Source organism: Mus musculus, chromosome 4 (genome assembly GCF_000001635.26).
Source record: "Mus musculus strain C57BL/6J chromosome 4, GRCm38.p6 C57BL/6J".
Taxonomy (NCBI): Eukaryota; Metazoa; Chordata; class Mammalia; order Rodentia; family Muridae; genus Mus; species Mus musculus.
In genome coordinates, this window is record NC_000070.6 from 145,571,882 (window position 1) to 145,860,239 (window position 288,358).

Genomic DNA, 288,358 nt, shown 5'->3' on the forward strand with positions numbered 1-288,358 from the left:
TTTGCTCCGGATTTCCGAGCTCATTTTTCCCTAGGCTCCAGGTCCATGGGCGGGACCACTGTGACCCGCTGGCTGCTCTCTGGAGTTGGAGTGGGAGGCAGGGCAGCTGAGGATCTGAAAGGAAGTGGTCAGCATAGGGATCTGACAGGATTCTTAGGCTTATTTCAGAAGGCATAACTTAAAAACAGTCGTCAGTCATCAGTCCAAGTCCGAACACAAAGAGACACAAAAGACACACACAGAAACCGTTTTTCAGGCAACCACTATAGAATCACAGTACCACAGAAATGACAAACACAAGCAAGACCAATACAGGGCATCTTACATGCGATTTCCAGAGAAGCTTACTGTCACTATGACCAACTCAAATGGACCTGTCTCCATGGGAAGGTCCCAGAACCTGAGACCGGCCTAAAACCAAACCAAGATAATCAGTCAACTCCTTGGGACCAAGACCAGACCTGAAACCAGACAAACCAAAAACAAAACAGAATCAGAAGGTGGTCCAATGGAGGGCACACAAGTGAACAAGACACACAGACACACAGACATACAGACAGGGAGGGATCCCACTTTATCTTTGACGTACAGTGTCTGTGTCTCATGACAAAAACCACAAACAAAAACAAGATAGCAACAGAGAAAAAGAAGCCTGACGGGGTCGGATTCCACATCGACTCCCTTTCTCCTGAAAAACAATTTGCCTGACGGCGGCGATTAGTGACAAGTCAAAAGCACCCTCAGGTGGCCAGCCCACTCCAAACGTTGGCCACTCGGAGGCGCAAAAGGTCTGCCACGGACCCTTTCTGACCTCCACTGACTGGTTGTGGGCTCTGACCCGCACCTCCTTCCAATGCTCCAGAGTCAGAGAAAGGGGAGTGGACACAGATTGTCCCATTTCTAGAAAAACAGTAGTCACAACAAGAGCGGACACGAGACTAAGACAAAAAAGAAACCAGAAGAATCAGATGGCCTCTCTAAGGCCGGCCAATTGAGACCCTCTGCACGAGGTGGGACTCGAACCCACGATCCCGTGACCAAACGCGAGGTGGGACTCGAACCCACGGTCTCGCAACAAGGTGCGAGGTGGGACTCTAACCCACGATCTCGCAACAAAACGCGAGGTGGGACTCGAACCCACGATCTCGCAACTGGGCACGAGGTGGGACTCGAACCCACGATCTCGCAACACCAAATGGTCTCTTGGCCTTCAAAGGGGTCCACCAGGCGTCCCTGATCCTCCCCTGTTCCTCCTGGGACGTCTCCCAGGGTGAACGGACGGTGGACACCTGGACACGTCTATCCTTATCCACCCCGCGCTCCCTCTCGGAGTGCGGTCTCACTGAGCGTCCGCAAAACTGAAACTGCGATCGCACCAAACTTAGAAACAGACCACAGACATCAGAACACAGACATCAGACCAAAACAGAACAAAGAATCTTACCTCTAAGTGGGTCTAGGACCTCTGGGTGGTTGCGCTGTTTCCCGGCCAATGCACCAAATGAAAGACCCCCGAAGGGAGACCCTTACTCAAACACTCAAGTCCCGGGACAGCCGCGTACCCAAGAAGACACTGAGACCATACATAAAATGTAGAAGGCAAGATTTAATAAAGTAGCAACATGAAAGCACACAGACCAGAGCTCTGGGGTCGAAATAAAGCAGCAACATGAAAGCACACAGAGCTCTGGGGTCGAAACTCATACACCTTAGCACAGGGTAGAGGAGTCTCGACGACCAGCCAAAATTTTTCACAGGCTTATATAGTAAAACTCAAAGGGGGGAGAACTGGGCAGGGAAAGTACAAGTTTACATCACTAGGGAGTTCTGCCAAGGGACAAGGGGTTCTGCCAAAGGATTCTACGTAACTAAGGAGTCATGTCCTATCAAGGAATCTACGTAACTAAGGAGTCATGTCCTATCATTTGGCAATGTACCCGGTTCATTTTGAGGTTGTTCTAGGAGGCCTTTATCTCAAAAATGTTTTTCAGATGGGAGGGGGTGGGCTCCGAGGTAAAAAGTTCATGTTTTCACAAGAGGCCAGTAATTTTTCATTCTTCAATGTTATGGTTAATCTTTGAGAATCTAAGATGGTGGACAGGAACTTGGTTACAGCTTCTTACTAAGTCCAGTTATGTTCTAGGCAGGTAGCAAACATGTGGGGTGTTGTAGAGCAGGCCTCAAACATCCTGACAGCTATGTGGAACTCTTCTTGAGCCTGAGTGGGAAAGATAGGTTTGGGTGTGCAGTGTGAAATTGGTTTGTTGAATTTCCTAGCCTGGGCATAGTTAGAGATGAAACATAACCTTAAGCACAGACATTTCAGGTTTTGCTTGTGGCGTTCCCCTGCCCTCAAAGTCTTGAGGGACTTAAAAAAGAGTCTCTCCTGAGGAACCTCCAGTATCCACAAGCTCTGCCTGTCTCCAGAGTGCAAGGAATAAAACCCAGAGTCTTTGTGCCCAGTTTTGTATTCATTGCCAGGATTCCTTATCAAACTTTGCTCATATGTGCGTGCTGTGTGTGAATGATTTTTGTGTTTGATTGCTTACAGTGATATTCTGAAAATATAAAGAACACTTCAAGAGAAAGCGAGAGCCTGATGGGCACTGGGCTGACTCTGTGCCTCGCGGAATTAAATCAACTAAACGTGGGCAAAGGAGATCCTAAGAAGATGAGAGGCAAAATGTCCTCATATGCTTTATTTTTGCAAACCTGCTGGGAGGAACACAAGAAGAAGCACCCGGATGCTTCTGTCAACTTCTCAGAGTTCTCCAAGAAGTGCTCAAGAGGTGGATGGCCATGGCTGCTAAAGAAAAGGAGAAATTTGAAGTTATGCGGAAGGCTGACAAGGATCATTATGAAAGAGAAATGAAAACCTACATCCCCCCACAAAGGGGAGACCAAAAAGAAGTTCAAGGACCCCAATACACCCAAGAGAACGCCCTCAGCTTTCTTCTTGTTCAGTTCTGAGTACTGCCCCAAAATCAAAGGCGAGTATATCCTGGCTTATCTATTGGTAATGTTGCAAAAAACTAGGAGAGATGTGGCACAACACTGCATTGTGTGACAAGCAGCCCTATGAGAAGGCTGCCAAACTGAAGGAGAAGTACAAGAAGGATATTGCTGCTTACAGAGCTAAAGGAAAACCTGATGCAGTGCAAAGGGGGGTGGTCAAGGCTGAAAAGAGCAAGAAAAGAAGGAGGAGGAAGATGAGGAGGAGGATGAAGAGGAAGAGGAGGAGGAAGAATTAGATGAAGATGAAGATAATAATGATGAATAAGTTGGTTCTGGTGCAGTTTTATTTTCTTATCTATAAAGCATTTAACCTCCTTGTACACAACTCACTTCTTTTAAAGAAAAATTTGAACTGTAAAGCTGTGTAAGATTTGTTTTTAAATTGTACAGTGTCAGGGTTGGGGATTTAGCTCAGTGGTAGAGCGCTTGCCTAGCAAGCGAAAGGCCCTGGGTTCAGTCTTCAGCTCTGGGGGGGAAAAGAAAGAGAAAATAACAATAAACTATACAGTGTCTTTTTCTGTATAGTTAACACACTACTGACTGTGTCTTTTTTTTTTTTTCAAGACAGGGTTTCTCTGTGTAGTCCTGGCTGTCTTGGAACTCACTTTGTAGATCAGACTGGCCTTGAACTCAGAAATCCGCCTGCCTCTGCCTCCCAAGTGCTGGGATTAAAGGCGTGTACCACCACCGCCCGGCCGAATGTGTCTTTAGATAGCCCTGTCCTGGTGGTATTTTTCAATAGCCAATAACCTTGGCTGGTACAGTCTGGGGGTTGTAAATTGGCATGGAAATTTAAAGCAGGTTCTTGTTGGTGCACAGCACATATTAGTTATATATGGGGACAATAGTTTGTTTTTGTTTTTTTTTTCTTTTGGTTTTATTTTTGGGTTTTTCTTTTTCATCTTCAGTTGTCTCTGTTGCAGCTTATACAAAGATAACTGTTGTTCTGTTAACTGAATACCACTCTGTAATTGAAAAAAAATCGCGGATGTTTTGTTGACATTCTGAATGCTTCTAAGTAAATACATTTTTTTTATTAGTATTGTTGTCCTTTTCATAGGTCTGAAAGTTTTCTTCCCGAGGGGCAGCTAGTCTTTTGCTTTTGCCCATTTTGGGTCACATGGATTACTACAGTGTGTATCTTTTCATCAAGTTAGCTGGAAGAGAGCTTTTGTCCACACACACTGCTATTGTGGTAGGGGTAACATTTTCATCCATAGTTGAAGAATCTCCTAAATCGTCATCAGTTAGATAAGAGACTGAAGGCCTGAGGGAGTTAGAGGTCAGGTGGGGTGGGAGATGGGGGGGTGGGGAATCTTGTGGAGACAGGGGGTGGGGAAGAGGTAATGGATGTTGAACAGTTAAGAGTTGGAAGGTAGACGGCAGAGGTGGGGAGGGGGTTGGCTATAAAATCTGGAGTGTAAAAATAAATTAATAAATAAATTTTAAAGAGAAAGAAAATACATTAAAGACAAGGCAAAACAAAACAAACCCCCCACAAAAACTACCTTGAAGTCATTATGAGCTAAGTACAACAAGTCAGGAAAAAAAATAGCAAAACAATGTATCATGGTAATTTTCTTTCTTTTGATTCTTTTATATTATTAGATATTTTCTTTATTTTATTTTTAAGGGAAGAATGCTCTGGGTTTTTGTTGTTGTTGTTGTTGTTTTCTTTTAGATTTATTTATTATATGTAAGTACACTGTAGCTGTCTTCAGACATTCCAGAAGAGGGCACCAGATCTCTTTACAGATGGTTGTGAGCCACCATGTGGTTGCTGGGAATTGAACTCAGGACCTTTGGAAAAGCAGTCAGTGTCAGTGCTCTTAACTGCTGAGCCATCTCTCCAGCCCGATAGTTTCTTTATTTACATTTCAAATGCTATCCCAAACATTCTCTATACCCACCCACTCTCACTTCTTTTTTTTTTTTTTTTTTTTTTTTTTTTTGGAAGTCAGTTGTCTCTTTATTGCTTCAGGGGTGTGTGGCTCAGGAGCTCTTGGTGGGGCAGGTCCGTTTCCTCTTCACCACCACAGGCTTCTGGCTTCGAAGGATGGCTCTGGCCCTGCGGATGGCCGCCATACGCAGATCAGGGCGGTACTTGTTCTTTCGGATCATGTGTCTGATGCTGCTGAGGGTAGCCCGAGCATTCTTGTTGATGGTGGTCCTCACATAAGAAGTGGCAGGTTTTCGCTGACCAGATCTGCGTTTCATAACTACCACGACCCCTTTGCTATCGGCCGCCTGCTCCACTCCGACGGTCTTGCGGTGAATTAGCCCGTTGTAGCAGAAGGAGTTTCGGGCTTTCAGATTATTTGGCTCCGTGCTGTATTCCTCTTGATCAAGAAACTGGAGCAGTTCCGGACGACCATCCACTGCAGATGCGCGGACATGGCAGCGGCTCCTCTCCCTACGGCGGCCGGAGACGGAAAGAGGACTCCCACTTCTTGACCCTGGCATTCCCCTGTACTGGGGCATATAAAGTTTGCAAGACCAAGGGGCCTCTCTTCCAATGATGGCCGACTTGGCCATCTTCTGCTACATATGTAGCTAGAGACACGAGCTCTGGGGATACTGGTTAGTTCATATTGTTGTTCCACCTATAGGGTTGCAGACCCCTTCAGCTCCTTCGGTGATTTCTCTAGCTTCTCCATTCGGGGCCCTGTGTTCTGTCCTATATATAACTTGTAGCATCCACTTCTGTATTTTCCAGGCACTTGCATAGCCTTATACAAGACAGCTATATCAGGGACCCTTCAGCAAAATCTTGCTGATGTGTTCAACATCCTTAATTATCAGGGAAATGCAAATCAAAACAACCTTGAGATTCTACCCCATACCAGTGAGGATGGCTAAGATCAAAACTTCAGGTGACAGCAGATGCTGGTGAGGATGTGGAGAAAGAGGAACACTCCTCCATTGCTGGTGGGATTTCAAGCTTGTACAACCACTCTGGAAGTCAGTTTAGCGGTTCCTCAGAAAATTGGACATAGTACAACCGGAAGATCCAGCAATACCTCTCCTGGGCATATACCCAGAAGATGTTCCAACTGGTAATAAGAACTCATGGTAATTTTCTAATGCTCCAATTTACTTTCACTAAGGTTTACCTTGTATTTCAGTTATGGTTAGTAGAGCCTCATTTACTGTCTTGGGAAGGCTTAGTCTTTGCTTTGCAGGATTATGTATGAGTATAAAAGAAAACAAGAATTTAGGCTAAAATACCAGCTGTTCTAGAATTTAGCCCATCATTGCCTATATGAAAGAAATATAAGGCTTTAGGTTCACTTCCCAGCCCCATAAACAAACAACTAGACAAACAAAAACCCAGTTTTAGACATACTTCATACTTAGAAATTCTGAACTGTTGCATCAGCAACCTTATCTTTCCTTCCTTGACATACTTTTCCACCTTTAAACTCCACCTAAACTTCTGTTCCACCACACCAGATTTAGCAGAGTATGTAGACACCTGATTCACTGAGGATGAAGCAATGCTAGTTTAGGAAATCTAGTTCCTAAAGAAAAGTGATTTCAGGCATAATGTGCTGAGTATGAAGTTCCCTTAACTGTGGAAAATACCATATTTCTATAGAGGAGGTTAGGAGTTAGGGTTCTAAATTAGAATTAGAATAATTAATTTCAGTTTAAAATAATTTATTATTTAGAATTCATGAACAGAGCCAGCAGATCTGCAGTCCCTTTCAGATGTTGACAAGATTGAAGGAAGTGAGATGGAAGGGATCTTGTTGGCTGTAGGAAGCATGAAATGGGGGGAATAGGAAAATCGCCTTAATTACAATTCAAATCTTATTCTGATCTGGTATGTATTTCCTCCAATGAAAAGTTTTTATGTGATAATCCACCATATTTGATTTTGCAATATGGGAGCTGGGCAGATATCTAAAAGTTCATCCTGATAGGGAATTGGCGTTTGGAACTGAGTGTTAATTAGCTCATCGATTAATTTTTCCTCCACTAAAATGAAAAAAGAGTTTGCTAGATATGACCTGAATGTCTTTTTACCCCACTCCAAAAACTTGAACAGTTTTGTTGGCTTTATAGAAAATGCATTGATATATGAAGTTGGGGTTTTTAATAATCATTTTTATTAACTATCTAATTTTGTTTTGCAGTTTCTTTCATTTTCTAGAACTGCATTTTGAACCCTGGGAACCATGAGCAACTACAATGTGTCATTGGTCGGCCCAGCTCCTTGGGGTTTCTGGCTCCAAGGTGGCAAGGATTTCAACATATCTCTGACAATCTCTAGTGTAAGCAACCTCGACAGACGTTACTACAAATGCTCATTCACTGTCTGGCCCTGGGAACTGCAGGAGTGGATCCTTGAATTCTCTTTTGACCTGTGTTAACTTGTTACCATGTGGGGTTCTTGTTTTTTCCATCTTACCAGGTTTGGCTGTCTAATAAAGATGTAGAGGGAAGGCACTTGACAAGGACAGCTTGTTTAGTTCAGCTTGTTTTCAGTTTCTCCAGTAATGACAGAAGTAAAATAGAAAACATCTAACTGAGGAGCCAGTTCTACGGTTTTGAGTAGTCCCTAGTATGAGAAAATCTCTGAGGTATAATTTCTTCGAAAGTATTTTCATGGCATTGTACTATCATGTTTTAATGACCCCCTTTTTTTTCAGTTCCAAAAACTGTTAACACTAGTGACCATGACTGGTTTGGGCATTATTTCCTCAACTCACATTCTGTGGAGGTAATAGTCAGGAGTAAGATGGGGAAAAGCTACTTAGGTCTGTGGAGAGAAGCATGAGGCTCTGCAGCTAGATGGTCAGCCTCTGTGTAATTGAGATTTGACTTTTTACCAGGTTGGGGATTTAGTTGAATATTTTATGTATGTGTGTGTGTCTGTATGTCTGTGTGTCTGTGTGTCTGTCTGTCTGTAGGTCTGTCTGTCTCTGTGTGTCTGTGTGTTTTTGTGTCTGTCTGTCTGTCTGTCTGTATGTCTGTCTGTCTGTCTGTCTCTGTGTGTGTGTGTGTGTTTGTGTGTGTGTGTGTGTGTGTGTGTGTGTGTGTGTGTGTGTGTGTGTGTCTGTAGAGACAGAGAGAGGGAGAATGAAAAGGAGAGAGGGGAGTCAGGCAAGACTAACACTGTGTAGCTCTGGATGATCTGAAACTTTCTATGTAAACCAGGCTGGCTTTGAACTCACAGAGACATCCTGCTTCTACCTCCCCAGTGCTGAGAGTAGAGGTGTGTATCATCATGTCTGGGCTTAGGATGTCTTGATGATTTTGAGAAGGGGTAATTACAATCAGGCCCAGTTTTACTCACCAAGAGGTGATTATTACTATTATTTATTTGTATAACTTCTTCTGTGTGTGTGTGTGTGTGTTTGTGTATTTGTGTGTGTGTGTCCTGGCAGATGGTCTGAGATGCTAATCTTGGGTTGTGATTCTGATAAGAGGGAACACTGTGTACACACATACATGCCCTTCCCAGGCACAGAGAAATGCTTTCTTTCCTTGTGTAGACAGAGTGCTAATTAAAGCATTTTGAACATACTGACTAAAAGCGGCCATCCTAACTAAGCTGCTCAGTTATTTCTGTTCTCTTACAAAAGTGTCTGCATTCTCCTGTGATCTATTTTGGGCCTGTCCAGTAGGGCATGCAATTCATTCTGGACTGGACAGGATTGGGAGGGTAGAAGAGAAGGGAATGTTGGCTCAATTGGGCAGCTAGGCTTTTGGCCAGCTAGTAGCCTTATTTTTAACCCCTTAACTGGTATAGTTTAAACTTGTCCAATAACAGTGTCCAATGAAAATTTGTGCCTCAAAATATTTATATTATGTCAAGATTATTGTTTCCAATGCCATGCTTATTTTAATTACCTCTATGATCATGTGTATTTTGCTTTTTATATAGAATGTTTGGAATAATTTTCAGTGATCATCAGGTTTTTTAATTAATAGTATTAAGAAGCAGTTAAAACCTGATGGTGTGCCTTAAAATGTGTAATTAAATGGTTGTCTTATGTAATGATACCTGTGAAAATTCTATCAAAGTTTGGTACATTAAAATCTCTCAATTATTTATTATCTTTTGTAATAATATATAATAAAAAAAGAAAGGCTTGAAATATTTAGTCCCTCAGTTTTAGGGAATATGGCAATCATTATTATATTGTTAAAGGGCCTAGAGGAGGATCCAGCATACAGTGTAGAAGACATCAAGCTGTAAGGTACATGTCATGTATCCCCAAGGACAGTTTGTACTGATGGAGAAACAATGACCTAGGGAAGATTGTCTGGGACAATTTCATAGACTAGGACTTTCAGGTGTGGTCTGGCACTACATCTACCACAGGTCACCAAGCTGCTTACTACATCCATTCCTTCACTTCTGGTAAAAAAAAAAATGTACTTTTTCTTGCACTGAAGAGAAAACCCTGTGGTTTTACATTCCTGGTTACCATAGAGCTCATTTTTGACCAAAGTTTCCTTTTGCCCTCTACAGAAAAAAATATTTTTTATAGATGTATCTAGTTCTTAGGATGTTAATGTCGTGTTAGTGTAAATGGAAAGATAGTCAAAAGATGTTTTCTAGAATATAAATTGTGTTGTTGAGATATACAAAGTGTGACTACATTGCTGACTCTATAGACATAAAACATGCATGTGCTGCTGGCAGAATCCCAGCAATCAGAACACCGTGGCAGGAATATTCCTCTTCATTTGAGGTCAGACTCTACATCAAAGTGACATTCCAACCCGTGAGCCCCAATTTCTTCTTCTGGCCTGCATGGATTCTCCACATGTATTGAGTTGAATTTCTTACCCTTTTCTGCAGCTGTGTCTGTGTATTTTCAAATTTTTATTGCTATATTGTCAGAGAACTAAGTGCCATCAGGATCTTGATATTGTCATTTCTATGGTCCATCACCAGCCTTATATTTGTAAATAGTTGTCCTTCAACACAGGCTGAGATGCTTGAAGGGCAGGCAGCTCTCTATGCCTAAAGGTAATCCACAGAAATTCTGGTGATGTCTCACACATGATTGCTTGTAAGAAAAAAACCTGACATCCAATTCCTGGGACAAGAACTGGAGGGTGGAATTTCTAGATATAAAAAGAGATGTAGGAGCCGGGCATGGTGGCACACACCTTTAATCCCAGCACTTGGGAGGCAGAGGCAGGCGAATTTCTGAGTTCGAGGCCAGCCTGGTCTACAGAGTGAGTTCCAGGACAGCTAGGGCTATACAGAGAAACCCTGTCAAGAAAAACCAAAAAAAAAAAAAAAAAAAAAGAGATGTAGGGAGGAGAATGCAGATGTAGGAGATTTAGTGGGAGACAGAGAAGAGAACAGATAGATGGGAACAGAGCCAGTGAGAGGTTAAGAGGTATCTATGTATGAGGTCATAGGTTTGACTTGTCTTAAATTTAAACGATAGCTAGGAGACTGCTCCCGTGAAAGTTTTATGCTTTACACTATATAGAAACCTCCTTCTCATTATTTATAACACTGGTGTGTGTGTCCACAAACACTCCCAGTAGTCATGTCCACACACCCTTGTTTATCATAAATATATAACATTTAACCAGAGTGCTATTGGTATTTAAGTCAAATTAGACTTTGATTGGTTATTCCCAATAAATTCATGATATCTTTGACCTAGCATATTTTGGAAGAACGAGAAAATATAGATCAAAGACTTTTTTGGTTGGTTCTGTGTATATATTTCACTTTGTGTAGCTTGCAAAGCACTTTCCCATAACGAGGACACTGGAATATAAGAGTCAATGTTCTTGGAGGCACCAGTTTGACCACTTCATATACAATGAGTTGTGTCAGTCCTGTCTTTAGCAATGAACACTTATTGTCAGTTTATAAAAAGCAAGCCCTTTCTTTTGTTGTCAGTGTCCTGCAATCTTTGGGTATTTTTATGAGACCACTTTGGCTAGCAGCTCACTTTATGTAACACAGTGAAAAATACAAGATCAACTGGAACTCCATCTCCTTCAGTATTCAAAGACTTCATTTGAATCATCTTCATACACTTATAAAGTCGTACTTTTCAAAGAAAAAAATTTTTTTGCAAACATCTTATGAAGAATATATCGAGCAGAACTCCATGAAGTCTTGCTCCATGGTGCTTTCCTATGCATTAGCAGAACCATAAGTGTGACAATGTATTATATAAAAGATCTAACTTGATGCGTTGATAAATGATAATTTATGTACTTTTTCATGTCCTGCCCAGAAACTGCATGTGAGTCATTTACTGAAAGCATGAAATACAGGCTTAAAGCACATTTCAAAATGCATAAACAGTTATGGGTATGGTTGATAAAAGTCATGTTTATAAATGTTTATTGTCTTGATCATGTGGACCCAGTTACCTAATCCTTTATAAAACTCTGTTAAAGATTATTGTTCACTATCCCATTCTTTCCCCCATGTGATGGTTCCCTTGATGTTCTAGAAACACTCCAAAGCTCTCTATTAAGGTCAGCCAGAGAGATACAAACAGACAACAGATTACACAGGTAGACACAAACATGGAGACAAAAGGCAGACAGAAAGGGAGAGATACTCAAGGCAGCCTTCAGGAAGTTACAGATTTAAACTAACTGAACAGACACACAGGTTGGAAGGCACAGGGAACATGAAGTAGAGAATTCAACTTTGGACTCACACTTAGTTAAATGCTCTGAGGGAAAGGCTTTTATTTCTTTCCTTAACTCAGATGCATTATTAATCACCAGTATGTTTAATCTATTCACATATGAGGAATCAATTAACTTGTGACATTTTTTTTTGCATAAGTACAATATGGGGAAAACTAAAACTCAACACAATGGGAAACAAGTAACCCTGCCATCTGAAAGGTGTCCATGGGCACAGAACCCTATTTAAAGACAGACCCCCAGGTTTGGGCTTGTGCTTCTGAGCTCTCACCTCCATGCTGAGCTAGAATCCATTTTAACCTCTCATAATCATCACAACAGGTTTTGAACCTAAGAGGTCACATGAGAATCCTGGAACTCATTACAATCATGAAAAGAGTTGACTTCCTAGCAATAGTCTAATGAGACTTGGGTAAATCTCGAGTCTCCTTTCCCCCACTTATGCTGACATGCATGGGTGTCATAGAGTGTTACAGGGAACAATCAGGAAACCATTTATCAACCAACAGTGCAGTATGTATTGCATTTTTGTTCTAGTTTTCTTTCATCCTTTTATCCTTTCTTTCTTTCTTTCTCTCTCTCTCTCTCTCTCTCTTTCTTTCTTCCTTCTTACTTCCTTTCCTTACTTTTTTTTTTGATAAAGATCAGGACAGTTTTCCGAAGGAGTTTCATTTATTGCCTCATCCTTCATGCAGTAAATAATATTGTGCCTTGACCTAACATCATTTTAATTCATCATTTTCTTTGATTGAGGCATCCACCTCCTCTACTTTTTCTTTAAGTCTGATAATCTGTCTCCCACAGGTTCTCTATGTATCAATTTTATTTGCCTCACTGCATTTTCTCTTCAGGATTTTTTTTTTTTTGGCATTTCTAAGCATTTATTGAACTCAATTTTAATATTTTATATTGTCATTTCCTTCAGGAATCTGGTATTATTTTCTTGCCCATGATTTATTTTGTTCCTCTCTGAGTGGATTTACATGGTTTACAAACTTTCATCTCCTTGATCATTACTGTGGGTTTTCAATTCTTTGTCTTGGATATCACATAAATTGTGCTCCTTATAGGATACCTCTATGGTTTGCGGTTTGAGCCAAGGACATTTTATCTAAGTTATTGTTTGTTTTGGGTATCTGTTCTGAGCATCAGAATTCAAAGGGATTTCTTAATTGTGTGCATTTTTAGCCCAGAGGAAAAGACTCACAATATGAGAAGTTAGTATGCGTTGTATCTGAAGGGTTCAGAACCCAGGTGCAGTGTCCTACTACATCCAGTTCTGGTCTAGTCTGGCAGCAACCTTGTGGGGAAGCTGTGCAGAGTAGGTCATGGGAAGTTGTGTGAGAGGCAGCCTGCAACAGAGTTGGAGGAGTGGTTCCTGATGGGGAGGGTGGGCCTCCAGCCTGATTAGATGAGTTTAAGAAAAAGACAAATTAAAAGCAAAGGAACGAGCAAGAAAGGAAGCAAGGAAGCAAAAATTCAAAACACCAAACATTGCTGTGAAGAATTGGGAAGCTAATTAATTAAAAGGTCCCTAAGTAGGTGGGCTTAGAAGAATTGCAGGAAGCTGCTGAATATTGGGCGGGTCCAGAAGGAGGGGCAAGCAGAAGTGAAGGGAAGTTCCGCGGTTTCATCTTTCTTTTTGCATCTCGGCTGCCTCGTGATCAGGAAGTTATGGAGGGAGACTAGCGCCTAGTATTTGCGGAACCTGAAAACTTTCTTAAGCAGCAGTTGTTGTGCTGGCCTCCTAGGACATTGAGCAGCTGGTCCTGTCACCTTCCAGGTCAGAGGAGCTGTTGGACTGGGGAACGGGCAGGAGCTGGGCAGGGGCGTGGAGCAGGGGTGCATTTTCTGCCGTCCCTCTCACAATTCAGTGTTTGCGGAACCTGAAAACTTCTTTAAGCTGCAGTTGCTGTGCTGGCCTCCTAGGACATTGAGCAGCTGGTCCTGTCACCTTCCAGGTCAGAGGAGCTGTTGGGCTGGTAAATGGGCAGGAGCAGGGCAGGCATGTGGAGCAGGGGTGCATTTTCTGCCGCCACTCTCCCAATTTTGTTGTGGATATCTTACCATTATCAGGAAGTTTGAGATCCTGTGAATTGGGTTCATGGTGATGTTTTAATTAATTTTATGGTTGCCAGATTTTTTTTTTTTTTTAATAACCCCGTAGATCCTTGGCCGTCTCTGGAGTTTGTGTATTGGGATGGTTGTCTTTGCAAAAGCCATAATAAAGCTCCTCGAATTCAAATTCATTCATGCTTTCTTATCTCCCTTGTTCCTCCATTTGCCATTTCGTTTCCCTTTCTCCAGGGAACTGGATACGCATCTCTAGAGAGCTTTGTAGGTATTTGTCATATGGGGACCAGTGCAGATTTGATTGAATTCGAAAATATTCGTTATAAAGTACTGTTGAAAGACCCAAAAGGAGAGGACTCTCCCACGTTCTGACTCAGGAGAGGCGACACCCCAAATTACTCGAGAAACGGTTTTGATGCAAATTGCAAGAGGACTTTTATTTCAAGAGAGCTCTCAGGTCCACAGTCATACACCATGCAGTGCTAGAGGACTGTGGTATGCAGAGTAGCTGGGTAAGGGGGTATTTAAAGGAAGGAACCACAAGTCAAGGGGGTGGGAGGGCGTTGTTGGAAAATACCAAAAATACCAGTTAAGTGGAAAGTCAAGACAGCTGTCTATGAGTCTCAATAACATTAGCACATTTGCATAGTGAGTTCCTGGAGTGGTCGGGGTGGGTCAAGGTGACTTTCTTTGAAAGCACAGCTTATAAGTGGGTGGGTGGAGGAATGTTGCTATCTGTTTTATGATTAGCATACCTTGGGGGCATTGAGTCACAAGGATCTTGTTTTTAAGCCTGACCCTAAAGGCTTACTTTTTGTTTTTATGTTTCAATTTTTAACTGTCTCCTGGCTGTAAATATTAATATTAACCTAGCAAAGTTATAGTCCCCGTTAGTTTAACACTGAGGTATATGCAGTCTTTGATGTAAATACAGGATTGAGAAATGCGTCTTCATAGGCTTAGTTATTAATATTACACCTTAGGTTTGAATAAAACATGAAGACAGGATTGCAGCAAGGTACAGCTGAGAAGAAGATATATAGTGGGTCTGTTCACCCTGAGTGTTGCCAGAGAAAAACTAATTGTACCACGTGGACAAGTTTTATAAAATAATACATCCTGACTAAGAGATGGATTTGGTCACATGCTACAGGCAGTTTTATAGGCCACTGTAGTTTCCTATGAGGCTTTTATTATTTTTCTAAGACATGCAACCTGCAGCAATGCACGAAGATGTCTGGATATCTAGGTCTTATGCTGGTGGTTGGGTTAATTTTTGGCATTTCAGTCTGAGGGAGAAAGCATTTAGAGATATCTGGTTGGTTCCAAAATGAACCAAGCCATCAGGTGTGTGTGGGGGGGGGGATTAAGGGTGAGATGGAGGATGGAGGGGCAGGCCAAGAGATAACCAGGAGCCAAGAAAACACCTACCCAACTATGACTTCATTGATTTGTTAACAGGCACCCCAGCTAGCCATTCCTCCTGAATTTCTTTGAATCCTTCCAAGGTTCTGCCCAGCATGCTGTGAGAGAATGATTTCAGGCAAAGATATTTTAATAAGTGGAAAACTTACTATGGATTAAGACAAAATTAGACAGCACCTTTGGAATGATTATGGTTGCTCACTTACATAAGAAAAATGACTCCTTGCTTCATGAAAAGCCAATGCACATTCATGGTCTGTTGAGTTTTTCATAATATCTTCTCTTTCCCTCATGTTTATACTTTTATCAGGTATTGACATTTCTCATTTGTGTTCCATGAAAAGTTCCAGGTTCAGTCTGAATAATATTTTCCCATTTTCAGATATTCATATGCTCAGCCAAATGTGCATAACTGTAAATCAACACTAAGAGCACCTGATGGTTAAGGTCAAGGAGAGTCTCACAAAGGATCCAGGTATGTTAGAGGTATTGAACAAGGGGTGGAGTGGGGCTCACCTGTGAGTAGAAAGAGGACATGAATTTGATTTTGCCAGATTCTATTTCCTTAATGATTGTGGAAAAGAATAATATTAGATGTGATGATATGGATTTCCCATGGTAGGCAGTTTTGTCAGTCGTCACTTGATGTTAATATTATTAATTATGATGCCGGGAAATCGCTGTTGCCCATTGTAATCAAAGTTTATTTTACCCAGATTGAAAGCATCATCAGGCTATGGTTGTGACAAGGGCAATTTATACATAAAGCAAATGTCAGCAGTAGATTTCCCTCCTAGGGCCCGTGACCTTCCTTATGAATTTTCAGGCAGATTTTCACTGTAACCTATGTATTTTTTTTTTTTTTTTGTGGAGCTTGAACCAGAAAACCTTCTGTTACCCACAGATAGTCTTGCCAGTATCATAAAAATTTCCATGCCTTGTCTGGCAGATTCAGATTGCAGCAAGCAGGTTGCAAACCTGAGTATATACACTGATAACTCTGCTTCCTGCCCCAATTTGCCTAGCAGTTTTTGTCACTATGAAAGTTCCCACCAGGGTGTGTAAGGTGTCTGCTGAGAGTGAATGGTCTGATATGAGGTGGTTTTCTCCAGAAGGTCTACTTGCTTTCTGAATCACCTATTCTGTCCACTCTAAATGTTTTCCTGTCCTTGACCTGTGTTCTTATTGATGCTCTGTGTTGCATTAATCCCCATTAGAGTGGAATAATTATTGTTGACCTTCTCTGTACTGTTTGCTTTAGTTTTGAGTCTGTTTGCATTATTTCTGAGGTATGTTTCTTCTCTTATATTCTTGAGAACTTTTATACTGAGCAGTGTCTACTTTTTACCACAGGGCTGTTATAAGTAAGTTTCATTCTCCTATTGTCACTGTAATTTGGGAGGATTCCTGCCTACATCTATTAACCTAGGCCTAGTCATGTAAGCTTCTAGTCTCCATACACTATTATCTAGGCCTGGTGTGTTTTCAGCCTCTGAAATTTGCTGCTGAATAAGCTCCCCCTCTCTTATTCCTTGTCAATGCTTACCTGGCTGATTCAAATCAGTTTTTCCAGCTCAAACCGAGCTGAGTTCTTCTCTCGGACACTGATTTGCTCCACTTGGCCTTAAATTTACTGTAGAAATCTTTTCTCATAATCTGGCTCTTTCTCTTTCTCCTGTTCATTCTGTCTTTACCTGTGCCTAGCATGTTCTATCTTCAATCTGACTCTGTAAAACTCTCCCAGTAAATCTGTTTCCTTCTCCCTCTCTGTGGCTCTACTCTCTCAACTGTACTGTACTGCAGCCCATGCACTCTACTGTATTCCTTTATTATTCTCTTCTTTGTGTAATGTCTTTCTCTCCCTCAAGTAGCTTCCCTGTCCTCTCATTACAGCAAAGTTGGGCATATCCTATTCTGTCAGATATTTCTCTAATATTCCATGTTTTCTGTCATTCAATTAGACACCACTTTCAAACACGAGTGCGTCCTTCTACATATAAACTGTAGTTTTGATATTTTGGATTAAAGTGAGTACTAAGGTCTTGCCTGTACTAAAACCAGAGTGATTAATGTTGTGTGCCTTGGGCTGAACCACACCCTAAGTCACAACAGGTTTAAGTATCGCTACCCAGTGTGATGTCAGTTTAGTTCTGTACAATTTCTTCTTCCTGAAATGAAAACCAAGATCCACATATACTACTCTTCAGTATGTTGATATCTGTTTCATTTCTTCTGACTTCTACTAGGGACTTTATTATATGTTCTTTGAAGATCGGTCGATGACATTCTGTTCTTTATGAGATTATGTTCCTTAGGATTTTTAATCTGGAAGATTTTGCTGGCAGTGTAGGTGGCAAAGTATGTTCACTTTGTTCTCAATTCCTTGTGCGCGATAGAGCTTTACTGTGTTGTATATGAGAAATACTTACTAGTTCTCTTGTGTTTATTCATTCTTAGCAAGAAATTTCTTATTTCCTATGACCTCATGAAAAATGTCTGCCTTATTCTTTTTGTTTTGTTTTGTTTTTGTTTTTTCTAGACAGGGCTTCTCTGTATAGCCCTGGAACTCACTCTGTAAGTCCTGGCTATCCTGGAACTCACTCCATAGACCAGGTTGGCCTCAAACTCAGAAATCTACCTGCCTCTGCCTCCCAAGTGCTGGGATTAAAGGCCTGCTCCACCACTGCCTGGATCTAAGTAGGTTTTTGACTCAAAAACATGTCCTAATGAATTACTACATTCAAGTTTACTTTATATACTGTTAATACTAGTAGCCACTTACTTTCGGTTGCCAGTTATTTTCTCTCAGGGCTTGAAAAATATTATTCATTCACTCTTGATTCTAATCTATGTGTAAATATTTATTAGTATTGTATGCTACTGTAATGTCACCACACTGATGGTAAGGGATAGGACAAGACAATAGGAAAAGAGATGTGCATTGTTATAGCACTTAGATGTGACAAAAGCCAGAAACATCTGGGAGTAGAGAAAGCCTATCTGTAATAGCCTTTCCTAGGGAATGCTACGCTAGAATGCTATGTTCTTGTACTCAAGAGTCCCAGGGTCTGAACACACTACCCATTACTATTATAGTTTGTCTACTTTCAAAATATTGGGATGAAAGAAGTGATAGTAAAAATGGACTGGAAGGCTGATAAGGACAGAATAAAGTCTCTTCAGAATCAGATGTGATTTTGAGGAAATGCCAGTGTTAAATTTTAAAGTAAAAGCCCTAGTGTTCATATTGACTTCCTGGTGGATGTGAAACCATGGGTTATTCTTTCCATCCTAGAATGAGCTCTTGTTCAGTCTCCATGAGATGGAAGATGTACTTTTCCTGTTATACACATAGACTAAATAATTCCCTGATATACATTCATTCCATGTATTTACTATTGTTGAAACTAAAGCCCATCATCTATCACTGAGGCAGGAATTTAGGATCTGTTGCTGTAAAGTTGACAATACTCAGCCTGTATGTCACAGGCAAGATTCATAAAGTGACATGATCTGCAAAAATGTCCTGATTATTCCCTGAATATTTATGCATTCCTATGCCCACTTTTTCTAGCCCACTTGATGTTGTCTTCAAATGCCTGGGTCGTTAGAGATTTACATATTATCAATTTATGACAGCATTATATTTTTCTCCAAATCTACAATTTTGTTGTACAGAAATTCTTATTTATTTATTTATTTATTTATTTATTTATTTATTTATTTATTAACATGTAAAAACACTGTAGCTGACTTCAGACACTCCAGAAAAGGGTGTCAGATCTCTTTAAGGATGGTTGTGAGCTACCATATGGTTGCTGGGATTTGAACTCATGACCTTTGGAAGAGCAGTCAGTGCTCTTACCTGCTGAGCCATCTCACCAGCCCCAGAAATTCTTCTTGCCATTCAATTTTCCATCACATGAATTAGGGATTATCTTCATTTTTTATGCATATTACAGCTGTTAGAATATTTACAGGGAAACATTCTGGTAGAGTATTTGTATTATCTGTTTTCTTTCCTATTGCACATATTAGAAAAGCTCCTAAAGTTTTCTTTAATCTGTACTATCTAAACCTCCTGGTACTAGCATTTTCAGGTGAATGGTGTTTGTACAAAATCAGTGTGGAGGCTTTGCACATCCTTGTCTCTTCTCTAATTAGTAGGATAGAATGATGACAGATGTCTCTTACACGCATTCACGACCGGCCAGGAAGAACACAGCAAACCAGAATCTTCTGCGGCAAAACTTTATTGCTTACATCTTCAGGAGCAAGAGTGCAAGAGCAAGAGCTCTATTGCTTACATCTTTAGGAGCCAGAGAGCAAGAGCAAGAGCTCTATTGCTTACATCTTTAGGAGCAAGAGAAAGAATGGCGAAACCCCGTCCCCTTTAAGGAGAATTATCCTCCGCCTAGGACGTGTCACTCCCTGATTGGCTGCAGCCCATCGGCCGAGTTGTCGTCACGGGGAAGGCAGAGCACATGGAGTGGAGAACTACCCTTGGCACATGCGCAGATTATTTGTTTACCACTTAGAACACAGGATGTCAGTGCCATCTTGCAACAGCGAATGTGAGGGCGGCTTCCCACAGATGTCTTCAGTTTTTGTAGTGATAGGTTTAAGATGGTGGCTACTATGTTTGTTAGACTCAGTGATGTTCTTTCTTTCTCTTTTTTAAAGATTTATTTATTTCATGTATGTGAGTACACTGTCACTGTCTCCAGACACACCAGAAGAGGACATCAGATCCCATTAAAGATGGTTATAAACCACCATGTGGTTGCTAGGAATTGAACTCAGGACCTCTGAGTGATGTTCTTTCTCTTCCACATTCTTCAGAGCTTTCATAGTGATCCACTGCGATATTTTGCCCTAGGCCTTTCTTAGATATACTGACATGGCTGAGAGCTTTCTCTCACTGATTGTATGTACTTTGTGCCTTGAGTTATTTGGTTTGTGCTTCTTGAAACAGTCTTGCATCTATGGCATGAAATCAAGTTGAGTTCATTTTCTGTATCCATTAGAGAGAATTTTATTATTTTATTCATGCATATTTTTATGGTCATTTGCTTTTGCATCCCGGTATAGACAGCTTTGTGTGATGACTGCACCACATTCCCTTTCTTTCTGTATTCTGCAATATTCTCTGTGCAAGATGATTGTGGGATTTTCTAAAGAAATTTGTGAATACAGTGCTGCATCTATTTAGTCTCAGACAGGGTTAGAAGAAACCCTGCAGGCCTTGATTTCCACACTTGCTTATTGCTGGGCCTAGTGTTAAGACATAGAAAGTTTTCTTGTTCATTTCTTCCTAGGATATCAATTTTTCTCCCTGTTAGTTCTATTAATTGTGTATAACTTTCTACAGCATTCCATCATCTGCTATGCCCCAGTTTCAATATAAACTAATGAGGCACCAAGCCAACAGGACACACATAGAACATAGATATACTGTATCTGCCTGGGAGAATGAAATGTAATCTCCTCAAAGGATTAGATATTGTATTCTAGTATGATGTCTAATGAAACACCGTTCAACTCTAGGCATCATTCATGGTAGGCACTAGCCATTTTTCCTTGACTCTAGACCCAGGAAGATAAGTTCTCAGTAACAACCCTGATAATAGTGTTTTACAGCCTGGATGCATATGCTCTGTGTTTATGCCAGGTGCCCACTGAAGTCAGAAAGAGTCCTCAGATTATACTTCTATTCCTTACTACACTAAATATGTCACTCCATGCTCTCATGTCTGTAGAAGTGTCGACAAGATTCTTTGTATCATTTTGCTTTTAATGTTCTTTTATGTGGTTTATTATTGTCTATTACGTTGTAGTAATTTCATTTTTGTATTTTTCAAACCCTGTTGTGAAACTTCAAGAAGAGTTCCAATATTTGAAACTGGGAGAGGAAAAAGAAAAAGAATGAGTTCTCTGGTAAACACTCCACAGGTCAGTGTGCTGTCCACTTTTCTTTGAAAAATCCTTTTTCATTCAAACCATTCCATAGTTCTGTTATCTACATGTGGTCATGTTATCTAAAAGGATTTTTTTCTAAGCTCTTCATTTTCTTCTGGGATGAGGAGTATTTAATGGTTAGGTCGTTTCACATATATAATACCATTATATTTTCTGTGCAATTTTCATGGACTGAAAACCTGCAAATCTCAAAGGTAATCTATTGTAAATGATGCTCAAAAAATATATTGATTACGAATTTCCACTTTGGATTGAGTTTTGTCCTTTTATATTAGTGTGGAAGAAAGGTCTCTTAATTTGCTTTGGGGTTCCTGTGCTCAGTCTGATGGTTATCTGCAAGCACCACAAATGCATTTGTATTGGTCAGACTGTGGCATAGCCCCCGTCCCCGTCCCTCCCTCCCTTTACTTCCCTTTATAATTTTTTTCCTAAGTAAGACTGAAGCATCCACAGTCCTTCTTGTTAAGTTTCATATGGTTTCATATGGTCTGTGAGTTGTATCTTGGGTATTCCAAGCTTTGGGGCTAATATCCACTTATCAGTGACTGCATACAATGTGTATCCTTCTTAGGATGATATTTTCTAGTTCCATCCACCTGCCTACAAATTTAATGAAGTCATTTTTTTTAAATAGCTGAGTGGTACCCCTTTCTGTAAATGTACCACATTATCTGTATCAATTCCAGTGTTAAAGGACATCTGGATTGTTTCCAGCTCCTGGCTATTGTAAAGAAGTCTCCTTTGAGCATATTGGATCATGCATACTTGTCATATGTTGGATCATCTTTTGGATATATGCTCATGAATGGTATAGCTGGGTCCTCAAGTAGACTATTTCCAATTTTCTGAGGAACCACCAGACTGTTTTCCAGAGTGGCCATACCAGCTTGCAATCAATCCCACCAGCAATGGGTTATCTTCCCCATTCTCCACATCCTAACCAGCATCTGCTGTTACAGGAGTTTTGATCTATTTGCATTTCCCTGATGACTAAGAATGTCATTTCTTTAGGTGCTTCTCAGCCATTCAAGATTCCTCAGTTGAGAATACTTTGTCTCTGTATCCTATTCTTTTTTTGTTGTTGGTTTTTGTTTTTTGTTTTTTTTTTTGTTTTTGTTTTTGTTTTTTTTAAGACAGGGTTTCTCTGTATAGGCCTGGCTGTCCTCTAGAACTCACTCTGTAGACCAGGCTGGCCTTGAACTCAGAAATCTGCCTGCCTCTGCCTCCAGAGTGCTGGGATTAAAGGGGTGGGCCACCTAGCCCGGCTCATTTACATTTCAAATGCTATCCCCTTTTCTAGTTTGCTCTCTGATAATCCTCTATCCTCTCTGACCTCCCTCTGCTCCCCAAACCACCCACTCCCTCTTCCTGGCCCTGGCATTCCTCTATACTGGGGCATAGAATCTTTGCAAGACCAAGGGCCTCTCCTCACACTAAGCCATCCTCTGTTATTCAGCTAGAGACAAGGTCCAACCATGTGTTTTCTTTGACTGGTGGTTTAGTCCAAGGGAGCACTGTTTGTACTGGTTAGTTCATATTGTTGTTCCTCCTATAAGGCTGCAGACCTCTTCATCTCCTTGGGTACTTTCTGTAGCTCCTTCATTTGGGACTCTGTGCTCCATCCAATAGATGACTGTGAGCATCCACTTTCTTTCTCTCTTTCTTTCTCTCTTTCTTTCCTCTTCTCTTCTCTTCTCTTCTCTTCTCTTCTCTTCTCTTCTCTTCTCTTCTCTTCTCTTCTCTTCTCTTCTCTTCTCTTCTCTTCTCTTCTCTTCTCTTCTCTTCTCTTCTCTTCTCTTCTCTTCTCTTCTTCTCTTCTTTTCTTGACAGGGTTTCTCGGTATAGCCCTGGCTGTCCTGGAACTCACTTTGTAGACCAGGCTGGCCTCGAACTCAGAAATCCTAATGCGTCTACCTCCCAAGTGCTGGGGTTAAAGGCATGCTCCATCACCTCCTGGTTGAACATCCAGTTTATTTGCCAGGAACTGGCATAGCTTCAGAGGAGACAGGCATATCAGGGTCCTGCCAGCAAAATCTTGTTGACAGTTGAAATAGTGTCTGGGTTTGGGGGTTGTTTATGGGATGGATCCCCGGGTAGGGCAGTCTCTGGATGGCCCTTCCTTCAGTCTCAGCTCCAAACTTTGTCTCTGTAACTCCTTCAGTGGCTGCATACCCTATTTTTAATAGGGTTATTTGGTTCTCTAGAGTCTAACTTCTTGAGTTCTTTCTATATAGTGGACATTAGCCCTCTGTTAGACAGGAATGGTTAAGATCTTTTACCATTCCGTGAATTGCTGTTTTGTCCTATTGACAGTGGTTTTTTTTTTTTTTTTTTTTTTTTTTTGCCTTACAGAAGTTTTTCAATTTTATGAGATCCCATTTGTCCATAGTTGACCTTTTTTTTTTTTTTAAGATTTATTTATTTATATGTAAGTACACTATAGCTGTCTTCAGACACTCCAGAAGAGGGAGTCAGATCTCATTACTGATGATTGTGAGCCACCATGTGGTTGCTGGGATTTGAACTGCAGACCTTCTGAAGAGAAGTCGGGTGCTCTTACCCACTGAGCCATCTCACCAGCCCATAGTTGACCTTTGAACTTGAGCCATTTCTGTTCTGTTCAGGAAAATTTACCCTTTTCAGATGTGTTGAAGGCTTTTTCCCCCTTTCTCTTGTATTAGATTCAATGTATCTGGTTTTGTGTGGAGGTTCTTGATCCAAGTTGACTTGAGCATTGTACAAGGCGGTAAGCGTGAATCAATTGGCATTCTTCTACATGTGGACTGACACTTGAACCAGCACCATTTGTTGAATATGCTGTCTGTTTTTCACTGGAAGTCTTTGGCCATATATTTTCTTCTGTTTACCTGTTTGGGGTGTAGATGTATACCAACTTTGTATGATGACTTTTTAGTGTTTCTCTTCTTTGCCTTTTACACAATGTTATCCTTTTGGCATTAGTATAAGGTTTGCCTAAGGAAAGAAGAATTCCATGCTAATCTGTGCAGTCCTCAGATACTGTCAGAGGAAACTCTTCCTGCTTCAATCTGACCCATGATATTAATACTATCTAAAGCTAACTTCCTTATTTATTTCATTAAATATTCTCAAATTAATTCTTCATTAAGTATTATTAATTCTTCTTTATGAAAATATCAAATGAAATCACATCACAATGTATTTGATTGTATGTCTTGTTTTTAATTTTGGGTGTAGACACTGATTTTACACTTCTTAACTGGTACAATAGAAAGAAAACTATTTCTTTTGAGTCATTCTTTTTTTTTTTGATTTTTTTTTAAAGATTTATTTATTTATTTAAAGTACACTGTAGCTGTCCTCAGATACTCCAGAAGAGGGAGTCAGATCTCCTTATGGATGGTTGTGAGCCACCATGTGGTTGCTGGGATTTGAACTCCTGACCTTTAGAAGAGCAGTCGGGTGCTCTTACCCACTGAGCCATCTCACCAGCCCGTTTTTTGTTTTTTTGAGACAGGGTTTCTCTGTGTAGCCATGGCTGTCCTAGAACTCACTCTGTAGAACATTCTTCCTGTCATCTCCACATTAGGACTGACCATTCAGGAGATGGTAACGAGGACTCGTTTCAGTAAAACTCCAGCACCAATAGCCCAGCAAAGAACACAGAACTCAGTTACAATATTTATAAGCTGCATGCCTTGGGCAGATATTCAACTACACTATTCTATTCTTCAGCTTTTAGAACCCTTGCTACCTGTGGCTTCTCAGGGTCATGTGTTCTTCTCCATCATTCTTCCACCTCTTCTTCCTCTAACTTCCCCTGCCTCCTTCATCTCCTTCTCTGCCTCTTCTTTTTCTGTCTTTGCCCTTTCTAAAATCTCCAGCCCCACCTTTCCCTTCTATTGCCCAATCACAAGATCTGGCAATTATTCGACCAGTTAAAATGGAGAGAAGGTTCACATGGAATTACATGAGTATATTCCACTGTTCATTGGGGCAGCCCCTCTTGAGGAAGCAGAATAAGCATTAAAGTACAAACAGCACCAGGGCAATCCACATTTTGTTCAATCCCTTTTGTTCAATTAAAAGGCTCTTTTCTCTCACATGTAAATTGAGCACAATTATTGAATTATGAAATTTTAAAAGTAAAAGCACCCTAAACACCCAAGCCATCCATCTTCTCCATTTAGATAAAGCACTCTGCCCTCTATCCTTACTTGAAAGGCTTACAATTTTATACCTGAATTATCTCCTGGTTTTAGCTTGTATCTGAAAACCATCAAATCTATATCATGTCAGTCAATGCTAAGCATCTTGAGTTAGCTATGAGAATACAACAAGTGTTCAGCACCCATAAGAAATCCAAGCACGACCTAAATATTACTTGAAAATATAGGAAGCGTAAAGCATAGCTTCCAAAACCCAACCAAACTGTAGACACAGCTGACAACCTGGACAGTCCCTCACTTCTCAAAATGGTGGAGTATCAGTCTTCAGCCTTCTGGCCAGGATCATCTGTCAGGACTTTGTAAAGCAGAATTTTGAAGGACAGCTTAGCCTGTCTTGACAGATCTATTAGTTGCTCTTCCATATAGTATGTCCTTTTCCTGGACAGGACTTCTGTCTGTAGATGAAGTGAGGCAATTCTTCTCTGGTGGCTATCTCACCACAACTTGAGCAACTCCACTGATGCACATTTCATGATTATACAAAGAGTGGAATCCTGTCAGGAGCAGACATGTCTCTAGTCAAATTATTTTTAAAAATGAAATTGCCTTATTGTCGTATTCTGTGGAATTCTGATGCCTTGAAAACTATTTATATATGCAAAGTATATCTGAACTGTTAAGCCTTGACTACTCTCAACCATATCTCAAAGACAAACCCCTTTTATAATTATCAGGACTATGATTCTGTTACTTGGCCCTTAACTTGTATTTTCAATCATCTAAAAATAGTTTGTAATAGCAGATATAAAAGGCCTGAGTCTAAGCTTTTTATTCTTAAATGTGTTGCATGGGCACAAATCCTATCGAATAGCAATAATATTACTCCCAATTTTTTGAATCAATCTATGAATTTCATACCTTTGAAAAGCTTAACTATATTGAAATAAATTCTGTAGAAATATAAGATATTATAACTTCAATACTACATCAATTATAAAGATTTCTATCACTGTAAGATATGGCCATGCAATGTTTTAAGAGTAAATTTGACAACCTATTCTTATTTGTCTAGTATTCTAATTTCTATAATGCTATATCCTGTCTTTATCTTCCTTACCACTTTTATTTACCTACGAAGGAAGGATAGAGAAGAGGAAAGGAAAGGTAGAAGTCACTGAGTCTAAGCTCTCTAGATCCTTCCCTGTCTAAATCTACAATATTTGTAAAATATTCCTAAAAATGATAACATATCTATGATTCATAAAATAACCAGAACCATACACCACAACATAAGATACTGATATGATGATCTTCTTTTGTCTGCTTATAGCTGAATTGAGGTGAGAAATTCCCTTCTGTGGGCTGAAGGGAGAAAAAAAAAAACCAGGAAAATTGGTTTGGTCAAAGGAGGACTAGTTAGTGTCATTTGCCTTCCAGGCATTATGTGCTGAGAAAGTTCATCGCTTAGATGAAATCTTGACTATGGCAGTCTGAAAGGCTGAATAGGTGATCTAGATATTCTTGAAAAGTTTTGGAAACAACTATTTAGAAGAAACAGCTTCAATGTACTTGAGGTAGAATCAAACAAGGAGACAGAATGGAAGGTCACATAATCTCAACATCCTGGAGTGTGAATCTTAGCAGTGCTGTCTTTCTCTTCTTTCATCCTGCACTATACCAAACTTACAAGCAACATATAATTCTGGAAAGACGTTCATATGGAGCTTGCAGGGTGCACAGACTGATTAGTTAAGATCAATAAAGGAAGACAACTGCCTTTCTTTAGAGATTAGTTTGATCACATAGTCAAACTACAATATAAATTTCCATTCATGCCATCTTCAAGGATGGTATGTAATAAGTCATGAGAATTTTGTACCCAATAAGGGTTATTGGGTGTGTATATAGACATTTTAGTCAAAGCCAGTTCCAGATCTGTCTCTATATGCAGAGACACAAACATCACCACGTATATAGCACCTAGCTTGTTAATTGTGTTAGTCTCCCTTTCCTTCTCCATAGCCAAGGTATTCAGGAGGTCTTCCTTTGTCATTTCTCATTTTTATCAACTTGTAAGGAATCCATAGCTTTATTTTCCTGTGTAAAATAGTAACACATTTGTTATTTTCCATTCTGATTTCAGAATATCCTAAATATAAAAAGGTTGGTTTAGTTTAGTAGTTTTTTCCACAATCGAATGTCTTTTATAGTGTTTTCTTCATTAGCATTTAAAAACTTTAAGGTTAATAAAACATTGTGTAATCAATTTTAGAGAATTTTGTTGCCCACTTTTGCCTGTTTATTATCCCCTTTAGAGTTTTCTTAGACTTCTCACAATTGCTTGTCCTATAGTGTTATATGATATTATTGTAATGTATCTTATATGATAACATTTTAAAAAGCTGCTTCATCATACTAGAGACATATGCTGGACCATTGTGTGTTTTGATTTGTATGGATATTCCCAGAATGGCCATAACCTCTAACAAATGGGTAGTTACAGAATCAGCCTTTTCTGATGCTGAGGACGTTTCCCATTGAAATCCTTATTACGTGTCTATAGACCAGGTTGGCCTCAAACTCAGAAAAGTGCTGGGATTAAAGGCATGCACCACCAATGCCCAGCCTCATTTCAACTCTTAACTGGATGGTTCAACTCAGCTGTTCAGGCTCAAACTACTCTCCCAGCTGACTCATTCAGCCTGGTTCTCAGACACTGAATTGCTCTGCTTGGCCTTAAATTAACTGTAGCAATCTTTTTTAAATCTTCTGGCTCCTTCTCTTTCTCCTGCTCATTCTATTCTGTCTTTACCTGTGCCTAGCATGTTCCCTCTTCAATCTGACTCTGTAAAACTCTCCCAGTAAAACTGTGTCCTTCTCCCTCTCTGTGGCTCTACTCTCTCAACTGTACTACACTGCTGCCCATGCACCCTACTGTATTCCTTTACCATTCTCTTATTCCTGTACTGTCTTTCTCTCCCTTAAGTAGCTTCCCCTTCCTCTCTCACCTCAGGAGTGTTGGGCATATCCTGTTCTCTAAGATCTTTCTCTGATTTTTCACATTTTCTGCCATTCAATTAGACAACACTTTCAAACATGTGCACCTCCTTCTACTTAGTAAATGTACTTTCGTTGTTTGGGATTAGAGCAAATCCTAAAGGCTTGCTTGTATTCCAACCACAGTGAGGAAAGCTGTGTGCCTTGTGCTGAACCACACCCTAAGTCAGAACAGGCTTGAATATCCCTACACAATAGTTTAGTTTGACAGAATTTCTTCCTGAACAAAAACCAATATTAACAAACAATAGTCTTCATTATGTAGATAGCTGTGCTATCTATTCTGACTTCTACCAAGAGTTTCATTGTGAACTTCTTTGCTGATTGGTCAATGAAAATCTGTCCTTTGCGAGACTGTATTCCTTAGCATTTGCAATCTAGAAGGTTTGCGAGCATTATGAGTGGCAAAAATATGGTTCCTAATGTCTCCATTCCTTGTATGGGAGAGAGCTTTACTATGTAGTACATGAGGAATATTTCCTAGTGTTCTTATATTCATTCATTCTTCATAAAAAAATGTCTTATTTCCGAAGTTCTCATGAAAATTTTATGTATTATTCTTTTGTGCATATTTTCATTAGATTATTTTCTATGTAGGTTTTTGAGTAAAACAGTGTCTAAACTTATATATATATACACTGTGTGAAAATATATGTTTTACACTGTCAATACTTGTAGCCACTTTTCTGAATTTAGCATTACAGTTGCCAGTTATTTTCAGGGCTTCAAAAATATGATTCCATACTCTCCTGATTTTAAGCTATGGATAAATATTTAGTACTACTGTATGCTAATATAATATCACCTCTTTTGATGGTAAGGGCTAGGACAAGACAGCTGGAAAGAGATAAACATTGTTACAGCTCTTAGATGTGACAATAGGCAGATACAGTTGGGAGTACAGGAATCCAATTTCTGAGAGACTTTCCTAGGGAATGCTAGGCTAGAATGCTATGGTGTTCTAGTACTCAAGAGTCCCAATGTTTGAACAGTGCATATTGCTATTTGAGTTTATCTACTTTAAAATGGATGTGATGAAACAAGTGATAGTAAACTTTGACTGGAAGGCTCAAGCCTGTGGAATTGTGTCTATTCAGAATCAGGTGTGTATTTAAGGTAATGTCAGTTGCAAGATTTAAAGTCGAAGCCCTAGTGTTCATATTGACTTCATGGTGGAAGTTCTTACTCGCGTTCACGACCGGCCAGGAAGAACACAGCAAACCAGAATCTTCTGTGGCAAAACTTTATTGCTTACATCTTCAGGAGCAAGAGTGCAAGAGCTTTATTGCTTACATCTTTAGGAGCCAGAGCGCAAGAGCTCTATTGCTTACATCTTTAGGAGCCAGAGCGCAAGAGCTCTATTGCTTACATCTTTAGGAGCCAGAGAGAGAGAGGCGAAACCCCGTCCCCTTTAAGGAGAATTATCCTCCGCCTAGGACGTGTCACTCCCTGATTGGCAGCAGCCCATCGGCCGAGTTGTCGTCACGGGGAAGGCAGAGCACATGGGGTGGAGAACTACCCTTGGCACATGCGCAGATTATTTGTTTACCACTTAGAACACATGATGTCAGTGCCATCTTGCAATGGCGAATGTGAGGGCGGCTTCTCACAGGAAGTAGGTAAACCCATGGGTTATTCTTCCCATTCTAGAATGAGCTCTTGTTCAGTCTCCATGAAATGGAAGATGTGCTTTTCCTGTTATACAATTAGATAAAACAATTCCAGGACACACATTTATTTTATGTATTTCTTACTTTTGAATTTAAAGTACAACATCTGTCACTTGAGCAGGAATTTATGGTCTGTTTCTGGTAGAAATGACAACAATACTCAGCCTGTATGTCACAGGTAAGAATCATGAAGTGACATACTTTGAAAAATGTCCTCATTACTCCCTGAAAATTCATGTATTCCTATGCCCATTTTTTAATTACACACTTGATGCTGTCTGTCTACAAATGCCCAGGGCATCAAGTTATACATATTATAAATTTATGACAGCAATGTATTTTTCCCTGCATCTCCAATTTCTGTTTTACAGAAATTCCTGTTGTCAGTAAATTTTCCATCACATGGATTAGGGATTATACTCATTTCATGCATATTACAATTGTTAGAATATTCACAGAGAAACATTCTGGTAGAGGATTTGCATTATCTGGTTTCTTTGGTATTGCAGATATTACAGAGCTCCTAGAGTTTACTCTAATCTGTGCTCTCTAAATCCCCTAGTGCTTGTGTTTTCAGGTGAATGGCCTTCGCACATGAAGTATCCCAGAGTGCTTACACAGTTACCATCTCTTCTTTCCCTGTCTCATCCCTTGTTATTCATGTTTTCATCCTTTCCTTGTGTTTCATGTATGTTCTGAGGAAGGTTTTAGATGGGTATCCATGCTGTCATATATTCATAATTCCATATTCCATGATAAATGACCCCATGGGTTTCCATAACTCCACTTCCTCCTTCTTTTACAGTCTTGCCTTTACCTCACTGCTAGTTTTTTATTCAGCTTTCTCTGAATTGGCAGTTTCCCTTTATTTACAAACCATGTTTGTCTGACTTAGGCTGAAAGCCCCAACAATTTAAATGTATTTCCGTATTTCTACATATAGCAGTATGTCAGTTATAAATTCACTTTTCAGACTGTGATCTTTAGAGCAACTTTTGACCAGCTTCCAGTGCCATGTCTGTATTTCCTTTGTAGGTTGACCTCAGTTCAAACCAGTAAAGTTTCTGTTTCCTACCTGTCACTACTGCACCGGTCGACATACATTGATAGGTTGGTATTACAGTACAAAGATCAGCATCTAGGGAGAATCATTAATGACAATTTACACCCATCAACCAACAGAGCCCCTTTTTAGCAGTTTGTATGCTAAACCAGCATATCCAAGATCCTTTTAGACACTGAGTGCTCTTCTCAGTTATCAGATTATTCTTTAGGAATGTATAAAACCAAATCATTTTTTTATTTTTCTTGTATTATTCTATAGCGTGTTGAGTATTTTATCAGATTGGATTATTCTCTTGGGATACTTGCAGGTCTTGAGTTGAAGAATTATGTTTCTTGTAATTTGAGAAAACTTGTTTTCCTCATATCCTTATTTGAACATTGAAAATATTCTAAGTCTTTCTTGCTCTTTGTAAGCACTGCTGTACTGTGATACCTTAGTGTGGAAGCTTTGCACATCCTTGTCTGTCTTCTGAGTAGAGTAGAATGATGACAGCTGTCTTCAGTTTGTATAGTAATAGGCTTAGGATGTTGGCTATTATCCTCATTAGACTCAGTAATGTTCCTTCTGTTCCAAATTCTTCAGAGCTTTCATAGTGATCCACTGTGAAATTTTGCCCTAGGCCTTTCATAGATATATTGATATATATCTATCAGTGAGATTTCTCCCACTGATTATACATAATTTATGCCTTGAGTTGTTTGGTTTGTGCTTGTTGAAACAGTTTTGAGTCACTGTCATGAAATCAAGTTGAGTTTACTTTCTGCATCTATTAGAGAGAAACTTTTTTAAAGTTACCCTGGTGCACCCATACTGTTATTATTTTCTGTGTGCATGTTTTTGTGGTCATTTGCTTTTGGACCCAGGTAAGGTCAGCTTTGTGTGATGACTGTACCATATTCCCCTACTTTCTGTATTATGCACTGTTTTCTGTGCAAGTTTTTTGTGGGTTTTTTCAGAAGAAATTCGTGACTTTGGTGCAGCATTTGATTATTCCTGAGAAAGTGCTAGAAGGAACACTGAGAGCCTGGGTTTCTGCACTTGATTATTCCTGGCCTAGTGTTTATTGTTCCTAGGAAATCAATATTTCCCTTTTTCCCATTGTCAATCTATACTTCTGAGGCTGGGGCATTGAAAGAGATCATTCATATACCTGTTAAATGCCAAGAGAAATATTTGACATGAGAGAAATATAAGGTCAATGAAATACATAAAAAGCACTGAATATTTGCTGATATCATGGTCATGACATGATTTCTTCAGTAATAGTATCTCCATGTTCAGAAGGAATTCTTATGTTTTCATTTATGCATAAACATATGTATGTATTTGTGTATATATGTTTGTATGTGTATTGGTATGTATGCCAGGAGACCATTATCACATATTCTTTCATGTGAACCTACAAGAGTGGTAGCCAGAGATGAAATCTGTAACAGCTAAGCTCTAATGAATGTCATTGTATTCATATTTATTACTGATTGGGAACCTGAGAACTGCCTGGAGCAATGCCACAATGCAGATACATGCTTGTTGAGGAAGATGTTCCAACTGTGATTGTATTTAACAGATTTGATATAATGAGGGAATCATTCCAAGGGCATTACCCTCAAATGACTCATTTTGTGTATGTGTATATATATATTCTCCCTGGCAGCCACCAGTGAGTTTCTACCATTTCTCCTTCTTGATTTTGTATGTCAATACATTTTATGCAATATGCTCTCAGTATAAAATATATTCATAGTAACACTACTCATAAAATTGCATATAGAAGTTGTATACAAGTCAAGTGTCATTTTTACACTAAAGACACTTAACTTGATTTTTTAAATAAAATTTCTAAAATTTTCTCTGCACCCCAACCCATCCATTCTCCTCACCGCTCCAAGAGGATACCCCCACACCTCACCATTCCACCAGGCCTCCCCAATCCCTGGCACTTCAAGTCTCTGGAGGGTTAGGTGTATCTTCTTTCACTGAAGTCAGACCAGGCAGTCATCCACTGTTTATTTGTCATGGTCATCATGTCAGCTGCTGTATGTTGCCTGGTTGTTGGTCCCTTTTCTGAGAGATCTTGGGGGGTCCAGTTCAGTTGAGACTGCTGGCATATTGATGGGGCCACCCTCCTCCTCAGCTGCTTCTGGCTTTTCCCCAATTCAACCACAGGGGTCATTGGCTTCCATCCATTGGGTGGGTGCTAGAATCTGCATCTGACTCAGTTGCTTGTTAGACTTCTTAGAGGGCAGCCATGCCAGGCTCCTGTCACACCACAGTATCAGTGTCAGGGCCCTGTGCCTCCCCTTCCTTGATCTGAATCCTAATTTGGGCCTGTCCATGGACATCCTTTCTCTCATGTTCTTCTCAAGTTTTGTCCCTGCAGTTCCTTCAAATAGGGACAATTCTGGATCAAAGACTATGCGTATAGGACAGCAACTCCACTTGATACCTGTCCCTCCACTGGAGGTGGACTCTACAAGTTCCCCCTTGCCTCTCCCTTTGAGTCCTGGGAGTCTCTCACCTCCTAGGTCTTTAGAACCTGTGAGATGGACCTCGATAGCCTACATCCTGAGGCTGTCTATTTCCATTTCTTTCTACTGGGCCTCAGGGTTTCAGGTCCCCCCCCCCAATCCCTCACAATGACTGATCATGTTTCCCCTTCCCCTCTATGTCCCTGCTCCCACTCAGGTCCTTTCTTCCTTTTTCCCCCATGACTGCTTTCTTCTCTTTACCAAGTGGGATCGATATGTCTTCACTTGGAACCTTGAGGTTTTTAACCTTCTTTAGTCATTTAGGTTGTATTATATACATTTTTTTTTGGCTGATATCCATTTATTAGTGAGTACACACTATGCATGTCCTTTCGGATCTGAGTTACCTCACCTAGGATGGAATTTGCTAGTTCAGTCCATTTGCCTGCAAAGCTCATGATGTCATTGTTCTCAAGAGATGAATAATATTCCATTGTGAAAATGAACCATATTTCTGTATCAGTTCGCCCATTGTGGGGTATCTGGTTTGTTTCCAGCCTCTGGTTATCACAAACAAGACAACTCTGAACATAGTGGAACACAAGCCCCTGTGTCATGGTGGGGCATCTTTTGTGTATATGCCCAAGAGTGGTATAGCTGGGATTTCAGGTATATCTATTTCCAATTTTCTGAGGAAGCTCCAGATTGATTTCCAGAATGGTTTTACCAGTTTTTGTGGGAAGCCACATGTGCCGTTGCTGAGTGGCACTGACTACTGCTGGCCACCACGCATAAGATTGGACAAACAACCAATGTGTACATATGCAGTAAAGTTTTTTGCAAAGACACGGCCTGGCCCAGGCATGATAATGAGGTTCAGTAAGGTACTGAGAGTATAACCAATCAGATGTGAGACATGCAAATGAGGTATGATAATGAGGTTCTGTAAGGTACTGAGAGAGAGTAGCCAATCAGATGAGGAACATGCAAATGAGGCTTAGTGCATAACCAATCCGGGTGTGAGACACGCCCCTCCTAGGCCTATAAAAGCAGCACCAGTTCTGGGCTCGAAGTCTTTTCGCCTCTATAATCAAGCTCTCCCAATAAACGTGTGCAGAAGGATCCTGTTGCAGCGTCGTTCTTCCTGGCCAGTCAAGCGCGCGCAAGAAGTTTTCAATTCCACAAGCAATGGAGGAGTGGTCCTCTTTCTCCACATTTTGGCCAGCATGTGCTGTCACCTGAGTATCTTAGCCATTCTGATTGGTGTAAGGTGGAATCTCAGTGTTGCTTTGATTTATATTTCCTGATCTCTAAGGACTTGGAACATTTCTTTTGAAGTTTCTCAGCCTTCCACAGTTGCTCCATTGTGAATTCTCTGTTTAGGTATCTACCCCATTTTTTGATTGGGTTATTTGGTTTCTTGGTGGTTAGCTTCTTGTATCTTTTCTATATAGTGGATATTAGCCCTCTATCAAGTGTGGGGATAGGGAAGATTTTTTTTCCCAATCTGTAGGTTACCACTTTGTCCTATTTACTATGTCCTTTGCCTTACAAAATTTTCTAGTTTCATGAGGTCCCATTTGTCAATTCCTGACCTTAGAGCCTGAGCCATTGGAGTTTTATTTTTAGGAAATTTCCCACTGTGACAGCAACTTTGAGGCTGTTTCCCACTTTATCTTCTATTTCCTGGATTGTGTCTTTTTTTATGTTGAGGTCCTTGATCCACTTCAACTTGAGCTTTGTGCAAGGTGTCCAATGTGGATCTATTTTCATTTTTCTACATGCAGACTGCCAGTTAGACCAGCACTGGTTATTGAAGATGTTTTCTTTTTTCTGTTTTCGAGTGACTCATTTTCATGCTTGTAAGCCCTCATGTACATAATTATGTGAAAATGTCTTTCACAACCAGTGTCCCACTGCCAAATTTCTCAAAATATCTTTCTCACCTCACTTATGTGCAAGTGTCTTTCCTGACTGTGCTGGCACTTACCCTGGCACTCTAAGAAGGTAGCCTTCATGCTCCATGAATCCTGTCCCAATATTTATTGATTTATGTTTCCACGGCAGCTAATTGAGAATCAAAGATGTGGCTCTCCAGTTAAGGGCACTTCTTGCACTATGCAGGTCCAGAATATCTTTTACCATTGTCGTGGTGCTATAGCTTCTGCATTTCTGAAGTCTACAGAGCTACATGCAGTCAAAGATCATGTTCCCTAAAAAATTGAAATAAATAAACTTTATTTAAAAATTAAAAATGATCTGGAAGTGTTGTGTAGGACACAAGAAACAGTACAGGAAAGAGAGTGAGAGGAAATGTGAGGCCTGGATATGTTAAAGGACAGCTGACCCTTCATATCAATATTTTACCAATTAGGAAGGATCCCTATGTATGATAAAACTATTTTGTATCCATGGAACCCAGAGCTGGAGACTCTTATGTGTTCATTGTAATGTGAGAAAAGAAGATTTATCCTATTGATGAAGTATTTAGGTATTCACTTTTATGAGGAGGCACCCTAATTGTGAAGGAATTTATAACACATGAAAATGCTGTTATCTAGCATTCCATCAACCAAGAAATCTGCTCCAGAAGGAAAATGGGTTGTATCAGATTCCACCATTTTCTTAATGTAAGGTATAAGCATGAGACTCAGATCTTAATCCTCACCACTGATGTTCCCACACTATAAAATAGTTCATGGTTATTAAACAAGAATCATTCATGACTAATATAAATTGGGTTATATGTTACATGTTTAGAGATGGATGAAATTTGAAGAGAAGTTGTTGCTCTTGCAAAGGAACAGGATTAGATTGTTAGCACCACATCACGTTCCATAACCACCTAGACTTCCAGTTTGTGGGAATCTGACCTCCTCTTCTGAGGTCCACTGAGAGAAAGCATGCAAGCGTGGCACACTCATACACATACAGGAAGAACATTCATAAATAAGACTAAACAAAATAAAATAAAATGAACAATTTAATATTAAAATTGTCTAAAAGCCGTCTAGAAGAATAGTATGACATGCTTCTGCATGTGTATGGGAAGGTCTTTCCACAAGGCATAGGGAATTGAAGAATTGTTTAGCCTAATCAGTTAAGAGTCCATGTGTTAACTCATAATGAATCTGCTTGATGGAAGCTTGTAAAGAAAGCAGGAAGCAGATCTAAGAGAGGATATAGTCACAGGGACAAGCTTAAAAGCATGTTCTTTGGTGCTATAAGGTCCTGAACACTAATTTCTCTCTGGCACTCAGTAGCTGGATTGTCCTATACATCCAACAATGATTTAGCATTCACATGAAGTTTTAAGCAGATTTTTATGAGCTGAATTGTAACATTCTACCTTTTAAATAGCCCAGGTAAGTTTCAATTGATAAGTGACCTCACACCAAGTTTTGCATGCAAGTAAAGCAGTAACAAGTCCATCTTGAAGGAGGAGTAAGTTAGAAAGCTACACTTTTCTTCTCAACAGTGTGCACTAGACACTGATATGAGTGGTTATAAGTAAATATGATGACAAGTTTATCATATTGAAGAAATCCATGTGTCTTAGTCAGGGTTTCTATTCCTGCACAAACATCATGACCAAGAAGCAAGTTAGGGAGGAAAGGGTTTATTCGGCTTACACTTCCATACTGCTGTTCATCACCAAAGGAAGTCAGGACTGGAACTCAATGAGGTCAGAAAGCAGGAGCTGATGCAGAGGCCATGGAGGGATGTTCTTTAATGACTTGCCTCCCCTGGCTTGCTCAGCCTGCTCTCTTATAGAACCCAAGACTACCAGCCCAGAGATGGTCCCACCCACAAGGGGCCATTCCCCCTTGATCACTAATTGAGAAAATGCCTTACAGTTGGATCTCATGGAGGCATTTCCTCAACTGAAGCTCCTTTCTCTGTGATAACTCCAGCTGTGTCAAGTTGACACAAAACTAGCCAGTACAATTGACCCCTTGTCAACTTGACACACAAAAACATCACTAGTAAGCCTCAACCCTTACAATCTTATTCATCTCCAAGGTCTAAATAACTTTAAACATCCCACAGCCTTTACATATTCTTAAAATTTCAATCTCTTTAAAATATCCATCTCTTTTAAAATCCAAAGTCTTTTTACAATTAAAAGTCTCTTAACTGTGGGCTCCACTAAAATAGTTTCTTCCTTCAAGAGGGAAAATATCAGGGCACAGTCACAATCAAAAGCAAAAATAAATGTCCAACCTTCCAGTGTCTGGGATCCAACTCACAATCTTCTGGGCTCCTCCAAGGGCTTGGGTCACTTCTCCAGCCATGCCCTTTGTAGTACACGCGTCGTCCTCTAGGCTCCAGATGCCTGTACTCCACTGCTGCTGCTGCTCTTGGTGGTCATCTCATGGTACTGGCATCTCCAAAACACTGCATGACCCCTTTAGTCCTGGGCCTTCAATTGCAACTGCGGCTGCACCTTCACCAATGGCCTTCCATGGCCTCTCACAGAGTCGAGCCTTAGCTGCTCTTCGTGACCCCTTCATGCCTTCAAAACCAGTACCACCTGGGTGACCCTTACATATTACCAAGTCCCGCTGCAGCAGGAGTACAACCTTGGCTATCTCTGGAACACAGCCTCTTTGTGCTTTCAGAAAACACTTCCCAGAAGATGTCACCTCAATGATGCTGGTCTCTTCTTAATCACTGCTAATTTCTTAGCTCCAGCTAACCAGCATCAATAGTCCCAGTAATGCAAAGTTTTTGCTTTAGTAGTTCTGGTATCTTGTTAATCACAACTGATTCTTCAGCCCCAGCTAACCAAAATTACAGAATCTTCACAATCAAAACAGCAATGGCCCTGAAAAGAGTCTTTAATTTTCCCTCTGAAATTTCACAAACCAGACCTCCATCTTCTGCAGTGTTCTCAACATTATCTTCCAAGCTCCTACACAGCATCTGACAGAGCTCTTAACAACAAATGGATCTTCAAGCCCAAAGTTCCAAAGTCCTTCCACAGTCCTCCCCAAAACATGGTCAGGTTGTCACAGGAATACCCCACTTTTGGTACCAACTTCTGTATTAGTCAGGGTTCTCTAGAGTCACAGAACTTATGGATAGTCTCTAGATAGTAAAGGAATTTATTGATGACTTACAGTCGGCAGCCCAATTCCCAACAATTGTTCAGTCGCAGCTGTGAATGGAAGTCCAAGGATCTAGTAGTTACTCAGTCTCACACAGCAAGCAGGTGAAGGAGCAAGAGCTAGATTCCCTTCTTCCAATGTCCTTATATTGTCTCTAGCAGAAGGTGTAGCCCAGATTAAAGGTGTGTTCCTTAAACTCGGAGATTCAATCTTCTGGAATCCATAGCCACTATGGCTCAAGATCTCCAAACCAAGATCCAGATAAGGATCTCCAAGCCTCCAGATAAGGGTCACTGGTGAGCCTTCCAATTCTGGATTGTAGTTCATTCCAAATATAGTCAAGTTGACAACCAGGAATAGCAACTACACCATGATATTTGCCATTTAGATTGAGCCATTGCCTGAGGTGGTTTTCTGTAAAAAAGTACAACACACTTAATAAATACATGTACTGTTTCTGCAGGTCAAATGAAATAAGGTGAATTCTAAACATGTTCTATGAGGTAGAAATGCTCCCAGCAATTTTCAGACAGGCTTTAAGCATTCTGATTGCTATCTCTATGTTGTATCATGTGGTTTATATCAGTAAGAATTTTCTATAGATATTAATGGGATACTGTGCTGAAGACTCCTATTCAAAAGCATTAAGGAATATCCCATTTAATGACTTTGCTCTTTTATTTTGGAGTTATAAGGCTCTCCTACTCCATGTTTTTCCCCTTCCTGTAGCTATGGTTCATGTAGGTTGAGATTCTGAAGAGCAATCATGGTGGACAGATGCAGAGAAGCTGCCTTGGGTGGGAAAGGGTCCTAAGGAGCTAATGGGAGTGGTGGAGAATGACTTGTTGTTAATGATGGATGCAAGCTGACAGTTCTGTACTCTGTGGCGACAAGTCTCTAAATAGCTCTTTGCATATGAAAACTCCTTTGCATAAGCTACTTCCTTAGGAATTACAAATCATTACAATCATTTACTCCAGGTTCTCTCTTGATTATTCTGAGTCAGCATTTTAAAACCTTAGAACCTTTACTCCTAGAAAAAACAACAATACAAAAACAGAAGTACATTTGTTTTTGTTTGTTTGCTTTGTTTTGTTCTTAAGCATAGCAGCTCCTATGTATGTTGCTTGGATGCACTTTCTGGGCATAGAGATTATTTTATTATTACTCTTTTCTTTTCTTTCTCTTTCTTCCTTCCTTCCTTCCTTTCATTTTTTCCACACTCTAGATTTTATTGCCCTCCTGGTCCATCCTCTAATTATTCCACATCCCACACTTCCTGCCCACCTCTCTGTCTCCATAAGGATTTCCCCTCCTCCTCCCCACCTGGCCAGACCTCTAACCACCCTGGAACCTCCAATCTCTCCAGGGGTTAGATGCATGCTCCCTGATTGAACCCAGACCCAGCATTCTTCCACTGCATATGTGCTAGGGGCCTCTTATCAGCAGGTGCATGCTTCCTGGTTGATGATCGAGTGTCTGAGAGGTCTTGGGGGTTCAGGTTAATTGAGACTGCTGGTCCTCCTACAGGGTGCCCTTCTTCCTCAGCTTCTTCCAGCTTTCCCCTAACTCAACCACAGGGGTCAGGAGCTTCTGTCCATTTGTTCGGTGCAAATATCTGTATCCAGCTGCTCTTGGGTGTTTCAGAAGACAGTCTTTGTGATTGCTCCATAGCCTCAGTAATAATGTTAGGCCTAGGGGCCTCCCCTTGAAAGGTTACAGGGTTGGGAGGGAATCATAATCTGATATTGGGTGGGGGAAGAGGACTGAAGCCCTGAGGGCCAGCAGAAAGAATGGAAACAGGCAACTTTGGGCCTGTTTAGCAACTTTGGGATCCTACTTTGGACCTGTTATTGGACCTTCTTTTCCTCAGGCTCTTCTCCATTTCCATCAGTGTAATTCTTTCAGTCAAAATTATGGATCAGAATTTTGACTGGGGTTGCAACCCTATCCCTCACTCAATGCCCTGTTTCTCTGCTGGAGATGGGCTCCAAAAGTTCTTTCTCGCCTCTGAAGGGCATTTAATCTAGGGTCTCTCCTTTTGGGTTTCTTGAGTATCTCAGCTCCTCTTCCCCCACCCAATATCAGATTATGATTCCCCCCAACCCTGTCACTTTTCTCTCCCATGTCAGTCCCTTCCTCCCTCCTCACTTTGGCTCTTTATCTTGTTGACCTGTTTGAGTTCTGTGGGCTGTATCTTGGGTATTCTGGACTTTTTTTTTATGACTAATATCCACTTATTAGTGAATATATGCCATGCATGTCCTTTTGGGTCTGAGTTACCTCACTCAGGATGATAATGTCTAGTTCCATCCATTCGCCTAAAAAACTTAGGATGTCCTCATTCTTAATAGCTGAGTAATATTCCATTGTGTAAATGAACCACAGTTTCTGTATCCATCCTTTTGTCATGGGACATATGGGTTGTTTCCAGCTTCTGGCTATCACAGATAAGGCCACTATGAGTATAGTGGAGCACATGCCCCATGACATGTTGGGGCATCTTTTTGGTATATTCCCAAGGATGGTATTGCCGGGGCATCAGATCTATTTATTTCCAATTTTCTGAGGAAACTCCACATTGATTTCTAGAGTGGTTGTACAGGTTTGCAATCCCAGCAGCAATGGAGGAGTGTTCTTCTTTCTCTGCATCCTCTCCAACATGTGTTGTCACCAGAGGTTTTGATCTTAGCCATTCTGTTTGCAATAAGGTGGAATCTCAGGGTCATTTTGATTTACATTTCTTTTATCACTAAGGACTTTGAACATTTCTTTAAGTGGTTTTCAGCCATTGGGGTGTCCTTAGTTGTGAATTCTCAGTTTACTCACCATTTTTTCATTGGGTTGTCTGGGTTTTTTTGGTGGTTATCCTCTTAAGTTCTTAATATATTTTGGATATTAGCCCTCTATTGCATATGGAGTTAGTGATGGTTTTTTCCCAATCTGTAGGTTGTTGATTTGTCTTATTGACTATGCCGTTTACCTTAAAGAAGCTTTCTAGTCAGGAGGTCCCATTTATCAACTCTTTTTTGTTGTTGTTGTTGGTTTTTTTTGTTTTGTTTTTGTTTTTTCGAGACAGGGTTTCTCTGTATAGCCCCGGCTGTCCTGGAACTCACTTTGTAGACAAGGCTGGCCTCGAACCCAGAAATCCGTCTGTCTCTGTCTCCCAAGTGCTGGGATTAAAGGCATACACCACCACCGCCCCGCTCAATTCTTGATCTTAGAGCATGAGACATTTGAGTTCTGTTTAGGAAATATCCCCTGGTGCCTGATGAGTTCAAGGCTTTTTCCCACTTTCTCTTCTTTTAGGTTGTGTGTATTTGATTTTATGTTCAGGTCCTTGATCAACTTAGCCTTGGGCTTTGTGCAAGGTGACAAATATGGGTCTATTTCCATTTTTCTACATACAGACAGCCAAATTAGACTAGCACCACTTATTGAAGATGCTTCCTTTTTTTCCATTGTATATTTTTGGCTTCTTTGTCAAAAATCACGTGTGTGTAAGTGTGTGGTTTTATTTCTGGGTCTTCAATTCCATTTCATTGATCAACTTGTCTGCCTGTGTACCAATACCTTGCTGTTTTTATCACTATAGCTGTGAAGACAGAGTTAGACTGTGTTTCCTTTCAGGAATAGCAAATGCCATTTACCCCTGAGTCATCTCTTCTTTCCAGGGATTTACACTTCTGGTACACTTTTATGATAGAGCCTGAATATAATCCTGAGTTCTGTTTTATAAAAATTGAGTGAAGAATCCTAAATGATACTTATATGTACAACCGCTAACCATGTTAGATGGATGAGCTCAAATAATTAAGAAAAGAACAGGAGGGCCCCCAGTGGAGGAGCTAGAGAAAGTACCCAAGGAGCTAAAGGGATCTGCAAACCTATAGGTGGAACAACAATATGAACTAACCAGTACTTCTGGAGCTCGTGTCTCTAGCTGCATATGTATCAGAAGATGGCCTAGTTGGCCTTCATTGGGAAGAGAGGCCCCTTGGTCTTGCAAACTTTATATGCCGCAGTATGGGGGAATGCCAGGGCCAAGAAGTGGGAGTGGATGGGTAGGGGAGTGGGGGGCTCTCAGGGACTTTTGGCATAGCATTTGAAATTTAAATTAAGAAAATTTGAAATGTAAATTAAGAAAATACCTAATTTAAAACAATAAAATAAAATAAAAAAAGAAAAGAATAGGAATGAAGTAAAAGAACCTTAGATGATTCCTTTTTTGTGTAATCTATAATCATGTTAGATCAATGACCTCAAATAATAAAGAGAAGAACATTGCTGAAGTCAAAAGTTTCATATTTTTAGTTGTGGCAGTAATAGACACATGAGTAATAATGTATCCATAAAAAATGAAGTGTTAGTATGATTCTTATACATCTTAATATGGTTATTTCCATTATAAAAATCATTTTACTTTATCACTTTTTTCACATATGTCATTTAGTTATACATGTATGTCTAAGCATTCTGAAGGGAAACCACTGTGTAAATTATGAAATTATTATCTGTATTGATTTTGTCATATAGTCACAAACATTACATTATATTAATGCTACCTATTGCTAACTTTTTATTTTTATCATTAAATATTCTCAAATTAATTCTTCATTAAATAATCATTTAACTCTTCTTCATATAAAATTCTTATAAAATCATATCACAAGATTGTATGTCTTGTTTGTAATTTTGTTTGTATACACTGACTTTACACTTCCTAACTGCTACAATAGAAAGAAACGTATTTCTTTTAAGTCATTCTTGTATTTGGTGTTCTAACTCTCTTTCTTTCTTCTAGAAAGGATGCTCCATTGTATATAGGTCTTACAATCCAAACTGAGCATCTTAGAGTAGCTGTTGACACCCAACTTCAGATAAGAGAGATACAGGGTTTCTGTCTGAGCAAAACTGACAGTTGTAGAATTTGGAAGCACAGTTTTACTCACCATCACTTTACTATCTGTAAACTAGATGTAACACTGGAATTGTTCTTTTTATCAAAAAATGTTCATAAACGTATATTCCTGGATGTAGACCTCATATATATACATTACAATGTCTAAATTATGCTGTGAGTCTGAGTCCATTAACTCATCTACCTTTTACTGAGAGAAGACAACACAATTATGACTATGATAATTTTAGATGATACCATTTCTTAAAACGGCCTCATAGTTCCCATGACCTAACATACTTCCTGTTCTTGATTAGGATTCAGAATATGACATGAATTCTCTCTCTGAAAGGCAGCCTTAAATCCAATCAGAATATGTTTTACTGTAATTGGTTTTTTTTCTGCTGCTTTCATAAAGCACCATGTTCAAGGAAACTAATAGAAGAAAAAGACTACTTTGGGTAATGCTTCCAGAGGATAGCCATCAACCATGACAGGGAGGACTGATAGAACATTGCCATGTTGTTGAAGTAGAAAGGTGAAAGATCACATCTTCAACCCCAGTCACTAAAGAGGAAGAAAGAATTAAGATGGCTTGGATCTATCTATCCTTTTTTCTCATAGTCAACCCCCAGTGTCATACTTTATTCAGTAATGTTCCAACAGCTAAATTCCTCAAACGATTGTGACCCACTGAGGACCCAACTTTAAAAGATAAAAGTATTATCCAATAGGAGAATCAGCCTTCTAATATCCTTGTACTTTTTAAATTGATTTTGATATCAATGTAGAAGACAAAGCTCTAATTTTTTTGTATGGGTTTCCTGTTTGTTTGTTTGTGTGTTTGTTTGTTTGTAAAACAGGGTCCCACACTCTATTTCTAACTTTCACATGTCCTGATATAGAGACCAGAATGGCTTTTAGGTCACATCCCTGACAGCTAGGATGAAAGACCTTTCATTGATGAGCTGATTTTTTGTTTGTTTGTTTGTTTGATTGTTTGTTTGAATGGTGTATCTTCACATATTGGCCATTGAGTTACCACCAGGCTTACAGAATTTATTTCAGAGTGAGCATTCCTTAGATTTTTATATCTCTGGATAAGATGTTCACATCCTGCATATGTATAATTATTCTCTTACCCACTTGTAGGAATTCTCTGGAATTTCATTAAGTTTGTTTCTGCCTTCTTTGAATTCCTGTGCTTGTTCCCTCTTTATGTCATTTGTCCACATTGAATGGTGTTCAGATTATATTTTGAGTTTGTTTCATAATTCATTTTGTCATGAGAATTGGTATTGCATTAGTGATTTGGGGTAGGGAAATTTTATTAACATTGTCAAATTGCTTTAGCTACAGCCTCTCAATTTTCTTTTGCTGTGTGTCATTTAGGTCAGGTGACAGGGATTTCCATATCAGGTGTTGTGAATAAACTTTGAGAATCTAGGGTGGTGGGAGGAACTAGGTTACACTTACAGTCTAAATATATCATTACTTACTTTCATGACTGCACATTTTCAAGATTCCTGGTATCATTTTGCTTTTAATGTTTATATATATATAAATGTTGTTTACCATTGTCTGTAATGGTGTTGTATTTATTTCATCTCTGAATCATTCAGACCTTGATGTGAAATTTCAAGAAGAATTCAAACTTTGCTCTTCACAGAGACCCTGGGAGAAGGACAACAACAAGAATGAGTGTGTCTCTGGTAAATACACCACAGGTCAGTGTCCTTTCCACATTTCTTTTTTAAAAAATCTCTTTTTATTCAAGTCATCCAAAACTTTTAATCTCTCTATGTGGAATGGTATCTAAAGGGCTTATTTTCTATGATCTATATCTTTTTTAATAATGAGAATTTAAAATTTTTCCCTTTCATGCATATACTGGCTTTATATTTTATCTTGATTTTTATATTGTGAGGATATATAATTCCCTTGGAATAGAGACCTGCATGTCTCAAATAGGATCTATTAGAATGATGCTCAAAGAATAGATTGATGGACATTTTCTATGTTGAATAAGTTCTGTCCCTTTGTATTAGTGTGAAGTAAGGTCTCTTGTGCCACATGAATTGCATTTCAGGGATGGTCAGGTTTCTAAACACAAGCTTGTGAATGAGGGTATAGAAATAAGTATAAATTCACATCACTAAAGAACATATGAAAGAGTAGAATTTGTAGAAGGTAAAATTATAAGAGATCCACTGTCTTGAATCCTAATAGTAAATGTATTATTAGCTCCCTAGGGTCACAGATAATGGAAGGAAAATGTCTTTCTTACCATTAGTGTGATTGTGAGCTGATACAGATTTCAATATTCTGACACTTTTATCACACCTCATGTCACACAGTAATCAATGTTGACACCTGAAATCTTTTTATCTCGAGAGACACTGTCCCTGTGGAAAATTCACAATATATAGATATTTATCCCTCCTTTTGGTTTCAGAAATAATTTTAAGTCCTGTTTTCTTCACCTTTGTATTTCATCACATGAACTATATTAGTAAAATTTTTCTAGAGAGGATAGCTATGGTGCTGTGCATAAACCATCAATTTTCGAAAATAAATGAATGTCCTTTCTTATTTTTTTGTCTTTTTCTTTAGAAGGGAAAGGCTTGAATCAGTCTATGCTAATCCTCTTCAGTCAAGCTGTGCATTACATAGGGAAAACTGAAGGGTTGTGGCAATGTTTCTATTTTTCATTACGATACTATTTTCTTTACGTACATAAGTGTATATCTGAAGGTTTTTACGTACACTGAATGATACATTATGCCCCTAAAACCATGAGTACAGCACCAAACCCTGAGACTGAATTCAGACATAATAGTGAGCTGCAATATATTTAGAGAGAATTAGATTAGTTTTTAAAGTAGAAACAGCAAGTACCTTTACCCTTTAATCATTTGTTCATGGAGCAGGTTTACATTTTTTGAGGCATATTTGCAATAAAGACAGTATATAGTCTGTATATTATAATTTTTGATAAACAAAGGAAGAATGATAGATCACACTTCTCTATGAAAAGTGCAATTGTGATATACATATGGTCAAATTCTGAAGAAAAAAGTTAAAATTAGAATACTGAAATTTTCAGTTAGGTTAATACAATGAGGAATAATTTATTAGATTTTAATGAATATTTAGTATAATTCTCCCTCAATTTAAAAACACAGTTTGATCAAAAATTATTATACTTCATTGGAATGCATTGCCACATATGATATTTGCTTAAACATACATAGCTAATCATTTTATAGTGAAAGACCATATGGTATTAGAGAAATTGTTATTAAGCATATTTATTTATGTCTCCACAGGAGCTAATTAAGAGTCAAAGATGTGGCTCTGCAGTTAAGCTCTCTTCTTCTTGCAGTATTCAGATTCAGTTTTCTGTACCTGCCTGGGGACTTCTTTTCCTTCCAGAACTCTTTTTTTTCGAGATTATCTTTTACCATTGCCTGCGTTTCTCATGTGCACAGAGCTACATGCCAGCAAAAATAACATTCCATATGAAATTAAAGTCAATAAACATTATTTAAAAATTATAAATGATCTGGAAATATTACACAGGACACAAGAAACCATCTAGGAAAGAGAATGAGAGGAAATGTGAAGCCTGAATGAGTTTCAGGACAGCTGACCCCTCATATCAACATTTTAACAATTAGGAATGATTCCTATGTATGATAAAAATGTGTTGTATTCGTGGAACCCAGAGCTGGAGACTCTTATGTGTTCATTGTAATGTAGGAAAAGATTTATCCCATCAATGCTGTTTTTGTGTCAATTTTTATGAGGAGGCACCGTAATTGTGAAGGAATTTATTATACAGGAATACATTGTTATCCAGCATCCCATCAACCAAGAAATCTGCTCCAGAAGGAAAGTGAATTTTATCAGATTCCACCATTTTTTTTAATATTTTATTTATTTATTATATGTAAGTGCACTGTAGCTGTCTTCAGAAACTCCAGAAGAAGGCATCAGATTTCGTTATGGATGGTTGTGAGCCACCATGTGGTTAAATAATTTTAAAGCTCTCTTAAACTGTTTATTTCTATTTTATGGTTTTGAATACATTCTCATAAATAATTTCCAAAAGCATTTGATTTTCTGTGTCATATGGAATGTTCAGTGTATGATGCCCTGATGTTGCAGTTCTAATGTGTTTAAAGAAAAAACTTAGTCATTTAGTCCATCCATTATTTCTGCATTTAGTATTCTACCAGTTTCTTCTAGAACGTGTGTAGCATTGAACGTAGGCCTCAGATTGTCAAATGGACATGTTGTTATACAGACGTGAGACACAGCTGCACATAAGACTAAGCTAGTGTCCATACTTGAACAAAGTGGACATTGTAAAATTTGAAAGCATATTTTTTATCATAACTTTACTATCTTTAATGGGTCAGTGGGATTCTGTTTGATATCAACCCATATTTCATAAAGGTACATTACTGCATCTAGACATCAAAAGTACATGTTATATTCTATAAATGTTTACTGCTTTTGAAATTACATCATGCATTCTCAGTGAAAAAGAAATATAAGGAAGTCTATTAGTAGTTTAGAAAGTTTCTTTGAATAAAGTCAAAGTTCATTTTTCTTCAATATATGTTGCTTACATTTGCCTGTATGCCTATGTGCTATGTATTCTTTTCCTTTTTTTTTTATTTAGAGAGCCTTTCTAAATGTGAGCATTATAGTAAGTCATTCTATAGATTGACAGTGGAAGAGCAGCAATTCGTATCTTCAGACACATCTCAATCACACTTTCAGAAAACATTTATCCTTAAATATTTTCCTTCCTCATTTACATCAAAAAAAGGATATCTTTTTGTTGTTGTTCTTGTTTGTTGTTGTTGTTGTTGTTGTTTTCAAGACAGGATTTCTCTGTGCAGCCCTGGCTGTCCTATCCTGGAACTCACTCTGTAGACCAGGCCTGGAACTCAGAAATCCGCCTGCCTCTCCCTCCCAAGTGCTGGGATTAAAGGCATTCGCCACCACGCCCAGCAAAAAAGGATATCTTAATTACTTCTTTTTTTAAAGTAGAAAATTATTTTTGTCCAGTATCAAGTAGGTAGTTTTCCATTCCAGGGTCTGTTAACCTTCAAGGATGTGGCCTTGTACTTCTCACTGGAGGAATGGGAATGTCTCAGTTTTGCTCAGAGGACACTGTACAAGGATGTAATGTTGGAGAATTACAACAATCTTTTGTTCGTGGGTAAGAATGAACTTCTTGTTGAATTCCTGTTTCTTTCTTTCAGTTTTCCTACTATATGTTTATGTAAATTCTCTGAGATATCCAGAGACCCCTGAATGCGGGAAATTCTAGTTAAAATCATAACTTGTTCATTGTGTTTCCATTACATTTCTCTGCTTTCTTTGGAAAAGTAACCAGTGCTATATTCTCTGAGATCACTCCTTATCTCTTATCTAGCTTCAGTGAAGTTAAAAAAGTTCAAGTAAAAATTTAAATATCTAGAACAAGAAATTACATTTCTATACATATAATAGTTGGAATTGTAAAAATCTTACTATTGCTTTAAAATGTTCCCTTATTTATGAATCTAAAAATATACAAGGTTTCAAGTGGATATAGAGCTGTTGGTTTGGGCAATTTTTTTTTATTTAACTTTTTGACATTTGATCTCTGTGTTTAGATCTGGGACAACATAATCATTATCCTAGCATTTTAGATGTTGAAACAAATCTATTTAGTGATTTCCCTGACACTATCGGTTATATCATAAATTTATACTTGACCAAATTTATACCTGATTCAGTGTCACTCTGAATTGAACTGTAACCATAGAATTAGAGATCTATTGCTTAGAGTTTTACTTTCGGGAAATTCACTACAGATGGATCCTTATTTGTCCCAGCTTATGCAAAGTACAATTTTGTTTTTTATTTATTGGTCTTTTATTTATCTACATGTCAAATGTTATGCCCCTTCTGTTTCCTGTCTGGAAACTCTAAATCCCACCCCTCCGCCTGGCTTTTATGATGATTCTCCCACCACAGATCCACCTACTCCCACCTCATGCCCCTAGGATTCTCCTATGCTGGGATACTGAACCTTCACAGTACCAAGGGACTCCTCTCCTGTTGATGCCACAGAAGGCAATCCTCTGCTGTATATAAAGCTGGAGCCATTTGTACTTCCATGTATACTCTTTGTTTGGTGATTTGATCCTTGAGAGCTTTGTGGGTCTTGATATTGTTTTTCCTCCTACACAGTTGCAAAGCCCTTCAGCTTCTTCAGGCCTTCCCTTAACTCCTTCATTGTGGTCCCCTTGCTCAGTCCAATGGTTGGCAGCAAGTATCTGCATCTCTTTGGTCCAGTCTCTGGATGGCCTTCCCTTCAGCCTCTTTTCCATTCTTTGTCCCTCTTTTTCTTAAGAGAGGAGCAATTCTGGGTTAATATAATCTGGGTGGGTATGATGTCTAATTTGAAAATAAAATTTAGCAGGCTATTATCATTTTCAATCACTTGATATAGATCATATTTGAGGTTCTTTGAGGATACATGTAATAATTCCAAAAAAAAAAGGAGAGAGAGAGAGAGAAACCTCTCTTGAGAGTATGAATCCATAAGCTCACTGGTTATTGAGTCCCTTATTCCTTATATAAGTAATTCATGTCACCTCTAATTGCCCCATTTTGTTTTTGTTTTTGTTTTTTTCAGAAAATCATTGCATATGTGGAAAGTATAGGAAGGTCTTGGATCAAGACAGCCAGTACATTGTCCATGAACACATGAATATTCAAGAGAAGTCTTCTAAATGGGACAAGCTTAGCAAGGTGATTCTTGAATCCCCCCAATGTACACCTTACAAAACTTATCACAGCTCTCTTCAATACTCGAACCAAAAAAGACTTAAGCCCAGGAACACTAAAGAAGTTTGCAAATACAATGACTCTGTAAACAGTGTAAGTTTGTTTTCTACCATTAGTCTCAATCAAGGAATCCACATGCAGAAGAAAAAACACAACCGAAATGCAGAATTTGAGAAGGTTTTTGTTTCTAAACATAAAGTCATGGTGAAACGAAACAATACTGGAGTGAACCCTTACAAATGTAGTGAATTTGACAAATATCTTACCCAGAGAGAAAAACTTCAAAGTCAGCAGAGAATTTATCATGGAAAGAAACCTTACAAAAGTAGTAAAAGTGACAAATGCTTTACCCATCAGATCCATCTTAGTATCCATCAGGGAATTCATGCAGAAGAGAAAATTTACAAATGTAGTGAATGTGACAAATGCTTTACCCACAAATCCCATCTTAATATTCATCAGAGAATTCATACAGGAGAGAACCCTTACAAATGCAGTGAATGTGACAAATGTTTTAAACACAAATTCAGTTTTAGTATGCATCAGAGAATTCATACAGGAGAGAAACCTTACAAATGTAGTGAATGTGACAAATGCTTTAATGAAAAAGGCAGCCTGAGAATTCATCAGAGAATTCATACAGGAGAGAATCCTTACAAATGTAGTGAATGTGACAAATGCTTTACCCACAAATCCCATCTTAATAGTCATCAGAGAATTCATACAGGAGAGAAACCTTACAAATGTAGTGAATGTGACAAATGCTTTACTAAAAACGGCAGTCTGAGAATTCATCAGAGAATTCATACAGGAGAGAACCCTTACAAATGCAGTGAATGTGACAAATGCTTTACCCAAAAATCCGATCTTAATATTCATCAGAGAATTCATACAGGAGAGAAACCTTACAAATGTAGTGAATGTGACAAATGCTTTACCCACAAATCCCATCTTAATAGTCATCAGAGAATTCATACAGGAGAGAAACCTTACAAATGTAGTGAATGTGACAAATGCTTTACCCGAAAATTCCATCTTAGTATTCATCAGAGAATTCATACAGGAGAGAACCCTTACAAATGCAGTGAATGTGACAAATGCTTTACCCAAAAATCCGATCTTAATATTCATCAGAGAATTCATACAGGAGAGAAACCTTACAAATGTAGTGAATGTGACAAATGCTTTACCCACAAATCCCATCTTAATAGTCATCAGAGAATTCATACAGGAGAGAAACCTTACAAATGTAGTGAATGTGACAAATGCTTTACCCGAAAATTCCATCTTAGTATTCATCAGAGAATTCATACAGGAGAGAAACCTTACAAATGTAGTGAATGTGACAAATGCTTTACCCGAAAATTCCATCTTAGTATTCATCAGAGAATTCATACAGGAGAGAACCCTTACAAATGCAGTGAATGTGACAAATGCTTTACCCGAAAATTCCATCTTAGTATTCATCAGAGAATTCATACAGGAGAGAAACCTTACAAATGTAGTGAATGTGACAAATGCTTTACCCGAAAATTCCATCTTAGTATTCATCAGAGAATTCATACAGGAGAGAACCCTTACAAATGCAGTGAATGTGACAAATGCTTTACCCAAAAATCCGATCTTAATATTCATCAGAGAATTCATACAGGAGAGAAACCTTACAAATGTAGTGAATGTGACAAATGCTTTACCCACAAATCCCATCTTAATAGTCATCAGAGAATTCATACAGGAGAGAAACCTTACAAATGTAGTGAATGTGACAAATGCTTTACCCGAAAATTCCATCTTAGTATTCATCAGAGAATTCATACAGGAGAGAACCCTTACAAATGCAGTGAATGTGACAAATGCTTTACCCAAAAATCCAATCTTAATATTCATCAGAGAATTCATACAGGAGAGAAACCTTATAAATGCAGTGAATGTGACAAATGCTTTAATGAAAAAGGCAGCCTGAGAATTCATCAGAGAATTCATACAGGAGAGAATCCTTACAAATGCAGTGAATGTGACAAATGCTTTACCCGAAAATTCCATCTTAGTATTCATCAGAAAATCCATACAGGAGAGAAACCTTACAAATAGTTTACATGTGACAAATACAATACTCATCATGTCAGTCTGAGAAATCATCAGTTACTTCATACAGTAGAGAATCTTTATAAATGAAGTGAACGAGACAATCCTTTACCAAAATATATCATCTTATAATTCATTAGAGAATACTTAGAGAAGACAAACTTTTCAAATATATTGTAGGTATGAATCCTTTCCTTTTGGCCTATTTCCTAGAATATAACAGTGAATATACTTACAGGCTAGAAACTTAACTCATGCATTGTATGAAGAAATATCTTTGACTTCATTTCAGGTCAGAGAAAACATCTAAGAACTTTTTAAGGGATACTATTTCTGTTGGGAAAAATGTGGCATATGTTTTATTCACGGTGTATTCTTGACAACACTTGAGGCTCCACTCTAGAGAATTAGTATGATTATGAAAATCTTGTGAAAATTTTCATGCAATGTTCAAATCTTGAGTAATGTCAACTATTTATGCTGGAGGACCTCTGTACATGTGAAAATGTAGAAAGCCTTTCATGACACCTTTTACTTGTTCACCCTCAAATGTTACAACATGAAGAAAAGTGGGGAAGTCAGAAGATAGTATTGCATAACACACTGAGAAAGAAATAATCCATTTCAAAGAAAACTTATTAAGGTCTTTAATACAATCCTCACAATATCTAATAAAACTGGTAACATTCTGTATATTTAATTCACATGAACTAATTCAGAAAAATTATACTTAAAAGAGTATCTGGCAAACTGAGCCACCCAGACAGCATATTCTTTATCCTATAAGTATGCTTACAGATGTTAAGTGTGCTTCGAGTATCCAGAAATCATAATTCTTCTCAATTGCTTGTTTCACATTATAGGATAACAACTGAGTATGAGTCTCTTGTGATCTGGTCAACCATTCCTTTCCTATTGTCCTGTAACTAACTCCAATAAAGCTGAAAGTTTCAACAAGTTTGCTTTGGTTGTTTTCAATTTGCACTTGGGATACTCAGATGAATATATGTTGCATCTTCCCAGAAAATGCCTCACATAAAAAATACGTGGAAGTCATAAATATTTTTGCAAGGCTGTATCATAAAGTTAATAGTTATTTTCAAGTGATAGATAACCATCCCTTTGGGGTGTAAAGACTCTTTCACAGTGGTTGCTTAAAAGCATAGGAAAACACATATTTCCAATTGTCTTATAACTGAGAAATCATTCATTGAACTGCAGGGTAGTCTGCTCACCTAAGAATAATTTGAATTCTATATCAGTGTTTAGCATTACAAAAGTTAGAAACACTGTTCAGTTCAATGTTCCAGGCAAGTATTACTAGGTTAAGATAAAAAGGCTCAAGAAAGCAAATATGTAGAAGCTTTCAGAGCCTCAGCAGTAAGTCTGCTCTCTCTTGAATTCAAGGAAGCATGAGAGAAAAATTTACAAAAATAAATGAAAACATGGCTTCATAGATTTCAAGGATAGCTAGCCAGACTTTTCTGTGTCTCTGCATGGTTCTGAAGTCATTAATACCCATTTATTAAACAAAAGTCTTAAACTCTCAGAAAAATGCTGCCCATTGACACATATTACAAAACATTTTGGTGTCTGGTCCTGTTGTTACTTAATATTCCACTCTACCGTAAGTAATGAAATAGATTTCCATTCTTTTTTAAATCATCTACAGAATGTTAATATTTTGTACATCTCAGAATATACATTCTGAACAAAACCTCAAAAACTCACTATTAGGGTATTCAACTTAATTTCATGTATGAGTTCATTCATATAAATATCATGAATCTGTAAATCTTAGAGAAAAATCCTTTTTAGAGTAGATGAGGTGCATACTCATGCACAGTTTAGAAATCCAACCATCCTGGAAATATATTTGGAAGTACTGGGAAAATTACTTTTACTCCAAGTTCAAGTATATTAGAATATTTATCCTAAATTCAGGAAGTCTCAGAAAATTAGGATCTAAGAAAAAACATTAAATGCTACAATGAACAAATCCATATCACTCCATGTATTTTCCTTGATTTAAAAAAAAAACCACGGAAATTGTTCAACTTGTGTAGAAGTACTGAATGATAACAATTCATTGGTCTCAATACTGGAATTTGATGAAACAGGACTTCCTCATTAGTAGAATCTAAGTATGAGTAGAAGCAGTAGTGGCCCTTGATTTCAAATAATCCTAGGTAGTTTCTGCCAATTGCTCCATCAGGGATGTTGAAACTCACACACCAGGCAAATGAAAATTAGGGGACTTGAGTAGCTCTTATCAGTCTGGAAATTGCAACCAGTTAGACAGTCTCTCTTGATTCTCATTGCACATGATCAGTGGATTTATGCCTCACTTCTTAATGACTTAGAGATCATTAACCAAATCTGAAGTGACTTCCAGGTTCATGTAAAAATTTCTAGAAGTGCATAAACATTTTTACACACATTCCTTGTCTGTGGTACAGCAAGCATATGGTGATGGTTGACAAAATAGGTCCAGGTAGACTGACTGAGTTTTGTGGAAGGCAACATGTGTAGATTGAGAAAGATGCAAGTCATTGGCTCAGGAAAATTACCATATCATGTTTGAAAAACATGGAGACTGAAGATCAGTGGATTTGGAACATTAACTATTTGTGGAATAGCATTTTAAGATACAAAGTAAGAGCCACACTATAGGAGCCTGATGGGCATTTCTGGAAGAACTTCCAGTGGCTAGATTTTAAGGAACCCACTAGGTCTATATCAATACCTTGCAGGGAAAGGAAACTTCTCTTCAGCTACAGGACAACTGATGGGACAGCCTGGGGATGGGAAACATATGGAGCAGGTGGAAAGTTATTCCTTGGTTGAAATTGATTATGTTACAGGAGAACTCAGAAGAGGGACTGAGGGCCTGAAGGAAGAGAGTGGGATCAGCAGCCCATCCTTGTCAGTAGGAGTCTGGAGCTGCATGGTGTGGAACTAGGAGTAGAGAACACTGCCTTGGGTCTTACAACCATGTAAAAATTCCCTTTCTCTGCAGTTGTCCCCAATTTTCAGTCACCAGAGCAGTGGCAGGAAATGCAAACAAGAAGACTTGGAAACTCCAAGGTCACAGAAGCTACTAGGCTAGTGGACAGACAGGCACTGGACCAAGATTGAAATCCCTTACTCTGCTGCTCATAATAACACTGATCCTCAAATTCTATTGTGCATTTCGTAACTGTGTTTTTAAATTGCTGACTATGTAAATGTGACTAATCCTGATTTTTTTATTCATCTTATTGTTGCTTGATACTTACATAATAATTTCTGATAGAATGGTCTTGTCGGTTCCAAACATGGTTATATTTTTCTGGTGGCAGGTAAAGCTGGTACAATTCACATCCATCCATGGTTTTTAACGCTGCTATTTAATCACTGTGCTAGTCAAGATCTTTGCCATTGGAGATTATACATCCACTGGAAGGTTTAAATATTAGTCCCATAAGGATCCCTGGAGTTTTCATTGAATCTTAAGCATATTTTAGCAATTTTTAAGTTAGCTGTCTTTAGATTTATCATTATATAAATAATTATTTATTTTATTTTATTTTTTTCCAATTTTTATTAGGAAGTCCCCCCTTCCCCCCGCTCCCCTATCTACACACTCCCACTTCTTGATCCTGTGGTGTTACGCTGTACTGGGGTATATAAAGTTTGCAAGACCAAGGGGCCTCTCTTCTCAATGGTGGCCAACTAGGCCATCTTCTGATACATATGCAGCTAGAGACAGGAGTTCTGGGGATAGTGCTTAGTTCATGTTGTTGTTCCACCTATAGGGTTGCAGACCCCTTCAGCTCCTTGGGTACTTTCTCTAGCTCCTACGTTGGGAGCCCTGTGTGCCATCCAGTAGCTGACTGTGAGCATCCACTTCTGTGTTTGCCAGGCACCGGCATAGCCTCACAGGAGAGAGCTATATCAGGTTCCTTTCAGCAAAATCTTGCTGGTGTATGCAATAGTTTCTGTGTTTGGTGGCTGATTATGGGATGGATCCCCAGGTGCGGCAGTCTCTTGATGGTCCATTCTTTCATCTCAGCTCCAAATGTTGTCTCTGTATCTCCTTCCATGGGTGTTTTGTTCCCAATTCCAAGAAGGGAAGAAGTGTCTACACTTTGGTCTTCGTTCTTGAGGTTCATGTGTTTTGCAAATTGTATCTTGGATATTCTAAGTTTCTGGGCTAATATCCACTTATCAGTGAGTACATATCATGTTAGTTCTTTTGTGATTGGGTTACCTCACTAAGGATGATACCCTCCAGATACATCCATTAGCCTAGGAATTTCATAAATTCATTGTTTTTGATAGCTGAGTAGTACTCCATTGTGTAAAAGTACCACATTTTCTGTATCCATTCCTCTGTTGAGGGATATCTGGGCTCTTTCCAGCTTCTGACTATTATAAGTAAGGCTGCTATGAACATAGTGGAGCATGTGTCCTTCTTACCAGTTAGAACATCTTCTGGATATATATATATGCCCAGGAGTGGTATTGCTGGATCCTCCGGTAGTACCATGTCCACTTTTCTGAGGAACCTCCAGACTGATTTCCAGAATGGTTGTACAAGCTTGCAATCCCACCAACAATGGAGGAGTGTCCTCTTTCTCCACATCCTCATCAGCATCTGCTGTCACCTGAATTTTTGATCTTACCCATTCTAACTGGTGTGAGGTAGAATCTCAGGGTTGTTTTGTTTTTTTTTGTTTTTGTTTTTGTTTTGTTTTTCGAGACAGGCTTTCTCTGTAGCCCTGGCTCTCCTGGAACTCACTCTGTAGACCAGGCTGGCCTTGAACTCAGAAATCTGCCTGCCTCTGCCTCCCAAGTGCTGGGATTAAAGGCGTGTGCCACCACTCAGGGATGCTCAGGGTCATTTGATTTGCATTCCGCTGATGATTAAGAAAGGTGAGCATTGTTTTAGGTGATTCTCAACCATTTGATATTCCTCAGTTGAGAATTTTTTGCTTAGCTCTGTGCCGCATATTTTAATGAGGTTATTTGATTTTCTGTAGTCCACCTTCCTGAGTTCTTTATATATATTGGATATTAGTCCCCTATCTGAATTATGGTTGGTAAAGATCCTTTCCCAGTCTGTTGGTGGCCTTTTTGTCTTATTGACAGTGTCTTTTGCCTTACAGAAGCTTTGCAATTTTACGAGGTCCCGTTTGTCAATTCTTGATCTTACAGCACAAGCCATTGCTGTTCAATTCAGGAATTTTCCCCCTGTGCTCATATTTTTGCGGCTTTTTCTAAACATAATAAAAGCAATCTACAGCAAACCAGTAACCAACATCAAAGTAAATGGAGAGAAGCTGGAAGCAATCCCACTAAAATCAGGGACTAGACAAGGCTGCCCACTTCTCCCTATCTATTCAATATAGTACTTGATGTCCCATTCAGAGCAATTAGACAACAAAAGGAGGTCAAGGGGATACAAATTGGGAAGGAAGACGTCAAAGTATCACTATTTACAGATGATATGATAGTATATATAAGTGACCCTAAAAATTCCACCAGAGAATTCCAGACCTTATAAACCGCTTTAGTGAAGTAGCTGGATATAAAATTAACTCAAACAAATCAATGGCCTTTCTCTACACAAAGGATAAACAGGCTGAGATAGAAATTAGGGAAAAAACACCCTTCTCAATAGTCACAAATAATATAAAATACCTTGGTGTGACTCTTAACTAAGGAAGTGAAAGATCTGTATGATCAGAACTTCAAGTTTATTAAGAAAGAAACCAAAGAAGATCTCAGAAGATGGAAAGATCTCCCATGCTCATGAATTGGCAGGATCAATATAGTAAAAATGGCTGTCATGCTGAAAGCAATCAGAATCAATGCAATCCTCAGCAAAATTCCAACTCAACTACTCAAAATATCAACTTCAACGAATTAGGAAAGACATTCTGCAAATTCATCTGGAATAACAAGAAACCTAGCATAGCAAAAACTCTTCTAAATGATAAAAGAATCTCTGATGGAATCACCATGCCTGACCTAAAGATGTAGTACAGAGCAATTGTGATAAAAACTGCAAGGTACTGGTATAGCGACTGACAGGTAGACCAATGGAATAGAATTGAAGACCCAGAAATGAACCCACACACCAATGGTCACTTGACCTTTGACAAGGGAGCTAAAACCATCCAGTGGAAAAAAAGACGGCATTTTCAACAAATGGTGCTGGCACAACTGGCGGTTAACATGTAGAAGAATGCGAATTGATCCATTCCTATCTCCTTGTACTAAGGTCAAATCTAAGTGGATCAAGGAACTCCACATAAAACCATAGACAGTGAAACTTATAGAGGAGAAAGTGGGGAAAAGCCTCGAAGATATGGGCACAGGAGAAAAATTCCTGAATAGAACAGCAATGGCTTGTGCTGTAAGTTCGAGAATTGACAAAAGGAAAAAAAGACAGCATTTTCAACAAATGGTGCTGGCACAACTGGCCATTAACATGTAGAAGAATGTGAATTAATCCATTCTTATCTCCTTGTACTAAGGTCAAGTGTATGTGGATCAAGGAACTCCACATAAAACAGGAGACACTGAAACTTATAGAGGAGAAAATGGGGAAAAGCCTCGAAGATATAAACATTTATTAAGCAGCGAAACACTCTGTATTAAGTTTGTACCTGAAATGTATGAACTGTCTGATATAAATATAAATATCCCCTTGATCTCTTTTAGTTGCCTTATTGCTTGAGCTAGAACGTCTGATACTGTACGAAAGAGACTTGAGGACAGTCGACAGCCTTTTCTTGTGATAGAGAATTCTTTCTTGAAAACTTTGCTGTTAAAATGGTGGTTTTTTAAAATGAAATTCCCAAGCCCATAGTACACTTCCTATCAATAACTGGTCAATTTCATTATTACCCTGTGCCAGAGAGCCTGGCAAACCTGTATGGGTTCTTATATGTCTTATATATAGTCAATTACTCTTATTTCTGATTATTTATTGTAGTTGAATAAATAGTGAAGTCAATTCAGAATCATCCTAAGTAAGATCAACAGTCTCTGTGTAAAACAAACGTTTCTGTATACTGACAGTTAGTTACTATGTTAAGACACTTGAAAATCTGAGAACACCATGAGTATTGCACGTAATTAAGATTTTTGAACTGATTTCTAGGGACTGTCAGCCACCTTACTTAAATCTTCTGCCTTTCCTGATTTATTAGCCTCAGTGTAAAATGTAGTGGCTCCAGATATTGGAATTCCCTTTAGTGTATGAGGGAAAATCCAAGTAGTCCATTTTATGAACTGAAGCCACTTGTTTTTAGGGTATCTGTTGTTAATAACTCCAAGAAATTACTGCATGCTTTTTACCAAAGTTCGTGTTGTGTCCATAGTGATTCAATCTCTGCATTAATAAATGGTACCACGATTTCAGCTGGATCCATTCCAACTAATTTTTGAAGTCTCTCTCTTTTTTTAATAACAATTCAGAGACCATCTCTATGTAGGCTTTTAATTTCTTACCCTGTTTATGTGCTAAAAATATCCATTCTAATATATAATCTTCCATCTGCATGAGCATTCCTGTATGGGAATGAGTACAAGGTAAGATAACTAAGATGCAGGCCATTTTGGAACAATATGAACTAGTTGTGTATCCTGCATTTACCTTTCTTCCAGAGCTAAGTCCTTCTCAGTCTTGGCTGGTAATTTCCTCGGGCTATTTATATCTTTATCACCTTGTAAGGTTTGAAATAAATTGCTTAGCACTTGATTGGCCAAGCCAATTGTAGGCCACAGCCAGTTAGTATCTCCCAATAATTTCTGAAAATCATTGAGAGTCCTCAAATGGTCTTTCCTGATTTGCACCTTTTGTGACCTATCCTGTTGCAGACTTATTTTAGGTAATAAACAATTAATAGAAGCCACTCGTTATATTTTTTTCAGGGGTGATTTGCAATCTTCAGCAAGGCAAGTTGTTTTGTTGTTGTTGTTTGGTTTTTTTTTTTTCATCAAACATTCTTTCCATGATATTTAAATCTGAATTAGCAAATAGAATGTCATCTATATAATGACAGATAATGGATTGGGGAAATTGTGAATCATCTCTAATGGTTGTTGTACTAAATATTGACCATGGCCGAGACTGAGGAGCAGAGCCTGGACAACTTCTTCACCAAGAGGGACAAGAAGAAGAAGGAATGGAGCAGTCGGGCGGCCAATGCGGCGAGCAGCATGGACGGGAGCAGCGCGTCCGGAGGGCTCCAAGACGGGTGATGGCGGGAGCTCGGGCTCTGGTGCTAGGACAGGAGACAGCAGGAGCGCGGGCCCTGCTGGCAAGGATATAATGAAGGATGAAAATGAGTGGAAAGAATTTGAGCAAAGAGAGGTTGATTACAGTGGATTAAGAGTTCAGGCAATGCAAATAAGTGAAAAGGAAGAAGATGATAATGAGAAGAGAGAAGATCCATCTCTCTTTGGAAGAAGGTGGAGGTGGCAATGGAGCAGAAAAATCTTCAGGTCCCTGGAATAAAACCGTTCCGGTACAGGCGCTTCCTTGCTCCAGTAACAGTTACAGAAACCCCGGAGCCAGCAATGCCCAGTGGTGTATTTAGGCCTCCTGGGGCAAGGCTAACCACAACAAGGAAAACACCACAAGGACCACCAGAAATACACAGTGACACACAGTTCCCATCCCTGCACTCCACTGCCAAGCATGTAGAGAGCCGGAAGGATAAAGAAATGGAGAAGAGCTTTGAAGTAGTAAGACACAAAAATAGAGACAGGGAGGATGTTTCAAAAAACCAGGCCCTTAAACTTCAGCTAGACAACCAGTATGCTGTGCTTGAAAATCAGAAGTACAGCCACACACAGTACAGCTAAGGAATGGTCTTTGCTAAGCCTTCCAAGGTAACTAGACCACAGCTAACCACCAAGAACAGCCATTCATCGTTTTGATTTCTGGATCTACAGTGACTGACTGAAGACCTCAAGTCCAGTGACTGTCCCTGTTGCACTATGGAAGTTCAAGTGTCACGACTGATCTTGATGTGTGTTGGATTTAGGGGTGTTTCATTGTCTTAAGTATTTGTGAATTAGATTCAACAGTGTTTCCATAGTTGCTCTGTGTATAAAGCCAAACCTGCAGCCAGTGGTCATTCAAACATCTTTATGTTCAGATACTGAGCCTTCACAAGGTTGACTACCTCAGACTTGCTGTCCTTAGTTGTGAATTTCATGTGGATCACATCTTCTATATAAGGTTACAGCTACTAGTGTCTGTGTGAACTTTGAAACCAACTCTACAGGATTCCTGTCAGAAAGCCTTCAGAAGTCAGCCATCTGGGTTCTGATCTGCTGTAAAAGATGAAGAGGTAAGTGACCTTAATTAACCTGTTCTGTGCCCCATCCTAAGGCATACTCTGTAGGCTGTGGCTATGTTAGACTCCCTGGATCAAGCTGCTGTCTGAAATGATGTGTTTGTGTGGAGAGCTGTGCCGCGAGCAATCGCGTGTGTGCGTGCCGTGAGCAATCGCCATTATAAGATGGTGCTGGCTTCCACTGCGCCTAACTAGTAAATAAGCCTTATGCGCAAGTGCAAGAGTGAACTCACGCCTAGTCACTGCCCATCTCGCAGCGCGTAGTAATGGGGTGATGGGCGAACAACGAATCAGGAGCTGTCACACCACATCAGGTGCTGAAACGTCACACTGCAGGCTACAGAAGCAGCACCATTTTCCCAGTTCGGGGTCTTCCCTCCTGATAAGTAAGCAATAAAAGCTTTGCCGCAGAAGATTCCAGTTGTCCTGAGTGTGTTATTGCCGCCGGGGACAAAAGCTCGGGATAAGTGGCACTGAGAAGCCCAGGAACTACCATCACACCGGCACAAGGGAGATCCCTCGTTCGGGAGGCGGAACCAGAACGGCGGGACAAATTACAGCTTTACGAGGTATGTCTAGCCTTGAACTTTCTCCAGTGTTAGAAGCCTTTTTGTTCCTTTTCACATGTCACCAAGTGGTTAAGGCAGGGCAGAGAATTCTGGACGAAATTCAAGACAGTCTATCAGAGGTAAAGCGGGGAGACAGAGTAGGAGCAAAGAGGAATTATGGTGCACCAATTAAGCATACAGGCCTTTCCACGGGTCTTGAACCTGATGAAAAGTTAATGTCAGGGAAGAATACCTGGGGAGAGATTGGAAGGAAGGAGAAGGAAAAAGAAAAGAAAAAAGATCAATCAGCAGAGGTTTCTAGGAGAAGGAACTTATACCCGCCACTAGATGAGTTTAAGCAGCTAGCTCTTAGTAGCTCAGAATCAGATGAAGGACTTAGCTCCTCTGAAGAAACGGACTTGGAGGAGGAAGCAGTTCGTTATAAGGGAGAAAGGTACCAGCAAGATAAAAAGCGAGCTACTCAGTCCAGAAAAAGGCAAAAAGCGGCTGGCGAAAGCCAGCTTGCTGCTCAGCCTCCAGACAGTCGGCTTCAGGGTCCTAGTGCACCTCAGCCCTATGTGCAGAGGTACCATTCAGAACCTTATGTGCAGAGGTACCATTCAGAGCCTTATGTGCAGAGGTATCATTCAGATTCATTCATTCCAAAAGAGGAACAGAGAAAAGTGCAGCAAGCATTCCCAGTTTTTGAAGGAGCTGAGGGAGGGTGTGTTCACGCTCCACTAGAGTATATACAGATTAAGGAGCTTGCAGAAGCAGTTCTCAATTATGGAGTCAAGCGCTAATTTCACTATAGCACAAGTCGAAAGGCTTGGGAATCACGCTATGACTCCTGGTGATTGGCAGACTGTAGTAAAAGCTGCAGCCCCCAGTATGGGAATGTATCTTGAGTGGAAAGCCTTGTGGCAGGACTCCTGCCAGACGCAGGCAAGGGCCAATGCCACCATGGAAGGGGACCAAAGAACGTGGATGTTTGAATTGCTTACAGGTCAGGGACAGCATGCTGCTAACCAAACAGATTATCATTGGGGAGCGTACGCCCAAGTCTCAGCTGCTGCTGTTAAGGCATGGTAGGCACTAAGAAGGGAGAGGCAAGTGGGCATTTGACCAAGATTACTCAGGGTGCACAGGAGTCATTCTCAGATTTTGTGGCCAGAATGAAGGAGGCAGCAGGGAGGATATTTGGTGATCCAGAAGCAGCTAAGCCTTTAATTGAACAATTGGTTTATGAACAAGCTACACAGGAATGCAGATCAGCAATTACACCTAGAAAGAGTAAGGGGTTACAGGACTGGTTAAAGGTTTGCCATGAGCTTGGGGGACCGCTTACTAATGCTGGATTGGCAGCAGCCATTCTGCAGGGAGGAGGCGCTCGGATTCAACTGAGCTCAAACTTTGCTTTAATTGTGGCAAACCAGGACATTTAAAAAAGGACTGCAGAGCCCCTATAAAAAGGTCAGCACCAGGATTGTGTACTAAATGTGGAAAAGGATATCATTGGGCTTAGGACTGTCGTTCAATTAAGATATACGAGGCAGGCTCTTGCAGCCTACAAGGTCTTATTGTCCACCCTGGAGTTGTAGATCAGGATTATAAAGGGGAACTTCAGGTTCTCTGTTCTTGTCCTCAAGGTGTCTTTTCTATATCACAAGGGGACAGAATAACTCAACTAATTATTTTGCCAAGCCTACTTGGCTGTTTTCCTTCCTCTGGTATTCCTTGAGCTGCCAGAGGGATTGGTTCTACTGGAAATGATTCTGCTTACTTAATAATGCCTTTAGATTCCAGGCCATCCTTGGAGTTAGTTATAGAAGGGAAACAATTTAAGGGAATTTTAGATACAGGAGCAGACAAAAGTATTATTTCTTCTCACTGGTGGCCAAAAACCTGGCCCGTAACTCAGTCATCACACTCTTTACAAGGGCTAGGCTATCAGTCCTGCTCCACTATTAGCTCCCGTTCTTTGAGCTGGCAAATGGATGTTACACATATTTCCTCCTTTGGGAAAAATCAATATTTACATGTTTCCTAATCTGTCTAGGCAGATTTCTTTGTATCTTGCAGGAAATTGGTCTGAAAGATTCGATGAGACCCTTGAGGCCCTGAGAGCGGCTGTTCTCAGGATCAACTCGACACGAGTCGACCTGTCATTGACAGAGGGTCTCTCCTCCTGGATTTCATCTGCTTTTTCTTATTTTAAGGAATGGGTGGGGGTGGTTTTGTTTGCTGCTGCGATCTGCTGTGGACTTGTGTTTATGCTCTGGTTGGTTTGTAAGCTCAGAACCCAACAAAACCGTGACAAGGTCGTTATCGCTCAAGCACTTGCAGCCATTGAACAAGGGGCCTCCCCTGAAATTTGGCTGTCCATGCTTCAGACCTAAATGGCATCTGAATTCTCTGCTATTGCGTCCCACGGATTTGTGGATACATTGCACTGGGATGTAAGAGACTCAACGCTCATTGATCAGCACTTACACCTCGCTGAGGTTTACTAATTCGTTTTTTGGCTGGCCTCTTTTATAGAGTTCGCCCTAGATAATTTAGCAGTTACTGTCACACAGTACTGCAGTATCTAGAGACGGGCAACTTTCCTCATGCACAGACCAACCTAAGACACGGGACCCAGTGGTGATAGGTTACCCTATGACAGGAAAGGCTGTGACATTGGAGGAATGACCTAAGACAGGAGCCACAGCAGATGGACATGACTGCAGAGGCCTAGACCAGCCTCAAATTTTAATAAAATGAAAAGGGGGAGATGTGGAGAGCCATGCCGCGAGCAATCGAGTGCGTGCCATGAGCAATCGCCATTATAAGATGGCGCTGGCTTCCACTGCGCCTAACTAGTAAATAAGCCTTATGCGCAAGTGCAAGAGTAAACTCACGCCTAGTCACTGCCCATCTCGCGGCATAGTAATGGGATGATGGGCAAGCAATGAATCAAACCACATCAGGTGCTGAAACATCACGCTGCAGGCTATATAAGCAGCGCCATTTTCCCGGTTCGGGGTCTTCCCTCTTGATAAGTAAGCAATAAAAGCTTTGCCGCAGAAGATTCCGGTTGTCCTGAGTGTGTTCTTGCCAGCGGGGACAAAAGTTCGGGATATGTTTGAATCATCTGTGTGGGGCTTATGATTTATAATTTAAGTTTTTAGTTGTATGAGGTAACTGTGGATTTAATTCAGCCAAACTCAGTTCCACCAAATGGGGGATAGTCTTATTTCTTTGAATAATTTTTCATTCAGATAGTGCTTGTTCGATTCCACTTTAAGGCCTTGCTTTGACTTGGAGTAAGTTCTTTAAGGGCATATTGTGTGGAGAAATAGTCTGAAAGAATCATTGGAATTGTGAAATGCCCTATGAATTTGCCAATCCTTAGGTGGAACCAGATAGCTTTTGATACATATAAAGGACAGCAAATCAGCTGCACTCCAGTTGCTGCTCAAGCCTCCTAATCAGGTCTAATTGAACTGCTGTGGACAGAGTACGGTGTCTGCTCACTTCTGTGGACTGAGTGTGGCCACTGCTCACTGCTGTGGACAGAGTGTTGCGTCTGCTCAGGAGGAGAGGGTTTCACTGACCTGGCTTTTAACAGTTCAAAGCAACAGGAGCAAAACACCCAAGTTGCGCATGAATATTGCATGGTGTCTGATAAATCCTTGTGTGTGCCCCAAATGTGAAGGTTATGGGGTATTCTGTAGGTTCATTCATTGTTTAGCCAGCTCTTGACATTCACCTTTGGAATATTTTTGGTAATAACTTGGAGATGCAGGGGAATAGCCAGTAGTGTAGCATTTCTGTTGTTTGTAATTTCAATGTAACTATCTAGTAGTACTTGGCTCTTAGAAGATGTTACTGCTAAATTTCTTTCTACCTAATGAACTAGCCTGTCGGTTACCTACTCTGTCACTACATATAGTTCAGTACACATACCCTATGTTGGCATATGACTATGTGATACGATAGTAGTGCCTGGGTTTCTCTATGTAAACGAATCCCTTTGCCAAACACAGTTCAGACTTGCTCACTACTGACAGGAGTGGAACAGGAAATGAATGTTTTCCCAGCTTGGGAGCCTGTTTATTGGATTTAGGGCAGCAGTGTGGGAAGCAGGAGGTTGAGGCCAGTATCTACTACCAGACTGTATGCCACTTCTGGGCAATAATGTTGGCATGATCTGAACTAGCCAGGAGGAGGGGGGGTGACTAGAGACTTGAGATTCTTAGTTAAACTGAAGAGTTCATTTGGGCACCAGAAACCTTAACAAATAATCTCACACCTTGAGCCACAAACGTCCCTTAAAGTATGCTTTACTCAAGCATGACACACAAACACACATTCTGTTTGGGGTTATGGTTTAAGATGTGAACAGAAACATGATGAGGTTTGTTTAATGGCATTCTGTACTGGAACGCTGAAGACCTGCAGCGATGTAAATTCCAAGTCTTGTTTTTTGTTTTTTTTTGTTTTGTTTTGTTTTGTTTTCGGTTTTTTGAGACAGGGTTTCTCTGTTTAGCCCTGGCTGTCCTGGAACTCACTTTGTAGACCAGGCTGGCCTCGAATTCAGAAATCCCCTTGCCTCTGCCTCCCGAGTGCTAGGATTAAAGGCGTGCACCACAACACCCAGGTTTGTTATTTTTTTAAGATTGTGAAATTATAAAAATGCATATGAATCAAGTTTTAATGCACTGGGTGGATGAGGCTGCCATTGCACAATTTCTATCTTTGGGTTCTCAGGCATGGTTCCGACAGTGTAAGAACTCTGTAACATTTAACTTTAAATAAACAGTAAACCTATGAAAAAAAGAAATGACATAAAAAGGAAAGGATATGGCTTCTCCTAAATATGGTGAAGTAGAATGTGTCTTATCATCAAAAGAAAGAGAATAGCCGGACACAGGAACAGTCTACAATGGACAGAACCATGAGCCTCATGAGGAGAGGGAGCAGGAAAGCCAGACCCAGAGGCCAGGAGGGTAAATGACCAGTAAAAAAGACCAGGTAGCCAAATGGATGCTTTACATGAAAAAAAGCAGCTGGGAGGACATTTGCCCAACCTCTGTGCTAGGGGTCTAGAAAGGAAGGCATTGCACTGTAGCAGGTAGGGATAGAGGACTGTTTGGAGAACCTGGAACCAAGGACTGATTTGATTTGTTAAATAGGCACGTTGGCCTTTTGTTCCAGGGTTTAATATTCAACATTAGGGATGACTGAAGAGATTGAAATGATTTAATTGTAATCTCAAAAGTTATTTTTAAAAAAAAAATGAACTAGTTCTTTTATTTCTTCTCTGCCTAAGTGATCAATGGAGGTAGAGGGAGGGAGGGAGGGACTTAGGTGGGAAAAGTGAGAGGGAGGGAAAAAGGGGAGCAGAATGAGTTATGGGTGGGAGACAAGAGAGAGCCCAGAGGGCCAGAAGAATGAATGGAAATATGGAGCAGTAGAATTTGGAGATTGGAGAGAAACCTCTAGAAAGTCTTATAGACCTGGGGTGTGAGAGGCTTCCTAGATCCTGCCATGTCCCCATATTGATGATAATGGACTGAACCTCTGAACCTGTTAGCCATCCCCACTGAAATGTTCTTTTGTCCTTATTTTGCCTTGGTCACCTTTCTGTTCACAACAGTAAAACCTATGACAGTAATTCTTAATTATAGAGCTTGATGAAAGGCTGAGCTACAGGAGATGTTGCTCTAAACAGACACATGTATGAAAGTAGCTGATCAAAGGAATGAAATTTCTCATGACTGGGAAACATTAGGGATAGAAACAATTAAGAGGTCAGATCAGAGATGCATAAAGGTAACAAAATTGAAAGATCAATACCAAGACAATATAATTGAAAAATCCCCAAGGTACAACAACTTTGTTTTGGTAGGACCTTTTCCCTCAAGAATTTGAGAAGTTGCTGTTTCATGCAAAACTTGCCATCATTTATCTGCCTTCATCTGCTGCCATTCTAACAGGGCAGCGCGTCTTCTGCCTTAACTTGAACTTGCAAACGCTGAACTCTCTAAACGAAGCCGACTGAAGGAGCGAACACGCAGACTTTTTAATTCTGAGGTGATTTTTCCTCTCAGAAGTCCAACGTCACTTAATGTCACGCCCGTGAGCGAAGTAGGCAGGACGACGAAGGCCAGCTCAGGCCTTTGCTCCTTGCCTAACAGTCGCGCCGTTCCCAAGAGGGACCCCTAGCACGGTGGGAGACAGCGAGCCCAGCCGTTAAGGGAGCTCTGAAGACCCAGCTCGCTTTACTAGGAGGAGAGGAGGCGCAAAGCACCGCTGACACGCTTCCTCGAGGCCCCGCCCACTCGGCTCCACAGCTTGCTAGAGGCCTGGAGGAGGCGGGGCCAAGGAGGAGCATGCGCACGCGCCCTCGCAAGCCGGCCTTCTAAGGGGGAACGAGCGATCTCGCGAGGGTTGAGAGCGGGTGGCGTAGGTAGCTGTCCTGGTTGGCTGGAGTAGAGAATCCACTCCCGGAGAGGAGAAGGCGCCGGGAGGCCTCTGAGAACCTTCCGTTTTCCTTTCCCTTTCCCTCGGCCCTCCGCCTCCTCAGAGTCAGCCCGCCTTCCCTGACCTCCGTGACCCCACTGGCCCCGCCCACTCCCGTCGACGTGTTTCCCGCCGTGAGGTAAACGCCAGTGGAGCAGAGTCCCGCGGAAGAGGACGGCGAGGCGAGCAGCGCGGCTGGGCTGGCTCGGGTCGGTGGCGGAGCCCTCGCGGGTGAGAGCTTCCGGGCGCGTCTCGCTCCTCCGGCGGCCCCGACGCCAGTGTCGCGCAGGCCCAAGCCGCTTCCCTCGGCGCCGCGCCTTCCCGTGGCCGCGGCGGGTGACGCAGCCGGAACATGTCGTCCGCGGTGGAGCCTCCGCCGCTCCCGCCTCCCGAGAGCGCGCCTTCCAAGCCCTCGGCGCCCGGCGGGAGCAGCAGCGGCAACAAAGGCGGCCCCGAGGGCTGCGGGCTCGTGCCCCGGCCCCGCGGACACCGAGATGGAGGAAGTATTTGATAATGGATCACCTGGAAAGCAAAAAGAAATCCAAGAACCAGATCCTACATATGAAGAAAAAATGCAAACTGACCGAGCAAATAGATTTGAGTATTTATTAAAGCAGACAGAGCTGTTCGCTCATTTCATTCAGCCTGCTGCTCAGAAGACTCCAACCTCACCCTTGAAGATGAAACCAGGGCGCCCACGGGTAAAAAAGGATGAAAAACAGAATTTGCTTTCAGTTGGAGATTACCGACACTGTAGAACAGAGCAAGAGGAGGATGAAGAGCTATTAACAGAAAGTTCCAAAGCAACTGTACTCGATTTGAAGATTCTCCATCATATGTAAAATGGGGTAAACTGAGAGATTATCAGGTGCGAGGATTGAATTGGCTCATCTCTCTGTATGAGAATGGCATCAATGGGATCCTTGCAGATGAAATGGGTTTGGGAAAGACACTTCTAACAATTTCTCTTCTTGGATACATGAAACACTATAGAAATATTCCTGGTCCTCATATGGTTTTGGTTCCCAAGTCTACATTACACAACTGGATGAGTGAATTCAAGAGATGGATACCAACACTTAGGTCTGTTTGCTTGATAGGAGATGAAGAGCAAAGAGCTGTATTTGTCAGGGATGTTTTATTACCAGGAGAGTGGGATGTGTGTGTCACATCTTATGAAATGCTTATTAAAGAGAAAGTCTGTGTTCAAAAAAATTCAACTGGAGATACTTAGTTATAGATGAAGCTCACAGGATAAAAAAAATGAAAAAATCTAAGTTGTCAGAAATAGAGAATTCAAAACTACAAATCGGCTGTTGCTAACAGGCACGCCTCTCCAGACCTGCATGAGCTCTGGTCACTTCTAAACTTTTTGTTACCAGATGTGTTTAATTCAGCTGATGACTTTGATTCCTGGTTTGATACAAATAATTGCCTTGGGGATCAAAAGCTAGTTGAGAGGCTTCATATGGTTTTGTGTCCATTCCTCCTTCGTCGAATTAAAGCTGATGTTGAAAAGAGTTTGCCTCCAAAAAAAGAAGTAAAAATCTATGTGGGTCTTAGCAAAATGCAAAGAGAATGGTATACTCGGATATTAATAAAAGATATAGACATATTAAACTCAGCAGGGAAGATGGACAAAATGAGGCTATTGAACATTTTGATGCAATTGAGGAAATGCTGCAATCATCCGTATCTCTTCGATGGAGCTGAACCTGGTCCACTGTACACAACAGATATGCATCTAGTTACCAACAGTGGCAAGATGGTGGTGTTAGACAAGCTACTCCCTAAACTGAAAGAACAAGGTTCAAGAGTACTAATCTTTAGTCAGATGACAAGAGTATTAGACATTTTGGAAGATTATTGCATGTGGAGAAATTATGAGTACTGCAGGTTGGATGAACAGACACCCCCATGATGAGAGACAAGACTCCATCAATGCATACAATGAACCAAATAGCACAAAGTTTGTATTTATGCTAAGCACACGTGCTGGTGGTCTGGGCATCAATCTTGCAACTGCTGATGTAGTAATTTTATATGATTCAGATTGGAATCCTCAAGTTGATCTTCAGCCTATGGACCATGCCCATAGAATTGGACAAAGGAAGACTGTCCGAGTGTTTCGCTTTATAACTGATAACACTGTGGAAGAAAGAATAGTGGAGGGCTGGTGAGATGGCTCAGTGGGTAAGAGCACCCGACTGCTCTTCCGAAGGTCCATAGTTCAAATCCCAGCAACCACATGGTGGCTCACAACCATCCGTAACGAGATCTGACTCCCTCTTCTGGAGTGTCTGAAGACAGCTACAATGTACTTAAATATAATAAATAAATAAATCTTTTAAAAAAAAAATAGTGGAACGTGCTGAGATGAAACTTAGACTGGATTCGATAGTAATTCAACAAGGGAGGCTTGTAGATCAGAACCTGAACAAAATTGGGAAAGATGAAATGCTTCAAATGATTCAACGTGGTGCCACACATGTGTTTGCTTCAAAAGAAAGTGAAATCACTGATGAGGATATTGATGGTATTTTAGAAAGAGGTGCAAAGAAGACTGCAGAAATGAATGAAAAGCTCTCCAAGATGGGTGAAAGTTCACTTAGAAACTTTACGATGGATACAGAGTCCAGTGTTTATAACTTTGAAGAAGACTATAGAGAAAAACAAAAGAGTGCATTCACAGAGTGGATTGAACCACCAAAAAAATAAAGAAAAGCCAACTATGCTGTTGATGCATATTTCAGGGAAGCTCTCTGTGTTAGTGAGCCTAAAGCACCCAAGGCACCTTGACCTCCAAAACAACTAAATGTTCAGGATTTCCAGTTCTTTCCTCCAGGTTTATGTGAATTACTGGAAAAAGAAATTCTGTATTACAGGAAAACTATTGGGTATAAGGTACCTTGGAGTCCTGATCTACCTAATGCAGCACAGGCATAGAAAGAACAGCTAAAAATTGATGAAGCAGAGCCCCTCAATGACGAGGAATTAGAGGAAAAAGAGAAGTTTCTGACACAGGGGTTTACAAATTGGAATAAGAGAGATTTTAACCAGTTTATCAAGGCTAATGAGAAGTGGGGTCGTGATGATATTGAAAATATAGCCAGAGAAGTAGAAGGAAAAACTCCAGAAGAAGTCATTGAATACTCAGCTGTGTTCTGGGAAAGATGCAATGAGCTTCAGGACATAGAGAAGATAATGGCTCAGATTGAAAGGGGAGAGGCAAGAATTCAAAGAAGAATAAGTATCAAGAAAGCACTAGATACAAAGATTGGACGGTACAAACCACCCTTTTATCAGCTAAAAATATCATATGGTACTAACAAAGGAAAAAACTATACTGAAGAATAGGATCGTTTTCTCATTTGTATGCTGCACAAGCTTGGCTTCAACAAGGAAAATGTGTATGATGAATTATGACAATGCATCCGCAACTCCCCTCAGTTTAGATTTGATTGGTTTCTCAAGTCCAGAACTGCGATGGAGCTCCAGAGGAGGTGTAATACCTTAATTACTTTGATTGAAAGAGAAAATATGGAACTAGAAGAAAAGGAGAAGGCAGAGAAAAAAGAAAAGAGGACCAAAACCTTCCACACAGAAACGTAAGATGGACGGTGCCCTTGATGGCCGTGGAAGAAAAAAGAAGCTGAAACTATGAATGCATTTTTGTCTTATAATCACTAACTAGTAGTTCTTTAATTTACAGGTCTTCATAAGATGTGCTGGACAGTGCTCAACTGTTCTGTCATTCAGATATCAGGTCCATCTGCTTACTGAGATAGAAACATAGTATGTAGTTTCACTTTTTTAAAATGCAACAGCTGTGCTGAAATTTTTTTATCATTAACAATTGAAGTAATAAAACAGGCTTCATTTATTTAAAAAAAAGAATTTGAGAAGTTTAATCATGAGAAAAAGCAATGTCATTGTAACAGGGGGCACAGACTGTGATCAAGGTGACCTGAGCCACCACAGCTTATCTCAGAAACATTATTGTAAATATTTCTTTTTGTAAAAAGACTGCAGATAAAGCTGATGGAAATAATATACGTTGTTAGAGTGAAATCACTCCATACACAAGCAGAAGATGAATTAAGAAAAGTTGCTTTAGTGAATGTGTGCATTCATGACAGGCTAATTATCAGACTAATCAGCCTAGCATAAATCTGAATTCAACATATGCTGTCAGTCTTAAGTTTCTTTTAGGTTGAGTTCCCAGATTATGCTTTGAACCAGTTAAATATGGACTGGATACTGCATATCTAGGCTCTTAGGTAGATGGAAGGTTTACATAGTACAGATATTGTAAGACTCATTTCTTACATAGCCATTTTCCTAAAAAAAAAAAACCCCACAAAGATAACAGTATATAATTTTCGTTTGTACCTAAGATTTATTATTCAAATTGTTTTGTTTTCCTCCATGTTGGGATGACCATATGTTTGTAAAAAAAAGACTATATTTTGATGTAATTCCTAACCATTTTTGAACATATGTTAGAAGACTCAGAGTGAAATGTCTATAGGGTGCAAATCGAACAACCTGACCTTGATCACTATATAAAAAATGTCCATATTTCCTCCCTTGAATATTTTGTTCCCCAATCTAGGTAGGACTAAAGCATCCACACTTTGATCTTCCTTATTCTTGAGCTTCATGTGTACTGTAAATTATATCTTAGTTACTCTGAGCTGTGGAGCAGAGAATGACAGAAAAGCCATCCAGACACTGACCCACCTGGGAATCCATCCCATATACAGACATCAAACCCAGATACTAATGTGGATGCCAAGAAGTGCTTGCTGAGAGGAGCCTGATATATCCCTCTCCTGAGAGGCTCTGCCAAAGCCTGACAAATACAGAGGTGGATGCTTGAAGCCACCCATTGGACTGAGCTTGGGTTCCTGATGGAGAAGCTAGAGACAAGACTCAAGGAGCTGAAGGGGTTTACAACCCATAGGAAGAACAACAATATCAACCAACCAGACCCTCCAGAGCTTACAGGGACTAAACCACCATCCAAAGAGTACACATGGAAGGATCCAAGGCTCCATCTGCCTACGTAGCAGATGGATGGCCTTATCAGGCATCAATGAGAGGAGAGGCCCTTGGTCCTGTGAAGGCTCCATACCCAGTGTAGGGGAATGTCAAGGTGGGAAGGCAGGAGTCGGTGTGTGTGGGAGCACCTGTACAGAAGCACAGGGAGGGAGGATGGGATAGGGGGCTTCCAGAAGGGAAAACCTGGAAAGGGGATTACATGAAATATAAATAAATAAAATATCAGCATCAACCAACATTAGCCACTGTGAAAATTCTCTGGCAATCATTTCCGGTTCTAAGAATGAAACATCTATTTAGAATTAAGTATGAACTAATACACTTGAAAAAAATATATTTGAAGCATAAAAATATAATTGAAGCATAAAAAATGTCCAAAGTAGATTCCACAAACTTGTGTTCCAATTTGCACATATCTCTCCTGGCCTAAATCCTTGTAAAAATACACACATACACCATACACACACACACACACATACTCATGAATGCATTCATTTCTGTTAAGGTTTCTTAAAGCCTATCTGCAGAATTTCTCTTCAGCATGAACTTGTTCAAGTAACAGATACCAAGCAACAAGGCTTCAAGTCAGAAAAGTCAATCCTTCCTCAAGAGTGGCATCATAATATTTGAATAGATTGTTTACCCTTATCAGACTTCTTTCTTCAGAATCAATAATCTTGTGTTACTGGATATAAGTGTGTTACCTAAGAATATGAGCAAATTCTTTATAGACATATATTCCCCTCAGTATGCATATTTTCAGATGCTCAAAACTACAGTAATATGCAAAATATCTAAGAGGTTCATTATGCACTAAAGTTTGTACTCTTGTGTAAAGGTATCAGGAGGTACAATTCAGGTACAGGTTCAGCTCTTTATTGGACAAGTTAACAAAAGCAGTTTAGTCAAAAAGACCAAAGCCCCTGTCATCTTCGGACTCCTCGGGCTCTTCCTTCTTTGCTTCCACTTTCTTCTCCTCAGCTGGGGCGGCAGCAGTGGATGGAGCAGGACCACCAGAAGGTGCAGCTCCAGCAGCTGGAGTGGGCCCAGCAGCCCCAACATTGCAGATTAGGCTACCAGTGTTGACATTGGCCAGAGCCTTTGCAAACGAGCCAGGCCAGAAAGGTTCAATGCTGACACCAGCTGCTTTAATGAGGGCATTGATCTTAACTTCCCTGACCATCACCTCTTTGTCTTGCAGGATGAGGTCAGAGTAGATGCAGGTGAGCTCGGAGACAGACACCATGTTGTGGACTGCTGACATGGTGCTAGTCGTTGGATGAAGTGAGGGCCTCACCCCAACGTGGCATTAGCAAACTGACCACATTAACAGGGTTTGTCTGTAGACATCCCAATGGCTATCTTAGGAAGCTGACAGTGACCTATGGGGACCTGTGCTGCCCCATGCCTATGTATGCTTCACCCGTGCAGTGCCTTCCTGGCTGTGTTAAATCACCAGTGCTGTGGACTGGACTCAGCCCCTCAACTTGCAGGTGCCCCTTAAGTGTCGGGAGACTCAGGGTCCTGGTACACAGGCGTGAAGGAGTCAGTGGGGTGACAAACAGATGCAAACATAAAAGAGTGTTGATCTGAATGTAATTTCTCAAAGGAAGCATCAGACTTATGATACAGAAGAAAATAAGGAAGTTAGGTGACACATCACCCAAGGTACGTTGAGGTTACCCGATGCTTAATGACTCTTTACACAAAACAGAAGAATGCATACATAAAGACTGACAGGAACTAAGTAACATAACAACTGAGACAAAGTCATCTCCATCTAAGGTCAGCTATATTCCTAAAAGCCAGATGTGAGGTCATTATGTTCCCAGGGCAAGTCCTTTCTTGCCCAAGCCATAGTTCTAATTCTGATTTATTGTTTAGCCCACCACCAGCCAGCTCTTAGTAAATATCTAACTATGCTATGCTTCTGGGCTAGTGAAAGTATGTGCTAGGGAGTTCTGCTCTAGGTAACCTTCTCATGAATAATGCAATACTCTAGCTCCTCCTTAAACCACATCTCGACCTACTTCCTAAACCATTGTAAATTCTTGTATATTTAAGTGACTGGACTATTATTCTAAGTGATTTTGTCGGGGACTTTCTTCTATTAAGTAATGTAGTCTGCCATATATAACTATAATAAGAACTCTAATCTTACTTTGCTAAGCTTGCCCTGAGATTTCTAACTCTATTTAGTAGATGATAATGCCTGCTTTCTTTCACTATCTCTTTTTCAATACTGGAGGCAATCTGTCTTAATCTGTAACATTCTTATGAAATCCCAAGTCCAGGGCTGGCTCAAGTGCTGGCTAGGACATTGGTGAAGGCCAGGAAGCAAAGTTCAACCTAATTTAGGTATTTGACAAATCATTCCTTGGAGGCACTGATAATAAAACAATACTGAAAGAAAGCACACAGACCCATTCACCTATTAACCAAGTTTATAGGAACATCATGGTATGGGATGCCAAGGCTCCAGGAGACTAAGTTTCCATGAAAGTTTTTGACTCAGGACTTTTCCCAAGCTTTTGGGCTTGCTTCATAGATTTCACTGAAGTGGCTATGATGCACCAGCACCTGGATATATAAGGTTCTGCAAAGAAAGGCTTTCCACGTTCACTCTTCTGCCTCACCAATCTTGATTTCTGAACTTATAAATTTGACCATAAGCTACTTGTGAAGTAAAAGATGTTTAATGGAACAGAAGAATGAGGGCTGGTGATGACTTAAAAGTTAATAGCAGGGGTGGGTGTGGGGGGTGGGTGTGCAAGGGACATAGCTCAGCGGTTAAGAGTGCTGACTGCTCTTCCAAAAATCCTGAGTTCAATCCCAGCAACCACATGGTGGCTCACCACCATCTGTAATGGGATCCAATGCCCTCTTCAGGTGTGTCTGAAGAGAGCTACAGTGTAGTCATATACATAAATACAAAATAAAAAAAAGTTAAGAGCACTGGCCTGCTCTTGCAGAAGACTCAAAATTGATTCCAAGCATCAACATGGTGGCTCCCAAACATCTGCAGGGACCTGATTCCCTCTCCTAACTTCTGAGTGCACCAGACACTAAGTGGTGTACATATATGCAGGTTGGCAAAATGTTCATACTTGACAATAGACCAGAGAAATAAGTTTGAAAATGGCCAGAAACATAATAAAAACAATAATATAATAAATCTTGAAAAATAATAAAGGCTGAGAGGGGAGTCATCCCTTCAGGCTCATTTATGAAGGGGGATACCTGCAGCAGATACCATCAACAAACTCCCTGGCACATTTTCTTACATCACACCAAGAAAACAATCTAGACTTGGCCATGTGTCCCCTAAGAGTTTGACATTGGGCATCAGGGACAGAATGCTCAATACCACGAATGTGTCTGCTTCAGAGCTCTGTGAAGTGAGCTCAGTCAGTGCTTACCTACACACACATCCCATGAGGGATGGGAACACAAAGCAGACTGTTCTCAACTTTGAAATGTCATGTCTTGGAGAGCTGCAGCCGGAGAGCCTGGTTCAAAGGGAACATACTTAGTAAAGCTTGTGGTCTTAGACAAACTCATCTGTCCTTCCACATACATGTATGGAGTACTGGTGTGTCCCAAGCACTGAACTAGCCAGGGCACTTGGGAGAGAAATGGACAAGATCACCATTCCTGATGACATGCAGCTGACATGCTCTCTGAAATATTTTCCCCACCAGGGATGGTATGGTGAGACCAGAAGCCATGGACAGGTGGCCATAAGGAGCCCAGGAGAAGTTGGGACACTGTCAGTTCACTGAGAGTGAGCTACTGCCACCTCACAAGACATCTCCAATCTTGTCATCACAGCAGACTCAGTACCATTGCAAAAACAACCTCAGCATAAGTCTCCAGAATAAGCCTTGCTCAATCCCAGAATAATCTGAAGTGTGAGGGAATTGAATAACAACTTATGTAAGTAGATACATATTTCCCACAGAATATTAAACTTAAGAACATACATTAACATTTTTAAAAATTACATTTATTGTTGGGTATAGTGGCTCATGTTTTTAATGCCAGCACGCAAGAGGCAGAGGCAGGTGGATTTCTGAGTTCCAGGCCAGCCTGGTCCATAGAGTTCTAGGACAGCCAGAGCTAAGTAATAAGATCCTGTCTTGAAAAAATAATCAAAACAAAACAAAACAAAAATAACTGAATTTTTAAAAATCTATTTGTGGAGGGGGAACACAGCTTACAGGAGGCCATTCTTTCCTTCCTCCTGGGATCAGGGATCCAGTTGGGGAGTAGGTGCCTTTACCCAGCGAACCATCTTGCTGGGTCAGGAAAACATATTTTTAAACATGCTACATATGATTCCACTGTTTACATGGACACAGCAGACATTCCATACAAGACTCTGAACCAAGCACTGCTTTACTCCTTTGGATGGTGTTTTTATTTTGTTTTTATTTTAATTATCATTACTGAGGGTGGGGCTTGGGGTGGAGCTTGCAACCCACAGCCTTATGCATGGGATACAGGTGCTCTACTACTGAGCAAACATCCCCAGTCTTCAAGAGTGAATTTAAGCTCTTCAACTCATATAGACAAACAAATGTGCCCAAGCCTTAGGAAGGGCATTGGAATTCTTCTGTTTACAGATGATGAAACTGAGGGGTAAAGCTGACCTTGGTGGTGCATGTCTTTAATCCCAGTGCTCAGGTGGAGGGTGCATCTTTGAGTTCAAGGCCAGCCTGGTATACAGGGCGAATTTCTGGACAGTCAGGACTACACAGAGAAATCATGTCTCAAAAAACAAAACAAAAATACTTCGTTTTTATTTATGTGTGATGTTTCTTTGCATATAAGTCAGTGTACCATATGCGTGCCTGGGACTCACAGAGGCTGAAAGAGAGCATCAGTTCCCTAGGAACTGCAGTAATAGTTGGTGGTCATGAGCCACTATGTGGGTACCTGAGAACAACCTTTGGTTCCCTGAAGAGCAGCCAGTGCTCTTAACCACCAAGTCATCTATCCAGATCCTAGTTCTTCTCTTTAAAATGTGGCTGGCAAAAAGCATCCTTGCTTCAAGTGGTGGAGAATTAAATACAACTTTTTATTTCTAAAGCATTTGGAAAAGTGCCTGGCCTTTCTTCTTGATGCCAAGGAGCAAAAGCATTATTAGCTGTGAGGTGGGTTCTGATCACTGCATACTGTACACAGCTGGTGGTTTGTAAATCAAAGCTGGGGGCAGTGACCCCAGAATCCTGGACCACAGTCATTCTTTGCCTCCTTTGTGTTTCAAGAGAGGGTCTCATGTAGCTCAGGCTGGTCTTCCTCAAACTGACTATGTCACAGAGGATGTGCCTGACTCTTTAATCCTTCGGCTTCCACCTCACAAATTCTGAGGGGACTAAAAGCGTGTACCATCTCAACATGTGACATGGGTCTGAGCTCTGAATGCAAGGTTTGTGGTACCAGGCTAGCACATTCCCAGCCTGAGTTACTACTTTCCTTTTAAACATTTTTCTTATTTTATTGAAAACATATTATTTTTTGGTATAAGGGTGTTTTCGCCTACATGTGTATCTATGCCCCATCACATACATGCCTGGTGCCCACAGAGGTCAGAAGAGGACATTGTACTTCCTGGAATTGGAGTTTCAGTTCTGATCCACCATGTGAGTCCTGGGAATTCAACCCTGCTCCACAAGTGCAGCAGAGTGCTTTTAATTACTGAGCTGCCTCCCCAAGCCTCTAAATCACTTCTTAATGTGCAGGAATGTATATAAACTGGCAACATATCCTTGGCAACCTCACTAAAACTGTGATATAGCTCTAAATGTCACACAGGATGAGCAATGATAAATACTTACAAAGTTTAAAAAAAAAAAAAAGAAAAAGACTGGAGCTGGACACTTAGAGCTAGCTTCAAAGCACAAGGCCCTCTCCTGTCCTCTGCAGCTACCTGCACTTGTGTGTGTGTGTGGCCTGCGTACTGTCCGTAGGTGTGTGGGTCTATTTTTGGGTCTCCTATTGAATTCCATTAATCCACCTACTTATTTCTTTCTATACCAGTACCATACAAATTTTTATTACTATTTTTCTGCCATACATCTTTAAGTTACAGAAATTGATAGCTCCAGATTTTTTTTGTTGTTCAAGAATATTTTATCTATCCTGTGGTTTTTGTTTTGTTTACTGTTCCATACAACATTGAGAATATTTCTTTCAAGATCTGTGAAGATTTGTGCTAAATTTTTGATAAGAATTGTACTGAGTGTCTAGATTGCTTTTTGGTAAGATGGACATATTCATTATGTTAATCCTATTGATACATGAACAAGGGAGATCTTTTCATGTTCTGATATCTTCCTGTTTCTTTCTTAAGATACTTTAAGTTCTTCTCCTACAGGTTTTCACTTGCTTGTTTAGAGGTAACTGAAGGTATTTTATTTTGTTTGTGGCTAAAGTGGAGGGTTCTGTTTCCATAACTTCTTTTTCAACCCTTTTAATCAATTGTGTGTAGCAGGGCTAAGGCTTTCTTTAAGTCAATTGTGTATGCAGACACTTTGCTAAAATGTTTATCAACTGTAATTTTTTGGTAGAATTTTTTGTCTCACTTATATACATTATCATAATATCTGAGTTTCTTCTTTTCCAAATTGTATTCCCTTGATCTCTTAAGCTGCTTTATTGCTTGAGCTAATACTTTCAGTACTATATCAAAGAGATGAGGGGATAGTGGACAGCTTTTCCTTGTTCCTGATTTAATGGAAATGCTTAAAATTTCTCTCTATTTAGTTTGATTTTGGGTGATAGATTGCTGAACATTGCCTATATTTTGTTTAGGTATACCCCTTGCATTCTGTCCCTCCAAACGTATCCTAAAGGGGGGTTGAATTTTCCAAATACCTTTTTGGCATTTGGTGAGATATTTATGTGGGCTTATCTTTCACTTTTTTTTCCTATGGTGCATTATTGTGATTGCTTATCCTGGTTGTCAACTTGACTAAACCTGGAATGCACTACCATCCATAAATACAGGAAATACCTGTGATTAAGATCTGCGGCTTTAAGAAACAGGCTTCTGCCTTACATCGTGAAATGGGATGAGAACACTTTTATTCAGTCCTTGAGGCCATAGAGGCCATGAGATGGTTAGGCCTAGATAAGGTTGTATATGGCTTTAATTTCAGGAGACTAAGGAAAGCAGAACTCTGAGATCAAGGCCAGCCTGGCACAGATCAAATTCCAAAGCAAGTCATAGTTGTATACACCATTAATGTAGAGCATCCCTTCTGCTGGAGGCCTGCATAAAGCTGATGAAAGAAGGACGTCTCACTCTTCTTCACCTGCTTGCACTTACTTGCCAGCACATCTGTTGGAACTTACTTCTTCAGGAATCCTGGTTATTCAGAAGACCAGGCAAGACATGTAGCATCATGGGACTGCGCTAGATTCTTGGACTTCTTGTTCACTGATTTCCATTGTAGGGCTTGTTGGACTGTAGACTGCAAGTTATTAGTATAAAGTCTCTTAATATAGAGAGATATACCATAACTTCTGTCACTCCAGAAAACCATGAGTAATACAATTATGTTGGTATATTTTTAAAAAAGATTAACTTATTTATTGTGTATGGTTTTCTGCCTGCATATATGCCTGAGTACCACAAGAGGGTGCCAGATCACATTATAGATGGCTCTGAGCCACCATGAGCCACCATGTGTTTCCTGGGAATTGAACTGATGATCTCTAGAAGAGCAGTCAGTTCTCTTACCTCTCTGAGCCATCTCTTGAGCCGTGTGGATTTTTACATATTGAATCACCCCTGCATTCCTGGAAATATTGGCATTAGTTCTTCTTTGACAGTCGGTTAGAATTGTGCACTAAAATCATCTAGCCCAGGACATTTCTCTTTTGGTTCAGAGAGACTTTTTTCTTTTTTTTTTTTTGAGACAAGGTTTCTCTTTATAGCCCTGGCTGCCCTGGAACTCACTTTGTAGACCAGGCTGGCCTCAAACTCAGAAGTCCGCCTTCCTCTACCTCCTGAGTGCTGAGATTAAAGGCGTGTGCCACCACGCCCGGCTGGTTCAGAGACTATTAATGACTACTTCTATTCTGTTAGGGGTTATAAGATAATTCAGATATTTTACCTTTTCTTGATTAAGCTTTGGTAATTGTTATATGTCTAGAAAGTCATCCATTTCCTTCCCAATTTTGTGGAGTATGGGTTTTTCAAGAAAGACATAATTATTTTTTAAACATCCTCACTGTCCTTAGTTGTGACTCTTTTGCAATTTCCAATATCCTTAAATTGGATACTGTCTCTCTGACTTTTAGTTAGTTTGGCTAAGGGTTTGTGTAAGTTGTTGATTTTTTTCCCAAAGAATCAGCTCATGGTTTTCTTGATTCTTTCTGTTTTTTGTTGTTTCTTTCTCACTACTTTTTTTTTTGCCTTCATTCATTTTATCAATTACTTCATGTATTTACATTCCAAATATTGGCCGCTCTTCTTAGTCCCATGAATTCTTCACTACATAAGCCCTAGCCTTTGCATCTGAGAGTGCTCACCCACCAATCCACCCACTCCTACCTCATACTACTTGCATGATACATCACTGGGGCATCAAGTATGGGACCCTCTTTTTTATTTCTTAATGTCATTTGTCTTATACATTCTGCTTTATTTTCATTCCTCCTGACATCTTCACATTAGGACTGACCATTCAGGAGATGGTACTAAGGACTTGTTTCAGTAAAACTCCAACACCAATAGCTAAGCAAAGAACACGCCACTCAGTTACAATATATATAAGCTGCATGTCTTGGGCAGATATTCCACTACACTATTCTATTCTCCAGCTTTTAGAACCCTTGCTATCTGTGGCTTTTCAGGCAATGTGTTCTTCTCCATCTTTCCTCCACCTTTTCTTCCTCTAACTTCCTCTGCCTCCTTCATCTCCTCGTCTCCCTCTTCTTTTTCTGTCTTTGCCCTCTCTAAAATCTCCAGCCCCACCTTTCCCTTCTATTGCCCAATCACAAGCTCTGGCCTTTATTCGACCAGTTAAAATGGAGAGAAGGTTCACATGAAATTACATGAGTATATAGTCCACTGTTCATTGGGGCAGCCCCTCTTGAGGAAGCAGAATAAGCATTAAAGTACAAACAGCACCAGGGAAATCCACATTTTGTTCAATCCCTTTTGTTCAACTAAAAGGATCTTTTCTCTCACATATAAATTGAGCACAGCACTTGAATTATGAAATTTTAAAAGTAAAAGTACCCTAAACACCCAGGCCACCCATCATCTCCATTTAGATAAAGCACTACCATCTATCCTAACTTAAAAGGCTTACAATTCTATACCTGAATTATCTCCTGGTTTTAACTTGTATCTGAAAACCATCCTCTCAAATATATATCATGTCAGTCAATGCTAAACATCTTGAGTTAGCTATGAGAGTACAACAAGACTTCAGCAGCTGTAAGATAGAAATCCAAGCATGTCCTAAATATTACCTGAACATATAGGAAGCATAAAACATAGCTTCCAAAACCCAACCAAACTGTGGACACAGTTGACAACCTGGACAGTCCCTCATTCCTTCAAAATGGTGGAGCATCAGTCTTCAGCCTTCTGGCCAGGATCATCTGTCAGAACTTTGTAAAGCAGAATTTTGAAGGAGTGCTTAGCCTGTCTTGGCAGATCTATTAGTTGCTCTTCCACATAGTATGTCCTTTTCCTGGACAGGACTTTTGTCTGTAGATGAAGTGAGGCAATTCTTCTCTGGTGGCTATTTCGCCACAACTGGAGCAACTCCACTGATGCGCACTTCATGTTTATACAAAGAATGGATGCTGTCAGGAGCAGATATGTCTCTAGTCGAGTGATCTTTAATAATGAAATTGCCTTAACTGTAGTATTCTGTGGACTTCTGTCTATCTATGCAAAGTATATCTGAACTGTTAAGCCTTGACTACTCTCAACCATTTCTGATTGAAATATCTCAAAAACAAAAACTTTATAATTAACTCAGGACTATGATTCTGTTATCTGACCCTTAACTTGTATTTTCAATCATCTAAAAATATTTAGTAATAGCAGACATAGAGGGACCCAGTCTAAGCTTTGTATTTGTAAATGTGTTGACTGGGTACAAATCCTATCTAATAACAATAATATTACTCCAAATTTTTACATCAATCTATGAATTTCATACCATTGAAAACCTTAACTCTATTGAAATAAATTCTGTAGAAATGTAAGAAATTATAAGTTCAATGCTACATAAATTATAAAGATTTCTATCTGTAAGATATGGCCATGTAATGTTTTAAGAGTAAAGTTGACAACCTATTCTTATTTGTCTAATATTCTAATTTCTATATTACTATATCCCATCTTTATCTTCCCTGTGACTTTTATTTACCTAAGAAGGAAGGATAGAGAAGAGGAAAGGAAAGGTAGAAGTCCCTGAGTCTAAGCTCTCTAGCTCCCTCCCTGTCTAAATCTACAATATTTGTAAAATATTCCTTAAAATGATAACATATCTATGATTCATAAAATAACCAGAACCATCCACCACAACATAAGATACTGATACGATGATCTTCTTTTGTCTGCTTATAGCTGAATTGAGGTGAAAAAATCCCTTCTGTGGGCTGAAGGGAAAAAACAGGAAAATTGGTTTGGTCAAAGGAGGACTAGTTAGTGTCATTTGCCTTCCAGGCATTATGTGCTGAGAAAGTTCATCAATTAGATGAAATCTTGACTATGGCAGTCTGAAAGGCTGAATAGGTGATCTAGATATTCTTGAAAAGTTTTGGAAACAACTATTTAGAAGAAACAGCTTCAATGTACTTGAGGTAGAATCAAACAAGGAGACAGAAGGGAAGGTCGCATAATCTCAACATCCTGGAGTGTGAATCTTAGCAGTGCTGTCTTTCTCTTCTTTCATCCTGCACTATACCAAACTTACAAGCAACATATAATTCTGGAAAGACATTCATATGGAGCATGCAGGGTGCACAGACTGGTTAGTTAAGATCAATAAAGGAAGACAACTGCCTTTCTTCAGAGATTAGTTTGATCACATAGTCAAACTACAATATACATTACCATTCATGCCATCTTAAAGGATGGTATGTAAAAAGTCATGAGAATTTTGTACCCAGTAGGGGTTATTGGGTGTGTATAGACATTTTAGTCAAAGCCAGTTCCAGAGCTGTCTCTATATACAGAGACATAAACATCACCACGTATATAGCACCTAGCTTGTTGATTGTGTTAGTCTCCCTTTCCTTCTCCATAGCCAAGGTATTCAGGAGGTCTTCCTTTGACATGTCTCATTTTTATCAACTTGAAAGGAACCCATAGCTTTTCTTTTCCTGTGGAAATATAAGGATAACCCCTCCACTTGTATAACACATTTGTTATTTTCCATTCTGATTTCATAATATCCTTAATATAAACAGGCTGGTTTAGTTTAGTAGTTCTTTCCACAATCGAATGACTTTTAGCATCTGCAATGTTTTCTTCATTAGCATTTAAAAACTTAGGTAATAAAGCATTATATAATCAATTTTGGAGACTTTTGTTGTCCCCTTTTGCTTGTTAAGTATCCCCTTTAGAGTTTTCTTAGACATCTCCACAATCAATTGTCATGTAGGGTTATATGATATTCCTTTAGTGTATTTTATGTAATAACATTTTAAAAAGCTGCTTCATCATACTAGAGACGTATGCTGGACCATTGTGTGTTTTGATTTGTATGGGTATTCCCAGAATGGCCATAACCTCTAACAAATGGGTAGTTACAGATTCAGCCTTTTCTGATGCTGAGGACGAGGACGTTTCCCATTGAAATCCTTAATAAGTGTCGATAGTATGATGCACACATTTCAGTTTACCAAACTTTGTAAAATGGAATACATCCATTTGCCAAATGACATTTCTTTTTGTACCCTTATGCTTAGTTCCTGAAGGTAATGGAATTTGATTGTATAATGAGCAAGTAGGACATTGCCTCACATTTCCCTTGGCTCTTTCTTTAAGACTTGCTGTTAACATGATTTGTTTATGGAATTCTAAAGTCTCTTTTATTCTTTCTATCAGTAGCTGGTCAATTTCATTATCACCTTGTGCCAGAGGGCCTGGCAAACCTGTATGCGATCTTATGAGTGATTTATATAGTGAATGACTCCTATTTCTTATCAATTGTGGTAGCTGAAAAAATAGTGAAGTCAATTCAGATTCCTCCTGAATAAGATCAACAGTCTGTATTGGAAAAACAACCCTTTCTGCATATTGAGAGTCAGTTACTATATTAAGAGACTCTAGAGAATCTGACAACACTGGGAGTATTGCACATAATTCAGATATTTGAGCTGATTTATAAGGACATTCAGTGACCTACACCTTCTGATTTATATCCTGCCTTTCCTGATTTATTAGTCTCAGCATAACATGTAGGGGCTCCAGATAATGGAGTTTCCTTTATTTTATGAGGGAGAATCCAAGTAGTTCTTTTTATGAAATGAAATCATTTGCTTTTATGGTATCCATCACTAATCTCTCCAAGAAGTTACTGCATGTTCTTTACCAAGATTCACCTTGTACCCCTAAGGAGGCAATCTCTGCATTAGTAAAAGGTACCACTATTTCAGGTGGGTCCATTCCAACTAATTGTCAAAGTCTCATTTTTTTCTTTTTAGTATAAATTCAAAGACCTTTTCCATGTAGGGATTTCTTACTCTGTTTACGTGCTAAAATCATCCATTCTTTTTTTTTAAATTCACATATTTGTTTGTTTGTTTGTTTGTTTTGTTTTGTTTTGTTTTTGAGCCTGTTTCCCTGTATAGTTAGTGCTGGCTTTCCAGGAACTCACTGTATAGATCAGGCTGGCCTCAAACTCAGAAATCTGCCTGTTTCTGTGTCCCAAGTGCTGGGATCAAAGGCATGTGCCACCACTGCCCAGCAAATATTCATTCTAATTTATCTTCCCTCTGCATGGGAATTCCTTGAGGGAAATGAGTAGAAGTTAAGATAACTAAGATGCAGGTCATCTTTGGATAAATACTGGTTAGTTGTGTAGATCCCTTGCTCCTTGTGTCTTCTCTAGGCCACGTGGTTTTGCTCCATCTTCCTTCCACCTCCTTTTCTTCCATCTTCCACTATCTCCTTTGTTTACTTGTCTGCCTCTCCTCCTTCCCCTCTTCTTCCTTTCTAAAACCTCCAGCCCCACGTTTTCCTTCCACTGCCCAATCACAGGCTTCAGTCTTTATTTGACCAATTTGAGCAATTTAAATGGGGAGAAGTTTCACATTAAATCACCAGAGTATGTGATCCACTCCTCCTTGGGGCAGCTCCATTTGAGGAAGCAGAATTAGCATCAAAATACAAACAACACCAGGGCAATCCACAACAATGACTACCCTACACACCACCCATGACATTCCTCCATTGGGCCAACCATGTGGACACAGAGCCATGGCCTAACTACCATGGAAGTCCCTCACTAAGCACAAAACAACTGAGTCCAACATCCACTTTCCTCCTTCCACAATTTTTCCCTTTCTTATGAATTTACACCTGTGTCTCATCTGGCCATTGGTAGACTTCCTTCCCACTTAAGGGAACCCCAAATAAAATCCCTTAGGTTCTTCCTTTTCATCAGTGGCATGAATGTAAGTTTCTCTGTTCTGGAAACATGGACTGAGGCAGGAGGTCTATCCCCATGAATTTTGCTCTGAGAACATTTGAGACCCTGATACGTCGACGAGGGTTTTCTTTCAAGCCAAGAAATTCATGGTGAATTCGGGTGACACATACTGAACTCAGGCGGTCCCTCAACCCGTGGGAGAATCAAGATTTCAGTATTCAGGTGGGCAAGGAGTCAGTGTCGAGTGTCAATCAGACAAGAACACAAGGGAGTGTTGATCTGAATGTAAGTTCTCAAAGTGAGCATCAGCCTTATAATACAGAAGAAAAAAAGGAAGTGAGGTGACACATCACTCAAGGTACATTGAGGTTACTCGATTCTTAATGACTCTTTACACAAAACAGAAGAATGTATACATAAAGACTGGCGGGATCTAGGCAATGAAACAATTGAGACAAAGTCAGCTCTATCTAAGGTCAGCTATATTCTTAGAAGCCAGGTGTGAAGTCGTTACGCTCCTGGGACAAGGGCTTTCATGTGCAAGCCATAGTTCTATTTCTGATTTATTGTTTATCCCACCACCACCCAGCTCTTAGTAAATACCTAGCTATGTTATTCCTCTGGGCTAGTGAAAGTATGTGCTAGGGAATTCTGGTCTAGCTAATGTTCTCATGAATAATGCAATGCTCTAGTTCCTCCTTAAACCACAGTAGGATCTTCTTCCTAAACCATTGTAAATTCCTGAATATGGGAGTGACTTGGCTGTTATTCTAAGTGATTTTATGGCGGAATTTCTTCTATTAAGTAATGAAATCTGCCATACATAACTATAATAAGAATTCTAAACTTACTTTGTTAAGCTTGCTCTGAAATTTCTAACTCTGTATATCGTAAATAGTAATGCTTTATTTCTTTCAATATCTCTCTTTCAATACTGGAGTCAATTCGTCTGTATAGGTCATAGTTACTAAATTCCAAGCCCAGTGTAGGCTCAAGGACTGCCTAGGACATTGATGAAGGCCAGGAAGCAAAGTTCAACCTAATTAAGTATTTGAGAAATCATTCTTTGGAGGCACCTATAATAAAACAAAAGTGAAAGAAAGTACACAGAACCATTCACCAACTATTGCAAGGACAAATCTGAAACAAATTTGTTTATGGGACGCCAGAATCATTCCAGGAGACAAGTTTCCTTGAAATAATATGCGTCAGGACTGAGGCCAAGGTTTTGGGCCTGTCATGCAATTTTTACTGTAGTGGGTGTGGCATTATTGTATAGTTCCCCACCACCTCTTTAGTTCTGATTCTTTTTGACATCATTACTAATTTAAATTTTTTCCAAAGAGGAAGTTGTTGCTACTCACAATACATATTGTTAGAAATAGGCAAGTGTATATGTGTGCATAACTGCCTCTTCTCCAGCCATCTTAGCCTTGGCAGACTCATTGGATGGTGATGAGAAGGAGTGAAATGATTTGAAGGCATTTGAATGCTTGGTGTTAACTGCAAGCCTCCCACCTCCACCAGATGCATGGCATGAACTTTGTGCCAGAGATAATTCTGCCTTCCCACACTTAAGAATCCTTCATCAAATTCGCAGCCTACTCTGGTTGGACTCCAACAATCTCCTGCCTTGCAGCTGCCTCTTTAGGCCCACAGGACCTGACTTGAGGCTCAAAAAGGGGAACACCCACAATTGTACGGACTGCTGTCTATGCAGGGCCTCATTCCCCTGAGTCCAAATGTGATCCTTATCTTACCCAGGTAGAGGCTTTGTTTCACCTAAACTTCCTCAGCTTTGATGACCAGGGACTAAACCCTGTCTATAAACATTGGGCTTTCCTACCCAGGAAAACCCACTTCCATTAGTATAGTGGAGTGGTGCCCTAACATCATAACGTCAGTCACCTGCTCCCTTGCTGACACAGGGCTGAGGATATGTTTGTGTTTTTCCCCAGGAATCCACAACACCAGGATGAATGGCAGTATGGGACACCCAACCATCCAAGGAAAAGTAGAAAAGGGACGAACCCTGCTCCTCCTCAGAACTTTTTCGTGAGGAGTCTGCACTTGTAGGAGATAAGTCTCTACTTGTCTGTGATCCCTGTATTCATACCATTTGCTTTATATGCTATTAAGTACAAAATATTTCCCAGGCCTATGAACAAACTGTCCCATTTCAGCAAGGAAACTTGAGCTAACATAGTCTTAAATGATTCAGTACTCTCAGAAAAAGTATATCCTTGCTCAATGAGAGCAGGGTGTCCATTCTTGCTTTTGATATGGGGTTTATTGGAAAAGTTTGGGACAACTTAAAAAGGTCTTTTGACACATCCTGGATAGTATCTTATGCTATAATTGTAATAATAATAATAATAATAAGTATTGCTTAATTGTCTTGTACAACACATCTCTTGGCAATGCTCTATTTGCATAGGTATGCTTCAACTACTGATGGTTCTTGAGCATCTAGAATAAGGCCTACCCAGAATAATAGAATAAGGCTATTATAGCTTAGCTCATAGAAATTCCCCAGGGTTCTGTTTAGGTTCCCTCCTTACACCCTGATATGCCCTCTGGGATGGCTGTCCTTTCAGGGCTGGTAGTCAATGAAGGGTAAGAAACTGTTTGGCAGCTCAACATAAGACACACATAGTCAACCATATGGAAGGACATCTGAGATGGGGCCAAAAAACTCTGACTCCTACTGTGCTATCAAAAATTAAAATAAGCCAGGCAATGGTGACACATGCCTTTAATCTCAGCACTTGGGAGGCAGAGGCAGTGGATTTCTGAGTTTGGGGACAGCCTGTTCCACAGAGTGAGTTCTAGGACAGCCAGGGCTATACAGAGAAACAATCTTATTTTCAAATAAGATTTATTATTCAAATTGTTCTTTTAGTACATCTTGAAATGATAATATCTTTAAAAGAAGAAAGAAGACAATATTTATTGTTTTAAAGACTAAGCTTTTTTTGAGCATCTGTGAGAAGGCTCAGTGTAAAATGTCTGTAGGATGGAAAGGTAGAAACCTGACCTTAATCAATATATAAAAAATGTGCAGGGGCTAGAATTATGGCTCTGTGGGTAAGAACACTGAATACTCTTCCTGAGGTTATGAGTTCAATTTCCAGCCACCACATGGTGGTTCACAACCATCTGTAATGGGATTTGGTGCCCTGTTCTGGTGTGTCTAAAGAGAGCTATAGTGTTCTCATATACATAAAATAAATAAATCTTTAACGAAATGTTCAATGTAGACTGTACAAAGTTGTCTTCCAATCTGCATATATCAGTTATGCCGAAAATCACTGTAAAAATATGAGTGTGTGTGTCTCTCTCTCTCCCTTATATTACTAATGGCCAAAATCACTGTATTAATACCATACAAACGCGCATGCACACACACATACCATAAAAGTTTCTATTTAATTTTTGCTGTTGCAGTATCTACCATTTCTAGATAATTCCCTTAGAAGTCACTATTTAAAGATGCAGTTCCAAAACACAACTAATGGGAACATGAAGAAACATGAAGTATCAAATAATATTCACATAGCCATAGCAAGTGAGATATATTGTGAGATATGCAGTTGATTGCTGATTATTCTACTTGGTTCCATCTCTGATTGATGAGCTATTTAATGTTTTTGATATTCTCTTCTATTAAACATCTGAACATGAAAATTGTTAAATATGTTGACAAAACGGTAAATGTTAGGGTTACATCTTCTACCATTGGACATGTACTCAGGAGGCTGACACATAAAAATAAAGAGTTCAAATGTAGCCTTGCCTAATGATTGACATCCAAATCAGGCTGGATAGCAAGCATCATCTCTAGGGATTTTGTGAAAATCTGAAAAACAAAACCAGGAACCACCACACAACACTCTTCACAAGCACCTTACTTGGAAAGTATGAGTATACACAGTCTGATATTTAAATAAACAGTGGATGACAGAGATGATCAGTATGCATGCTATACATTGGGGGCGGGTATCACCAAGTGAAAATGCAAAAGAAGATGACCAGGATCCACAGAAGGAATATAACAATGGCCTAATAAAGTTTTGTGAATGGATTTGCCTCACATACATTAAAATTTAAAATCGGCTTCAAATAATTCAAAATACAAGCTCCCACAACTATTAATGATCACGAGAGACAACTATGATGTTTAGTCTTCATCAAAAGGTCACATGAATAGTGTGTTTCTCTTGTGTGAGTTCTTTCCTACATTTACTTGTGAATGCATTCATTCCTGTCAAGGCATCTAGAAGCTTACTTACAGAAATTTTCTTTATCGTGAATTTGTTTATGTAACAGAAACAATACTGCATGAGTCACAAGGGTAACAGAAATCATTTCTTCATATTTGTTAGAAGAGGCAGGCAAAATCCTGGACATATCACACCAAGCTTCAGGTGCCATGTGAGAGGATTTATTGGCAGAAGCAGCCCCTGAGAATGGTGAGAGGTCAGAAAAAGAGAAGGGTCTGTGGGAAGAGGGAATACTCTTTTATTCAGTGCACAAGAATGGGAAGCATGTGAAAGGGAAGTGGTGCCATGTTGGGTGCCATGGCAACAGATGCAGCGGAAGTGCTGTTGCCTACAGATGAGGAGTGTCCTCACAGGGTCCAGAAGATGGCTGTAAAGACACTTCTCGCTGTCCACAGATGCACCTGATGCACATTGCTTGTATTTGTAGGATTTCTCTTCAATATAAATTCTTTTATGACATTTTTGTGATAGTGAAAGCAAAGGCTTTACTGGATTGATTACTTTCATATGGTTTGGCTTCGGTGTGAATTCTTTTCTTTTTGTAGACTCTAGAGACCAGGTTTTTTTCCATATTGTGTCCCAGTCTAATCTTGTAGGACATTTGTCTGAGGGAAATGCAAAGGCAGATACAGATTAATACATTCTCTTTTCCTTGGGAATGTCGACATAAAGGAAGCACAAATGTTTTATGTAAACTTCCATTAATATGCAGCATTGATAAAATGAGTTTCAATAACAACAACAATAAACAGACTCCTTAACAGAGGTGGAATGCTCCTCATGTGCAAAATTTAATATTTGTAACCCTTGTGACTCACGCAGTACTGTTGCAAAATCATGTTTTGCACATTAGTAACACTCACGACCCTAGTTTGAGAGGCTGAAGTATGCTCATGTCATTATGGACACTTTCAGAACAATTACCCTTATGTACATTGATGCAAAATACTCAATAAAATACTCAAATACGGAAGCCAGAAAACATCACAAAGAATCTATCCAAAATGATGAAGATTGTTTTCTCATCCAATATATCTTGAAGAGTTTCCATTCCCTCTACTCTTCTCAGTTCCTGTCCACTTTTCATTTGTTCTGGATCAAACCCCTTTTATGTCTCTTAATAGGAAAACAAACAAACAAACAAACAATGAAACAAAAAAATCCATAGACTCACTAATTGACAAATCTGCCCCCCAAAAGCCAAAGTAAAAGTTATAATATATTTCAAAAGAACTGGTGCAGGCATTAGTATTTGTACATTAGAAATTCTAGTCTCAAATTTCTGGTATATATTTGGACAATTTTGTGTGAAGCATTTTGCTGGGTGTTGATAAAGTATATGATAAAGTATATTTTCTATGGGTCATTATAAGTTAAGATATCAAAAAGCTAAAATTTCAAAGGGGTAAGAAATTTTTTGGCTCAGCTCTGAGTTCATTAATCAGAATGAAAGACTATGATTGATGTTTACTGGATAGGTGATATAAATGTGGGCGTCTCTGCAAACACTACTTCTGGTAGAGTAACAATCCATGAGACAAAAAAGAAATCTAGTTCTATACCGCTCTGTAATTATTTCCGCACTGGTTGTGGGTGTGTTGTGGGTTATAGCCAATGAAATTCCTACAGCACTCAGAGAAAATTTTTCCCAGTGACTGTGTTAACATCTGAAGTAAAAAGTCTCCTGGTACTCAGAAGTCAAGATAAACTACAAAGCCCCATGGGACAATTAACCACACACAAGATAATGACTGGGAAGAACACTGGAGGGAGGCTGCCTCTGCTCAGATGAGAAGCAGAAGAGAAATGGGTGGGAGGCAGGCTTTGTATAGGGTTTAGTTGTAGGTGATGGATTTTCAGGATTGGAAATATCTGCGGTTGGAGATTGCTGGTATTTTATGTCCTGAGCTTGAGCAAACTCAGGGATTTGTGAGTTGTTAAAACCAGTAAGTATGCTATTCATTCTCCCTGTAGACAATGTTGAGTGTAACTTTAGATTCTGACCCCAGGGTGGCTAATTTTAGGAATAATTAAGCACAGTATAATTTTGGAAAGAAATTTCTTGGTAATAATTGTCTCAATCCTCTGTGCACAGTGAAGATGAAAGTGTGACTACCTCAAAAGTCTTTTGCAAAGTCTATGTGAGTCTTTCTTAAAGTTGGATTCTAAAACTAAAGGGCCTAGAGGAGGATCGAGCATACGGTGTAAAGGACACCAAGCTACAAGATACATGTCACATCTCTTGCAAGGCTGGTTTGTATTGCCTGAGAAACAATGATCAAGGGAAGATTGTCTGGGACAACTTTATAGTTTGGGACTTTCAGGTGTTTTGTGGCACCACATCTAGCACAGCTCACCATACCACTTACTACATCCATTCCCTCACTTCTGATCAGAAAAAAAAAGTGTACTTCTTTTCCACTGAAGAGAGAGACCTCTGTGGTTTTATATTCCTGGCTACCTTAGAGCTTATTTTTGACCACAAGTTCCTTTTGCTCTCTTCAGAAAAAAATATATTTTATGGATGTTTATAGTTTTAGGATGTTAATGTTGTGTTAGTGTAAATAGAAAAACAGTCAAATATTTTTAAAGAATATAAATTATGTTGTTCTGACCCATCCAGCAGGTCCAGTTATTCGAGGGTCTCCAGGGGACCTTCTCCTAAGAACCAAATGGGGGGAGAGAAAAGAAGGACACCCAGTGCGAGGAACCCTTCTGAATAACATCAAGGTGTCACTGTATTAGCAAGGTTTAAGGCTTAAATGCACAAGCAAAAAGGGGAAGTACTTCTCAGCAGGAGGAATGGGGCAGCAGAAATTTTTCTTTTGGCGACTAAACGGGGGAAGCAGGAACTTGGTGATATCAGGGTACATCTTGAGGTCAGGACATCCTGCACTGACTTGAGGCTGGAACAATCTGTGGTTGTTCTCTGAGCGGTGCGTTGGTGGCCCGCTTTTGACCCCCTTTTCTTTTCAGGGGAAGAGGCCCAATTCAGAGATCAGGACAATTGTGTTGTCTTAATAGCTCCCAACATTGTTCAGATATACAAGGTGTGATTACATTGTTTGACTCTATAGACATCAAACATGCAAGTGCTGCTGGCATAATCCCAGCAATCAGAACACTGGGGCAGATGTATTATTCTTCATTTGGGGTCAGACTATTCTAAATCAAAGTGACTTTCCATCCTGTGGTCTCCAATTTCCTCTTTTGGCCTTTCTGAAGTCTCTACATGGGTTGAAATTAATTTTCTAAACTTTTATGCAGGTGTGTCTGTGTATTTTTAAATGTTTATTGCTATATTGCTAGAGAACTAAGTGCTAGCAGGATCTTGATATTGTCATTTCTATGGCCCATCACCAGGCTTACATTTGTAAATACTTGTCTCCACACCTGCTGAGATATTTGAATGGCAGGCAGTTTTCTATGCCCATTGGTAATCCACAGAATTCTGGAGATGTCTCACACCTGATTGCTTGTAAGAAAAAACGCTAACATCCAATTCCTGGGACAAGAATTGGAGGGTGGAATTTCTTGATGGAAAAAGTGATGTAGGGAATAGAAAGCAGGTGGAAGTGATTTATGGGAGACAGAGAAGAGAACAGATAAATGGGAACAGGGGCAGAGAGGTAAAGAGCAAGTTACACATAATGTCATAGGCTTGAATAGTCTGAAATTTAAATGATCATTGGTAGACTGCTCCAATGAAAGGCCTATGCTTTAAATTATATAGAAACCTCCTTCTCATAATTTATAACACTGGTGTATCCACCAGTACTCACGCTACACTCATGTACATATGCAATGTGCATATATATATATATATGTACATATATACATATATATATAACACTTTTCACAAGGGTGCTTTGGGTATTTAAGTCAAATTAGATATTGATTGGTTATTCACAATAAATTCATGACATCATTGACCTAGCATATTTTGGAGGAAGGACAAATTTTAGATCAATGTCTTTTTGGTTGGTTCTGTATATATATTTCACTTTTTGTAGATAGCAAAGCCCTTCCCATTACCAGTACTGTGGAACATAAAAGCCAATGTGCTTGGAGGCACCAGCTTGACCTCTTCACACATAGTGAGTTGTGTAAGTCTGCTCCTTAGCAATGAAGACTTATTGTCAGTTTGTAAAAAGCAACACCTTTGTTGTCAATGCCATGCAGTGTTTGCTTATTTTTATGAAACCACTTTGTAGAACAACTCAGTTGATAAAACCCAGTGGAAAAGACAAGATCAACTGGAACTCCATCTCTGTCAGAATTCAGAGACTTCATTAGAATCACCTTCATACACTTATAAGCTGGTTCTTTAAAAAAAAAATTCCAAATATCTTACTAAGAATACAGCCAGCCGAAGTCCATGGAGTCTTGTACCATGGTGCTTTTCTACGCATTGGCAGGACCACAAGTGTGGCAATGCAGTGTACAAAAGTTCTTACCTTCTAATAGACGGTGACTTTTCTTGGACCTTACAACTATAGTTAGTGCAACTTGAAGAAATTTAAGATTTAAAACTGCAGTTCTACTGTGTATTCAACTTTATGGTTTAGCTTTTTTTTTTCAAAGAACAATGTAAAAACAAACATTATTTTCCTTGTATTTCAATCAACTTTTATAACCTAATGTGATGCCTTGGTGCAATGATAATTTATTGATACAATGGTAATTTATGTACTTTTTCCAGGCATGTCCAGAAACTGCCTGAGTGTCATTTGCTGAAAGCTTGAAATGCAGAGGCTTAGCATAACCTTCCAAAATGAATATACCATTATGTGTACTGATTGATAAACGGTAATGTCTATAATCACTTGGATCCAGTTACCTCATCCTTTTTAAAATTCTGTTAAAGATTTCTGTATACTATGCCATTCCTTCTCCATGTAATGGGGTTTTCTTGATGTTCCTGAAAATATTGCAAAGGTCTTTCTTAAGACCGGCAATGGTGATACAAAAGCCAACAGACATACATACACAGTACACAGATAGACACAAACACGGAGACAGAAGGCAGACACACAGGAAGAGAGAGATACACAAGGCAGTATTCAGCAAGTTACAGATTTAAATTAACTGAATAGACACACAGGTTGGAAGGCTCAGATAAGAGAAAGTAGCGAATTCAACTTTGGACTCACAGTTAGTTAAATTACCTCTGAGGGAAAGGCTGTTGATTCTTTCCTTAACTCAGATGCATTATTAATCACCAGTGTGTTTAATGTATTCACATATGCAGAATCAATTAACTTTTGATGTAATTTTTTTTTGCATAAGCACAATATGAGAAAATATAAAACTCACCACAATGTGTAACAAGTAGCCCTGCATTGTGAAAGGTGTCCATGGGCTCAGAACCCTGTTCTCTAAAGAAAGACCATCAGGTCTGGGCTTGTGCTTCTGAGCTCTCACTTCCATGCTGGCCTAGAATCCATTTTAACTCTCACCGTCATCACAAAGTTTTTGAACCTCAGAACTCACAAGAGAATCCTGGAACTCATTACTTTTATGAAAAGAGTTGACCTCATGCCATATTCTCTAAGGGGACTTTGGTAATTCTTGAGTCTTCTTTTCCCAGCCTATGAAGATATGCATGGGTGTACATAGAGTATTATAGAGCACAGTCAGGGAATCTTCTATAAACAAATGGCTAAATAGTGCAGTATGTATTGTAGGTCTTTTTCTATTTCCTTCCTTCCTTCCTTCCTTCCTTCCTTCCTTCCTTCCTTCCTTCCTTCCTTCCTTCCTTCCTTCCTTCCTTCCTTCCTACCTTCCTTCCTACCTTCCTTCCTTCCTTCCTACCTTCCTTCCTACCTACCTTCCTTCCTTCCTCTCTTCCTCCCTTCCTTCTTTCCTTTCTTTATTCTTTCTTTTGACAAAAATCTAGACGCTTATTCAAAGAAATTTTTCTTTATTGCCTCACCCTTCAAGCAGTAAATAATATTGTGCCTAAACCTAACATCATTTTAATTCATCATTTTCTTTGACTAAGGTATCCAGCTCCTCTACCTTTTGTCCAAGTCTAATAATCTGTCTTTCACACGTTCTCTATGAGACATTATTATTTGCCTTATTGCATTTTCTTTTCAGGCTCTTTTCCTTGTTTATTTCTAAGCACATATTGAACTCAATTTTCATATCCTATGTTGTCCTCCTTTCCTTCAGGCTTTTGCTATTATTCTCTTGCCCACGAATCATTTTGTTCCTGTCCTCTATCAGTTGACATATGTGGCTTACACACTTTGATCTCTTTGATCATGACTCTGGGTTTTCAATTCTTTACCTAGGATATCATGTAAATTGCTCTCTTTATAAGATACATTCACAGTTGATAGTTTGAGCAAAAGACATTGTATCTTAGTTTTACTTTGTTTTGGGTATTGAGCATCAGAATTCAGAGGGACTGCTTATTGTGTGCATTTTTAGACTAGACTCATAATGTGAGAAGTTAGGCAGGATCTATTGTATCTGAAGGATTCAGAACCCAGATGCAGTGTCCTACTACATTCAGTTCTGGTCTAGTCTGGCAGTAACCTTGTGGGAAGCTGAGCAGAGTAGATCCTGAGAAGTTGTGTTTCCACAACAGAGTTGGAGGAGTGGTTCCTGATGGGGAGGGTGGGCCTCCTGAATGATTAGATAAGTTTAAGAAAAAGACAAAATAAAAACAAAGAATCAATCAATCAAAAAAAAATCAATCAATGAATTAAATAAGCAAGCAAGGAGGCAAAAATCCAAACCAACAAAAATTGCTCTGAAGAACTGGGAAGCTAATTAATTAAAAATTCCTGAAGGAGGTGGGCTTAGAAGAACATCAGGAAGCTGGTGAGTATTGGGCGGGTCCAGAAGGAGTGGCTCTGAGGAACCAAGAGGAAGTGACAGGAATTTCCACCATTCCAGCATTCTCAATGTATCTCGGCTGCCTCGTGGTCAGGAAGTCATGGAGGGAGACTAGTGCCTAGTGTGTGGGGAACCTGAAAACTTCCTTAAGCTGCAGTTGCTGTGCTGGCCTCCTAGGATATTCAGCAGCTGGTCCTGTCATCTGCCAGATCAGAGGTGCTGTTGGGCTGGGAAATGGGTAGGAGCGGGACAGGTGTGTGGAGCAGGGGTGCATTTTCTGTTGCCACTCTTACAATTCTGTTGTGGATATCTTACCATTATCAGGAAGTTTGAGTTCCTGTGAATTGAGTTTATGGTGATGTTTTAATTAATTTTATGGTTGCCAGAATATTTTTCTAAAACAACCCTGTAGATCCTTGGCCCTCTCTGGACTTTGTATACTATACCGGGAGGGTTGTCTTTGCAAAGGCCTTAATAAAGCTCCTCGAATTCAAATTCGTTCATGCTTTCTTAACTCCCCTGTTCCTCAATTTGCCATTTAATTTCCCTTTCTCCAGGGAACTGAGTAGGCATCCCGAGAGCGCTTTGTAGGTATTTGTCATATGGGGACCAGTACAGATTTGATCGAATTAGAAAATATTCCTTATAAAGCACCATCATATGGCTGTAAATATTAACATTAACCAAGCAAAGTTATAGTCTCCGTTATCTGAACACAGAGGTATATGCATACTTTGATGTAAATACATCATTGAGAAATGTGTCTACATATGCTTTGTTATTAATGTCACACCTTAGGTTTGAATAAAACATGAAGACAGGATTGCAGCAAGGTACTTGTGAGGAGAAATTTCCTTAAGGAAATGAGGACAACATAGGATATGAAAATTGAATTCAATAGGTGGTTATAAATACAAAAGAAAAGAAAAGAAAAGAAAAGAAAAGAAAAGAAAAGAAAAGAAAAGAAAAGAAAAGAAAAGAAAGAAGACCCTGAAAAGAAAATGTAGTCAGGTGAATAATAATCATTCATAGAGAATGTGTGTGAGACAGATTATCAGACTTGTAGATATATAGTAGGTTCTGTTAACCCTGAGTGTCACCAGAGAAAAACCAATTCCACCATGTGGGCCAGCTTTATCAAATAATACATCGAGACCAAGAGATATACTTTGGTCAAATGCTACAGGCATTTTATAGTCCACTGTAGTTTCCTATGAGGCTTTATTATTTTCCTAAGACATGCAACCCGCAGCACTTCAAGAAGATACCTGGTGAGGTGAATTTTTGACGTTTCAGTCTGAGGGAGAAAGCATTCAGAGATATCTGGCTGGTTCCAAACTGCACCAGGCTATCAGGTGGGGGGAGGGGAATTGAGGATGTGTTGGAGGATAGAGGGGCAGGTCAAGAGATAACCAGCAGCCAAGAAAGCACCTATCCAACTCTGACTTAATTGATATGTTAACAGGTACTCCAGGTAGCCATTCTTCCTGAATTTCTTTGAATTTTTCCAAGGTTCAGCCCAGCGTGCTGTGTGGTGATGATTTCAGGAGTAGGTATTTTAATAAGTGGAAAATTTACTATGGATTTTTTTCTTTTCTTTTTTTTTTTTTGTTTTTTGTTAATTGTTTTTTTCGAGACAGGGTTTCTCTGTGTAGCCCTGGCTGTCCTGGAACTCACTTTGTAGACTAGGCAGGCCTCGAACTCAGAAATCTGCCTGCCTCTGCCTCCCAAGTGCTGGGATTAAAGGTGTGCCACCGCCAGGCTTTTACTATGGATTAAGACAAAATTAGACAACATCCTTTGAATAATCTTGATCACTTACTTACTGGATTACTGTCTGGATTCTGGGTCAGAATAATTTTCTTCCAGTCTTCCCTCCTCCTCTTCTGTGTTGCTTGGAAAAAGACTCTGTATGTGTGTTAACTGTGTGGCTGACTCTCACATCTTTAGGGTAAACTGGAATACTCGGAGAAAAATAGGTATTCTCATGATATCTTCTCTTTCCTTCATATTTATCCTTTTCTCTGGCATTGACGTCTTTCATTTTTGTTCCATGAACAGTTCCATGTTCATTCTAAACTATATTTCCTCACTTTCAGGTCTCCATATGCTCAGTCAAATCTCCATAACTGTAAATCAACACTAAGAGCACTGGATAGTTAAGGTCAAGGACACTCTCACAAAGGATCCAGGTATGTTAGAGGTATTGAACAAGGGGTGGAGTGGGGCTCACCTGTCAGTACAAAGAGGACATGAATTTGATTTTGCCAGATTCTATTTCCTTAATGATTCTGGAAAAGAATAATACTAGATGTGATGATATGGATTTACCATGGAAGGCAATGCTGTCAGCTGTCACTTGATGTCAATATTTAATTAATTTTAATCCTGGGAAATTGCTGCTGCCCATTGAAATCAAAGTTTCTTTTATCCAGATTGAAAGCAGCATCAGGCTATGGGTGTGACAAGGGCAATTTATACATAAAGCAAATATCATCAGTAGATTCCCTCCTAGGGCCTGTGACCTTCCTTTTCGGATTTTTAGGCAGATTTTCACTGTAATCTATGGATTTTTTTTTTCCTGTGGAGCTTGAAACAGAAAACCTGTTACCCACAGATAGTCTTGCCAGTATCATAAAAATTTCCATGCCTTGTCTGGCAGATTCAGATTGCAGCAAGTAGGTTGAAAACCTGAGTATATACATTGATAACTCTGCTTCCTGCCCCAATTTGCCTATCAGTTTTTGTTACTATGGAAGTTACCACCAGCGTGTCTAAGATGTCTGTTGACAGTGTCTGATATGAGGTGGTTTTCTCCAGAAGGTCTACTTGCTTTCTGAATCACCTATTCTGTCCACTCTAAATGTTTTCCTGTCCTTGACCTGTGTTCTTATTGATGTTCTGTGTTGCATTAATCCCCATTAGAGTGGAATAATTATTTTTGACCTTCTCTGTCCTGTTTGCTTTAGTTTTGAGTCTGCTTGCCTTATTTCTGTGGTATGCTTCTTCTCTTATATTCTTGAGAACTTTTATACTGAGCAGTGTGTACTTTTTACCACAGGGCTGTATAAGTAAGTTTCATTCTCCTATTGTCACTGTAATTTGGGAGGATTCCTGCCTACATCTATTAACCTAGGCCTAGTCATGTAAGCTTCTACTCTCCATACAGTATTATCTAGGCCTGTTGTGTTTTCAGCCTCTGAAACTTGCTGCTGAAAAAGCCCCTCCTCCCCCACCTTCTTATTCCTTCTCAATGTTTACCTGGCTGATTCAATTTGGTTTTTCCAGCTCAAACTCCTCTCCGAGCAGAGTTCTTCTCTCAGACACTGAATTGTTCCACTTGGAATTAAATTAACTGTAGAAGTCTTTTCTCATCTTCTGGCTCCTTCTCTTTCTCCTGCTCATTCTGTCTTTGCCTGTGCCTAGCATGTTGTCTCTTCAGTCTGAGTCTGTAAAACTCTCAGAACCCAGGTGCAGTGTCCTAGTACATCCAGCTCTGGTCTAGTCTGGCAGCAACATTGTGGGGAAGCTGTGCAGAGAAATTCCAGAGAAGTTGTGTGAAAGGCAGCCTGCAACCGAGTTGGAGGAGTGGTTCCTGCTGGGGAGGGTGGGCTTCATGCATGATTAGATAAGTTTAAGAAAAAGACAAAATAAAAATGAAGAATCAACCAACCAATCAATCAATGAATTAAGTAAGCAAGCAATTAAAAATCCAAAACAATAAAAATTGCTGTGAAGAACTGGGAAGCTAATTAAAAAGGTCCTGAAGTAGGTGGGCTTAGAAGAATTGCAGGAAGTTGCTGAATATTGGGCGGGTTCAGAAGGAGGGGCTCTGAGGAGCCAGGCAGAAGTGACAGGAAGTTCCATCTTTTCAGCATTCTCCTTGTACCTTGGCTGCCTCATGGTCAGGAAGTCCTGGAGGAAGACTAGTGCCTAGTATTTGCAGAACCTGAAAACTTCCTTGCTGACCTCCTAGGACATTGAGCAGCTGGTCCTGTCACCTTTCAGGTCAGAGGAGCTGTTGGGCTATGAAATAGGGAGGAGCAGGGCAGGCTTGTGGAGCAGGGTGCATTTTCTGTCGCTACTCTTCACAATTCTGTTGTGGATATCTTACTATTGTCAGGAAGTTTGAGATCCTGTGAATTGGGTTCATGGTGATGTTTTAATCAATTTTCTGGTTGCCAGAATATTTTTCTAAAGTATCCTTGTAGATCCTTGGCTGCATCTGGAGTTTGTATACCGGGAGGTTTGTCTTTGCAAAAGCCTTTATAAAGCTCCTGTAATTCAAATTCGTTCATGCTTTCTTAACTCCCCTGTTCCTCAATTTGCCATTTCATTTCCCTTTCTCCAGGGAACTGAGTAGGCATCCCGAGAGAGCTTTGTAGATATTTGTCATATGGGCATTGGTGGAGATTTGATTGAATTAGAAAATTTACATTATAAAGCACCATCATATGGCTGTAAACATTAACATTAACCTAACAAAGTTATAGTCTCCATTAGTTTCACACTGAGGCATATGCACTCTTTGATGTAAATACAGCATCCAGAGATGCATCTTCATAGTCTTAGTTATTAATGTTACACCTTAGGTTTCATTGAAGCATGAAGACAGGATTGCAGCAATGTACAATTGAGGAGAAGATATATAGTAGGTTCTGTTAACCCTTAGTGTCGTCAGAGAAAAAACAATTCTACAATGTTGGAAAGCTTTTTAAAATATTACATCTTGACCAAGAGATGGACTTTGGTCACTTCCTACTGCCAGTTTTATATGCCCTGTCGTTTTCTGTAAGGCTTTATTATTTTCCTAAGACCTGCAACCTGCAGAGCTGCAAGAAGATAGTTGGTTTTTGGGCTAATAATTGGGTTCTTGGGTGGGGTTAATTTTTGGCATTTCAGCGTGAGGGAGAAAGCATTTAGAGTTATCTCTTTGGGTCCAGACTGAACCAGTTCAGCAGGTGGGGAGAAGGGAATTGAAAATGAGAAGGAGAATAGAGGTCAGGCCAAGAGTTAACCAGGAGCCAAGAAAGCACCATCCCAATCCCTGTCTTCATTGATATGTTAATAGTTACCCCAGTTAGCCTTTCCTCCTGAATTCTAATCCTCCCAGGTTCAGCCCAGCATGCTGTGAGAGGATGACTCTAGGCCAAGCTATTTTTATAAATAGAAAACTTACTATGGATTAGGACAAAATTAAACAGCACCTTTAAAATAATTATAATTGCTCACTTTCTTAAGAAAAATGACTCCTTGTTTCATGAAAAGCACTTTGCCCATACACAGTCATGGTTTGTTGAGTGCTACACTGTGGACTTCTTGCAGGTGTGGTAATTGTTAGACCCTGCATTCAGGGCTTTTTCAGAGATCTCTTGTTGGAGAAGTTCAACAGTTTGGATCCTGCATGTCATAATAGTTTTCTCACATTCTTCCTTGTTCCTCAGTGTTTCTGGGAAAGGGACTCTGTGTGTTAACTGTGTGACTGACTCTAGGTAAACTGAAATCCTCAGGGAAAAAGAGACATTCTCATGATATCTTCTCTTTCCTTCATGTTTATCCTTTCGCCTGGTGTTGGCCTCCTTCATTTTTTGTCACATGAAAAGGTCCAGGTTCTTTTGAATGATATTTTCCCATTTTCAGGTCTCCATTTTCTCAGCCAAATCTGCATAAATATAAATCAATTCTAAGAGCCCTAGATGGTAAAGGCCAAGGAGACTCTATTGAAGGATCCAGGTGTGTTAGAGGCTTTGAACAAGGGCTGGGGTGGGGCTCACCTGCCAGGACATGAATTTGGAAGACAAAGACAAAGAGGACATGAATTTGGTCTTGACAGCTTCTGTTTCATTAATGATTCTGAAAGATTTCACTAAGAATATTAGATGTGATGATATGGATTTCCCATGGTAGGCAGTGCTGTCAGCTGTCACTTCATGTCAATATTTAATTAATTTTGATGCTGGGAAATTGCTGTTGCCCATTGAAATCAAAGTTTCTTTTACCCAGACTGAAAACAGCATCAGCTAATGTGTTTGAAAAGGGCCATTTACACAGGAAGCAAATGTCAGTCTTGGATTCCCTCCCAGGGCCTGTGACCTTCCTCATTGGATTTTAGCCAGATTCTCTGTTTAGTCTATGTATGTTTCTCCTGAGGAGCCGGCCTCAGCTTGAACAGGAAAGCCTTTTGTTACCCACAGATAGCCTTGCCACTATGATACTGGAGGCCATGCCTTGCCTTGCAGATTGAGATTGTAGCACACAGGATACAAATCTGGGTATGGCCATTGATAACTCTGCCTCCTGCCCCAGTTTGCATAGCAGTTTCTGGACACTGAATGCTACCACCAGAGAGTCCATCCACAATATTTGTTGACAGAGTGGATGGTCTGATCTGAGTTGTTCTTCTCCAGAAGATGCACTTGCTTTCTGAATCACATCTTCGGTCCAGTCTACACGAGTTTAAGTCCTTGAATTGTGTTCACACTGATGCAGTTTGTTGAATTTGGCCTTATTTTATTGTGGATGCCAACAAGAGCTTCCTTACAGGAGGCTGATATAGCTGTCTCCTGAGAGGCTCTATTAGTGTCTGACAAATACAGAAGTGGGTGCTCACAGTCATCCATTGGACAGTGCAGAGGGTCCCCAATGAAAGAGCTAGTGAAATTACCCAAAGAGCTGAAGTGGATTACAGCCCCAGAGTAGGAACAAAAATATGAACTAACCAGTATCCCTAGAGCTCCTGGAGACTAAACCACCAACCAAAGAAAACACATGGTGGGACTCATGGCTCTAGCTACATATGTAGGTGATGATGGCCTAGATGGTCATCAATGGGAGGAGAGGCCTTTGGTCCTGTGAAAGTTCTATGCCAGAGTAAAGGGGAACACCTGGGCCAGGAAGCCGGAGAGGGTCAGTTGGTTAGCAGGGGGAGAGGCAATAGGATAGGGGATTTTTGGAGAGGAAACGAGGAAAGTGGTTAACATTTGAAATGTAAATGAAGAAAATATCAAATAAAAAAATGAAAAAAAAAAGGGTGGAATAATGACTTTTCTGCCTTTTCTGGACTGTTTGGTTTAGTTTCAAGTCTCTTTCCATTTGTTTTCTGAGGTGTGTTTCTCTCTCCTTACATTCTAGAAAGCTTTTATAGTGAGTGGTATTAGATTTTCCACAGGACTGTAAAATTAACCTTTATTCTCCTATTATAATTATTGTCTGGGAGGCTGACTGCCTCTGTCTAATTACCATGGCCTAGTCCTGTAAGCCTCTAGCCTCTAAGTAATCTTATTTAGTCCTAGAGTGTTTTCAGCCTCTGAAATTTCCTGCTGAGTAAGCTCCCCCTTTCTTCTTTGTTCATTTCAAATCCTTTTTTTTTTTTTAATTTTATTTTTTTGGTTTTTCTGACAGGGTTTCTCTGGGTAGAGTCCTTGCTGCTCTGGAACTCACTCTGCAGACCAGGTTGGCCTGGAACTCAGAAAAGTGCTGGGATTAAAGGCATGCACCACCACTGCCCAGCCTCATTTGAACTCTTAACTGGATGGTTCATTTCAGCTGTTCAGGCTCAAACTACTCTTCCAGCTGACTCATTCAGCCTGGTTCTCAGACACTGAATTGCTCTGCTTGGCCTTAAATTAACTGTAGCAATCTCATTTTTAAATCCTCTGGCTCCTTCTCTTTCTCCTGCTCATTCTGTCTTTGCCCGTGTCTAGCATGTTCCCTCTTCAATCTGAGTCTGTAAAACTCTCCCAGTAAAACTGTGTCCTTCTCCCTCTCTGTGGCTCTACTCTCTCAACTGTACTGTACTGCAGCCCATCCACTCTACTGTATTCCTTTACCATTCTCTTCTTCCTGTACTGTCTTTCTCTCCCTTAAGTAGCTTCCCCTTCCTCTCTCACCTCAGGAGTGTTGGGCATATCCTGTTCTCTAAGATCTTTCTCTGATATTTCACATTTTCTGCCATTCAATTAGACAACACTTTCAAACATGTGCACCTCCTTCTACTTAGTAAATGTACTTTCGTTGTTTGGGATTAGAGCAAATCCTAAAGGCTTGCTTGTATTCCAACCACAGTGAGGAAAGCTGTGTGCCTTGTGAACCACACCCTAAGTCGGAACAGGCTTGAATATCCCTACACAATAGTTTAGTTTGGCAGAATTTCTTCCTGAACTGAAAACCAAGATTCACAAATAATAGTCTTCATTATGTAGATAGCTGTGCTATCTATTCTGACTTCTACCAAGAGTTTCATTTTGAACTTCTTTGCTGATTGGTCAATGAAAATCTGTTCTTTGCGAGACTGTATTCCTTAGCATTTGCAATCTAGGTTTGCGGGCATTGTAAGTGGCAAAAATATGGTTCCTATTGTCTCCATTCTTTGTATGAGAGAGAGCTTTACTATGTAGGACATGAGGAATATTTCCTACTTTTCTTATATTCATTCATTCTTCACAAAAAAGATGTGTTATTCCCAAAGTTCTAATGAAAATGTTATGTCTTATTCTTTTGTGCATATTTTCATTAGTTTATTTTCTATGTAGGTTTTTGAGTAAAAAGGTGTCTAAACTTATATATACTAAGTTCAAATATATGTTTTACACTGTCAATACTTGTAGCCACTTTTCTGAATTTAACATTACAGTTGCCAGTTATTTTCTCTCAGGACTTGAAAAATATGATTCCATGCTCTCCTGATTTTAAGCTATGGATAAATATTTAGTACTACTGTATGCTAATATAATATCACCTCTTTTGATGGTAAGGGCTAGGACAAGACATCTGGAAAGAGATAAACATTGTTACAGCACTTGGATGTGACAATAGGCAGATACACCAGAGAGTACAGGAATCCAATATCTGAGAGACTTTCCTCGGGAATGTGAGGCTAGAATGCTATGGCCTTCTAGTACTCAAGAGTCCCAATGTTTGCACACTGCATGTTGCTATTTGAGTTTATCTACTGTAAAACAGATGTGATGAAACAAGTGATAGTAAACTTTGACTGGAAGGCTCAAGCATTTGGAATTGTGTCTATTCAGAATCAGGTATGTATTTGAGGAAATGTCAGTTGCAAGATTTAAAGTCGAAGCCCTAGTGTTCATATTGACTTCATGGTGGAAGTAGGTAAACCCATGGGTTATTCTTCCCATTCTAGAATGAGCTCTTGTTCAGTCTCCATGAAATGGAAGATGTGCTTTTCCTGTTATACAATTAGACAAAACAATTCCAGGACACACATTTATTTTATGTATTTCTTCCTTTTGAACTTAAAGTACAGCATCTGTCACTGAAGCAGGAATTTATGTTCTGTTGGTGGTAGAAATGACAACGATACTCAGCCTGTATGTCACAGGTAAGAGTCATGAAGTGACATACTTTGAAAAATGTCCTCATTACTCCCTGAAAATTCATGTATTCCTATGCCCATTTTTTAATTATACACTTGATGCTGTCTGTCTACAAATGCCCAGGGCATCAAGTTTTGAGTATTGTAAATTTATGACAGCAATGTATTTTTCCCTGCATCTCCAATTTCTGTTTTACAGAAATTCCTGTTGTCAGTAAATTTTCCATCACACGGATTACGGATTATACTCAGTTCATGCATATTACAATTGTTAGAATATTCACAGAGAAACGTTCTGGTAGAGGATCTTCATTATCTGGTTTCTTTGGTATTGCAGATATTACAAAGCTCCTAGAGTTCACTTTAATCTGTGATCTCTAAATCCCCTAGTGCTTGTGTTTTCAGGTGAATGGCCTTCGCACATGACTTGCCCCAGAGTGCTTGCCAAGTTAACATCTCTTCTTTCCCTGTCCCATCCCTTGTTATTCATGTTTTCATCCTATCCTTGTGTTTCATGTATGTTCTGAGGAAGGTTTTGAATGGGTATCCATGCTGTCGTATATTCATAATTCCATGTTCCATGGTATATGACAGCATGGATTTCCATAACTCCACTTCCTCCTTCTTTTACAGTGTTGCCTTTTCCCCACTGCTGGCTTTTTATTCAGCTCTCTCTGAATTGGCAGTTTCCCTCTACAATTCATGTTTGTTTGACTTAGGCTGAAAACACCAACAATTTAAATGTATTTCTGTATTTCTACATATATCAGTGTGTCAGTTAAAATTCACTTTTGGGCCTGTGATATTTAGAGTGACTTTTGACCAGCTTCCAGTGCCATGTCTGTATTTCCTTTGTAGGCTGACCTCAATTCAAAGCAGTAAAGTTTCTTTACCCACTTGTCACTACTACACTGGTCGACATACATTGTCAGACAGGATGGTATTACAGCACAAGGGTCAGCATCTAGGGAGAACCATTAATGACACCTTACACCCATCAGCCTACAGAGCCCCTTTTAGCAGTTTGTATGCAAAACCAGTATATCCAAGATCCTTTAGACACTGAATGGTCTTCTGACTTCTCAGATTATTCTTTAGGAATGTATAAAACCAAGTCATATTTTTCTTGTATTTTTCTGTAGCTTATTAAATATATTATCAGATTGAATTATTCTCTGGGGATATTGCCAGCTCTTGAGTTGAAGTATTATGTTTCTTGTAATGTGAGAATATGTGCCTTCCTTGTATCCTTATTTGAACATTAAAATATTCTAAGTCTTACTTGCTCTTTGCAAGCATTGCTGCACTGAGATAAGTTAGTGTGGAGGCTTTGCACATCCTTGTCTGTCTTCTGAGTAGAGTAGAATGATGACAGCTGTCTTCAGTATGTGTAGTGATAGGTTTATGATGTTGGCTATTATCCTCATTAGACTCAGTAATGTTCCTTCTGTTCCACATTCTTCAGAGCTTTCATAGTGATCCACTGTGATATTTTGCCCTAGGCTTTCATAGATATATTGATATATATCTATCAGTGAGCTTTCTCCCACTGATTATACATAGTTTATGCCTTGAGTTGTTTGATTTGTACTTGCTAAAACAGTTTTGAATCTCTGTCATGAAATCAAGTTGAGTTTACTTTCTGCATCTATTAGAGAGAAACTTTTTAAAAGTTGCCCTGTAGCACCCATACTGTTATTATTTTCTGTGCGCATGTTTTCGTGGTCATTTGCTTTTGGACCCAGGTAAGGTCAGCTTTGTGTGATGGCTGTACCATATTCCCCTTCTTTCTGTGTTCTGCACTGTTTTCTGGGCAAATTTCTTGTGGGATTTTTCAGAAGACATTTGTGACTTTGGTGCAGCATTTGATTATTCCTGAGAAAGTGCTAGAAGGAACACTGAGAGCCTGGGTTTCTGCACTTGATTATTCCCTAGCCTAGTGTTTGTTGTTCCTAGGAAATCAATATTTCCCTCGTCAATTCTCATTCATTTTCTGACTTTCCAAGGTACTTTATAATCTGCTTTTTCTCATTGTCAATGCATACTTCTGAGGCCAGGGCGTTGAAAGAGATCATTCATATACCTGTTAAATGCCAAGAGAAATATTTGACATGAGAGAAATATAAGGTCAAAGAAATACATAAAAAGCACTGAATATTTGCTGATATCATGTGTCCCTGTGTCTCTGAATCTCGCCGGCAAGAACACACACACAGGACAAACTCGGATCCTTCTGCAGCAAAGCTTTAATGCATCTCGAGAGATAGATGATCAGCTTCTGGGGAGGAGGAGACCCAGAGCACCGGAAACTCGGTCCTTTTATAGACCACGAAGAGCGGTTGGAGATGTGCCTTGCCCTGATTGGCTGCTCACCATCAACCCAGATGATGCCACGGGACAGGCAGGGCACAAGGAATGGAAAAATACCCCAGCACATGCGCAGACTACTTGTTTACCAGTTAGAACACCGAATGTCAGCACTATCTTGTAATGGTGACTGCAAGGGCGGCTCCTCACAATCATGGTCATGACAACTTTCTTCAGCAATAGTATCTCCATGTTCAGAATGAATTCTTATGTTTTTATTTATGCATAAACATATGTATGTATGTGTGCATATATGTGTATGTATGTGTATTGGTATGTATGCCAGGAGACCATTATCACACATTCTTTCTTTCATGTTAACCTTTAAGAGTGGTGGCTAGAGATGAAATCTGTAACAGCTAGGCTCCGAAGAGTGTCATTGCATTCATATTTATTACTGATTGGGAACCTCAGAACTGCCTGGAACAATGCCACAATGCAGATACATGCTTGTTGAGGATGATGTTCCAACGGTGATATTATTTAACAGATTTGATATAAGGAGGGAATCCTTCCAAGGGCATACCCTCAAATGATTCATTTTATCTCTGTGCATATATATTCTCCCTGGCAGCCATCAGTGAGTTTCTACCATGTCTTCTCCTTGATTTTGTATGTCAATATATTTTATGAAATATGCTCTCAACATGAAATATAATCATAGTAACACTATTCATAAAATTGCATATGAAGTTATATACAAGTCAAATGTCATTTTTACACTAAAGACACTTAACTTGATTATTTTTAATTAAATTTATAAAATTTTTTCCACACCCCATCCCATCCCTTCTCCCCTTCCTCCAAGAGGATGTCTGCATGCCCCACCATCCCACCAGGCCTCCCCAATACTACGTGCATCTTCTTTCACTGAGGTCAGACCAGGCAGTCATCCACTGTTTATTTGTCATGGTCTTCATGTCAGCTGCTGTATGCTGCCTGGTTGTTGGCCCTTTTTCTGAGAGACCTTGGGGGCGGGTGTCCCGTTCAGTTGAGACTGCTGGTATATGGATGGGGCCACCCTCCTCCTCACCTCCTTCTGGCTTTCCCCCAAATCAACCATAGGGGTCATTGGCTTCCATCCATTGGCTAAGTGCTAGAATCTGCATCTGACTCAGCTGTTTGTTGGACCTCTTAGAGGGCAGCCATGCTAGCCTCCTGTCTACAAGCACAACACAGTATGAGTAACAGTGTCACTGCTCTTTGCCTCCCCTGGATATGGATCCTAATTTGGGTTTGTCCATGGACCTCCTTTCTCTCATGTGCTTCTCCAGTTTTGTCCCTGGAGATCCTTCAAACAGGAACAATTGCAACTCCATCACTCCACTTGAAGCTGGACAGCACTTTATCCAAAGTCTCTCCCTTTGAGTCCTGGGAGTCTCTCACCTCCTAGGTCTTTGGAACATGTGAGATGGACCTCCATAGCCTACTTGCTGAGGCTGTCTATTTCCATTTTTTTCTACTGTTCCTCAGGGCTTCAGTCCTCCCCCTATCCCTCATAATGTCTGATCGTGTTTCCCCTTCCCTTCTCTGTCCCTACTCCCACTCAGGTCCCTCCCTCCTTCTTCACCCATGACTGCTTTCTTCTCTCTCCCAAGTGGGATTGAGACATCCTCACTTGGAACCTTGAACTTATTAACCCTCTTTCATCATTTACATTTTATTATATACTTTTTTTGGCTGATATCCGTTTATTAGTGTGTACATACTATGCATGTCCTTTCTGGGTTTGAGTTACCTCACTCAGGATGGAATTTCCTAGTTCAATCCATTTTCCTCCAAACCTCCTGATGTCATTGTTCTTAATAGATGAATAATATTCCATTGTGTAAATGAACCATATTTCAGTATTGATTCTTCCATTGTGGGGCATATGGGTTGTTTCCAGCTCCTGGCTATCACAAATAAGGCCACTCTGAACATAGTGAAACACTAGCCCCTGTGTCATGGTGGGGCATCTTTTGTGTATATGCCCAAGAGTGGTGTAGCTGGGTTTTCAGGTATATCTATTTCCAATTTTCTTAGGAATCTCCAGATTGATTTCCAGAATGGTTGACCAGTTTGCAATTCCACAAGCAATGGAGGAGTGGTCCTCTTTCTCCACATCCTGGCCAGCATGTGCTGTCACCTGAGTTTTTGATCTTAGCCATTCTGATTGGTGGAAGGTGGAATCTCAGTGTTGCTTTGATTTATATTTTTCTGATCACTAAAGACTTTGAACATTTCTTTTGAAGTTTCTCAGCCTTCCACAGTTGCTTCATTGTGAATTCTCTGTTTAGGTATTGTACTGGCTAGTTTTGTGTCAACTTGACACAGCTGGAGTTATCACAGAGAAAGGAGCTTCAGTTGAGGAAATGCCTCCATGAGATCCAACTGTAAGGCATTTTCTCAATTAGTGATCAAGGGGGAAAGGCCCTTGTGGGTGGGACCATCTCAGGGCTGGTAGTCTTGGTTCTATAAGAAAGCAGGCTGAGCAAGCCAGGGGAGGCAAGCCAGTACAGAACATCCCTCCATGGCCTCTGCATCAGCTCCTGCTCCCTGACCTGCTTGAGTTCCAGTCCTGACTTCCTTTGGTGATGAACAGCAGTATGGAAGTGTAAGCCAAATAAACCCTTTCCTCCCCAACTTGCTTCTTGGTCATGATGTTTGTGCAGGAATAGAAACCCTGACTAAGACAGGTATCTACCCCATTTTTTGATTAGGTTGTTTGGTTTCTTGGTGTTTAGGTTCTTGAGTCCTGTACATATTTTGGATATTAGCCTTCTATCAAGTGTGGGGATACAGAAGATTTTTTTCCCAATTTGTAGGTTGCCACTTTGTCCTATTTACTATGTCCTTTGCCTTACAAAACTATCTAGTTTCATGAGGTCCCATTTTTCCATTCCTGATCATAGAGCCTGAGGCATTAGAATTCTTTCTAGGAAATTTTTTCACTGTGACATTAAGTTTGAGACTCTTTTTCTACTTTATCTTCTATTTTATTGATTCTATCTTGTTTTATGTTAAGGTCCTTGATCCACCTGGACTTGTGCTTTGTGCACGTTTATACAAATGTATCTATTTTCAGTTTTCCACATACAGACTGTCAGTTAGACCAACATCAGGTATGGAAGATTTTTTCTTTTATCCATTATATATTTTTGGCTTCTTTGTCAAAGATCAATTGTCTGTAAGTTTGTGGTTTAATTACTAGGCCTTCAATTGTATTCCATTGATCAATCTGTCTGTCTCTGTATCAGTACATGTAGTTTTTATCACTATTGCTCTGAAGTAACCTGTAACGTTTACAAAAAGAAATGAAGTCCACTGTTTTGTAAACATAGCAGCTCCTATGTAGTTTGCTTGGGTGTGCTTTCTGGTTGCTAAATCTAGATATAGAGGCTAGTTTTAAGTGAGAAATTACCTTTCTGTTTTTCAGTTCCTTCACAGACTAAGTTTGGCTGTCCTGGAAATATCTCTCTGGATAGATCTTGTACACTTAGGTGTGTCTTGCTCTGTCTCCTGAATCCTGGAGTTAAAGATGTGTCCCATGATACCTGGACCTAACATTTTCCTCATTAGAATTTGATCTGTTCCAGGCTTTTCTTGGACTTTGAAAACTGCCTTCATTTTCAAACTCAAACCAGAATCTTAAGTGGGTCAAATTTTGTCTGAGATCATCACTCTCTCACTTCCTGGTACTCCTTTATTCCTCACACCATGAGCCTTATTTTTAAACCATGCCTTTCCCTTTACTGACTCATTAGTGTAGCTACCTCTGTAATTTTAGGTACTTCGAGCCCCTTATACAAATCATATTGCATGTTTATATTTTGGATAGTTGAGAAATGTTGGGCAGTGAGTGCAGGGAATTTAAAGGGAATCCCATGTCCCACCAGAGCTCCAGTGCTCTGGGCAAGTGGACAGCACTCTCTATGAGGCCCAGGTGGGTGTCTGGCCGTGGGAAGCTATGGATCTCCAGTCATTAGGGGTAGAGAGGGAGCAGTTTGTGGTGCATCACACAGGAGTCAGACAAAAATCATACCTTGTTTTGTGTGTAGAAAGAATTAGTCTGTGTTTCTTTTCATGAACAGCAAGTGCCCTTTACCCCTGAGTCATCTCTCTAGCCCAGAGGTTTACATTTCTGCTACAGTTTTTTTTTTAAGATTTATTTATTCATTATATGTTCGTACACTTTAGCTGTCTTCAGACACTCCAGAAGAGGGAGTCAGATCTCGTTACGGATGGTTGTGAGCCACCATGTGGTTGCTGGGTTTTGAACTCTAGACCTTTGGAAGAGCAGTCGGGTGCTCTTACCCACTGAGCCATCTCACCAGCCCTTCTGCTACAATTTTATGATAGAACCTGAATATAACCCTGAGTTCTATTTTTTGTTTAAAAATGAAGGAAGAGTCAGAAATGATAGTAATCTGTGCCACCCATAATCATGTTAGATGAATGAGCTCAAATAAAAAGATAAGAATAGTGATCAAGTCAAAGAATCATAAATGGTTCTGATCCTTGCAGTCTATAATCATGTTAGATGAGTGAGCTCAAATAATAAATCAAAGAATATTTCTGGAGTCAAAAGATTCAGACTTTAAGTTGGACAGTCATAGATTTATGAGCAATAATGTATCCATAATTAATGACAAATTAGTATAATTCTTATACAACTTAAAACGTTCCTTTCCATTATAAAAAAACACTCTACATTATCATTGTGTTGTCACATAACCCATTTATTTACAAATATACTTCTAACTATTCTGAAGGTAAACCTGTGTGGAATTTATGAAATTATTATCTGTTTTGATTTTGTCATGTATTAGAAAATGGCACATGATATTAATGCTATGAAATGTTTTGTTTTGTTTTGTTTTGTTTTGTTTTGTTTTGTTTTGTTTTTTTTCTGAGACAGGGTTTTCTGTGTAGCCCTGGCTGTCCTGTAACTCACTCTGTAGAACAGGCTGGCCTCCAACTCAGAAATCCGCATGCCTCTGCCTCCTGAGTGTTGGGATTAAAGGTGCGAGCCACCACAACCGGCTTAATTTTTCTATTTATTTTACTAAATATCCTCAAATTAATTGTTCAATACATATTTCAATTCTTCATGAAAATATGCTTATGGAATTGGATCACAAGGTATTTTATTCTATGTCTTGCTTCTAATGGTGGTTTTATACTCTGATTTTACAGTTTTTATCTGCTTAGATACAAAGAAAATTATTTCTTTTAAGTAATCCTTGAATTTTTACTCCCTACTCTATTTCTTTGGTCTAGAAAGGATACAGCATTGTATATAGGCCTTAGGATCTCAACTGAGCATTTTAGACTAGAGTCTAGCTGTTGACACCCAACTGCATACAGGATAGATACAGGGTCCACATTTGATCAAAGCTGACAGTTGTAGATTTTTTTAGTCACCATCATTTATAATCTGAGATGTGATACTGTGATCAATATTGTTATTAAAAACTGTTCTTAAAGATATATATAAAGTGTTCTTAAAGATATTCCTGCATCCAGACCTCACATGTATACTTTATTATGTCTCAGTATTTGCTGACTGTGAGGCCATTATGTCACCTACTCGTTCCTAAAACAAGAAGACACAATATACACTATGATGATTTTAGATGATATCATTTCTTAAAATGGCCTCATAATTCTTATGACCTAACATATATTCTGTTCTTGATTAGCTTCCAGAATATGACATGATTTGTTTTCCTCTGAAAGGGAACCTTAAATCCAATCATAATATGTTTTTCTATATTTTCGTCTGATGCTTTCCTAAAGCACTATGATCAAGGAAAGTAATAGAAGAAAAAGACCACTTTGGGTAATGCTTCCAGAGGATAACTATCCACCATGGTAACGAGGCCTGACAGCAAATAACCATGTTTTTGAAATAGACAGCTGAGAGATCACATCCTCACCTCCAGTCACTAAGGAGGAAAAGAGAACTAAGGTGGCTTTGGTCTACTGTTTTTCTCAGAGCCTACCACCAGTTTCATTCTTTATTCAGTAAGGTTCCACAGCTAAATTTTTTAAAACATTGTGACCAACTGGGGTTCCAACTTCAAAAGGGAGACATACTCATTCAGAACTATATCGGCAGTCTTCTAACATTCTTTCACATTTTAGCCAGTTTTGATATCAACATAGTAAATATAACTTTAATTTCTCGTTTGGGTTTCCTGTTTGGTTTGTTTTTTGGTTTGTTTGTTTGTGAGACAGAATCTCACTCTGCAGACTTAACTCTCATGTATCCTGATATAGATCCAGGAATGGCTTCTAGTTCACATGAATTTGCCTGCCTGAGCACCCACAGTGCTAAGATGAAAGACCTTCCCCCACTGTATTATGCTTGAATCAAACATTTATCTTTTAATATTTCTGCTAACATGCAACAAGAATTTTGTTCATTTGTGTCATCTAGGACTTACTTGATTGAGCTAGCTCCTTCAGCTTCCATTGGAACATTGATGTTTGTCTTCTGCATGCTCTATCTTTGTGAATTGGCCCTCCATTGAGTTACCATCCGGCTTAGAGTTCATTTCTCATTTCATTCAGATTGAGGATTCCTTAGATGTTTATATGTCTGGATGCAATATCAACATCCTGCATTATCAAAATTATTTCCTTAGCCACTTGCAGGGGTTCTCTTGTATTTCATTCAGTTAGTTCCTGTCCTCTTTGAGTTCCTGTGCTTGTTTCCTCTTTATGTCCGTTGACCTCATTGAATGGTGTTCAAATTGTACTTTTTGTTCTGTCTCTTGAGTTTGTTTCATCATTCTTCTTGTCATGAGCAATGGTATTGCATTTTTGATTTGGGGTAGGTAAGTTCTATCACCATTGTCAAATTGTTTTTGTTCCAGCCTCTCAGTTTCCTTTTGCTGTGTGGCATTAGGTCAGTTGGCAGGGATATCCATATGAGATGTTATGTTTAATCATTGAAAATCTGAGATGGTGGACAGGAACTTGGTTACAGCTTCTTACTAAGTCCAGTTCTGTTCTATGCAGGTAGCAAACATGCATTGTTGTAGAGCAGGCCTTGAACATCCTGGCAGCTATTTGGAAGTCTGCTTGAGCCTGAGTGGGAAGAATAGGTCTGGGTGTGCTGTGTAAAATTGGTTTGGTGAATTTCCTAGTCTGCGCAGAGTTAGAGATGAAACATAACCTCAAGCACAGACATTTTGGGTTGTGCTTGTAGAGTCTCTTTGCCCTCAAAGTCTTGAGGGACTTAAAAAAGAATCTCTCCTGAGGAACGTCGAGGATCCTCAAGCTCTGCCTCTGTCTCCAGAGTGTAGCGAATCAAATCCTGAGTCTCTATGCGCAGTTTTGTATTCATTACCAGGATTCCTTATCAAACTTTGTTCATATGTGCATGCTGTGTATGAATTAATTTTGTGTTAGATGGCGTACAGTGAAATTCTGAAAATATAAAAAACACTTCATGGGAAAGCGAGAGCCAAAAGGGCACTGGGCAACTCTGTTCTTTGCAGAGGAAAATCAACTAAATGTGGGCAAAAAGATCCTAAGAAGCTGAGAGGCAAAATGTCCTCATATGCATTCTTTTTGCAAACCTTTTGGGTGTAGCACAAGAAGAAGCACCTGGATGCTTCTTCAACTTTTCAGAGTTCTCTATGAAGTGCTCAGAGAGGTGGGAGACCATGACTGCTAAAGAAAAGGGGAAATTTGAAGATATGGGGAAGGCTGACAAGGCTCGTTATGAAAGAGAAATGAAAACCTACATCTCCCCCAAGGGGAGACCAAAAAGAAGTTCAAGGACCCCAAAGAACCCAACAGGCCTCCTTCAGCCTTCTTCTTGTTCCATTCTGAGTACTGCCTCAAAATCAAAGGTGAGTATCCTGGCTTATCCATTTGTGATGTTGCAAAGAGATGTGGAACAACACTGCAGTGTGTGACAAGCAGCCGTACAAGAAGAAGGCTGCCAAACTGAAGAAGTGTGAGAAGGATATTGCTGCCTACAGAGCTAAAGGAAAACCTGATGCAGTGAAAATGGGGGTGGTCAAGGCTGAAAAGAGCAAGAAAAAGAAGGAAGAGGAAGATGAGGAGGATGAAGAGGAAGATGAGGTGGAGGAGGAGGAGGAAGAGGAAGAAGAGTTAGATGAAGAAGAAGATGATGATGAATAAGTTGGTTTTAGCAGTTTTATTTTCTTGTCTATAAAGCATTTAACCCCCTGTACACAACTCACTCCTTTTAAGGAAAAAAATTGAAATGTAAGGCTGTGTAAGATTTGTTTTTAAACGGTACAGTGTCTTTTTTTGTATAGTTAATACACTACCGAATGTGTCTTTAGATAGCCCTGTCCTGGTGGTATTTTCAATAGCCACTAACCTTGCCTGGTACAGTCTGGGGGTTGTAAATTGACATGGAAATTTAAAGCATTTTATGGTTGGTGCACAGCACGTATTAGTTATATATGGGTTCAGTAGTTTGGGTTTTTTTTTCTTTTGGTTTTATTTTTGTGTTTAATTTTTTTTTTATCTTCAGTTGTGTCTGATGCAGTTTATACAAAGATAACTGTTGTTCTGTTAACTGATTACCACTCTGTAATTAAAAAAAACTTGCGGCTGTTTTGTTGACATTCTGAATGCTTTTAAGTAAATACATTTTTTTTTATTAGTATTGTTGTCCTTTTCATAGGTCTGAAAGTTTTCTTCCCGAGGGGCAGTCTTTTGCTTTTGCCCATTTTGGGTCACATGGATTATTACAGTGTGTATCTTTTCATCTAGTTAGCTGGAAGAAAGCTTTGGTCCACAGACCCTGCTATTGTGGTAGGGGTAACATTTTCATCCATAGTTGAAGAATCTCCTAAATCGTCACCAGTTGGATAAGAGATATTATATAACCTACTTGGCAAAGCAAGGAGTGGTCAATTCTGTCACACCGTGGGATTATTAGAATCAAGCAATCTGAAAGTTTGTCCTTGAACACTAATAGAAAAGTATGTTCTAATCCTTACGGGAGCACTCTCCTTTAACTGCCATTACTATGTATATTTTGCAGTTTCCCCTACTAAAGAAGACCTGAGAATTTATCCTCAAAAAATACAAGCTTAAAATACAAGAGTTTAAATACAAGACTGTCGTACTATTTGTTGACCTTAGTCGCAGCGAAGGCTATCACAAGAATGCTGGCTGTAATGCCTTTGCCCATCTATCTAAATACAGATTGCTCAGGAAACTTGACTGTTTAAAGGTGTTTTTAATTAGTTGAGTCAGCTTTTAAAATTATGCCACATTTAATATGAAGGGTACATTTTCCTATATTGTGGTTTGTCCCTTTATAAATCAGATATAAGGGAAGAGGATAAACTTTGCATAATAGTAGCAGTGGCCCAATCCAATTGCTTTTTCTTTATAAAATCCAAACTCATTAATTAATCATGTTTAATCTGCAACATTTTGGCAGTTTGTGGGTTGTTTTTTGAGATTATCATTCTCTTAAAGTGTCAGTGTTTTAAAATAGCGTTCTTGTAATTTTATGTGCTTTTGTGATGGAGTGCTTTTATATAATTCTGACTTGGGTTGTTTACATTTGCATTTGTTAATGTAATTTGAGGAGGAATACTGAACATGAGTCCTGGATGATACTAATAAACTAATAATTACAGAGGTTTAAAAAAAGGAACATTTCAAGGAAGCTATGGTGTTTTTCTTAATGTGTGTCCTTTTAGAAGTTGTTAGACTCCTTTCATTGTTGTTCCATGATTAATTCAGAAACTGAGCAGGGTAAAATATTATCACCATTAACTTAAAGATTCTCTATGCCTCTGAGATTTGAGTGATCTCTGATTAGAAGTGGGTCTCATGATATCCAACCTAAAATGCTACCTAAATATCAGTCTTAATTGTATCACTCTTAGGAAAGTGTTTCTAGTATTCTCAATCTTTTCTTTTTATCTACTGAGAACAGTACTATGTTAGAAATTCAGGTCCTTTCTGAAGATTGTCAATCATATGTGTGTGTGTGTGTGTGTGTGTGTATTTACAGTGATTCAGGATTTTAAATCATAAATTCTTCAATGTCAAAGAATTTGACAAGAACAAAGATTCTGCTTGTTTATTAATGCAATCATACCATCATTGAAAAGGTTAAATGAAATATCTTCCTTTTCTATTGTATCTGTTTTCTTTGTGTTTTTCAAATGTTTGTAGCTAGTTGTTTTCTTTCATGTTTTTTTTGTTGTTGTTTTCTTGTTCTTTTATGAATATGAGTGTTAGTCTGCATTCCTGTCTGTGAATCACACATGTGCAGGGTATGCAGAGTATGGAAGAAGGCATTGAATACTCTGGCATGAGAGCTGCCATTTGTGTGTTGTTATGAGACTCCAGTCACCTGGAAGAAAACACAGTGCTCCTAAACAGTAATCCTCACTCCATCCCCTGTAGGTAGATTAGAAATATATTAAGTTCAGTTGAGAAGACTGTGAACCTTTGTCTTGTTATGCTATCTGTTTGTTTTTGGACATTTTCTTCTTCCTGAACTGAAAACCAGGATTCACAAATAGTGCAGTTCATTACATACATATATGTTTCATTGAATCTGATTTGTAGTAGGGATTTTATAGTGAAGTTTTTAGAGGATGCTGAATGAAGTAATGATATTTCTGAGATTTTATTCCTTGGGATTTGTAATCTATAAGATGTTTCTTGCATTGTGGGTTTTATATTATATTTCACATTGTTCTCCATTCCTTATATATATATAGCTTTCCTGTGTTGTACTTGAGTTCTATTACATTCATTTATTCCACATAAGAATTTTCTTATTTCCTGTGCGCTCATAGAAAATTTATATCTACTTCTTTTGTGCATATTTTCATATATTTATTATCTAAGTTGGTTCTTGACTTTAAAACTTGTCTTAATTTACTACATTCACGTGTTCCTTAAACACAGTCAATATGAGTAGCCACTTTTTCAGAAAGTAACACTAGAGTTTGCAGGCATTTTCATTCAGGGCTTGAAAAATGTCATTCCCTACTCTACTGATTTTAATCAATGAATAAGCATTTATTAGTACTGTATGGCATCACAATGTAGCCCATTTTGGTGATAAGGAATAGGACAAGACAACTGGAATAAGATGCACATTGTTTCAGCACTTAGATGTGACACTATCTGGGTACATCTGGGAGTTGCAGAACCAAATTTATAGAGACATTCCTCAGGAACACTAGATGAGTGTTGGGAACAAAATAAAAAGGGGGGGCCCTGCGGAAGAATGGAAGGAAAAAGATGCCCACACCCCACCAGAGTTTCCCTATTCTCTGGTCAGTCAGGTGTAGGAGGACTGCTATCTACCCTATTCACTCATCCCTGGGTGGGTATTCCTCTATCCCACTCTTCAGGGGGTGGTCAAGGGGAAGGCCTACCTGGGGACCCCCCCCAGCTACTTTGCTAAAGCCAGCAGGGTTGTGGGAGAGAGGGAAAAGGGAAGAATTTCTCAACACTGTCCACAGTGCCCAGCGGAACTTTAAGGAGCAGAGACTCTATGGTTTAAGAGCTTTATTAGAGAAATGCAGGGGGAAAGAGAGAAGGGAGAAGGAGAGAGAGAGAGAGAGAGAGAGAGAGAGAGAGAGAGAGAGAGAGAGAGAGAGAGAGAGAGAGAGAGAGAGAGGAGGGGAGGGAGGAGAAGGATAGTAGAGGAGAGGAGAGAACAAAGATAGAGAGAGAAGACAAAGAGAAAGGGAAAAGAAGAGAGAAGTGAGAGGTTAGAGGACAAAGGAGTGAGAGAGAGCAAGGTGGGGGCTGAGCACACCTTTTTATGGTCTTCACTGTTGCTAGGTAACTGGGGAGGAGTTTAGCCTGAAGGACAGAAGCTTGGGCCATTGCTTACTTGACTACTGACCATGCTTCTCTTGTGGGGGCTGTGGGAGGTTGTGCCTTATGCAGGGGCCTGAGTTCCAGGAGCATGAGGGAACGCCTACTGTGTCATGTAGGTGAATTATGACCACCGGGGTTCAGACCTCAGCTCGACTGGAGACCAGCCTGCAATTCCCCACAGATGAGAAGGTTATGGCCTTGTCTGACCAATACATATAGCTATTTGACCTTTGTCTACTTTAAAAATATTTGATATAGCAAGTGATAGTAAGCCAGGCGGTGGTGGTGCATGCCTTTAATCCCAGCACTTGGGAGACAGAGGCAGGCGGATTTCTGAGTTCAAGGCCAGCCAGGTCTACAGAGTGAATTCCAGGATAGCCAGGGCTATACAGAGAAACCTTGTCTCCAAAACAACAACAACAAAAACAAAAAGCAAGTGATAGTAAATTAACTGGAAGGCTAAAAAGTGGACTTATGCCTATTCAGAAAAAGGTGTGTATTGGAGGAAATGTCAGTTTCAAGTTTTAAAGTAGAAGCTGTATTTTTTCTGGTGACTTCATGGAGGAAGCATGTAAAACCATGGGTGCACTGGTAGACATACACTGTCAGACAGACAGTTTGGTATTTCAGAACACAGGAAAAGCATGTAGGGAGAGCGATCGACTCCTTACGTCTAGCAGACAAGAGAGGTCTTTTATTAGTTTTTATGTTACAGCAGCATATCCAAGACCTTTTTAGACACTAAGGGGTCTTCTGATATCTCAGATTATTCTTTAGGAATGTATAAAACCAAGTGATATTTTCTTGTATTTTCAGTAGCTTATTAAGTGTATTATCAGATTGGAGTGTTCTCTTTAAATATTTGTAGTTCTTGAGTTGAAGAATTATGTTCCTTGTAATTTGAGAAAATGTACCTTCTCTGTATCCTTATTTGACACATTGAAAATATTCCAGGTCTTATTTGCTCTTTGTAAGCACTACTGTACTGTGAAAAGGTATTGTGGTGGCTTTGCACATCCTTGTCTCTCTTTAGAAAAAAGGAGTAGAATGATGACAGCTGTCTTTATCTTTTGTAGTGAGAGGTGTAGGATGTTGGCTATTATCTTCCTTAGACTGAGGAATATTCCTTTTGTTCTCAAAATACCCAGAGCTTTCACAGTGATCCCCTGTGATATTTTTCCCTAGGCTTTTTGTAACTATATCATGGTTATGAGCCCTCTCTCACTGTACATACATTGTGCTGTGACTTGTTTTGTTTGTGCCTGTTGAAATAGTCTTGCATCTCTGGCATGAAATTAAGTAGAGTTTCCTTTCTGCATCCACAGAAAAAGTCTTTGTTTAATGTACTTTGGTGCACTTTGTTACTTTTTTCATTGTACATATTTTATGGTCATTTTTTTGGGAATACAAATAAAGTCATTTTTTTGTGAGGAGTCTACAACATACCCCTTTTTCTGTTTTCTGCAATATACTTTATGCAATATTATTTTGGTGTTTTCTAAAGCAACTTGCGAATTCAGTGGTACATCTATTTAGTTCTTACGCAGTCTTTGAAGAAACACTTGGGACCCGAGTAGGCTTTTTTTTATTACATAGCCTAGTGTTATGACCTAGAAAGTTTACTTGTTTCTAAGAAATCATTATTTTCCTCATCAATTCTCATTAATTGGCATCCACTAGCCCTTTGTCTTTGACTCTAGTCCAGAAATATTAGTTTTCAGTAATAACCCTGAGTATCAGTACTTTACAGCAGGTATCCATGTGCTCTGTGTTTGTGCCTGATGACTCCTGAAATTAGAAATCATCCTCAGATTGTACTCATACTCTTTATCAGTCAAAATGTATCATGTCGGTAGAAACATTGGCAAGAGCCCTGGTATTACTTTGCTTTATTTGTTTTTTAATGTGGTTTAGCATTGTCTCTAATGGCATTTCATTTATTTCATTGTTCAATCCTTGATGTGAAATTTAAGAAGAACTTGAATGTTTGCTCCTCACCAAGAATCTGGGAGAAGAACAACTAAAAGAATGAGTGCTTCTCTGGAAAACACTGCACAGGTCAGTATCCTGTCTTCATTTCTTTTTTAAATCCCTTTTATATTCAAAACATTCAAAAGTTCTATCATATGTATGTGTAATATTACCTAGGAGGATTATTTTCTATGCTCTTCATTTTCCTTTGTGATGATGAAAATATAACAATTTGGTTTCTCATGTATACAATAGCTTTATATTTTCACTGGTATGTATACTATGAAGACATGTAATTCCCATAGAACTGTAGGTGTCAAAGAGCATCTATTGGAAGTGATGCCTCAAAAATATATTGATGACTATTTCCTATGTTTGATAAGGTTATATATATCCTTTTATATTAGTATGGAGGAAGTAAGGTTTCTTGTCACACATAAATTGCACTTCAGGGATATTCAGGTTTCCAGACACAAGGCTATGAATGTGGATATGGAAATATATAGAAACTCATATCAGTAAGCAACACATATCAGAGTAGAATTTGTAATAGAGTAAAATTATATGAGGCCCACTGTCTTGAATCCTAATAATAAGTGTATCAGCTCCCTAGAAGCACAGATGATGGAAGGGAATTATCTCTCATTTTGTCTTTGATGTGATTATTAGCTGATGCAGATTTCAGTATTCTGACAATTCTTTTTAACATTTTAAGTCATACAGTACTCATTGAAGTGTTGACACCTGAAATATGACTTGAGAGATACTATTCCCGAGATACATACTCAATGTAGACATGCTTATTTTCCTTTCATTTTTGTTTCAGTCTTTAGAAGTAGTGTAGGCCCTGTGGTTTTCACCTTTGTATTTTATCACATGAAATATATTTGTAACATTTATCTAAAGAGGATAGCCTTGGTACTGTGCATAATCCATCAATTTTCAAGCATAAATGAATATCCTTCCTATTTTCTGTCTCCTTTTTTTTAGAAGGAAGACAGTTTGATGTAGCCTATGTTATTCCTCTTCAGCCAAGCAATGCATTACATAGGGAAAGCTGAAGGGTTGTGGCAATGTTTCTATTTTTTTATTGCAATACTATTTTCTTTAGGTATATATGTGCTCATCTGAATATTTTTATGTGTATAGAATTACACATTATGCCCCTAAAACATTGAGTTCAGCGCCAAACCTTGGAGACTGAAGTCAGGCATAATAGTGAGCTGCAATATACTTTGAGAGAATTAAATTCGGTTTCTATGCAGAAACAGCAAGCACCTTTACATGTTAGTAATTTTTTTTTCATGCCCCAGGTTTACAATTTTAGGCTCATTTGTAAAATAGACAGTATATAACCTGTGTATTTTAGTTTTTGATAAACAAAGGAAGAAATAGAAATCATGCTTTTCTATGCAAGCTACAACTCTGATACACAAATGGTTAAATTCTGATGAAAAGAAAGTTAAGATTAGAAGATTAAAAATTTCAATTAAGATGATACCATGAGGAATAAATTATTAAATATTCATGGAGAGTTAGAATAATTCTTCATCAATTTGAAAACACAGTTTGAGCAAAGAAAATGATTGTAGTTCATTGGAATGCATTGCCACCTATGACATTTGCTTACACACCCATAACTAATCATTCTTCAGTGAAAGGCCATATGGCAGTTATGAAATTGTTATGTTGTGTATTGCTCATGCCAACTTACATAAAATGTTCAGGAATTTTAATGCTCACAAATACTGGTTTTCTTACTTTATGGTTTTGGAAATGTTTTCCTAAAATATCTTCCCAAAGCATTGGTTCTGTGTTATACAGAACGTTCAATGCTCTGATATTGCAGTTTTATGTTTTTTAACACCAAAACTCTGACATTCAATCCATCCATTAATTCTGCATTTCATATTCTACCTGTTTGCTCTAGAGAGGATGTAGCATTTTGCATAGGCATCAGATTGTCAAATAAATATATTATAATACCGTCATGGAAGACACAGCTGCACACAGGACTCAGCTCGTGTCCATATTTGAGAAAGATGGACACTGTAAAATTTTAAAGCATATTTTTTCTCATTATAATTGATGATTTATGATTCTTTTTTATATCAGTCCATATTTCATAAATATTCATTATTGCATCTTGACATCAAATGTACATCTTATATGTGTTTACTGTTTTTGAGATGGTTATATCATGCATTCTCAGAGAAATAGAAATCTAAACAAGTCTGAGTATTTTAGAGTGTATCTGTTAATAAAGTTAAACTTTATTTTTCTTCAGTATATGTTGGTTACATGTGCCTGAATGTATGCATTTGTGGTATGTATTTCTCCTGCCTGTAGTGTTAAGTAGAGATCATTGGATTTTAAAGAACTGGATTTAACAATCCATTGTGTAGTGCCATGTTGGTGCTGGGAAACAAATTTCATAATAGAGGCCTTGAAAAGATATTATACAATCCAAACTGCACACAAAACTTTTGTAAATGGTGATGGTGGCAAATCTTTTTTTTTTTAAAGATTTACTTATTTATTTTATGTATTTGAGTACACTGTAGCTGTACAGGTGGTTGTTAACCATCATGTGGTTGCTGGGAATTAAAATCAGGACCTCTGCTTGCTCCAGCTCTGCTCCCTCTGGCCCAAGAATTTCTTTATTCTTATACATAAGTACACTGTAGCTGTCTTCAGACACCAGAAGAGGGTGTCAGATATCATTACAGATGGTTGTGAGCCACCATGTGGCTGCTGGTATTTACACTCAGGACCTTCTGAAGAGCTCTTAACTGTTGAGCCATCACTCTAGCCCAATGGTGGCAAATCTTTCATTTGCTGCTTAAGGTCTCAGTAAATCAAAGAAAATTGGTTAAGACAAGAGCCTTTCTGAATGTAAGCATTATAGTAAATCATTGTATAGGTTGTCTATGGAAGAGCAGCAATTCATGTCTTGAAACACAACTCCATAAACTTTAAGAAAATATCATTCAATATTCTTGCCTCATTTATATCACGAGGTGTATCTTAATTAGTTCTCTTTAACATAATAAATCATTCTTGTCTAGTAACACCTAGGTAGTTTTTCATTACAGTGTCTATTAACCTTCAAGGACGTGTTTTTGGACTTCTCATCGGAGGAATGGGAATGTCTCAATTTTGCTCAGAGGACATTGTACATGGATGTGATGTTGGAGAATTACAACAATCTGTTGTTTGTGGGTAAGAATGTACTTTTTGTTGAATTACGGATACTTTTTTAAAATTTTCCTAATTTGTATAAACTCTCTGAAATACTTAGAGACCTCAAATGAGGGAAATAATTCTTAAATTCATAACTTTTCCTTTACATTTCTCTGATTACTTTGGAAAGGTAACCAGTGCTATATTCTCTGAGATCTCTCTTCCCCACTTATCTAGCTTCAGTCAAGACTTTTAATTTGAAAAAAATTTAAACATTCAGAATAAGGAATTGTATTTCTGTACATATAATAATTGGAGTATTTCTTCTTACCATTGCTTTAAAAGTCTCTTATTTATGATTTTAGAAAGTGGACAAGATTCAAGTGGACACAGTGCCGTTGGTTTGGAGGGTTTTTTATTAAGTGTTTGACATTTGGTCTCTGTTTTTTTCTGGGGCAACCTGATCTTTATCCTATATTTTGGATGTTGAAACAAAACTATTTAATGATTTCTCATGACAGTTTCAGTTACATCATAAATTTATACCTGACCAAAGCTATACAATGTCACTCTAAATCCAATTGTAATTTTAAAATTAGAGCTATATTGTTCAGAGATCTACTTTCTGACATTTCACTACAGATCAATCACTTAGAAGTTCTAGATTCTGCAAAGTAGAATATTCTTTTTTTTCTTTTCTAAATTGGTTATTTTAATTATTATATTTCAAATGATATAGCACTTTCCAGTTCCCCCTCCACAAACCCCTTATTCTATCCCCCCTACCCCATGCTTCTATGAGGGTACTTCCCCCACCCACCCACATCTGCTTCACTGCTCTAGGTTTCTTCTCTGCTGGGGCATTGAGGCTTCATAGGTCTAAGTGCCTCTCTTCCAATTGATGAAAGTTAAGACAGTGCTCTTTTACCTAAACAGCTGGAGTCATTGGTCCCTCCATGTGTGTACTCTGGTTGGTGGTTTAGTCCTTGGGAGCTCTGGGGTATCTGGTTTGTTGATGTTTTTCTTTTTATGAGGTTGTAAACACCTTTAGCTCCTTCAGTCCTTCCCATAACTTTACTTTGGGGTCTCTGTGCATAGTCAGATCGTTGCCTGCAAGCATCTGCATCTGTATTGGTCAGGCTCTGCAGAAACTCTCAGGAGAAACTATATCAGGTTCCTGAAAACAAGCACTTTATGGCATCAGCAATAATATCAGTGTTTGGTGTGTGCAGATGGAATGGATGCCCAGGTTTGGCAGTCTCTGGATGGACTTTTCTTCAGTTTCTGCTCCACTCTTTGTCCCTGTAGATAAAGGGACACTCTTTATTTCCTTTAGATAGGAGCAATTCCGGGTTAACCTTTTTTATATGGGTTGGTGGTACAATCTTAGAAGGCTATTATCACTTTTGCCATTTGATATAGATCAGATTTGAGGTACTTCTGAGGATCCATGCAATGATTAAAAAAAGGAAAACCTCTCTTGAGAATATGAATACATAGAACAGTGATTATTGGATCATACTTACTCCTCATATAAGTAATCCCTGTTATCCCTAATTCCCCCTTTTTTCAGAAAATCACTGCATATGTGGAAACTATGAGAAGGAGAAGGTCTTGGAACAAGACACACAGCACATTGTCAATGAGCATGGGCATAACCGAAAGAAGTCTTCTAAATGTAATGAGCTTAGAAATGTGATCCATGAATCCTCCGAAAGTACACCTTATAACACTAATCACAGAGATGCCACTCTCCAATCCTCAAACCTAAAAAGACATAAAACTGGGACCACTAAAGAAGTTTGCACATATAAAGACTGTGTAAACTGTTTAAAGGGGTCTTCTATCATTAGTCTCAATCAAGGAACCCACATAGAGAAGAAAGAACACAACAGAAATAAAAATCTTGATGAGGTTTTGGTTTCTAGACAAAACAATAGTGAAATGAGCACTTACACTTGTGGTGAATTTGACAAATGCTTTACTCAGAGTGACAATCTTCAAAGTCAGCAGAGAATTTATCCAGGAAAGAAATCTTACATATATAGTGAAAGTGACAAATGCTTTACCCAACTTTCCCATCTTAGTATTCATCATACAATTCATTCAGGAGAGAAACCTTACAAATGTAGTGAATGCGACAAATGCTTTACTGACAAATTCACTCTGAGAAAGCATCAGAGAATTCATACAGGAGAGAAACCTTACAAATGTAATGAGTGTGACAAATGCTTTACTGACAAAGGCAGTCTGAGAGTTCATCAGAGAATTCATACAGGAGAGAAACCTTACAAATGCAGTGAGTGTGACAAATGCTTTACCCAACCATCCCATCTTAGTATTCATCGTAGAATTCATTCAGGAGAGAAACCTTACAAATGTAGTGAATGCGACAAATGCTTTACTGACAAAAGCAGTCTGAGAGTTCATCAGAGAATTCATACAGGAGAGAAACCGTACCAATGCAGTGAGTGTGACAAATGCTTTACTGACAAAGGCAGTCTTAGAGTTCATCATAGAATTCATGCAGGAGAGAAACCGTACCAATGCAGTGAGTGTGACAAATGCTTTACTGACAAAGGCAGTCTTAGAGTTCATCATAGAATTCATGCAGGAGAGAAACCTTACAAATGTAGTGAATGTGACAAATGCTTTACTCACAAAGACTCTCTGAGAGTTCATCATAGAATTCATGCAGGAGAGAAACCTTACAAATGTAGTGAATGTGACAAATGTTTTACTGAGAAAAACGGTCTGAGAAGGCATCAGAGAATTCATACAGGAGAGAAACCTTATAAATGCAGTGAATGTGACAAATGCTTTACTGACAAAAGCAGTCTGAGAGTTCATCAGAGAATTCATACAGGAGAGAAACCGTACCAATGCAGTGAGTGTGACAAATGCTTTACTGACAAAGGCAGTCTTAGAGTTCATCATAGAATTCATGCAGGAGAGAAACCTTACAAATGTAGTGAATGCGACAAATGCTTTACTGACAAAGGCTATCTGAGAGTTCATCATAGAATTCATGCAGGAGAGAAACCTTACAAATGTAGTGAATGTGACAAATGCTTTACTCACAAAGGCTCTCTGAGAGTTCATCATAGAATTCATGCAGGAGAGAAACCTTACAAATGTAGTGAATGTGACAAATGTTTTACTGAGAAAAACGGTCTGAGAAGGCATCAGAGAATTCATACAGGAGAGAAACCTTATAAATGCAGTGAATGTGACAAATGCTTTACCCGAAAATCACATCTTAGTATTCATCAGAATTCATACAGGAGAGAAACTGTACAAATGCAGTGAATGTGACAAATGCTTTACCCAACAATGCCATCTTAGTATTCATCAGAAAATTCATTCAGGAGAGAACCTTACAAATGCAATGAATGTGACAAATGCTTTAGTGACAAACACAGTCTGAGAAGGCATCAGAGAATTCATACAGGAGAGACACCTTACAAATGTAATGAATGTGACAAATGCTTTACCTGAAAATCACATCTTAGTATTCATCAGATAATTCATACAGGAGAGAAACCTTACAAATGTAATGAATGTGACAAATTCTTTACTGAAAATGGCTGTCTGAGAATTCATCAGAGAATTCATACAGGAGAGAAACCTTACAAATGTAGTGAATGTGACAAATGCTTTACTAAAAAATCCAGTTTGAGGATTCATCAGAGATTTCATACAGGAGAGAAACCTTACAAATGTAGTGAATGTGACAAATGTTTTATTCAAAAATGCAGTCTGATAATTCATCAGAGAATTCATACAGGAGAGAAACCTTACAAATGTAGTGAATGTGACAAAGCTTTACTGAGAAAGTCAATCTGAGAAGGCATCAGAGAACTCATACAGGGGAGAATTCTTACAAATGTATTGAATGTGACAAATGTTTTGCCCAGAAATCCTATCTTGTTTTTAATCACAGAAATCATACATTAAAGAAGCCTTACAAATGCAGTCAATGTGACAAATGATTTTCCCACAAACTTAGTCTGAGAATGCATCAGAGAATTCATACAGTAGAGAAAACTTACAAAAATGCAGTGAATGTGATAAATGCTTTACTAATAAAGGCAGACTGAGAATTAATCAGATAATTTATACATTTAAAAAAACCCTTACAAGTATTTTGTATGTGATAAATGCAGTACCCACAACATCAGTCTGACAAATCAACAGATATTTCAAACAGTAGAGCAACATTATAAATGAAATGAATGAGATAGTCCTTTAACAAGAAATATCATCTTAAAATTCACTGGAGAATTCTTCCAAAAGGGAAACTTTTCAAATACATTGACGGTTTGAATCCTTTATTTTGGCCTATCTCTTAGAATGTAATAGATAATTTATACAGTCAAGAATCTTAACAAATATAATATATGCTGAAATATCTTTGACTTCATTTCAGTGCAGAAAAAATATGTAAAAAAATTTTTTTATGGGAAAAATAGTTCTCCTGGGGAAATGTGGCATATGTTTTACACGGGTAATATTCTTTTCAACAGTCAGTGCTCTAAACTAGAGAATTATTATGAATCTGAAAACTTTTGAAAACCTTCATGCAATGTTCAAATCTTAGATAATGTCAACTATTATGCTGGCAGTAACTCTGAATATATGATAGTGAAGAAACATTTTCATTAAACTTTTACTTGTTCACCCTCAAATATTATATGATGAAGTCAGGTGTGAAAGCCAGAAGAATATGATGTTGTGCAACAATTCATGGAGATAGAAATGATCCATTCCAAAAGGAAACTAAATAAAGAGTGTACTATCGCCTTCAAAATGTCTAATAAAACTGGCAGCATTTTGTATATTTAATTCAAATGAGGAAATTGACACAGATTGTACTTGATAGTGTATTTGACAAACTGAGCCACCAAGACTGCATGTTCTTAATCCTATAATATGCCTACAGATATGAAGTGTGCTTTGAGTATCCAGTATTCATTATTCTTATCACGTCAATGTGACAAATGATTTATTGGTTTCACGTTTCAGGATAGTGACTGACTATGAGTCCCTTATGCTCTGTCAACATCTCCTTCCTCATTGCCCTGTAAATAAAGCTGAATATTTTAACAAGGTTGACTTGGCTGTTTTCAGTTTGCACTTATAATTAGATGAATAAATGTTGCATCATCGCTGGAACTATTTCTCATAAAGTATTTGCTGAAGTCATGAATATTTTCTGTAAACCTGTAACTTAAACTTAATATTTGTGATTTTCAACTGGTCAATAACAACCTTGACCCACATACGAATAATATGAATTGTATATAAGTGTTTAGCATTAGAAAATTTAGCAACAGTGTATTAGAGATGATGATTTGTGTTAACTAAAACAGGGATGATTCTATGCAATATTCCAGGCTTACTGCTCGATTAGTACTAGTTTATTAAAACAAACACACAATCAAACAAAGACAACAACAAAAATCAAAACCAAACAACAACAAAACAGGAAACAGAAAACATGTAAAGGCATTTAGAACCTCAACAGTAAGTCTGGTCTCTCTCTCTCTCTCTCTCTCTCTCTCTCTCTCTCTCTCTCTCTCTCTCTCTTTTGACTCAAGGGAATATGAGATAAAATACTATCAAAAATAAATGAAAATATAGCTTCATAGTTTTCAGGGATATCCATCCTAACTGTGCTATGTCCCTGCACAACTCCAAAGCTCTCTCCAGGGACACGTATAACAAGTCCTTATGGTGTCCTGTCCTATTGTTCCTCATACTTCACTCTGAACCTTCATATTCCACTCTACCTCAAGGACTGACTAAGATTTCCATTCTTGTCCTAAATCATTTAGGGAATGCTCACATTTTACACACCTTAGAATGTACATTTTGGAGAAAAATACAACAACTCACTATTAAGGTATTAATCTCCTTTTTATTTCATATCTGAGTTTATCCATACAAATAGCATGAATCTGTAAATCTTAAAAGAAGTGCCTTTGTATGGTAGATGAGGTAAAATCTCATGCACAGTTTAGAAATCCAAACATCCAGGAAATACATTTGGAAATACTGAAAAAAGATGAAAAATATTTATGCCAAGCAAAAGCATTTTATTAGAATATTTATAGTAAATTCAGGAAGACTCAGAAAATTAGGATCTAAGAAAATGTCATATGTTAAAATGAACAAATCTATTTACACATTTTCCTTGATATAAAAAAATAAGGACAAATTTCAACTTGTGAGAAACTTAGTGATAACATTATGTTATTCTCAGAAGTGGAAATTGTTGAACAAATCTATATCACTATACATTTTTCCTTGATTTAAAAAAATAAGGAAAATTCTCAACTTTTGAGAAACTTAGTGATAACTAATATGTTATTCTTAGTATTGGAAATTGTTGACCTCTTCCTTAGTAGGATCAAACTACTAATAGACACTTTAGAGGCCCTTGTTTTCAAATGATCATTAGTATTTTCTATCAAGTGCTGCATCATGGATGCTGATGCTCACACACCAGGCAATTTAAATTTAGGCTTCTGAAGTAGCCCTTAACAGTCAGGAAATTACAACCACCTGGACAGTCTCTGGATATTCCAGTTTCTTATGTTGCATGATTCTAGGCCCCACTGCCTGATGACTTAGAGATAATTATCCCAAATCTTCAGATATTTCCAGTGTCAGTGAAAAGTTCCAAATTGTGCACAGCAAATACACAACTTACCTTTTGCCCCTCACACAATATGATTGTCTTCATTCTATAAACATTTATACACCTGCTTCTTGTCTATGGTACAACAAGAATATGGTGAGGGTGTACAACATAGGTTCAGGTAGACTCACTGTTGGAATTATGTGGAAGGCATCATGTGCAGATTGAAAAAGATGAAAGTCATTGGCTTAGGGAAATTAATAATATCATGTTTGAAGACCAAGAAAACAGGCTCACCAAATTTGGAAACATTCACTATTTGTGGATGAGCATTGTAAGATACACAATTAGAGCCACACTACAGAAGACTAATGAACATTCCCAGAAGATCTTCCAGTGGCTACAATTTTAGTAACCCAGCAGGACTAGGGCAGTACCTTGCATGGAAAGAAAATATCTCTTTAGCAGCAAGACAACTGGTGGGAGAACATGGGGATGGGAAACATTAGGAGTAGGTAGGAAGACTCATTTCTTGATTGAAACTGCTTTTTTAGCAGGAGGATTCCTAAGAGAAACTGAAGGCCTGAAGGAAGTGGAGTGGGATCAGAATCCCCTCCTTGTCAGGAGTCTGCAAGCTGCAAGGTGTGGAACTAGGAGTAGAGCACGCTGCCATGGGTCTCACAACAATGGAAAAATTCCCTTCATCTGCACTGTTGCCAGTTTAGGCCTTAGGAATCTTTTTTCAGTCACTAGAGCAGTGGCAGGAACTGCAACCAAGAAGTCATGGAAACTCCCAGGTCAAAGGAATTGCTAGGCTAGTGGGCAGAAAGGAATTGTACCAAGATTGAGACGACTTTCTCTGCTGCTCATAAGAACTCTGACCCTCAAATTTCTACTGGGCATTTCTTAACTGTGTTGGTAAATTACTATGTATGTTTGACTTGTCCTGATATTTTTTTATTGTGAGGATATTTCCAGAGTAATTTCTAAGAGGATGAACTTGTCTTTTTTTTTTTTCATTTTTTATCATAGTTATATTTCCCTGGTGGTTGGAACAAAGTTGGTATTATTCACATACATCCATGGTTTCTAACTCTTCTATTGTATCACTTCCCTAGTCAAGATTATTGGAGATTATGGAGATTATGCATCCCCATGATGTCTTTAAATATTATTCTCTTAAAGACTATTTGAATTTTGATTGAATCTCAAGCAATATTTTAGCAATTATGTTTTAGGTTTTACCTGTCTTTAAGTTGTGGTTGTATAAATATGGCTTAAACAACAAAACACTCCTGGACTTCAGCTCAATGGTTGGCTCTATGTATCTGCAACATTGTCAATAAGCTCCTGATAGAGTCTGTCAGAGGACAGTCATGCCAGGTTCCTTTCTTAGCACAACATGGCTTCAGTAATAGTGTCAAGGTTTTTTTTTTTTCTGCCCATAGGATGGATTGATAAAGGCAATGGATGGCATTTTCTTCAGTCTCTGCTCCACTTTTGTCACTACATATAATTAGATATGAACAATTCTGGGTCCAAATTTTGAAGATGGTCAGGTGCCCCCATGCCTCAAATGGGGGCCATGCTCTCTGCTGGAGATATTCTATTTAGGTTCCGTCTACCCACTCTTGGACATTTCGGCTAAGGTCATTCCCAATGAGGTTTGGGAGACTTCCACATCCATCTTGTCTGGGACTTTCTAGATATTTGCCCTGCTCTTCATTCCCACACGGTTGTATGTTTCTATTAATACTCCTGGCCCTCTGTCCTTCTCTCCTGTCTCCCCACATACCTGATCCTGCCACCGATTGTCCCTGACTCTCCCTCTTTTATCCACATCCCTCCCTTCTTCTGCCTCCTGGGATTATTTTGTTTCTCCTTCTATGTTGAATTGAAGTATCCACAATTTGACCTTCCTTCTAATTAAATTTTATGTGGTCATGGATATTCTGATCTTTTTGCCAAATAACTACTTATCAGTGAGGACATAACATGTAAGTCCTTTTGAGCCTGGGTTCCTCACTCAGGATGACATTTTCTAGTTCTCTCCATTTGCCTGCAAATTTCATGATGTCCTCAGTTTTAATAGATGAGCAGTATTCCATTGTGTTGTTGAACCACATTTTTTCTACATTCATTCCTTGGTTGAAGAACATCTGGTTTCCAGCTTCTGGCTAATACAAATATGGCAGCTTTGGACATAGTGGAGCATGTGTCCTTGTGTTATTGTGCATCTTCTTTTGTGTATATGCCCAGTAGTAGAATATCTGGGTCTTCATGTAGAATTATTTCCAATTTTCTGAGGTACTGCCAGATTGATTTCCAGAGTGGTTGTACCAGTTTGCAATCCCACCAGCAATAGTGGAGTGTAACTCTTTCTCCACACCCTTGTCACCATGTGCTGTCACTTGAGTTCATGATCTTTTCAATTCCAATCGGTGTATGGTAGAATCTCAGGGTAATCTGATCTTACTAGAAAAGCATATACTCAACAACACTGCTTTAATCTAGAAGAAACAGATGATATTCTAGATTGATATATTGTGTCCAGTTAAATCAAGATGAGGTAAACTATCTAAACAGTCCAGAAACCCCTAAGGCATTGGACTCTGCTGCCCTCAGAACTAGGGTACACCCATAACCATGACAGTGACCCCTTCTGTGAGGTCATAGAGGCCAAGCCTCACTCTGTTTAGGAAAGCTCAAAGGGTGTCCAGGCACACAGGTGCCTTTTGGACTGGTATCAAATTGATTGAAATTTTGGCCTCTAACCTGTCTCTTCACCACCATTAAACACAGCTTGTAATAGGATTTCCCAGAAAGCAGCATTTCAGGAAGTTTCCCTCCCAGGCCTCATCATGATAGTCGATGACTTCTGAGAATGTCACTAAAGAAACAACTGATATGATCCTACACACACACACACGTACACAGATTCATTCACAAATACATTAACAGCCATGAATATAAATATGTTAAGTAGATGAAGAAGGGATGTGATATCAATGTCTGTGGCCATGCAGGAAAGGGCCTGTGAGTTGAAAATAAAGATTTCTAGGAAGGTTCACATGTTTAAAAGAAAACACAGAGAAGGTCCTGGGAAAGCACTTCCTTATGAACCTGTGTAATATATGTTCCCTGAAATAATGGCATAGGGGGCAATGTGAGTAGTTGATCACTTATGAGCGTGAGTTTTGAGTCTTAAAAGCAGGTACTGACTTGAGTTTCTTCCAGAGGCCTCCCTTCCTGGCACATGTATGGTGTCTTCTCCCTGAGTCTATGTCTAGCATGCCATTCGGCAGGCACCCTTGTATTTACTGCTGCTCTGGCTTAACAGAACTCCTGTTGTGTTAAACAAGGAACACCTCAAGAACTTCACGGAGCCCCTGTCACTGCCATTCAGGTCCTTGCTCCTGCTCTTTCCTGCATGCCTTTATACCTGAAGGCACATGTACTCCCGTATATACACTCCCAGACCATGCACACTAACATACAATTTAAATATAATTATGTATAGTGTGCAGGGTTATGTAGAGTGCTGAAATAATATGCCCTGTTTGTGGGACAATGGGCTATACACAGACAGTCTGGTCTCCAGTCAAGCTGAGGTCTGAACTCTGGGACCCGGTGGTGATAATTCACCTACATGGGACGGAAGGAGTTCTCTCATGTCTCCTGGAACTCTGGCTCCTGTCAAAGTTACCATCCCCTCAGCCCCCACAGGAGAAGCATGGTTAGTAGTCATATAGGCAATGTCCCAAGCTTCTGACCTTCAGGCTAGACTCCTCCCTAGTTACCTAGCAACAGAAAAGATAACAGCATACCATAAAAAGGGCTGTTTGACCCCTCCTCACTCTCTCACTCCTCTTGCTCTTAATCCCCCTACTCTCCTCCCTCCTTTCCTCTCTCTTTGTCTCTCTCTTACTCGCTAGACTTTCTTCTCTATCTCCCTTTCCCCTTTGTCTCCTTTTGGCCATGGCCGGTCTCTCTCTCTTTTACCTTCTATCCTTTCTCCCTGCCTTTCTATAATAAAGCTCTTAAACCATAGAGTGTCTCTGCTCATCAAGGCCCACTGCACAGACTCTTACCTGTGTGGGAACCTCTCTCCCTCAGCCCTCACTCCCATAACCCCAGGGCTACAGGGTGTCACTCTGGGACCCCCTGTTGGGGGCTGTCTCTTGTCCACCCCCCATTTAATGGGGTCAGTGGCTTAGATGCCCACCTGGGGCTCAGTGGAAAGTGTCTGGCAACCCTCCCATGTCTGCCTGCCCAGAGCATAGGTGGAACTCTGGCTGGGTGTGGGCTATCTTCTCTCCCTCTTCTTCCCCAGCCTCCCTTTTAGTTCCCACACCTGTTGAATACCTGCTTTCAGTCATGCTGGAGACAACCCCTGGACATACAAGACAAGATTATTACTGTGAAGAAGCAAAGTCCCTTAAGAAGCCCAGACAGTAGGACTCTGCACCATCTCCTACCTGCCCTGGACACAATGGGCTGCCATAGCTGATAGTTGTCCATGGCTTAGGGCACAACAGCAGAGCTTCATCCTGCACTAGTCTGGAGGCTGGAGTCTTTTCATGTGGTACAAGCTGGATGTGACCATTCCCTAGGCTTATTCTCTGGTGAGTTGTAGGTGTTGTCTCCCTGAGTACTTGTTTGGCAAGTTCTTTAGCATGTGCATATGCACACACACACACACACACACACACACACACACACACACACACACACACACACACACCCTGCTGATACTTACTGCAACAGTTTCTACTGCTTTAGCACAGGCCCTGCTAAAGGTCACTTCAAGGACCACATTAGGCTTCATACACTTCCTCACTCCTATCTCCCAGTACAGCACAATGATGTTTAGTCAGGACTTCATCCCAGGGATCTGTATATATTTCTCCCAACATACAGCCCAACAAACCTGCAGTTCCTTCCAGATCCCAGCCCATCCCTGAGCTCCCTCACACCAACACCACAGCCTTTAACCATGGCAACAGGCTATATGAGGTAACAGAGGCTGACCACACCTCTCTCCAGCTTCTTCCCATGTGCCTAGATGTAACATGAGGAACGACCGTGCTTTCTCTCTTAATATAAAGTACCCTGACTTGTGTAACAACTGGTGAGTTGTAGGTGTTGTCTCCGTGAGTACTTGTTTGGCAAGTTCTTTAGCATGCGCATATGCACACACACACACACACACACACACACCTTTCTGATACTTACAGCAACTGTTTATACATATTTGTAGCAAGATATATAGCATCATTCCATGTCCTCCTCATGCACTTTCACACATATGGAAGTGGACCTGCAGACATGAGCACATACATAAGAACATATACAACACACCTCAAAATGAAAACATGTATTTGAGTATAGAATGAGAGGGGAAGGTGCTGTCATGGCGTTTCCCGTGATACCGGCATTGATGTTTGACACATATTGTGGCAGCTCTCTGAGTACACATGCAAAGATTGCTACTGCCAGGGACTGAAGTCACCAGGGAAGATCAGACACCAGTGTCAAGGATGTTCTGCCTCCTTCCCTGGACAAGCTATGTGTGATGGTCAAATGTGGGCATGGCAAAAGCACTGTTCCCTCCTTCCTGGCCTAGGCTGGGGGCTCAAGTCCTGGTCCATATGTATATATATATATATCTTTCCAAGGTCTCTCCTCTTGGTGAGTGAGGGGTTCTTCTTCCTACAGTCTTAAGTGGCCATTCCCACTACTGTGAGACTTCTGATTTGTTTCTAGCTCTCCTTAGCTCTCTTGAAGACAGTCTTAGAGCTGTCTTCAATCAGAAACACTTTAATTCCCTCTCCCTATTTCTGCCTCCCCCACTTAATACCCCAGTGAAGAAGTGCCTTGCACTGAGTGAGCTACTCACGCGATGAATTTCAGGTAGTCCATCCCAGAAAACAGCCCAAGCCGAGGCAGACACATGTGCTCAGTGTGAATCCCAGCCCTCCTTGCTGGACTCTTGAGTTATCCGCAGGCTAAGCAGTCTGCTATTACTAAGGCAGGGATTTACCCTGTGATGTCACAGAGGGCTCACCTCATAGCACTCTGAGAATCACAAGGGTCATCCAGTGCTCAGTCATCTCCCAGTTTGGTCCATCCTGTTCTCTACACAACTGTTTCAAGCATCTTTGGAAACACTTAGCTTTGGGAAAGTAGCTGAAAGTGTTTCTCAGACACCTCCCTGAGAATCACCTACAAGCATCTCCTGTCAGCCCTCCATCTTCCCACATTACCTACATCCTTGAGAGGAGGAAGACAGTGGATAGCACTGCTTCCTCAGCTCAAGTGTCTGTCCTCATCATCTCAGATCCTCTATTGCCATCATGGTTTATTGCTGCCCCTCAGCCTGCAGGGTACCATCATCTGGCCCTTTTCTCTGACTCCAACGGTAACCATACATACATAAATACATACATAATACATTTAATTAATTTTTCTCTTATTTTAAACTACCCAATCCATCACATTTGTTAAAGAAAATAACATATCTTGTATACCAGAGAAATCACTCAATGGCTAAGGTCACTCGCTGCTCTTGCAGGGGACCTGAGTTTTAATCACAGCAACCACATGGCATGGCTCACAACCATCTATAACACCTCCAGGAGATTCAGTGCTCTTTTTTGGCCTTCTTGGGTACTTAAGTGCACAAACCCACATTCAAATATATACACAGACATATAATTTTAAAAATAATCAGCCAGTGAAAAGCACCTGAGAAATGTTCAGCATCCTTAATCATCAGGGAAATGCAAATCAAAACAACCCTGAGATTCCGCCTCACACCAGCCAGAATGGCTAAGATCAAAAATTCAGGTGACATTAGATGCTGGAGAGGATGTGGAGAAAGAGAAACACTCCTCCATTGTTGGTGGAATTGCAAGCTTTTACAACCACTCTGGAAATCAGTCTGGTGGTTCCTCAGAAAATTGGACATAGTACTACTGGAGGATCCTGCAATACCTCTCCTAGGCATATATCCAGATGTTCCAACCGGTAAGAAGGACACATGCTCAACTATGTTCATAGCAGCCTTATTTGTAATAGCCAGAAGCTGGAAAGAACCCAGATGCCCCTCAACAGAGGAATGGATACAGAAAATGTGGTACATTTACACAATGGAGTACTACTCAGCTATTAAAAAGAATGAATTTATGAAATTCCTAGGCAAATGGATGGACCTGGAGGGCACATCCTGAGTGAGGTAACCCAATCACAAAAGAACTCACATGATATGTACTCACTGATAAGTGGATATTAGCCCAGAAACTTAGACTACCCAAGATACAAGATATAATTTGCAAAACACATGAAACTCAAGAAGAACGAAGACAAAATTGTGGACACTTTGCTCCTTCTTAGAATTGGGAACAAAACACCCATGGAAGAAGTTACAGAGACAAAGATTGGAGCTGAGACAAAAGGATGGACCATCTAGAGACTGCCATACCCGGGGATCCATCCCATAATCAGACCCCAAACACTGACACCATTGCACACACTAGCAAGATTTTGCTGAAAGGACCCTGATATAGCTGTCTCTTGCGAGGCTATGCAGGGGCCTAGCAAACACAGAAGTGGATGCTCACAGTTAGCTATTGGATGGATCACAGGGCCCCCAATGGAGGAGCTAGAGAAAGTACCCAAGGAGCTAAAGGGGTCTGCAACCCTATAGGTGGAACAACAATATGAACTAACCAGTACCCTCCTCCCCCCCCCCCCGCCCCCGAGCTCGTGTTTCCAGCTGCATATGTATCAGAAGATGATCTAGTTGGCCATCAGTGGAAAGAGAGGCCCACTGGTCTTGCAAACTTTATATGCCTCAGTACAGGGGAACGCCAGGGCCAAGAAGTGGGAGTATTGGGGGAGGGGAATGGGGTGGGAGGGTTTGGGGGACTTTTGGGGTAGCATTTGAAATGTAAATGAAGTAAGTACCTAATTAAAATAATAATAAAAAATTTAAAAAATGGTTATTATCAGAAAACAAAAATAACAAATGTCAGCCAAACTGTAAAAGCAAAGTTAAAACATTGGTACATGCCTATTCTTGGTGGAAACTTAAAATGTTGTTGTCTCTGAATGAAATAAAAATACAGTCGTATCCGGGCAGTGGTGGCACATGCCTTTCATCCCAGCACTTGGGAGGAAGAGGTCGGCAGATTTCTGAGTTCAAGGCCAACCTGTTCTACAGAGTGAATTCCAGGAAAGCCAGGGCTACACAGAAAACCCCAGTCTTGAAAAACAAAAACAAAAACAAAAAACAAAACAACAACAACAAACCAAAACCAAAACAAAACAAAACAAAAAAAGCAGCCAGGAGATGGCAGCACATGCCTTTAATCCCAAAATTCGGGAGTCAGAGGCAAGCAGACCTTTTGAGTTTGAGGACAACCTGGTATATGCAGCAAATCTCAGAACAGCCAAGGCTACACAGAGAAACCCTGTCTAGAAGAAAAAAATCAATAACAACAACAATAATAATAAATAAACAATTTTAAAAAGAAAGTAGTTTATCTTGCCACTTTTGTTATAAGATCTTAGCAGTTGTAAAGAGCTAAACAACTAGCTATAAGAACAGTACGAAGACTATCCAATGCCCAAGACGTTTACAGTTAGCCTAATACTGCCACAGTGAATTATAGATCAGCCTGAAAAGGGACAGTCTCAGGCAGCATAAACCCGAGGCTCCTGGGACTCTGAGAGCCAGCCATGTCTGTGCAGCTGAAAACACAGGGAAACCAGAAGACTGAAATGGTAGGCAGAGTTCAGTTCTCTTGTTCTAGGTTCTTTAGACTGTAAATGAAAAGAAAACTCAGTTCAGAATTAATCCACTGGATAGGGATTTCTAGACTATATTGTAGAATTATAGAACTGAAGAGAAAAAACCAAAACAGTATGGTAATATGAATAGGAATGTCCCCCATAAGGCTCAAATATTTGAATGCTTGGTCATTAGGGAGTGCCACTACTTAAAGAGATTAGGAGGTATGGCCTTGCTGGAGGAAGTGTGTCACTAGGGGTGGACTTTAGGGTTTCAGAAGCCCAAGCCAGGCCCAGTGACTCTCTATTTTCCCGATGCTTGTGGATCTGAATATAGAACTCTCATTTTTCCTGTACCACAATGTCTTTACACAGGCTACCATGCTTCCTAGCCATGATGACAATGAACTAAACCTCTAAAACTGTAAGCCAGCCACAGTTAAATGCTTTCCTTTTTAAGAATCGTTATGATAGTGGTGTTTCTTCACAGCAATAGAACACTGACTAAGACACTTAGGAAGATTAAAATTATAGAAACGTCATTGGGTCTCCCTAATTATTTTTTCCTCCCTCCTTTCTTTTTCTCTCTTCCCAACTTTCCTTAGCCATACCTACTCTATCCTTCCTCATCTCTCTGCTGTTGTACCTTTCAATGAGGTCTAGGTTAATCCATGTGCCGTCTTTCATGTATTATAGGTTAGAGTTGGCGGTAGAGCCCTGGACTCATTCCTTCCCAATATTTCTACCAGGAAAAAAAAAGGGGGCTCCTATTTTCTTGGTTCTTATTTTAACCCTCCAGAGAATCTACTTGAACCTGGCTTGGATCCAGTGCTCATTCCATGGTGGGGAAAAGAACATGAGAAATGAGCTGTAGTCAAGTCCTACTGTTAGGGCAGGGGGTGGGGAATCTTCTCCAGAACAGAATACAATTCCAGTGAAAGTCAGGGAGGCATGATAGCTATGAGAACCCTGAGAGAGCCATGAACTTAGAAGAGGAAGGCAGATTAGAAGCATTTCGAACAACAAAGAAAAAATTTGTGCATAGGAATTGCACTCATAGGTGCTAGAAAGACGTTCCTCCAGCTATCCCCTATCATAGGATATAACACAGTTGCCCTTCAATGATTAGAACAGCCCTGCCTTCCCTGAGGGAAGATGGAAGAAAAGCTAAAAGGTATTATAGAAAGAAAAGACAGTATTCCTCCTCACAGAAAGTGAGTTCCAAGATTCATCACCCCAGAAGTACACTTTCTCTCAGGCAGAAAGTCCTTACTGTGCCAAGAGGATCCCGGTAGAGCTCCAAAAGCCACTCAGTGTCTGCCTTATAGCCATCTACTGATCCATCTTGAGAACTTCTGTGGCCTTAGCAATGTGTGGGAAGAGATACACTGAAACGCTCTGTCTTAGTCAGGGTTTCTATTCCTGGACAAAACATCATGACCAAGAAGCAAGTTGGGGAGGAAAGGGTTTATTCAGTTTACACTTTGCATGTTGCTGTTCATCACCAAAGGATATCAGGACTGGAACTCAAGCAGGTCAGGAAGCAGGAGCTGATTCAGAGGCCATGGAGGGATGTTCTTTACTCGCTTCCTCTGGCTTGCTCAGCCTGCTCTCTTATAGAACCCAAGGCATCCAGCCCAGAGATGGCACCACCCATAAGGGGCCTTTCCCCCTTGATCACTAATTGAGAAAATGCCCCATAGCTGGATCTCATGGAGGCAGTTCCTCAACTGAAGCTCCTTTCTCTGTGATAACTCCAGCTTGTGTCAAGATGATACATAAAACCAGCTAGTACAAATGGTATATCTACTAGTACCAGTTTTCATAAGCCACACCACCTGATTTTAGATTTTATTCCTCTTCTGAGTTTTCTTTTCCCTCATACATTTGTTTTTATTCCCAAATCATCAAAACGGGTTTTGCCTTGAGCTCCTCAGGGAAAACAGGACAGAAATTAACTCATTGATGCTTATGCCAGTCACTGTCTAAAATGCTCCTTATGTATGATGACTTCAGTCAATAGCTATTTAAGTTAATTTAAATTCTAAGAAAGAAATATTAAATATACTAGACACTGGTCCAGACATCATTGCTTCAAACTCTGTAAATAGCTTCTGAATTTTCGTTTGCAAGTCAAAGACACAAACCTAAAAGCATTTGTTATTTTTTTTCTGACTAATTTCTTTGCAATTATGTAATGTTTGGCACATTCATGCTACACATGTCTTTGAAGGTAATGCTATTAAGGAAGTGCTACTAAATCAACTATAAAGTAAGAATTTCTCCTCTCATTTATGGATATTTATTTTTTAATTTTACAGATTTGTTGATGCTAGACAGTCTTCTTAGTTTTTAAACTATCTGGAGTCTTAAATACTATGTAGTGTTTCTCCAGGAGGTGGAGTGTTAGACTAGAGAAAGCAAAGCCATGGGTGAAACCTAATCTTTTCCTTTTTTGCTATTTTGAGAAAGTTTTTATAGAAAACATAAATCACCGAATGGGCTCCCTAATTCTTTTAATTGCATCAATTCAGCAGAATCCAATTACACTAGACTTTAAGAGGCAGGTATATTTTACTGATTGCATTACCATAATAATGATGGCATAGTAAAAATGGCGAGCGTTTATAATTCCTCTCATTCTAACATGGCTTATCAAGCCAAGCCATACATGAAGCCTCCTGGCATCTCTGAAAGAGAAATCATGCACACAAACAGCAAACAAAGAGCTGCCTCTGAAAGTCTCCACCTCCCAGGAGTCTTCTGCCTCATGGAAAAGAATGTCCTTCCTGACTTTGGTAATAAGTCAAGAGCCACATGACCACTTCCAGTCTGGGAACTGGTCAGATTGCTAATGTCCTCCCAGGGACACCAACTCCTGCTTTACACATCTGTTTCTCAGGTCCCTCCCTGCTTTAAAAGCCCTGGTTGGACCTGGCCTTGAGAGAAGCATCCTCTTAAGCCCTAGTGCTGGGATCAAATTTGCTGAGATCATTTGGAGCATATGGCACAGACAACTCTTGATGCACACTCTGGATCTCAAAACTGCGAGTTGCAGAACAGCAGCCTAGTGGGGTAGACTCCTCTTCCCACCCTCTATCTACTGTTGGTTGGCTGCAGTGCTAGTGTCCTGAAAGGTCACAATTTAGGTGACATCCCAGAGCTGGGTCTCAGCAGAAGTCTGCTCAAAGCCATCAAGGAGCCTAGGAGAGTACTGCTCCTGAGATGCACAGAATCATCCGTCCATCTTCCTCTTCACTCTTCAAATGAGAAAGTTAAAGCCTAGGAAGACTTTGTGACTTGTTGACATCACACAGATGTTCAGTTGCAAAAATGAGGATATCCCTAATTACTCTCCCACCTGTCCCTTCTTCACACTGGACATCCAGAGCTAGTTTTTAGGAGACTCCTAATGATCATCATAAAGAGAAAAAGAAGACATAAAGTTCTGCCCATGACTCTAGAGAACGGATGAGGTTGCTTCAGACTGGTATTGTAGCAATCAAAGCATAGCCCTCAGAGGACTGATTGACTGGCTGGCTAGCTTGCTGACTTCTTGCATTTTTATAACACTCTGAATTGGTTTTGGGGAAAGCACCTCTTTGCCACACATTTTCACCCTTAGAAATGCATGATCAAGAGATGGACATTCTACTATGACCCTGGCCACCTCTGGCCTCAGTTAATTAATATAATAATTAGAATAAGCATTAATGAATTTGCAGCATGCTGGAAGCATATTTGAGAAATCATGGCGCATGTGAAGGACTAAGAGGAGCCCAGCCAAACACAGGCGGGGAGAAGGGGGAGACAGTCTCATACCTCTCCTGACTCTAGAATGCTGTCCCTCTCCTTTCTAGCCCCAAGTCTTTCGTTCTCTCCTGTCTTGTCCACCTGTGGCTAGCTGCACTGTTCAGTGAGTGTTTCCTGCATAAGACAAACACCAGGTCACATATTCAAGCAGCTGCCTTAGCAACCTCATTGCCAACCCTATCACACACAAAGGTTCTGCTGACTCTCACCTGTTCTGAAGGACACAAGGTTTTCAGCTATGTGGTTCCAGGAGCTGTTCATGTTGAGCTCAGATTTCTCAGGGCAGTGAGAAATAGACCAAGGCATGAAGATACAGAGACCTAGGAGGAGCATCTGATTTCTTTTTTTTTTGTCTTCAGAGCCAGGCTTCCTCACTCCAACCTGATTGGCTTGACAGTCTACAGTGCTTCAGTCAATGGAATTATTCATCTAACACTCCCTCAAGATGGCCTGGTAGTCCACCAGTGGGAGAAGAGGCTCTTGGTCTTGCGAACATTATGTGCCCCAGTACAGGGGAATGCCAGGGCCAGGAAGTGGGAGTGGGTGGGTGGGGAGCAGGGCAGGGGGGAGGGTATAGAGGACTTTCAGGTTTGAAATGTAAATGAAGAAAATATCTATTTAAAAAAATGCTCCCTTAAAGAACAAAAGTTCTAAAGGAAGAACTGGAGTACCCATAGTTTCACACGCATGCATGCGTGCGTGCACACACACACACACACACACACACACACACACACACATACACACATACACACATACACTAGCAGACCAACATTGTTCAGCCAAAGATTCTTTTAATAATTCTTATATGAACACCCATTAAATTATAAGCCCATTTCCCATGGATCAGAGACAGGCAGAAAAGACTGCAGAAAAAGAAGAAGACAGGAGTCTAGAGATCTGGTGGTAACTCAAGGGCTCCACCACCAGGAACTGTTTCCTTTCTGCCTGCTATGCCCAGCGACCAACACTAAACAAGCAGGAGTTATCTTCAACTACGCAGTAAATCCAAGCCCAACCTGGGGTACAAGAGACATAAGGAGCTCTTCAGTAAGCAGCATTCCTCCATGGTCTCTACATCAGCTCCTACTTCCAGGTTCCAGCCCTGCTTGAGCTCCTGCTTGAGTCCTGATGGACTATGTTGTGGACATCTAAGTTGAAATAAGCCCCTTCTTCCCCAAGTTGCTTATGGCATTGGGGTTTTATCACAGCACTGGAAATCTTAAGTAAAACAGTGCCCGCAGCTGCCCGGGATGCCTCTATAGTCAGACTTGGCAATACTAGACTTTTTAAATACCAGGGGAGTGAAAATCTCACTATTCCACATCTGTTATATAAAACCGTTCAAGAAGAGCTTAGCACAACGCCTTGGGTACTACAGTTGCTTAACACCTGCTCTTGTTTTTCTCTGCTGATACCACAACACCCCATTCCCTGTAAAGACCTCTAGAACCAGGTTCTCTACCAGACTAGGTTTATCATACCTTACACGATACAGGCACAGCAGTCTGAGTTCAAACGAAGGACAGAATCCACATGGCCAGGTAAACACAGGGTGTAAACATAAAAAGGGAACTCTGGTAAAGGAGAGTAGAAGATTTAGACACCCCAAAGCTGAGAAAGCATAGCCCAGGGAGAACAGATGTGGAGGGTTTCCAAATGCTGAAAGCTAGGGATAAAACTTTCTTCCTTATGCCACCTGGGCCTGGAGAGTAAGTTGTCCCAGGACAGAGTTACTACTAGACAAGATTGCTTGGGGAAGGGAACGTTTGCTCAGATTTGAGGTTGCACAGGGTCTTTTACGAACTTGAACTTGAATTCAACTTCTTACTACACTGTACAATGCATATTTATAGATTTAAAGCCACATAGTCTTGTAGTCTGTACAGAGTCTGGCATCTGAGTGACTGGCTGAAGCAAAGGGCTCAAAGGTGCCACCTCCTGGAAGGATGCTCCCCTGCATCTCTACATCTACTCTGTCTTCTGAATGACTAGTTTTCTTATCTTGTGTCTGATAAGAAAACTAGTTCCCTTTCCTTGTTCAGCTGCCTCATTCCTCAACCCTTCAGAACCACACCATTCCTGCTGATTTCTTTAATGTCAGAGTGCCTTCTCTTCACTCCGCCTCCCTCCACAGGGGCTCCTGTGATTCCCTGAGATCTCCATAGATAGTTCAAAATAATCTCCCCACCTCTTCCATACATCTTCACAGTCCCTCTTGCTGTGTTCAGGTCAGCAGAGCTAGACAGTGGGTGTCTCTGGGGTCACCATCTGTCCACCATATCTCTGTTCTGGGGTAATTCCAGCACTGTCTCTGACATCCATCCATAGCCATGAAGAAATCTGGTGTAACATTGTTCCACTGAGAAGTTCTTCATGCTTGGATAGGGACACCACGGTCTTGCGGCAAACCATCAGCAAGAGGTACTGTGAAGATGCACATAAGAGCTGCCACTTCCCTTCTGTGCTGCCACAGCAACACCTCTTCACCAGTTCTGTGCCAGCCCATCTACTGCCAGCTTCCTTCCCAGAGCAGGCCGAAGGGTGAGCAAGCAGAGAGGGAAAGAAAGCAGTGAAGTAGGGGGCATCTCACTCCTGGTGGGGAGAAGTGGGAAGAGTTCTCTTCTCTCCCAGAATGCCTTCTGCTGGTCTTCATTGAAGAATTTCCTCCTACCTCCCAGCTTAACTCCGTGCTGTTAAAGGTCACCATTTGCCACATTTTACCTGTTGTAAATCACTTCCCTAACAGAGTAGATAATGTGAACTAGAATGATTTAGTATTGCCCTGAGATGTCTGTCCCTTTTGTTGTCGCTATTGTTGTTTGCTTTTAAGACTCTCACACTGTAATCCAGGTTGGTCTTGAACTCACCATGTATCCTAAACTGATCTCAAACTCACAGCAATCCTCTGCTTCAGATTCTAGGACTCCAGGTATAAGCCACCATGCCTGACTATTTTTTAATTACTTTATTAATGAATTAAAACTAGATATAGTTGTATTATATCTTTAGATATGTGGTTTTCAACCTCCCTAATTTTGCAATACTTTAATGCAGCTCCTTATCTTGTGGTGACCCCTAACCACTAAGTTTTCTTGTTGCTACTTCCTAGCTGTAATCCTACTACTGTTATGAATCATAATGTAAATATCTGGTATGCAGAATATCTGATATGCCACACCAAAGAGGTCATGACCCACAGGCTGAGAATCACTGCCTAGCTAGGTAACCATTAGTTGACTAAACCAAAACTTTTGAGGGAGCCATTATTGTTTCAAAGCAGAGGGAATAAATTTCATTTAAAAAATGTGAATCTTAGTACCTTTATCCAAGCTACTGGCTTCATAGATATTGATGATAAATACAGGGGTTTCTTTAGCCTTGAGCTCAGTACAGGTACTATGAAATGACTCTCATGAAAGCCAAGTCCGTCTAGTCTGAACCCTTAGAAACAGCTGAGAAGAAGAGGGGGTTCCATGGTGTGCATTCAGAAGGTATCTTGAGACTAACTTCACTTCTATGACCATGGCTTTGAGAAGAGCACTGTCAAACGTCAACATGATTGTTCTGAGCACCTGTCACGTGCTGGGAATGGTATAGACCCTTTGTGAACATATTATTCTCTCTCTCTCTCTCTCTCTCTGTGTGTGTGTGTGTGTGTGTGTGTGTGTGTGTGTGTGTGGCCACTCTACATGCATGTGGAGGCCAAACATCAAAAATTGACATAGATCCCTCCATCACTCTCCATCTTTTTTTTTTTTAAAGGTAGGGTCTCTGTTGAAGGAAATATCTAAAAAGTAGAGCCGACACGCTCCCACGGTTGTGCCTCTGCCCTGGCAGCCTGGCTGGCCATGCACTGGTGGGCAAAGGCTGACCTATTTTATCTCCTGGAGATTCTCTGGCCTGGCGCTCCGTAATGTCTCCACCCAGCTCACAACTGTCAGGTTGCGACCATGCCAACCTCGTGCTTCACCCCCCCCCCCAGCCTTTGTGGTGCACATCTGGCAAACCGATGCTTTGCCACTGTACCTCTCTCTCTTGAACCCAGCTGAGCTCCTGCCTAAAAGAAAATGCAACACAGACTTAGTTCAGAAACAATGGTAACTCAATCTCCCCAGACACTAAACACTAAAATTTGATATTTTTAAAGGATGAACTTATTTGCTCTATAGAGCATGCATATAAACATTGTTATATTGTGATCTATATATATCCAAAAATTGAATGATAATTATCCGGAAACTGACAAGTGATTCAATTATACATTTACTATAGACAGAGAAAAAGTTCACAATATACTGTGAAGTTAAAAGAGGGCAGGGCAGGACTGGAGAGATGGCTCAGTGACCAAGAGCACTGGCTGGTTGTTCAGAGGACCCAGGTTCAATTCCCAGTACCCACATGACAGCTCACAATCCTCTGACTTCATCCCTAGTGTATCTGATGCCCTCTTCCCACTTCTGTGGGCACTAAATGCACATGGCACACAGACATGCATGCAGGCAAAACACCCATACACATAAAATAAAATAAAATAAAATACTAAAAATAGTTGGTTTCTACTCATTTTTGAATAAATGAAAAAATATAATTATCATTAATTGTCATCCTATGCTATTTTTCCAGAATGTTTACATTATTATTTTTCTGTGACAGATATATATATATATATATAGAGAGAGAGAGAGAGAGAGAGAGAGAGACAGAGAGACAGAGAGACAGAGAGACAGAGAGACAGAGAGAGAGTTTTATCCAGTTTTAAAGCATTAGCAAAATATAAGAAAATTTGAGTGAAATCCACTCTATGTATATTAAATGAATTTTAATTTTTTTTAATCCTGACTTTTAAAAAAATGAAGCAGTTAATGGGTTTTACAAGGGAGTGCTGCAGTTACCCATGTACGCCATGAGAGGGCGTCAAAACTGGCCACTGATACTTAGCTGCAGAAATGATGTCGCTAGATCCCAAGGCATTTCTAGCTTAAAATGGGCAAAAGTTTCTCTGAATAGAGTAAGCGTTTGTTAGTGATATATTTTAGGACACTTTTTCAGTGTACAAAAATTTAACAGTACCATTTCCCTAAGGTGAGATTCTCAAAATTTCTGGAAATATGTACACTAACACTTAACCCTGACTGTTCGATGATTTAAGTTATAGGGGAAGGTTCCAGACAAACAGTAATAAGGAATGTCTGTGGTGGCCAGTTGTGAATGGAGCGTACCAGTTTCTAGTGTAGTGCACTCTTCAGACAAGTCCGAGGTTCCCATGTGCTCGAGGACGCTGAACCTGACATTTGACCCCCCTGTCCCGCGACCCTGAGCTGGAATGGAAGGTTCTTCCAAAGAAAGAGTGTGTCAGGCTCAGTATCCCCCATTACTAGGAGTCGTCTCTGGGGTCATCCTTGGTAGATTCCAGAGAGTTTCTCTGCACTTACTTTACACACACACACACACACACACACACACACACACACACACACACACACACACACACACACTTCCAAGCATCTCTTTCAGTATTTTCCCAATACAGTGAGTTCCCAAGCAGAAAAGTCCAGGCATGCTGGAAATGCCACGGCACCTCAACCCCAGTATCTGAAATGGAACTTGTACCCAACTTGCTCCAAATGTCTATATACAAAAATGTCTGTGCCTCCCATTCAGACCTTCCAGGGAAACCCGGGCATTACAGAATGAGGACTACCACGCCTGCCTACTTGTTAATTTTGATCATTCATATTGCATTAGTATCTTTTCCTATTTCTATGACCAAATATCTGATAAACAACTTTTAAAGAAAAAACATTTTTCTCATATTATGATTATTGCTGTTATTCTCACTTATACCTTAAAAAATACAGTCTATCATTTCAGGGAAAGAAAGGCACGTTACATCACATTACAGCCACAGCCAGAAGATGAATGCTGCTGCTCTGCCCACTTTCTCCTTTTTGTTCGACCTGGAGCCCCAGCCCAGGGCTGCCCACACTCAAGCTAGGTCTTCTCTTCTCATTTAACCTATCCAGACAAACCTAAACATGTGGGCCTGGGTACCAGAGGTTTTCCACAGAGACCTCTGGCCAGTCCTGCTGCGAGGGTTCCTGTGAAGGGAAGTGAGTGCAGGAAGGGAGATGAAGTCTCTGCCTTTTCTTCCAGGTCGTTCAGTAACTCCAAGCTGGCCATGCACTGAGTCTTGTCTGGCTGAGCCTACGAGAAGCCAAACCAGTGAGGCCTGTGGAAGGACCTCAGGGAGATCTTCTTCGGGAGAGAAGATCTCTTCCCAAGTGTTACAGCTCTTGGAACAAAAAACTCAAGGGACAGAATAGTTCTCGCTCACCTTTAATTTCCTGGATAGAATTTATATGCTGTTTTGGGGGTGATTCAAGCTTAGACAGCAGGTACCTCTCATTGGGTTGGACTGAGAGTTTGGGGGAAACCTTACTTGCATATGGGAAGGCTTGGTGGTGCTCCTACATGGCTGATAGCCACACACCTCTCTTGTGGGGGCTGTGGGGAGGGTAACTTCGATAGGAGCCGAGGGTCCAGAAGACATGATCGAATGCCTTCCGTCCCATATAGGTAGGAATCACCACACATCGGTTCCCCCCAGGGTTCAAGACCTATGCTCGACTGGAGACCAGGCTGTCTATGTGCAGTCCATTGCTCCACATAAACATACTTTGTTTCCATGATGATTCTAAAACCAATCAGGTAGACTATGAAGATTAACCATTGTAATAATACTGTGTGCCAATTTACAACACATTCTAGCTGTTAGGTAACTGATTATTTCTCATTTTTACATTTGATTTCGTTGGTTTGTTGGTTGTGCTAGGGATATAACTTAGAGTCCCAACATGTTAGACAAGAGTCCCAGCACTAGGTTACACCCCTATCCTTCATCTTTACTATTTTTAAATTGCTCCTTACTTTATACCACTTTCTCTGCCACAAGAGGTATACACAAACATTTAAATGCATTATTAAGTAAATATACAAAATAGTATATTCTAATTTATATCTTCAGCCCCATGAGACAGTAATCAAAATGAACATAGCATCAAGTAGTACTTGCCCTCCTGGTACACTCCATTTTCTATCATGCTGATTCTGGGCATGAATCAGAAACTACATTGTGGCCTTGATGTTTCAAAGTCCAACCACTTATAACACCAACGCTCATGTTCTGCCCTCAAGCAGCTTGTCCACCACTTCAAACACTATTAGTCTCAGAGTTAACAAGAAAAACATCCCAGGGCCTCCTGTTCAGTTCTGATGTCTGGCTATGAAAACTTCAAAGAAATCCCAAAGTTTGTGGAACATGCCAGCAATGCTAGTACTTCCAAGGGAGAGGTAGAAAGCTACTGTGTTTGAAGGCAGTCTGGGACCCATACTGAAACGTTGTACCCAAAAATAAAACAACTGCAAAGAACCCAAAATAATAAAAAATTAGAAATTTTCTATTTAAATACCTTGATGAAGACACCATGTAGATGAGAAACAGGGTTCAGAGGCCCCTGAGTTGAAACTGACCTGAAAGTCTCCTCTCTGAGGACTAGCTTTCATGATGTCAGAAGTCATCATACAAGCTTCCAAAGGATGGAGGCAACCAATTGTCCTTCCCAGCCATGACACCTATGAACCACATAAACAACCAGCATAACATGATAACTGCAATGGTGAAGTAGTGCCACACATAGCTTGGTGGTAGCCAACAGCTCTCTAATTTGATTTAGGACTTGCTCAACAAGGAGGCCATGTTGGTGCTGGAAACTTAACTAACACCTTAGTGCTAGTAAAGTCCTGGTTACCAGAGGATAATCTATACAACCAAAGATTTACTAAACCAGCATAATCTCTAATAATTTATGAACATTTATTTTTACCCTCATTAGAGAAACTTCTCTTTGCAACATACAGACACTGCCACATTAAAACACAACCTATCAAAACCCCGAGTTGTGGAGCCTTGTCTCATTGGATACACCTACAAAATGTTCCCAATCTGAAAGTTTAGGAAACACTACAGAAGAAAGGTCAGGGAGTTTGCTATGAGATTGTGTCTCCTAGTAACATCAGAATCTACACCTATAATCTCATCAACATGACTCTCCAAATTGAAACCAAACCAGGATAACACGTACAAACATGCCAAACAGGATGGAGACAAAAAAAGCCCATGAGGCTTCAACACTGAGTGCTACAGTCAACTGGATATAATTTATATACAGTTTAGGGGGTGATTCAGGATTCGATAGCAGGTGATTCAGGAGTTGGAGAGATTGTCTTTTCCAGGCAAGAGCACCCCAAATGCTAGTCTAGTTCTAAACTGAAAACATATATGCAGGTGCATGTGTGCGTGTGTACACACACAAATATATAGATAGAGAGATGATATAGAGATAGACTGGGCTATACTACACCCCACTCCTACAGGGTTTGCTGTATTTGGATTAGTTAGTTTCAGAATCAGAATGTGATGTGGCCTTGATGGTTGATCTTCAACATATAGACAAAGAAAAAAGGGTCAGCTTTGTTTGTTTTTCTTGATTGAGTCAGCTTGAAGCTGTGTGTTAAGATAAACCACTAATTTCACTGCTTTTGGCTTACTTAGCAAAAAAGACCTAGGCCTGGTAGCTCACAGACCTGCTTCAGATTCCTAAGTAGCTTGCACCACAATGCCAGGTTATATTGGAGATTGGGTTTTTTTGTTTTGTTTTGTTTTGTTTTGTTTTGTTTTGTTTTGTTTGTTTTTTTTAATATTGGCAATGTTTTACTTTCCTGTTTGGTGATTTTTTTTCCCTTTAGTGCAAAGTCTGAGATATCTAGCAATGAAGCATTGTGAAATTCCAGAAACTTGCACTGTGTTTACAGACCTGATTGCCCCACCGTGCCACTGCTTTTGATGTTAACAGAGTTTAAGGTACAAACCTGGGCCCTAGCAGCCTTAAAAAGCAAGGTTTGCATGCCAGTCCTCAGTATACCAACTACAGGCACATGCACTAGTGAAAATCAGAGAAAAGGGATTTATTCAGCTAGACACATTGGGAAGGGAACAAATTCAGGAGTCCACACACACCATATGAATACCTTCTAGATCTTGAGATATACATACATGCGTACATTCATGCATACGTACATACATATACATACATGCATACATTAACACATGCATACATACATACATGCATACATTCACACATGCATACATACACACATACATACATACATACATACATACATACATACATACATACATACATACATATTGCACACACACATTCAGTTCTGTGACTCCACACATCATTATTCCAGCTCCCATGTCTCCTGCAAGGTCATCTGAGATAAGCTGTCAGACCTACGTGTCACCAATGTGAAATCTCTTTCTGGTTGGCATTATTAAGTAGCTAGACTGGGATTAGGAGCCTGGGAGGTTGTTGAGGAGAGACCCCTCCCCACAGGCTTTGGACCCTTCCTCCTATTTCCCTGGTAAACTAGAAAGATAAACATCATAACCAGTCTTCCTTAGGCATCCTAGTCAAAAGTGTGGAATACCTGTGACTCTAAATGGAGATGTAACATTCTGAAGCGACCCATGATTAAAACATAATGTTCTTCCCTCCCTTAAGAGTTAATTCACTGTCAAGCATCTGGCATGGAGTCCTCTCCACAGAATATCTGATTCATGTGAAGACATGCTTGGGAAAGGGGAGGAGTAGTTACCCTCTCAATGACATAAGTAGTTACCTTCCCTTCCTACAGTCATTACACAGCTTCCCTCTGGGCAACACTGTCCAGGTTATCTAATATCTGGGTCAACATTTCTTTTTTTTTTTCTTTTTCCTTTTCTTTTCTTTTGAGTAACTGTCTTTCAGATATTGTCCAAAAGCTTAAGTATGCTTTTCCAGAGACTCTGGGTTCTCTCTCTCTCTCTCTCTCTCTCTCTCTCTCTCTCTCTCTCTCTCTCTCTCTCTCTCTCTCTCTCTCTCCATCTCTTGTATGTGTGCAAGCTCTCGCTCTCATCTCAACACCCCCTTTTATTAGAAATATACTTTGTCTATATATCCTCACCAAAGACATTAGAGCGATGGTTCTATGCAGGCACCAGCTCACCCTCTCCAAGTTTAATGAGTTGTGTAGGTGTTGTCTTCAGCAATAAGGCTTGCTGTCAGTTTGCAGAGAGCAACCTACTGTCTTGGCAACACCCAGGGTTATTTGGGAATTTCTGTAGGACCCTTTTGGCCAACAACTCAACAGGATGTATTCCCAGAACTGGAAGCTTCATTTGGTGTCAAGACATGGCTAGTTGGGACTCCTTTTCCCTCATCATTTGGGAATTTTTTTAGGATGGCCTTCATATATTTTAGAAAGTCACTGAACTGGGTTCGCATACTGTCCCTCAAATGCCTGCCAATTCTAGCTGTCTCTCACTGGATTCCTTTCCTCAACCCCATTTCCCCTCCTCAAACCCCGTATTCCTCTCTGGGTCTATGATTAGCATTTATTTGATGGCTAATATTTACATATAAGCAAATACATACCATATTTATCTTTCTGGGTCTGAGTAACTTCACTCTGAATGACTTTTTTCGAGTTCTATCCATTTGCTTACAAACTTCATGATGTCATTTTTTTAATATACATTATTTTATTACAAATTTAAAAAAAAAACAAAAAAATGCAACATCCTAAAAAATTTTTTTACTGGTAATACAAATTCCTATGAAGTTTTTTTTTTTTTTGCTAGCATAAGAAATTAAAAAAGCCATTAAATATTTAGAAACATTCAACATCAAAAGCTTTAAATCTAACTGTAGTTGTAGCCCCTGAAAAAGCTACAAACTCTTCTTAAAAAGTATTTTCTCTACAAAGAATCTCATCAGCTATACAAAAATCTGTACAGTTTTTATACTGAAGCTAATGTTGAGCTGCACTTGAATTTCACATTCTTAGCAAAATAATTGCCTGAGCAAATATACTCCACACTTTAGGACAGCCACTTATTCTTCATCCTCCTCTTCTTCCTCTTCATCTTCCTCCTCTTCCTCCTCTTCTTCCTCCTCCTCATCTTCTGGTTCGTTCTTCTTTGAGCCTGTTGGCCTACCAGGACCCTTCTTTCCTGCTTCACTTTTGCCCTTGGCACGGTATGCAGCAATATCCTTTTCATACTTCTCCTTTAGTTTAGCTACTTTCTGCTCATACGGTTGTTTATCTTTGGCAGATTGCTCAGACCACATCTCACCCAGTTTCTTCGCAGTATCTCCAATAGACAGGCCTGGGTGTTCAATTTTGATCTTTGGGCGATTTTCAGAGCAAAACAGGAAGAAGGCAGACGGTGGTCTCTTCGGAGCATTGGGGTCTTTTTTCTTTCCTTTCTTATCCCCTTTGGGAGGAACATAGTTCTTCATCTCCCTGTCATAACGAGCTTTGTCGCTCTTGGCCAAATCTTCAAACTTGGACTTTTCCTTTGAAGACATGGTCTTCCATCTCTCGGAGCATTTCTTGGAGAACTCAGCGAAGTTCACCGACGAGTCGGGATGCTTCTTCTTGTGCTCCTCGCGGCAGGTCTGCACGAAGAAGGCGCGTACGAGGACATTTTGCCCCGCGGCTTGTTGGGGTCACCTTTATCCATGATGACGGCTCGGCGTCTGTCTACCTGCTGCGAGCGCTGCTTCCCTCAGACCTCCGCAGAGAGACTTCCTTCCCCAAGCTCCGGCGAGAACTGGTTTCTTGCTAACGCAATCCCCAGCCTCTTGTTTTGCAGAGTTCTCCGCGCCACGGCAACTTGACCATGATGTCATTTTTTAACAGCTGAATAATGCTCTATTGTATAAATGTACCACATTTTATTTATCCATTCATCTGTTGACATCTAGGTTATCTCCATTTTCTGGCTATTATGAATAAAGATACAATGAAATGGTTGAGCAAGTGTCCTTGTGGTAGGATGAAGTGTCCTTTGGGTATGTGGCTGAAAGTGGTATAGCTGGGTCTTGAGATAGATTCCCATCTTTCAGAGGAACCCACATGTTGATTTCCATAATGGCTGTGCAAGTGTGCACTCCACCAGCAATGGAGGCTCCTCCAAGTTTCTCTTGCGCCACATCTCTGCCATCATATGCTCTCACTTGTGTTATTGATCTTAACCATTCTGACAAGTCTAAGACAGAATTTTAAATTAGTTTTGTGTTTGTTCTTTAATGGCTAAGGATGATGAACATTTCTTTAGGTGTTTCTCAGACATCTGAGATCTCTCTATTGAGAATTCTGTTTAGATCTGTTCCTCATTTTTTAATTGGTTTATTTTTTTTAAAAAGTATATGGTTCCTTGAGTTCTTTATATATTTTAGATACTAGCCCTCTATTGGATGTGGAATTGGTTTAAAAAAATCTTTTCCCATTACATAGGCTGTTACATGGTCTGATTGATGGTGCCCTTTGTCTTACAGAAAGTTTTCAAATTTTTGCGGTCCTGTTTATTAATTCTTGATCTTAGAGCCTAAACTAATGGTGTTCTGGTCACATAGTCTTCTACTGTGCCATTGACTTTAAGGGTAGTCCCCATTTTCTATTTTATTATATTCAGTGTAACTATTTTTATGTTGAAGTCTTTGAATCATTTAGAGTTGAGTTTTGTGAAAAGTACTAAGTATGGATCTATTTTCATTCTTCTACATTGAGCTTTCTAAATCTTCTGAATCCCCACCTGATCTTTGGCCATGCAGCTGCTTGCTGACATCCTTGCTTAATTTGAAAGGTATGACTTTCTCTCAATCTCCCTCTCCCTGGCAACTGCTAAGATTTGCAACTTGCTTGACTGTTATTTTCCTCTCAAGATCTAATAAAGGGCCCTTTCTTTTCCTAATAAGTCCACTTTTAATTCATTTTATTAATAAGACTAAGAACTTTGAAAAGAAACTCAGTTTCTCCAGTAACATGAACAACCATAAAGGGACATTAAAACGTTTCTCAGGGGATACAGCAGGTGATCTTGTTCCAGGACTTTAGGTGGGTAAGCACTTGCTGGTGGGTCAAACCTACAGTGAATACTCTCTGAATAAGCTTTCTCTAGGAGGGATTCAATCTCCAGGCTTTATCACTCTGTCTTGTCTCAGGCATATAAGCCTTTTGAACTGACTCTGTCTCCTGTGAAGGAGGGAAAAGGTTCCTATTTTCGCCCATCCCTGCCTCCCTTTAGTAGCGATAAGAGCAAACTATGGAGTATATATGCAATGCCTCCCTCCACCCTACCCTCTCTGCTCTGTCACCATTCCCCATGCTGCCCCAGTAGAGCAGCACAAAGTACTGGGTATATTTCCTATTCCTCCTCATTTCCTTCAGTGTTTCCATTGCCTTGGATTATCTTCATGTTCTTTATGGTATGGACCTCATTCTCGTGGATGATTCCTTGTTTCCTTCTGATTCACTGCTTAGCTATTTTAGACATATATTTCCAACCACCTGCCCCTGCTCCATGCACACATGTCTTCTGTTACATGCATGCTAACCTAACTCAGGTGTTCTTTTATTAAGAAGAAGGATGACCAAGAAAGGAGCTACAGAGACAACGTTTGGAGCTAAGATGAAAGGATGGACAATCCAGAGACTACCCGACCCGGGGATCCATCCCATAATCAGCCACCAACCCCGGACACTATTGCATATGCCAGCAAGATTTTGATGAAGGGACCCTGGTATAGCTGTCTCATATGAGGCTATGCCAGTGCCTGGCAAATACAGAAGTGGATGCTCACAGTGTGATGGAACACAGGGCCCCTAATGAAGGAGCTAGAGAAAGTTCACAAGGAGCTGAAGGGGTCTGCAACCCTATAGGAGGAACAACAATATGAACTAACAAGTACCCCCAGAGCTTGTGTCTCTAGCTGCATATGTAGCAGAAGATGGCCTAGTCGGCCATCACTGGGAAAAGAGGCCCCTTGGTATTGCAAACTTTATATGCCCGAGTACAGGGGAATGCCAGGGACAAGAAGTGGGAGTGGGTGGGTAGGGGAGCAGGGCAGGGAGAGAATATAGGGAACTTTCAGGATAGCATTTGAAATTTGAAATGTATATAAAGAAAACATCTAATTAAAAAAAAGAAGGGTGACTATATTTATGAAATGTATTCTGGATTTTCCTATAGTCATGTGATAAAGTAAATGCATATCTTTTTAAAAAATATACATCCCAATAAATGCCCCCTCCTCCTAGTCCCTCCCCCATAAAGTCACTTCCCTTCATCCCCCTTCCCCTTCTCCTTTGAGAGGGTGCCCACCATTCCCTGAGTATCCTCCCATCCTTATATCAAATCTCTGCAGAGTTAGGCTCATCCTCTCTCACTGAGGCCAGACAAAGCAGCCCTGTAGAGGAACAGGTTCCACAAACAGACAACAGCTTTAGGGACAGCCTCTGCTCTAGTTGTTCAGAAACCCACATGGAGACATCTGTTACATGTGTGTGTATGGGGTCTGGGGGACTTGGTCCTGCCCATGGAAGCTCTTTGGTTAGTGGTTCAGTCTTTGAAAGCTCCTAAGGGTCTAAGTTAGTTTGCTGTGTTTTTCTTCCTGTGGAGTTCCTATCCCCTTCAGGACCTTCAATCCTTCCCCAACTCTTCCATAAGAGTTCCTGACCTCTGTCCAGTATTTGGCTGTTGGTATCTGCATCTATTTTAGTCCACTGCTAGGTAGAACCTCTCAGAGAACAGTTATGCCAGGTTCCTATCTGCAAGAATAGCAGACTATCATTAATAGTATCAGGAACTGGTGCTTGCCCATGGATGGGGCTCAAGTTGGGCCAGTTATTGGTTGACTATTTCCTCAATCTCTGCTCCATCTTTGTCCCTGCATTTCTTGTAAACGGTAGAAATTTGGTGGGTTGGTGCCCTTAGCCCTCCACTGGGGGTCCTGCCATATACCCATTGTTATACTTCTAAACTAAGGTCATCTGACTAACTCCTGGGAGCTTCCACTATCCCAGGTCTCTGGCACATACTTGAGATTCTGCCCACTCTCCAATCTCTACTACTGGCAGCTGCAGATTTCAAGTCATTCTCTGGGTGCTCCGGCCCTCTCTCCTGTCTCTCCCTACATTTAATCCTGACCCTCCCATTTTCCTGCAAAACCACCCCCAAGTTCCCTCCCTTCCTCTGCCTCCTATGACTATTTTATTCCCCATTCTGAGATTCAAGCATCCTCACTTGGGCCTTCCTTCTTGTTAAGCTTCTTTGGGTCTGTGGAGTGTATCCTGGGTATCCTGTACTTTATGGCTAATATCCACTTATTAGTAAGTACATACTATGTATGTTCTTTTCGGTCTGGAAAACTAGGTCACTCAGGATAATATTTTTTTTAGTTCCATTCATTAAAAATTCATGATGTCCTTGTTTTTAATAGTGGAGTAGTATTCAGTTGTGGAAATCGCCACATTTTCTTTATCCATTCTGTGTTTTAGGGACATCTGGGTTGTTTCCAGTTTCTGGATATTACGAATAAAGCTGCTATGAACATCATGGAGCATATGTCTTTGTGGTATGGTGGAGTATCTTTTGAGTATATGCCCAGGAGCAGTATAGCTGGGTCTTGAGGTAGAACTACTTCCACTGCCAGATTGATTTCCAGAGTCATTATACAAGTTTGCAATCCCACCAACAATAAATGAGTGTTCCAGTTTCTTTAAATCCTTGCTAGCATGTAATATCACTTGAGTTTTAGAACTCAGTCATTCCAATTGCTGTAAGATAGAATCTTGGTGTCATTTTGATTTGCATTTCCTTGAGGACTAAAAATGTTGAACATTTCTTTAGGTGCTTCTTGTCCATCCAAGATTTCCTTGTTTAAAATTCTGTTTAGATCTGTATTCTATTTTTAAATTGGGTTATTTGATTTGTTACAGTATAACTACTTGAGTTCCTTATATATTTTAGATATTAGCCCTCTGTCAGATGTAGGGTTAGTAAAGATCTTTTTCCAATCTGTAGGCTTTACAGAAGATTTTCAGCTTCACCAGTTCCCATTTATCAATTGTTGATCTTGGAGACTGAGCAACTAGTATTCCGTTGAGGAAGTAGTCTCCTGTCCAGTTTGTTAAATGCTATTTCCGACTTTCTCTTCTATTTGATGTAGTATATCCTGTTTTCCATTGAGATTCTTGATCCACTTGGACTTGAGTTTTGTGTAGGGTGATAAATATGGATCTATTTGCATTCTTCTACATGCAGACATTCAGGTAGACAAGCACCATTTGTTGATACTTTCTCTTATCCATTACATAGTTTTGGCTTCCTTTTCAAAAATCAGGTGTCCATAGGTGTGTGAGTTAATTTCTGGTCTTTGATTTGATTCCATTAATCAACCTGTCTGTCTCTGTACTAATACCGTTCAGTCTTTTGTTTTTTATCACAATTGCTTTGTAGTACAGCTTGAGATCAGGGATGGTGGTTATTTTATTGTTCAATATTGTTTAGCTGTCCTGGGTTTTTTTCTTTTTCCATACAAAGTTGAGAATTGCTATTTCAAGGACTGTAAAAAACATTGTGTTGAAATTGATGGGAACTGCATTGAATCTGTAGATTGCTTTTGGTAAGATGATCATTTTACTATGTTACAATCCTACCAATCCATGAAAATGGAGATTTTTCCACCGTCTGGTATGTTCAGTTTCTTTCTTCAGAAACTTTAAGTTCTTTTTCTACAGGTCTTTCACTTACTTGGTTAGAGTTACACAAAGATAGTTTATATTAGTTGTGGCCATTGTGAAAGGTGTTGTTTTCCTAATTTCTTTCTCAGACTGTTTATCATTTGTATAAGAGAACTCTACTGATTTCTTTGTATTTTGTATCTAGCCCCTTTGCTGAAGGTATTTATCAGCTGAAGAAGTTCCCTGGTACTTCAATGGGCAGGGGTTGGGTGTGCTTATGTATACTATCATATGGTCAGTGAATAATGATACTTTGGCTTCTTTCTTTCTGATTTATATTCCCTTGATCTATTTTTGTTGTCTTATGGCTCTAGCTAGAACATCAAATACTATATTGAATAGATAGTGAGTGGGCAGCCTTGTCTTGTCCCTGATTTTAGTGGGATTGCTTTAAGGTTTTCTCCATTTAATTTGATATTAGCTATTGGCTTGCTGTATCTTGCTTTTATTATGTTTCAGTATATATCTTGTATTCATGATCTCTCCAAGACTTTTAACATGAAGGGCTGTTATATTTTGTCACAGCCTTTTTCAGCATCTAATGAGATGATCACATGATTTTTTTCTTTCAGTTATTGCATCCATGTTCATAAAAGAAATTGGTCTGAAATTTTCTTTGTTGAGTCTGTGTGTTTTAGGTATCAGTGTGACTGTCACCTCATAGAATGAATTTGGCCATGTTCCTTTTGTTTCCATGTTATAGAATTGTTTGAGGAGAATTGGTATTAGCTCTTCTTTGAAATTCTGGTAAAATTCTGTGCTAAAACCCTATAACCCTGGGATTTTTTATTTTTCTTGTGGAACTTTTAATGACTGTTTATATTTCCTTGGGGCTTATAGGACTGGTTAGTTTACCTGATCTTGAATTAACTTTGGTAAATGGTATCTGTCTAGAAAATCATCCATTTCATTTAGATTTTCCAATTTTGTGGAGTACAGGCTTTTGAACCTTGTGTTTTTGTTTTTTGGTTTTTCTTTAATTTCCTCAGTTTCTGTTGTTATATCTCCCTTTTCATTTCTGATCTTGATAATTTGGATACTGTTTCTTCTTTGCCTTACAGTTGGTTTGGCTAAGAGTTTGTCTACCTTGTTGGTTTTTCTCAAAGAATCAGCTCTTAGTTATATTGATTCTTTGTATTCTCTTTGCTACTAATTGATTGATTTCAGCCCTGAGTTTGATTATTTCTTGTCTTCTACTCCTTTTTAGTGTGTTTGCTTCTTTTTGTTCTAAAGCTTTCAGCTTTCAGGTTTGCCATTGTTAGTTGAGCTTTCTCCACTTTTTAAATGAAAGCATTTAGTGCTATGAACTTTCCTCTTAGCATTGCTCTCTATAAGTTTGGATAGGCTGTTCCCTCATTTTCATTAAATTCTAGAAAGTATTTAATTTACTTCTTTATTTCTTCCTTGACCCAGTAATCATTCATTAGAGAGTTATTCAGTTTCCATGAGTTTGTAGGTTTTCTGTTGTTTCTATTGTTGTTGAAGTTAGGCTTTAATCCATGGTGATCTTAAAAGATGTAAGGGATGCAATAGCGCTCCATAGCCAAATACCTGTGGGAAAGCACTGGTCTATCAGGAGTGTGGAAACACCCGTGAGCACAAGTAAGACCACCACTTATGCTCAGAGGGACAAGCCCAGAGCCCTCATGACACGGGATCCGAGGAACGGCCTGGGACAGGATCCTTCCAGTTTCCATCTGCACTGGGAGCTGATCCTGTGCCACAGTGATGCATACCCAAATACCATCAGGAAAAAATTGAACTCCCAGGAGCACCAATGTACTTGTGAGCACAGGTAAGACCACAACTTCTGCTCAAAATCCTGGCCCAAGAGCGACCCAGCCAGAGCGATCAGGACACAGGAACCAAGGCACAGCCTGGGACGGGATCCTTCTGGCTTCCATCTGCATCCCAGAGCTGACCCTGTGCCATAGCCCTTGTTACCCAAATTTTTCCCAGAGAGAACTAGTCTCCCAGGAGTTACACAGGCTTGCAGGAGGGACAAGACACAGTCAGAGACAGAAAGACCAGCTAACACCAGAGATAACCAGATGGCAAGAGGCAAGGGCAAGAACATAAGCAACAGAAAACCAAGGCTACTTGGCATAATTAGAACCCAGTTCTCCTACCACAGTGAGCCATGAATAATACCCCAACACACAGGAAAAGCAAGACTCTGTTTAAAATCACATCTCATGATGATGATAGAGGACTGTAAGAAGGATATAAATAACTACCTTAAAGAAATACAGAAGAACACAGGTTAGCAGGTAGAAGCTCTTAAAGAGAAAACACAAAAATCCCTTAAAAAATAGCAGGAAAACACGAGCAAATATGGGAAGGAATCTAAAAATGGAAACAGAAACAATAAAGAAATCACAAAGGGAGATAACCTTGGAGTTAGAAAACCTAGGAAAGAGATCAGGCGTCATAGATACAAGCATCACCAACAGAATAGAAGAGAGAATCTCAGGTGTAGAAGACACCATAGAAAACATTGACACAACTGTAAAAGAAAGTGCAAAAAGCAAAAAGCTCCTAACACAAAACATCCAGGAAACCCAGGACACAATGAAAAGACCAAACGTAAGGATAATAGGTATAGAAGAGAGTGAAGATTCCCAACTTAAAGGGCCAGTAAACATCTTCAATAAAATTATAGAAGAAAACTTCCCTAACCTAAAGAAAGAGATGCCCATGAACATACAAGAAGCCTACAGAACTCCAAATAGATTGGACCAGAAAAGAAATTCCTCCCATCACATAATAGTCAAAACACCAAATGCACAAAACCAAGAAATAATATTAAAACCAGTAAGGGAAAAAGGTCAAGTAACATATAAAGGCAGATGTATCAGAATTACACCAGACTTCTCACCAGAGACTATAAAAGCTAAAATATTCAGGGTCAATGTCATACAGTCCCTAAGAGAACGGAAATATCAACCCAGCTACTATGCCCAGCAAAACTGTCAATTACCATAGGTGGAGAAACCAAGATATTTCATGACAAAAACAAATTTACACAATACCTTTCCACAAATTCAGCCCTACAAAGGATAAAAGATTGAAAACTCCAACACAAGAAGGGAAACTACACCCTAGAAAAAGTAAGAAAGCAATCTTTCAACAAACCCATAAAAAGATAGCCACACAAACACAAAAACAACATTAAAAAACAACAGGAAGCAACAAGCACTTTTCCTTAATATCTCTTAACATTATTGGACTCAACTTCCCAGTATAAGACATAGAATAACAGACTGGGTATGTAAACAGGACCCAATATTTTGCTGCATACAGGAAAGTCACCTCAGTGTCAAAGACAGATACTTGCTCAGAGTTAAGGGCTGGAAGACAAATTTCTAAGCAAATGGCCCCAAGAAACAAGTTGGAGTAGCCATTCTAATATCAAATAAAATCAACTTTCAACCAAAAGCTATCAAAAAAGATAAGGAAGGATACTTCCTACTTGTTGTATTAGTTAAGGTTTTACGCTGTGAACAGACACCATGACCAAGGCAAGTCTTATAAAGACAATATTTAATTGGGGCTGCCTTACAGGTTCAGAGGTTCAGTCCATTATCATCAAGGTGGGAGCATGGCAGTATCCAGGCAGGCATGGCACAGGCAGAGCTGAGAATTCTTTGTCTTCATCCAAAGGCCGCTACTGGAAGACTGACTTCCAGGCAACTAGGGTGAGGATCTTATACCCACACCCACAGTGACACACCCATTCCAACCAGGTCATGCCTATTCCAACAAGGCCACACCTTCAGATGGTGCCACTCCCTGGTCCAAGGATATACAAACCATCACACTTGTCAAGGGAAAAATCTACCAAGATGAACTCTCAATTCTGAACATCTATGCTTTAAATGCAAGGGCACTCACATTCATAAAAGAAACTTTACTAAAGCACATATTGCACCTCACACAATAATAGTGGGAGACTTCAACACCCCACTCTCAGCAATGGGCAGATCATGGAAACACAAACTAAACTGATACACAGTGAAACTAACAGAAGTTATGAACCAAATGGATTTAACAGATATCTAGAGAACATTTTATCCTAAAACAAAAGGATATACCTTCTCCTCAGCACCTCATGGTACCTTCTCCATAATTGACCATATAATTGGTCACAACACAGGCCTCAACAGATCCAAGAAGATTGAAGTAATCCCCTGCATCCTACTAGATCACCATGGACGAAGGCTGGTCTTTAGTAGCTACAAAACCAACAGAAAGCCCACATACATGTGGAAGCTGAACAACATTCTACTCAGTGATAACTTGGTCAAGGAAGAAATAAAGAAAGAAATTGAAGACTTTACAATTTAATGAAAATGAAGGTACAACATACCCAAAACTTATGGGACACAATGAAAGCAGTTGTAAGAGGAAAACTCATAGCTCTGAGTGCCTCCAAAAAGAAACTGGAGAGAGCATACACTAGTAGCTTAACAGCACACCTGAAAGTTCTAGAACAAAAAGAAGCAAATACACCCAAGAGGAGTAGAAGGCAGGAAATAATCAAATTCAGGGCTAAAATCAACTAAGTAGAAGCAAAAAGAACTATACAAAGATCAACAAAACCAGAAGCTGGTTCTTTGGGAAAATCAATGAGATAGAGGTTTTGTACATTATCATGGTGGAGATTCTGGTGGCATACAGGCAAACATGGTAGCTGAGAGTTCATTATCCAGTTCTGCAGGCAGTAGGTAGAAAGAGCCAATGGGCCTTCCTTAGGTTTTTTAAAGCATCAAAGCCTATCTCCAATAATACACTTTCTCCAACAAAGCCACCCTCCTAAGCCTTTCAGATAATGCCACTGACTGGTGATCAAATATTCAAATCTAAGAGCCTATCAAGCCTTTCTTTTTCAACCACTACATTTAGCATAGGGCTTCTGATTTTGATGGATTATTTTACTTAATATGTCTCCTGTGCTCTAAGGGAAATTTAGGGGATTATCTTTCAGCCATAGGTCAGAATAGACAGTTTTTTTCTTTTTGGAACTCCACTTGATAGCTCCAAATCCTTACAGAAAAAAAAAATTGATGCCATATCTGAAATAGACAATCATATTTTTGTTATGTCAAGGAATACATTTTTTTTTTAAAGTAAAGCTTGACTTCTCCAGATTTAGATCCTTTGAGGGACTGACCTTGCCTGTCAGGAAGTTGAGTCCTTGCCATTAAGGTATATCTGGAATAGGATGCTAGTTCCCAGGAAGCTTTCAATTGGTTCTTACAAACCAAAGTAATTCTTGAATTGAGGAGTGTATGCTACTGCTGATTCTCAGCTCTATTGATTTTCCTGGCTATTCCACATTTCTCAATATTTTTTTAAACTCAAACCTGGCATGAAGTCTAATCTTTGATGTCAATGTGACTGCATCTGAAAGCAACTAAAATCCAAGGTTCTGGACATTCCGATGAGGGATTTCCTTAATCAGACAACTTGAATTCAGAAGACCTATCATAAACCTTCTGGTGGTAGCTCATCTTAAAAAACATGGAAGTGGGAAGCTTTGCCTCTTTCCAGCTGGCCTTCACTTTCACTGGCAAGTTTATCTATCCTGTTCCTGAGCCATTCAGTCTCCCTTTTTAGAACCTACTTCTTTGGGATTCCAGAGTAGACTGAAAACTGGCAGCTCTGTAGGACCTCCCTGGGATTCCAGCCCTAGACTGAGACTGCACAGACATCTACTCTCAGGGACTGAACAAATACTGCATGTTTGACCTTTCAATTGCAGACATGGAAATATGTATTGATATTATATTATATTACATGTTTACTATAGTGTATAAACTCTTCTCAGTTAGAAAATCATGGCTTATATTGCCAGTAAATAAGAGAAGAAAATGTTTAAAAGTATTTAAGTATAAAATTGGGGGGGGGTGTTGTTGTTTGTTTGTTTGTTTGTTTGTTTGTTTTTGAGACAGGGTTTCTCTGTGTAGCCCTGGATGTCCTAGAACTCACTCTGTAGACCAGGCTGGCCTTGAACTCAGAAATTCACCTGCCTCTAGCTCCTTCAATTTCTCATATGGTAAGTGTTCGTCCAAAATCAAAAAGTTAGGAAGCCTAAAGACGTCATGGAAGGTCTTAGTAAGTTACATGAGGTATATAAATAATGAAACAGATGATATGTATAATATTTTCTGAGATCAAAACTGAACTTATTAATAGCAAAGTTCTATTTAAATCAGTATATTTCTCTTATGATCTATTTTTTGTAACATTTACAAGGATTTAAAAACTGTCTAATCAAGATAATGAAAAACTTTCTTAACAAAATCAGGATTTACTTGAAATGTTTGGTTCTACTTAAGCTTTATCCAAATGTTACACTACAGTTGAAAGTACAAGATTGATGTAACTGATGTTCTCAGTGTTGATTAGACATGCTTGGAAGCTTTAATAGTTTGAACAAGGATGACCTCTGTATAAGCGGAAAAAGGATGTTCCAACACTTGGTCTCCAGTTGGTGATGCTGTTTGGGAAGGTTTGGGAATGGCGACCTTGTGGGAGAAAATGTGTTACTATAGACTGGAGAGGGATTTGAGATTTTTTTTTTCTTTGTTTTTTTTTAAAGATTTATTTATTTATTATATGTAAGTACACTGTAGCTGTCTTCAGACACACCAGAAGAGGGAGTCAGATCTCATTACAGATGGTTGTGAGCCACCATGTGGTTGCTGGGATTTGAACTCTGGACCTTCGGAAGAGCAGTCCGGTGCTCTTACCCACTGAGCCATCTCACCAGCCCGGGGATTTGAGATTTTAAAGATTCCATGCCACACGTGGCTTTGTGTTGCAGTTCAAGATGTGCATGGTCCTCTTCCTGCTGCTGCCATGCCATCCGCACCATTATGGACTCCAAACTTGAGGGCCATAAGCCAAAATAAACATTTATTTGTGTTTGGATAAGTTGCCACAGTCATGGTGTGGCGTGTGTTTGAACCAAGTGTTCAAACCTCTGATCTACAGAGGCCATCCTCATTCAAACTCTTACAGCCCCCAAATCTGTTTATTCAACATCCAGAAGGCTACATCAATCTTTTATTTTTAACTTTAGTGTTCCATTTAGGTAAAGCTTAAGTAAAACTAAACGTTTAAAGTAAATCCTGATTTTGTTAAGAAATAGTTTTTAAATGATTACAGAAATATAATATAGGAACTCAACCCAGAGAATAGATCGCTGCTGTAATGAACCTAACCATATTAGGTTCTGGAGGAATGAAGAAATTTTGGAACTCTGGAAAATAAAAGCAGTTGAATGATGTAAGCAGTGCTTATTGGGCCATCCTTATAGGAAACAGAAAGACAGTAATATTGGTAGCAATGTGGACTATGGAGGCCCAATGAGGTTTCAGAGGGAACAAGTTCAGCAGCAGAGCTAGAGACAACACCTGTGAGATTTGGCAAAGAATTTGGCTGCCTTTTGCACTTTTCCTAAAAATTGTCTGAGAGTAAATTTAAAGTAACACACTATGTTTTTTTTTATGGAAACAATTTCAAGAAAGCATAATATTTAGTCTGCAACATGGTTATTATTAGCAATAAATGAAAAAGAGCAAGTGGAATAAAAGGAAATACAAATGTAGTTTTGAAGAGAACATGATCACCACTGAACTAAGCATTACAGCCAAGAGCTGAGCATAAGTGCTATTAACAAGAGCATCTCTGGGGCTGGTGAGATGGCTCAGCAGTTAAGAGCACTGGATGTCCTTCAAAGGACTGGGGTTCAATTCTCACCAACCACATAGAAGCTCCCAAACTGTAACTCTAACACCTTCACATGGGTATATATGGAGGCAAAACACCCATACAACTAAAGTAAGAAATGAATAAACAAACAAACAAACAAACAAATAAATGAGCCCCTGCTCTGCCCTGGAACAAAGGGAAGGCTGTCCTCAGAGCAAAATCCCACTTAGCTAAGCATACAACTTGTGAAACAAAAAGTGTTGAGGAACGTTCTGCTCCTAGAAAACATTATGATATGGCCAGGAAGTGGAATACAGTAGTTTGAATAGCAGTGTCCCCCAAAGGCTCAAATGTTTGGATATTCTCAGTTACTGGTTCTGTTTGGGGAGTTCTAAGATATGACATGGGAGGCAGAATATGAGTGTTTAAAATCTCCATGTTACTTATGGTTCACTCACTGTTTTGTTGTTCAAGATGTGAGCTCTCTGCTTCCTGCTCCTGCTGCCCTGCCTGTCACCATCATATGGACATTTAACTTTCTTAGTTACTTTTCTATTGCTGTGAAAACACACCATGACCAAGGCAACTAATAAGAGAGTTTATTGGGAGCTTACAGTTTCAGAGGGTGAGTCCATTACCATCATGGTGCAGAAAACAGCAGCAGCAGGCAAACATGGCACTGGAGCAGTAGCTGAGAGTTTATATCCTTATTCATCAGCATGAAGCAGAGAGAAGGGGGGGCTAACTATGATAGTGTGGGCTTTTAACACTTGAAAGGCTAACCCTAGTGACACACCTCCAGTGACCATACCTCCTAGTCCTCCCAAATAGTTCTGCAAACTGGAGACCAAACATTCAAATAGATGAGCCTATGTGGGCCATTCTCATTTGAACCATCACATTACCCTTCTGGACCATAAAACAAAATAAACTCTTTTTCTGTATGTTGTCTTTGTCATGGTCTTTTATTACAGCAACCAAAAGTAACTAAGTGGGAGGTCTGTACCAATGTGGACAGAAGAACTAAATGGAAGTCACTGTATTCTGATCTTTGCCTTCCAAGGTCAACCAGGTCCCAGGAAATCATGAGGAATCTCTCCTAAGGTCCTGCAGCTCTGTCTCCTTGGTCAGAGAAGCTGTGGAAACCCTGATGTTTGACTCTATTCAACATTCATTCTCCAAAGGGGATAGTCAACATGGAGAAATGGCTTCAGTGCTTCTAAAGTGATATGGTCAGCGAGATCCCAACTCATCTCAACAGATAATACAACTGGTAAACAAACAAACAAAAAACAACCCAATACAAAAAGAACAGGATCCAAAACTAACTGATCCCTGAGTATCATGTCCCTAATTTTGACTACTGCATGATCTTAAAGACCCTCTACACTTTTTGACATTTGTCTTAGTTAAGGTTTTATTGCTATAAAGAGACACCTTGACCAAGACTTATCAAGGAAAACATTTAATTCGATCTTATAAATTAAAAAAAAACATTTAATTTAAATACAGTTTCGGAGGTTTAGTCCATTATCACCATGGCAGGAAGCATGGCAGCCTGCAGGCAAACATGGTGCTGAAGAAGGAACTGAGAATTCTACATTTTGATCCAAAAAACAGCCAGAAGGAAACTCTTCTATGCAGGCAGCCAGGTCTCATCCATACTGGATAGAGCCTGAGCATAGGAGGAGACCTCAAAGCCCACCTACACAGTGACACACTTCCTCCAACAAGGCCACAACTCCTAATAGTGCCATTTCCTATGAACCACGCATATTCAAATCAACACAGCATCTATACTACAGGAAAGTCCTCTATACTCTGTCAAAAGAGACTTGTAAGCATCAACCCAGCCACAGCACCACTGTCTACAAAGGTACCCTGCTTACAAGATATGCTAGTGGAATGGTGACACAAAACTTGTAGGAATTACCAAGCAATATCTTCTTTGACTGACAGTCCACTAGGAAACCCCATGAAAGAGGAGACAGAAAGAGTTTAAGAAACAGAGGGAGGCTCGCGCCCCGCCCCCCTCTGGAGACTCAGGAGGCTAGTGTGACCCCGCGTAACTTGTCAGTCAAACGCCTTCCTCCACCCCCCCCCCCCGCGAGGACCTCCCCCCGGGCCGCGGTAGCGCGCACGCACGCGCACAGAGTCCCCCCTCACCGGAGCCAGCCACCCTCTCAAGTTGTAGCAGTTGCTTCCCGGGCGTGCTCCGTGGGCGGCCGGTAGGCGCGGGAGGCTGAGCGAGGGCAACGCTCCAAGGATCCAAGGATCCAAGGATCGGGGTGCGGGTGGCCGCCCCGGGCGATGAGGGGCCATCGCTGACAGGAGAACGAGCGCTCGGCGGCGGCTCGGGCGGACAGCGCGGGCGGCAGCTGCTGAAGACCTGTCCGGACTCCGCCCGCTAAGGGGCCGTCAGGCCTGCCCGGCGTCCGCACCCGCGCGCTCGCCCCAGCGGTCCACACTTCGGGTTCCCCTCCGTCCGCCCTCTTCCGGGCGTCAGTAACTTGTGCGGCCCGCGCGCCCCCGCCAGCCCCGGGAGGCGGCAGCGCGGCGCGGGGAGGCGGCAGTGAGGCGCTGTCGGGTGAGGAGCAGCTCGCGGAGCGCGAGGGCGGCACGGCCGGCCCGGGACGCAGGGGCGCAGGCCCGTCGTGCCTGTGCTCCGCCGATTGCCCGGGCCAGCCACCGGGGGAGGCGCCGAGCGCCCGGGTCGCCGAGATGTCGTCGCCGTCGCCGCCCGCACCAGTTGCCTGCGCCACCATCTCGGCCTCGGATAAAGTGGATGGCTTGACCCGGAAATCGGTGCGCAAGGCGCAGAGGCAGAAGCGCTCTCAGGGCTCCTCGCAGTTCCGCAGCCAGGGCAGCCAGGCGGACCTGCACCCCCTGCCCCAGCTCAAAGATGCCACTTCAAATGAACAGGAAGAGCGTTTCTGCCAGAAGCTACAACAGTGCTGTGTACTGTTTGATTTCATGGACTCTGTTTCAGACTTGAAGATCAAAGAAATTAAAAGAGCGACACTGAATGAACTGGTTGAGTATGTTTCAACTAATCGTGGTGTAATTGTTGAATCAGCGTATTCTGATATAGTAAAAATGATCAGTGCTAACATCTTCCGGACACTTCCTCCAAGTGATAATCCAGATTTTGACCCGGAAAAGGATGAGCCCACACTTGAGGCCTTTTGACCTCACTTACAGTTTGGTGTATGAATTCTTCTTAAGATTCTTGGAGAGTGGGCTGATGAGATGGCTCAGCGGGTAAGAGCACTGACTGATCTTCCAAAGGTCCTGAGTTCAAGTCCCAGCAACCACATGGTGGCTCAAAACCATCCGTAAAGAGATCTGACTCCCTCTTCTGGAGTGTCTGAAGACAGCTACAGTGTACTTACATATAATAAATAAATAAATAAATAAATAAATAAATAAATAAATCTTTAAAAAAAAAAGATTTTTGGAGAGTGCTGATTTCCAGTCCAGCATTGCAAAGCGATACATTGATCAGAAGTTGTCCAACTGCTCCTGGAGCTTTTTGATAGTGAAGATCCACGGGAGCGCGACTTCCTGAAGACCGTCCTAAATCAGATTTATGGCAAGTTCCTTGGCCTGAGAGCGTTCATCAGAAAGCAGATTAACAACATTTTCCTCAGGTTTATATATGAAACGGAACATTTCAGTGGTGTGGCTGAGCTCCTTGAAATATTGGGAAGTATCATCAATGGCTTTGCATTGCCAGTGAAAGCAGAGCATAAGCAGTTTCTAATGAAGGTTTTTATTCCTATGCATACTGCAAAAGGATTGGCCTTGTTTTATGCACAGCTGGCGTACTGTGTTGTGCAGTTCCTGGAGAAAGCCACAACGCTGACAGAGCCGGTGATCAGAGGACTACTGAAATTTCGGCCAAAAACATGCAGTCAGAAAGAGGTGATGTTTTAGGAAAAATTGAAGATGTCTTAGATGTCATTGAACCAACACAATTCAAAAAAATTGAAGAGCTGCTTTTTAAGCAGATATCCAAGTGTGTCTCCAGCTCATTTCCAGGTTGCAGAAAGAGCACTGTAATTCTGGAATAATGAATATATTCTTAGTTTGATTGAAGAGAATATAGATAAAATCCTGCCAATCATGTTTGCCAGCTTGTATAAAATTTCCAAAGAACACTGGAATCAGCCTACTGTAGCACTGGTGTACAATGTGCTGAAAACCCTCATGGAGATGAACGGCAAGCTTTTTGACAACCTTACTAGTTCCTACAAAGCCGAAAGACAGAGAGAGAAGAAGAAAGAACTGGAACGGGAAGAGTTATGGAAAAAGCTAGAAGAGCTGCAGCTGAAGAAGGCTCTAGAGAAACAGAACAATGCTTAAAACATGCACAGTATTCTTCAGAGCAGTACCAGTGCCAAATAAAGATCAGCTCTCCCTGCTGGGCGGTAGTTTTGTACACTTTTTCTTGGGGTGGGGGGGATATAAAAACTTCAGAGCAGACCTCATCTGTATAATATAATTAGGAGGCCAGTTTTTCCTGGCAAGCGTAAAAGCAAAAGAATTATGGACTAAAACATAGCCCTGTGCTGTATCACAGCCAAGTATATTGTAAACTCTGTCTAATCATGGATTGTGTCACTGTCTCTGTTGTGTGAGGTGATGGTGGGAGTGGCAAGCGTATGTTTCGACTTGAGCCCGGTTGTGCTGCACACACAGATGAAGTCGTCCTCTGCATACTTCCTTTATCATGTGTTTTCACCGTGCTGCACACCTTGGTGCTGCACACCTTGAGTACATCTGAGGAAAGAGCCTCATAAGATAAGCGGAGGTGTTGCCCTTCCCTCACATCTCCTAGGGAGGTGTGGGCGGGGGACAAGAGCCCAGCCTCATTAAAGACACTGCCATACTCTGGGTTTTACAACATCTGACATTTCCAGGCTTCTGAAGCACAAAGTATTAAAGTTGGGGGAAAGTAAACCAAAATTCTGATGTTCCCAAATCCCCCCTTCTGCAGCAGCACCCCGGAGCGTGTGCAGAGCAGCACAGGCCATGGGTGGACCCGAGGCTCACCTCCTTCATTCCTCTCCTCCAAGGCTGGAGGCAGGGCCTTCCCAGTCCTCACCATGCCAGTCCCCAGGCCAGCCTGCCTGCCTGCAGGGTGGAGCTCTGGGTCCCTCCCACAGTGTGATGCAGACTGCTAGCTGTCACTGCCTGGCTTTATGTAAGGGAACTGCAGCAGGTGTCCTCAGAGTTGACTATGTAGAAGCTTTGTCTGTTTTTACCTGGTCAGGTATTTTTCACACTGTTGTTACCAGTGCCATTCCAGCCTCTTGCCTCGCAGTTGTATGGAAAACTGTTTTATAATGAGAGATCTTCACTGGAAATTGAGCAGCATTTAATAAAGTCTATGTTTGTATTTTAAAAAAAGAAAGAAAGAAAGAAACAGAGGGGGACTACTGGAGAGATAGCACAGCAGTTAAGAGCACTGACTGCTCTTCCAAAGATCCTGAGTTCAATTCCCAGCAACTACATGGTGGCTCACAACCATCTGTAGTGGAATCCAATGCCCTCTTCTGGTGTGTCTAAAGACAGCTACAGAGTATTCACATACATTAAATAAATAAATAAATAAATAAATAAATAAATAAATCTTTCAAAAGAGAGAAAGAAACAGAGGAGGTAGGGGACATTGAAAAAACAAGACCCTGTAAACTAACAATGTCTGCACACATATGAACTCACAGAAACTGAGGCAGCATGCACAGGGCCTGCAGAAGTCTGTACCAGATTTGGTCCTAGAGCTGAAAAGAAAGTGAACACATGACCCCATTCCTAACCCACTACTAGCAACCTCCAGTTGATAACCACTTTAAAATGAAAGTTTGTTTTTTCCCCAAGGGAATCTCACTGGGGAAACAAACTACTCTTTAAGAGTAATCTGCATGCCCAGGAGTAAATGACCAACAGAAAACAAATTCAAAGGCATCTTTAGAGGTTCCTTGTCTCATAAAGTTGTATTGGAGCCTTTCCATGTTTCTTCTCTAGGTCCTGTTATGCATATATTATGACTTCCAGTTTAGTGTTTTTATGGGATTCCTGAGTATGTGATGTGTGTATATCTACTTCTTGTGCTATGCCTTTTCTTGGTCTCTTTTTTTTTTTTTTGGCTTGTTTGTTTTGTCCTATTCTTATCCATTACTCTTGTTTTCGCATTAAAAGAATACAATACAATACAATACAATACAATACAGTACAGTACAGTACAGTACAATACAATGCAATGCAGTACAATATTATTACCCTTTAGGCGACTGTTATCTGTTAAAAGACCAAAAGTAATATGGATGGGAAGGGAGATGCGGAGAAACTGGGAGGAGTAGAGGAAGGAGAAATTATAATCAGGATATATTATGTAATAAAGTGTATTTTTAATAAAAGGAGAAAATGATTAGTATACTGTCTAGTTTTTATCGTCAAGTTGACATAGGCTACAGTCACCTTGGATGTATGAATATAAATGAGAATTTGCCTATACAGATTGGCTTGTGGCATATGTGGGGCATTGCCTTTATTGCTGGTTGACATAGGAGGCCCAGGCCCACCATTTGAAGTACTATGACCTGGGGTTTATAAAAGGGTAGCTCAGCAGGCCTGGGAGCAAACCAGCAAGCAGCATTCCTTGGTGGCATCTGCTTCAAACTCCTACCTTAAGGTCTGGCCTTGGCTTCCCTCAGTGATAGACTGGAATCTGTCAGATGAAGTAAACCCTTTCATTTCCAAGATGCAACAGAAACTCAACGAGAGCCTCTTGCCTCTCTTTCTGTCTCTCTGCCTCTGTCTCTGTCTCTGTCTGTCTCTGTCTCTGTCCCTCTCTGTCTCTCTCTCTCTCTCTGTCTGTCTCTCTCTAATGTCTGTCTCTCTCTCTGTCTCTCTCTCCCTCTCTCTCATCAATCCAAGGAATCCTAGACATGACAATCAATTTCATATAAACTATTATAGGAACAACCATATCTCCATCTGATTTTTTTTTTCTGGGCAAGAAACTGCTGCTATATACAAGACACCATGATGTTTGGCTTAATTTCAACACTGCAGCTGAAAGGCAATGCCTGGGCCAGAAGACAGGGATTTAAGAAAGGATTTCTGCTTTCTTGATTGCTTTCTTTCTTCAAATGAACATATTTGCAATCTATATATGAGAACATGATTAAAAGGTAGAATAGGACAGGATCATGATTGGGACAACTGGAGTGGCCAACCCACCCCCTCCTCATTGCCCTACTTCAGTTCCTGCCATGAGTCTTACACAAAGTCCCTAGGCCAGCAGTTTGCTGGTGCCCTGCTTCTCAGGATCTCTTGCTTCATTCTCTAAAGCTCACATCTATAAACTGACAACAAACTCCTTTTTGAACTCTTCCTCCTGTGAACAAGAGCTCCTGAAAAGACTGATGGAGCCTGGATATGGTGGCAGACCCCTTTAAACTGAGTATTCGGGAAGCAAAGGCAAGAGGATCTCTGAGTTTGATGCCAGCTCTGTCTATAGAACCAGTTCTAGGAAAGCAGGGTTACACAGAAATCCTGTCTCAAAAAAACCAACACTCCAGCCCCCTCCAAAAAAGGACGATTGCTTACAGAAAGGGGTTGACATATCAGAACTCCAATACTTTGGAGAGATTGGAATGCTACAGGACTAGAGGACGAGAGGCTAACTTGTCTACCAGGGCCAGCTCTAAGACACTGCCCTAGGCAAGGTGCGGGGTCTGCTCTCCCAGATGCTGAAGCCAGCAAGGGGCAGGGCCATTAGCATAGGAAATTTATGAGCATCTGATCAGAAAGACACTGAAGATGAGAGGCATTTGTTACTTTCAACCATTAATGTGGAGGTGTCTGAGAGAATACCTCATGATGATCAATGGCCTTATAGGGAAACTGGAGAAATGTTCCTCTTTCTTGGGTCAAAAGTGTTGACTCAAAACCACATCTCTAACCTTAAAGGAATAAAAGATAGTTTTTCTGAAATTATTTTGGGTGACCATGGCCTAGGAACACAGACTTTACCTCAAATTCATGTTCAAATGTAGAAACAGTTTTATGAAGTATTATAGCTTTATAGAACAAAAAGTCATAAATCAAAGCAAGTTTAAAATACCGTGGAGTTATAGCAGAGGAGTAGGTACATAGAAATTGAGGAATCTTTTTTATAGGCCCAAGATACTATTGAATAACCTGCTTAGTTTTGAGGTTGGTAGAAGCTTGCAGTCTGGTAAATTAATAAATTTTTATCCATTAGTCACAGGGTGTTAGTTCTGACACCACGGCAAGACTAATACTTGCCCAAGATAAGGTATTTAGCTTCTGGACCTACCACATTCCAGTCTTTCCACAGTGCTGAAATTCTAGTCATTCAGTTTCTGCAAATACAGCTGCTTTTTGGAAACTCCTTTGCAGTCCTCTTTGTTAGCCAACCAAAAAAATTTTTTTTTTTGTTTTTGTTTTTGTTTTTTTGAGACAGGGTTTCTCTGTGCAGTCCTGGCTGTCCTTGACTCACTTTGTAGACCAGGCTGGCCTCAAACTCAGAAATCCGCCTGCCTCTGCCTCCCGAGTGCTGGGATTAAAGGTGTGCGCCACCACGCCCGGCCAAATATTTTTTTTTGAGTGGGGTCACATATTATTTATTAAACATCATATGTTCCCACATAGCTAAGCAACTCATTGCTAGGATCTGATGTAGAGGCTGAGTAGAGCAAGATAGCCTCTTCTAGAAAGAATAGGTGATAAATGTAACCTTTTAAATTATCTGATATTAATACCAATAAAGACAGAAGTGCAAACTGAGGATAAAGCAGGCTCAGCAAGGTAACTTTCTTTTCTTAATTACATACAAAGTATCTATTTACAAGCCTCATCCTACAGCTAAACTGCTAGCTCTTTGGAAGTGTCTATCTGTGTCTTTCTACGGAGCTCGGAGCTCATCTACCTTTCCCTTGAGCTCCTCCAAACCCAAAAGGGCTCCTCAGTTCTCTTTGTTAGAATAGTGCTTGACCTGTGTCCTGCCAGCTGCTTTTCTGTTGCTCTTTTCTGAGAGAGAGAGAGAGACACTATGAAAGGTCCAATTGCATATAAAAGAAGTCTCTACCTCCTCCCCTACACCCTTGGATGGGGAGGCTCCAGCCAAGTCAGTAGTTGCTAAATCATTTCAAGTTTATGGTGGGTTAGCTCTAGAGCACCCAGCTGACTTTGTCTGGGGTCACACATCAAGAAACACAAGCCTTCTCCCAAGCAACTTGCCTTAACATGGACAGGGACTTTCCCTGCATTAGCATTCTTATCTATGGAGGCTTTTAGAGGCACGCCTAAACTGCATCTCTTCAGAACACACCTAACAGCAACTGCATAATGCTATACCTATTTAAGCTTTGACATTTTTCTAATAATTAGCATTTCTACATACAATAATCAAATATCCTGTAACAGGTAAAGGCCACTAAGAAACAAAATCCTGGATGATGTTAAACCATCTGCTCATGATGGAGATCTGAATGATTTTCTTATGCTCTTTATCTGACATAGCACATGAACTGGGATGACTATATCTACAATCAAATAATTAAAGACACAATTTGACCTAATGGAGTGAAGCTAACAAATGAAGGAAAGATGTATTTAAAATAACCAAAATGTACATATTTACCTAGATTGACTATATTTCCCTGTGTTTATAGTTATTTGTACTGTATGAGCTATCTTACTCATATTTAAGTGGCTGGAAATGACACCTCCAATCACTTTAGTATTGTCTTCCCTTTTTATTTGTAAAATACAAACATTCTTTAATGATTTTTAAAAAGGCTGGATAATTGCACTATAGAACTTTTTAGATAATAGTTAAAATTAGAAACATCAATACTTAATGTATAAATCAACATAGGTGTTGTTATTTAAGATTGCTATCTTTTGTATAATTCTAAACCTTTGGTTATCTACAGCTAGAGTAAAGAGAATTCAAGTTATATTTAAAAACTAGATTTTAAAATTTTATCCAAACTATACTGTGTAATGAGTGTATATAGGACAGTAAAAACCTTGGATCTCTTAAATGTTAGTTTTGGAATAATGTATGGGCTTAGGGTAAGCTAGCAGTCATAACTACAAGGCATGATTAAATGAAAGGACATTATATCTTCACTTGTGACTTCTCTAAGACCAAGATTATTTTATCACTTAAAGATATGTTGGTGGAACAACTAAATATCATAAAAAATTAAATCTAAAAACTTAAATCTAAGAATATAAACATTGAGAGAAACATTTGGTTCTTGGGGGTACTCAATTGTCAGCTAAGAGGAGTACCATCCAGCTACTTAAAGTCCACATGCCTGTGTTCTCAGACGATGAGAGAAAGCTCACTGTCTTCTAGGAAATGGGTTAAAATTATCTGGATACACTCCAGTTCTTTTAATAAGAATGAAATCTTCTGTGTGATTTTATTTTTCTTTTAAGTAATGAAATCCTGTCCAACCTGCCTCCCTGCCCTGCCCCCCATCCCACTTCCCCCTCCCTCCCTCCCTTTGAGAAAGACTCTGTAGGTAATTTTGAATTTTAGTAACCAAAGTTAAAAGTCTTTTACAATATTAGTTTACATTATTAGTTTATTTAATAGACCAAGTCTTATAAACAACTTTAAATATTTGTCCATTAAAACAAGTTTTATAAATTTAATTCACGAGGAGTTTTCTAAGTAGTGTTGACATAAAACTACAGCTGTAAAATGGCTCAGTGGTTAAGAGCACTGGCTGCTCTTCCAAAGGTTCTGAGTTCAATTCCTAGCAACCACATGGTGGCTCACAGCCATCTGTAATAGGATCTGATGCCTTCTTCTGTGTGTCTGAAGACAGCTACAGTGTACTCATATACATAAAATAATTTAAAAAAAACCCTACAGCTCTTATCTTAAAAGAAATAAGTAATAATTTATTTGGATCCATTTGAGTGGCTATGTCTCCAGAGAACAGATCTGTGTTATTACAAACTGTTCCAATGTAAAAGTAGTTTCATGACATTTTTATAGTTTTACAAGACAAAGAAAGTCATACATTAAAGCAAGTTTAAAACACATTAGTGGGTTCAAAGAGGCAGGTACAAGGAGATGGGGGAGCTTAATCTACAGGCCAAGATGCTATCTGATATCACGCTTACTTCTGGGGTTGGTGGGAGCTAATGATATACTAAGTCAATAATTTTAAACGGTCTTATTTATTATCAAAAGATGTCAGAGTCTGAATAGGGCAACAGAAGGCTCTTCCGGAAGGCTAAAACTATCTCAGATAAATAGCCTGTAAAACTGTAAGATTCCAGTCTCTCCACAGTATTGAAATTTCAATTGGAACATCAGTCTCTCTGCAAATCCAGACTTTTTCAGGAATTTGTCATTCATACCCAGACACAGATTTTTTTTCAGAAACTGTCATTTACGGTATGTATCATTCTCTAAACAGATCTTGTTGTTGTTGTTAAAGCAGTGACCCTCCAAAAAGGAAAAGGCTTTGTCCAATGAGCAGAAAAAAACCCTAAAACTTAATCATAGGTTTTTAAAATCCATATACGAAAACATAAAATGCAGATAACAATTTTAATAAGGTCATTTTAAAATGAAAGTTCAGGGGGCTTTTTCTAAACCACACACACACACACACACACACATCATACCTTGAATATGTAACAATTATAAACACAGGTAAATTATATTTGTAGTTTTTGTTTTCTTAAATAAATCTAAATTAATTACTTGTTAAATGTTTCAATTATTATGACTAGTACCTTGAAATACTTTTTATTAGAAAAAGTATTTGCTTTTATTAGTGTTTATAAAGCATTCAAAGTAGGATAAAGTTTATCATTTATGACTATCATTTTCACTTTTAACCTAAAAACAGGAGAAAAAATTTAAAATATATCATTGTGGGGTTAATTAGGCTACTTAATATTAAGCTTATTTAAACTCTAAAGATGTATTAGTAAGCCTCCAAGTAGGTTTTTGAAATGACAATTAGAAAAATACTTAAGAGTTGGCACCTATATTGGCCTTGTTAAAATCAGGGTCTTAAAAAACTGTTAGGTAGGGCTGATGAGATGGCTCAGTGGGTAAGAGCACCTGACTGCTCTTCTGAAGGTCCAGAGTTCAAATCCCAGCAACCACATGGTGGCTCACAACCATCTGTAACAAGATCTGACTCCCTCTCCTGGTGTGTCTAAAGACAGCTACAGTGTACTTACACGTATAATAAATAAATAAAATTTTAAAAAACTGTTAGGTAAAAAATATTCTTAGAATAATTTAATGTTTGTATTCACATACATTTTCACACACATCTGAAACATATACAAAAGCACAGACATAAATTGTCTTCTTGACCTTTGGAGTACAGTTCAGTATTTCAAGGAAGTGCAATTGTTCATAGGAAGAACATATCCTGCAGCAGGAGCAACCACCTCTTAAAGTTCATATATGTCTCAAGCAATTTGGGCCTTGTGGTAGAACCAGAACTAAAATAAGGATCAAGGAGATAGCATCTAGACCAGAACTATGTGAGTATGTATATCTTGTCCCTAAAAGCAGATTTAAAATTCTAACTCAAAAACTCAAGTTAATTGTTCCCCAAAGAGATTTAGAGCCATTAGCTGTCTCTATTTTAGCTATGTGGTTGCATTAATTAAATAGACTTTTTGTCATTTACCTTTATTTTGTTCCTTTAAATTTCAGTTTTATTATGAGCCAAAATAAATCTGGGTCAAGTTTACAACTTTAGTTTACATGAGCACTTACTTATAAGCCAATTTGGTACTAAGTATATTATGAAAAATAAATAAACACTGCTTTGTTTAGCAAGTATAGTAAGACAGTTTGGAGGAGTAAATGTTTCTCCAGTTTTCCCAAATACTTGCAAGTTAGTAATTATTACACATAAAACTGGCTAGAATACCAGAATGTGGTTTATCTTTAAACATTTCCTTCGTTTTGAACACCTTCTGTGATGGTTATTCTTGGTTATCAACCTGTCTTCATCTGGAATTAACTGTAACTCAGAAATGTCTAGATACAATTGAGAGGGAGTTTTGCTTTGTTTTGTTTTGTTTTGTTTTGTTTTGTTTTGTTTTGCTTAATTGGATCATTTGAAGTGAGAAGGTCAAATCTTCGAGGTGGAAAGACCCACCTTTAATTTAGACCACACCTTCTGTTGACAGCCTGTATAAAGGACATAGAAGAAGGAAGCTCTCTCTCTCTCTCTCTCTCTCTCTCTCTCTCTCTCTGTATGTCCCTTCCTAGCAAATCCACTCCTTCATTGGCATTAGAGCCCACTTCTTCAGGATTATGGTATATACTGAGGACCAGCTGAGATATCCAGTCTCATGGACTTGAGCAACTACTGAATTCTTAGACCTTCAGTATATAGACATACACATAGAGCCATTGTTGGGCTAGATGGACTATAGCCTGTCAGTCCTTCTAATAAATCATGTGTGTGTGTGTGTCAGAGAGAGTCATTCTATAAATTGTTACTCTAGGAAATGCAGAATAATATAACAATATTCCTTCGTAAATGCTCCCCACACATACACACACTTTTTTTTTCTTTTCTCCTGAAAAATCGCCTGGAGATGCTAGGAAGGAAACTTGTTTAGAATCAGTTTCATGTGCTGTTAGGAGCGGGTGTGGCGGCAGTCCCAAAGGCGCCAGGGACTGCAGCTAAGTCATATGACTTGCACCTGACTTCCTCATATAAGAGACAAACATCTTGAGTGCTGCGCAGGTGTACCAGGATACAGGTGAATCCAATTTGGTGGAGATTTGCCCCTGCTGCCCTGATTAGCTGAAGCTGCGTGCCTGGTGAGGTGGCGTGACCTGCTGTGCGTGGATGGGAACTGAGAGTATAAAAGAGTGAGAGGCCCGGGTTAGAGGGAGGATTATTATTCGAGAGAGGATTATTATTCGAGAGAGGATTGTTATTATTGGGAGATATAAAAACAAGGGAGATATAAACAAGGGAGAGATATAAACAAGGGAGATATAAACAAGAAGAAACAGGACTGAATAAACGTGTGCAGAAGGATCCTGCTGTGGCGTCGTTCTTGCTGGCGAGTTGAGCGCGCGCAACAAGTGGTGCCGAAACCCGGGAAAAGAAACATCTTCAGGCAAGAGCGAAGACCCCCTGCTACAGGGAGGATTCAGAACTGCATCACGGGGAAGAAGGGGTTAATAAAGGTTCTCGTAAAACAGACTGTTGAGAAGGATCCGGCGTGGATTCAGAACTCTTCAGCTGGGGAACGGTACTGGTAAGTCTCCCAAATTGATCCCTGGGTTAAAGGGGGATATTTTTAAGAGAAAGAAGAAAGATGAAGACTGAATAAACTGCTGTTAGAAGGACTGGTGGTCGTGTCGTTCTTGCTGGTCGAGAGCAGACGCGACAATTGGTGGCCCATACGGGGAACCGACTCCCCCACCGAGTTCAGAACTTTCAGCAGTCAGTGGTTGCCGGCAGGGTAAGTTCAAGGTGAGTGAAACTTGTGACCCCAGGAGTTTGGGAAGGACCTCGGATAAAATAGAGGTGAGCATAAAGTTGCCAGGAAGTAGGCACAAAGTAACCCAGGAGTTTGGGAAGGACCTCGGATAAAATAGAGGGGAATATAAAGTTGCCAGGAAGCAGGCACAAAGTAACGAAAGGTTCCTGGCTTTGGGACAAGTTAAGGTTCCTGGCTTTGGGACAAGTTAAGGTTCCTGGTTTGGGGACAAGTTAAGGAACTATGATAACCTCAGTGTAGTGATCAATAGATCCTCGCTGAGTAGTTATGCTTTTTTCTCCCATTGACCCTTTGTGGGTAGGTCTGATAGTTTTGGTCTTGTTTGTTCTGATATATGGACTCTGTTACTGTTTGAAACTGTGTGTAGAGGCAGTCAAGACAGGTCAGAAAATCCTTACAGAGCAACAAGAAAGTATGTCGGAAGAGGAGAAGGGCTTAAAAAGAAAAAGGAAAAAGAAAGGAGACACAGTGTTATCAGGTGGACAGAAAGGACAAAATAAAAGAGCCGAGGTGGAGGAGGAAGGCGAATTAGCTTTTGTGCCGCCTCCCTATGCCTCCTCAGCAGCCACCTGTAGGTGGACCTTCTGTCCGGAGATTTGGAGAGGATCGACCAGATCTGGTGTTGACATGGGCGAGAGGGTCTGTTTGTGTGTTTCCACAGGACCAGACAGAACCTCTTTGGGTGCTGGAGAGATTGGTGAGACGCTGCAAGAATGAGGCTCCTGATCCAGTTGCCCCTGTGGATGTGGTGGATGGTCCCACAAGCACAAACGATGGAGCAGAGATGGGAGATCCTTTCGGTATTCCAGAAGCCGATACCAGCTCGACATGACATTCAAATTTTTCCACGCTTTTTGATCCCTGAATTCCCCTTAAAGAGATAGCCCCGCTGGCCATCTATCCCTTGCTTCAGGGAAGATGAGTAGGGATGAGAGCCCTGGGATGTATGCTTGTTATAGTGTGTGTGTTTTTTGTGTTTGGCACATGTGTTAGGTGCAGAGTGTGCAGCCCGCACTTTCGCCATGGTAGCATAGGCTTTTGCTGCAGTGGAGGCGGGACAATCTCCTCAGATTCGGTTTGCCGCTCTAAAAGAAATTATGCTGCATTATGCCGTGGGGTGCGAGGCTAAGCACTGCACAGAGGATAGCTTGCTGTTGGCATCCTGTGGAAGGTATGTCTGATTGCATGAAGGTTCAGTGTCCTAGTTCCCTTTCCCCAGGAAAAACGACACGGGAGCTGGCCAAGACCTCTCTGGGTGATGAGCCTAAGGGATGGTTTTGTGTAGGGCCCCTATGCTTGCACACTGGGGATCAGACCTCTACCTTCACCCATGAGGCTTGCTTGCAGCAATTAAGATCTGGCCATAAGTTAATTAACATCCTGGCCTTTTGATGCACCTGCCGCAAGCAAAACACAATCTCCCCAGGTGTGGCTTGGCATAATAGAGAGGTAGTCAGTGATAACACTCCCTGGGCATGTCACCAACCTAAGACAGGGATCAAACCAATGCTGTTTGTCACCCAAGGACGGGTAAGGGACATGGCTGCGGGGGGCTATCTACAGACATTCTCTCTGCCAAAAAAGAAAAAAGGGGGAATTGTTAGGAGCGGGTGTGGCGGCAGTCCCAAAGGCGCCAGGGACTGCAGCTAAGTCATATGACTTGCACCTGACTTCCTCATATAAGAGACAAACATCTTGAGTGCTGCGCAGGTGTACCAGGATACAGGTGAATCCAATTTGGTGGAGATTTGCCCCTGCTGCCCTGATTAGCTGAAGCTGCGTGCCTGGTGAGGTGGCGTGACCTGCTGTGCGTGGATGGGAACTGAGAGTATAAAAGAGTGAGAGGCCCGGGTTAGAGGGAGGATTATTATTCGAGAGAGGATTATTATTCGAGAGAGGATTGTTATTATTGGGAGATATAAAAACAAGGGAGATATAAACAAGGGAGAGATATAAACAAGGGAGATATAAACAAGAAGAAACAGGACTGAATAAACGTGTGCAGAAGGATCCTGCTGTGGCGTCGTTCTTGCTGGCGAGTTGAGCGCGCGCAACAAGTGGTGCCGAAACCCGGGAAAAGAAACATCTTCAGGCAAGAGCGAAGACCCCCTGCTACAGGGAGGATTCAGAACTGCATCACGGGGAAGAAGGGGTTAATAAAGGTTCTCGTAAAACAGACTGTTGAGAAGGATCCGGCGTGGATTCAGAACTCTTCAGCTGGGGAACGGTACTGGTAAGTCTCCCAAATTGATCCCTGGGTTAAAGGGGGATATTTTTAAGAGAAAGAAGAAAGATGAAGACTGAATAAACTGCTGTTAGAAGGACTGGTGGTCGTGTCGTTCTTGCTGGTCGAGAGCAGACGCGACAATTGGTGGCCCATACGGGGAACCGACTCCCCCACCGAGTTCAGAACTTTCAGCAGTCAGTGGTTGCCGGCAGGGTAAGTTCAAGGTGAGTGAAACTTGTGACCCCAGGAGTTTGGGAAGGACCTCGGATAAAATAGAGGTGAGCATAAAGTTGCCAGGAAGTAGGCACAAAGTAACCCAGGAGTTTGGGAAGGACCTCGGATAAAATAGAGGGGAATATAAAGTTGCCAGGAAGCAGGCACAAAGTAACGAAAGGTTCCTGGCTTTGGGACAAGTTAAGGTTCCTGGCTTTGGGACAAGTTAAGGTTCCTGGTTTGGGGACAAGTTAAGGAACTATGATAACCTCAGTGTAGTGATCAATAGATCCTCGCTGAGTAGTTATGCTTTTTTCTCCCATTGACCCTTTGTGGGTAGGTCTGATAGTTTTGGTCTTGTTTGTTCTGATATATGGACTCTGTTACTGTTTGAAACTGTGTGTAGAGGCAGTCAAGACAGGTCAGAAAATCCTTACAGAGCAACAAGAAAGTATGTCGGAAGAGGAGAAGGGCTTAAAAAGAAAAAGGAAAAAGAAAGGAGACACAGTGTTATCAGGTGGACAGAAAGGACAAAATAAAAGAGCCGAGGTGGAGGAGGAAGGCGAATTAGCTTTTGTGCCGCCTCCCTATGCCTCCTCAGCAGCCACCTGTAGGTGGACCTTCTGTCCGGAGATTTGGAGAGGATCGACCAGATCTGGTGTTGACATGGGCGAGAGGGTCTGTTTGTGTGTTTCCACAGGACCAGACAGAACCTCTTTGGGTGCTGGAGAGATTGGTGAGACGCTGCAAGAATGAGGCTCCTGATCCAGTTGCCCCTGTGGATGTGGTGGATGGTCCCACAAGCACAAACGATGGAGCAGAGATGGGAGATCCTTTCGGTATTCCAGAAGCCGATACCAGCTCGACATGACATTCAAATTTTTCCACGCTTTTTGATCCCTGAATTCCCCTTAAAGAGATAGCCCCGCTGGCCATCTATCCCTTGCTTCAGGGAAGATGAGTAGGGATGAGAGCCCTGGGATGTATGCTTGTTATAGTGTGTGTGTTTTTTGTGTTTGGCACATGTGTTAGGTGCAGAGTGTGCAGCCCGCACTTTCGCCATGGTAGCATAGGCTTTTGCTGCAGTGGAGGCGGGACAATCTCCTCAGATTCGGTTTGCCGCTCTAAAAGAAATTATGCTGCATTATGCCGTGGGGTGCGAGGCTAAGCACTGCACAGAGGATAGCTTGCTGTTGGCATCCTGTGGAAGGTATGTCTGATTGCATGAAGGTTCAGTGTCCTAGTTCCCTTTCCCCAGGAAAAACGACACGGGAGCTGGCCAAGACCTCTCTGGGTGATGAGCCTAAGGGATGGTTTTGTGTAGGGCCCCTATGCTTGCACACTGGGGATCAGACCTCTACCTTCACCCATGAGGCTTGCTTGCAGCAATTAAGATCTGGCCATAAGTTAATTAACATCCTGGCCTTTTGATGCACCTGCCGCAAGCAAAACACAATCTCCCCAGGTGTGGCTTGGCATAATAGAGAGGTAGTCAGTGATAACACTCCCTGGGCATGTCACCAACCTAAGACAGGGATCAAACCAATGCTGTTTGTCACCCAAGGACGGGTAAGGGACATGGCTGCGGGGGGCTATCTACAGACATTCTCTCTGCCAAAAAAGAAAAAAGGGGGAATTGTTAGGAGCGGGTGTGGCGGCAGTCCCAAAGGCGCCAGGGACTGCAGCTAAGTCATATGACTTGCACCTGACTTCCTCATATAAGAGACAAACATCTTGAGTGCTGCGCAGGTGTACCAGGATACAGGTGAATCCAATTTGGTGGAGATTTGCCCCTGCTGCCCTGATTAGCTGAAGCTGCGTGCCTGGTGAGGTGGCGTGACCTGCTGTGCGTGGATGGGAACTGAGAGTATAAAAGAGTGAGAGGCCCGGGTTAGAGGGAGGATTATTATTCGAGAGAGGATTATTATTCGAGAGAGGATTGTTATTATTGGGAGATATAAAAACAAGGGAGATATAAACAAGGGAGAGATATAAACAAGGGAGATATAAACAAGAAGAAACAGGACTGAATAAACGTGTGCAGAAGGATCCTGCTGTGGCGTCGTTCTTGCTGGCGAGTTGGGGGCGCGCTCGACAATGTGCTACTTTTGGGATTGACTTTCTCAGCTTTTACCCTGAGACTGTCTTCTACATGTTTGTACATATATAAGGATGCTCCAGAAACTGGGTGAGCCAATAAACTTCATCCTGTGAATGTTAACTTTAGCAGCTGCGTCTCCAGAGACTGACTGACTAGAATTTTAGTACTGAGGGAAGATTGGAATGTTCCTGTCCCAAAGGGTAATTAGCTTATGTTGAGCTAGTTCTAGCTTCCAAAACAAACACCCTTTGTCTACCTCTGTGTCTGAATTAATGCCCTGTGACTAAGAGATAAAAACATTTTAGAGTTTATTAATTCAGCAAACCACTAGCACCTATCAATCCCAAAGCTAAGGAGTGTCACCAAACAGCATCTAAGGCTAATAGACAATGTATTTTAAACATGTCCTGATTAACCTAATTCTGTGTTCCTGAGCTGTGTTTTCTTAGTTAGGGTTTCCATTGCTGTAAAGAGACACTATGACTAAAGCCACTCTTATAAGGACAAACATTTGATTGGGGGTAGCTTACAGTTTCAGAGGTTCAGTCTATTATCAACACAGCAGGTAGCACGGCAGAATCCAGGCAGACAAGGTGCTGGAGAAGGAGCAGAGAGTTCTGCATCTTGACCTGACTGCATCCAGGAGAGACTGTCGCCCAGGCAGCTAGGAGGAGGGTCTCATTGTCCACCCCCACAGTGACACACTTCCTCCAACAAAGCCATACCTCCTAATAGTGCCACTCCCTAGGACAAGCATATTCAAACCACCACAGTTGTTACGTTTCATACTGCGGTATGATTGTGGTGGCGGTGATGGGACAGTTAGTGAGCCTAGACAAGGTATCCCTCTGAGGAATCACACCATCCAACAGGCCTAGTATAAAGAAGATTTGTTAGGGGCAGGGGGAGGGCTGGAAAGGGGCAGAAAAAGGAGGGGAGAAAGATAAAAAGAGAAGGAGAGGAGGAAGAGGCCAGCCGGGAACATGTGGGGACAAGAAAGAGAGAGTGAAGGAGAGAGAGTGTGGGGTAGCAGTCTTCTTATAAGCTGAGGCACCTGGCTTGTACCCAGAAGCAGGTGATGATGTAAGCTGTTGCTAGGTCACTGTTGCTAGGCTCCCAGGAAGAGCCTATTGGAATTGTCTGTAAGTCAATAACGGTCACTCATACCTGCTCCAGAAGAAACTATCTCTTATTCCCTTTAAGATTAGAGCTGTGGTTTTTGCATTGACAATTAGGGATCCCAATCTGGGGTTCTGAGAATGATCTTTCTTTTGGAGGAATCACACGAATGGAAGCTAGGTTCCAGCAAGGACCCATTCTTGGAGTCCAGACAGCCTGATGTTACCTTCTCCGCTGATATTGGTAAGTACTTCCCGGGCCTCCAGACATCCGTTGGTTTCGTTGGCTATCCATTTTGGAGTTTCTGAGCTGGTTAAGTAGGATCCCCTTTAGATCTGCTCTCTAAGCATGGGGTTTAATGGATCTAGTTTGTTTATTTGCTTTGAAATGTTTGCTCTATAAAAACTGTTCTAGAAATTTAGTTTGGCTTGTTTGCTTGCTTGCTTGTTTTTGAATCTCCAGAGACATTTTAGATTCTGGCTGTTTAAGTCATTTTTCAGATTTTGTTTGCTTTTGGAACTTTAAAGACGATTTGGTTTTTAAAAAGTTTGTCTTAGTTTTCTTTGTCTTTGACATTCATTGATTTATTGTTTTTGGCCTTTGTCTCCTGACTCTCCTCTTCAAATGCATAGGGATGTGTTTGGAGATGAAACTGCTGTCTGGTACTCCAGTGGCTTATGCATGATAGTTGCTGACTAACTTGCAAGTATTTGAACAAATGGAAAGATCTAAAGACAACGTAAACATTTGCTACCTCCAAACTGGTATATCTCCTGTGCTTAACAATGCCCTAGGGCATTGGTTCTCAACCTGGGGGTCACAACACCTTTGGGTCCCACATCAGGTGTTCTGCATATCCAATATTTACATTATGAATTAAAATAAAAGCAGAATTACAGCTATAAAGTAGCAATGACATAATTTTATGGCTAGGGGTCTGTCTTAGTCAAGATTTCTATTACTGTACAAACATCATGACCAAGAAGCAAGTTGGGGAGGAAAGGGTTTATTCGGCTTACACTTCCATACTGCTGTTCATCACCAAGGAAGTCAGGTCTGAAAATCAAGCAGGTTAGGAAGCAGGAGCTGATGCAGAGGCCATGGAGGGGTGTTACTTACTGGCTTACTTCCCCTGGCTTGCTCAGCCTGCTCTCTTATAGAATCCAAGACTACCAGCTCAGAGATGGTACCACCCACAAGGGGCCTTTCCCCCTTAATCACTAATTGAGAAAATGCCCCACAGCTGGATCTCATGGAGGCATTTCCCCAACTGAAGCTCCTTTCTTTGTGATAACTCCAGCCTGTGTCAAGTTGACACAAAACTGGCTAGTACAGGGTCACCACATGTGGAACTGTATTAAAAGGTCACAGTATTAGGAAGGTTGAGATCCACTGCCCAAAGGATTAAAAATTTTAAAGATAAAATAAGAAACATTCTTTAATTAAAATGTGAAACTGGGTGGGCTGCCTTGTCTAGCCTCAATAGGAGAAGACACACCTAGTCCTCCTGCAATTTGATCTGCCAAGGGAGTTGATATCCACAGGAGGCCTCCCCTTCACTGAGGAGAAAGGGAGAGGGTACTGGGGAGAAGGGAGGTGAGGCAGAGGGACTGGGAGAGAAGAGGGAGAGAAAGCTATGATTGGGATGTAAAGTAAATATTAATTAATGAAAAATGTAAGTGAACCATAAAAAAACTAATAAAATTGGTAATTCATTACAATAAAGAACTCTTTTAAAACTCCATGTGGATTAAGTTATATGCTAAAATAAAAATAATATCTAAAAATGTTTAGTTTATACCAAAACTAAGGACAGAATCTACAATACATCCTCACTCTCTACACTTTCTTTCTTTCTTTTTTTTTTTTTTAAAGATTTATTTATTACATGTAAGTACACTGTAGCTATCTTCTGACACACCAGAAGAGGGCGTCAGATCTCGTTACAGATGGTTGTGAGCCACCATGTGGTTGCTGGGATTTGAACTCTGGACCTTCAGAAGAGCAATCGGGTGCTCTTACCCACTGAGCCATCTCACCAGCCCCTCTTTCTTTCTTTCTTTCTTTCTTTCTTTCTTTCTTTCTTTCTTTCTTTCTTTCTTTCTTTCTTTCTTCCTTCCTTCCTTCCTTCCTTCCTTCCTTCCTTCCTTCCTTCCTTCCTTCCTTTTCCTCTCTCTCTTATCCCTTTCTATTCTGACCCCTCCATGTAACTGGTGTGGCAGATACAAGGACATTATAAAGAAACTGTCTGTCAATATGATAATTAGACTGTTGAAAGAATAAAAACTTGCTAAGGATAAGGGAGTTTCCTGTGACTCTCATCTTCAGGGAAGGAAAGAGCAGCAACCAGAGAGTAAACTTGTCTCCCAGAAAGAGACTTCACACAATTCTAATATCTTGTCAGGCCACATTGCAGGATGAGACAAAAACCTAGACAAGGAAGAGTCACAGATGGAAGTGACTAGAACTGCTTAGCTGTGGAAATCCTTAGAGATGCGGATGCTTGCAGTCAACCATCGAACTGACCACAGGGACCCCAATGGAGGAGTTAGGGGAAGGGCTGAAGGAGCTGAAGGGGCTTTATCTGACATCAATGTGAGGGGAGGCCCTTGGTCCTGTGATGGCTTGATGCCCTAGTGTAGACGAATGCTAGGGTGGTGAGGTGGGATGGGGGGCACCCTCATAGGAGAAGGGTTGGGGTGGGGATAGGGGAGTTTCAGCAGGGAAACCAGGAAAGGGGATAACATTTGAAATGTAAACAAATAAAATATCCAATAAAAAAAAAAGAAAAAAGAAAAGTCTTTTCTAAGCATGTCATAGATAAAGGTGGAACACTCCATGGGAAATTAGGGACAATTTGAAAACCTTGGAGAAATGCCCTATAACATTCATAGCAAAAGTGTCAAAATATATATATATATATATATATATATATATATATATATATATATATATATATATATAAATCAATAGGGAAAAATCGATATAAAGAAAACCCAGTAGAAGGTACTATGCTAAAGATAAAATAAACAATACATTTCCACTTATCATTACCAGTAACACAGGGAATAAAACTGAAATATTAAGAATAAAATATCCGTTTTCTATGTAAAAAAAATATAGAGGTTGTAAAATTTAATTTAATCCAAAACCCTAAGATAAGGTAAATGCTTGATTTTTTGCATCCATATTCTTAAATATTAATTTGTTCTTAGTAATATTTACCAAAAACAAAAGAACTTTAAAAACTGTTATTTTATCCTTTTACTAAATGGTCATTTAAAACCTGTTTCTCAAGTTAGCTTTTCTTATCCAAATTATACAAAAGTCATCAGTCTAAAAGTCTAATAGCAATATTCACAATGTTTTATAACTTAAGTAGTGATGTTCCTTGATTTAATTAGTATCTAAGCTGTCCTGTAATACAATTAGCTAAGATTAAAAAGTTAAACAATTTGTATCTTACTAATAAGAAAGGGGGAAGGATAATGCTACACTGACTTCTCCCAAAGTCCTTTTCTAACCATTTAAATATGTTAGTTCATATATTACAAATAATTATATATACAGGGGAAATACAAAGTCAATCTGGTTACAAAGTTTGGTTTTAGACATGTTTCCTTTTTGACCTTCACTCCATTTTATCAAACTGTGTTGTTGATTTCTTAATTTAGGTATAGTCATCTTAGCTCACATGTTATGTCAGGTACAGAGAGTATAAAAAATAATTCAAGTGCGGATCCTGAAAGAATGGATTGATATGATCCAGGATTTTGTTTCTTAATGGCCTTTACCAGCTATTCTCTCTCCTGAAGATGCTGTCCTGCCCACTATTCAGCCTCATCTACATCAGGTCCTATGAGTGAGCTTCCTAGTTTTGAGGGAACTTATGATATTTAATAAATAACATGTGGCATCGCTCCTGACCAAAATGTGATGCTTTGTAGACAAGGGAATTGTGAATGACAACTCCTGAGAGGAGGCTGTGTCTGAGCAGACCGATTAGATCTGCAATACCATGGAGAGAGTGGAACGGTGCAGGCTAATTACCTTGTCTTGGGCTAGTTTTAGCGAGCCCTCCTCCCAGTAGCCATACCTTACCTACCTCTGTGTCAGAACTAACATTCTGTGACTAATAGATAAAAACCTTTTGAAATTTACTGACTTAGCAGACTGCTAGCTTCTACCAACCCCAAAGCTACAAATGTCATCCAACTAAATTTGCCTTGATTTTGACTTTCTTTGTTCTGTAAAACTGTGAAATTGCTTCCACATTGGGACATAGAGTTGGGTAACTTCAATCTGTGTTCCTGGACTATGGTCACTTGAAATGGCTTCAGAATAAACTGTCCTCTTATTTCCTTTAAGATGAGAGCTGTGGTGTTTTTGCTTGACCATTTTCTCATTATCTGTGAATTTCATTTTTTGAATTGAAGAGATAAGAACTCAGGGGCCACTGACTTAGTGTAAGTTTTGTGTGACCATGGGTGTCTGAGACCTTAAATCCTGAATTAAAGTCCATCTGAGGAAAGCTTGCTTCTATCAAACTCAAAGTGTATCTATCCACTTTTCTGAATCAGCAGCAAGCCTCAGCCTTTTCCTACCTTAACATGAGATCCTGGAGGAGATTCCATTTCCTTGATAACCATTTCTTCAATAGTCTGGTATTGAAGATACCTAGAATAGGACATGTGTTTCTCTGTAGAAGATCTTTGCTTCTTCTAGGACTGCCACACTGCTGCATGCTCCCAGACAAAAAAACTCACTCTTTCCTTCTTTCTTTCCTTCACACTAGCAATGGAAGAGGGTCTTCTTTCTTGACATCCTCTCCAACATGTGTTGTTAACTTAAGTTTTGATCTTAGTCATTCTGATTGGTATAAGGTAGAATCTTAGGGTCATTTTGATTTGCATTTCTCTGATCACTAAGGACTTTGAAAATTTCCTTAGGTGCTTCTCAGCCATTCGAGATTCCTCAGTTGTGAAAACTCTGTTTAGTTCTATACCCCAATTTTTGATTGGGTTGTTTGTTTGTTTGGTGATTAACTTCTTGAGGTATTTATATGCTTTGAATCTTAGCTCTTTATTGGATGTAGGGTTAGTGAAAAAAAAATTCCCAATCTGTAGTTGGCCTATTTGTCTTACTGACTATTCCCTTTGCCTTACAGAAGTTTTCCAGTTTTATGAGGTCCCTTTTATCAATTCTTGATATTAGAGCTTGAGCTATTGGACTTCTGTTTAGGAAATTTACCCCTGTGTCAATAAATTCAAGGATATTTCCCACATTCTTATCTATTATTTTCAATGTATCTGGTTTTATGCTGTGGTCTTGATAAACTTGGACTTGAGCTTTATGCAAGGTGAAAAATATTGGTCTATTTTTATTCTTCTACATACAGACAGCCAGTTAGACCAGCACTATTTATTGAAGATGCTTTCCTTTTTCCATTGTAATTTTTGGCATCTTTGTCAAAGATCAAGTATCCATAAGTGTGTGGTTTTATTTCTGGGTCTTCACTTCTATTCCATTGATCAACATGCCTGTCTCTGTAACAATGCCATGCAGTTTTTTTTTGTTTTTTGTTTTCACTATTGCTCTGTAGTAAAGCTTGATGTCAGGGATGGTGATTGCTCAAGCTGTCTCACCCAAGAGGAATAGAAGGCAGGAAATAGTCAAACTCAGGGCAGAAATCAACCAAAGAGAAACAAAGAAAACAATGCAAAGAATCAGAAAACCAAAAGCTGGTACTTTGAGAGAATCAACAAGATTGATAAATCCCTAGCAAAACTATCTAAACAGGCCCATACTGCACAAGGAAATAGAAGAAGTTACTAAAATCCTCCCACCCAAGAGGCAGTATCCAAATTACCAAAATCAGAAATGAAAAGGGAAGCCGGGCGTGGTGGCACACGCCTTTAATCCCAGCACTCGGGAGGCAGAGGCAGGTGGATCTCTGAGTTCGAGGCCAGCCTGGTCTACAAAGTGAGTTCCAGGACAGCCAGGGCTATACAGAGAAACCCTGTCTCAAAAAACCAAAAAAAAAAAAAAAAAAAAGAAAGAAATGAAAAGGTAGACATAACAACAGAAATGGAGGCAATTCAAAAAAAAAAAAAACTTCAGATCCTATTATAAAAGCCTATACTCAACAAAACTAGAAAATCTAGATGAAATGGATGGTGTTCTAGACAGATGACACATACAAAAGTTAAATCAAGGGCAAGTAAACTATCTAAACAGGCCCATACTGCATAAGGAAATACAAATCATTAAAATCCTCGCACCCCAAAAAAGCCCAGGTTCAGATGGATTCAGCACAAAATTCTATTAGACCTTCAAAGAAGACCTGATACCAATTTTCTCAAACTATTCCATAAATCAGAAAGAGAAGGAACACTACCTAACTCATTTTATGAAGCCACAATTACTCTGACATGTAAACCACACAAGGACCTAACCAAAAAAGAGAACTTTATAACAATCTTGCTTATGATTATCAATGCAAAAATACTCAATAAACTCAATAAAATTCTTGCAACCGAATCCAAGAACATATCAAAACCATCATTCAACATGATCAAGTAGGCTTCATCCCAGGGATGCAAGGTTGTTTCAATACACGAAAATCCATCAATGTGATCCACTATGTAAACAAACTCAAAGAAAAAAATCACATTATCATCTCCTTACATGCAGAAAAAGCATTTGACAAAATACAATACCCCTTCATGTTAAAAGTATGGGAGATATCAGGAATTCAAGGCCCATACCTAAACAGAGTAAAAGCAATTTACTGTAAACCAACAGCCAATATCAAATTAAATAGAGACATACTTGAAGCAAACCCACTAAAATTGGGGATAAGATATAGATGTCCACTCTCCCCATACCTATTCAATATAGTACTTGAAGTGTTAGCTAGAATAATAACACAACAAAAAGAGATCAAGAGAATACAAATTGACAAAGAAGAAATAAGGTTATCACTAATGGCATATGATATGATAGTATACATAAGCGACCCCAAAATTTATATCAGAGAACTCCCCCAGCTGATAACTCACTTCAGCAAAGTGGCTGTGTATAAAATTAACTCAAGTAAATCAGTAGCCTTCCTTTATACAAATGATAAACAGACTGAGAAAGAAATTAGGGGAACAACTCCCTTCACAATAGCTACAAATAATATAAATTATCTTGCAGAAACTCTAACCAAACAAATGAAAGACCTGTATGACAGTAACTTCAAGTCTCTCAAGAAAGAAATTGAAGGTTCTATGCCCTAGTATAGAGGGGAATACCAGAGCCAGGAATGGGAGTGGGTGGGTTGGGGAGCAGGGCGCGGGGGAAAGGGATAGGGGATTTTCGCAGGGGGAACTAGGAAAGGAGATAACATTTAAAATGTAAATAAAGAAAATATCTAATAAAAAAAGAATAAATACAAGAAAGGAGAAAGAAATTGAAGAATATCTCAGAAAATTGAAAGATCTCTGATGTTCATGGATTGGCAGAATTAACATAGTAAAAATGGCCATCCCACCAAAGGCAATCTATAGATTCAATGTAATCCCCATCAAAATCCTAACACATTTCTTCAAATATATGGAAAGAGCAGTTCTCAAAATCATTTGGAAAGGTGAAAAATCCAGAATGGCAAAAACAATTCTTAACAATAAATCATTCAAATGTAACCATTAGGATTTACTTTTGAGAATGGACACATGCCATTGATATTTGTCACTTAGTATAAATTTTCTGATAGTTCCATACATTTTCTTGCCAATTTTCTCATTTCAGTTTTCTTTGTAGATAAATACAATTCCACTTGGAAGTGCATTACTTTTTCATTAGCCATGTTTCATTTGATAGATCCCAATTCTGGCTGGTCATGGCACCTCCTTTCCCTCACTCTCTTCTCTATTTTTGTCCCTTCTGTTCTTTTACAGAAACTATTTTGGGTCAGAATCTTTGACTGTTGGATGGCAACCCCGTCTGTCCACTTGATGCTGTCTTTCTACTGGAGATGGACTCTTTGAGTTTCCTCTACCCATTGTACAGTATTTCATCTAAGGTCTCTCCCTTTGATTTTTGAGATTCTCTCACCTCCAAGGTCTTCAGAACACCCTAGAGGCTCCTTTCTGGCTACAGGAGATGGCCTCTTAAGAAATCATATCCCCAAAGAAGTGAGTCACAGCTAAAGTCACCTCCACTGATTCTTGGGAGCCTTCCTTATACTTCCTTATAGTCTCTGTCTCATCCTGAACATGCCCCACACCTCCTCACCATAGTCAGTTGCAGATTTCCATTCATTTTCATGGACATCTGGCCATCTCTTCTGTCTTTCTGAACACCTGATTATGAATTGCCCTCCCCAACCCCTCTCCATCCCAGCACCCTTCCTCCATCTTCCTCTTATGACTATTTTATTCCTCCTTCTAAGTGAGATTCAAACTTCTTCCCTTGGTCCTTCCTTCTTGTTTAGTTTCTTTGGTTCTATGGAATGTAACATCTTACCTGTATTTTTTGGCTAATATCCACTTTTAAGTGAGTACATGTCATCCATGTTGTTTTTGGACTAAGTTACCTCACTCAGGATGATATTCTCAAGTTACATCCATTTACCTGCAAAATTGGTGATGTCTTGGTATTAGTAGCTGAATAGAATTCCATTGTGTAGATGTACCACATTCTCCTTATCTACTCTTCAGTGAGAGATATCTTTCCAGTTTCTGCCTATTATGAATAAAGCTTCTATGCACATAGTGTAGCAAGTGTTTTGTGGGATATTGGAGCATCATTTGGGTATATGCTAAATAGTGGTATAGCTGGATCTTTAGGTACAACTCCTGTTTTTCTGCAAACACACATACACAATTGATTTTTCAAGTGCTTGAATAAGTTTTCACTGCCACCAGCAATGAAAGAGTTGTTCCCCTTGCTCCACATCCTCAGCAGCATATTCTAACTTTTTTTATCTTAGCCATTCTGATGGGTGTAAAATGAAGGCCGAAAAGGACTTGCTTTTGACAAAAATGTCAAACCCAAACAATGGAAAAAGAAAGTATCTTCAAAAAATGGTGCTGACTTAATTGAATGTCAGCATGTAGAAGAATGTAAATAGATACATATCTGCTACCATGCACAAAATCAAATCCAAGGGGATCAAAGACCTTAACATAAAGCTGGATACACTAAGTCTAACAGAAAAGAATGTGGGGAATAATCTTGAACTCTTGGGTATAGGAGACAAGTTTCTGAACAGAACACCAATGGCTCAGGTTGTAAGACAAACTATTTATAAGTGGGAACCTTTGAAGCTGAAAGGCTTCTGTAAGGCAAATATATTGTAAATAAGACAAAACAACAGATAACAGAATGGGAAAAGACCTTCACCAACCCTACATATGACAGTGGGCTACTATCCAAAATATATAAAGTACTCGAGAAGTCAGCCACCAACAAACCAAATAACCCAATTGTTGCGGCCGCCAGCAGCTCGCAACATGAATGGTTCGACTGAGAAGGCTACTCTAGCTGTAAGAGAGGAATCTAGACGGGGCTAAAGAAGAAACAGAGCTAAGACAAATTCATTCTGATCAAAGCTCAAATTTTATTGTTGTGACACTAGTTATGAAGGAAGGGGAAGGGGACCCGATTCCTGCCAAATAATCTCGGGTCCAGTAGTAGGGTGAGCACGTGGTGGCACCAACAGCAAAACAGCAAGGTCCAGCAGTGGGCGTGGCAGAACGAATGAGCAGGAAGCTCCACCCCTGAGCAAGCAGGTTTCAGGCTGGGGGAGGGGAGACTACACCCAATTTTAAAAATGTGATACAGAGCTAAACAGAATTCTCAACAGAGGTACAACAGTGCACCCATGAGGAAGACCCAGCTCTGCTGTGCTCATGCCATTGGGATTACCTCACTTGCAAGCCCCATATGCAGGGACAGCTCTACTGTGCTGTGAGATGCAGGGCCTGCTGTCTCAGCTGCTAGGAAGGTGAGGATCACAATCAGCTCTGCTGCTCTCATGACTCCCTTGAAGCCAACTCATCTGCCCCCAGCTAGTATCAAGGGACAGTCTCCTGCCACCTTCTGACCCACCTTCCCTTTATCTGCCCAGTTATCAGCTCTCCTTTATTTTACAAATTTAGGTGGGAAGCTGGTTTACAAGAAATCACCTGAGTCAGACTCATTCCTTGTTCACAACCACTCACAGGAGAATGGAATTAACATCAAATATAATTAGCTCCAGGGCTATTCATAACATTTCCTCCTTTCTGTCCAATTAAAAGACTATTTTATCTCAGATATAATTGAACATAACTATTATTATTTTGTAATTTATAAAGTACTAGAGACCTAACACCCAGTCCACCATCTTTGTTAATTAAACAGAACCTCTGTCATGGATCTTTTCTTAAAAGACTTATAATTCTACATCTGGATATATCTTGGCTTTATATTGAATGCCATCTTAAAACCATCCTCTCAGATCTGTTCCTCTCAAAGTAAAAAACCTGGGTTGGCTAGGAGACTACGCAGTTTTTCAACCCCATCAGAAATCCATGAATGACTGATATTAACTGAAAATATAAAGAAAGCCTAACACAGCTTCCAAAACTTAGCCAATTTACCGTGATCACGGATCACTTGGACAGTCCCTTACTTCAACATGTTGGAGCATTAGTAATCAGCTTATTGCCCAGAGTCATCTGACAGACTTAGAGAAACAGAGATTTTTTTTTTTTTTTGGTTTTTCGAGACAGGGTTTCTCTGTATAGCCCTGGCTGTCCTGGAACTCACTCTGTAGACCAGGCTGGCCTCGAACTCAGAAATCCGCCTGCCTCTGCCTCCCAAGTGCTGGGATTAAAGGCGTGTGCCACCACGCCCAGCTCAGAAATTTTTTAAAAATATTTTTTATTAGATATTTTCCCCATTTACATTTCCAATGCTATCCCCAAAGTCCCCCATACCCTCCCCCCGAGAAACAGAAATATTAAGGAGTAGCTTACTAAGGGGACCCACTTAGCCAACTCAGGTAGCTTACTAGAAAGCTTACTTGAGGAACCGATCCGGATTAAGGGGCCGGAGGCGGGTCCTGGGCACTAGCGGTTCCGACCCCGCCCTCCGTGCAGCACCCGAGTGGCCCCCAGCCGAGCGGGCCCCCACTTCTCGGCCCGACCCAGACCCTTCTGCGCCTCCCTTGGCCATTGTCCGGCTCCAGGAGGCCGGCCCCGCGCCCCCTGGCGGCCGCCGGTGCCCGGGACGCGTCAGCCTCCTGGCTCCATACGCGAGCTCGGGGATCTGTGGCCTCCGTGGCCCCCCTCCCCAGCCCGCCCTGTTGTGGAGCCCGACGGGGCGGCGGCTACCAGGGCGGGTTTTGCGGCGCTCAGGAGAGGCCCCGGCTCCGCCCCGGGCCTGCCCAGGGGGAGAGCGGAGCGGTCAGCAGCCGGGTCGGGTCGGGGCCCCTCCCGAGAGGAGAGTGGAGCGGCAGCGGCGGCAGAAATGATGGAAGAACTGCATAGCCTGGACCCACGAAGGCAGGAATTACTAGAGGCCAGGTTCACTGGAGTTGGTGTAAGTAAGGGACCACTCAACAGTGAGTCTTCCAACCAGAGTTTGTGCAGCGTGGGGTCCTTGAGTGATAAAGAAGTAGAGACTCCTGAGGAAAAAGCAGAATGACCTGCGAAATCGGAAAAGGAAAGCTGAGCCATATGACACTAGCAAGGGAAAGGCACTTCTAGGGGGACATAAACTTAGCGATTCCTTTGAGTTTGCTGGGGGAAGCTGGCCAGGAACCAGCCCTGGCAGAAGTGTTCCACCAGATGCATGATCCTCACCACAACATTCCTTATCCAATCCCTTACCGCGTGGAGTAGAACAGCCTCTGTATGGTTTAGATGGCAGTGCAGCAAAGGAGGCCTCAGAAGAGCAGTCTGCTCTGCCCACCCTCATGTCAGTGATGTTAGCAAAACTGCGACTTGACACAGAGCAGTTGGCACCACAGGGAGCTGGCCTCTGCTTCACTTTCATCTCTGCTCAACAAAACAGTCCTTCTTCTATGGGTTCCAGTGTTTGAAAGTGACCTGTGATTGTGGAAGCTGCAATGATGATACTTTCTTTTTGTTGTTTTGTTGTTGTTCTTTGTTTGTTTTTTGAGACAGGTTTTTTTGTTTGTTTGTTTCTTTGTTTTTGTTTTTTGTTTTTGTTTTTGTTTTTTTGAGACAGGGTTTCTCTGTATAGCCCTGGCTATCCTGGAATTCACTTTGTAGACCAGGCTGGCCTCGGACTCAGAAAATCCCCTGCCTCTGCCTCCCAAGTGCTGGGATTGAAGGCGTGGGCCACTACTCCCAGCGGTGATAATGTCTTTTCTCCATCACATGTTTATTAGTGCGTGAAGTGTTCAGAGGATTGGCACACCATCACAGAGCATAGATTACTATTGCATCCATACACCTTTGACATCTCTGGCCTATGGAGACCCTTTGAGAATGGATCTTGCCTATATGCATCTATGTTTCCCTGCCTTCAGAGGTCTGATACTTGGGATTTTTGTGAATCACCCAGCACCGTCCATCTGGAAAGCCAGTAGGCACCCTCTCATCTACATTCTGCCCATTTCTCTCATCTTCTCTTTCCTTGGCTTCATGATATTCACAGGCCATTCACACTCAGACATTTTTATCGTGAGGCAAACCATGTTCATAGGTGCATAGACTGATTTTTTTTCCCTAAACTTTTGGCCAAGTAGATCTTGGTTCTGGATTTCAGAGTGGTTTCGGTTATTTTGTTGTTGTTTTGTTTGTTTTGAGACAGGGTTTCTCTTTATAGCCTTGGCTGTCTTGGACCTTACTTTGTAGACCAGGCTGGCCTCAAACTCAGAAATCCACCTGCCTCTGCCTCCTGAGTGCTGGGATTAAAAGGCATAAACCAGCATCCCTGGCTCAGAGTGTTCTTTTACTGAAATTTATTCACAGCATGAACATCATCATTAATAGTTCATGTGTAGGCATTAATAGTTGTATCTCACAAATTATAGTCTCAAATTTCTGGTCTTTTCTGCATTTTTCTGCGAAACATTTTGCTGCCTTCTGGTAAAGTATATTCTCTATAGGTCATTATAAATGAAAAGCATCAAAAAGCTAAAATTTCAAAAAGAAGAAATTTTGTGCTCAAAACTGAGTTTATTAGTCAGAATGAAAGACTATGATTGATGTTTACTGGTTAGGTAATATAAGTATGGGGGTCTCTGCAAATACTAGGTCTGGTAGATTAACAATCCATGAGACCAAAAGAAATCTAGTTCAATACCACTCTATAAATATTTCTACAGTGGTTGTGGGTGTTTTGTGGGTTATTGCCAATGAAATTCTAGCAACACTCAGGGAAAATCTTTCCCAGTGAATATGTGAACAGTTCTGAAGCAAAAGGTCTCCTGACAGTCAGAAGCCATGATATACCACAATGACCCATGGAACAATTAACCACACACAAGAAATTTATTGGGAAAACACTACAGGGAGGCTGCCTCTGTTCAGGTGAGAAGCCCAAGAGAAATGAGTGGGAGGCAGGCTTTGCATAGTTTAATTTTTTGGGGTGGGAGTGGGGGAAGGATTTTCAGAATTGGAAATAGCTCTGGTTGGAGATTGCCTGGATTTTATGTTCTAATTTGAGTAAATTAAGGAGTTTCTGTGTTATTAAAACTGGGAAGTAAACTATAAGTTTTCCCGGTAGACTCAGTTGCCAATGCTGAGTGAAACTTCAAGATTCTGATTTCAGGGTTGTTTATTTTAGGAACAAGTAAGCACAGTAAAATTTTGGAAAGAAATTTTTTGGTAATAATTGTCTCAATTGTCTGTATACAATGAAGATGAATGTGTGGCTACTTCAAAGGTCTTTTGCAAAGTACATGTGAGTCTTTCTTTAAAGTTGGATTCTAAAACTAAAGAGCCTAGAGGAGGATCAAGCATACAGTGTAGAGGACACCAAGCTGTAAGGTACATGTCCTATATCCCCCAAGGATGGTTTGTACTGATGGAGAAACAATGATCTAGGATGATTGTCTGGGACAATTTAATAGTCTGGGACTTCCAGGTGTGGTCTGCCACTACAATCTACCACAGGTCACCAAGCTGCTTACTACATCCATTCTTTTACTTCTGGTTTAAAAAAAAAGTGTACTTCTCTTGCACTGAAGAGAAAACGCTGTGGTTTTACATTCCTGGTTAACTTAGAGCTTATTCTTGACCATAATTTCCTTTTGCCCTCTACAGAAAAAATATATTTTATGGTTGTTTCTGGTTCATAGGATGTTAATGTTGTGTTAGTGTAAATGGAAAGACAGTCAAAAGATGTTTTCTAGAATATAAAATATGTTGTTGAGATATACAAAGTGTGATTACATTGCTTGACTCTATAGACATGAAACTTGCAAGTGCTGCTGGCAGAATCCCAGCAATCAGAACACTAGGGCAGGTGTATTATTCTTCATTTGAGGTCAGACTAGTCTACATCAAAGTGACATTCCAACCTGTGGGCCCCAATTTCCTCTTCTGGCCTACTTGGATTCTCCACATGTATGGAGGTGAATTTCCTAACCTTTTCAGTGGGTGTGTCTGTATTTTCAAATTTTTATTGGCAGAGAACTAGCAGGATCTTGATATTGTCATTTCTATGGCCCATCACCAGCTTTACATTTGTAAATACTCCTCCCACCCCTGCTGAGATACTTGAATGGCAAGCAGCTCTCTATACCTAAAGGCAATCCAGAGAAGTTCTGGTGATGTTTCACACCTGATTGCTTCTAAGAAAAAAACCTGACATCCAATTCCTGGGACAAGAATTGGAGGGCCGAATTTCTGGATATTAAAAGAGATGTAGAGAGGAGAATGCAGATGTAGGAGATTTAGTGGGAGACAGAGAAGATAACAGATAGATGAGAACGGAGCGGGAGAGAGGTTAAGAGGTATCTATGTATGAGGTCATAGGCTTGAATTGTCTTAAATCTAAATGATAGCTGGGAGACTGCTCCAATGAAAGTTTTATGCTTTATAGTATATAGAAACCTTTTCATTACTTATAACACTGGTGTGTCCACAAACACTCCCAGTACACTCATGACCAAGCACCCTTGTGTGTATAGATATATAACATTTAACCAGAGTGCTTTTGGTATTTAAGTCAAATTAGACATTGATTGGTTATTCCCAGTAAATTCATGACATCATTGCCCTAAGCATATTTTGCTGAAAGGAAAAATTATAGATCAACGTCTTTTTGGTTGGTTCTGTGTATATATTTCACTTTGTGTACCTTTCAAAGCACCTTCCATAAGGAGGACACTGGAACATAAGAGTCAATGTTCTTGCAGGCACCAGTTTGCCCTTTTCATATACAGTGTTTTGTGTCAGCCCTGTCTTTAGCAATGAAGACTTATTGTCAGTTTGTTAAAAGCAACCCCTTTTGTTGTCAGTGGCCAGCAGTCTTTGGATATTTTTATGAAACCACTTTGGCTAGCAACTTTCTTGATGTAACACAGTGGAAAAGACAAGATCAACTGGAACTCCATCTCTTTCAGAATTCAGAGATTTCATTTGAAACACCTTCATACACTTATAAGCTGGTACTTAAAAAAATTTTATTTTTTGTTTTGTTTTGTGAACATCTTACTAAGACTACATCCAGCAGGACTCCATGGAGTCTTGCTCCATGGTGCTTTCCTATGCATTGGCAGAACCATACGTGTGACAATGTATTATATAAAACATCTTACCTTGTAATAGATGGGGAATTTTCCTGGACCTCACAACCAGAATTAAGGCAACTTGACGAAATTTAAGATTTAAAGCTGTGATCCTACTGTTTACTCAACTTGAGGGTTTAGCACTTTTCAAAGAACAACGTAAAAACTAACATTATTCTCCTTGGACTTCTCTTGATATCAACTTTTAAAACCTAACTTGATGCATAGATAAAATGGTAATTTATGTACTTTTTCAAGTCCTGCTCAGAAACTGCATGAGTGTCATTTGATGAAAGCATGAAATGCAGAGGCTTAAAGCATAGTTCAAAAATGAATATACAGTTATGGGTATTGGTTGATAAAAGTCATGTTTATAAATGTTTGTTGTCTTGTCCACTTGACCACTCGGAGCCAGTTACCTAATCCTTTATAAAAGATTACTGTTCACTGTCCCATTCTTTCCCCATGTGATGGATCCCTTGATGTTCTAGAAGTACTCCAAAGCTCTCTCTCAAGGCCAGTCAGAGAGACACAAACAGACAACAGATTACACAGACACCAACATGGAGACAAAAGGCAGACAGAAAGGGAGAGCTATACAAGCAGCCTTCAGGAAGTTACAGATTTAAACTAACTGAACAGACACACAGAGGATGGAAGCACAGGGAACATGAAGTAGAGAATTCAACTTTGTACTCACACTCAGCTAAATGCCTCTGAGGAAAAGGCTTTCATTTCTTTCCTTAACTCAACACAGATGCATTATTAACCACCAGTATGTTTAATCTACTCACATATGAGGAATCAATTAGCTTGTGACTTTCTTTTGTATAAGTACAATATGGGAAAAACTAAAAATCACCCCAATGCGAAACTAGTAGCCCTGTCATCTGAAAGGTGTCCATGGGCACAGAACCCTGTTCTTTAAAGTCAGACCCCCAGGTTTGGGCTTGTGCTTCTGAGCTCTCACCTCCATGCTGAGCTAGAATCCATTTTAACCTCTCATAATCATCACAACAGGTTTTGAACCTAAGAGGTCACATGAGAATTCTGGAACTCATTATAATCATGAAAAGAGTTGACTTCCTAGCAACAGTCTAATGAGACTTGGGTAAATCTCGAGTCTCCTTTCCCCCACTTATGCTGACATGCATGGGTGTACATAGAGTGTTACAGGGAACAATCAGGAAACCATTTATCAACAAACAGTGCAGTATGTATTGTAATTTTGTTCTAGTTTTCTTTCTCTCTTTCTGTCTGTCTGTCTTTCTTACTGTCTTTCTTTCTTTCTTTCTTTCTTTCTTTCTTTCTTTCTTTCTTTCTTTCTTTCTTTCTTTCTTTCTGTCTCTCTCTCGCTTTCTTTCTTTCTTTCTTTCTTTCTTTCTTTCTTTCTTTCTTTCTTTCTTTCTTTCTTTCTGTCTCTCTCTCTTTCTTTCTTTCTTTCTTCCTTTCCTTACTTTTTTTTTGACAAAGATCAGGACAGTTTTCCAAAGGAGTTTCTCTTTATTGCCTCATCCTTCAAGCAGTAAATAATATTGTCCCTTGACCTAACATCATTTTAATTCACCATTTTCTTTGATTGAGGCATCCACCTCCTCTACTTTTTCTTTAAGTCTGATAATCTGTCTCCCACAGGTTCTCTATGTATCATTTTTATTTGCCTCACTGCATTTTCTCTTCAGGATTTTTTTGTGTGTGGCATTTCTAAGCACCTATTGAACATAATTTTAATATTTTATATTGTCCTTATTTCCTTCAGGCATCTGGTGTTATTTTCTTGACCAAGATTCATTTTGTTCCTGTCTGAGTGGATTCACAGGTTTACAAACTTTAATGTCCTTGATCATGACTGTGGGTTTTCCATTCTTTGTCTTGGATATCACATAAATTGTGCTCCTTATAAGATACCTCTATGGTTTGTGGTTTGAGCCAAGGACATTTTATCTACGTTTTTGTTTGTTTTGGGTATCTGTTCTGAGCATCAGAATTCAAAGGGACTGCTTAATTTTGTGCATTTATAGCCCAGAGGGCTACACGCACAATATGAGAAGTTAGACAGGATCCATTGAATCTGAAGGGTTCAGAACCCAGGTGCAGTGTCCTACTACATCCAGCTCTGGTCTAGTCTGGCAGCAACTTTGTGAAGAAGCTTTGCAGAGTAGGTCCTGGGAAGTTGTGTGGAAGGCAGCCTGCAACAGAGTTGGAGGAGTGGTTCCTGATGGGGAGTGTGGGATTCCTGCACGATTAGATGAGTTTAAGAAAAAGACAAATTAAAAGCAAAGAAACGAATAAGCAAGCAAGCAAGCAAGCAAGCAAGCAAGCAAGCAAGCAAGCAAGCAAGCAAGCAAGCAAGCAAGCAAGCAAGCAAGCAAGCAAAAATTCAAAACACCAAACATTGCTGTGAAGAAGTGGGAAGCTAATTAATTAAAAGGCCCATAAGTAGGTGGGCTTAGAAGAATTCCAGGAAGCTGTTGAATTTTGGGCGGGTCCAGAAGGCGGCGCTAGGCAGAAAGAAGGGAAGTTCCGCGGTTTCATCTTTCTTCTTGCATCTCGGCTGCCTCGTGATCAGGAAGTCATGGAGGGAGACTAGTGCCTAGTATTTGCGGTGCCTGAAAACTTTCTTAAGAAGCAGTTGTTTTGCTGGCCTCCTAGGACATCCAGGAGCTGGTCCTGTCATCTTCCAGGTTAGAGGAGCTGTTGGACTAGGAACCCGGCAGGAGCTGGGCAGCGGTGTGGAGCAGGGGTGCCTTTTCTGCCGCCATTCTCACAATTCAGTATTTGCGGAACCTGAAAACTTCCTTAAGCTGCCGTTGCTCCTCCTAGGACATTCAGCAGCTGATCCTGTCACCTTCTAGGTCAGAGGAGCTGTTGGACTGGGAAATGGGCAGGAGCTGGGCAGGTGTGTGGAGCAGGGGTACATTTTCTGCCGCCACTCTCACAATTCTGTTGTGGATATCTTACCATTATCAGGAAGTTTGAGATCCTGTGAATTGGGTTCATGGTGATGCTTTAATCAATTTTATGGTTGCCAGAATATTTTTCTAAAATATCCTCGGAGATCCTTGGCTGCATCTGGAGTTTGTATACCGGGAGGTTTGCCTTTGCAAAAGCCTTCATAAAGCTCCTTTAATTCAAATTCGTTCATTCTTTCTTAACTCCCCTGTTCCTCCATTTGCCATTTCATTTCCCTTTCTCCAGGGAACTGAGTAGGCATTCTGAGAGAGCTTTGTAAGCATTTGTCATATAGGGACCAGTGCAGATTTGATTGAATTCGAAAATATTCGTTATAAAGTATCTTTGAAAGACCCAAAACGTGAGGACTCTCCCAGGTTCTGACTCAGGAGAGGCGACATTCCAGATCACTTGCAAGAAAGGGTCTTGATGCAAATTGTAAGAGGACTTTTATTTCAAGAGAGCTCTCAGGTCCACATTCATACACCATGCAGGGCTAGAGGACTGTGGTGTGCAGAGTAGCTGGGTAAGGGGGTATTTAAAGGAAGAAACCATAAGTCAAGGGGATGGGGAGGGCATTGTTGGAAAATACCAAAAGTACAAGTTAAGTGGAAAGTCAAGACAGATGTCTATGAGTCTCAGTAACAATAGCAAGCACATTTGCACAGTGAGTTCCTGGAGTGGTCAGGGTGGGTCAAGGTGACTTTCTTTGCCAGAATATTTTTCTAAAATATCCTCGGAGATCCTTGGCTGCATCTGGAGTTTTTATACCGGGAGGTTTGCCTTTGCAAAAGCCTTTATAAAGCTTCTGTAATTCAATTTTTGTTTTATGGTTAGCATACCTTGGGGGCATTGAGTCACAAAGATCTTATTCTTACACCTGGCCCTAAAGGCCTACTTTTTGTTTTTATGTTTCACTTTTTAATGGTCATGTCGCTGTACATATTAATATTAACCTAGCAAAGTTATAGTCTCTGTTAGTTTAACACTGAGGTATATGCAGTCAAAATACAGCATTGAGAAATGTGTCTTCATAGGCTTAGTTATTAATGTCACACCTTAGGTTTGAATAAAACATGAAGACAGGATTACAGCAAGGTACAGCTGAGGAGAAGATATATAGTAGGTTCTGTCAACCCTGAGTGTCACCAGAGAAAAACTAATTGTACCATGTGGGGAAGTTTTATAAAATAATACATCGTGACCAGGAGATGGGTTTGGTCACATGCTACAGGCAGTTTAATAGGCCACTGTAGTTTCCTATGAGGCTTTATTATTTTCCTAAGACATGCAACTTGCAGCAACGCACAAAGATACCTGGTTCTTGTGCTGGTGGTGCAGTTAATTTTTGGCATTTCAGTCTGAGGGAGAAAGCATTCAGAGATATCTGTCTGGTTCCAAACTGCACCTGGCCATCAGATGGGGGGAGGGGAATTGAGGATGAGATGGAGGACAGAGGGGCAGGCCAAGAGATAAACAGGAGCCAAGAAAACACCTACCCAACTATGACTATTGATATGTTAACAGACATCCCAGTTAGCCATTCCTGCTGAATTTCTATGAATCCTTCCAAGGTTCTGCCCAGCATGCTGTGAGAGAATGATTTCAGGCAAAGATATTTTAATAAGTGGAAAATTTACTATGGATTAAGACAAAATTAGACAGCACCTTTGGAATGATTATGGTTGCTCACTTACATAAGAAAAATGACTCCTTGCTTCATGAAAAGCCCATGCACATTCATGGTTTGTTGAGTTCTGCACTGTGGACTTCTTGCAGGTGTGGGAATGCTTAGACCCTGCACTCAGTGCTTTTTTTCACAGACCTCTTGTTGGTGAAGTTCAACTGTCTGGATTGTGTGGATCAGAATAATTTTCTTCCAGTCTTCCCTGCTCCTCTTCCTTGTTGCTTGGAAAAGGACTCTGTATGTGTGTTAACTGTGTGACTGACTTGCACATCTCTAGGGTAAACTGAAATACTCAGAGAAAAAGAGATATTTTCATAATTTCTTCTCTTTCCCTCATGTTTATCCTTTTATCATGTATTGACATCTCTCATTTGTGTTCCATGAAAAGTTCCAGGTTCATTCTGAATAATATTTTCCCATTTTCAGGTATTCATATGCTCAGCTAAATGTACATAACTGTAAATCAACACTAAGAGCACCGGATGGTTAAGGTCAAGGAGATTCTCACAAAGGATCCAGGTATGTTAGAGGTATTGAACAAGGGGTGGAGTGGGGCTCACCTGTTAGGAGAAAGAGGACATGAATTTGATTTTGCCAGATTCTATTTCCTTAATGATTCTGGAAAAGAATAATATTAGATGTGATGATTTGGATTTCCCATGGTAGGCAGTGCTGTCAGTCGTCACTTGATGTTAATAGTAAATTAATTTTGATTATGGGAAATTGCTGTTGCCCATTGTAATCAAAGTTTCTTTTACTCAGATTGAAAGCATCATCAGGCTATGGTTGTGACAAGGGCAATTTATACATAAAGCAAATGTCAGCAGTAGATTCCCTCCTAGGGCCTGTGACCTTCCTTAAGAATTTTCAGGCTGATTTTCACTGTAACCTATGTATTTTTTTTCGTATGGAGCTTGAACCAGAAAACCTTCTGTTACCCACAGATAGTCTTGCCACTGTCATAAAAATTTACATGTCTTGTCTGGCAGATTCAGATTGTAGCAAGCAGGTTGCAAACCTGAGTATGATATGGATAACTCTGCTTCCTGCCCCAATTTTCCTAGCAGTTTTTGTCACTATGCAAGTTCCCACCAGGGTGTCTAAGATGTCTGCTGAGAGTGAATCGTCTGATATGAGGTTTTTTCTCCAGAAGCTCTACTTGCTTTCTGAATCACCTATTCTGTCCAGTCTAAATGTTTTTTTGTCCTTGACCTGTGTTCTTATTGATGCTCTGTGTTGCATTAGTCCTGATTAGAGTGGAATAATTATTGTTGATCTACTCTGTACTGTTTGCTTTAGTTTTGGGTCTGTTTGCCTTATTTCTGATGTATGTTTCTTCTCTTATATTCTTGAGAGCTTTTATACTGAGCAGTGTCTACTTTTTTTTTTTCTTTTTGGTTTTTCGAGACAGGGTTTCTCTTTATAGTTCTGGCTGTCCTGGAGCTCACTTTGTAGACCAGGCTGGCCTCGAACTCAGAAATCCGCCTGCCTCTGCCTCCCGAGTGCTGGGATTATAGGCGTACGCCACCACGCCTGGCAGTGTCTACTTTTTACCCCAGGGCTCTATAAGTAAGTTTCATTCTCCTACTGTCACTGTAATTTGGGAGGATTTCTGCCTACATCTATTAACCTAGGCCTAGTCATGTAAGCTTCTACTCTCCATACAGTATTATCTAGGCCTGGTGTGTTTTCAGCCTCTGAAATTTGCTGCTGAATAAGCCCCCACCCTTTCTTACTCCTTCTCAATGCTTACCTGGGTGATTCAATTTAGTTTTTCCAGCTCTAACTCCTCTCCCAGCGGAGTTCTTCTCTCAGACACTGAATTGTTCCACTAGACCTTAAATTAACTGTAGAAATCTTTTGTGATCCTCTGGCTCCTTCTCATTCTCCTGCTCATTCTGTCTTTGCCCAGGCCTAGCATGTTCTCTCTTCAATCTGACTCTGTAAAACTCTCCCAGTAAAACTGTGTCCTTCTCCCTCTCTGTGGATCTACTCTCTCAACTGTACTGTACTGCAGCCCATGCACTCTACTGTATTCCTTTATTATTCTCTTCTTTTTGTAATGTCTTTCTCTGTCTCAAGTAGCTTCTCTTTCCTCTCTCATTACAGCAAAGTTGGGCAGATCCTATTCTGTCAGATCTTTCTCTGATATTCCATATTTTCTGTCATTCAATTAGACATTGCTTTCGAACATGGATGTGTTCTTCTACATATAAACTGTAGTTTTGATATTTTGGATTAAAGTCAATACTAAGGCCTTGCCTGTACTAAAACCAGAGCGATTGATGTTGTGTGTCTTGGGCTGAACCACACCCTAAGTCACAACAGGTTCAAGTATCCCTACCCAGTGTGATGTCAGTTTACTTCTGTACAATTTCTTCTTTCTGAAATGAAAACCAAGATCCACATATACTACTCTTCAGTATGTTGATATCTGTTTCATTTTTTCTGACTTCTACTTGGGACTTTATTATAATGTTCTTTGAAGATCGGTCGATGACATTCTGTTCCTTGTGAGATTATATTCCTTAGGATTTTTAATCTGGAAGATTTTGCTGGTAGTGTAGGTGGCAAAGTATGTTTACTTTGTTCTCAATTCCTTGTGTGGGATAGAGCTTTACTGTGTTGTATATGAGAAATACTTACTAGTTCTTGTGTTTATTCATTCTTAGCAAGAAATTTCTTATTTCCTATTTCATGAAAAATGTATGCGTTATTTTGTGCATACTTTCATCAATTCATTTTTAAAGTAGTTTTTTTGTTTGTTTAGTTGGTTTCTTTTTGTGGTTGTTGTTTGGTTTACGAGACAGGGTTTCTTTGTGCAGTCCTGGCTATCCTGGAACTCAGTTCATAAACCAGGCTGGCCTCAAACTCAGAAATCCACTTGACTCTGCCTCCCAAGTGCTGGGATTAAAGGCATGCTCCACCACTGCCCAGCTCTAAGCAGGTTTCTGACTAAAAAACATGTCCTAATGAATTACTACATTCAAATTTATTTTATATACTGTCAATACTGTTAGCCACTTACTTTGGATTGCCAATTATTTTCTCTGAGGACTTGAAAAATATTATTCCATTCACTCCTGCTTTTAACCTATTTATAACTATTTATTACTAATATATGCTACTGTAGTGTCACCACACTGATGGTAAGGGACAGGACAAGACAATAGGAAAAGAGATCTACATTGTTATAGCACTTAGATGTGACAAAAGCCAGATATATCTAGGAGTAGAGCAAGCCAATCTGTAATAGCGTTCCCTAGGGAATGCTAAGCTAGTATGCTATGTTCTTCTTCTACTTAAGAATCCCACTGTCTGAACACACTACCCATTACTATTATAGTTTGTCCACTTTCAAAATATTGGGATGAAACAAGTGATAGTAAAAATTGACCGCAAGGCTGATAAGGACAGAATTAAGTCTCTTTAGAGTCAGATATGTACTTGAAGAAATGCCAGTGTCAAGTTTTAAAGTCAAAGTCCTACTGTTCTTATTGACTTCTTGGTGAATGTAATACCATGGGTTATTCTTCCCATGTTAGAATGAGCTCTTGTTCAGTCTCCATAAGATGAAAGATGTACTTTTCCTGTTATACACACAGACAAAAATAATTCCATGATATACATTCATTCCATGTATTTACTGTTATTGAAACTAAAGCCTAACATATATCAGTCATGCAGGAATTTAGGATCTGTTTCTGAAATGTTGACAACAATACTCACCCTTTATGTCACAGGCAAGATTCATAAAGTGACATGCTTTGTAAAAATGTCCTGATTATTCCCTGAATATTCATGCATTCCTATGCCCAGTTTTTCTAGCCCATTTGATGTTGTCTTGAAATGCCTGGGTCATAGAGATTTACATATTATAAATTTATGACAGCATTATATTTTTCCCTATATCTACATTTCCGTTCTACAGAAAGTCCTCTTACCACTCAATTTCCCATCACATGAGTTAGGGATTATCCTCATTTCTTTCATGCATGTTACAGCTGTTAGAATATTTACAGAGAAACATTCTGGCAGAGTATTTGTACTATCCATTTTCTTTGCTATTGGAGGTATTTCAAAGCTCCTAAAGTTTTCTTTAATTTGTGCTATTTAAATCTCCTGGTGATTTTCAGGTGAATGGCCTTTGTAGGAAATTAGTGTGGAGGCTTTGCACATCCTTGTCTCTCTCTGCTTAGTAGAATAGAAGGATGACAGATGTCTTCAGTTTTTGTAGTGATAGGTTTAGGATGATGGCTACTATGTTTATTAGACTCAGTCATGTTCTTTCTTTCTTTCTTTTTTTTTTTTTAAAGATTTGTTTTTTTTTATGTAAGTACACTGTCTCTGTCTTCAAACACACCAGAAGAGGACATCAGATCCCATTAAGAATGGTTTGCTGGGAATTGAACTCAGGACCTGAGTGATGTTCTTTCTCTTCCACATTCTTCAGAGCTTTCATAGTGATCCACTGTGATATTTTGCCCTAGGCCTTTCATAGATATACTGACATGGTTGAGAGCCTTCTCTCACTGATTGTATGTACTTTGTGCCTTGAGTTATTTGGTTTGTGCTTTTTGAAACAGTCTTGCATCTATGGCATGAAATCAAGTTGAGTTCATTTTCTATATCCATTAGAGAGAATTTCTTTATTATTTTATTCATGCATATTTTTATGGTCATTTGCTTTTGCATCCCGGTACAGACAGCTTTGTGTGATGACTGCACCACATTCCCTACTTTCTGTATTCTGCAATGTTCTCTGTGCAAGATGATTGAGGGATTTTCTAAAGAAATTTGTGAATTAGGTGCTACATCTATTTAGTCTCAGATAGTGTTAAAAGACACCCTGCAGGCCTTGATTTCCATACTTGCTTATTGCTGGGCCTAGTGTTAAGACATAGAAAGCTTTCTTGTTCACTTGTTCCTAGGATATCATTTTTTTCCCTGTTAGTTCTCATTAATTGTGTATGACTTTCTATGGTACTCCATCATCTGCTATTTCCCAGTTTCAATATAAACTAATGAGGCAGGGGCATCAAAAGAGACCACCTGTATACCCGTTAAAAGCTAAGAGAAATATTTGACATGAGAGAACTATAAGGTCAATGTAATACAAAAATGTGCTGAATATTTGCTTATACCAACTTTGTGTAGTAATAGTATCTTGATGTTTAGAATGAGTTCTTATGTTTTTATTCATGCATAAATATGTTTGTGTGTATGTATGTATGTATATATGTATATATGTGTATATATATATGCATTAGTATTTATTTCAGGAGACCCTGTCATACATTCTTACTTTCTTTTTTTTTTTTTTTTTTTTTTTCCTTTTCTTGGCTTTTTGAGATAGACATTCTTACTTTCATTTGGAACTACAACATCGTTACCAGGTAGAATCTTTGTCTGTATTCCAAGACAACAGGGCACATATAGTACATAGATACACTGTATCTGCCTGTGAGAATGAAATGGAATCTCATCATAGGGTTAGGTGTGGTATTCTAGTATGATATCTAATGAAATACTATTCAACTGTGGGCATCATTCATGGTGGGCACTAGCCATTTGTCTTTGACTCTAGACCCAGGAAGATAAGTTCTCAATAACAACCCTGATAATAGTGTTTTACAGCCTGGATGCATATACTCTGTGTTTATGTCAGGTGTCCATTGAAGTCAGAAAGAGTCCTAGGATTATATTCATATTCCTTACTACACTAAATATGTCACTCCATGCTCTCATGTCTGTAGAAATGTTGGCAAGATTCCTTGTATCATGTTGCTTTTAATGTCATTTCATGTGGTTTATCATTGTCCATTACATTGTTGTAGTAATTTCATTTTTTTATTTGCAAACCCTGTTGTGAAACTTCAAGAAGAGTTCCAATATTTGAAAATGGGAAAAAAAAGAAAAAAAAGAAAAAAAAAAGAATGAGTTCTTCTCTGGTAAAATTCCAGGTCAGTGTGCTGTTCACATTTCTTTGAAAATTCCTTTTTCACTCAAATCATTCCATATTTCTGTTATTGATATGTGGTCATGGTATGTAAAGGATTTATTTTCTATGATATTCATTTTCTTCTGGGATGTGGAGAATTTAACGGTTGGGTCTTATCACATATATAATACCATTATATTCCCTGAATCTTTAACTGTGAGGACATACAATTTCCATGGACTGAAGACCTGCAAGTCTCAAAGATAATCTATTGTAAATAATGCTCAAATTTTATCAATTGCTAATTTCTACTTTGGATGGAGTTGTGTCCTTTTATATTAGTATGGAAGGAAGTTCTCATGTGTCACTTAATTTGCATTGGGGTCCCTGTGCTCAGTCTTATTGTTATCTGCAAGCACCACAAATGCATTTGTATTGGTCAGACTCTGGCATAGCCTCAGGGGATAGCTATACCAGGCTCCTGTCAGCAAGTGCTTCTTGGCATCTGCAATAGTGTCTGGGGTTGGTGTCTGAAGATGGGATGGATCCCTAGGTGGGGCAGTCTCTGGATGGCCATTTCTTCAGTTTCTGATCCATTCTTTGTCCCTGCATTTCCTTTAGAAAGGAACCACTCTGGGTTAAAAATCTTGAGATGGGTGGGTGGCCCCTTTCTTCAACTGTGGTCCTTGCCTATGCACTGTATATGGTCTCTACAGGTTCAGTCCCCAATTTGTTGGGTATTTCAGCTAATGTCATCACAGTTGGGTCCTGGGGAACTCTTGCTTTCTTGGCATCTGGGACTTTCTAGTGGATACAGCCAGTTTCTGGCTACACCCCGCAGTGCTACACACCTCCATTCAATTTTCTGACTCTCAATACTTCTCCCCTGTCTCCTCCCACTCCTAATTCGCCTCTCCCCACCCATCTCCCCCCCCCTCTCAGGTCCCTCCCTCCCTTTACTTCCCTTCATAATTTTTCTCCTAAGTAAGACTGAAGCTTCCACAGTCCTTCTTGTTAGGCTTCATGTGGTCTGTGAGTTGTATCTTGGGTATTCCAAGCTTTGGGGCTAATATCCACTTATCAGTGACTGTATACAATGTGTATCCTTCTTAGGATGATATTTTTTAGTTCCATCCACTTGCCTGCAAATTTTATGAAGTCATTGTTTTTAATAGCTGTGTGTTACCCCTTTGTGTAAATGTACCACATTATCTTTATCAATTCCATTGTTAAAGGACATCTGGGTTGTTTCCAGCTCCTGGCTATTATAAATAAGTCTTGAATGAACATAATAGAGCATGCGTACTTGTTATATGTTGGAGCATCTTTTGGATATATGCTCATGAATGGTATAGCTGGGTCCTCAAGTAGACTATTTCCAGTTTTCTGAGGAACTACTAGACTGTTTTCCAGAGTGGTCATACCAGCTTGCAATCAATCCCACCAGCAATGGGTTATCTTCCCCTTTCTCCACATCCTAACCAGCATCTGCTGTTACAGGAGTTTTGATCTATTTGCATTTCCTTATGACTAAGAATGTCATTTCTTTAGGTGCTTCTCAGCCATTCAAGATTCCTCAGTTGAGAAAACTTTGTTTATCTATATACCCTATTCTTTCTTTACATTTTTAAATATATTTTTTATTAGATATTTTCTTCACTTACATTTCAAATGCTATCCCCTTTCCTAGTTTCTTCTCCGAAAATCCCGTATTCCCTTCCCCCTCCGCCTGCTCCCCAAGCCACCCACTCCCTCTTCCTGGACCTGGCATTCCTCTATCCTGGGACATAGACCCTTTGCAAGACCAAGGGCCTCTCCTCCCATTGATGGCCGACTAGGCCAGCACTGTAACATATACAGGTAGAGACACGAGTACAACCTTCTTTTCTTTGACTGGTGGTTTAGTCCCAGGGAGCTCTGGGGTTACTGGTTAGTTCATATTGTTGTTCCTCCTATAGGGCTGCAGACCCCTTCAGCTCCTTGGGTGCTTTCTCTAGCTCCTTCATTGGGGACTCTGTGCTCCATCCAATTGATGACTGTGAACATCCACTTCTGTATTTGCTAGGCACTGGCATATCCTCACAGAGGACAGCTGTATTAGGGTCCTGCCAGCAAACTCTTGTTGACATCTGCAATAGTCTCTGGGTGTGGTGGTTGTTTTGGGGATGGATCCCCGGGTGGGGCAGTCTCTGGATGGTCCTTCCTTCAGTCTCAGCTCCAAACTTTGTCTCTGTAACTCCTTCCATGGATATTTTGTACCTCCTTCTAAGAACGATCTAAGTATCCACACTTGGGTCTTCCTTCTTTTTGTGTTTTGCATGCTTTGCAAATTATATCTTGGATATTCTAAGTTTCTGGGCTAATATCTGCTTTTCAGTGAGTGCATATCATGTATGGTTTTTTGTGATTGGATTATCTCACTCAGGATGATATCCTCCAGATGCATCCATGTACCTAAGAATTCCATGAATTCATTCTTTTTTTTTGTTTTGTTTTTGGTGGTTTTGTTTGTTTGTTGTTTCGAGACAGGGTTTCTCTGTGTAGTCCTGGCTTGTCCTGGAACTCACTCAGAAGGTCAGGCTGGCCTCAAACTCAGAAATCCACCTGCCTCTGCCTCCCAAGTGCTGGGATTAAAGGCATATGCCACCATGCCAGGAAATTCATTCTTTTTAATTGCTGAGTAGTCCATCTGATTTAGGATTGGTAAAGATCTTTTCCCAATCTGTTGCTGGTCTTTTTGACTTATGGACAGTGTCTTTTGCCTTACAGAAGCTTTGCAATTTTTTTAAAAATATTTATTTTATTTTATTTTATCTTATTACATGTGAGTACACTGTAGCTGTCTTCAGACACTCTGGAAGAGGGCGTCAGATCTTGTTACGGATGGTTGTGAGCCACCATGTGGTTGCTGGGATTTGAACTCAGGACCTTCAGAAGAGCAGTCAGTGCTCTTAACCACTGAGCCATCTCACCAGCCCAGCTTTGCAATTTTACGAGGTCCCATTTGTTAATTCTTGATCTTACAGCACAAGCCATTGCTGATCTGTGTAGGAATTTTCCCCCTGTGCCCATATCTTCGAGGCTTTTCCCTACTTTCTCCTCTTAATTTCAGTGTCTCTGGTCTTTTGTGGAGGTCTTTGATCCACTTAGACTTGAGCTTTGTACAAGGAGATAAGAATGGATTAATTTGTATTCTTCTACATGATAACCACCAGTTGTGCCGGCACCATTTGTTCAAAATGCTGTCTTTTTTCCACTGGATGGTTTTAGCTCCCTTGTCAAAGATCAAGTGACCGTTGGTGTGTGGGTTCATTTCTGGGTCTTCAATTCTATTTCATTGATTTCCCTGTCTGTCGCTGTACCTGGACCATCCAGTGTTTATCACAATTGCTCTGTAGTAACGCTTTAGGTCAGGCATTGTGATTCCACTAGAGGTTCTTTTACCATTGAGAAGAATTTCTGCTATCCTTGTTTTTTTGTTATTCCAGATGAATTTGCAAATTGCCCTTTCTAATTCGTTGAAGAACTGAGTTGGAATTTTGATGGGGATTGCATTGAATCTGTAGATTGCTTTTGGTAAGATAGCCATTTTTACTATATTGATCCTGCCAATCCATGAACATGGGAGATCTTTCCATCTTCTGAGATCTTCTTTGATTTCTTTCCTCAGAGATTTGAAGTTCTTATACAGATCTTTCGCTTCCTTAGTTAGAGTCACACCAAGGTATTTTATATTATTTGTGACTATTGTGAAGCGTGTTGTTTTCCTAATTTCTTTCTCAGCCTGTTTAGCCTTTGTGTAGAGAAAGGCCATTGACTTGTTTGAGTTAATTTTATATTCAGCTACTGCACTGAAGCTGTTTATCAGGTTTAGGAGTTCTCTGGTGGAATTTTTAGGATCACTTATATATACACCATCATATCATCTGCAAAAAGTGATATTTTGACTACTTCCTTTCCAATTTGTATCCCCTTGACCTCCTTTTGTTGTCTAATTGCTCTGGCTAGAACTTCTGGTAATACATTGAATGGGTAGGGAGAAAGTGCCTTGTCTATAGTCTCTAATTTTAGTGGGATTGGTTCCAGCTTCTCTCCATTTACTTTGATGTTGGCTACTGGTTTGCTGTATATTGCTTTTATTATGTTTAGGTATGGGCCTTGAATTCCTGATCTTCCCAAGCCTTTTACCATGAATGGGTGTTGGATTTTGTCAAATGCTTTCTCAGCATCTAACAAGATGATCATGTGTTTTTTTGTCTTTGTGTTTGTTTATGAAGTGGATTATATTGATAAATTTCTGTATATTAAACCATCCCTGCATCCCTGGAATCAAGCCTACTTGATCATGATGGATGATTGCTTTGATGAGTTCTTGGATTCTTTTAGTGAGAATTTTATTGAGTATTTTTGAGTTGATATTCTTAAGGGAAATTGGTTTGAAGTTCTCTATCTTTGTTGGGTCTTTATGTGGTTTAGGTATCAGAGTAATTGTGGCCTCATAGAATGAATTGGGTAAAGTACCTTCTGTTTCTCTTTAGTTGAATAGTTTGAGGAGAACTGGAATTAGGTCTTCTTTGTAGGTCTGTTAGAAATTCTGCACTAAGTACATCTGGACCTGGGCTTTTTTTGGTTGGGAGACTTTTAATGACTGCTTTTATTTCTTTAGGGGTTATGGGATTGCTTATGTGATCCGATTTAACTTTGGTACCTGGTAAGTGTCAAGAAAATTGTCCATTTCATCCAGGTTTTCCAGTTTTGTTGACTATAGGATTTTATAGTAGAATGATTTTTTTGGATTTCTTTGGTTTCTGTTGTTATGTCTCCCTTTTCGTTTCTGATTTTGTTAATTTGGTTACTGTCTCTGTGGTGTCTTGTTAGTCTCACTAAGGGTTTATCTATCTTGTTGATTTTTTCAAAGAATCAGCTGTTCTGAGTTTGAGTAAACTAAGGAATTTCTGAGTTATTAAAACTGGCAAGTAAACTCTAAATTTTCCCTGTAGACTCAGTGGTTGAGGCTGAGTGAAACTTCAAGATTCTGATCCCAGGGTTCTTTATTAAGTATAATTTTGGAAAGAAATTTCTTGGTAATAATTGTCTTAGTCCTCTGTGCACAATGAAGGTGAAGGTGTGACTACCTCAAAAGTCTTTTGCAAAGTACATGTGTTTCTTTTTTAAAGTTGGATTCTAAAAATAAGGGCCTAGAGGAGGATCAAGCATACAGTGTAGAGGACACCAAGCTGTAAGGTACATGTCCTATGTCCCCCAAGGATGGTTTGTTCTCATGGAGAAACAATAACCTAGGATTGTTGTCTGGGACAATTTAATAGTCTGGGACTTTCAGGTGTGGTGTGGCACAACAACTACCACAGGTCACCAAGCTGCTTACTACATCCATTCCTTCACTTCTGGTAAAAAACAAACAAACAAACAAACAAATAAACAACTGTACTTCTCTTGCACTGAAGAACAAACTCTGGTTTTATACCCTAGAGCTTATTTTTATTTATTTATTTATTCATTTATTTTAGTTTTTCAAGATAGGGTTCCTCTGTATCCTGTTCCTCCCTGGCTGTCCTGGAACTCACTTTGTAGACCAGGCTGGCCTCTAAATCAGAAATCCGCCTGCCTCTGCCTCCCAAGTGCTGGGATTAAAGGTGTATGCCACCACGCCTGGCCTAGAGCTTATTTTTGATCATAATATCCTTTTGTTCTCTACAGAAAAAAAAAAATTATGGATGTATCTAGTTCTTAGGATGTTAATGTTGTGTTAGTGTAAATGGAAAGACAATCAAAAGATGTTTTCTAGAATATAAATTATGTTGTTGAGATATACAAAGTGTGATTACATTGCTTGACTTTATAGACATAAAACATGGAAGTGCTGCTGGCATAATTCCAGCAATCAAACACTGTGGCAGGTGTAACCCTAACTCATGTCCACACACACTTGTGTATATAGATATATAACATTTAACCAAAGTGCTTTTGGTATTCAAGTCAAATTAGACATTGATTGGTTATTCCCAGTAAATTCATGACATCATTGCCCTAAGCATATTTTCTGAAAAGGAAAAATTATAGATCAACGTCTTTTTGGTTGGTTCTGTGTATATATTTTACTTTGTGTACCTTTCAAAGCATCTTCCCTAATGAGGACACTGGAATATAAGAGTCAATGTTCTTACTGGCACCAGTTTGCCCTTTTCATATACAGTGTTTTGTGTCAGCCCTGTCTTTAGCAATGAAGACTTATTGTCAGTTTGTGAAAAGCAACCCCTTTTGTTGTCAGTGGCCTGCATTCTCTGGGTATTTTTATGAGATCACTTTGGCTAGCAACTTTCTTGATGTAACACAGTTGAAAAGACAAGATCAACTGGAACTCCATCTCTTTCAGTATTCAAAGACTTCATTTAAACCATCTTCATACACTTATAAAGTGGTACTTTTCAAAAAAAATTTTTTTTTGCAGATATCTTACTAAGAATGTATCCAACAGAACTCCATGGAGTCTTGCTCCGTGGTCCTTTCCTATGCATTGGCAGAACCATGAGTGTGACAATATATTATATAAAAGATCTTACCTTCTAATAGATGGAGAATTTTCCTGGACCTCACAGCCAGTTACCTAATCCTTTATAAAACTCTGTTAAAGATTACTGTTCACTGTCCCATTCTTTCCCCACGTGATGGTTCCCTTAATGTTCTAGAAACACTCCAAAGCTCTCTCTTATGCCCAGCCAGAGAGATACAAACAAACAACAGATTACTCAGATAGACACAAACATGGAGACAAAAGGCAGACAGAAAGGGAGATATACACAAGGTAGCCTTCAGGAAGTTACAGATTTAAACTAACTGAACAGACACACAGAGGATGGAAGGCACAGGGAACATGAAGTAGAGAATTCAACTTTGGACTCACACTTAATTAAATGCTCTGAGGAAAAGGCTTTTATTTCTTTCCTTAACTCAACTCAGATGCATTATTAACCACCAGTATGTTTAATCTACTCACATATGAAGAATCAATTAACTTGTGACCTTTTTTTTTTTTTTTTGCATAAGTACAATATGGGAAAAACTAAAAGTCACCACAATGGGAAACTAGTAGCCCTGCCATCTGAAAGGTGTTCATGGGCTTTGAACCCTGTTCTTTAAAGTCAGACCCCCAGGTTTGGGCTTGTGCTTCTGAGCTCTCGCCTCCATGCTGAGCTAGAATCCATTTTAACCTCTCATAATCATCACAACAGGTTTTGAACCTAAGAGGTCACATGAGAATCCTGGAACTCATTACAATCATGAAAAGAGTTGACTTCCTAGCAATAGTCTAATGAGACTTGGGTAAATCTCGAGTCTTCTTTCCCCAGCTTATACTGATATGCATGGGTGTCATAGAGTGTTTCAGTGAACAATCAGGAAACTATTTATCAACAAACAGTGCAGTGTGTATTGTAATTTTGTTCTAGTTTTTCTTTCTTTCCTTCTTACTTTTTTTTCTTCTTCTTCTTTTTTTTTTTTTTCACTTTTTTGACAAAAATCTAGACAGTTTTCCAAAGGAGTTTCTCTTAATTGCCTCACCCTTCAAGCAGTAAATAATATTGTGCCTTGACTTAATATCATTTTAATTCACCATTTTCTTTGACTGAGGTACCCACCTCCTCTACCTTTTCTTTAAGTCTGATAATCTGTCTCCCACAGTTTCTCTATGTTTTTGTTTTTGTTTTTTTTAACCTCACTACATTTTCTTTTCAGGTGTTTTTTTTTTTTTGTTTTTTTTTGTTTTTTGGTTTTGTTTTGTTTTTTGGCATTCCTGAGCACCTATTGAACTCAATTTTAATATTTTATAGTGTCCTCAGGCATCTGGTATTATTTTCTTGTTCATGGTTCATTTTGTTCCTGTCTGAGTGGATTCACATGGTTTACAAACTTTAATGTCCCTGATGTGTGTTTTCTATTCTTTATCTTGGATATCACATAAATTGTGCTCCTTATAGGATACCTCTATGGTTTGCAGTTTGAGCCAAGGACATTTTATCATAGTTTCTGTTTGTTTTGGGTATTTGTTCTTAGCATCAGAATTCAGAGGGATTGCTTAATTGTGTGCATTTTTAGCCTACATTGCTAGACTCACAATATGAGAAGTTAGACAGGATTAGTTGTATCTGAAGGGTTCAGAACCCAGGTTCAGTGTCCTACTACATCCAGCTCTGGTCTAGTCTGGCAGCAACCTTGTGGGGAAGCTGTGCAGAGTAGGTCATGGGAAGTTTTGTGAGAGGCAGCCTGCAACAGATTTGGGGGAGGGGTTCCTGATGGAGAGTGTGAGATTCCTGCATAAATTGATGAGTTTAAGGAAAAGACACCTTAAAAGCCAAGGAAAAAGCAAGCAAGCAAGCAAGCAAACAAACAAACAAAAAATCCAAAACAACAAAAATTAGTGTGAAGAAGTGGGTAGCTAATGACTTAAAAGTTCCTGAAGTAGGTGGTCTTAGAAGAATTCCAGGAACCTGTTGAATATTGGGCGGGTCCAGAAGGCGGGGCTAGGCAGAAGTGAAGGGAAGTTCCTAGGTTTCATCATTCTCTTTGTATCTTGGTTGCCTGGTGGTCAGGAAGTCCTGGAGGGAAACTTGTGCCTAGTATTAGTGGAACATGAAAACTTCCTTAAGCAACAGTTGCTGTGCTGGCCTCCTAGGACATTGAGCAGCTGGCCCTGTCACCTTCCAGGTCAGAGGAGCTGTTGTACTGGTTAATGGGCAGGAGCAGGGCAGGTGTGTGGAGCATGGTTGCATTTTCTGCCTCCACTATCTCAATTCTGTTGTGGATATCTTACCATTATCAGGAAGTTTGAGATCCTGTGAATTGGGTTCATGGTGATGTTTTAATTAATTTTATGGTTGCCAGAATATATATACATAATATATTATTATTATTCATTTAAATAACCCCGTAGATCCTTGGCCTTCTCTGGAGTTTGTGTACCGGGATGGTTGTCTTTTCAAAAGCCTTAATAGAGCTCCTCGAATTCAAATTCATTCATGCTTTCTTAACTCGCCTGTTCCTCCATTTGCCATTTCATTTCCCTTTCTCCAGGGAACTGAATAGGCACCCAGAGAGAGCTTTGTAGATATTTGTCATATGGGGGACCAGTGCAGATTTGATTGAATTAGAAAATATTCTTTTTAAAGTACCGTCATGTTGCTGTACATATTAATATTAACCTAGCAAAGTTATAGTCTCCGTTAGTTTAACACTGAGGTATATGCAGTCTTTGATGTAAATACAGCATTGAGAAATGTGTCTTCATAGGCTTAGTTATTAATGTCACACCTTAGGTTTGAATAAAACATGAAGACAGGATTGCAGCAAGGTACAGCTGAGGAGAAGATATATAGTAGGTTCTGTCAACCCTGAGTGTTTCCAGAGAAAAACTAATTGTACCATGTGGGCAAGTTTTATAAAATAATACATCGTGACCAAGAGATGGATTTGGTCACATGCTACAGGCAGTTTAATAGGCCATTGTAGTTTCCTGTGAGGCTTTATCATTTTCCCAAGACATAAAGCTGCAGCAATGCACGAAGATACCTGGTTCTTATGCTGGCGGTGCAGTTAATTTTTGGCTTTTCAGTCTGAGGGAGAAAGCATTCAGAGATATCTGATTGGGTCCAGACTGAACCAGGCCATCAGGTGGGGGGAGGGGAATTGAGGATGTGTTGGAGGATAGAGGGGCAGGTCAAGAGATAACCAGCAGCCAAGAAAGCACCTACCCAACTATGACTTTATTGATATATTAACAGACACCCCAGTTAGCCATTCCTCCTGAATTTCTTTGAATCCTTCCAAGGTTCAGCCCAGCATGTGTGAGAGGATAATTTCAAGCCAAGATACTTTAATAAGTGGGAAGCTTACTATGGATTAAATCAAAATTGGACAGTACCTTTGGAATAATTATGAATGCTCACTTTCCTAAGAAAAATGACTCCTTGCTTCATGAAAAGCAGTCTGCCCATGCACATTCATGGTTTGTTGAGTTCTGCGCTGTGGACTTCTTACAGGTGTGGTAATGCTTAGACGCTGCACTCAGGAGTTTTTTCAGAGATCTCTTGTTGGAGAAGGTCAAAAGTTTGGATCCTGCATTTCACAATGTTTTTCTTACATTCTTCCTTGTTCTGCAGTGTTTCTGGGAAATGGAATCTGTATGTGTGCTAACTGTGTGACTGACTCTCACATCTCTAGGGTAAACAGAAATCCTCAGGGAAAAAGAGACATTCTCATGATATCTTCTCTTTCCTTCATGTTTATCCTTCCACCTGGTGTTGGCATCTTTCATTTTTGTCACATGAAAAGGTCCAGGTTCTTTTTGAACGATATTTTCCCATTTTCAGGTCTCCATTACTCAGCCAAATCTGCATAACTATAAATCAAATCTAAGAGCCCTAAGATGGTAAAGGCCAAGGAGACTCTATTGAAGGATCCAGGTGTGTTAGAGGCTTTGAACAAGGAGTGGGGTGTGGGTTCACCTGAAAATGTATGTATTCCTATGCCCATTTTTTATTACACACTTGATGCTGTCTGCAAATGCCCAGGGCATCAAGTTTTACATGTTGTAAATTTATGGCAGTATTGTATTTTTCCCTGCATCTCCAATTTCTGTTTTACAGAAAATCCTGTTGTCAGTAAATTTTCCATCACATGAATTAGGGATTATACTCAGTTCATACATACTACAATTGTTAGAATATTCACAGAGAAACATTCTGGTATTATCTGGTTTCTTTGGTATTGCAGATATTACAGAGCTCCTAGAGTTTAATCTAATCTCTGCTATCTAAATCTCCTAGTGCTTGCATTTTCAGGTGAATGGCCTTTGCACATGAAGTGTCCCAGAGTGCTTGCACAGTTAGCATCTCTTCTTTCCCTGTACCGTCCCTTGTTATTCATGTTTTCATCCAATCCTTGTGTTTCATATATGTTTTAAGGAAGGTTTTGGATGGGTATCCATGCTGTCATATATTCATAATTCCATGTTCCATGGTAAATGACAGCAGGGGTTTCCATAACTCCACTTTCTCCTTCTTTTACAGTCTTTGCCTTTTTCCCACTGCTGGCTTTTTATTCAGCACTCTCTGAATTGGCAGTTTCCCTTTACAAACCATGTTTGGCTGAGTTATCCAGAAAGCACCAACAATTTAAATGTATTTCCAGTATTTCTACATATAGCAGTATGTCAGTTATAAATTCATTTTTGGGCCTGTGGTCATTTTGTTTTTTTTTTTTTTTTTTTTGTTTTGTTTTGTTTTGTTGTTTGTTTATTTGTTTGGTTTGTTTTTTGAGACAGGGTTTGTCTGTATAGCCCTGGCTGCCCTGGAACTCACTTTGTAGACCAGGCTGGCCTCGAACTCAGAAATCTGCCTGCCTCTGCCTCCCAAGTACTGGGATTAAAGGCGTGCACCACCATACCCGGCTTGGGCCTGTGATCTTTAGAGTGACTTTTGACCAGCTTCTAGTGAATGTCTATTTCCTTTGTAGGCTGACCTCAGTTCAAACCAGTAAAGTTTCTGTTACCTACTTGTCACTACTACACCTGTCAACATACCTTGTTAGACAGGTTGGTATTACAGCACAAGGGTCAGTCAGTATCTAGGGAGAACCATTAATGACACCTTACACCCATCAGCCTGCAGAGATCCTTTTAGCAGTATGTATGCTAAACCAGCATATCCAAGATCCTTCTAGACACTGAGTGCTCTTCTCACTTATCAGATTGTTCTTTAGGAATGTATAAAACCAAATGATATATTTTTTTATATTTTTTCTTGTATTCTATAGCGTGTTAAGTATTTTATCAGATTGGATTATTTCTTGGGATACTTGCAAGTCTTGACTTAAAGAATTATCTTTTTTGTAATTCGAGAAAACTTACCTTCCTCATATCCTTATTTGAACATTGAAAATATTCTAAGTCTTACTTGCTCCTTGTAAGCACTGCTGTACTGTGATACCTTAGTTTGGAGGCTCTGTACATCCTTGTTTGTCTTCTGAATAGAGTAGAATGATGACAGCTGTCTTCAGTTTGTGCAGTGATAGGCTTAGGATGTTGGCTATTATCCTCATTAGACTCAGTAATGTTCTTTCTGTTCCACATTCTTCACAGCTTTCATAGTGATGCACTGTGATATTTTGCTGTAGGCCTTTCATAGATATATTGACATGGTTGTGAGCTTTCTCCCACTGATTATAGTTTATGCCTTGAGTTGTTTGGTTTGTGCTTGTTGAAACAGTTTTGAGTCTCTGGCATGAAATCAAGTTGAGTTTACTTTCTGCATCATTAGAGAGAAACTTTTTAAATGTTGCACTGGTGCACCCATACTATTATTATTTTTTGTGTGCATGTTTTCGTGGTTATTTGCTTTTGGACCCAGGTAAGGTCAGCTTTGTGTGATAACTGTACCATATTCCCCTTCTTTCTGTGTTCTGCACTGTTTTATCTGTAAATTTTTTGTGGGATTTTTCAGAAGAAATTTGTGAATTTGGTGCAGCATTTGATTATTCCTGAGAAAGTGCTAGAAGGAACACTGAGAGCCTGGGTTTCTGCTCTTGATTATTCCCTGGCCTAGTGTTTATTGTTCCTAGGAAATCAATATTTCCCTTGTCAATTCTGTTTCATTTTCTATCACTTTCTATGGTACTCGATCATTTGCTTTTTTTCCCATTGTCAATCTATACTTCTCAGGCTGGGGCATTGGAAGATATCATTCATATACCTGTCAAATGCCAAGAGAAATATTTGACATGAGATTAATATAAGGTCAATGAAATACATAAAAAGCACTGAATATTTGCTGATATCATGGTCATGACAACTTTCTTCAGTAATAGTATCTACATGTTCAGAATGAATTCTTATGTTTTCATTTATGCATACACATACGTATGTATGTGTGCATATATGTGTTTGTATGTGTATTGGAATGTATGCTAGGAGACCATTATCACACTTTCTTTCTTTCTTTCATGTGAACCTATAAGAGTGGTGGCCAGAGATGAAATCTTTAACAGCTAGACTCCAAAGAGTGTCATTGCAGTCATATTTATTACTGATTGGGAACATGAGAACTTCCTGCAACAATGCCTCAATGCAGATACACGGTTGTTCAGACAGATGTTCCAACTTTGATAGTATTTTAACAGATTTGATATAATGAGGGAATTATTCCAAGGGCATTACCCTCAAATGACTCATTTTGTGCATGTGTGTATATATATATTGTCCCTTGCAGCCAACAGTGAGGTTCTACCATTTCTCCTTCTTGATTTTGTATGTCAATATATTTTATGCAATATGCTCTCAGCATAAAATATATTCATAGTAATACTATTCATAAAATTGCATATAGAAGTTGTATACAACTCAAGTGTCACTTTACACTAAAGACACTTACCTTGAGTTTTTAAATAAAATTTCTAAAATTTTCTCTGCACCCCATCCCATCCCTCCTCTCCACCTCTCCAAGAGGATATCCCTACACCTCACCATTCCACCAGGCCTCCCCAATTCCTGGCACTTCTAGTCTCTGGAGGGTTAGGTGCATCTTCTTTCACTGAGGTCAGACCAGGCAGTCATCCACTGTTTATTTGTCATGGTCATCATGTCAGCTGTTGTTTGCTGCCTGGTTGTTGGCCCATTTTCTGAGAGATCTTGGGGGGTCCAGTTCAGTTGAGACTGCTGGCATATGGATGGGGCCACCTTCCTCCTCAGCTCCTTCTGACTTTTCCTAAATTCAACCACAGGGGTCATTGGCTTCCATCCATTGGTTGGGTGCTAGAATCTGCATCGGACTCAGGTGCTTGTTGGACCTCTTAGAGGGCAGCCATGCCAGGCTCCTGTCTATAAGCACACCACAGTATGAGTAACAGTGTCACTGCCCTTTGCCTTCCCTTGATATGGATCCTAATTTGGGCCTGTCCATGGGCTTCCTTTCTCTCATGTTCTTCTCCAGTTTTGTCCCTGGAGATCCTTCAAACAGGAACATTTCTGGATCAGAGGTTTTGTGTATAGGATTTCAACTCCATTACTCCACTTGATACCTGTCCCTCCACTGGACAGCACTTTATCCAAGGTCTCTCCCTTTGAGTCCTGGGAGTCTCTCACCTCCTAGGTCTTTGGAACATGGGAGATGGACCTCCATAGCCTACCTCCTGAGGCTGTCTATTTCCATTTTTTCTACTGGTTCTCAGGGCTTCAGTCCTCCCCCATCCCTCACAATGACTGATCATGTTTCCCCTTCCCCTCTCTGTCCCTGCTTCCACTCAGTTCTCTCCCCACTTCTTCCCCCAAAAATGCTTTCCTCTGTCTCCCAAGTGGGATTGAGACATCCTCACTTGGAAACTTGAGCTTTTTAACCCTCTGTAGTCATTTATGTTTTATTATATACTTTTTTTGGCTGATATCCATTTGTTAGTGTGTACATACTATGCATGTCCTTTTTTGGGTCTGAGTTGCCTCACTGAGGATGGAATTTTCTAGTTCAATCCATTTTCCTCCAAAGCTCCTGATGTCGTTGTTCTTAATAGATGAATAATACTCCATTGTGTAAATGAACCATATTTCAGTATCGATTCTTCCATTGTGGGGCATCTGGGTTGTTTCCAGATCCTGGCTATCACAAGTAAGGCCACTCTGAACATAATGCAACACAAGCCCCTGTGTCATGGTTGGTCATCTTTTGTGTATATGCCCAAGAGTGGTATAGCTGGGTTTTAAGGTATATCTATTTCCAATATTCTGAGGAATCTCCAGATTGATTTCCAGAATAGTTGACCAGTTTTCAATTCCACAAGCAATGGAGGAGTGGTCCTCTTTCTCCACATCCTGGCCAGCATGTGCTGTCACCTGAGCTTTTTATATTAGCCATTCTGATTGGTGGAAGGTGGAATCTCAGTGTTGCTTTGATGTATATGTTTCTGATCACTAAAGACTTTGAACATTTCTTTTGAAGTTTCTCAACCTTCCACAGTTGCTTCATTGTGAATTCTCTGTATAGGTATCTACCTCATTTTTTGATTGGGATGTTTGGTTTCTTGGTGGTTAGCTTCTTGAATCCTTTAGATATATTGGATATTAGCCTTCTATCAAGTGTGGAGATAGAGAAGGGTTTTTTTTTCCCCCCAATCTGTAGGTTGCCACTTTGTCCTATTTGCTATGTCATTTGCCTGACAAAAGCTTTCTAGTTTCATGAGGTCCCATTTGTCAATTTGTGAACTTAGAGCCTGAGCCATTTGAGTTCTTTTTAGGAAATTTCCTCCTGTGAAAGTCAGTTTGGGGCTCTTTCCCACTTTATCTTCTGTTTCCTTGATTGTATCTTGTTTTATGTTGAGTTCCTTGATCCACTTGAACTTGAGCTTTGTGCAAGGTGATAAATGTGGATCTATTTTCACTTTTCTACATACAGACTGCCAGTTAGACCAGCACTGGTGATTGAAGATGTTTTCTTTTTTCCATTACATATTTTTGGCTTCTTTGTCAAAGATCAATTGTCTGTAAGTGTGTGGTTTAATTTCTGGGCCTTCAGTTCTATTCCATTGATCAATCTGTCTGTCTCTATTCCAATACCATGCAGTTTTTATCACTATTGCTCTCTAGTAACACTTGAGGTCAGGGATGATGATTCCTTGTTGAGAATAGTTTTAGCTATTCTGGGTTTTTTGCTTTTTTAAATGAATTTGAGAATTTTTCTACAACTTTGAACAATTGTGTTGGAATTTGGATGGAGATTTCATTAAATCTGTAGATGGCTTTTGGTAGGATGGCCATTTTTACTATGCTAGTTGTACTAGTCCTTCACCATGGGGTATCTCTCCATTTTCTCCATTTTTTATAACTTTAAAAAAAGAAATGAAGTACACTGATTTTTAAACATAGCAGCTCCTATGTAGTTTGCTTGTGTGTGCTTTCTGGTTGCTAAATCTAGATATAGAGTCTAGTTTTAAGTGGGAAATTACCTTTCTGTTTTTCAACTCCTTCACAGACTAAGTTTGGCTGTCTTGGAAATATCTTTGTGGATAGATCTTGTACACATAGGTGTGTATTGCTCTGTCTCCTGAATCCTGGAGTTAAAGATGTGTCCCATGATACCTGGACCTAATAATGTTTTCCTCCTTAGAACTCGATCTGTTCCAGGCTGTTCTTGGACTTTGAAACCTGCCTCCATTTTCAAACTCAAACCAGAAACTTAACTGGGTGAAATTTTGCCTGAGATCATCACTCTCTCACTTTCTGTTACTCCTTTATTCCTCACACCATGAGCCTTGTTCTTTTAAACCATCCCTTTCCCTTTACTGACTCATTAGTGTAGCTACCTCTGTAATTTTAGGTACTTGGAGCCCCTTATACAAATCATATTGCATGCTTATAGTTTGCGTAGTTGAGAAATTTTGGGCAATGGGTGCGGGGAATTAAAGGGGATTCCCACATCCCACCAGAGCTCCAGTGCTCTGGGCAAGTGGACAGCAATCTCCATGAGGCTCAGGTGGGCATCTGGCTGTGGGAAGCTATGGATCTCCAGTCCGCAGGGGTAGAGAGGGAGCAGTTTGTGGTTTCTGGGTCTCACAGAGGCCACAGACCACAGGTCCTCAGTCATGGATATCCCAGATGTCATTGTATGTTGTGGAAGAGCTGAGAACAAAGTGAGGGCTCTGGGGGCAACTCGGTCAGCCCCAGAGCTGAAGGGAGAATGGAGCAGGGGGATAAGGCACTCTGTGGCTCCCAGGATGTGAGGGTCTTTGGTCTGATCTGGTGACTAGAAATGCTGAGAGGCTTTGCTGCTGGAGGTGACATGTGGCTCTTTAGGGTCAGGCCTATTCCATCATTGAAGAGCAGAGGGCTTTGATGAGTGGAGAGATGGTTCCTGGTTTTAAGGTGTTCATTGTAGAAAGTCAGAGAGAGGGAGAGGCGTAGGGAAGTAGAAGCCAGCCATGGCCATGTGGAGAGAGGGAGGAAAGGATAGGGAGGAGGAGAGCTAGAGATGAGAATAAGAGATTTAAGAGCTTAAGAGAGAGAGGAGGGGCCAAACAGCCCTCCCCCCCTTTTCTTTTGTAAAACAGAACTGTTAGAGTGGCATTTTTATTTTTAAATCATTAAGACTGGTCAAGAAATAAAACAGAAACATAGTAAAATGTTTAAAAAATTAAAGAATATTCTTCCAAGTATAAATTTTATAAATACAAAACAAATTCACAAATGACTTTGAATGCTAAATAAACATCTAGTTAATAAATTCAGTCGGCACTGGCTACGGCACGTCAGAGCTAGAGAATTGGATTCATTCATGTGTAGTGTTGAAACCATGTGCTCATGAAACAGTCTTAAGACACATTCTCTAAGCTGTTGTCTACAAGAGCTACTGTGGAGACAAAGCCTCCTTATGACCGAAACTCCTAAAGCTCAATGACAAAATAAATCATTGTTGAAAAATTATTTTCCAGGATACCTGAACACATGAATGATCTCAAAATGCACAAAAGCCTCTGTAAACCAGGACTGTACCCAGTACAGCTATAAAACTTAGTAGATACTGAACAAAAACTGTAGCAAAGGAAATCTTTCCTACATTCTCCTGAGTGCTTAATAGTAAATTGAGAATATAGTGCAGGCCACACTTGGATGTGGTCAACCAGCTGTTATTGCTTTATACGTGTATCTGCTTTAGAGCATGGTTTAATGTTCCATTTTCATGAACGATTTATGTTTTTCTTCACGTATAGCCTTTAGAAGGACAAAATTAGATCCGTGACTTCTATGCAGCTAGTGCAAACAGCCCCTTTTATAGTGGGCTGGGTTACCTAGCCCTTGCAGCATTACTGTTAGGAGGAGCTGGTAACTGAGGTTGGAGTCTAGCCAGAATGCCAGGAGCTTGGGACCTTGTCAACGTGACAGATAGTCACAGGATTATTCAGTTGTGGGGCTCCGTGTTGTCAGACACCCGTGTCTGGGAACGTAGCTCACTGTTCTGTCCCTTGTAGAGTTTTCTACTGGGTCTCCAAAGTAAGCTTTGCTCAATTAGAACACAGGCTGCCTTTCACAGTCCCACAGAGAAAAGCTCTAAAGAATAGCTTTAATTTTAAATTATATAATCTTCAACTCATGTTTTCATAGTTCTTTCCCACAGCCTTAAAGTCTGTCCTGAAGGTCATAACATTACCATTTTCCTGAGGAATATCTGACACATTGTTGCTTCATGGAATCTTACTGTTTCTGGTTATGGAGACATAAACCTTGGCTGGGAGAACATTCTCCCAAAATCTTGGCTGCGAGAACATTCCACTTAGGAGGAACTTGTAGTACAGTGTATATGTTACCATTTGAGCAAGCCGTATGCCTACAGCAACCATCAGCACTGGATAAGTCACATATAGTATTGACCCTGCTCCCTTCTATTGCTATCCCAGACCTGGAAGACAGACTTTTTTCTTTAAAGTTTTATTTAACTATAGGAATGTTATTCTCTATGTTTTTATTTTCACTGAATGCCTATATAAAACCAGTGGAACCATGAAGTAATCACAAAATGCATCACACAAGATTCAGGTAAAAATCACACCTTATTTTGTGTGTAGAAAGAAAGAATCAGTCTGTGTTTCTTTTCATGAGCAGCAAGTACCCTTTACCCCTGAGTCATCTCTCTAGCCCAGAGGTTTAGAGGTTCTGCTACAGTTTCATGATTGATCCTGAATATAACCCTGAGTTCTATTTTTGGAAAAATGAAGGAAGAATCATAAATGATAGTAATCTTTGCCACCCATAATCATGTTAGATGAATGATCTCAAATAATAAAGATAAGAATAGTAATGAAGTGAAAGAATCATAAAAGGATCTGGTCCTTGCAGTCTATAATCATGTTAGATGAGTGATCTCAAATAATAAAGCAAAGAATATTGCTGAAGTCAAAAGATTCAGACTTTAAGTTGGACAGTAATAGATTTATGTGCAGTAATTAATGAAGAATTAGTAAAGTTCTTATGCAACTTAAACATTCCTTTCCATTGTAACAAATCATTTTACTTTTTCATTTTGTTGTTACATGTAACATTTATTTACTCAGGTTCTCTTAACTATTCTGAAGGAAAACCACTGTGGAATTTATAAAATTATTATCTGTATTGGTTTTGTCATGAATAAGAAAATGGTACATGACAATAAGGCTACCTAATGCTAATTTTTTGTTTCACTAAATATTCTCAAACTAAATCTATAATACATATTTTAATTCTTCATGAAAAGATTTTCTTTTAAGTTATTCTTGTGTTTTACATTCCATACTCTATTTTCTTGTTCTAGAAAGGATGCAGCATTGTATATAGGCCTTAGGATCTCAAGTGAGCATTTTAGACTAAAGTCTGGCTGTTGACACCCAACTGCATACAGGATAGGAACAGGGTCTCCATTTGAGCAAAGGTGACAGGTTTTAGAATTTGTTAGCACAGTTTCACTTACCATCATTTACCATCTGAGATGTGATACTGGGATCAACAAAGTATTCTTAAAGATACATTCCTGCATCCAGACCTCAAATGTATACTTTATTATGTCTCAATAACTCTGGGGATGCTGAACCCACAAGATAGGAGTCCCCAATCTTACAATGGAAAACTGGAAAATCATTCTAATCTAGATTGTGAGAAAACACTCCAGAGTGTCATCTACCCAACAAGAGGATGCCTTCCTGTGCCAGGTAGTACACAGATAATAATGGATTAATAGGTTTCATCACTTTTCATGAACACTCAATGATATTTTTTTACCTCATTGAGCAGACATTATATCCATGACAACCATCACAGTAAAGGCTGATCACTCCTTATCTGAAAATTCAGATTCCAATATATCCCCAAATTTAAAATTCTTACATTACCACAGTGATGCCATCAGCGAAAAAAGTCTGTGGTCTTATGTGATCTCAGTTTTTATTGTCACCTTAACTAAATTTAGAGTCACCTAGGGAACATGATTCTAGACATGTCTATAAGCACATTTCCTCAGAGCTTCAGCTGAGAATGGAATACACAACCTGGATGTATGCAGCACCAAATAGTGGACTGTGGACCTGGGACAAGTAACAAGTAGAAAGTAAGCTGAGCACCACCATGCATCTCTCTCTGCTTCTGTAGTGCAGACACAATGTGACCATTCACATTCATGCCATACTTTCCTTGCAAGTCAGGCTTGTATTTCTCTGGAACCAAGAGCCTGTCCTCTTAAAGAAATCCTTGTTTAAGTTGTTTTTGTCAGGACTCTATTCTGTCTGTCTGCTGTCTGTCTGTCTGTTATTTATCTATCATCCTAGTTGAATGAGTATATGGGCATGAGATTGGAGGTCAGAGAATAACTTGCAGGATATGCCTCTGAGAGGGTCCATGCAATAGAACTCAAGTCACCAGGATTGTGCAGCAAGCACTTTTAGCTGAAGAGCCATCTTATTGGCTCTTGTGTTAGGCTCTCTACCCCATGGATGCATGTGTACAAAACACATAAGAATCATGTGTTTGAATTTGTTCCTCATGTAAAGATGTCTCATTATGTATGTAAATGTTTGAAAATACTAAACACTAAAGTAGATCTAGGCTCAAGTAGTTCAGACCAGCGACAGTTGTCCTGAAGTAGCTTCCATTGGTCTATGTATGCTATGCCACAACACCAAAAAGTGCAATGATTACCCACCAGAAATCTTAACTGCTCCTAGTTCTGTAGGCTGATGTCCACTGTCAGGCACTATTGGTCTGGCTTCTGAAGGTCTCTTCCTTCTCTTCTAGATAGCCACCCTCCCACAATTGCTGTCTGCTTGTACTTTGATGGAGTCCCCTATTTAGAAGAACAGCAATGTTACTGGAGTAGGGCCAGACCTTTACCTGCTTACCTTCCTAAAAGTCTTGGCCTCCAGACACAGCCATGTGCTGTGGAGTTTAGACCTGGACACACAGGTTGGAGCCAATGGGGGTTACACACAGTTCAAGCTGTGCTGCTCTCTCTTCTCTGCAGGGTGTAGTTCTGATGCTTTGTATGGGAATCTGCTTGTGAGCACAGAAGTTCCTGTTACCTAGTTAGTTTTTAATCAGTCAATGAGGATGCTAGCTGCTAATGGCTAAGAAGAGGTGGGAATTCTAGGTTTCCATAGGCAGGCTAAGAGATGCAAGAGGAGGAAAGCAGATTCACCATGCTTTAGAGTGAGCAACCAGCCATGAGATGTTAAGGATAAGGTTTCTCTGTGAAGTCCTGACTGTCCTGAAATTTTCTCTGTAGATCAGGTTGGCCCCAAACTCAAGAGATTCTCCTCCCCAGCTACACCAATTCTGGCTTTATTCCTCATTGCTAATTCTGGACAGAGAGCACAGGTCAGGGCCCAGCAAGGAGATCAAGAGGACAAACCCTTTAGACACTCCAGGAATAAAATCTGCAGCACCCAGTGTGGCTGTGGCCATAGACAGTTGAAGTGAATTACTGCTCTTCAGTTAGTGGCCCTGTTGTAATTATAAACGGTGACTGTAATATCCACTTCACCTCTCACTGGCATTGACATAGATGATGAAAGCCAGCTCCAGATATCACACAATATACTCAAGGTCACAATCTGAAACCACTCTGAGGTCTCTCTGTTTAGGCTGAAATGCTCAGAGCAAGGTAACAGCCAGGCAGATGAGGATATTAGATTGACCTAAAATGTGAATTCCTAGAACATCACAGTATCCCAGATCACTTTTTGCAGAAGAAGTACATAATGTTGCAATCCATACTACATAACAAACTCGGAAGACACATGAAGCAAACCTTCAAAGAAAACATATAGAAATAATCTGGTGATGTGGCACACAACACAACTTTAATCCCAGCACTTGAGAGGGTAAGGCAGGAGGATCTGGATGTCAAGTTCAACAGTGGCTTCTACAGATAAAAGAATAGAAAATAAAATAAATGAAATGAAATAAATGTTGGTTAAAATATCAACCAACCTGTCCTACAATCCAACTTCCAAATATGCAAGAAGTTGTGAGTAAATAATGTGTATTCCAGTCTTCTTATTATCTAGTCTCCTTCCCTGCCTCTATGTTTGATAAACTTATTTTCTTCCAGGAAATATAATTATTAAGGAAATTCTCACACATTATACTATGGATGAAAGTTATCGACAGTATATACAGTGAACTAAGCCTATGAATGAAGTATAGATGTGGCTAGACAGTGCTGGATTTTTCCATAACCTTGATTATGAATGATTGTGAGTCACCACCTAGGTACTTTGAACAGAATTCTGGCCCTCTAGGAGAAGTTAGCATCTTAACCACATCAGCACCTCTCTAAACCCAAGTCAGAAAAAAAATGTTTCTTAAGTAAAAGATGTAATACTTGGAATTTGAAGGCCATAGCGAGGCTGCCTGCCATGTGCTTGCCTGCCACAGGGTGGAGAATCCAAAGGAGGTCTGAGAAGATGAGCAGAGCAGAGATCTAGGAAATCACATAGAGAACTCAAAAAGATACATCAGTAGGTGAAGTTTCAAAAGCGCTGATTAGTCAGGAACTTGTGGTGTGAGGTCAGGATGAGACCATGACCAGAGTACAGTGCAGGTTGAGGGTTGAACAATGCAGCTCAGAGTCTGAGAGGATTCAGGGAAAGGTAAGACATATTTTTATAGAATTCATCCTTGATGCTAATAAGTGAGAGGAAGCATGGACAGCAAGAGAGAAGTTGTAAATTTTATAATTGTGCTAAGGAAATTTTAGATGTAAAAAATGTAGAAATTAGATGTAAAAACTGTAGATGTAGAAATTTTAGATGTAAAAAGGGGCAAATTCAAGGCATAGCTTGACTTATTAGGTTCATGAGGCTCCCATTTACAAAGATAGGAAGAGGGGGTACACTGAGGATGGGGGGGTACAAATGAGGACCTTGGCTATTGGTGTATGATTAAGACACTTTCAATATTCCATTTTAATTATATATCTTGGTGACTATTTTTTTGTATATTTTATTTATTTATATTTCAAATATTATCCCCTTTCCCGGTTCCCCTCCAGAAACCCCCTATTACTTCCCGCCTGCTTCTATGAGGGTCCTCCCACATGCCCCCACCTACTCCTGTCTCCATTCCCTGGCATTAATGTACACTGGGCCATCAAGTCTACACAGGACCTAGGACCTCTCCTCCCAGGCATGCCCAACATGACCATCCTCTATTAAATATGTAGCTGGGGACATGGGTTGCTCCATTTGTACTCGTTGGTTGGTGATTTAGTCTTTGGGAGCTCTGGTGTGTCTGGTTGTTTGATATTGTTGTTCTCCCTATAGGGTCTCAAACCTTTTCAGCTCCTTCAGTCCTTTCTCTAACTTCTGCCATATGGACCCTGTGTTCAGTCCATTGGTTGGCTGCAAGCATCTGCCTTTGTATTTTTTAGGCACTGGCAGAGCCTCTCAGGAGACATCTATATCAGGCTCCTGTCAGCAAGCACTAATTGTCATCCACAATAGTGTCTGGGATTGTTGTCTGTATATGGGATGAATTCCCAGGCAGAGCAGTCTCTGGATGGCCTTCAGCATCTGTTCCACACTTTGTTTCCATATTTCCCTTAGACAGGAGAGTGGGGTGAAACAAATTTAATCTTTGGGGTTGTGAGGTCTGATCCCAAGAGGACTTACATATCACATGTAATTAGTTGGAAGACATATGTGATAAAACGAACTCTAGTGTGAGTTTTCACTGTACTTCATATAATTCTTGGGTTTCTTTGTTGTGCTTTTATTGTCATTTTAGATAGGGTCTCAATAAGAAGTATATCTGGACAGACACTTGTTATATAGACCGGGCTGGTCTTCAACTAAGAGTCATCTACCTACATGTGCTACTAGTAGTGCTGGGATCAAAAGCAAGTGTACCCACCATAGGTTCCCATCTTATTTTACATAGGTCTCCCTAAATATTCTGTGCTAGCTAGGAAATGAAGATCCCCATGTCTCAGTCGAGATACCAAGTATGAGTGGCTACCTACTCTGTGTCTTTAATTTTATTTTTTTTAAACAGGATCTTATTAGGTTTGCCTTATCAAGGGTGTTGGTGGAGTAATGTGCTACCAACCACTCTCAGACAGAGTAGGTGAGATGAGTGTCCTGTTCTCCCATTCTGTTCTCAGTGTTGTTCTTGAAGCCCAAGTGAAGAGGAATGTTAATTTATACAAAGGCCTGAGGAGAGATGACTCAATCACTTAGAGCTGTGGATATTTTAGTAGAGAACCTGGATTTGATGACCAATACCTACAAGGCATCCAATGCTGTATTATGACAGAGCAAGGAAGACAATGCCTCCAGTCCTCCATCTTGTGTTGTTGCTAAGGCCATTTCAGGTTTAATTTGAATTTGATCTTCTTGATGAATCCTATGGGAATTACTAAACTTCATTTCTAGAAACCCAAGTTCAAGATATCCTAGATGACTTATCTCAGCCTGTTTGTGCTGGAATCCCCTCTGGCTAACTGCTTATCTTAGATTGTATCAGACACTACTTGCTTCTGTGAGTATCCCACTTCAGTTGCCTCTTGTGAAAATCTGGTGCTCAGGAAACTCAGTGCCCTTGCTAGCTTAGCCCCCTTACCTAGGATAATGTTTAAGAAGCAATTATTGTGTACAGTTGTCTCCCTATAGAGGTCTGTATGTTTTTTTTCAATTTTTTTGTTAGATATTTTCTTCATTTACATTTCAAATGGTATCCCGAAAGTCTCCTATACTCTCCCCCAATCCTGTTCCCCTACCCACCCACCCCAGTTTTTGGCCCTGGCGTTCCCCTGTACTGGGGCATATAAAGTTTGCAAGACCAAGTTGGCCATCATTTGGAAGAGAGGTCTGTATGTTAACCTTGATATTTGCTATAATAATCTACCTCTAACATTTTGGACCTAATTTAAACCAAGCATGCATTAAATATTAAATACTGATCAAGAGGTGGACCGATGTTAGGAAAATCTCTCCAATTTTCAAGGTAGAATGGACTCAGTCTCATGTTATAGCCGTTTTTTTGTTTTGTTTTGTTTTAAGTGTTAAAATCAATTAGGCGACCACATGTTCACAGGAGCCTATTTTATTCCTAAAGGACTACAATTCTCAGCACTCGAAGAAGTTATGTGCTTCCTCGGCCGAGGAGGCTTCCAGGTTAATTTTGAGTATTATAGATGCAAACTATGTATCTTGATTTCAGGTGGAAGAAGGGGAAGTGCAAACTTGGTGTTCTGAGACTCCCTTAGGTAAGCTTCCAGACTGCTACATGGTGAGTACAGGGTCATTGCCCACATCTGGGTGGAGCAGGCTGCTAAGTCTCTGGAGCTGGTGTGGTGTGGATCTGGATGGTAAGGAGTAGATAGATCTGGCACCCTGTGCAGTCTTATTTAGTTGGACTTATTCCCTGGACCAGACAACCCCGATTTACAACAAGCCAGTAGGCCAATCCCCATTGATAGTTTCTGTGTACTCTGCTGGTGAAATGAATCAATTCAAGAAAGATTAGATTATATTAAGTGCCAGTTCATTTGGAAGCTGCTCTTGGATGAGTTCACTGGCCCCAAGCACCGAGTTAAGGGAAGTCCCAAGGTGTGAAGGGGCGCAGAAAGGGGGAAGAGAAAGAGAAGAATCAGGCATGTACAGAGAGAGAAGGGAGAAAGAGGGCAAGAGAGAGAGCCTCACAGAGAGACACAGAGAGAGACAAAGATGGAGAGACTGACAGAGAAGATTTATTCAATCAGTGTGCAGAGGAATATTAAGCCAGAACAGCAGATATGGCTAGCCTGCAATAGTTCAGGAAGAATTAGAAAAGGTGATATTCTAAGCCTACATAAAATTGTACAGAGACTAGAAACGTCCATGATTACGCTAGGTAAGCAGACTGTGGCCATATGCTTCAGAGAAGACAACTACCTCAGGTTAGTAAGATTACTTAGACAGAGCTCCTTCTCTAAAGCAAGGAATATGCTTGGGAAAGGTGGTTATGGTCTGGAGCCAGGACCTTTGGGGAAAGGTTGTGTCCAATCTTGAGAAGCCAACTCTTGCCACCATGTCGGGCTGTGGTTATTAGTCCCAAGTCTACTGTTGGATTGTTCAGTAATGTTCCCGATATATCCTGTGTTCCCTGCGAACAGCATGGATTTGATAGACCCTCCAGAGTTTTTTCCATTGTATGACAGTTTCGCTGACGTCATAGAAGTGTCCCCTCTCTTTACCTGTTCCCTCTGTAAGTAGTATACAAGATGCTATTCTTAAGAAGCTTACTGCATGATATGTAGCTGTGCAAGACTTATGTTGCAAGATATCTGATCATGCTCTGAACCCTGAGTGTAACAAGATTAAATAAACCATGGGTCAAGAAGTGCCAGAAGCAACCAGCTGACAGGAAGGGAACCTAGGATTATTAAGTAAAAGTCACAGAGAGTAAGAGGGAATTGGGAGCAAAGACAGAGAGATGCACAGGAAGCAGCATTTAGGTACATTCAGTTTGGAGGATGTCATTTGAGAAGGTGTGGCAGAAAGAGATTCCTTCTGGGATTTCACATAAAGAGAAAGGTGAACAGATGTTTTCTCTGCCTCTCTGAGCTACCAGGCTTCCACCCAGCATCTGGCTCCTGACACTTCCTTGACCAAATTGAATTGATTTAGAATTTATTAAAAACAACAGACATCTCAACTGCAGCTTTTATGTTTTCCATCTTCGAGTTTTGCTAATTTTCTCATCCTCTGAGACTTTCTGCTTAGGAGCCTGTCACTGAAGAATTATCTGATGTTTAGAACATTGTTGTACTTATGAACTAATTCTGGAAATATCTTTGCTGTGGGAATCTCCCATCTGTCTAAGTGGTTGGAATTGCTTTCTGTAGTCCATATATACACAAGTAGATCTTGCATTCCAATAAACTGGTACTTTTGCTTAAGCTTACAGCCATATTTAATATAGTGTGAGGAATTTTAAGCTTTAAACATGCTATCCTACAGTGTAGTACTCAACTTGATTGTTTAAAATATTTTTTAAAGAACAATAACAAAGGCAAAATTATTTATTTGGACATCTCATATTATCATCTTTTAAAACCTAAATTAATGCTTAGCTATAACCTTAATTTATATAATTTTCCAAGTGAGCTAACCAGGATTTGCATGTATATCATTTGCTGAAAGTGTCAAATCTAGACGCTTAAATCATCCTTCTAAAATGAATATGCTATTATGGATATTGGTTGATAAACAGTGATGTTTGTAAGTGTCTGCTATCTTGATCAGTTGAAGGCAGTCACCTAACCCTTTAGAGATTTCTCTGTACAGTATCCCATTCCTTTCCCACGTGATGCTTTTCTTGCTGTTCCATAAAGATTGCAAAGATTTTTCTTAAAGTAAGCTAGAAGGACAAAAATAGGCATCAGAGAGACACATACAGAGTATACACACACACACACACACACACACACACACACACACACAGAGAGAGAGAGAGAGAGAGAGAGAGAGAGAGAGAGAGAGAGAGAGAGAGAGAGAAGACATATACACAGAGAAAGATGCAGAAAGCAGCCTTGAGGTAGTCACACATTCAAACTCATACACCAAACAGACAGGGTGGAATGTACAGGGAACATGAAGTAGAAGTTTACAATTTAGATGTACTCTTTGTTCAATACCTCTGAGGGAAAGGCTTTCATTTCTTTCCTTAACTCATCTCAGATTCATTATTAATCATCAATGTGTTCAATCTATTCTCACAGGAAGTATCTATTAGCTGGTGCCATCTTTTTTTTTTTTTTTTTTTTTTGCATAAGCTTAATGTGGGGAAGTATATAATTCACCATGATGGAAAGCAAGGAGCCCTGCCATCCGAACGATGTCCAAGGGCTCAGAATCATGTACTTTAAGGACAGACCCCCAGGTCTGGGCTTGTGTTTCTGAGCACTCACCTCCGTAATGAGCTGGAATCTATTTCAACCTGTCAAAATCATCACAACAGTTTTTGATCCTCAGAAATCTTCTGAGACACCTGGGCCTCATTATAATCATGAAAAGAGTTGACTTCCTAGCTAGAATCCCTAAAGAGACTTGGGTAATTCTGGAGACTTCTTCCTCTGCTTATGCAGATGTGCATGTATGTACATTGAGAATTATAGAGCACAATCAGGAATATATTTATGAGCAAGTTTTTAAACAGTATCTATTATAGTCCTAAGTCTAGTTGTTGTCTCCTTGTTTGTTTTTAATAAAATCTGGACAGTGTTCCCAAGGTGTTTCTCTATTTTACTCCTCACACATTACAAGCAGGATATGATATTGTGCCATATACAACATTATTTCAGTTCATCATTTTCTTTAACTGAGGTGTTCCAGCAACTCTACAATGTGTTCAAGCCTGATATTTTGTTTCTCACAGGAACTCTTGGTATTATTTTTCTTTGACTCACAGCATTTTTCATTTCTTTTTTAATTTCATTTTTGTGGGTATTTCTAACTACTTATTGAACTCAATTTTCATATCCTAAGTTGTCTTCATTTCCTTCAGGCATCTGCTATTATTTCTTGTTCATGAATCATTTTGTTCCTGTCCTCTCTGAGTTGATTGACATGCATCTCCTGATCCTCACTCTGAGTTTTCAGTTCTGTATCTTGGATATCATATAAATTGCTCTCCTTAGGGGATATATACTATACTTTAAGACTAGGACATTTTAACATCATAATTTAGAGGGACTATTTTCTTTTTTGAGTTTTTGGCCCAGGAGTCTGGTATTGCAACATGAGAAGTTAGTCAACATAACTTGGTTTTGAATGGCCCAGAACCCAGGTGTAGTGTCCTACCACATCCAGTTCTGGTCTGGAATGGCCGCAACCTTGTGGGGAAGCTGTGTAGTGTAGGCCCTGGGCATCCTGACAGCTGCAGTTGTGTGGAAGGCACCCTGCAACAGAGTTGGTGGAGTGGTATCTGAGGGGAGGGAGGGCCTACTTGCCTGATTAGATGCATTTCGGAAAACGACAAAAACAAGCAATGAAGTAAGCAAGCCAGGAAAACCAACCAAACAACCAACCAAACAAACAAACACAGCTGAGAGGTACTGGGAAGCTAATTCATTAAAAGGGTCCTAAGTCGGAGGGTTTTAAAGAAACATGTAGCAGGAAACTGCTGTATATTGTGTGGAACCAGAAGGAGTTGTCCCAAGGAACTAGGCCATAGTAACAGGAAATACCACCACTCCTGCATTCTCTGCATATTCTGGATATCCTCGTGGTCAGGAAGTCTTGGGGGGTGGGGGTGGGGCTAGAGCCAAGTATTAGGGAAACTCGAAAACTTCTTTAGGGTACAGTTGCTGTGTGGGCATTGTGGGAGAGTCACCTGTGATAAGTCTGTCCTGGAACCTGACATGTAAGAGGAACTGGCAGAAGTAAAGCAGGGGTGTGGAGCAGGGGTGATTTTCTGCAGCCACTCTCACTATTCTGTTGTGAATACCTTACAATTGTCAAGAAGTTTGAGATCCTATTGAGGTATCAAAATGGAAGCCAGTAGATGTAATTTTATACAAAAAAAAAAAAAATCGGGTCTCAAGGTTAGACATGTCCAGCCAGCTGCAGCTGCTGGGAGTTACTAGCACTACTACATATTTTTTTCTGCCTTCTTTCACCTGAAGAAATAAAATTCCTGGTCAGTCACCTAACGTGCTGCATCAGGGAAGGTTTGCATACCAAGCTGGAATATACACTGGTGTGAAATGCTTCAGAGTTGAGTCCTGGTGGTCTTTGTGGTTTCAATATCTGGGCATAACACTGTGAACTGGGGTTCATTGTAATGTTTTAATGAATTTTATGGATTCCAGAACATTCTTCTAAAACATTGTAGATCCTATGCAGTATCTGTAGTTTGTACATGGAGATTCTCTTTGGTAAAGCCTTAAAGAGCTCTTCGAATTCAAATTCATCCATTCTTTCTTAACACCTGTATTCCTCCATTTGCCATTTTAAGAGAGTACCTATTTGCCAGGACAATGAATTCATATGCTTCCTCAGAGAGCTTTATAGATATTAATCATATGAAGATACAGTGCAGGTTTGATTGGATTAGAAAGTTTACATTATAAAGCACCATCATATGGATTGTGACTATTAATATTTATTGTGTGAAGTTATATTCTCCATTAAACATGAAGATAGGATAGCAGTAAGGTATTGCTAAAGAGAAGATCTATTGTAGGTTCTGTTAACCCTGAACAGACCTGCTTTCCGGAAAACCAGCTGAAAGAGTGGCTGCAGCAGGCCCCAAATAAGGGAGGGGGAGGGGAAAGTCTATGCTCTGGGTCACTGGCAGTCAGCAAAAGACAGACCCATGGGTGAGACACATGGGGACTGGGAACTAATGCTTGGAGCCAGTGCTCCTGAGCCACTGAGATAAATTGTCCAGGCCTGACTTGGAATTTTCAGCCAAAGGAAAGTAAGTGTCTCAAAAGTTAAGAGGAAAGTCTCACCCAAGGGAATAAGTCCTAGAATGAGGATCATGGAAATACACGGTTAGCTCCAAGCTCAAGAACTCTTCGGTAGGACCATGAGGGCATTTACTCTGACCAATGGGGGATGGGGTTTCCCAGGACTGGGCTAGGGAGTGTTGGTCTAGATGCAAACCTACAGAGTTTCTAAATCTCAGTCATGGTACTACATGATGTGTTTATAAAAAGATAAAGAAAGAATAGGTTCTATGGGTGTGTGGTGAGGTATGGGGGAAAGGGGTGTCTCAATGGGCCTATGCCTAGACATCCCTTTCCCCTGAGGGACCAGCCACATGATGGTATAGTATAGAACAGAGTTTATTCAGGACATGGGGAGGGGAGGTAAGAGGGTAGTAGAGGCAGAGAAACGCAGAGAAAGGGAGAAAGTAAAGAAGTAGAGGCCAGCCATGAACATGTGGAGAGAGGGGGGAGGGAATGGGGAAGGGACGGGGGAAGGAAGAGCCCAAGTGGGCAAGAGAGAAGCAAGCGATCAAGAGAGCAAGGAAGGTGCAAGCAGCCCCTTTTGCAGCAGGCCAGGCCTACCTGACTGTTGCCAGATAAATGTGAGGGTGGAGTTTAGACAGAATACTAACAGGTCTCCACTGTCAGTAGAAAGAGGACATGAATATGGTTTAGGCCGATTCTATTTCAATAATGATTCTAGAAAATTTCACTTTGAATAATATTAAATGTGGTAATATCAATTTCCTGTTAGAGGCAGTACAGACACCAGTGAGTTGATTGCAATATTTGATTAGTTTTGAGTTTCTGAAATAACTGTTGCCCATTGACAATAGTTTCTTTTACCCATACTGAAAGCAGCCTCAGGCTATATGTGTGACAAGTCTCAGGTTTATACATGTAGCAAATGTCAGTGGTAGTTTCCCTCGCAGGGCCTGTGACCTTCTTTATTGGATTTTAGCCAGATTCTCAGTTTAGTCTAAGCAATTTTTCCTGAGGAGCCGGACTCAGCTTGAACAGGAAAGCCTTTTGTTATCCACAGATAGTCTTGCCGCTATGATGCTAGTGGCCATGCCTTGCCTGGCAGATTGAGATTGTAGCATACAGGGTGCAAATCTGCATATGGCCATTGATAACTCTGCCTCCTGCCCCAGACACTATGAATGCTACCACCAGGGAGTCCAAGATAATTGATGGCAGAGTGAACTGTGTGATCTGAGGGGTTTTTTTTGTGTCTGTAGATCTTTATTTTTCCGAGGTATGTTTCTGCTTTTCTTACATTCTTGAGAGGTTTTATACTGAGCAATGTCTAATTTTTACCACAGAGCTATAAATGTACCTTTTATTCTCATAATGCAATTGTTGTCTGGGAGGATTACTGCCTTTGCCTGTTAAGCTAGGCCTAGTCCTGGAAGCCTCTTGCCTCCCTACAATCTTATCTAGACCTAGAGTGTTTTCAGCCTCTGAAATTTGCTGTTGAATAAGCTCCCCCTTTCTTGTTCCTTCTCAACTTTCTTTCTTTTTTTCTTTTTTATTAGATATTTTCTTCACTTACATTTCAAATGCTATCCCCTTTCCTAGTTTCCCCCATGAAAATCCACTATGCCCTCACCCCTCATCCTGCTCCCCAACCTACCCACTCCTGCTTCCTGGCCTGCCTCGGACAGTGCGGTGGGAATTTCACCTAAGTGGTCAGGAACCCAATGTGACTGGAACCAGGTTGTGAATAGGATCGGTGTGACAGACAGACAGACAAGCACTCAGTGGTGAAGCTGCTGCTGCTGCTACAAAATCTTTACCTCAGGGTTCAGATTACACACACAATCAAGAAGAAACAATTTTCTCTTGGCAAATCACACATCTTAGTTCCTCTTTAAACCTAACACAAATATAGCTTACTAGGAAATTAAATCACCCCTCGGCACTCGCCTGTGGTTTTGCTGCCAGACTGAACTTTCATATTGACTCAAGGCTCTCATAACCTTTTATTTACTACTCTAATCTCATTCAACAACACATGCGTTGTCAATCTAAACTTTGTAATATTTCTTGCTTATTTCTTTTATTCCCAAATATGTCTACTCCTTACCATCTAGAAGTATCTCCAAATGATAGGAAAACATACAACTGCCATCTCAAGGTCCACTGTTAAGGCACACCAAGGAGCCCTACTTCTTATTCTTTCCCATAGACTTAATTCTGAATATCTCTTTTTTGTCCCATTTTTCACAATCCATCTGACTAAGTTCTTATCATAACTTCCAGTCCAGGGAAGTGGAATATCTGTTGGATTAAACTTATAAGGGCCACAATATCTAGGTTCTTCCCACCATCCTCTACTCAGCTTCCCTAGAACTAATCCCCCCTCTTCACTGTTAATCCTAATTCCTGTAAATTCTGGATTTCTTCATCCTGTATAGTTTCTCTTTTACTTCTGACAATTTTATTAATGCCTAATTCTAATTGTTGTATTAAATTAATGGTGGCACCCAAAATCAGCAACTGCTATCCAGGCAAGCATGCCAAGGACACTCTTTGTCCTCCCAGAAGGGGACATGTAATGGGCAGACTGCCAGGGACCTCCAGGAGGCTTAGCTCCGCAGAGCACAAACCTCGGGTCTGGTAGCCATTCAATGAGTTTTTCTTTCATTGCTACACAGACTCCACTGGAGTTGGTGTGGCAGCTCCCGGTTTTTTATTTTTTTAAGCGAAGTTGGTAACGATCTCTCTGAATAGTACTGAGAGACCTCAAAATGAGCCTAAAAGTAAATGGAAAGATTAATAAGACTATGACCACCAGAGCCAAGACCACTGCACCAAAAATTATATATTGCAGCCAATCCACAGGACTAAAAGATCTTAAATCTTCAGGAAAAATAGAAGCTAATTTATTCACATCCCAGCTATCCAAATATCGTTGACTAATAACTGTAATTTGTTCCTGTAATTGTTTCATATCATAGGAGATACTATCATCTTTCCAAATATCTATCAAATGGGCCCTTGTCCTATTCCATTCTTCTAAGGATGAATTATAGGACAACAGTGTAACACGAATATATTGAAATTTAACATGACATTTAGTGGACAATCTAGCTTTAATATTTGCCACCTCCTGTCCCATTTCCAAAACTACATCTTCTAAGGCATTAATCCTTTCTTCCAATTTCAAATCAATTATCCTTTATTCAGACAAGGCTAAGGTAATATTTCTATGCAATTCATTAACAAATGTTGCAGTTTGCATACCTTTCACCAGAGCAGTAGTTGAAACTGCAAAGGTAGTAAGCATTGCTATCATGGCAGATATTCCTAAAATAAGAGCAGCCATAAATCTTTTAGGCCTAGTTAGCTCATTAATATTTTTTACAACCTCTAAAGTCGAATTATACCAAGATTCTTCCCCTATATCTACTGGCAGGAAAACATAAGCAGGGCGCTTTACAATCATCATAATAGAAAAATCCTTATTAATTCCTGAAGATATACAATTAGTAAGAATACAGGATTTATAATTAACATAATAGGAATATCCTTCTTGTTGAATAGAAACCAAGGAACCATGCCCCAAAAGCATGGCATATGGATACGCCAAACAAACTGTAACTGGGGTAGCCTCACTAATCACAGCCTTAGGTTTCTTCAAAAGAATCATATTAGCAGAAGGGTACATTCTGAATAAATGAGGATGGCCTGAATAAAAGTTCCCATCTTTATCTTTATGATACCAAATAGGACTGACCTAAGGAATTACTTCCTTAGGAATTAGAAATCATTACAATCATTGACTCTAGGTTCTCTCTTGATTATTCTATGAGTCAGCATTTTAAAACTGTAGAACCTTTACTCCTAGAAAATAAAAACAGAAATACATTTGTTTTTGTTTGTTTGTTTTGTTTTTAAACATAGCAGCTCCTATGTATGTTGCTTGGATGTACTTTCTGGACATAAAGATTATTTTATTATTATACCTTTCTCTCTCTCTCTCTCTCTCTCCCTCCCTCCCTCCCTCCCTCCCTCCCTCCCTTCCTTCCTTCCATTTTTTCATACTCCAGATTTTATTGCCCTCCTGGTCAATCCTCTGAGTGTTCCACCTCCCACACTTCCTGCCCACCTCTCTGTCTCCATAAGGATGTCCCCTGCTCCTCCCCACCTGACCAGACCTCTAAACATCCTGGAGCCTCCAATCTCTCCAGGGGTTAGATGCATGCTCCCTAATTGAACCCAGACCCAGCATTCTTCCACTGCATATGTGCTAGGGGCCTCTTATCAGTAGGTGCATGCTTCCCGGTTGATGATCGAGTGTCTGAGAGATCTTGGGGGTTCAGGTTAATTGAGACTGCTGGTCCTCCTACAGGGTGCCCCTCTTCCTCAGCTTCTTCCAGCTTTCCCCTACCTCAACCACAGGGGTCAGGAGCTTCTGTCCATTTGTTGGCTGCAAACATCTGTATCCAACTGCTCTTGGGTGTTTCAGAAGACAGTCATGATAGTCTTTGTGACTGCTCCATAGCCTCAGTAATAATGTTAGGCCTAGGGGCCTCTCCTTGAAAGGTTACAAGGTTGTGGGGAATAATAATCTTATATTGGGTCGGGGAAGAGGACTGAAGCCCTAAGGCCCTGCATATGTATAATTATTCTCTTACCCACTTGTAGGAGTTCTCTGGAATTTCATTAAGTTTGTTTCTGCCTTCTTTGAATTTCTGTGCTTGTTCCCTCTTTATGTCATTTGTCCACATTGAATGGTGTTCAGATTATATTTTGACTTTTGCCTCTTGTGTTTGTTTCATAATTTATTTGTCATGAGAATTGGTATTGAGTTAGTGATTTGTGGTATGGTAATTTTATTAACATTGTCAAATTGCTTTAGCTCCAGCGTCTTAATTTTCTTTTGCTGTGTGTCATTTAGGTCAGGTGGCAGGGATTTCCATATCAGGTGTTGTGAATTAACTTTGAGAATCAAGGGTGGTGGGCAGGAACTAGGTTACAGTTACAGTCTAAATATATCATTACTTACTTTCATGAGTGCACATTGTCAAGATTCCTGGTATCATTTTGCTTTAATTTTTTTTTTAAGTATATAATGTGGTTTAGCATTTTCTGTAATGGTGTTGTATTTATTTCATCTTTGAATTATTCAGACCTTGATCTGAAATTTCAAGAAGAATTCAATCTTTGTTCTTCACAGAGACCCTGGGAGAAGGACAGCAACAAGAATGAGTGTGTGTCTGGTAAATACACCACAGGTCAGTGTCCTTTCCACATTTCTTTTTTTAAAAATCTCTTTTTATTCAAGTCATCCAAAAGTTTTAATCTCTATATGTAGAATGTTATCTAAAGGGCTTATTTTCTATGATCTACATTCTTTTTGGTCAGTGTAAGAGCAGCAATTTGTATTTTCAGACACATCTCCATAACACTTTTAGAAAACAATTATCCTTCAACCTCATCTGCATCAAAAAAGGTATCTTAATTACTTCTTTTTATAAAGTAGAAAAGTGCTGCTGTCCTCTGCGCCCACGGAGACAGGAACGACATGGACACGGATACCAAGTTGGGTTCACACAACAGCTTCTTTACTTGTTCTCCTTCTTGCAGCTTTTCTTATAAAACTCCCCTTACAACAGCTTCTCTTACTACAACTAGCTTCTACTTAGGGCAAGGGCTAAAAAACAAAACTCCTATCCTTGCATCTTTGGATCTCATCTAGCTCCACCCCACCTCATCCAATCAGAATTCACACACGCTCCAGCTCAGGTCGGCTGACAGGTCCGGATCACAAGGAATAGTCCAGCCTGGCAGGCAGCCCACGCATGCAGCCACACTGTGCATGCTCAGGCAAGGCAGTAAAAACTTGGCCCATGCGGCCACACCCGCTTCCTGCAGAAAAGCTTTTTTTTGGGGGGGGGGGGGGGTTCGAGAGTTGTAGCCCTGTCTGTCCTGGAACTCACTTTGTAGACCAGACTGGCCTCGAACTCAGAAATCCACCCACCTCTACCTCCCAAGTGCTGGGATTGAAGGCGTGCACCACCACGCCTGGCTGAAAAGCATTTTTGTCCAGTATCAAATAGGTAGTTTTCCATTACAGGGTCTGTTAACCTTCAAGGACGTGGCCTTGGACTTCTCACTGGAGGAATGGGAATCTCTCAGTTTTGCTCAGAGGACATTGTACATGGATGTGATGTTGGAGAATTACAATAATCTGTTATTTGTGGGTAAGAATAAACTTACTGTTGAATTCCTGTATCTTTCTTTAGGTTTTCCTACTATGTGCTTTTGTAAATGCTCTGAGATATGCAGAGACTCCTGAATGAGAGAAATTCTAGTTAAAAATCATAACTTTTTCATTGTGTTTCCTTCACATTTCTCTGCTTTCTTTGGAAAAATAACCAGTGCTATATTCTCTGAGATCACTCCTTATCTCTTATCTAGCTTCACTCAAGATAAAAAAGTTCAAGCAAAAATTTAAATATCCAGAACAAAAAAATTATATTTCTATACATATAATAGTTTCAATTGTAAAAATCTTACTATTGCTTTAAAATGTTCCCTTATTTATGAATCTAAAAATATACAAGGTTTCAAGTGGACATAGAGCTGTTGTTTTGCACAATTTTTTTTTATTTAACTTTTTGACATTTGATCTCTGTGTTTAGATCTGGGACACCATAATCTTTATCCTAGCATTTTGGATATTGAAGCAAATCTATTTAGTAATTTCCCTGAGGCTATCAGTTATATCATAAATTTGTACCTGACCAAGTTTATACCTGATTCAGTGTTACTCTGAATAAAATTATAACCATAAAATTAGAGATATTTTGTTTAGAATTCTACTTTCTGAAAATTCACTAGAGAAGGATCATTTATTTGTCCCAGCTTATGCAAAGTACAATTTTCTTTTTTATTGGTCATTTTATTTATTTACATGTCGATTGTTATGCCCCTTCTTCATTCCCTGTCTGGAAACTCTATATCCCACCCCTCCCCCCCAGCTTTTATGATGATGTCCCCCACCGATCCACCTACTCCCATCTCATGCCCCTAGGATTCTCCTATGCTGGGATAATGAACCTTCTGAGTACCAAGGGACTCCCCTCCTGTTGATGCCATATAAGGCAATCCCCTTCTATATATAAAGCTGGAGCCATTTGTACATCCATGTGTACACTTTGGTTGGTGATTTTCCCCTTCGAAGCTTTGTATGGTCTTGTTGTTTGATATTGTTGTTCCTCCTACACAGTTGCAAAGCCCTTCAGCTTCTTCAGTCCTTCCCTTAACTCCTTCATGTAGCCCCCCTGCTCAGTCTAATGGTTGGCTGCAGGGATCTGCATCTCTTTGGTCCAGTCTCTGGATGGCCTTACCTTCAGCCTCTTTTCCATTTTTTTCCCTCTTTTTCCTTAACACGGGAGCAATTCTGGGTTATTATATTTGAGGTGGGTATGATGTCCAATTTGAAACTGAAATTTAGCAGGTTACTATCATTTCCAATCATTTGATATAGACCATATTTGAAGTTCTTTTGAGGATACATGTAATGATTCAAAAAAAGGAGAAAAACCTCTCTTGAGAGTACGAATCCATGAGATCACTGATTATTGAATCACTTACTCCTTATATAAGTAATTCATGTCACCTCTAATTGCCCCTCCCTACTTTTTTTCAGAAAATCATTGCATATGTGGAAAGTATGAGAAGGTCTTGGATCAAGACAGCCAGTACATTGTCCATGAACACATGAATATTCAAGAGAAGTCTTCTAAATGGGACAAACTTAGCAATGTGATACTTGAAGCCCCCCAATGTACACCTTACAAAACTAATCACACCTCTGATGCTCTTCAATTTTCAAACTAAAAAAGACTTAAGCCCAGGAACACTAAAGAAGTTTGCAAATACAATGACTCTGTAAACAGTTTAACTTTGTTTTCTACCATTAGTCTCAATCAGGGAATCCACATGCAGAAGAAAAAACACAACGGAAATGCAGAATCTGAGAAGGCTTTTATTTCTAAACATAAAGTCATGGTGAAACGAAATAATACTGGAGTGAACCCTTACAAATGTAGTAAATTTGACAAATATCTTACCCAGAGAGACAAACTTCAAAGTCAGCAGAGAATTTATCATGAAAAGAAACATTACAGAAGTAGTAAAAGTGACAAATGCTTTACCCATCAGATCGATCTTAGTATCCATCAGGGAATTCATGCAGAAGAGAAAATTTATAAATGTAGTGAATGTGACAAATGCTTTACCCACAAATTTCATCTTAATATTCATCAGAGAATTCATACAGGAGAGAAACCTTACAAATGTAGTGAATGTGACAAATGCTTTACCCAAAAATCTCATCTTAATATTCATCAGAGAATTCATACAGGAGAGAAACCTTACAAATGCATTGTATGTGAGAAATGCTTTACTGAAAAAGGCAATCTGAGAATTCATCAGAGGATTCATACAGGAGATAAACCTTACAAATGCAGTGAATGTGACAAATGCTTTACCCAAAAATCCCATCTTAATATTCATCAGAGAATTCATACAGGAGAGAAACCTTACAAATGTAGTCAATGTGACAAATCCTTTACTGAAAATGGCCATCTGAGAATTCATCAGAGAAATCATACAGGTGAGAAACCTTACAAATGTAGTCGATGTGACAAATCCTTTACTGAAAATGGCCATCTGAGAATTCATCAGAGAATTCATACAGGAGAGAAACCTTACAAATGCAGTGAATGTGACAAATCCTTTACTAAAAAATTCAGTTTGAGGATTCATCAGAGAATTCATACAGGAGAGAAACCTTACAAATGCAGTGAATGTGAAAAATGCTTTACTTTCAAAGGCAGTCTGAGGATTCATCAGAGAATTCATACAGGAGAGAAACCCTACAAATGTAGTGAATGTGACAAATCCTTTACTGAAAATGGCTGTTTGAGAATTCATCAGAGAATTCATACAGGAGAGAAACCTTACAAATGCACTGAATGTGACAAATGCTTTACTTTCAAAGGCAGTCTGAGGATTCATCAGAGAATTCATACAGGAGAGAAACCTTACAAATGCACTGAATGTGACAAATCCTTTACTGAAAAGGGCAAACTGAGAATTCATCAGAGAATTCATACAGGAGAGAAACCTTACAAATGTAGTGAATGTGACAAATGCTTTACTGAAAAAGGCCATCAGAGAATTCATACAGGAGAGATACCTTACAAATAGTTTGTATGTGACAGATACAATACAATGTCAGTCTGAGAAATCATCAGTTTTTAATACAGTAGAGAATATTTATAAATGAAGTGAATGAGACAATCCTTTACCAAGATATATCATCTTAAAAATCATTAGAGAATACTTACAGAAGAGAAACTTTTCAATTATATCGAAGGTATGAATCCTTTACTCTTGGCCTATTTCCTAGAATGTTAACAGTGAATACTTACAGGATACAAACTTAACTCATGCATTGTATGAAGAAATATCTTTGACTTCATTTCAGGTCAAAGAGAATATCTAATAACTTTTTAGGGGAAAGTATTTCTGTTGGGGAAAGTGTGGCCTGTGTTTTATTCACGTTCTATTCTTGACAACAATTGAGGCTCCACACTAGAGAATTAGTATGATTATGAAAATCATGTGAAAACTTTCATGCAATGTTCAAATCTTAAATAATGTCAACTATTTTTTGCTTGAAGAAACTCTGAAAATGTAAAAATGTAGAAAGCTTTTCATGACACCTTTTTACTTGTTCACCCTTAAATGTTACAAGATGAAGACAAGTTGGGAAGTGAGGAGATATTATTGTGTACCACATTCATTGAGACAGAAATAATCCATTTCAAAAGGAAACTATTTAAGGTCTTTAATGCAGTCCTCAAAATATCTAATAAAACTGGTAACATTCTGTATATTTAATTCAAATGAGCCAATTGAGAAAAATTATACTTAAAAGAATATCTGGCAAACTGAGCCACCCAGACAGCATATTCTTTATCCTATAAATATGCTTACAGATGTTAAGTGTGCTTCGAGTATTCAGTAATAATAATTCTTCTCAAATGCTTGGTTCACATTATAGGATAACAACTGATCATTATTTCCCATTTATTAAACGAAAGTCCTATAGGTCTCTGAAAAATGCTGACCGTTGATACATATTACAAGACATTGTGGTGTACTCCACTCTACCGTAAGGAATAAAATAGATTTCCATTCTTTTCTTAAATCATCTACGGAATCTTAATATTTTGCACATCTCAGAATATACATTCTGAAGAAAAACAACAGCTTTTGTAACTAATAGCTAAGTCATTAACATATGCTGCAGTGTGTATACTTTGCACTAAGGACACAGAAGCAATTGCTGTAACCATAATAGAAACTATCAGGACAGCCATTCCTGCTAAAATCATGCCTATGGCCCTTTTAGATCGCAACAACAATTCTGTGGTTGCATGCTCAAGAATTCCTAGGCCTTTATCATCATACCAATCCTTAGTTAAATTAACTGGTAAATAAACATAATCAGGTTGCTTAACAATCAAAAAATTACTTAAGGTATAATTAACACAGTTAGTTATTTGACAATTAGTACAGTTAACAGTATTATTATCTATCAATAAATTCCCACTCAAAGAAGACTATGGCTCTGGAACACACGAACATACAAAAACTTCAGTCTTATTGTGTTTGTCCTGAAATGCCATGATATTCCACATAGGAATCCAGGTAATTGTGGACGCCCACTCGCCAGCAAGTAAGATGCCACAACAGGATCCTTCTGCAACATGTTTATTGGGAGAGCATGGACTGCGTAGGTGAAAGACCCCGAGCCCCAGAAATGGTGCTACTTATATAGGCCTAGGGAGTGACATGTCCATAACTGATTGGTTATGCTACCAGTACCTCATTAATATGCCTCGAGCCAGGCAGTGACTCGGCAAAAAACTCTGGCACATGCGCACATTGGTTGTTTACCCATATTCATGGGCATTGGCTTACTGAAACCGGTGCCATCTTGTAATGGCGTTTGCGGCTTCCCACATCTCCCCCTTTTTATTGTAATAAAATGATGCTGGATTAGGCCTATGCAATTATGTCCATCCGCTACGGCTCCTGTTTTAGGTCGTTCCTCTGTGTCACAGCCTTACCCGTCATAGGGTAACCCTATCGCCACCAGGCCCCGTGTCTTAGGTTGCTCTGTGCATGAGGAAAGTTGCCCATCTTTGGATAATGCAATGCTGTGTGACAGTAATTGCTAAATGACTTATTTTGTTCGTCCTGAAATGTCATGATATTCCCGATAGGAAGCCAGGTGATGTTAATTCTTTTAACTGTTATCATCCCAAGGGCTGCAATGGCTTTTCTTAATGAAGAAAAATAAGTTTCATTATTTTTTGTCCCAATTCCATGAACCAAATTAATAGGAGGATGATTAGTATAATCCAAAATATTCCAATCACACAGGGTGGTATTAGAGCAAAGGCATGAAATTGTAATATATGTCCATCAGAATACTCTCCTAAATATTTGGTTTGATTGACATAAACAGTAATATCTACAGTCTCATCCCAAGTGACAGGATGAATTATAGGTGGATTTGGAACATATGCCCAATAAACTTATGCAGAGCTGCCTCGATGTAACATCCAGATAATGCTAATCAATAGGGCAATCAGCTGTATTCGATCCTGTGCTGTCATAGACGTTATCATTCGAGGTTCCTGGCGGTGGCGTTGAAAAGAAAGACGAAACATCTGTCTTTAATATTCCCATCTTGGTTTTCAGCATGGCGTACACACTGGGTTGGCAACCACCTAGGGGAAGGTGTGTCTGTTGGGAAAACATAAACATACCCACGGCCCCATAAAAGTACAGGATCTGGGCTGTGTAATGAGCCGTCCATCGGATCTTTCCAATAAACTAAAGGTTTTGCTTTGTCTTCGGGATGCCAGTGCCTGTCAGCTGCAGACAACCCATCAGCATCCAAAGTTAAAAAATTTAAAGTAAACAACGTATGAGTTAGAAAGATGAATTTTATAGTAACCACATTTAGCCAAAACAATAGGATCCAAAACTAAAGCTTCTCCTACCAAAGCTTGGCCAATACAATCATTGCCTGCAGTTGAAGGTCTGGGAAGATCAGAATGAACTTTTATATGACCAATTTATATAGAATTTTTTTTCAAGCAAGAATGGTGTTTGTTCCACACCACCTCCAGTAGGATCTTTGTGACAAGTTCCACAGACTGAGTGAGGCAATTGACGTCAAAAGGCCCTGTAGGTGTATGAGTCATATTAAAAATCAACAAATGTGGACTGGTGAGATGGCTCAGTGGGTAAGAGCATCCGACTGCTCTTCCGAAGGTCCAGAGTTCAAATCCCAGCAACCACATGGTGGCTCACAACCATCCGTAACGAGATCTGACTCCCTCTTCTGGAGTGTCTGAAGACAGCTACAGTGTACTTACATATAATAAATAAATCTTTAAAAAAAAATCAACAAATGTAAACGCAAAGAATCATCTATATAAGTAACAAACTGTTTTTCAGTAGCTCTTTTCTACTTGTAAGGCCAACAAGTTAAAACTCAAAGAGAGGTAGGATCAGCACTCCCCCTAAGAATATCAAATAAGAGTTTCAATTCTCCTGTAGTAAGCTTTAAATAAGGATGAAGGCAATTAATATCACTTGACAGCTTTTGACTATCATTTAATGTTTTTAAATTGTCCTTATGAATAAGTATTTTCTGAGAGAAAGCAGGTTGATTTGTAAGCCTAAAACCTAAATAATTATAAGCATCTTAAGTTTGCACTTTTTTTTTTTTTTTGGAGCTATTTGTAAGCCTTTATCAGGTAATGTTTGTAGTAAATTTCTACAACATAGAAGCAAGTTCTGAGGATTGTTCCCTGCTTATAAGATATCATTCATGCAATGTATAATGTATATTATTGGTTATTGCTGTCTACTAGGTTGAATGGCTTGTGCCACAAATTTTTGTCATAGTGTAGGACTGTTAGCCATGCCTTAAGAAAGAACTATCCATTGATACTTTTTCATTGGCTCTTTAAAAATAGTAGAAAGAACACTGAAAGCAAACCTTTCACAATCCTGAGAATGCAAAGGAATAGTAAAGAAATGATCTTACAAAATCTATTGCTATTTTATAATATCCTTTATGAATGTCTCCAACTGCTTGATTTTTTTTAAGATTTCAAAACACTGACTACAGCACACAATTCAATTATCTGTGCCAAAGTAGGAGTAAACTCCAAAGAATAAACATGTGATCCAATCACATATACTTCTTTCCCATAGAAGGGCTGTTTATAAATACAGTGGATGTATTTTTTTATGGGATGCATGCGTAAAATTACAGGAATTACAAAAGCATGCATAGAAGCAATTTTAACAACTTTTGTGTAATGATTATCAATTTTACCTAAAGAATTACTATGTCAGAGACGAAATCTCAATATTCTGCAATAACCAATTTAATTGCTGTTTGAGACAAGAAATAGACATCTCATCAGGTTTTTAAGATTTTTAAAAAAATATCTTCATGATTTTATCTTACAAATTTTGATTAACACCACAACAGCTTCATAATAGCATGTTAAAACTTTACTTAGAGATGAAGAAAGATGATTCCACATTACTGTTCTCTTACCAAAGAATTGCTGTGGGCACATTGAGATACAATAACTAAAATAAGCAGCTAATGTTTAATTACCACTGATTACAATAGATAACAATTGATTACAGAAGCTTCCTCTATTCTATTTAGAGTGGGCAGACCAGAATGTAATGCCTTTAGAAATTCTACACCCTCATTGACATTTCATATATCTAAGTTTAAACTTTATTTTGAGTAACATCTGCATAGATCTGTAATAATGTTTTGTGTTAAAAATAATTCTCGGGCTGGCAAGATGGCTCAGTGGTTAAGAGCGCCGACTGCTCTTCCAAAGGTCCCAAGTTCAAATCCCAGCATCCCATGGAGGCTCACAACCATCCATAACGAAATCTAATGCCCTCTTCTGGAGTATCTGAGGACAGCTACAGTGTACTTACATGTAATAAATAAATAAATCTTTAAAAAAAAATAATTCTCAGGAGGCAAGTAGAGGTGAAATCCCAAAACTTCACTGGGCAGGGTTTGCAAAACCAAAGAAACGCCACACCTGCCTCCATGAGGCTGCTCTGAGCTTTGCATTACCTCAAATATAATCTGAGCATACTGCCAGAGTCCTGGCCCAAAGATTATCCCTTCTGCAGTGAGGACAGATTCCAGGGGGAAAATTTGACTGTATGTCTATGCTTCTAATTTTTGGACAGTCTTTCATAAGATGATTTATACTTAACTTTAGTGCTGGAAGCATTGCCTGTACTGTAGCCCCTGCAAGCAGCAACGATAGCCAAACTGATTGTATGAGGGTCCAATTTCTACACAAAGATGAATATATCCAGATAAGTCTGTCTTTGCTTTGTATGGCCTGATGTCTACAGGGAGCTGCATTAGTGTTCTCATAAGGTAGACGCTTATAATCATCCTAATTACAATATATAGGTGAGTTAAAAATCATGAGCTTGCGATCAAACTGCACTCAGTGAAACACTGTCAATTTTAATCATAATTTTTAAGTTTCTTTTGCAATATTAGAATATATCCTTAACTTTTGGAAAGCAAAACTCAATTTTAAACAATCTATTCTCTTTAAAATCAATACCAAAAATCATCACCTTCACATTATGAAGTTTGTCTACCTGTTCTTATATATGAATGCATGACAGTGCAGCTTTTCATACGTCATTGAAGAGACATTGCTTTAATTTCTATCCTTTATAAATCTACTTTCTAGAATAATAATTAAACAAAATATTATCCCAATTTAGAAGTATCTTTAAAAACCTGTTTTCCTGGGTTGGCTCATGCCATGTGTTGTTTAGAATGACTCCAACCTTGAGTTACCAATTTTAAGCTAACTTTCTGTTATAAGCAAAAATCTGTTGACCCCTTTAAGAATTGCTTGTGTAGATAATCAGCCTCTAGCAGGGCTTTTCCACCTCTACTTGACTCCCAACTGCAGTGCAGTGTAACTTATCAGTTTTTGCTATGCAAATTGAGACTGCCTTTGAAACAAGTTAAACTAAATCAAAGGATGGACACCCAGCAGATAAAGTTTTAAACATTTATATTTTTCAACATGAAACACAGAACAACACTCATTCAAACAACAAAACAAAAACAAACATAAATTGACAGACATATGGACAATTTGGTGCACCAAGAACAGACAATAGACAGACAGGGATTAGAACTTGATGTCTCAAAGGGACCCAGATATCCTAACCAGAACTAAGAATATCTCCATAGGAGACAGAGAGGAAGCAAGGCGTCTCCCGATTTCCTCCTGTCCCTAGGAGAGCTCTAAAATAGCTTATTTCCATTTTTCTTCTCTTTTGCTAAAAGGTCCCGAACAGGGGATAACTGCTTTTCTGAAACCTAGTCTCTCTATCTTTTTCTCTCTCATGTTCAAAGTCTAATTCTTTATCTCCTTCTTCTGGGAATTCTGCCAGCAAAGGGTGAGGAGTCACAGTGGTAGCTTCTGATAGTTGCTGCCCAGTGCCCTGCTTTTCTAACTCTCCTAATTACTCCTCAAACTTGTCAAATTCTTTCATATATATATGAATACACACACACACACACACACATATCATTCCTACTTCTGGGAATTAAGAACAACGTAAATGTAAGAATTTTTCTAACACCTGTTATTATGTTTTTGTAGTTTTGTGTTTTACTCTTTATTTATTTTATTTTATTTTAAACCCTATTCCTCCCACCTAGAGCAGCTCTTGGCTGTGAACAAATTTTCTTAACCCATGTTCCTCGTGTCTTGAGGGATTCCTTGAGATCCTGTTAAAAACAATTCATGTCTACTTAATGTGTGTCCCATATTCTAGCCACTCTTCCTACCTTTCTCGGGTTTACTGTCGATGGAGTCCCCCATGCCCATTTCTCATCTCCTGTATCTACTCTCAGGCATTCCTTTACTAAGGACCACAAAGTAAAAGCTTCAATGGGCACATTTTCAGGACCATGAGCAGCCTAAAAGCTTCTAATTCGCTCACCAATTTTATTCCATGTTTCCACATTAATAGTACCATCCCTAGGATGGTAGGCCTGGTCAGAGTCCCTCATTAACTTGTACCATGAAGCTTGGCCACAGGACAGCAGTAGATCCTCTATTTGGGGGATTCAAGAGATCAAATGACTCAGACAGCTGGGGCATTACTAGCTCTGCACTGCCACCCCAGGGACAGACAGAGCCCTAGTATGGGAAATATTTATTTTAGGAGAATTTGTCTCCAAGAGAACTTACTGTTCCTCTTACAAAGAACAGGGTATTTTGTGTACATAATTTGTTACACACTCGATGCCCACTGCTGCAATCTCTACCTAAGTTGATAAGTCCTGCAGAGTAACTTCAGTCAATGTCAAATGGTAACAACAACTAAATCAAACAGTAGCCATGAATTTGAAAGCACTGTGTATTTAATGCAAGGTAAATGAAAAAGAAATGAAATAACATCTGATTGGCTCTCCCGGAAGACCCGCCCCCTTCTCATCCCGCCGCCCGCCCCCCTCGGCACGCCCACAGCGGAGGACGGAACTGAGCGCACAGGCGCAGTGCTGCCTCTCTCAGCTGGTTTCCCGCCCTCCTTCCTTCCCTCCCAGTCCTCTCGCCCCTCCTCAGGCCCGAGAATCTTCCTCCTTCTGGCGCCATCCTTAGCTGAGCTTTCGCCAGGGAACGTCTTCCTAGTCCCTCAGGCAGCGGTGCGGGCGCGACCCTGCTCCACGCTCGCGGTTCCCGGGGAGGAGCATACCACCAGAGCACGGGGGGAGCCGCCCTGCCAACCGCGCCTCGGCGACCCCGTGGGGCTGAGTCGACGTCACACCAGAGCACGGGGGAGCCGGCCGCCCTGCCTCCCGCGCCTCGGCGACCCCGTGGGGCTGAGGCGACGTCACACCAGAGCACGGGGGGAGCCGGCGGTCCTGCCGCCTGCGCCTCGACGACCCCGCGGGGCTGAGGCGACGCCGCACCCCGCAGCCTGAGCGCACAGCGGCCTTGACCCAGAACTCGGAGCCGCGAGCGCCGCCCCCACCCATCCGGACCGCGGTCATGGCCGAGACCGAGGAGCGGAGCCTGGAAAACTTCTTCGCCAAGAGGGACAAGAAGAAGGAACGGAGCAGTCGGGCGGCCATCGTTGCGAGCGGCACGGACGGGAGCAGCGCGGCGGTGGGCTCCAGGCCGGGCGATGGCCGGAGCTCGGTCTCAGGTGCCAGGTCGGGCGACTTAGGGAGCTCGGGCTCTGGTGCTAGGTCCAGAGACAGCGGGAGCGCGGGCCCGGCCGACAAGGCCATAACGAAGGATGAAAATGAGTGGAAAGAATTTGAGCACATAGAGGTTGATTACAGTGGATTAAGAGTTCAGGCAATGCAAATAAGTGAAAAGCAAGATGATGATAATGAGAAGAGAGAAGATCCAGGAGATAATTGGGAAGAAGGTAGAGGTGGCAGTGGAGCAGAAAAATCTCCAGGTTCCTGGAATAAAACCGTTCTGGTACAAGCGCCTCCTGCTCCAGTAACAGTTACAGAAACCCCGGGGCCAGCAATGCCCAGTGGTGTATTTAGGCCTCCTGAGGCAAGGCTAACCACAACATGGAAAACTCCACAAGGACCACCGGAAATATACAGTGACACACAGTTCCCATCCCTGCAGTCCACTGCCAAGCATGTAGAGAGCCGGAAGGATAAAGAAATGGAGAAGACCTTTGAAGTAGTAAGACACAAAAATAGAGATAGGGAGAAGGTTTCAAAAAACCAGGCCCTTAAACTTCAGCTAGACCACCAGTATGCTGTGCTTGAGAATCAGAAGTACAGCCACACACAGTATAGGTAAGGAATGGTCTTTGCTAAGCCTACCAAGGTAATTAGACCACAGCTAACCACCAAGAACAGCCAGTCATCGTTTTGATTTCTGGATCTACAGTGACTGACTGAATACCTCAAGTCCAGTGACTGTCCCTGTTGCATTATGGAAGTTCAAGAGTCACGACTGATCTTGATGTGTGTTGGATTTAGGAGTGTTTCATTATCTTAAGTATTTGTGAATTAGATTCAACAGTGTTTCCATAGTTGCTCTGCGTATAAAACCAAACCTGCAGCCAGTGGCCATTCAAACATCTTTATGTTCAGATACTGAGCCTTCGCAAGGTTGACTACCTCAGATTTGCTGCCCTTAGTTATAGATTTCATTTGGATCACATCTTCGACATAAGGTTACAGCTACTAGTGTCTGTGTGAACCTTGAAACCAACTCTACTGGATTCCTGTCAGAAAGCCTTCAGAAGTCAGACATCTGGGTTCTGATCTGCTGTAAATGATGAAGAGGTAAGTGATCTTAATTAACCTGTTCTGTGCCTCATCCTAAGGCAAACTCTGTAGGCTTTGCCTATGTTAGACTCCCTGGAACAAGCCACTCTCAGAAATGATGTGTTTGGATCATCTGTGTGGGGCTTATGATTTATAATTTAAGTTTTTATTTGTATGAGATAACTGTGGATTTAATTCAACCAAACTTGGGTCCACCAAATGGGGAGTGGGTGGGGGGTAGTCTTATTTCTTTGAATAATTTTTCATTCAGATAGTGTTGTTCGGTTCCACATTAAGACCTTGCTTTGACTTGGAGTAAGTTCTTTAAGGGCATATTGTGTGGAGAAATAGTCTGAAAGAAGCATTGGAATTGTAAAGTGCCCTAAGGATTTGCCAATCCGTAGGTGAAACCAGATAGCCTTTGATACATATAAAGGACAGTGGATCTGCTGCACTCCAGGTGCTGCTCAAGCCTCCTAATCAGGTCTAATTGAATTGCTGTGGACGAAGTGTGGTGTCTGATCACTGCTGTGGACAGAGTATGGGGTCTGCTCAGGAGGAGAGGGTTTCACTAACCTGGCTTTTAACAGTTCAAAGCAACAGGAGCAAAACACCCAAGTTGTGCAAGAATCTGGCATAGTGTCTGATAAATCCTTGTGTGTGCCCCAAATGTGAAGGTTATAGGTTATTCTGTAGATCCATTCATTGTTTAGCCAGCTCTTGACATTCACCTTGGGAATATGTTCGGTAATCACTTGGAGACGCAGGTGAATAGCCAGTAATGTAGCATTTCTGTTGTTAATAATTTCAGTTTAACTATCTAGTAGTACTTGGCTCTCAGAAAAGGTTACTGCTAAATTTCTTTCTACCTAATGAAATAGCCTGTCAGTTACCTACTTTGTCACTACAGATGGTTCAGTACACATACTCTATGTTGACATATGACTATGTGATATGATAGTAGTGCCTGGGTTTCTCTCTGTAAACGAATCCCTTTGCCAAACACAGTTCAGACTTGCTCACTACTGACAGGAGTGTAACAAGAAATGGATGTTTTCCCAGCTTGAAGCATGTTTAGTGGATTTAGGGCAGCAGTGTGGGAAGCAGGAGGTGGAGGCCAGTGTCTCCTACCAGACTGTATGCCACTTCTGGGCAATAATGCTGGCATGACCTGAACCAGCTAGGAGGAGGTGGGGTGATTAGAGACTTGAGATTCTTAGTTAAACTGAAGACTTCATTTGGGCACCAGAAACCTTAACAAATAATCTCACACCTTGAGCCACAAACTTCTATTAAAAGATGCTTTACCCCAGCGTGACACACAAACACACTTTCTGTTTGGGGTTATGGTTTAAGATGTGAACAGAAACAAGATGAGGTTTGTTTAATGCCATACTGTACTGGAATGCTGAAGATCTGCAGCAGATGTAAATTCCAAGTCGTGTTATTTTTTAACATTGTGAAATTATCAAAATGCACATGAATCAAGTTTTAATAACACTGTCTGGGTGGATGAGGCTGTCCATTGCACCATTTCTTTCTTTGGGTTCTCAGGCATGGTTCCTACAGTGTAAGAACTCTGTAACATTTAACAATGAATAAATAGTAAACCTATGGGGAAAAAAAAAGAAAGGAAATAAAAAGGAAAGGATATGGCTTCTCCTAAGTATGGTGAAGTAGAATGTTTCTTATCAAAAGAAAGAGAATAGCTAGACACAGGAACAGTCTACAATGGACAGAACCATGAGCCTCATGAGGAGAGGGAGGAGGCAAAGCCAGACCAAGAGGCCAGGAGGGTAAATGATCAGTAAAAAAGACCAGGTAGCCAAATGGATGCGTTACATGAGGAAGAGCAGCTGGGAGGACATTTGCCCAGCCTCTGTGCTAGGTGTCTGGAAAGGACAGCAATGCACTGTATGTAACAGGTAGGGATAGAGGACTGTTTGGAGAACCTGGAACCAAGGACTGATTTGATTTGTTAATTAGGCACCTTGACCTTTTGTTCCAAGGTTTAATATTCAACATTAGGGAGGACTGAAGAGATTGAAATGATTTAATTGTAATCTCAAAAGTTATTTTTTAAAAAAATGAACGTTCTTTTATTTCTTCTCTGCCTAAATTATCAATGGAGGTAAAGGGAGGGAGGGACTTAGGTGGGAGAAGTGAGAGGGAGAGAAAAAGGGGAGCAGGATGAGTTATGGGTGGGAGACAAGAGAGCACCCAGAGGGCCAGAAAAATGAATGGAAATATGGAGCAGTAGAATTTGGAGATTGGAGAGAAACCTCTAGAAAGTCTTATAGACCTGGGGTGTTAGAGGCTTCCTAGATCATGCCATGTCTCCATATTGATGATAATGAACTGAACCTCTGAACCTGTTAACCATCCCCATTGAAATGTTCTTTTGTCCTTATAAGTGTTGCCTTGGTCACCTGTCTGTTCACAACAGTAATCCCTATGACAGCAATTCTTAATAATAGAGCTTGATGAAAGGCTAAGCTACAGGAGATATTGCTCAAAACAGACACATGTATGAAAGTAGCTGATCAAAGGAATAAAATTTTTCATGGCTGGGAAACTTTAGGAATAGAAACAAGTAAAAAGTCAGATCAGAGATGCATAGAGGTAACAAAATTGAAAGATCAATACCAAGACAATATAATTGAAAAATTCCCAAGGTACAACAACTTTATTTTGGTAGGTACTTTTCCCTCAAGAATTTGAGAAGTTTAATCATGAGAAAAAGCAATGTCATTGTAACAGGGGGCACAGACTGGAATCAAGGTGACCTAAGCCACCACAGCTTATCTCAGAATCATTATTGTATATATTTCTTTTTGTAAAAAGATTGCAGATAAAGCTGATGGAAATACTATACGTTGCCAGAGTGAAATCACTCCATACACAAGCAGAAGATGAATTAAGAAAAGTTGCTTTAGTGACTGTGTGCTTTCATGACAGGCTAATTATCAGACTCATCAGCCTAGCATAAATTTGAATTCAATATATGCTGTCACTCTTAAGTTTCTTTTAGGTTGAGTTCACAGATTATGCTTTGAACAAGTTAAATATGGACTGGAGACTGCATATCTAGGCTCTTAGGCAGATGGAAAATTTACGTAGTACAGATATTGTAAGAGTCGTTTCTTACATAACCATTTTCCTAAAAAAAAAAAACCCACAAAGATAGCAGTATATAATTTTCATTTGCACATAATTTTTATTATTCAGCCGGGCGTGGTGGTGCACGCCTTTAATCCCAGCACTCAGGAGGCAGAGGCAGGTGGATTTCTGAGTTCGAGGCCACCCTGGTCTACAGAATGAGTTCCAGGATCAGCCAGGACTATACAGAGAAACTCTGTCTCCAAAAAAAAAAAAAAAAAAAAAATTATTATTCAAATTGTTTTGTTTTCCTCCATGTTGGGATGACCATATGTTTGTAAAAAAGACAATATTTTGATGTATTCCCAACCATTTTTGAACATCTGTTAGAAGGCTCAGAGTGAAAGGTTTATAGGGTGCAAATCTAACAACCTGACCTTGATCACTATATAACAAATGTCCATATTTCCTCTCTTGTCAGGGCACTCTGGTGGAGTCAGCTTGTGAGGCAGAAATGCCAAAAAGCTGCTCATGAGAAATGAATTTCTAGGTCTCTCCTCCTGGATATTCTGGCGAAAGCCAACTCTCCAGTTTGGATCGGTTTGTCAGGCGAAAAGCCTGGAAGCTGTTTCACGAGGATAAGAGTCCAGGGAAATTTTCCTCCCAGAGTTATGGCATCTCTTTCCCTAACCCATTATATTCAAATTTCCACCACATTAATCTAGTGTATAGATTCACGTGCACTCTATATAGTATTACCTTATAGTAAATGCCTTTTAAGACTGTATTCTAACATAGCTAAAGCCTTTTTCCATTTTTCTTAGATTCCAGATAGCAGCAAGGAGCTTAACCTATTCAGTAACTAATTAGCCCCACCATAAAACAATGAAACATCTGTCATTTACTCAGCTGTCTGTAGATAGAGACTAAAAGTCTCACTGAGATAGAAATCTTTTACTACAGGCTACATTCCATGTCAAGTATAAGTTGATATACTACCCTGATAAGGGGGAACTCTCCCGACAGGATAAGTTTTACTAGACCTAAGAATTTAGAGCTCCTGATAACTCACTACTCTTAAGGCCTATCAAGAGTTAACAACCCCCTGATGCTTTTAGGCTGATCCTAGGCAGGGCTTGTTATCCCTAATGTAAACATTTAATTAGTCCCTGCAAATTCCTTTCTGCTGTAACTGGTGAATTTCAGTGTATCTTGTCTTTTTGTGATTTGTATCCTCTGATAATTCGTTGTAATATAAGTCTGAAGCTCAACCAGAACATTACATTCAGATCCAACACCATTCTAGCGTGTTCGACTGTCTGTCACTACATCCTAATTTGCCCATCTACTCTAGAGACTCTTTTCTACACGGGCACAGGGGACCAGAGGGCCTGCTGCACTCTCTTGAATATTTTGTTCCCCAATCTAGGTAGGACTAAAGCATCCACACTTTGATCTTCTTTATTCTTGAGCTTCATGTGTACTGTGAGTTTTATCTTGGTTATTCTGAGCTGTGGAGCAGAGAATGACAGAAAAGCCATCAAGACGCTGACCCACCTGGGAATCCATCCCATGTACAGACATCAAACCCAGATACTAATGTGGATGCCAAGAAGTGCTTGCTGAGAAGAACCTGATATATCTCTCTCCTGAGAGGCTCTGCCAAAGCCTAACAAATACAGAGGTGGATGCTTGAAGCCACCCGTTGGACTGAGCTTGGGTTCACGATGGAGGAGCTAGAGACAAGACTTAAGGAGCTGAAGGGGTTTGCAACCCATAGGAAGAGCAACAACGTCAACCATCCAGGACCCCCCCCCCAGAGCTTACAGGGACTAAACCACCATCCAAAGAGTACACATGGAAGGATCCAAGGCTCCATCTGCCTACGTAGCAGAGGATGGCCTTATCAGGCATCAATGAGAGGAGAGGCCCTTGGTCCTGTGAAGGCTCCATACCCCAGTGTAGGGGAATGTCAGGGTGGGGAGGCAGGAGTAGGTGTGTGTGGGAGCACCAGTACAGAAGCACAGGGAGGGAGGATGGGATAGGGGGCTTCCAGAGGTGAAAACCAGGAAAGGGGATTACATGAAATATAAATAAATAAAATATCAGCATCAACCAACATTAGCCACTGTGAAAATTCTCTGGCACTCATTTGCGGTCTGAGAATGAAACAACTATTTAGACTTAAGTATGAACTAATACACTTGAAAAAATATAATTGAAGCATAAAAATATAATTGAAGCATAAAAAAATGTCCAGAGTACATCCTACAAAGTTGTTTTCCAATTTGCACATATCTGTCCTGGCCTAAATCCTTGTAAAAATACACACATACACACACACACACACACACACACACACACAAACACACACACACACACATATGAATGCATTCATTCCTGTTAAGGTTTCTTAAAGCCTATCTACAGAATTTCTCTTCAGCATGAATTTGTTCATGTAACAGATACCAAGCAACAAGGCTTCAAGTCAGAAAACTCAATCCTTCCTCGAGAGTGCGATCATAATATTTGAATAGATTGTTGATCCATATCAGACTCCTTTCTTCAGAATCAATAATCTTGTGTTACCAGGTACAAGTGTGTTACCTAAGAATATTAGCAAATCCTTTATAGACATATATTCCCCTCAGTATGCATTTTTTCAGATGCTCAATACTACAGTAATATGCAAAATATCTAACACGTTCATTATGCACTAAAGTTTGTACTCTTGTGTAAAGCTATCAGGAGGTAAAATTCAGGTACAGGTTTAGCTCTCTATTGGACAAGTTAACAAAAGCAGTTTAGTTAAAAAGACCAAAGCCCCTGTCATTTAGGACTCCTCGGACTCTTCCTTCTTTGCTTCCACTTTCTTCTCCTCAGCTGGGGCGGCAGCAGTGGAGGGAGCAGGAACACCAGAAGGTGCAGCTCCAGCAGTTGGAGCAGGCCCAGCAGCCCCAACATTGCAGATTAGGCTACCAGTGTTGACATTGGCCAGAGCCTTTGCAGACAAGCCAGGCCAGAAAGGTTCAATGCTGACACCAGCTGCTTTAATGAGGGCATTGATCTTAACTTCTGTGACCATCACCTTGTTGTCTTGCAGGATGAGGGCAGAGTAGATCCAGGCAAGCTCGGAGACGGACACCATGTTGCGGACTGCTGGCAAGGTGTTAGTCGCTGGATGATGTAAGGGCCTCACCCCAACGTGGCATTAACAAACTGAACACATTAACAGGGTTTCTCTGTAGACATCCCAATGGCTATCTTAGGAAGCTGACAGTGACCTATGGGGACCTGTGCTGCCCCATGCCCATGTATACTTCACCCGTGCAGTGCCTTCCTGGCTGTGTTAAATCACCAGTGCTGTGGACTGGACTCAGTCGACCCCTCAACTCGCAGGGGCCCCTCAACTCTCGGGAGAATCAGAGTCCTGGTACACAGGCATGAAGGAATCAGCAGGGTGACAAACAGATGCAAACACAAGAGAGTGTTGATCTGAATGTAATTTCTCAAAGGAAGCATCAGACTTATGATACAGAAGAAAATAAGGAAGTTAGGTGACACATCACCCAAGGTACATTGAGGTTACCCGATGCTTAATGACTCTTTACACAAAAAAGAAAAATGCATACATAAAGACTGACAGGAACTAGGTAATGTAACAACTGAGACAAAGTCATCTCTATCTAAGGTCAGCTATATATCTAAAAGCCAGGTGTGAGGTCATTATGTTCCCAGGGCTGGTCCTTTCTTGCCCAAACCATAGTTCTAATTCTCATTTATTGTTTAGCCCACCACCAGCCAGCTCTTAGTAAATATCTAACTATGCTATGCTTCTGGGCTAGTGAAAGTATGTGCTACGGAGTTCTGTTCTAGGTAACCTTGTCATGAATAATGCAATACTCTAGTTCCTCCTTAAACCACATCTCGACCTACTTCCTAAAGCATTGTAAATTCTTGTAAATGTGAGTGACTGGGCTGTTATTCTAAGTGATTTTGTTGGGGACTTTCTTCTATTAAGTAATATAGTCTGCCATATATAACTATAGTAAGAATTCTAAACTTACTTTGCTAAGCTTGCCCTGAGATTTCTAACTATTTAGTAGATAGTAATGCCTGAATTCTTTCACTGTCTCTTTTTCAATACTGGAGGCAATCCGTGTTAATCGGTAACAGTCTAATGAAATCCCAAGTCCAGGGCCGGCTCAAGGGCTGGCTAGGACATTGGTGAAGGCCAGGAAGCAAAGTTCAACCTAATTTAGATATTTGACAAATCATTCCTTGGAGACACTGATAATAAAACAATACTGAAAAAAAGCACACAGACCCATTCACCTATTAACGCAAGGACAAATTTGAAACATTCATGCTATGGGATGCCAAGGCTCCAGGAGACTTCCATGAAACTTTTTGCCTCAGGACCTTGTCTAAGCTTTTGGACTTGCCACACAGATTTCACTGGAGTGGCTATGGCACACCAGCACCTGGATCTGTAAGGTTCTGCAAAGAAAGGCTTTGCACGTTCACTCTTCTGCCTCACCAGTCTTGATTTCTGAACTTATAAATTTGACCATAAGCTACTTGTGAAGTAAAAGATGGAACAAAAGAATGAGGGTTGTCGATGACTCAGAAGTTTAAGAGCAGGGGTGGGTGTGGAGGGGTGGGTGCACTGGGGAGAAAGCTCAGCGGTTAAGAGTGCTGACTGCTCTTCCACAGATTCTGAGTTCAATTCCCAGCAACCACATAGTGGCTCACCACCATTTGTAATGGGATCCAATGCTCTCTTCAGGTGTGTCTGAAGAGAGCTACAGTGTGCTCATATACATAAATACAAAATAAAAAAAATAAAGTTAGGAGCACTGGCCTGCTCTTGCAGAAGACTCAAAATTGATTCCAAGCATCAACATGGTGGCTCCCAAACATCTTCAGGGACCTGATTCCCTATCCTAACTTCTGAGGGCAACAGACAACAAATGGTGTACATATATGCAGGTTGGCAAAATGTTCATACTTGACAATAGACCAGAGAAATAGTGTTTTTAATTAATGGGCTATCTCCCCAAGCCTCTAAATCACTTCTTAAAATGCCGGAATGTATATAAACTCACTGGCAGCATATCCTTGGCAACCTCACTAAAACTGTGATGTAGCTCTAAATGTCACACAGGAGGAGCAATGATAAATACTTACAAAATTTAAAAAAAAAAGAAAAAGACTGGAGCTGGACACTTAAAGCTAGCTTCAAAGCACAAGGCCCTCTCCTGGCCTCTGCAGCTACTTGCACCTGTGTGTGTGTGTGTATGTGTGGCATGCATAGTGTGTATGCATGTTCATATGTGTGTGGTATATATGTGTGCACTTTCATGTGTATGTGCAGTGTGTACAGTGTATGTTTGTATGTGTATTAGTGATGTGGTGTGTATGTGTGCAGTGTATGTTTCTGTGTGTATGAATAACATGTGCAGCATGTATGTGCATATGTGTAAACAAAAATATTTGTCTCTAGGTGTGTAACAAAGGTGAATAAAATAAATCTTTTTAAAAAATGAGTTGGGCTGGAAATATGGCTTAGCAGGTGGGAGCACTGACTGTTCTTCCAGAGGTTCTGAGTTCAATTCCCAGCAACCACATGGTGGATCACAACTATTTCTTTTGGGATCTGACATCCTCTTATCTTGTGTCTGAAGAGAGTGACAGTGTACACACATACATAAAAGAAATAATGTTTTTTTTTAAATGGGTCAAAATAAGTCCTATCTGAAAACTAAAAAGTTGTTCTGGGCTGGCGAATGGTTCCATTGGTAAAGAACCTGGCAAAACCTGACTGCCTGAGGTTTGGATTCTCAGAACCTATATAAAAGGCTGGATCCAGGTTAGAGAGATGGCCTACTTGTTATGAGTACCTGTTTCTCCTGCAGAGAACCTTGGTCAACTGTCTTCACTCACATCACTGCTCACAACAGGTTATCTGATGGCCTCTTCTGACCTTCTAACACACTTGCACACATGCAGGGAAAACACATTAATAAATTTCAAAAAATTAAAAAAAAAAGAAAAAGAAAGAAGAAAGAAAAATTTAAAACCTGGACACAGCCACATGCTTGTGTTCGTGTGACCCCAGTGTTTACTCTCACTCTGGAACTGAGAAAGCACAGACCTCTAGCAGTCAGGGCACATCTGCCTGGCAAACACCACTAAATGTCAGCGATGTAGGAAAATCACCACATGATCAAAATCTATGACACTGTCCTAAAGGGTTTTTCTCTTCAAAGACACAGGGTGCAATCTCATAAAACAACTCATATCAAACATTTAATAACTTTAGTAAGCCAGGCCTTGTGGTGCATGTCTGTCACCTCAGCCTTCAGTAGCCTAAAGCAGGATGACAAGTTTGATGCCAGCTAGTATTAACATAGCAGAAACTTTCTCTAACAAACAAGGGTCTGAAGAGATGACTCAGTGATTAGAGCAGTGGCTGATTTCCCAGAGGACCTGGGTTTGGTTCCCAGCACCCACAAGGTCATACATAACTATTAACTCAAGTTCCAGGGAATTTGGTGCCTTCTTCTGGTCTCTGTGGGTACTGCATGCACATGGTGCACAGGCACATGCAGGCAAAACACCCAAACCCACAAAAAGGGGGGAAAAAAGTAAATTCATTAAATTATGCATGGTGGTACGTGCCTGTAAAAATACATACAAATTGACAATGTGTTCAGCATGCAAAGTATACTCCTTAAATAGCATAACACCATACATGATTTTAAACCACAGAGAGACTGAGAGAGACTGGAGAGACAGCTCAGTGTTTAAGAGCATTTGCTGATTTTGCAAAGGACCTGGGTTCGATTCCCAGTATCCACACAGCTCTGGCTCCAAGGGATATGGTGCTCTATTCTGACCTTTGTGGACACCAGAGATTGCCATGGGGCAATTACGCAAAATAAAGCTAAAGAAAAATATTTAGCTGAATAAAGTTTGAAGGTTGAAAAAAAAAAAGTATATCAAGGCCAAAAGTTATTCCCCCACAAAGACTGCTCAACGTTTCTGTAGTCTGTGCAGGTGAATGTAAGGAACTAAGAGTTGCTGGAGTGATGAGAAACAGGCATTTGATCACCCTGACAGAACAGGCAGATAACTGGTCCCCAGGGCCACCACACTAACTGTGTCCTGAACAGTGTTCACTTAGTCCATGTGTGCTCCATCTCTGCTGTGTGTGTCAAGACAGTATCTGCCTATCTGCACAAGGCATAGCACATAATGATGCAATTAGGCTAAGCAATTCTCCCTTTGACCAGTAACATGGCTTACTGTTAGCTACCTTGATTATTACAGGAAGAACATGTGCCTGGAGCCACAAAAGCTCTTGACTACCAGAACACTTTATGAGAGGTCCTGTCATCCAGCCACACTTAAGTTGCTCCCTCTCTAGGCCAGGCTTGTGGACAATGCACAGCTTAGCCTGCATACCTGCAAAGCACAGCAGTGAAACTTTATCCAGTTCGATGGTGTGTGTGGTGGTGGTGGTAGTGGTGGGAGGTCCACCAGCACCATGTTATCATTCTTGGTGACTCTCCCGTGGTAGGTCAGCTCGAGCCATGGCTTGTGCTTGTTAACTGGTGGGAGAAAAAGGGAAGCAACAGTAAGATGCAGATCACTGCTTCAGCGTTCTGCTGCCTTTGAAGATGAACATGTGTCGTCTAGCTTCCACACAAGTGCACATACACACAGGAAAGCAAAGCCAGAGGCACATAAATCAAAGAGAGCAAAGAGACTGATCATCTGAAAAGGGTGAACTGTGGTTTGATTATGGGAGTGCCCCATGTAAAATCTAACCCAGATCATGAAGACAGAAATTGACTCCTTCCCTCCACAAGAGGCTCCTGCGACATGAGCTCTGACAGAGCGACATCAGGAGGGTCATCATTCCTACCCTCTGTCCCCAAGGAGGCAGAATGGGATGGCACAATAGCAGGGATGCCTGAGGGCTTTGACGGAATCCAGTAAAGCTCACGGCAGTGCGGGCCAACCTTCATCAAAGGTTCATGGAACAGAAGGCACCTCTACTATGCAATGGGAGATGGGCAACTCACCCACTGCTGAGACCTCAGTATATTTTATATGAACCACACTAAGAAGGAAGCTGGGACAACTCGGGGGATCAGCTCGTGGCAAACTGCTCACAAACAATGAAGACTCAGACACATCTCACCATCCTGTAGTTTTAGGGTTCTCTCTGTCTCTCTCTTTTTCTCTGTCTCTCTCTTTGTCTCTGTCTGTCTCTTTCCAAGCTAAAAACTCTAGGCTGGTTTCAAATTTAACCTTCCTGCTTCTGCCTCCCAAACTTCTGGGATCACAGCTGCACACCACTGAACCCCACTCCAGTTTTTCATTTTACAAGGCAAACTATTAATTCAGCTTGTAACCAATATCAACATTTGATTCAAACTTGTATTGATGCTTTGTTTTGCTAATAAAATTACAAGTATAATAAAATAAAATTGAATTTTATTCCAACATTTGAATCCACAAGACTCTCTTTTTTGATTTTTTTGGTTTTTCGAGACAGGGTTTCTCTGTATAGCCCTGGCTGTCCTGGAACTCACTTTGTAGACCAAACTGGCCTCGAACTCAGAAATTCAGCTGCATTTGCCTCCCGAGTGCTGGGATTAAAGGCGTGTGCCACCACGCCCGGCTACAAGACTCTTAATTTAACATGATGTCACCTTGTTTTTTCCAGAACCACAGGGATATAAAAATAGTAAGCATAATGACGTGTGGGGCAGCTGCCCTGTCCTAACACAGAATGGACAGGCTCACTATAACAGAAAATCTACAGCTGAAAATGGTTAACACATTTCAGAGAAGAACATAACTTTATGTCGATTTAATCTACCGCCATTCCAGGATTCTGATTTTATAATTCACAATTTCTCAATTGCTCCTTTTAAGCTGGCAGTATAAGGAGAGATATCGCCATTTCCAGAGGCTGAACTTTTCAATAATTAATGAATGTTATTTTTAGTATTTCTTCACATTGCTGGGCATGGTGGCACACACCTTTAATTCCAGCACTCGGGAGGCAGAGGCAGGCAGATTTCTGAGTTCGAGGCCAGCCTGGTCTACAAAGTGAGTTCCAGAACTATACAGAGAAACCCTGTCTCGAAAAAAACCACAAAAATTTTTTCTTCACATTCAATTTGCATTATGAAACATTTATGGAAAGAAGCGACTGATGTTTCTGTAATCATCCTCTCTCGAACCACCGGAAGTTTATGGGCGGAAAGTCAAGGACTCCATCAGGCATCTTGAAGCCCTAGTGCAGCACTCCATTGCATGCCAGAACATCAAAGCCAGCTACATTCGTAACAGCAAACCTCATGATCACACCTGTTAGAGTGTCGGTTTTCTGGGGTTACTCTCAGGCAAAAATGATCTTTGTGACTACAGATCTTAATGATTAGAAACTTGATTTTAGAATCTATGAATGCCAGGCAGCAGTGGTCCATGACTTAATGCCAATGCTGTGAGGCAGAGGCAGGTGGATTTCTTAGTTTGAGGCCAGCCTGGTCTTCTGAGCAAGTTCTAATATAGCCAGGGCAATTCAAGAAAAGCTTGTCTCAGAAAAACAAGAACAATCAGTAAGAACAGTGAAGCTCAGGGTTAACTTCAGGTAGGAAAGTTTATCCCAGCACATCTTAATTCTGTGGGTAAAGAAGGCTGTTCTTCTGCCCAAGTCACATGACCAAGAGATTCTGCCTGGTTATTTTCAGATCCACTATGTGCCACAGAGCCCGACACCAATCATACTCGACAAGTCTTCTTCTGCTGCTTTATTTCTTTTGCGTGAAGAATTCCATCGGCTGAAAGAAAGAATTTGACATATGCTTCCTATACCAGAATACCTATGGTGGCCATACTGTAAGTTTCAACCATCTTTAAGGCATTTCAAATATAAGTGAACCTATAAAATCCCAAGACAAACTGAATCTTGGTCCATCAAAAGGCTCTGCAATCCTGAGATATCGCCACCAGGGGGCAGCAGGTGCTCGGGTTGACATGCGTGAAATTATGTTTTGATTAAAAATTAACCTCTAGCCCACCCCGTGGCTACTAAAGGTATATCAGCAGCCCGCATTGAGATGCTCGGGGTGGAAAAGTACCTGCGACTGTGTTCTATGTCACATGCCCACAGTCTTCTGCAAATTCAGGGAAGCTTCCAGACTCGCAACTTCCACCACTCTGCTTGGTAAAAGATCCCCCCAAAAAATCATCCAAATTTGCCATGGATCTGGGTTTTAACACACAGATAAGTCTGTCTAAACACACTTGAAGGCCGCTCAAGGGAAATGAATGGCTTATTTCCCTCTCCAGTGGCATGAGTGACACCAGGGGTGAGGTGAACAACATCTAGACAGCCGAGATCGAGTAAAGACACCCTCCCACCCATGTATGACTTAGTGGACCAGGGAGTCTGTGGAGTTACTCATGGGAGCACAGTGACTCGAAAGCAGCTTCAGCATAGAAAACCCCACCTCAGGGCCAGTGAGGATTCCTAAAGGCTACATGCCTGGAGCTCTCTTCCGGACTTTCAGGAGGCTCAGCACAGCATGAAGGCTAATTCTGATTGTCTAGTTGATTGGATCTGGAATTAACTATGAGTCACACCTCAGTGTGGGTCTATAGAAGTGTTTCTAGGGTGGATGAAGATTCCCAGAGCAGACAGAAATTCAAGGCAAATATACTACTATTTGTTTGTCTACCTTCATTCCTTCCTGGTGAGTGTGCCTATCCCATTTCTTTGAGAAGCCCAGTTTTTCAGCCTTTCAATATGGACTGAAGCCCAGAGACTCTCCAGGAATGCCCAAGGCCTTCAACACCAGATTGGAACTGCTAAGGCATCCAGCATCTTGGATAGAGGAACCACTGGGTCCATATCATGGAAGTCAATGCAACCAGTCTTCCTTATCATATGTATTCTGTCTCAGTTCCCTCCTAAAGGACCCTGACTAACACATGTGTTATTGTGTGAACTCCTGGAGGGCAGGTGTTCCTGTCTCTGTCTCCCATGTAGGGAGCTGGCATGACTGGCTAGAATCTCCATCTCTGAACTTCTCTGATGCTCCCTTCTGGAGCAACAAATGCCACTATCCTTGAATCAGACAAGACAGTATGACATGACAGAGTAGGCAGCTGCCCTTTAAGATGCAATTTCAGCTACCCCAAAAAAAACACACCTCCACTTCCCACAGCTCCCATACCTACACCTCCCACACCAAAACCTCCCACAACTTCTACTCCTATATCTCCCATGTCTCTACCACCCACACCTCCACCTCCCACACCTTGGTGACCGTCTACAGTCACTTTGGTTCCACAGCAAGAGTTCAGGTTCCATTTGCAAATTTGACCTGCTTGCAGAGGTGCTCTCGACCTTAGTGTCCCCAGACTGGAAATGCTGTTGACAGCTACTCTAACTCCCTCTCTGGAAAATGAGAAGGTGGTACTCAGGGTCCCTGCTCCTGGGTTACAACTTTGTCCTCCACCTCTTGCTCCTCCTCCTTCTCTACCTCCTCCTCTTCCTCACATTTCTCTGTCCTCCTTTTAACTCAAAAGTGATGGATGACTGACAAGGAGCAAATGAGTCAGAAATAAGGAAGCAGAAAAAGAGAATGATGTTGCCAACTTATCATTCAGAGGTGCTCTCTGAGACAGAGAATCAGAGCAACACCATCAATCACACAGCAGACGCCCTTGCAGGCGATCTGTGGTGTCAGCCATTGCATGAGCAATTGGACCAGGAGCCTAGGGCTACCTGCTAGCCACCACAGAGGAAGGAGGCTGTGTAGACACATAAAAGGGGGACAATTAGCCCAGAGGTTAGAGAGGACAATGAGAACCTGCTTTCTTGCACAGGTTGGACTCCCTGTGAGTCCTACTTGGGCCAGACTCAAAACAGGAGAGAAATGAAGCCAGGAGGTGCTCAGTGTGGAACCTGTAGCCCTTTGCCACACTGAGGGTGGGAGGGAAACATGAGTTCATCTGAATGGATGGAGTCCTAGGAAGCTGTATCTCGGCCATGGCTCTGCAAGGCGAGTGCATCCTACATGGATGGATATAAGATTGAGAGAGCATGTGAGACCTTTTTCCCCTTGCCGCAGACCTTCTGGGCCCCTGTGTCTGCGTGGAACGGGGTCTCTCGAAGTGGGTTGGCAAAGCGTGGATGAGCGACAAACAGACACACACACAGGAGAGTTCGTGTGGAATCTGAGTGTAATTTTACAACTCGAGCATCAGACTTTTTATGCAGAGGACAATAAGGAAGTTGGGTGACATATTTGCAAGGTACAATTGAGGTAACAGGAATCTTACATAAAACAGAGGAATGCAAACACAAAAGGTCTAACTGGAACCACCCAGGATAGAATACATTGATAACAGCTGGGATCAACAAGGGCTCCACCTAAAATTCACTAATCTTAGAAGCCAGGGTCAAGAGCTTCATGCCCTTGCCATAGTTCCTATTTTGGTCTCTTGTATAGTCCACCTTCCCCTTAAGCCATTGTAAATACGTGTGTATGGGTGTAACTCTGCTATAGTATCTATTCTGGTTTCTCCTTTGGTGTGAAACTTCCTTCTTCCTAAGTGATGGTAAATTCTTGTGTAAGGGAGTGACTTAGCTTTTACAATCTTGCTGAATTCTAAACCCTTGATCTTGGTCAAGGACGCCCTTGAACTGCTGGAACACTGGCGGAAGGCTTTAGCCATGTCAGAGCACTTATAATAGGAAAATACTGAAAGAGAGCATGTGGATCCATACTCTAGACTAGCGCGGTAATGGAACTCGGGAATGAAAAATTAATGTATGGGTAGAGAACACTAGACTCCAGGAGGAGAGCTTCCTTGAAACTCTTTTGCCTCATGAGTGACTTTTAAGCCTTTCGGCTTGTCCAGTTGACTCAACCGGAGAGCGTAGCATCCCCTCATATTTTTATTTCTTTATTTCTTTTTTCCCTTTTTTTCTTTTTTTTGGTTTTTGGTTTTTCAAGACAAGGTTTCTCTGTATAGCCCTGGCTGTCGTGGAACTCACTCTGTAGACCAGGCTGGCCTTGAACTCAGAAATCTGCCTACCTCTGCCTCCCATGTGCTGGGATCAAAGGCGTGCGTCACCACTGTCCAGCCTATATTTTTATTTCATACTTTAAACTTTATTATAATTTTGATGTATAGATTATCGCTGCATATTAAGTTGTGATTTTTTAATCTCCTTGGGGATTGGTTTTTCTTCATGTACACACAAATTCTTTGCAGAGTCCTGTAAGTACATGAACAGAGCTTCTTCCAGAAAAACATCCAGTCATTTTTATTATCCAGTTAGTAGATCTGTATTTTATTAGGGGCTAGAAAAGTTTAAAAAAATGTATTCATTTATTGGTCTATAAAGTATTATAAGGAGATGAATAATTATAATTTTATTTTGTAATTTGATGTCTATATCTGTTAAGGTTTGATGAGCTCATTCTACAATAGCCTGTCCCTGTGTATTATAGGTAATGTCAGTGGACTATGAGAAACTAAGAGTCAAACATGAATTTTAATATGCGTTTTAAGTTTAAACAATGGTATTTTCTGATTTTGAGGCCTTGGCATTATAAACTAATGAAACAAATACTGTATCATATTTTTGAAAGTTTCCCCAGGTTAGGCCAAGGCATAAATAACAATGAGAATTAAGCATACATACATACAGGCATAAAGGCAAACTTTCGAAAAGACAGGACATATGTAACATTTGTCTGTTTTAAATCTCAGGGATTAAAACAGGGGTTAAATACCCAAGCTGAGCTAACAGCTTTGCAGGAATGCAGGACCAGTTTTCTGAGTGCAATGGTGATTTGTAATGTAAGATCTTGCTAAGTTACTTTCATAGGAAAATCAACAAGCTTTTGTTAAGAAATTAAACTAATCCTTACCTTCATGTATATTACCAAAAAGCATAGAATGAACTTGAACACGTCCATTAGAGGAAAGGCAATTTCTAAATTGAAGGGGGCCTGTCCTTCATATATAAAAGACAATGTATCTCGGCTGCATCATGGTCAGGAAGTGATAGTGGGAGAGTAGTCAGAGTATTTGTGGTACCTCCTTAAGCTGCAGTTGCTGTGCCTTACAGAATATTCAGCAGCTAGTACTTTCAACTTCAAGGTCAGAGCAGCTGTTGGGCTGGGAAATGGGCAGGAGAAGAACAAGGTGTGGGCAGGGGTTTATTTTCTCCTGCCACTCTCACAATTCTGTCATGGATATCTTACCATTTTGGAGAAGTTTGAGATACTATGAACCTGGGGGTTTTGGTGATGTTTTAATTAATTTTATAAGTTCCAGAATATTTTCTATTTTTTAAAAGATTTATTTATTATTATATCTAAGTACACTGTAGTTGTCTTTTAGATACACCAGAAGAGGGCGTCAGATCTCATTACAGATGGTTGTGAGCCATCATGTGGTTGCTGGGATTTGAACTCAGGACCTTCGGAAGAGCAATCAGTGCTCTTAACCACTGAGCCATCTCTCCAGCCCAAGAATATTTTTCTAAAATAACCTCTTAGATCCTTGGAAGTATCTGTATTTGTACACAGGAATTCTCTATGCTAAAGCCTCAATAAAGCTCCTTGAAATCAAAATCTCCCATCTTTCTTAACTCCCCATTTTTCTGTTTGCTATTTCATTTCCCTTTCTCCAAGGGACTGAATAGGCATCCCAAGAGAGCATTTTAGATATTAGTCATATGAGGGACCATTGCAGATTTGATTGAATTAGAACATGTAGGTTATAAAGCACCATCATATGACTATAAATATTAACATTTACTGAATAAAGTTACACTCTTCATTAATTTTACACTGAGGTATATGCAGGCTTTGATGTAAATACACCATTCAGAATATGTCTTCACAGATTTAGATATTAATGTTACATCTTAGGTTTGAATGAAAATGAAAACAAGATTGCTGCAAATTATGACTGAGAAGAACATATATTATATGTTCTGTTAACCCAGAGTATCACCAGAGAAAAACCAATTGCACCATGTGACAAACTTTATTAATATTTATATTGTGACTAAGATATGGACTTTCATCACAGGCTACAGGGAGTTGTATAGGGCATTGTAATTTCCTATGAGGCTTTATTAGTTTCCTAGGACTTGCAGCCTACAGCATTCCAAGAAGTTACCTGTTTCTTAGGCTGGTGGTGCTTAGAGATTAATTTTTGGCATTTCAGTCTTAGGGAGAAAGCAGTCTGAGTTCTCTGGTTGGATCCAGACTGAACCAGGCCACATAAGCCCTAGCCTTTGCATCTGAGAGTGCTTACCCACCGATCCACCCACTCCTACCTCATACTACTAGCATGATACATCACTGGGGCATCAAGTATGGGACCCTCTTTTTTATTTCTTAATGTCATTTGTCTCATACATTCTGTTTTATTTTCATTCCTCCTGGCATCTCCACATTAGGACTGACCATCCAGGAGATGGTACTAAGGACTCGTTTCAGTAAAACTCCAACACCAGTAGCTCAGCAAAGAACACACAACTCAGTTACAATATTTATAAGCTGCATGCCTTGGGCAGATATTCCACTATACTATTCTATTCTCCAGCTTTTAGAACCCTTGCTATCTGTGGCTTTTCAGGCAATGTGTTCTTCTCCATCTTTCTTCCACCTTTTCTTCCTCTAACTTCCTCTGCCTCCTTCATCTCCTCGTCTGCTTCTTCTTTTTCCGTCTTTGCACTCTCTAAAATCTTCAGCCCCACTTTTCCCTTCTATTGCCCAATCACAAGCTCTGGCCTTTATTCGACCAGTTAAAATGGAGAGAAGGTTCACATGAAATTGCATGAGTATATAGTCCACTGTTCATTGGGGCAGCCCCTCTTGAGGAAGCGGAATAAGCATTAAAGTACAAACAGCACCAGGGCAATCCACATTTTGTTCAATCCCTTTTGTTCAACTAAAAGGATCTTTTCTTCACATATAAATTGAGCACAACTCTTGAATTATGAAAATTTAAAAGTAAAAGTACCCTAAACACCCAGGCCATCCATCTTCTCCATTTAGATAAAGCACTCTACCGTCTATTCTAACTTAAAAGGCTTACAATTCTATACCTGAATTATCTCCTGGTTTTAGCTTGTATCTGAAAACCATCCTCTCAAATCTATATCATGTCAGTCAGTCCTAATCATCTTGAGTTAGCTATGAGTATACAACAAGTCTTCAGCACATGTAAGAAATTGAAGCACATCCTAAATATTACCTGAAAATATAGAAAGCATAAAACATAGCTTCCAAAACCCAACCAAACTATAGACACAGCTAACAACCTGGACAGTCCCTCACTCCTCAAAATAGTGGAGCATCAGTCTTCAGTCTTCTGGCCAGGATCATCTGTCAGAACTTTGTAAAGCAAAATTTTGAAGGACTGCTTAGCCTGTATTGGCAGATCTATTAGTTGCTCTTCCAAATAGAATGTCCTATTTCTGGGCAGGAGTTTTGTCTGTTGATGAAGTGAGGCAATTCTTCTCTGTGGCTATCTCGCCATAACTGGAGCAACTCCACTGATGCACATTTCACATTTATACAAAGAATGGGATGCTGTCAGGAGCAGACATGTCTCTAGTCAAATGATATATAATAATGAAATTGCCTTAATAATGAAATTGCCTTATTGTTGTATTCTGTGGACTTCTTATGCCTTTGAAAACTATCTATCTACGCAAAGTATATCTGAACTGTTAAGCCTTGACTACTCTCAACCATTTCTGATTGAAGTATCTCAAAAAAAAAAAAAGCCCTTTTATAATTAAAACAGGACTATGATTCTGTTACCTGGCCCTTAACTTGTATTTTCATTAATCTAAAAATAGTCAGTAATAGCAGACATAGAAGGACTAAGTCCAAGCTTTTTATTTTTTTAAAAGATTTATTTATTTATTATATGTAAGTACACTGTAGCTGTCTTCAGACACTCCAGAAGAGGGTGTCAGATCTTGTTACAGATGGTTGTGAGCCACCATGTGGTTGCTGGGATTTGAACTCTGGACCTTCGGAAGAGCAGTCGGGTGCTCTTACCCACTGAGCCATCTCACCAGCCCCAAGCTTTTTATTCTTAAATGTGTTGCATGGGCACAAATCCTATCTAATAGCAACCTATTCTTATTTTTCTAGTATTCTAATTTTAATAATACTATATCCTGTCTTTATCTTCCCTACCACTTTTATTTATCTAAGAAGGAAGGCTAGAGAAGAGGAAAGGAAAGGTAGAAGTCCCTGAGTCTAAGATCTCTAGGGATTTTGTTGCCCTCCTTTGCCTGTTACGTATCCCGTTTAGAGTTTTCTTAGTCTTCTCCACAATCTCTTGTCCTGTAGGGTTATATGATATTTTTGTAATATATTTTATATAATAACATTTTAAAAAGCTGCTTCATCATACTAGAGACATATGCTGGACCATTGTGTGTTTTGATTTGTATGGATATTCCCAGAATGGCCATAACCTCTAACAAATGGGTAGTTACAGAATCAGCCTTTTCTGATGCTGAGGCAGTTTCCCATTGAAATCCTTATTACGTGTCTATAGTATGGCGCACACATTTCAGCTTACCAAACTTTGTAAAATGGAATACATCCATTTGCCAAATGACATTTCTTTTAGTACCCTTACGCTTAGTTCCTGAAGATAATGGAATTTGATTGTATAATGAGCAAGTAGAACATTGCCTCACATTTTCCTTGGCTCTTTCTTTAAATCTTTGCTGTTAACATGATTTTTTATGGAATTCTAAAGCCTCTTTTACTCTTTCTATCAATAGCTGGTCAATTTCATTATCACCTTGTGCCAGAGGGCCTGGCAAACCTGTATGGGATCTTATGTGTGTTATATATAGTGGATCACTCCTGTTTCTTATCTTTTGTTGTAGCTGAAGAAATAGTGAAGTCAATTCAGATTCATCCTGAATACGATTAACAGTCTGTATTGGAAAAACAACCCTTTCTGCATATTGAAAGTCAGTTACTATATTAAGAGACTCTTGAGAATCTGACAACACTGTGAGTATTGTACATAATTCAGATCTTTGAACTGATTTATAGGGACATTCAGCGACCTACATCTTCTGATTTATATCCTGCCTTTCCTGATTTATTAGTCTCAGCATAACATGTAGGGGCTCCAGATAATGGAATTTCCTTTATTTTATGAGGGAAAATCCACATAGTTCTTTTTATGAAATGAAATCATTTGTTTTCATGGTATCTGTTATTAATCTCTCCAAAAAGTTACTGCATGTTCTTTACCACGATTCACTCACGTTGTGCCCCTAAGGAGGCAATCTCTGCATTAGTAGAAGGTACCACTATTTTAGGTGGATCCATTCCAACTACTTGTCAATGTCTCACTTTTTCCTTTTAATATCAATTCAGAGACCTTCTCCATGTAGGTTTTTCTTACTGTGTTTATGTGCTAAAAAATCCATTCTTTTATTATATTCATATATTTGTTTGTTTGTTTTTGAGCCTGTTTCTCTGTATAGCGCTGGCTGTCCTGGAACTCACTATGTAGATTGGGCTGGCCTCGAACTCAGAAGTCTGCCTGCCTTTGTCTCCCAAG

General features: G+C 40.1%; 2 protein-coding genes, 1 long non-coding RNA gene and 12 pseudogenes across 9 annotated transcripts; 10 read left to right on the top strand and 5 right to left on the bottom strand.

The window, feature by feature from the left end:
- Window positions 1-5,007: 5,007 nt before the first annotated feature.
- Gm13226 lies at window positions 5,008-5,449 on the bottom strand (annotated as a pseudogene).
- Window positions 5,450-13,290: 7,841 nt separating this feature from the next.
- Gm13212 (predicted gene 13212) lies at window positions 13,291-53,462 on the top strand. Of its 4 annotated transcripts, none has more exons than XM_030253641.1 (6): window positions 13,291-13,631; window positions 15,551-15,643; window positions 21,051-21,120; window positions 45,237-45,294; window positions 48,677-48,803; window positions 50,271-53,458. In XM_030253641.1, the coding sequence occupies exons 4-6, from the start codon at window positions 45,265-45,267 to the stop codon at window positions 52,511-52,513; spliced, it is 2,400 nt and encodes a 799-aa protein (XP_030109501.1). In that variant the 5' UTR covers window positions 13,291-13,631; window positions 15,551-15,643; window positions 21,051-21,120; window positions 45,237-45,264; the 3' UTR covers window positions 52,514-53,458. The 4 variants fall into 4 exon arrangements, with proteins under 4 accessions (XP_030109501.1, XP_030109502.1, NP_001311345.1 ...); XM_030253642.1 differs by having other exon boundaries at window positions 13,306-13,453; NM_001324416.1 differs by lacking the exons at window positions 15,551-15,643; window positions 21,051-21,120 and having other exon boundaries at window positions 13,319-13,453; window positions 50,271-53,462.
- A 7,160-nt stretch (window positions 53,463-60,622) lies between these two features.
- Window positions 60,623-61,466, top strand: Gm13234 (annotated as a pseudogene).
- A 7,610-nt stretch (window positions 61,467-69,076) lies between these two features.
- On the top strand, window positions 69,077-72,784 carry Gm13231 (predicted gene 13231; annotated as a pseudogene).
- A 2,105-nt stretch (window positions 72,785-74,889) lies between these two features.
- On the bottom strand, window positions 74,890-75,234 carry Gm13249 (annotated as a pseudogene).
- Window positions 75,235-98,815: 23,581 nt separating this feature from the next.
- Window positions 98,816-132,556, top strand: Zfp980 (zinc finger protein 980). The gene is made up of 5 exons (NM_001103158.2): window positions 98,816-98,967; window positions 100,851-100,943; window positions 124,270-124,354; window positions 127,363-127,489; window positions 129,024-132,556. The coding sequence occupies exons 3-5, from the start codon at window positions 124,280-124,282 to the stop codon at window positions 130,757-130,759; spliced, it is 1,938 nt and encodes a 645-aa protein (NP_001096628.2). The 5' UTR covers window positions 98,816-98,967; window positions 100,851-100,943; window positions 124,270-124,279; the 3' UTR covers window positions 130,760-132,556.
- On the top strand, window positions 117,974-118,561 carry Gm13239 (predicted gene 13239; annotated as a pseudogene).
- Window positions 128,625-140,530, bottom strand: Gm26763. Of its 2 annotated transcripts, none has more exons than XR_390948.3 (3): window positions 139,993-140,530; window positions 139,329-139,413; window positions 128,625-128,752 (listed from the first exon to the last, which is right to left on the bottom strand). It is a non-coding gene; the product is annotated as a predicted gene, 26763 (long non-coding RNA). The 2 variants fall into 2 exon arrangements; XR_881569.2 differs by lacking the exon at window positions 128,625-128,752 and adding an exon at window positions 133,529-136,603.
- Window positions 129,794-204,036, top strand: Vmn2r-ps15 (vomeronasal 2, receptor, pseudogene 15; annotated as a pseudogene).
- Window positions 157,558-158,475, bottom strand: Gm13232 (annotated as a pseudogene).
- On the top strand, window positions 173,635-175,717 carry Gm13244 (predicted gene 13244; annotated as a pseudogene).
- On the top strand, window positions 202,397-203,401 carry Gm13243 (predicted gene 13243; annotated as a pseudogene).
- Window positions 217,634-260,097, top strand: Znf41-ps (ZNF41, pseudogene; annotated as a pseudogene). The gene is made up of 5 exons (NR_040355.1): window positions 217,634-217,676; window positions 242,886-242,931; window positions 253,328-253,385; window positions 254,228-254,354; window positions 255,806-260,097. The product of NR_040355.1 is annotated as a ZNF41, pseudogene (transcript).
- A 5,240-nt stretch (window positions 260,098-265,337) lies between these two features.
- On the top strand, window positions 265,338-266,111 carry Gm13238 (predicted gene 13238; annotated as a pseudogene). The gene has a single exon (NR_033612.1). The product of NR_033612.1 is annotated as a predicted gene 13238 (transcript).
- Window positions 266,112-272,487: 6,376 nt separating this feature from the next.
- On the bottom strand, window positions 272,488-272,850 carry Gm13246 (annotated as a pseudogene).
- Window positions 272,851-288,358: the final 15,508 nt, after the last annotated feature.

Coding starts and splice junctions, on each gene's coding strand:
- Zfp980 (NM_001103158.2), top strand. CDS start 124,280: ATGTTTGCTCCTCACCAAGAATCTGGGAGAAGAACAACTAAAAGAATG. Junction 124,355..127,362: donor CTCTGGAAAACACTGCACAG/GTCAGTATCCTG, acceptor TTTTCATTACAG/TGTCTATTAACCTTCAAGGA. Junction 127,490..129,023: donor CAACAATCTGTTGTTTGTGG/GTAAGAATGTAC, acceptor CCCTTTTTTCAG/AAAATCACTGCATATGTGGA.
- Gm13212 (XM_030253641.1), top strand. CDS start 45,265: ATGAGTGTGTCTCTGGTAAATACACCACAG. Junction 45,295..48,676: donor CTCTGGTAAATACACCACAG/GTCAGTGTCCTT, acceptor TTTCCATTCCAG/GGTCTGTTAACCTTCAAGGA. Junction 48,804..50,270: donor CAACAATCTTTTGTTCGTGG/GTAAGAATGAAC, acceptor TGTTTTTTTCAG/AAAATCATTGCATATGTGGA.